Raw genomic sequence first — 264,045 nt, 5'->3', positions numbered from 1 at the left:
CTAAGTTCTTAATGGATATTTTTGGGAAACGTTCCCTGAGATGACCCTGGATTCTTTTTTGCAGGAAAGATGCTATTTGCAGCACCTGACTTGACTTTTCATCCTATATTTTCAAACCATATATTCACTTGTATAAATGATTTTTTGAAACTGTCCATTTAACAATGGACAATTGAGTCAAAATAGTCAGAACTACTGATTGTGTTTACTGTGTATACTCAGCCTACTGAAGATTGACCCAGTGGCTGTCACGCACCCATGTGTAAGAAAGAGCCACTGGGGAAGCAGGACAGAGCCAGGGCAAGCACACCTGGATAGATAAACAAGACATCCATTTATCTTTATATAAATATATTTATATGAAAATAAATATATTTAAACACTAAAATCACATTTGGCCTTGCCCTGAGCACATATAGTCAAATTCAACTAATTTTTTTTTTTACCACCTGGCCTTCCAAATTCAACTAAATTAATCAGAGTATGATGGGATTCTAATGTACTATTTAAGTGGGGAAGCTTATCATGTCTCAGTGACATCTACCATGTAAGTCCATTTTGCTGACTTTCCTAGTTTTGGCTCCATAGTCACAAAGCAGTTTTTTATATTTTTATTTATTTTTGTTTTTATTATTTTTTTTGATACAGTGTCTTACTCTGTTGCCTGGGCTACAGTGCTGTAGCATCACCCTAGCTCACTGCAACCTCAAACTCCTGGGCTCAAGCAATCCTCCTGCCTCAGCCTTCTGAGTAGCTGGAACTACAGGTGTGTGCTACCATGCCCAGCTAATTTTTCTATTTTTAGCAGAGACGGGGTCTTGCTCTTGCTCAGGCTGGTCTTGAATTCCTGAGCTCAAGTGATCCTTCCACCTTGGCCTCCCAGAGTGCAGGGATTATAGGTGTGAGCAACTGCGCCCAGCCGCAGCTTTTTATATTTTTATACAACTATAAAAAATGACATCTTTGGGGAGCAGCAGCAAAGAGCATCTGGGATTAGCATACTGTGTACGGTGAGTTATCAGCTAATATGAGTAGGGCAGGTTTGAGAGCGCTTTAGAGACTCTAGTTCCAGCTAGGGTTGTGCCTGCCTCTTCCGCTTCTGCCCGCCTCTCACCTCCCTGATCTTATGAGAATGGACATAGGGGAACGTGGAGGGAGACCATGAGAGTTGTACTCTAGCACTCCAGTTTAATGTTGCCATTAAACTGGTTGAAAAAAGTGCTTCCTGCAAAGTTGGCATCCCTGGTATATTGAATTAAACTGAGTAATGCTAAAATATGAAATATCCACAAAATCACAGTGGCTTAAAATAACAAACATTTATTTCCACTCAGTGGTCTAGTACAGGTCAGGAGGGGTTCTGTTCCTGGTGATCACACAGGGACCCGGGCTGATTTTTCATTCTGCCACCTCAGTGGATGGCCTCCGTGGCTGCTTCGGCAGGAGGAAAGAGCATGTGGAAACTTCACTATGCTTTGGCTCAGGAGTGACAGGTGTCCATTCAGTTCACAGCCTGTTGGCCAGCACTGGTCACATAGCTCCATCTAACAGCAAGGGAGCCAGGAAAGGTGGGAGAGCTCATGGATTCATCTGTGTACAGTTAACATAGCTGCTACAACGGGGGAAGGTTTGCAAGTCACTCAGATGGTTCCTCCTAGGGTGGCATTACTTGGGTAAATTTATCACAGTCCAGGCGCTTAGGGGTGCAGACTCAGATGCCTATTATGTAAATGCACCAAGAGTGAATCTATCTCTCAGGGGCAGACTTACATTAACCTAGCACATAAAGACTGATGTATAAAGCCAGAATATCGATTTGTTATTTTACAATGAGAAATGTAACCATGGAATAGATTAGATCAGAGCATTTGCTCCCCATTTGCATATCTGTCTGGGAAGCCAAATTGTGATCAGAAAGCTGCATGGTGACTACGGAACCAAATCAAGGAGAATCAGCAAAATGGACTTAAATGGCAGATGTCATCGAGACATAATAAGCTTCCCCACTTTAACAGTGCATTAAAATCCCATCATGCTGCATTTAATTTAGTTGAATTTGACTATAGGTGCTCAGGTCAGAACCAAAGGGAATTTTAGTATGTAAATATATTTATTTTTGGAACCACCATGGTCTCTAGTTCAAGCCAACAACTTCATCTAACACTCAACAAAACAGCGATGTGGGCTGGGCACGATGGCTCATACTTGTAATACTAGCACTTTGGGAGGCCGAGGTGGGAAGATCACTTGAGGTCAGGAGTTCAAGACCACCCTGAGCAAGAGTGAGACCCTGTCTCTACAAAAATAAAAATAAAAATAAAAAATAGAAAAATTAGCTGGGTGCGGTGGCACGTGCCTGTATGCCCAGCTACTCAGGAGGCTGAGGCAGGAGGACTCCTTGAGCCTAGGAGTTTGAGGTTGCAATGAGCTGTGATGATGCCACTGCACTGCAGCCTGGATGACAGAGACCCTGTTGCAAACAAACAAGACAAAACAAACAAAAAAAGCCCCACAGTGATGTGTTTCAGCACTGTAGAAAGAACTGGCAGTGCTGGGCTTATGAACTGGTGTATCTGTCTACTAGTCTTTCTAGGTTATTTATAGGATTTTCAAGGATAATTTTGGCAACGCCCAGTTTTTGCCTTATGCACTATAGTTGCTTGCCTCCAAAATGGCTCGCAACGATCCCCGTCTTCTGTTGCTCAGGCCCTTATGCAGTCTTCTCCCACATTGCCTCAGTGTTGGTCTGCAAGGCCAGTAGAATACGCAGAAGTGATGGTGTGTCACTTCTGAGATTAGGTTGTAAAAGGTTGCATTTCTGTTTTGGCCAGTTTCTCTCTGTCCCTCTTTCTTGGGTCACTTGCCTGTGGGAAGCCAGCTATCTCATCAGGAGCAGCCTCAGGAAGAGGCCCAGGTAGCAAAGAACCGAGGCCTCCTCTGACCAACAGCCGCATGCATGAGCTCGGCAGCAGATCCTCCAGCTCCAGGCAAGCCTCAGAGGACCTCGGCCCTGCTGACACCTTGACAGTAGCCTCGCGAGAGACTCTGAGCCCGAGGTGCCCAGCCAAGCTGCCCTAGATTGCTGACCCACAGAAACTGAGATGATAAATGTTTGTAGTTTTAAGTCACTTAATTGTGAGGTCATTTGTTTTGCAGCAGTAGATAACAAATATACATGCTGTCTTTGTCTTTTCATTTTTAGTTTTATTATGAAAATTTCAAACATATTAAAAATTAGAGAATAGTGTAATGAGTCTCCGAGCCTATCATCCAGGTTCAACAGTCATCCGTACTCCACCCACATCCCCGCCCACTGGATTATTTTGAAGCAAATGCCAGACAGACATCACATGCTCTCATTGGCAAATATTTCAGTATTTATCTCTCAAATGTAAGAACTCTTACCAAAAAGTAACCTCAATACCAATATCCCATCTCTGGTAGACAGACTGTTAGGTCATGCCATTGTGTAATCACCGGTCCTCAAGAGTGACTTGCTTCTAACCAATACGGTACCACAAAGATGATGGAATACATGTGACTACATACAGGTATTATAGGGTTATGTTACATAAGACTGTAGCACAGTCTTGCTCGCGTCCCTTTCGCCCTTGCTGGCTTTGAGGAAGTCAGGCACCATGTTGGGGAACCCAAAAGGAACTGAGGGTGGCCTCTAGAAGCTGAGGGCAGCCTGGAGCCAATAACCTGCAAGAAAATGAGGCTCTCAGTGCTACAAGCGTGAGGGACTGAATTCTGCAAATAACCTGCGGAAATTCTGAAGCAGATCTTTTCCCAGTTGAGCATTCTTAGGAGACAGAGACCCCAGCCCTAGCCAAGACCTTGATTGTACCCTTGCAGAGGACCCCGTTGTGCCTGGACTTCTGATCCACAGAAGCTGTGGAATAACAAATGTGTGTTGTTTTCAGCCTAAGTTTGTGGTAACACGGGTATGCAGCAATGGAAAACTAATACAGCATCCAAAAATTAGAAACAATTACTTAATATTATTGAATGTCCAGTGAATGTTCCTATTTCCCTGACTGACTTACACATTTTTTACAGCATTTTTTAAGACACGCTGACTTCAGCCTGCAACTGCGTGAGGCATGAGTCCACTGCCTGTGACTTGCCCCAGAGCGCGGCCCGGATTCTCCTTTGCCTTTCTCAGATCAGACCGGCCTCAGCCCTGCCGAAGCTTTCCCCAGCTTCCATGCTGACCAGCCATCTTTCCAGTTGTATCGGATTATAGTTAAGACCTTCTGTTCCTTTAATTCGCTGGGCATTGCCAAATGTCCCTGTGGAGGGTGGGGGGAGGGGACAAAAATCCATCACCCCCTGGGTCTGAGACCCACTGCTTTAAGTTGACCTCGCTTTTCTCTTCTTTGACTTACTCATTCATTTTGTGGTTTAACTCTCAGAGGGTAGATTGTTTTCCTCTTTCCAAGTTCTTGTCAGGATGGGAATCCACCCTGCTGTTGCTCCCTGTATCCTGCAAGTTACTACGCTGAATTCATAGCCTGTGGGTCAGACCTGGCGTTAAGCAACCTTATATGGTTGGTAAAAAGCAACGAAATGTTTGCTGTCTCTTGTTATAAGACACCTGCTAAAATCTGGCAGGGTGGAGAGCTTGGGGGTAGGCTGCAAAGGAGACTAGAGAGGGAGCTTACAGAACTCTCAAGGGACTCACTCTAACTGGGGAGACCAGGCTCATCTTTCATGAAATGATAATGAACTCTTGTGCTGGTCTGTGATTAGGGCCTACATATGGCACAGAGCCAGGTGCTATGACAGTCAGGGGAGTATTGAAGAACACAGTTTAGAAAGACAAGGGCATGAGCAAAGATTCAGAGATGAATGTACAGGGCATGTGTAAATTTAGGCTAGATTTTCTACATCTAGAAAGCAGTTGTTAGGTTCTGGAGGGCAGAGAGAGAAATAAAACAGTAATTCTTAAACTAACAATCCAGTGAATAGATAACATGTAAACACGAGGACAGATAAATAATACTGATAGTTATTTTTACTGGTGTGTCTTTTTTTAACTATTAAAATCTATAGGCCGGGGGCGGTGGCTTACGCCTATAATCCTAGCACTCTGGGAGGCTGAGGTGGGAGGATCGCTTGAGGTCAGGAGTTCAAGAACCAGCCTGAGCAATAGAGACCCGCTGTCTCTACTAAAAATAGAAAAAATTAGCCAGGCGTGGTGGCGTGCACCTGTAGTCCCAGCTACTCGGGAGGCTGAGGCAGGAGGATCGCTTGAGCCCAGGAGCTTGAAGTCACTGTGAGCTAGGCTGACGTCACAGCACTCTAGCTTGGCCAACAGAGCGAGACTCTGTCTCAAAAAAAAAATCTATAGATCTGTAGGAAGGATACTGGAAATCACAGCAATTGAGAGTCCTCCCCAGTGTATGAGAAAGGGTAGAACTGTGGTTCTCCAAGTGTGGTCCCAACCATGAGCATCGGCACCACCTGGGGCCTTGTTGGAGCTGCACATCACAGGCCCTATCCTGTTCAGCTGAATCAGAAGATCTGGGGAGGAGGCCCAGCAATCTAGGTTTTAACAAGCTTTCCTGGTGATTGTGGTGTATGCTTACATTTGAGAACCACTGGGTGTTTGGGCTTTCAAATTTAGCCACTGTTTTCTTCACGCCCAAGTGACAATTGCCTATGCAGCTCAATAATTTTTAAATGTGCATTGCCTCAAAATCTCCCTGACTACACCAATATACTTGCTGCTTCATGCACTTTTAGAGGAGCTTTTTTTTTTTTAAATTTTTTATTAGGTTCTAGTTCTGTATAGCATAGAAAAATTAGCTGTGCTCAGGTGGGAGCTGTTCAGTAATGCGTTGGTAATAAACAGATTAGTTAATCAGCCATGATTTATTAATGATGAATTAATTATACCTGATTGTGCAGTTCTGCTAGCTAAATGGAGCTTTAAAGGAGTTATTTTATTAATCATCATGATGTTAATTGCAGACACTTACAGAAGGATCACCAATTAAACATGCAACCATATGCAGAGCAAGTTGAGCTGCTGAGACCTACAAGAATAAAAAATACTCATTTTTAGGGGCACCAAAACAAATTTTATTTTATGCAATATTAGGGGAATTGACTTGGCAATGTTAATCACTGCACCGTAATATTATAATCTTTTCCATAAGGAATTGATCCGTATATCAAAACTCGTGTAGTACTCTGGTGAGATTCTATTAAAGGGGAGTCTTGGTCAATCATATTTTCTGTTTACACACATGCAAACGGCTTTATCAGAGACCATTGGTTGATGGGATGGGACTTAGAGAAGAAAGAGTTAAAAATCACACACCAGACCTTTGTACTATATAGAGAGCATTGGGTAAGTGGGAGATTGTAAACTCCTAGAGACCAAGAACACCCCTGTGTGTCGAATCACAATAAGAGGATTTTATACGGCCTTGTGCTGTTGGAGCAGAGAGAGAAATGAGACCGTCAAGTTGAAGGCGCATCAGGTAAAGTCAATGATGGCTAAATAACAGGGAACGTGTTTTCACATTTTGGCTCAAGATAGATTAAAGGCAGTTCATGATATTTTGTTGTTATGAACATTTGTCCTTTGGGGTCATTCAGCACCCAAACACCATCGTCCTGGCACCTTGAATTGGGACATTCTCATTGTGAGTAGTCTGAAGAGGTAGTGCCCAGATGCTACCTCTCCCTGAAAATCAGTGAGTGGGCATGCTACTCAGGCTCAACCAAATTAGAGATACTGTCCTGGGAATTTGGATCCTCCACAAGGGAAGCAGTACTGTGCAGGTGGCTGGAGGCCATGGTCCTGCAGTGGCAGCTCTGTGCGCTGACCCAGGATTCTGACAATTGCAGGAGCTGCTCAGAGTATTGGCTGCAGAAATAATATTTGTTTAACATTGGTCCAGTAGGTAACAGAGTCAAGTTCGTGTTGTATGAACCTATAATAAATGTGTGGATGATAATGATGATGGTGATGACAGACTTCAAGGTTGTCTTGATTTCACTGGAGTCCCCCTTCCTGCACAGTTCATTGGTTTAGGAATGAGCATGTGATACAACTCTGGCCAGTGAGACATGAGGGTAAGTTTTCAGTGCAGGGAGCAAGTGCGGAAAAAGGACCCGGGCTGGGGTGAAACAACATTTGGCATGCATAGGCTTACTTAATCCCCCGATTTTCAGGACAGCATCCCTTCCTCATCTATGCTTCATGCTGAGTCTAGAGATCTTTGGTTTTATATTCTCCAAGGGGGAAAAGAAGCCAGTTTTTCCCAGGATGGGGCAAGTAAATTGCCCAATGTGTAAAACTGGGCACATATGTATAATACTATATATATTTTAACATAAGTATACAACATGTATCAACCATCCAGATCAAGATATAAAATGTTTCGATCACTCTGGAAGGTTTCCTCATGCCCTTTCTCCATAAAACGAAACAAATCCACTCTCCATCCCTCACTCCCTAAAAGAATCACTGTTCTGAGACTTGCATCACCATAAATCATTTGCCTATTGTTGGGCTTCTATAAGTAGATTCATGAAGCATATACTGTTTGTGGTGTTTGGCTTCTTTCGTTCAACATAATGTTTTTGAGATTTGTACATGATGTTGAGTTCATTCTTTTTTGTTGCTGCATAACCTTCCACTGTGTAACTATATTACACTTTTTTTATCATTTGGGTTGTTTCCAATTTTTGGTTATAAGTAAAATTGTTATGAACATTCTTGAATGTATCTTTTCATAGTCATATATACTTATTTACTTTGGATAGCATACCTAGGAGTATAATTGGTAAGTAATACCTTTATTATATGTTTAACTTTGATACTGCCAAATGGTTTTCGAATGTAGTTGAATGCATTTACACTTTTCACCAGTAACATATGAGAGTTCTATTTGCTGTACGTTCTCACCAACACTTAATAGTGTCTGTCTTTTGAATTTTAGCCATTCTGGGATAGTGTAGTGATATTTCATTGTGGTTTTAAATTGCATATCCCAGTGAGTTCCAGTGTTGAACAACCTTGTCATAGGGTTATTGGATATTTGGAGATCTTCTTTTGTGAAAGTTCCTGTTCAAGTTTTGTCCACTTTGTAATTGAGCTGTCTTTTTTATTAATTTGTATTCATATTAATTAACATGTTTTGGATATGAGTCCTTTGTCAGATGTATGTACTGTAAATATCTTTTCCCAGATTGTGGCATGTTTTTTCATTTTCTTAACGATGTAGTTTAATGACATAAATTAATTTTAATAAAGCCTAATTTATCAATTTTATCTTTTATGGGTAGTGCTTTTTGTGTTCAGTTTAAGAAATCTTGGCCTATACCCAAAATATGAAGACTTTCCCCTATGTTTTCTTTTAGACACTTGATTATTTTACTTTTCATTTATAGATCTATGATCTACCTCAACTTAATTTTTATGTATGGTGTGATGTAGCAATCAGGGATCATTCTTTTTTTTTTTTTGAGACAGTCTCATTCTGTTGCCCAGGGCTAGAGTGCCATGGCATCAGCCTAGCTCACAGCAACCTCAAACTCTTGGGCTCAAGTGATCCTTCTGCCTCAGCCTCCCAAGTAGCTGGGACTACAGGCATGAGCCACCATGACCGGCTAATTTTTTCTATATATTTTTAGTTGTCCGGTTAATTTCTTTCTATTTTTTAGTAGAGACAGGGTCTTGCTCTTGCTCAGGCTGGTCTCAAACTCCTGACCTTGAGTGATCCTCCTGCCTCGGCCTCCCAGAGTGCTAGGATTACAGGCATGAGCCACCGCGCCAGGCCTCTCTTGTGTCTTTTGATAAACAAGGGATGTGGCTGAATTTACCACTTTTTTTCCTTTATAGTTTATGTATTATTTTGTGTCTTGTTGAAGAATTTTTTTTATACTTTTGAATTCCTGAAGATATTTTTTATCATCATTGAAAAACTTTATAGTTTTCCCTTTCACATTGAGGTCTTTACTTCATCTGCCATGTGTGTGGTGTGAAGGAGGGGCACAGCTTCATTGTTTTTCTATATGGATAACTAATTGGCTCACAGCCATTTATTGAAAAGTCCATGTTTTCTCTGATCTGTAGTGCCACCTCCTTCAGACGTCCAGTATCCAGGTGTGACTGGCTGTTTGTGAGGTCTCTATTTTGTTGAATGTACCATTTGTTTTTCCTATGGCAATACTGCACTATCTTATTTTTTCTACTAAACATTTAAATTTTTTTTTTTTTGAGATAGGGTCTTGCTCTCCTGCCCAGGCTGGAGTGCAGTGTGGTGCAATCACAGCTCATTGCAGCCTAGAAATCCTGGATTTGGGTGATCCTTCTGTCTCAGTCTCCTGAGTAGCTAGGACTATGGGTGGGCACCACCAAGCCTAGCTAATTTTTAAAAAATTTTTGTACAGACACTGTCTTGCTATGTTGCTCAGTCTGGGTATGAACTCCTGGCCTCAAGCAATCCTCCTGCCTCAGCTTCACAAAGTGCTGGGATTACAGGACTGAGCCACTGCACCTGGCCAAACATTTAAATCTTTATTAAACAAATTTTGCCATATAATTTTCCAAAATTTATTTTAATTTTATAATTGTTTCAAAATAGTTAACACAAACACTTGGTAAAAGATTCAAGTAATGCAAAAGTATATGGCGTGATAACTAAGTCTCCCTCCCACCTCTGGTCCCTAGTCTACCAGTCCCTTCCTCAGGGGGTAATTTACTGTTACAAATTTGTATTCTTCTCATTATATTTATGCATGTACAAATGTATCAATGTGGGTATGTATATGTACATATGCCTGTGTATATACATATGTCTTACACTAGGGTGGCTTACTCATCATATTGTTCTGCATGTTAATTTAAAATATTTGATGTATATTTGGGCAGTCATTATTATCCCCACTTTATAGATGAGGAAAGCAATGCTCAGAAAGAAAATCGACTTGCTTAAGGTTACTCAGCTAGGAAGGTTGTAGGTTTGGATTCAAAACCAGGCTATGTGGCAGGGTGCGATGGCTCCAGGCTGTGTGTGATCCCAGCACTTTGGGAAGCTTAGGCAGGAGGATCCCTTGAGGCCAGGAGTTTGAGACCAGCCTGGGCAACTAATGAGAGCCTGTCTCTGCAAAAAATAGAGACATTAGCCAGATGTGGTAGCATATGCCTGTAGTCCTAGCTACTTGGGAGGCTGAGGTAGGAAGATGGCTTGACCTAGGAGTTTGAGATTGCAGTGAGCCACGATGATGCCACTGCACTCTAGCCCAGGCAGCAGAGCGAGACCCTGTTTCAACAAACAAACAAACAAACAAACAAACAAGACTATGTGACTATAATTCTAATGTCCTTTTAACACTTCAAGGCTTCACTCCTAGAGAGTTATTTTGGTTACTATTCTGTGTAACAAATTACTCCCAAAATTTAGAGGCATAAAACAATCACTTATTATGCTCACAGATTCTGTGGGTCAGGAATTTGTACAGGACATAATGGTGAGGACTTGTCTCCACTCCTCTTGGTTTCAGCTAGGATGGGTCAAAGGCAGAAGTTGTGGTCATCTGAAGGCTTATTTGCACACATTTGGAGCCCATGTTGGGAACACTCAAACAGCTGGGAGCTGGAACAGCTGGAGTTCCTTGGACTCCTTTCTGTATTTCTAAATGATCTCTCCATATGATGTTTCCCTCCTGGTGGGTTTAGGATAGCTGGACATCTTCCCTGTTGGCTGGACTCCTAAGGTGGTGCGTGGAGGGAGCTCAGTGGAAGTTGTGTCACCTTTTATGACCTAGACTCACACAGTTTTGCTTCTGCTACATTCTACTGGTCAAGACATTTACAAAGTTCTGTCCAGTCGCAAGGATCAGGAAAACAAATCCCATGTCTTGATGGAGAAGTGTCAATATCACATTGTAAGAGAAGCATATAGGATGAGGTATATTCGACTGCAGTCACCTTTGGAAAATATAATTTTCCATACGAGAGTTTTGGGGAATTCTCATATTCTCGGGAAAATTGGGACATAACTAGTTAGCAGGAACAGGGAATACGTTTGTTTAAAAGAAGAAAACTTGGCGTGAATCCTGAACATTTTTTTGCGACGCAAAGACAACTCCTGTCATTGAACCATCATCACCAAACATATGGGTGTACTTACAGATCATCATCAAAGACTTTTGAAAATGTTCTTAGACCATCGAGCTGGAAGACACTTTCAAGGAACCAGAAACATTTAAGTGTCAGCTTTCAAGGACTTTGTGGGCTCTCAAGCATGCTCTGCAAATTAGACGGACCAAATTGGATCTGTTCTGCAGTCCTGCATCATTCAGAGGATGAAAATGTTCCTTGGCTTAGCCCTTTTGGGGAAGTGACTTGCAGTCACTGTTTTCTGATGCTGCCAAATACTTCTGGGGTAGGGTCAGAGTGACCACTGTCAGGGATGCGTGGTCTATGACTTTGTGTAACAGCCATTTGAGGTTATCACAATACCTTTGGGCCAGATTATTTTAAGTTACAATAGACAGTTTGTGAATTTCATCAACCAACTGGAGGCTCTCTAGCTAAAACCATGATTTCAGCATAAAAGAAAAGAAGAGGTAAGTTAAAAGTGAACACCTGTTCTTCTAAAATTGCTCTACTGCAGGTACCAGCCCTAGAGAATTGGCAGATGGTTTTGTGTTTCTAAGCCTGACCTTAGCAGCCCTTCATCAATCTTGGGCTGATTGATTCTCAGGAAAAAGGAGACTCCAGCTTCCCAGGGTACCCAAGACACCTTTGATTTAGTTACTATCTGAAGACCAATTAATTAGCCCACACTGATACTTTCAAGTTTTTCTAACAAAGCTAGGAAACCCTGGGCACAGCCTCGCTGGAACAGCTTTTTACTAGCTCATTAATTACTGTCATCCCAGACATGGATACTCCTAAAAGATAAAGGAAAAACAGCATCATTCTGCACCAGGGAAGATGGGTGATCTCTGATGCCTACAGTTATCCTGTGGTATAATTCCTGCAGCCAAAGGGCTCCCCGTATTTAAAATCTTCCACCTCCAGGACTGAAACTATCACCTGCTTCTCCCATGGCATCTTTACTCACGGCTGCAAAGGGGAGCTTGGTAATCTTGAGAGAATTTGCCCCCTTAACTATCTGGCACTTTTTATTTTTTAAATTTAGAAGTTTTACTTAAGCTATTTTTCTTTTAAAGTCAAATGGGATGTAGTGGTTTTTTAGGACAGAGAAGTAATTCACAGTCAACTCTCAATTATCCTCTGGTTGGATTATCTGGGGACCTCTCTGATTCTTCTCCCTCACGTGAGGCTTTTCTGCCTCTCATTTGGCCCCATTTCTCTCCTCGCCACTAGATCTTTGCTCTCCAGCCAGGGCTAAACTAAGAAGAGTCAGGGCTGGATCTGGGGACGTGTTGTTGATGTGATGAGAGGTGATCAAGGAGAAGTAATAGAATAGTACACACACTTTTAAAGATTAGCTTCTCTATGACTCTTCTCCATTAAAAGGATAGCCAGAAGTTGACTTTTGTTATTAAGAATTTTCTCCCCATGATAGATGCTAATTTTTGGCAGTGCATGCATTAATTTTTTTATTATGGAAAATTTCAAACCTACACAAAAGCAAAGTAAATACTATATTAGTCCCCTCTCCTCCATGTATCTGTCATGCAGTTTTTAACACTTACCAACTCACCACCTCATGACCAATTTTGTTTCACATATGCCCCAAACTCAGGCGTTCTGTGCTCCATGTTTGGGTTCACCCTGCAACCCCATTTCCTCAGCTAACATGCCCAGAAGGAGGTGACCTGGGTGTGGTGGACTCCTGCTGGCCTGTCTTCCACTCCACTCAGGAGGACCAAGGCTTGAGAACACCTCCAGTGTCACATTCTATTAAACTTGATGGGGAAACGCCAGGCGTCCTGGTGGCAGGCAGGACAAAAGGACAGCTGTGCTGGGCTGCCCACAAATTAGGGCATCTCTGGAGGCTGTTCTCCAATTCTCAATTAATTTTTAGGAGAGCTTTAATTATGCCACCAACAGTCCTCACTTGAACAATCGCAGGCTCTCGGGCTGGGGGGAAAAAATGATTGACTGGATTTGCATAACCACTTACCCTAATTAGAATGTCAAAAGTTGGTGTCGAAGAAGCCTAGTTGTGCTGTGACTTAGGATCATTTTAATTTAGTGCAATTTCCCATTATTAAACCGTCTTCCTCTTTGCACCTCCTGTCCTCTTTCCTTCTAAATGGTTGTAGAAAAACCAAAACTGAAACAATTAGTAACTTGATTGTCAGACTGAACTCCTGAAAAAGACTATGAGGTTTCTTTCCTGGCTCCGAAACGTGATTTTAGTTTCTATCTAAATTTATAATTGTGTGGATATTTAGATCTACCACTGGTAATTTAGGCAGACACTTGGCCTTGCATCTAGAAGCCTAATGTTTGTGTGTGTGTGTGCTTGTGTGTATCTAAGGGGGTAGTATCATCTTCAGGTTGTCCTATGAGAAAAAAAAGTCACTTTGGAATAGTCACTTTTATTCTAATGTTTGAACATAAGGATTAGTGTGTAATAAAAATGAATTGTAAGATATACTCATCAATAGATACTATTATTTTAAATAATTTATAAAGCTTCCATGACAAACATTTGGACTAGAAGATTTGAAAGTCCAAAGGGGTTTGAGAATAAGCAGAATTCCAGGTCTCAGGCATAGAACCCTCCTGACCCATTAGAGGCTGTTTAAGCACGCATGGTGATTTCTGGGTCCGGCTGGCAAGCTACTTGCCCAGGTCCTAGTTAAATCAGGCATCTTCTGTCACCTCCTCCCCCACCCCCCACCCTCATTCCCTTTTAGCAGCAGGAGGCCAGCTATTTAATTAGTTGGGAGTGGGAGCGTCTGTAATCTCCTGGGGGTGGCTTCAGCCCCAGGGTTGGATAAGAGGGTGAATCCAACTCCGGGGCCTGGCTGGCCTCTTTCCTGCAACATATGGGGAACCCACCACGCCTTCAGCCCAAGTTCCAGCAGCAAGCATTAGTGGAGAGGCCTTCCCTGCTGGGAACACACCCTGTAAAGCCAAGGGCAGGTGGCGTCACTACCAGAGGTCAAGGCAGTTCTTAAACCAAACAGCATCTGGCAAATTGTGCCAATTGGAAATCAATGGCCCTCCCTGGGTGGGTTTAATTTTATGGTCATTTGCACAAACTTTACAGCCCCTAATGGGCAGGGCAGAGCACAGATCATCCTCCCAGGATTGTTCCAATGGAGTCTGATGTCTTCACAGCACATCGATAAGCTGAAGAGTCTGTTTACTAGAGGCTAGTGTTGGAGCCCAGCTGTCATGCTAAGGCAGACTAATGGTGACGTTCGCCATTATTTATCCAGGGCCTGGAGTCTGACCATCAGTGCAATATGTGTAAGCCCCAAACGCCTTACCACACTGTCTGTAGCCTGAGGGAGATGTGTAGGTTCCTCTGCATGTAGCAATATCGGATCATTATGTTCAATGTGCCAACTCCATGTTAAGTAAACCAGTTTTCTTTACATGAAATTTTATATAAGATTTTATAGCAGTTGCATAAGGTTTTCTTTACATAAGACTTTATAGCAGCTAAGAGGTTGTGTCTATAGTCAGACAAATGCAGGTTCCACCACTCACCCGCTAAAGGACCTTGGGGCAAGCTTCTTAACCTCACTGGGCCTCATTTTCCTCATCTGTGAAATGGGGGTAATAATAGTACCCACCACACTGAGATGCTGAGAGAATGAAATAAGCCCTGAAAGGGCTTACTATAATACCTGATGTACTTGTGCACTTTTGGTAAATCCTGGGTGTTAAAAATGACAATAAAGATGATAATGAAAAGTCCAGTCAAATATGAGCAGAACAGGCATGTTAAAATAGGATGGAACAGTAGACTTGAATGAGTAGCGCTAGTTTTAAAATCTTAATTTTTAACATTCTTACCATTGAACTCCATAGTCTTGAAGTTGAATGGGAATTCATTAACTTGCTCATTTCACCCTTGCTCTGACTCATTAATCTTTCTTGTTTTTAGTCAAAGAGATGAGGATTCACCCTGCAATGAATGGGTTATTGCTTTGGAAGCACTTCATGCCAATCTCCCTGTCTTAGCAGAACCAGAACTCAGGAACCTGGCAGCAATCATGGCGATGGCTACTGTCATGTTTCCCAGACCATTCTCAGGAGAGAGATGGATTCCCAGGAGAGAGACGGGCAGTCAAGATCAAGTGATGAGCCATATGGGAGAAAAGCTTTTATGTAGCTGGGGATGGGGTTGCTTTCTTCAGAGCCAGACGCCGATGGAGTGTGGGCTGCCTGGCCATACATACCCCAAGCTCTCCTCTGTCCCATCTGAGGCAGTTTCATTGCGGTGGACACTGAGGGAACAGGAACAAAGAGCCCTGCCTCTGGGTGCGGCTGGGTGAGGAGGACGGGAGAGGAAGGGCCAATTCTACCAGCCTGGTAGAGAGCGGTGGCAGATGGGAGAATTGTGTTGTAAGCCAGAACCACAGCTTCTGTAAGATGCTTGATTACTTTTTTTTTCCTTAATCTACAGCTTTAGCCAGGTCCTGTCACTGGGGCAGCATGAATGGGTCCTTCTTTCTCCAGCAGACACAAACTTCAGTGCCTTCTGGCTCACAACTGGTCTCCCAGTGACCACGTTGCTTCTCCCTGTCTTGTTCCCTGGCCAAAGCTAGAGATACCTGACAAGCTGGCATATGAAATTCTCTCTCCTTGGTATTTGAAAACTTGACTGGAAAAGACAAGTGGTGTGGCGTAGAGTCATCTGTGACAGTGCTCCATGGCCAGGTACAATAGCTCTTAAGGTCCCAGGTCACCTTTATTTATATCCTGACAGAGAATTGGTTGTTTCAGCTTCATTTGATTTAGTGAGCTACTCCTAGCATCTTTCTCAAAAATCCCCTTTTTGTTTAAACTTACTAAGGGCTGGTTCTGTTTTCTTTTTTCTTGCTTGCTTCTAAAAGAAGCTTAAGTGATACTGTTTCCTACTGAAAACTTAAAGAAAAAAAGGAGTGGAGGTGAGTTTTGTACAGTAGGCTTGCCAAGTTTGCAAGTGATTTAACTCAAAACCTCTGGATTCCCCAATCTTGAGAATATCATCATAACATAAAATTTCCCCCATAAAAGGCATCTGAGCTATACTGTACAAGAGGTAGAAGGCTACATGGGGACGCACACACCAGTGGGTAGCCAGCTGGACCTGTTCCTCCGCTAAATGATTTGTGTCTACATCTGGCAACCTGAGATTCCAATTTGTGCCTATACAAAATGATCAAGTGGACTTCCTCAAGAATAGGTGTCACTGGAGTATTAATTCTTCAAATGCCAAAGGTCTCTGCATCTGAAAAAAGTCTCCAGGCTCATTTAAGCTGCACAAACTTGTACAGCTAAGGACATTTTTATCCTTCATGAACTACAATGTTACATTCAGTGATGAACTGGAATATAGTTTCAGCTACGCTAACCATACAGTGAAGCAGGCCATGGGCTTCCTACAGTTATCCCTGGAATGGCTTCTTCTGTAGTATTCATCATTCTAATTCATGCTTGCGCACTGATTCAGACTTGGAAGGCTCTGGCCTCATCTTCTCCAAAAGGCTTCCTCTGAGGATCTGAATGTGAGGTTGGGTCCATTAATCTGTGACAACTCTGAAGCTGGGCAAAATCCCTGAACAAGAGGTCAAAATCTTTCTCCCGGCTCCCTCAAACTGGGAGACTTTCCATATGACATCACCCAGGGCTGGGTAATTTTGTAGCAGAGCCAAAGACACAAGTGCTGTTAGGGCCAGTTCAGTTTCATCTCTGGCCATGGACCGGTACCTCCCCCTAGACAGCCGCCCTTGGCACAACCCATCCTCACTTCTGCAGGAGTTAGCATCAGCGGCATTGTTTTAGCTCATGATAGACATCACCCGATCCACCAAAACCTCCTCTAAGCTTCCTGGAGTTTGTATGCTTCCATGCATGGACTAGCAGTTACAGCCTTCTTGTGGGGGTCCCTCTTTGAGGACTATCACAATTTACAGTTAACTCTCCAAGTCTCCTGCCTTTTCTCCATTCCTCCCTCAGCACACATGGCAGGTAACAACTCAACTAGGATCAGGCCACGGGGCAGCAGCTGAGTGTGTCTCTAGACAGGTCTTGGGTAAAATTGGAAAAGGGTTGGGTTAATGTCTGGGACTCAGGCAGACTCTGTGAGGTTGACTGACTGTAAGCAGGTCACCTCCTTGATCCTAAGGCACTGATGGTGATCACCAGTGTCTGAAGAGGCACATTGGTCCTGTTCTGGATTCTGTCCCCATTTCTTTTCTTTTTTCTTTTTTGTTTGAGACAGAGTCTCACTCTCTTGCCTGGTCTAGAGTGCCATGGCGTCAGCCTAGCTCACAGCAACCTCAAACTCCTGGGCTCAAGGGATCCTCCTGCCTCAGCCTCCCAGGTAGCTGGGACGACAGGCACGTACCACCATACCCGGCTAATTTTTTCTATTTTTAGTTGTTTGGCTAATTTCTTTCTATTTTTAGTAGAGACAGGGTCTCACTCTTGCTCAGGCTGGTCTCAAACTCCTGAGCTCAAACGATCCACCTGCCTTGGCCTCCCAGAGTGCTAGGATTACAGGCGTGAGCCACCACGCCCGGCCTGTTTCTCTCTTTTTAGTGGGTTAACTGAACAATTAGAAGAGCAATATAGCAGAGGCAGGTTACTCACGGACAGGTCTCTACCACCAGGCGTTGGGCAATAAACCATGGGGTAGCCCAGAGTTTGAATCTGACCTCTCCACTCCTGCCCTTCTCCACATGGGTGTTTCCTTCCTTTCCTGGGCTCCTGTATATGCAGCAGGACTCTGGGCTGCCTGCTGATTGGGTTCAGGACACGCTCCCCCAGAATATTCGAGAAAACAGCAGAAGCAGGAAGATCAGTCTCACTTTTCCACTGAAACAAGTTGAAAGACCCTCACTCAAGAGATGCCCACCCTGTAATTGGGGGAAAGGAACATCCTTTTCTCTGAAGAAACAGGGAAGAACAAACAGGCCTTGCTAAGTCCTCCCTGCCCCCAGTTTCTCCCCATTAGATCATACGCACTTTGTGCAATCTCACTTCTCCACAGCTGTCCAGTTTTTCATCACACCTATCATAAAAAATACACAGGTTTACCTGTTTCTTCAAGTCTTCCTTTCCTTGTGAGGGCTCCCATGTCACATAAAACTTATATTATATGAATTTGTGTGCTTTTCTCTTGTTAATCTATCTTTTGTAATAGGGGCCTTGGCCACGAACCTAGGATGGGTGAGGAAGAAAAATCTTTCCCTCCCTTGCACTGCCAGCTGAGCTGTGGACCTCTCACTATCCTCCTTGCTGACCAGTTCTGTCCCTGAAAGTCCCCCTGGCCCTAGCATGCCTCTTGGGCACAGCCACCTCACCCTTGGCACCACCCAGAGAATTTGCATGCTCACAAATAACTTTGTAAGAGAAATCTTTAGGGCTCAAAAGAACAACTAGAATGTAGGGAAAAGGGGGTTAGTTCTTTTTTTTTTTTTTTTTTTTTAAGACAGAGTCTTGCTTTGTTGCCTGGGCTAGAGTGAGTACCGTGGCATCAGCCTAGCTCACAGCAACCTCAAACTCCTGGGCTCAAGCGATCCTACTGCCTCAGCCTCCCGAGTAGCTGGGACTACAGGCATGCGCCACCATGCCCGGCTAATTTTTTCTATATATATATTTTAGTTGGCCAGATAATTTCTATTTTTAGTAGAGACGGGGTCTCGCTCTCGCTCAGGCTGGTCTCAAACTCCTGACCTCGAGCGATCCACCCGCCTCGGCCTCCCAGAGTGCTAGGATTACAGGCGTGAGCCACCGCGCCCGGCCTGGTCAGTTCTTTAATTTCAAAGTAGCAAGTTAAAAAACTTTGAGTATAAAGATATGCAGATTTTTATTTTTAATTAACCACTAAAAATTTTCAAGACAGCTTTCTCTTTAATGTCAGGTTGTATATTCAGCTTACCTTTTTCCAAACATGTTTTCTGTGGACACTGCTCTCTGGCTGTCCTCTGAGATGAACAGATTCTATGGCCACACAAGTTTGGGACATGCTGCATGGCCTGTCCTGAGAAGGACCATGATTACAGTAAAGCCTCTAAAAAGTCCTGCAGTGAAAAACCTACACAGTCGGCCCTCCGCATCTGCGGATTTTGCATCCATGGATTCAACCAACCAAGGATCAAAAATATTTGAGAAAAAAGGGCCAGGTGTGGTGGCTCACACCTGTCATCTCAGCACTTTGGGAGGTCGAGGCGGGAGGATTGCTTGAGGCCAGGAGTTTAAGACTAGCCTGAACAATGTAGTAAGACTCTGTCTCTACAAAAAATAAGAAAAATTAGCGGGGCATGGTGGCGTGAACCTATAGTCTTAGCTATTCAGTGGCCTAGGTGGGGGAGAATTGCTTGAGCCCGGGAGTTTGAGGCTGCAGTGAGCTATGATTGTGCCCCTGCATTCTAGCCTGGGTGACAGAGACCATGTGTCTGAAAAAATAATTTTAAAAAATTTTGAGGAAAAAAAATCATATCTGTACTGAACATGCACAGACTTTTTTTTCTTGTCATTGTTCCCTGAACAATACAATATAACAATTATTTACACAGCATTGACATGGTGTTAGCTATTATAAGTAATCTAGTGATGATTTAAAAGTACATAGGAGGATGTGTATAGTTACATGCAAATACTACACTGTTTTATATCACGAACTTGAGTGTTTGTGGATTCTGATATCTTGGGAGGTGTGGAACCAATCCCCCATGGAAAGCGAGGGATGACTGTATAGCTTTGTCTAAGCCAGAATTTTCTTTTCTTTGTTAAAGGGCAATAGTTTCAGGACACACTTTGGGAAGCTCACTTCAGAGAACCAACAAGGCTGATCTGCGTAAAGTGAGGGATAAGGCGGATTAGGGTTCCAGCCAGTACTCTGGATTCCTCTGACCCACGTGAGTCTGGGGACACTTGGAGGATCTAACTGGTAAGAGGTGGGTATAATGGGCTTCTGCAGAAAACTCATGTTCCAGGGGTGTTTCTTGGCTTAAAGCAGTCAAGTATATAAGGCAACTTTGGCTTCCATCCTAGATGACTCCTGGGTTCCGCATACCACCAGTGTTACCTGGAACCCAACTCAGTGTTCATCAGTTAGTAGAAAAGCAAGCTTGCTAAGGTGAATCAAGTGACCTAGAGTGACAAATTATATGGCATCCCAATTTTGGATTCCACTTAGAGATAGCCTAGGACTCTGGCACAGACGTCTGGCGAGTGAGCTATGATATCTTTCTGTCCCCCTCACTGGAGGTCAGTAGAAGGCTGGGGCACAGCTAGAGTCAAGAACAACGGTGAGGAGGGATGGGAACATGAGCTCAGAAAAGCTCTAGTGTCTGGACATTTGGAATAACTTGTTCAGCCAAGCTGTTGAAATTGCACAAGGAAACAAAAAAAGCAAAACCAACTAAAATAAACAGAAAACCGCTTCCCCCCGGGGCAGGGAGCCGGCATCAGCGGCTGGCCTGGGCCAGTGAAGCCTCTGGGCTTTTACCCTGAGCTGACTCAGGTACTGCCTGAGACCTGGATTGTAATGAGAGCCACCCTTTGGGGAAGGAAGCCACCTGCTCTCTGCGAAACAGCGAATGCCACAATTTCAGAGCAAAAACAAAAGCAGCAGGTCTGTTGCCATTGTTTTTGGAGGACATGGTTTCCCCCAAAAGGGGCCGTTAGCAGGAGGAAAGAGAGCTGTGTTGCCAGTGGAACGGTGTCTACTCTCCCTCTGCATGTGGGTCCCTCCATCCGCCTGCTTCCCTTCCCCTGCTCCTTCCCTTCTTACTTTCAACATTATTTCCTGAGCATCTATTGTGTACTAGAGACAACTCTAGGTGCTAGAGACAATTCTAGGATCCAGCTAGGAAAAGTACAGAGGAAGCCCCTGAATTCCTGGAGTTTTCAAACAAACAACTAAGGAAATAAAACGTCAGATAGGATAGGAGCTGAATGACACACAGGAGCCAGCCAGGGAAGAACGGGGGAAACTTCATTTGGGGCTGAGGGAGCAAGCAGTGAAGAAGCCCCACACGGGAGTGAGCCTGGGCAGTGGGAAACGCGCAGCAGCCCTGTGAGGGGGCAGCAGTAAGAGGTGGTGTCAGAGAAGCGGGGCCACCAGCTGAAATCCCTCTTCCTCCAGAGCCAGTAGGACCTCGGTGCTCTGATGTCCTAAAGCTCCTAATCGAGCACTGCCTCATACCTAGGACAGCGGACCCAACTTTTCCAATCACACACATTCCTATCAGAAAAAAAAGCATCAGTATATACTCACATATAAATATATGTGTTTATATTTTGTACATTATAAAACATACCCCAAGAAAGAAATGAAAAGGATGAGGTAAAATAAATATCAGTAAAATTTCTAATCTTTTCCCATACCATAATGGATTGTCTTGTATGCCTCTTGGGGAGAAAGACCCTGGTTTACTGCTTGGGGGAGTTTTTAACGCGTGTTGGATCTCATCTGCATAATTGGATTGTGAATTCCAATAGGTGAAAGGCTGTCTTATCTCTGATGTTGCCTGGCACAGGGCTGAACAGATAGAAATAGTAATTACTATTTAATCCTGGTGGACACATAGATAACGGGGTGCTGGTGTGGAAGGTCTGCACTGGGAGGCAGGGACAGGTCCTGTGGCCTTACTGTGGCCGAGGTGAAACATTCCTTGTCTCAGTCAGGGTTCAATCAGGAAAGCAGAGCCACTATGCATATGGTGGAAGTAGGAATTTATTATAAATATGAGGCCTTATACAACTGGGGGAGGAGCTGAGGGCATAAGGTCAAAAAAGCATTGCCAAAGGGTTGGAGAATAGTCCTGAAGCAGCCCTGGCTTGGGCGAATGAGTCAGAGCTTGCAGGGGAGCCTGAAGCCAGGCATGCCCAGCTGCCGGAAGTGAGACCGGGCAGGGTGGCTGGTGTGGAAGTCGAGGTCCCTGTCGCTACCACCTCTGTGAGTTAGTATGAAGCACCTGGTAGTGGGTCTGGGGCTGCTGTTGGTCAGCAGGGCCAGCAGTCAGAATGTGCTAGACGTGGAATGAGAGAGAACAAGGACAACTGGGATCCAGTGGCACCTCTTTGTCTGACTCTCGAAGCCTCCAGCCTGCAATCGTCTTCACAGTATGATGGCTTTACTTCTGCCTCCCAAAGCTCATGCAGCTTCACTTTTGCCCAGCTCAAATCGGGGACCACAGAGGGAAGGCCATCCTGAGAACTGTAGCTTCCAGCCTAAGTTTACCACAGAACAGTCCAGCACATCCTTAAGACCGATTCCCTTTGTTCTGGGGCTATACTCACTCATGAAGCAACATCATGTTTATCGATTTTGCATCAGGAAGGAAGGGCCCCAGATGGTGGATGCAGACATTTCAATCACGGGAAAAGTAGCATCCGCTGAAAATTAGCACTTTTAAATATGTGTCTGCAACTAAAACTGAACCTCAAACTATAATGAAACCACTAAATATACTACCAGTAAAAGCTTTCCTGAGTAGACTTTTGGCTTCTATCTGTGAAATTTCAAACTCAAATTGCTCTAATATCAAAGGCAAAATAAATTCCTTTGAATTTTTTCTCCTTTCCCTGTTCCTGGTCACCCTATGGCAGTGGTCCCCAACCTTTTTGACACTAGGAACACCGGTTTCATGGAAGACAATTTTTCCATGGACATGAGGGTGGGGTAGTGGTGGGGGGATGGTTTCAGGATGATTCAGGTGCATTACATTTATTGGGCAGTCAAACTTCTCCGCTAATGATAACCTGTATTTGCAGCCACTCCCCAGAGCTAGCATCACCACCTCAGCTCCACCTCAGATCATCAGGCATTAGATTCTCATAAGGAGCGCACAACCTAAATCCCTCGCATGCGCAGTTTACAGTAGGGTTTGCTCTTCTATGAGAATCTAATTCTGCCACTGATCTGACAGGAGGGAGGTGGAGCTTATGCGGAGATGTGAGTTATGGGGAGTGGCTGTAAATACAGATGAAGCTTTGCTCGCTTGCCCGCTGCTTACCTCCTGCTATGCGGCCCAGTTCCTAACAGGCCACAGACTGGTACCAGTCCACAGCCCTGGGCTTGGGGACTGCAGCCTTATGGTACAAGCACTGAAGAACAGAAAAATGAGCAGAAGAAGGGGGTGGCTATTTTACACCTTGGATAATCACAGCAGGTCATTTTGTTTTTTTAAACCAGCACCTATCTTGCATTTAATTGTAAGCTAGGCATAGATCTAAGTGCTTTACAAAGATAAACTAATGTAATCCTATTCTATGAGATTGGTTCTACATATTACTAACCCTCTTTTACATACAAGGTAAGAGGCACAGAGAGGTTAAGCAAGGTGCCCAAGATCACACAGCTAGAATTCACATCATGACTTTAACTGTATATTTATGTGTAAAAATTTTAAAATTATTCATTACATTCTAAAACTGCAGAAACCGATGAGTTCATTTTCATTAACTTTTATAAAAACTATTCAGAATATGTTATACTAGTTCTGATTTAAAGGGTGACTTTCTTAGAGACCAGGCAGAGTCCTTTATAAGTGCAGGCTTAATGCTCACTATTGCCCTGTGAGGTAGGTGCTATGATTCCACCTTGCAGATGGAGAAACAGAAGTGATTTGTGTAAGACCACACAGTTCAGCTAGTGGATGGGAGATTCAGGATTTAAAACTGACTCCAAAGATGTTGTTTTTTTTCTAGCCCGAATGCTAACAGGACTCTAAGATCTACTAGCAAGAAAAGTAAAGGCAGAGACCAAACCACATAAGTCAGTCTAGCTCATGGTGTCTAGAAATAAAAGTACCTGCTGGAATTCTCAAGTAGTATCAAGTGACTGGGGCTTGGAGAGTCACCTGGGGCCCTTTGATGAGCCTGTACTTTCTGGTAAGTGATCACTTCTGGGGTCTGGGATAGGGCCCCTCATTGTTGTCATCTTTCTCTTGACCCCATTTTTAGTCTCTGTCCCTTCTCAGTTTCTGCCCTCGGCTAAGTTTTCTCTTTCCTGGACCTCTGAGTGGCAGGATGCAGAGGTATAAGGCTTGGCCTCTCCCTTCCTTTCTCTAAGCATATAAATCCTTTTGTGGGGTTTTTACCCCTAGTAACTACATAGCACATTATAAAGCTATAAGAACTCTTAATACCTTGCACTAGTGGTCTTTAATAAAACAAAAGTGGACTTCAAGTTCATTGTTCTTTTGTCTTTTTCTGGCTTTCCTCTTAGTCTTTCAGGATCCGCAATCCCCTAATTACCACACTCTCCATAAGGAAGCCCCAGACTTCCATTTCCATATTTTTTCTGTAGATTTCAGAATGGATATTTTTTGCTAAGTGTTTTCCTTCCTTTTAATTGTGTATTCTTTTGAGAACCTCCATTTTAAAAATTAAATACAGTTTTGGATAATAAAGTAATGTTTATCCTTGAACCTATTATACATATTTTATGCAGTAATTTCAAACCATTGATCTTTTACCTCTAAAATGATATTTCTCCTATTTTTCTATTCCTTGTACATATGTAAGCTCCTTTTCCCCAGCCCCACCCCCAACTCCCACCATCTCCATATCTCCATCTTCCAGTTTTGATTTCTGACTGACCATCAAGTATACAGTAACTGCCAATGCAACTGGTAGGATTATGCCTTCAATATAGAAACACAGTGGAAGTTGGTCTGATGTACATGTTCTTCTGGTCTAAAATTACTAGGGATTTGATTTTGAGAAGAAAGAACCCATTCTGCTTTGAAAATGTGGCAATAGCTTGTGTTCTCTACAGGTCAGGGAATGCAAATCATTCATATGAGTTACTCATTAGGAATGTGCTCATTTTGATCAGCATCTATCTACTAGTTAGCTAATTTATTGTTCCAGCCATTCATTCTGGGTTACTTATTGAGCACTTACTATTTCTAGTGTCTAGTATCCTAGACACTAGGGTTATAAAATAAATGACACTGTCCTTTATGCACAAAATTTCTAATTCTACTCCTGAAACTTTTCAGAGTCTCACTCTGTTGCTCTAGCTAGAGTGCATTGGTGTCATCATAGCTCACTGCAACTTCAAACTCCTGGGCTCAAGGGATCCTCCTGCCTCAGCCTCCCCAGTAGCTGGGACTACAGGTGCATGCCACCACACCCATCAAATTTTTTCTATTTTTTTTGTAGAGATGGGGTCTTGCTCTTCCTCAGGCTGGTCTCAAACTCTTGATCTTAAGTGATCCTCCTGCCTCGGGCTCCCAGAATGCTAGGATTACAGGCTTGAGCCACCATGCCTGGCCTCTCCTGAAACTTTTGTTAGTGACTTGTCTGACTGGGAAGTCACTGGTAGATCTCTGCTGCTCCCTTGTAAAATGAGGAGCTTGAATTAAGTGATCTCAGAATTTTAAAGCCTCTCAAATCAAAGGATGTAGGAGATTTGATTTATTGTCTTAATCCAATCATGAAATTGCTCGGTGCCTTTCAGCACAATGTACAGTCTCTGGATCTCAGTCTCCTCCTCTACAAAATAAATGGAAGGTACTAGAGCAGGTTTGAAAAAGTGTCCAAGGAAACTTTGTTAATAGATTTTGCTAGGAAAAGGAGGTTCTGTATTCAAGAAGGTCTAGAAAATGCCGGAGTCAATAGGTTTCTTTAATCCACGACTTCTCAGAAACTTTACTATGTCAATTTTGCTTCATGACTCTCCAAGTGGAAAGTAGCAGATGTTTCTCAAACTTATTTGACTATGGAAACCCTTTTCCCAGACACATCTTTGTAGACTTATAATGTCTTAATGTATGCCTTCTAAGGCCCTTTATTGGAGCAATACTATCTATTTTTTAACCAATTTCATGTCATACTTGTCCGCTAATTTAAATTCTAATATAACTGGGTTCTGTGCATAGTATTGTTTCTTTTTTCTCTTCAAGTTATGCTTTTGATGCTTTTGGTACAAGAGCTATAATCCCATCATCCTGGGTACATGGCCTGCAAAAGCCTACATCTCATTAGCACTTTGGACAATAGTGTCCAGAACAAGTGCATAGTCTGTTTTGCAGAGAAACATTCCACAGAGCAGCACCGTGGGAGCTCTTTGGAGGAAAAGGTTGAGATAAATGAACACCAAAAACAACAGCATTAATAGGGCAGATTTTCATGAAAACTCAAAAAAAATTTTGACATTTTGATGAGTAAATAACTTAGTCTTTCCTGTAACAAGACTGCTGTTCCCAACCAAGACTGTTAGGACTCAGAGAAACAGAGCTGAGTGGCTCCATGTAAAAGTCTGTGTTCAACATCTGTCATGCTGGAGATCATTAATGTTCAATTGCTTCCTATTGTCTTCATGTTATTCAACTTCATTTCATTGTCATTGCTTCAGCTGGGGATTAATCAACTATTTATGGGAAGACAGGACTTAGAGTCAGGGCACTCACAGTGTGGGTACAGTCTGAGGCAGGGGGAAGCAAGTCATGGTTAAAAGACTCCGGATTTGTGAGAGTTTGTTGATAACTTAATTAAACAAACATATTTGAGAATAATGCTGACATTATCCATATTTCAAAAGGAGAAGAAACATACTTGGTCTTCTTGAAGAATCCAGAAATGAGTCCGTACTATTTGGAGCTGGTTTCTTCCCCCCTTGATTCCTCTTAAGCGTAAGAAACAAGCAGAGATAAGAGAATGAAATTAATGATTTCTCTGTAAAAATCAGATCCTTGTTATCAATAGTGGAAATCATACTTCCTTATTGTTGCTGAAGGCAGTTGACACAACTGAAACATCCAAGTAGTATGAAACATATTCAGTTTTATGAAGTGGGCTAAAATATTCCATCAGGAATTAGTTTTAAAAACCTCACATTACTTAGATGTTTTCATTTTGCACATATATGTGCATTATGATTAGTTTTAATAGATTTAAATGTCAAATCTAAATGATTAGTTATGATCTCAGTGTATGTTCCACAAACATTTGTGAACCTGTGTCAGGAGAAATGAAGTATAAATACTCATGCAATCCAATTATATAATTAGAATAATATAACAAAGTTTTTATATGCACATTAATATATTTTGATTTCACAGAAAATAGCTAGATTATTTACAGTAAAATACCGGGTCTGCAATATTAGAACCTGCTAAGCTGTCCCCATTTACTTAATAGCTAAAATGAAAATGCCTCTATATTAGTTCAGCATTATGCAAAATTGTTACACTTCTCGACAAAGCTACATCTTTTTACACTATACTTCTGATATATCTCATAATGCCAAAACCAACATCTTCACACAAATGATTTCTCATAATTTAAAAACCTCCGTTAAGTTTTTGATACGTAAGCTGCCCGCAGATGATATGGGAAAAGATAGATCAAGCTGTCCCCCACCCCCACCTTGTTATTCTTTTAAGGACAGCCAGGCCACTCCAGATGGTGTGTTAGTTAGTGTTGGACATAGCTTTGGAGAAACTTCAACAGACTAAGGCTGTAATGTCAGGATTTTGCTGTGCGTCGCCCCCTCCCCCCGCAGTTCCCAGGGTAGGAAGGTGCTGAGATGGAAGCCGAGGGACGCCCGCCCACCTGCCACCACCTGTTCCCTCCTCAGCCCTCTGCTATAAATTCTCCTCCCTCCAAGACTCATCCCGCACTCTCCGACAGCTACCGCGCTAAAAGCGCTCCTTCCCCATCTGAGCTTCGGGAAAGATTTCATCTTCCTGAAAAGGAGTCTCGGGCTTTCCCAGAGGACCTGAAAGGCCTTCCCCGAACCAGCCCCACCAAACTCTGCTGGAAGGTTTCCTTTTCTTTTTCAACTTCACCTTGAGCAAATGACTTTCTCTTGAGCATCTCAATTTCCCCTCGCCTGGGGCAAGTGTAGAGACGTCAACCTGGTTATCCAGTAGGACAGAAGGCCGAGTCCCGCACTGGCCCCTGTGAACTGTTTGACTGCACGTGAGTTGCTCTGTTTGCGACTTACTCGCTAAGAAGAGCCACGCTGGGAAGCGGCCCGACAGACGAGCCCACGCGCGGGAGCCGAGCGGGCGGGCGAGCCGGGCGCCTCGCCGCCGCAGGCCGGGCATGAAGTCCTGCAAGCCCCGCGGCCCGCCGGCGGGAGCGCGCGCGGCGCCCCAGTGCGCGGGCGGCGGCGAGTGCGCGGGCTCGTGCGCCGGGGCCGGGCGGCCGGAGAGCGCGGCGCGCAGGCGCCTGGCGGCCAACGCGCGCGAGCGCCGCCGCATGCAGGGGCTCAACACGGCCTTCGACCGCCTGCGCAGGGTGGTGCCGCAGTGGGGCCAGGATAAAAAGCTGTCCAAGTACGAGACCCTGCAGATGGCGCTGAGCTACATCATGGCTCTGACCCGCATCCTGGCCGAGGCCGAGCGATTCGGCTCGGAGCGGGACTGGGTCGGTCTCCACTGTGAGCACTTCGGCCGCGACTACTACCTCCCGTTCGCGGGCGCGAAGCTGCCGGGCGAGAGCGAGCCCTACGGCCCCCGGCTCTTCGGCCTCCAGCCGGAGCCCTTCCAGGCGGCCACCTAGGGCGCCCGGCGAGGCGGAGCCGCCCTTGCCCACGTAGCCTGCCGTGCGAAGGATGCTTTCTTCCAATGTCATTAGTAAACTTTCAGGTTACCTATATTCGCAACATCAGACCTGTGGACACAATCATTTTATTGCCTTTCCTTTCCCCTCCTCTGTATTTTGTAGATGCCATTACTGGATCTTGTGAATGGTTTTGTTTGCTGTGAAAGTAATGTCCCCGGCCCCTTTTCTGGGCTACTTTGAGGGAAAACAGTCTTTAAAAAAAATAAGAGTAGGCTATTCTGCTGTTCCAGTCCTCAGAGAAATAATCACGTTCTTAAACTTTGTAAGTTTGTCCTGTTCCGGTGAAGTTACAGTATCCATTACTTGTGTACGCTCAAAACAGAGCTACCTTCCTGTCGTGTACGTGCATTTACTCTTAGTGCATTGTGTTGCATGCATGATGTAGAGTCAGACCCTTTCGTCGGTAGAGTACATGGGCATGAGCGCTCTGTATTTTTTTAAACTGCGTACACATTATTAAAATATAGATTTTGTAAGATATAAATAAAAACGTGGATTTGTTTTTCATGCCAAGTACGCTGCTAGTTTCCTGATGGTACTAAAGGCCTATTTGGGGGCGATGATATAAAGTGTTTCTCTGAGTAAACGTGGAATGTTTAAAACTAATTTACACCGATTGGCAAATGTACTGTTTTGTAATATTTCCTCAAAAAGCTGACGAGAGTACAGATAATTAACTTGAAAGTTTTCTGTGCCAACTTGGAAATATAGATATATTTTTGTGATTTTTAAAAAAGATTAAATTGAGATATTAATAGCTTTTAATTAAGTAGATATGCAGTTCTTCAGTATTTTATTTTCTTTATTAAGCAAATTACTCCTAATTCATTACAAGTACCCAAATATATTTATTCCTATATGTATATAGGAATTTATATATACATATATACACATACAAGAATAAATAAATATATATATTTCTAAAACTAACACAAATAAAAAATATTGCTTTTTGAATACCATCAAAGCTAATCAAAATGGGAACAAAATAATATACATGGTATTGGATTGAATTACTTTTATTAGTTTGCTTTACCATTGCATGAATAAACCAAGCTCTTAATGTAAAGAGTGACTTGGTGGTGAACAGCACTGCCTGCATTTGGGACACAGTCTTACTCATAGTTAGGAAAAGCAGGACTCTTAAGTTATCTGTGCAGTTGGAATTTGTCACAAGTCAACAACAACAACAACAATGACATTTCCCAAATCCTTTTTTTATGGATTCCAAAACCTAACCTCAGACACAGCCTCCTATTTGCAATTTATCTACAGAGTCTTCATTAAAATTTTTATTTTCTTAGTTATCTTTATCAAAATCCATTTGGTTCGTAATGAAGGAAAGTATCTCCCCCGGTCCATACATACACTTAAATTTAGAAAAATCACAAGTGTATCTCCAGAAACCCCTTTGGAAATTGAAGCTGAATTTCCTTTCTGTCTGATAGCTGTTAATAAGAAACTGAGGAGGGCTCAGGGCTTTGCTTCTTTACTGTAAATTTGATAGTAAAATGTTTAATCTCTTGACTCCACCAACTCTTAGAAGATGTTGTGTAGTCCAGCAGGCAAACAACACAATTCTGGAAGTGATGCTGCCAGAACTCTCTGGTCACACTCCAATCTGCAGTGTGCACTTAGGTCAATGGCAAGATTCAAGGCATTTGCTTTACTCACTATATGGGCGCACTAGTCTACTTACTTACACCTTCTAAAGAGCTTCGTCAATAACCTCAGTAAGTTGGTAGAGTTTGAGAATGAACAAAATCAATGCTAAAAAAATGTATTCTTCAGAGAAGTTCTCAAAAATATATTAAGATCATTAGTCATTTTTGAGATAAGGTGTCACATTCCCCTCTCTGGACTGTAAAAACCTTGTGAAAGAGAACTGTACTTTTCATTATATCTCTGTGCCTCCTAGTACAGGGCCTTGCACAGGCAGAACACTCAACAAATATTTCAATTTTGGCTATTAATTTGATAGCACTTTCTTAATGAAATCAAACAATTCAATTAAAATGATGGGATTCTAATCCCATGCCTCTTCTTCCCTAACCTCACTCCTCCAAAATAATGGGAATCAACCTGTTAAATATTATGCCTTTGGCTGGCTGCTTTTGTGTTTTGGAAATTTCTGGAAGCAACTTAGTTCTTACCAAATTCCTAAGCTTTTTACTCTACTCAATGTGCTATTTTTTCCAGAAAGACATTTGAGGGAAAAGTAAATGGGTCCCAGTGATCACATTCAATCATGGATATAACTCTTCAAACTGTATGTTGGGACATCCTTCATGGTTTATGAAATAGGAGCTTAGATAAAGCAAGTGTAAAATCTTTTTGAAGTCAAGATTCATATATCATTGTGGATAATAGAATTTAGGTTGCCAAGCATCCCAAAAGTTGCCACAGTATTTTATACTGTTCACCTTTGAAAATCCATTTTCTTTCTAGTTTGACAACAGGATATATCGAAATTCAAAAATATTCTTGTTCCTGAGTTCCCTTTTCTCAACAAATCAACACATATTATCAAGTACCTATTTATACTCAGGCTCACACAACACCATCCCTGCCCTTGGCTAGGCAGCCAAAAAGAACACACACACACACACACACACACACACACACACACACACACAGACACACTAATCAATAAGCAGTACTAAACAGAGTATAGCTGAATCTTTCAGTAGTGTAGTACCAGTGATATGTGCCACAAGAGCTCCTAAGAGGGGGTATTAAATAATAAAGGAAGACCTCCCCTCGCAGGATTTCAGTCTGACTAGCCATATGTAGGGACTCTCCCTAGGTGCAAGCTAGAGGCTGAGGTTCCAAACCCCAAGGTCAGAAGTCTTGAAGAAGCACATACAAGTGAACAGAGCTTTCAAGATGGGAAAGGCCACCTAAGCCAGTGGTTCTCAACCCTGACTACTCATTAGAATCACACCTAAGAAGTCTTTAAAAAATACCGAGCCTGGGGCCCCCACCCCAGGAACTGATTCAACTGTTCTGGGGTGGGATCTAAGCATAGATACTTTTTAAACACTCCCCAGGTGATTTTAATGGGCTTCCAAGGTTGAGAACCATTTAATTAAACAATATCTACTATGATACCATTAACCTCATTACCAAAAACTGGTTATATTGACTTCCTATTCTTTTTTTAATTTCAAAATATTAAGGAGGTACAAATATTTTTGTTACATGTATCACTTTCGTAATGCTTAAGTCATAGCTATAAATGTGCCCATCACCTGAATATTGCTCATTGTATCTGCGAGGCAGGTTTTTGTCTGTCCTCCCTCCCTTCTCTCTCTTGCTTGATATCCAGTAAGTTTTATTAATACTTCCATCTGTGCACATCCTATTCTTCCTATTTGCAGGTCTTAAGAAGGACTAGGCTATCTTTCCAAACATCCAGCATAGCCAGTTTCTTAGTTAATGAGTTGACTAATGAAGATTTAAAATTTCTGCTAGATATGGGCCAGATGGGGTTGTAGTAAATAGAGCTGCAGGATTCAACAATTAAGGCTCAATTCACTTAAATTTTGCCCTGTTACAATAAAAACAGTGCTATTTTTGGACTGAATTTGGCTAGCAGCTGCTCTCTGCCTATGTTTCACTAAAGATATCTGTTTTTGATACCTATGGGTGAAAGAAATTTCAAAGTACATATAAGATCATAAATATATGACCTGTCTTCTCACATGTATACCCATTCCCCTCTCTGATCATAAATATACTAATGGGTACAAACTTTAATGAGTATTTTATTGAATTAACATGGGACTTTTGGATTGCTGTTTCAAACTGGTAGTGTACCCCTAAAATTCCTTCGTTGCTTTTAACAATGGGGAAATGTTCCAAGAAATGAGTTTCGTTGTGTGAGCATCATGGATCGTACTTATACAAACCTAGATGGTGTAGTCTACTACACACCTAGGCTGTGTGGTGTAGCCTAATACTCCTAGGCTACAGACCTGTACAGCATGTTACCCACCGAATACTGTAGGCAATTCTAACACAATGGTAGGTATTTGTGTATCTAAACATATCTAACATAGAAAAGGTACGGTAAAAATACAGTATAAAAGATAAAAGATGGTACACCTGTATAAGGCACTTACCATGAATGGAGCTTGCAGGACTGGAAGTTACTCTGGGTGAGTCAGTGAGTGAGTGGTGAGTGAATGTGAGGCCTAGAACGTTCCTGTACACTACTGTAGACTTTATAAACACTGTACACTTAGGCAACCCTAAATTTATTAAAAAATTTTTTCTTTATTTGGTAATAAATTAACCTTACCTTACTGGTAATTTTTTTACTCTCTCAACTTTTAAGTTTTTAAAATTGTTTGACCTTTTTGAAAATCATACAGCTTAAAACAGAAACATATTGAACAACTATACAAAAATATTTTCTTTCTTTGTATCCTTATTCTAAAGCTTTTTAAAATTTTTAATTAAAAACTTTTTTGTTAATAACTAAGACATAAACACACATTAGCCTAGGCCTTCACAGGATCAGGATCATCAATACCACTCTCTTCCGCCTCCACATCCTGTCTTCTGGAAGGTCTTCAGAGGCAGTAACACACATGGAGCTGTCATCTCCTGTGACAACAGAGCCTTCTTCTAGAGCGTCTCCTGAAGGACTTGCCTGAGGCTGTTTTACAGTTAACTTTTGTTTTTATAAGGAGAAGGAGCACAGGTTAAAATAACAATAAAAAGTATAATATGGTAAATACATAAACCAGTAACACTCGTTTACTATAATTGTTATTATGTACTGTACATAATTGTATGTGCTATACTTTATACGAATGGCAGTGCAGTAGGTTTGTTTACACCAGCATCACTGCAAGCATGTGAGTGATGCGTTGCTCTATGACGTTATGTCATCTGTGAAGTCACTAGGTAATGGGAATTTGTCAGCTCCATTATAATCTTACGGAACCACTGTCCTATATAGTGGTTGACTGAAACGTTGTTATTCAGCACGTTACTATTGTGGAAAGAAAGAATTTATCCATCTCACATACTAAGTATATTGTTTATATTTTAAAATTTCTATGTATTATGATGTTTTAACATCTTAAAAATCTTTCTGGCTGGGGAGAGACTGCCCCTCCCAGGGCTAGCCAAAAAAAGCAAAGGTCGATGGAATGCTTGTCTTTGATATGCAAACTAACCAATCCAAAACCAGACTTCTGTCAGACCCATACACCCCAGGAGGCAATATTCCTCTGCCTTCATTATTCCAGGGCCAGGTACCAGCCAACTAGGGACCCCTCCTTAGAGTCTGCCAAAATTATTTACCCTTGCCAATCCTGCCCTGCCCTGCCTTTCGCACAGAAACTCCAATCAGGGCCATGGCCTAGGCTCTTTCCTAGCTCCAGCCCCTTCTGCCTCCTGACCGAAGCTGGTGCTTTCCCACGTGACCCTGCGTGGTTTGCTGTGCCTCCTGTCTCTAGAATATTGGGAGTCCAATAAACTTTATTTTCTTGAGCCTCTCCTGTGCTTCCTCTTGTGGCCACACCTGACTGACCGTCACATAACACAGACTGACCATCACAGAACACGAAATATTAAGTCTGGGACCAAAATAAACCAAAGCAAAACAAACCCAATAATTGAGAATAAATAAAATTTTATTTAATGAATAAAGAAACAGTCCATCACATCCTCTAAATTGCCTTTAAAAGCATCCAGATTAAATTAAATACTGATTATTAGTTCTTATTTTTCGTCTTCTAATTGCAAAGTTTCCAAACAAAACACAACTCGAAGAAATCTTTAAGAAAGCATGACTAGGGAACAGCAACAAGTGTCACAGAGATGACGTGGTCTACCAGAATACAGTACCATAAACTTCTGGGGAAGGACACGACTTGTGCTCACAGACATTTTGGCTTAAATGATCACTGGTTTTCAGTTCCACAAAATGCCTTAACATGCATGATGCAGAGGAACGGGAATAAAAGTCAAGATCCGTTAATTGCTTTCTAGTAACAGAGGCAAAATATACAGGTTATATAATTCACGCATTTCAAAATGGCTACAGTAATGGCTTTTGCATTAAGATTTCAATAACCAAAAACGTACTTTAGAAAATAAGTTGACTCAAGCTTCCTGAGATGGAAGCATACCGTGTTTGTGAGCCTTCTGGGGCTTGGTGTGTTTTCAAGTGGAAAGAACTCATGCAAGGAGTAAAAGGAAAAGTGTTAAGAGACATAACTTGATGCCCGTTAAATTAAGTCAGCTATGGGTGCTCTGTGACTCCTTACTTGAAGTGTGTGTGGGAGGGGTGTGGGTGTGCATGCACATGTGCATCATTTGTCAGTCATTATCTGAATCGACAGGGTTAAATTCAGGCTTGATGTAGCTGAGAATGCCAAAACAGAGACCAAAGGGTATGCTCATTTTTGAGAGTTCATGTCTACTAGCTATCCTAAAGTCGACTCATTTCAACATAAGGCCACTGATGGCTGGCATGGAACATTATTTATTAGGGTTTGGAACACTACTGTGGAGTTGTCCTTGAACTGCTTAAGCCAGAAAGGAATACAGGAAGCTCCCTTACTATTATTTCTCTGCACTGCGGAGTCATCATTTCCACTAGCTTCAATCAAAGATGCAGGAGTCAGAATTCCCCTAGGCTATTCTGCCTATCTTCCGGTAGTAAATTTCCTTGGAATCTGCCTGCAGAAAGCAGACAGGATATTTCTTGAATTCATTTGATTTTTCTCCAGATTTATCTATTTATTTTTTTACTGCGTACCATTTTGGAAGAAGGCATTCCACCTTTGTATACTTTTTCTCTTCTAAGGAAAAAACAAAGTAGTGGGACAGGAAAGAAATATGAACTTTTTAAACAAATTAACTATTTACTTTGGAGAAAAATATTTTTCACATTTTTCTTGAAATAAAAAAACTGCTACCACTTTTTTGGGGTCTCTAAAGTAAATTCTTCATAAATATTTATTTATTTATTTGTCCTAGCCTCTATCCTTGGAAAAGCTCAAGTATTTTGCCTATTTTTCAGGTAAAGAAAGAGACCCCAGAGTTATAGAAATATTAGAGAATGTATCCAAATTCATCTGAATTATTAAAATCCACCTAAGAATTCCTAGAAAGCGGGAGCTTTCCTAATGCTCTCATATATTTTATAGATTTTTATTGAGAGGGAGGTCATGAAGGGAGAAGAGTAGGTCAAGAAATTTAATGCTAAAGATTGCAAAAACTAAGTGAAAATCCTAAAAGAGGATAAAGTATTTCTGAAATCAAAATACTGAAAAAATTTACCAACATTGTGTTAAAAAAATACAGTTGCATTCAAATTTTCTTGTTTGAATTATTTTAGGATTTTTACTGTCCTTAAATTACACAGTAAAACTGTGTACACATACACATGCAGTAATCTTTTGGTAGTGACCACTATAGTCAATACTAGTATATAGTTCACTGGATACTTACAACACTAATTGTGGGGAAATTATAAGAATCTGCCTCTAGTTTGCTGATAACTCATCAAATCTGTGTAGGAACATCAGGTTTTTTGGAATACTGAGCAATTCATTTTTACCATGCCATATGAAAATAATTCATGTTTCTTGTGGGTATTTTTAAAAACACTTCTTATTGTAACAAAACTATATTCAGATCTCCATGAATTTTCAGTTGAAAATGGTCAAATTGCACCTCTCCATCTTTAGACCCCATTTTTTAATGTGTCTTTGTTTTCAGTTAAGAAGCATTTAAGAATGAAGACTAAAATCCAGTTATTTTTCTGTTGCTCTACAGATACTTTAACCAGGTTGTATATAACTCACGTAGTAATTTCCACAATTTGAAGGATAATAATTTATAAAAATTACTTTTAAGTGTCAAATATATTTGTACATGAAAAATTTGTTCATCATCAAAAAGTAATCTTTAAACCTGTAAACTAGAACTGTTTTCTGTATTTTAAGAAAAATATACATTTATTTCAGCCTTAAAATATTTATTGTCAAATAGGCCGGGCGTGGTGGCTCATGTCTGTAATCCTAGCACTTTGGAAGGCCAAGGCAGGAGAATTGCTTGAAGCTAGGAGTTCAAGACTAGCCTGAGTAACATAGTGAGAACCCATCGCTACAAAAAAAATTTTAAATAGCCAGATGTGGCGGTACATGCCAGTAGTCCCCGCTACTCAGGAGGCTGAAGTGGGAGGATTGCTTGAGCCCAGGAGTTTGAGGCTGTAGTGAGCTATAATTGCACCACTGCACTCCAGCCTGGGTGAGTGCAAGAATCTGTTTCTATGAAACAAAAAAATATTTATTGCCAAATAATGTTGAAATATTTTAATTTTATTATTAGGGAAACATTTTCTATTCAGGTATATGTTAAAATCTTCTGGCAAATTGGTGTTTATATGCCTCTACAATACAGCCATTTTCTTTATATCTACTCCCAGCATTTATGGCCCTATTCTCAGGGGACTGAAAAGTGTGCTCTTTCTCTATTTCTTGCAGTTTCAAGGCTATTGCTCTTCAGAGTTTGAAGTGGCTATTATTTACACATTAACAAAAGGCAGCTTGTTTATGGTTCTATAATACCAGGCATGCTAACTAATATAATTAGACAGAAATAAGAGGCAAACATTTTTTTAACAAATATGCAATTTTTTTTGCAGTGCACAGATTTAAAAAAACATGATATTAGCAACTTTTTTAGCATACTGATGACCGCTGCATTGTCAAAGTTTAGAAGATGCTTGGCATTCTTTAAGCGACACTTCAGCAATTAATTTTCTGAAACATTGATCCACTTAAAAAAAGAAAGGGCAATTAGTGGTGAAAAGGACTTCAACAACTCTATCAAAATCTAAGTAACTGTTCATCTTACTGGCAAAGCATATTGATTGTCACTTTAACCACTAGTGGAAATACTTTCAGTCCAGGCTACCCAAGGACCATGGAAGGGAACTTGAATAAAGGCCATCATAAGTAAATTTGCCCACATTAACGATTTCTCTGGCAGCTTTGAGTTTACAACCAACCTATCAAGAGCCCATATGCAAACAGATTCAAGATCCCAGTTTGGAAGGTACTTTGGACGAGTGTGGAGGAAAAGGAGGAAAGGAAGACGCTGTAATCAACAAGAATAATTTGGGTGTCTGACTCACTTTCCTCTATCTCTCCTCACAGTCTGATTTTTTTTTTAATACTCTGCCAGCAATTCTGACAACTTTAATAGAAGTTGATGGGAGTGAGAAAGCAATTGCTTTTAAAAATGCAGCACCTCTGTATAGTTAAAAGACTCTCAGACATTTGGAGTTTGTTCAGTTGGACAGAACACCAAGCCAGACACCAAGCCAAGATGCATGGAATTGGAGTTAGGTCATTGTGGAGCATGAAGCACCCTAGCAGGCCTTGGGGGAGGGGTGAGATGGGACGAGTTACAGAACATGGGGTACAGGGACCTGGGGAGAAACACAGAGAATGAGGGCTAGATGCAGAAAGGACCATAGACATTCTTTAGCTTTGACCACATCATAGACACAAAAAGAGCAAGATGAAGTAGTCTTTCTTCTCTTCTTCTTGGCTGCTTTGTCCGGTGCCCTGTTCTTGGGCAGAACCTAATCTAGTGTAGTAAACACAGGCATACCTCAGAGATACTGCAGGTTCGGTTCCAGACCACTGCAATAAAGTGAATACTGTAGTAAAGCAAGTCATATAAATCTTTTGGTTTCCCAGTGCTTATAAAAGTTATGTTTACACTATAGTCTATTAAGTGTGCAATAGCATTACGTCTTAAAAAAAAAACAATGTATATACCTTAATTGAAAAATACTTTATTGCTAAAAAATGCTACCAATCATCTGAGCTTTCATCAAGTCCTAATCTTTTTGCTGGGGGAGGGTCTTGCCTCCATGTCGATGGCAGCTGACTGATCAGGGTGGTGGCTGCTGAAGGCTGGGGTGGCTGTGGCAATTTCTTAAAATAAGACAACAGTGAAGTTTGCCGTATCGCTTGACTGTTGCTTTCATGACAGATTTCTCTGTAGTATGTGATGCTGTTTGATAGCATTTTATCCACAGTAGAACTTCTTTCAAAATTGGAGTCAGTCCTCTTAAACCCTGCCACTGATTTATCAACTAAGTTTAAGTAATATTCTAAATCCTTTGTTGTCATTTCAACCATGTTCACAGCATCTTCACCAGGAGTAGATTCTGTCTTAAGAAACCACTTTCTCTGATCATCTATAAGAAGCAACTCCTAGCCTGAGCAAGAGTGAGATCCGATCTCTACAAGAAGAAAAATTAGCCAGGTGTAGTGGTGTGGGCCTGTAGTTCACAGCTACTTGGGAGGCTGGAGCAGGAGGATCGCTCAAGTCCAGGAGTTTGAGGTTGCTGTGAGCTATGATGACACCACTGCACTCTAGCCTGGGTGACAGAGTGAGACCTTGTCTCAAAATAAATAAAATAAAATAAAATGAAAAATAAAATAATTTTTTAAAAAAGAGGAGCAACTCTTTATCTGTTCAAGTTTACTATGAGATTGCAGCAATTCAGTCACGTCAGGCTCCGCTTCTAATTCTAGTTCTTTTGCTGTTTCCACCACACCTGCTGTTACTTCCTCCATGGAAGTCTTCAAAGTCATCCATGAGGGCAGGAATCAATCTCTTCTAGCTTCTGTTAATGTTGATATTTTGGCCTCCTCCCATGAATCACGAATGTTCTTAATGGTGTCTAGAATAGTGAATCCTTTCCGGGAGGTTTTCAATTGACTTTTCCCAGATTCATCAGAGGAGTCACTATCCATGGCAGCTATCACCTTACAAAATGTATTTCTTAAATAATAAAACTTGAAAGTCAGAATTACTCCTTGATCCATGGGCTACAGAATGGATGTTGTATTAGTGGGCAAGAAAATGACATTAATCTCCTGTACATCTTCATCAGAGCGCTTAGGTGCCCAGGTGCCTTGTTAATGAGCAGTAATATTTTGAAAGAAATCTTTTTTTTTCTGAGTAGTAACTCTCAATAGTAGGTTTAAGTGTTCAGTAAATCATCCTGTAAACACATGTGCTGTCACAGGCTATGTTGTTCCATTTATAGAGCACAGGTAGAGTAGATAATTCAAGAGGCTTAGCTTTCAGCCTACCTCAGCTTTCAACATGCCTTCCTTACTAAGCTTAATCATTTCTAGCTTTCGATTTAAAGTGAGAGACTTGTGATTTTTCCTTTCATTTGAACACTTAGAGGCCATTGTAGGGTTATTTTATTTATTTATTTATTTTGAGACAGAGTCTCGCTCTGTTGCCCTGGCTCGAGTGCAGTAGCAGCCGCATCATAGCTCAGTGAAACCTCAAAGTCCCGAGCTCAAGTGATCCTCCTTCCTCAGCCTCCCAAGTAGCTGGTACTATAGGCATGTGCCTCCATGCCCAGCTAATTTTTTTCTATTTTTTTTTTTTTCTAGAGACGGGGTCTCACTCTTGCTCAGGCTGGTCTCAAACTGCTGACCTCAAGCAATCGTTCCACTTCAGCCTTCCAGAGTTCGAGGATTATAGGCATGAGCCACCAAGCTCTGCCTCATCGTAGGGTTGTTAATTGGCCTAATTTTAATACTGTACCTCAGGGAATAGGGAGGCCCAAGGAGAGGGAGAGAGGCAGAGGAATGGCCAGTGGTGGAGCAGTCAGAGCACACACAAGATTTATGGATTAAGTTCCCTGTCTTCTATGGGCATGGTTCATGGTGCCCCCAAACAATTGTAATAGTAACATCAAAGATCACTGATCACAGATCACCACAGATATAATGGTAATGAAAATGTTTGAAATATTGTGAGAATTACCAAAATGTGATGCAGAGACACAACATGAGGGCATATGCTATTGGCAAAATGGTGCCAATAGACTTGCTCGACACAGGGTGGCCACAAACCTTCAATTTGTAAAAATGGCAATAACTGTGACACACAGCAAAGTGAAGTGCAATAAAATGAGGAATTTTCTGTACTGTAATTCAGTCATGAATTATTTAATAAATGGGCTTTTCTGGATTCACTTGGGAATCTAGCACTAGGTAATACATGGGGATGGAAATATACTCTGAGGTTTAAGGAACCAATTTACAAATGAACATTTGGAGGGCAATCCATTTATCATTTGAGGATTATCCAAATAAACCTATCCCTACAAACATCAGCTTTTGACTCCTTTGGGAATTATTCTCCATGGCATGCGTCATTTAGAGCATTAGTTCTACCTACTGCTTGTCTCTTGACCATTTAATTTCTCAATAGATACCTACAAAAGTTAAGTGATGAATAAAAAGGAAGATGCATTTAAACCAGTTCTATTTGAAAATGCTGAGTAGGTTTAATTAGGTGAAAAGTGAGATGTCTCAAAAAGTCGGTTTGGTTTTAACGGCGCATTTCTTTCTCTATTTTCCCTCTGATCCCCAGTGCCATGACTAATCAAGTTATGAAAAGCCCTTCAGTTACTTGGAGAGAAGAGTGCTTTTGGGATCTGTATGGCTTTTTGAAATGAAGAGCCAGGTGAATTACATCAGCTTTTCTTCTTTCCCTGGTCCATTTTTGCAGGGTTTTGGTTTTCCTCTGGGTGTTCCATGAATGCTACATGTCTAACAAGTGTAGCACAAAATATAATAGTAGGGTCTAATAAGGGCGATGTCTGTGCTTATTTCTATTTTCCAGGCATGCACTGCACATGCAATCAGGGGTGAGTACTTTCTTCTTTTTTTCTTTCTTATATCATATAGTAAGATGAAAAGTACTTGCTTCATAGATGCTAACACTATAGCTTTATGCCATCTATATCTCTTCGGACCTTTCTGGGTAAGTTCTGTGATCCAATCACGGTAATGAAATGATTCTTCTCAACCTTGGCTGCTCACTGGAATCACCTGAGAAGCTCTAAAAACTAGTGATGCCTGTGTAACAATCTCAGAGCTTTTGACTTAATTGATTTGAAGTGTGGCCTGGGTGTTGGGATTTCTAAAAACCTCCCCAGGAGATTCGAAGGTGCATCCAAGGTTAGGATCACTACTTGGGCTCAATTCACTTTATATAGAAACACACTAACTTATACAGAATTTTAAATTCAATTTAGGTTGATACATATTTATTGGGCGCCCGCTCTGTATAAGGCACAAAGACAAACTCCTGACTTAGTCCATACCAACAAGTAGCTCAAACCTAGTACAGGCAAGAGTGGTTAGTGCCAGGGGAGGGAGCAGGAAGGTATACAGAGGCTGCATTTTGCGTAAAACACTATACGAAGTAAAATTCTCTTCTTCTAGACTTAAGAAATTTGGCATAAGGATTCACAGAAAGGAGAATTCTATTTGGTTGGGGTGTGGGAGATCAGAAAATATTTCACAGAGGTAATAGCATTTGAGATGGACTGCAAAGAACAGGTAAGCTCTCCATAGATGGAGACTGGGGAAAGAGCCTTCCAGGTGGAGGCAGAAGAGAGGCATGTGGCTGGGAAGCAGGGCCCTGTGTGAGGTTTGCTGCTGCACTGGGTGTGTTTTCTGAGTAGTGGATGAAAAGCTTTGGGCTTATGTTGGGGTGAGCCTGAATACCATGGGGCAGAACAGCTGGTTCCCAATTTGGTACCTGGTACTCCCAGGTAGCCACTGGGGGGTTGAAAATTTGGGAATAATGATCTGCAGCTGAGATCTGGGCTGGATCTGAGTGGGGAGAAACAGCAGAACTAGCGGTGGAAGAGGTTAGGAGTCTATTATGGTTGAAGTCAGAAGTATTGAGGAAATTAAGAAAGTAATGACAGTCTGAACTGGGGCACTGCATGGAAATGGAAAAAAGTTCCTGAATAGAAAAGGAATAATAGAGTTAGAATTAATAGAACTTATCAACTGATAGGCTAGAGGAAGCAAAAACTGACTTGGATGTTTCTTATTTGGATTATGAGGAATGTGATGGTGCCATAATAGAAATCACCCAACCAGGCTGAGGAATGGTTTATGAACGGGAGATGATGAGTCTAATTTTGGGTATGTTGAAAACAAACACATCCGGTGGAACTAAAATTTCTTATTTGACTATCCCTCATTGTAATTGAATTGTAATAGAATTCTTAAAGGAGGGCACTGATTTGTTTAACAGTGGTTCTCAACAAAGGATTTACCTCCCAGGGAACATATAGCAAAGTCTGGAGATATTTTGGGTTGCCACAATTTGGGTAGGGGTTCCTACTGGCATCTAGTGGGTAGAGGCCACGGATGCTGCTAAACATCCTACAATGCACAGGACAGTCCCCCACAACAAGGAATTATACAGTCCAAAATGTCTATAGTGTTAAGGTTGAGAAACCCTGCTTTTAACACTGATAGCTCAAATTTCAGGAATTTTTTGGTCTGTTATATTTGGGGTGAGATAGTGCCACCTAGTGGCCAAGAATAATATTTACCCTAGTTTTCTGTTGAACACTAAAAAGACAACAGATGAAAAATATTCAGAAAGCTAAGACACACAGTGATGAATGAAGAACATCCCTTCATGGGAGAACTATCTAACATTTACAGAAGTATATGTGATGGGGGGTCAGGTGTACAATCTAGAGAAGTCTTGGAGTTAAAAAGTACTCGTTGGTTGTAAGAGATATCAGAAGTCAATATGGAAACAGAACATTTTACAGGATGCATTCCATATAAAATGCATTCTATTCCATTAAAGTTACCTATATTTTACTACTGTTATGCATACATAAAAAAGAAACAAAATCTAATAATTCTGCTGAATAATTGACTCAAATTGTTATTTCTAAAGGATGTAACCTATAGCATTTTGTTTTATTAAGAAATAAAGGTTGAAATTAGATTGAAAAGATTTTAAGTTATGCAAAAATGAGAGGAAGAACACTAGAAGCTTCTGTTTGCTAAAGAGTAGATTTTTGCCTCAAGAAGCAACATTCTATATACCTTAAATATTACCTTCCTCCCAGATTGTAAGCTCCCTGAGGACAGGGACTGTGTCTTAGTCATATCTGTGTATCTGCCACAGTGTCTAGCATTGAATCTTATACAGAGTATACACACAAATGATTTTTTGAGTGAATGAATTTATTCTTATACTGGAAATCCTTGCCTTGAAGTGAAGAAAGTTTCAAGTCTTTCTAAGCAATTGCTATCTGTTCACACAGGTACGACGCTAGCTGAGGCTGCCTGGCACAGAGATTGCAGAGATTTGAGTTGATAACAGACATTTCCAATTCATTACCCTGGTAAGCCTAGAGCAAACTGTGCCATGACAACCATTCCCAGGGAAGTGTTTGGACTGGTGTGTGAACTTTAGATTCTCTAATGTAAGATTAGGTTAATATAAGACTCATTCATCCAGCAAATATTTATTGAATGTCTACTTTGTGCTAAGGTACTCTTCTAGGCAGTAGGGATACAGCAGTGAACTTAAGTCTAAGAATTCCTTGAGAGGTAAGTTTTAAATTGAAATGGTGGATTAGAATAAAGATTCATATTTCTCTTTCCCCCACTTTCCCAGTTAGCATAATGTCTTCTATGTAGAAAATGCAATTTGATCAATGATCTCAAAGCATTTTACAGCTATTAAAGGCCTCTCCTTCCACAACTGCTGCTCTGCTGGGGCAAGTGAAAAACCAAAACTCACTTATCACTTCCTTTCCTTGTTTGCATCTTTTCTTTCCACCTTGCTTCCTACACTTTCAGAGTTTTGGGGAAGGGGGAGGAGTGTGTGAGGTGGTATTTTATGGGCAAATGATGACTCTTGCACATTTTGCAAGTGGTAATTGAAGCCAGTAGTTTTTAAAGTGACCCCACAAAACAATTTCTTTCTGATTGGTTTATTAACAACCCTTTAGTTCTATAATCTATGGATATGCAAAGTCAGAAAAGAAAAACCAGTTACCTCCAAAAGAAAACGGTGCAGACAAGCTGGTGGGGCCCTGTTTTGGCCACAGAATAAGTGCACTGTGCAATATCAAGTGTTTCGGTGCTTTTTTCTTAACCTCAAGCACATTTTGGCACCTTATTATGTGGCTCCGTATACCCAGGATATGCAAATCAAAAGTGTCCACATATGTGAGTTGCATGGCATGGTCTCCTAATGCTAAGTGGAAGCTGATTTAGTGAATTCACCAAAACTATTGCTATAAATAAAATCTATGACAGGTGATGGTGACCTCCTCACCTTTTTCCTTTGCATTATTTGTTGAGTTAGTTATATCCTAAGGTCACTACTATCTAACTCTTCTCAGCCCAGGCATATGGCTCCTAATTGCTCCTAAGTGGGACCTAAATATCCCTAACACAACACGGGCAGGGGAGCATGCTAGTTTTTTCCCAAAGCAGTGGATGACAGCTGTATGACATCTTTGGTTCATCTGCGTTGTCTTCTCACATTTTTGTTGGAATCTTTAGAAGGCACAGCCTACATCTCTCCCTCAGCAGAGACTGCAAGAGTCCCCAGCCGACTTATTCAAAGCACTCCTTGCCACAGGTCCAGCAGGGTGGGAACTTACTCACATCCAGTTGCTTGGAAACCACCACGTCTGGCTTGTCCTCCTTCCCCCTCCACAGTCTGCCCTCTTACAGGGCACGCGGCCAGACATTCTTAAAGTTCGTCACTTTCCACAACACTCCGAGAAGAGCACGAATACACCATTGTGCTTTCCATGGAGGAAAAGGCAGAAAAGATGTCAAGTCCTTTACTGGTGAGAGATCCATAGCGACTGCCACTGGGCCGGATGGACATGGGCGTTGGGAGCTGCTGGTGCCACTGAGCTGGAAAAGGGACCAAATAATGTGTTATGACCAAAGGACTGCAGTCCAGCAGGTACACGGAGAGGGGCATTCTGTCCTCTCACCAACACCCACTGTGGATTCTTGGTAGAGCGTTTAAATATATCTGGGTCTGAAATGCCTCATTTGTAAAAAAAAGAGCTATAAAACCTCCCCAGCCAGGAGTAGGGAAACCTGGCTGGTGATCTCTTAAACCCCTAATTCCAAAATCTGTGATTCTAATCCAGTCAGATATTAGAATCCTATAAGAGATTAGAATTCATACACTAAGGAAGAGTGAATGACTAAGGTGATTTCTCAGAATTATCCCCTCCCACTGAGCATGGGTGTCTGCCAGGGGCAGCGCAGAGAGGATTGTAGGCTGTCACGGGAGGGTGCTTCAAAAGGTAGAGAAAACTGCAGAACTGGAAGCCAAAAGGTGGATTCAACCCTCTGAGCAATACCCACCCCACACCCTGACCACCCTAATCAGCCATTACCAACCTACACATCACCCTAATCAGGTTCTAACATGTTACAGCAAGAAGGTTGAGCAGTAATTTAGGTGCACTCAACCATGGTTCAGGGACAAAAGAGGATTTCTTAGAGTGTCCATGTTCACCAAGCACTGTCCAGAGTGGACTCTGTTTTTAGCAGACATGATCCTTAGGCTTGAACATGGCCTGAATGAAATACCCATGCACTTCATAGTCTCCGCTGTTGTCTCTGATTCAGAAATTACCAAGCAATCTTCTGCTTAGGTTTCTCAGAACCTTGATATGGAGAAGGGTGTTCACGAGGTGGGGAACACTCATGCTCTGGTTCCTAGAAAGCTCTGCCCTTATTTAGCATTCTGATTTATAAATTGGTCCTTTGTTGATTTTGTTGTCTTGATTCAGTTTTTCTGAGTCTAAATACCTCTGAGTGAATTGAAACTATAAAATTTCGTAGGACCAAACCTATAGTGATTCCACTAAAGAGCCGGCTCTCAGTAAGATGCCTCCCCTCTAACAGTCTCCCCCCCAGTCCCTCCATCTCTTAGCCTTCCCCTGCTCTCTCTGACATCTTAACCAGATCACTGTACTTCCTCGTATTAGAAGCCCTCCTTTGAAAGAGGGAGGGGAGCTACTGTCCCTGCTCCTCAGACAGGCAGAAGTGTGGTGGTGGTGGGTGGGGGCTAGGGACTTGATTCCAGCCTAAGTCCTCCCACCCCCTCTCAACCCAGGTCCCAGCTGAGGAAACCTCCTCTTGTTGGTGCTGTGGAATCAGGACAGGAATGGGGGCGAGGTGACCTCACCTGGGGACTCAGCCACTGGAGGGCAGGATTGGGATGAGTCATCAGTTCCTGGGCTTATTGGTACTGAGTTTCTCAGATGGAGACCTACTGCCTTCCGACATGGGGAAGGACTGGGAAATGCTTAAGAACTTAGCCTAGATTAAGAAACATATCACTGGCCTCTGTCTCCCCCCAACTTTCCCAGGGAAAAGTACATTAGTGTCAGCTTTCCTCACAGTTGAATTTGCTCTCAAGCCCAAGGATAAGGGAAAATAATCAGAAAGCCATATTTTTTCCTCCACAAATTAGATGTAGAGACAATGGCAGGTGAAGGCCCCTCCTGTATGGCACTAAATAAAGGGAATACCTGGTGTGCCCCTAAAAATAGCTGAGATCTTAGGTTCTAGACAAAGTTACTCTTGTTTGTTATTCTGGTTAATCATGTTAAACCAGTTATGAATATGAAATGTATTCATATTCTAACCCTGCGGTCCCCAACCCCTGGGCTGCAGCCTGGTACCAGTTCGTGGCCTGTTAGGAACCAAGCCATGCATCACTGCCTGAGCTCCGTGCAGTACCCTGCATCCCTATCAGTGGAAAAATTGTCTTCCGTGAAGCTTAGCAGGAGGTGAGTGCACGGGCAAGCAAGAGAAGCTTCATCTGTATTTACAGCTGTTCCCCATCGCTCGCATCTCCGCCTGAGCTCTGCCTACCCCCTTCCATGAAACTGGTCCCTGGTGCCAAGAAATTTGGAGACTGCTATTCTAACCAATTGTTTTTTAAAAAATGAGAAAAAAAGAGGCACTCTTTTGAGTTAAGGACTATGCTTCCAAAAATATCAGTTAATGCCAAAAAGTATAGGTGAGAGGAATAGAGTACACAAATGCATTAATAAAAACTAATCTCCTAGATCCTTTTGAAAATTGGAAACATTGCTCAAAGAAACGATACAAAGACCTAGATTTGCTTCCTAGCTGTAGTCACTAACCTCTCTGAGTCTTGGTTTCTTCAGAATTAAATGAGGGTAACAACAATTACAATAATCTCATGGGTCTGGGAGGATCCAAGGGTACCACTTTGTTCATTACAAGTTACTATACAAATGTCATTTGATATTATTATTATTAGGACAGCTCTCTATTATTAGAGAAGTCTGATCAGGGGATTGGAGCAATACGTATTTGTTGAAGGAATAAATGAATCAATGGGGCTTGGAAAATTCTGCCAGGGGATCACAGGCAGGGGGGAGTTCCAGTGGGTGGCCTGTGGCAGCAAAGAGACAGCATGAAGGTGCGAGTTGCTCAGAAGCACAAGCATGTGTAAACTCTGGACTAGCTGTAATTCCTAGTATTAGAAGCCCTTGTTTGGAAGAAGGTTAAGCTCATAGTAAAATATAAAAGTGCACAAAAGTCCTGAGATAACCAGGATGAGATGACTTTAAAAATCCATCCCTAAAGCATAAAAATATAATACAGTCTACTCAATTCACTTATTCCACCTATCCTTGAAAAAAGATTTTTAAGATGTCTATTATACATGAGGTTCAACTGAGACATTACACTTACCGTATATGTCCAACCTGGCAGTGCATGACACGATGCCGGCTTCGTTCTTGGCTGACAACGTGTACCACCCAGCGTCTGATTTCTTGGCTGGCTGAATGAGGAGGCAGACATACCCTGTTGTGTCCTGGTGCATACTGCAGAAAGGAAAGAACATACCTGTATTTTATCTAGGGGCAGAAGCATCCTTGTCAAGTTTAGGGCTCAGGGAAACTCTTAGAGCTTTTTTCCTCCCTAGAGGAAAGAGAGGGGAACTAAGCTTAAGGCAAACATGAAGACAAATTTGAAAGGGGAAAGAAGTTACAAAAGAGCAGCAATGAACCTAGTGATGCTAAGAGGAGGAGGACAGCTGGGGCTGAGATCTGCCATTGCCCTCCCACTGCTCCAAGTCCACCGAAATTATACTCCTAGCCAGCATTACCTTGACTTTTCACAACCAAAGTCCAGAAAAATCTCCTCCAAACAAAGTTGGAAATCTCAACAAGAACTTTGTTAGGAAGCTACGAGAAAGCAGACCAAAATGAGAGCCCAGGGGTGGATGGACTGACAGCACGGAGATACCATTTCCTCATGTAACCAGCAAGGCACGCGCAGCATCTAGCTTAATTTGGTTAAGGAGAAAATCAGCCTCCATTTTCCTTCTGTTTGTTCTACATCAGTAGTTCTCAGCCTTGGCTGTACATTAGAATCCCAGGCCATGCCCTAGATAATCATATCAGAATCTCAGGCTGGGACTCAAGCATTAGGACTTTTGGAAACTTCCCAGTGATTCCAATATGTAGTCAGAGATCAAAACCACAGGGATACATCTCCCCTAAACCCCTTGGTGGCCTGGCCTCCTTACCATACATTGTTCCAAGCTCCCTTCTGATGCTGCTACAGCTCATTGGCAGGGCAGAGATAAGAGGAATAGCTTCCTGAGCTCAAAGGATGAACAAGTGTTTTCTTTTTGTTGAAAGTTATTATGATATATCCAAGGATTTATAAAGTAATAAGAATAAATAAGAATAAGGTAATGAGAAGTATAACAAGAATAAAGTAATAAAATATTCATCACAATCTCACCACCCTAGCACTTTGGCAACTTTTACATTCTGTTTAATTAATTAACCCATTCATTCTTTGATATATTTCTTTAGTAAATCTTTATTGAATACTATGTTAGGCACAATGCTGGATGCCACTGTCTTGGGAGCTGAGGGTGCAAAGATATGTATGACAAAAATTTCTTATCTAGAAGAGTCCCTAGGTTTAGTGAGAAAGAAAAGATAAAAATATAGAAATAAATCACATGAAATAAATCATAGTGACATGAAAACCACGGACACTTACAACATAGTTATAATCACAGTAATACACAGACAGTTCCCAACTTAGGATGGTTTGGTTTTTCGACTTTATGATGGTGTGAAAACAATATGCATTCAGTATGCTCCTTGATTTACGATGGGCTTATGTCTGGACAAGTCCATTGTAAGTTGAAGAGCATTTGTATACATATCTATCTCTATATCACTATATCTCTATCTGTGTGTGTGTATAAGTATATATGGGGGAGGGGAGAGAGAGGAGGCTATACAGGTATTCCCAGGTGTGTGGCTTTCCAGAAACCAGTAACTATGGCTTCAAAGTATCAGAACGTTCTGTTCTTACAATAAAACAACAGGCGTGCTTGTCACCAAAGGCAGGGGGAAGATTCTGTGTGAACGGGTAGCGGTCTCTGAGTCTTAGGCCCTCCCCCTTGCAGGATGCCAGTCACCCTCCAGCCCACCCCCACCCACCTCCATCCGTACCTCCCAGGCTGTCTTCCCCGGGGAAGTGATAACTAGGCTCAGCTTGTCCCCAGAGTCCAGAGGCTGAGCAGTCACCCAGCCCCAGCAGTCAGCCTTGACTAGGAATGTGATTTCCAAACATTGACTTTTGTGTCCAATTCAACCATATTTAAAATACTAGACCCTTAGTTTAACACATTTAACTGCCATGTGAGTAGTCTTTAACTCATGCTAGTTTTGAGCCCGGGGCCTTGAGAAGCAAAACCCTGAAGTTGGTTTGTGAAAATCTTACTTGTTAATGTTCTTATTGTTTCAATTAATATTGACAATTTAATTCAAAAGATGTGGATTAAATGAATGAAAGTCAGTAAATTTTGTTTTTCTATTTATGTTTACCTTTAAATTACACTTAAGCCTGACAAATCAAGAAAAACACTTTACACTTATGAACTATTTTTCAAGTTTTCACATTACTTTTTACATTACTAATTTGCAAGTTTTTATATTACTTTTTTTAAGAAACACAGAAAATAATAAAAAAAATAGCAAATTTTTTGTTCAGTTAGAAAGGATAATTTTGTTTTTTGAAGTTTTTGTTCTATTTTCATAATAAAATACCAATGGCCCCAAGGAAAATATTTTTTTTTTGTGGCAGTCAGCGTGTTAAGGGAGACACCAGGCCAGTTTACCTAGAGTAATGCATTCAATCTGGTTTAACATGTTACATTAATTTAGATGGAAGTGTTAACTCAAGAATATTCTCTGTTCTCATTTAAGTTTTACCAGAGAAAAACCATTATATATTTGTAAAACCTAACAGCGACAATGTCCTCTGGGGCATATTCAGTTTACTGTGGAGATAGAATTCTCAGCAGAGTTTTGTCCAGAAGCCGTGATACCTTTGCTCTCTTGCCCCCTTGTGGTATAAAACCAAAATGGCAAAGAAATAAGGTTGGTTAGGAGAATGAAGTGAGGCACCCAACTTAAAAACTGGATCCTTAAGCTTACTTTAAAGACAACCATTTAGTGGTGGATATAAAAAGAGTATAACTGCCTTGACATTGTTTTGTTTTATTTTAGTTTTTTATTTTGAAGAATTTTCTGGGTCTTAATATTACTGAAGATACAAGACAAAAAATATGCAAGATCTTCATAAATTCCTTGTACATTTTTAAACTTAAAATTTAAAGTTTTAAAGCTGTGAGACATCCATACAATGGACTATCAATCAGCAACAAAAAGGAATAAGTTCTTGATACACACAATAAGGTCAAATGCAATATGCTAAGTGATAATCCTAGCACTCTGGGAGGCTGAGGCAGGAGGATCGTTTGAGCTCAGGAGTTCGAGACCAGCCTGAGCAAGAGCGAGACTCTGTCTCTACTAAAAAAAGTAGAAAGAAATTAGCTGGACAACTAAAAATACATATAAAAAAATTAGCCGGGCATGGTGGCACATGACTGTAGTCCCAGCTACTTGGGAAGCTGAGGCAGGAGGATTGCTTGAGCCCAGGAGTTTGAGGTTGCTGTGAGCTAAGCTGTTTTCACGGCACTCACTGTAGCCCGGGCAACACAGTGAGACTCTGTCTCAAAAAAAAGCCAGAGCCAAGGCTACAGAATTATCTGGGTGGCCCAACAAGCCCCCCTGACAGTGTTAGCCCTTCTGGATGTGGCGGCTGCTGTACCTGATCCTCTCTCTGGTGAAAGGGATGGTCTCGTTGTCTTTCTTCCAGTAGAACACGGGCGGGGGCATGCCTATCACGCGGCACTCCAGTCTCACCGGGTGGCCTTCGGGCACACCGCAATTCTGCAGTTTCTCCAGGATCACAGGCGCTTTCTTCACCTCTTTGGCTGAACAAGAGAAGGGTCGTTCTCATTTGAATAGTAAGTCCTTGAGGGTCGTGCCTCAAACTCACTACAGTTGTGGAATTTAGCAGAGGGCGGACACACCCGTCAGACTCTCATGCCTCAGGGTCACTACCTTGAGGAAAGCTCCACAAAGGTTAAAAAAGAAATGGGGCAACCATCTCTGCCCATCCCATGATAGATGATACTTGAGGATCTGGGTCCCACGCACAGGATGCAAATGCTAGGACTGGTCTCTTTTATTGCTTAACAGTAAATTTTCAGAAACAATATACTCTATGTACTGAAATTGATCCTTTTTTTCTATTTTGGAGGAGTTTATTTTGTAGGTGATATATTAATTTTTCCTCAACTTTTTACTTTGAAAAATCTCAGACCTACAGAATAATACTATTTAAAAAAAACAACAACAAAACGTAAGATTGTGCTTCCCAAGGAGGCTTTATTTGGCCAGAACAAATTTAAATAAAGATTCCTCACGTCTCAGGGTTTCAAAGTCACTATTTAGCAAAATAGTGGGAAAAAAGGTAAAAGCCTGAAATCAATGTATCCTTGCAGAGCTTTCCCTACTCTGTTGGGGAGAAGAAAGTAAGAGTGTGAAAAGGAAAAAGAAATACAGAGGACACAGCCACTAGCCTGGGAGAGGATTAGCATGCTGAAGCCACCCTGATTCTCTCAAAGGGCCACACAGACAGCAGGAGAAAGCCCAGCACCCGAATGTCTACATTTTGAAATTTAATTCTTGGTGGACTACTGCCCTGCAGGGTTGGCACCACCGAGGTGACGATATCTTGTCTTTGTCTATAGGCATTACAGTGTTTTGTTCACATCATCTTAGAAGGTTTTATCTGTTTAGTTATTGATTCAACATGTGTTGAGCACCTCCATGTTCCAGGCACTGGGATACACAGAAGAGATAGGCAGGCGATGGAGATATACGGAAGAACAAGCTCAGCGTCTCTTCACGGAGGCAAAGAAGTAAACTGTTACACAGAAGGCTCTAAGTACTCTGTGAGTCTCTCCTGTTCTAAGTGCCAGGGAAACACAGAGGAGGCTTTATTTGGCCAGAACAAATTTAGGAAGGAGTAGTTGTGTCCGTGGATCTGCTGTGCCTGGACAATGACATTTTGAGTCAGGCCTTAGAGAGTGAGTAGGAGGTGGCTAGGCAGAGAAGGGCATTCCAGGTAGGGGGACCACTGGTGCAAAGGCATGAAAGCTCAGAGGGAAACAAAAGAGCCTGGTATGTTCCAGGAATAATGGACTGTAGGTCACTAAATGACCAGAATTTAGTGACAGTCAATTGATTGGTTAATGAATTATTACAATGGCTCCCATTTATTGCATGTATAATATGCAAAAGGTACCACATTACATTTTTAGATTACTCACGTGTATTTGAAACCAGTGTAGGCAATGTGGCCCTTACCATAGTGAAAGGGAAACAGACTGAACTCAGTGGGGCAAAGGACTAAGGAATTCTGCCAGGAGCTCTGCATATTTGGGCAACAAGGGTGGATGGAGTTATGTTCAGGGGTTCCAGCAGCAAACCTTACCTACTACAGAAAGCTCCAGACTAAAAGAATTCTGCCCGGTTTTGTTGGTAGCAACGCACGTATAGGTCCCTGCATCGCGTTGAGTGAGCGGGTCGATGAGCAGGGAGTGGACTCCGGTTTCCCTGACCAGCATCTTGTGGGAGGCGTCTGGTAGCACAGGTTGGCCATTGAGCAGCCACGTCAGCTCAGGGGGCGGTAAGCCACTCACCTAATAAACAACAGGACAGCTGAGGCAAATGGCAGACTGATGACAGGCAGATTTATTTGGTGACTGAATTCTTCATCCTTGTTTGGCACCAAATATATAGTGAGAGAAAACACTGGGTGGTGAGAAACCTCTCCGTAGGGGCATCGGGAGAAAGAGGGGTCTGAATGAACGGTTGCATGAACTTGAACTGTGTGGTACTTTGACCCCAATTCAGGTCATGATTAACCTATTTGATTATATTCTAGATTCGAGTAAATGAGAATTAAAAAGCTAAACAGATAGTTAAAATAGGCCTTCAGTATGAACTTCAGAGAGGATATATTGCTTACATAAGCAAGAGGTGGCCAAGAGAAAGGCCAGTATTCTCAAACTTTGCTGCATATTCTAATAACGTGGGAAGTGTTTTAGGATCCTGATGCCCACCCACCTCATTAAATTAGAATCTCTGGGGCTGGGACCCAGCCATTGGAATCTTTTAGAGTTTAGGGAGGGGGAAAATAACAGTCAACCAGAATATTATTTAGGGAGCCACGGGGAGAGTCAGAACCACCTACAGAAGTGGGCTCTTTATGAAGCTTAACCTCACACCTCCACTAATTTGCATCTAAGTCTTCCATAGCATCCTATATCTTTGGGGCAGAAAGGGTGACTTAAGTTGCTCTTCATACTGAGAGATATCTACACTGTACAACTAAAGCCTACTTGAAAAATTAGAATGTAGAATAGCTAAGTGTGATGGAGGTTGATTGTTATGAGAAACTAGCTTCTGCTCTCATAAACTGCCTTGGAGGCATCTTTTCATGACTATAATTTTTTAAAAGGCTACACCTCGGCTGGGCGAGGTGGCTCATGCCTGTAATCCTAGCACTCTGGGAGGCCGGGGCAGGAGGATCCCTTGAGCTCAGAAGTTCGAGACAAGCCTGAGTAACAGCCAGACCCCATTTCTACTAAAAATAGAAAAAAATTAGCTGGGCAACTAAAAATAGAAAAAAAAATTAGCTGGGCGTGGTGGTGGGCACCTGTAATCCCAGCTACTCAGGAGGCTGAGGCAGAAGGATTGCTTGAGCCCAGGAGTTTGAGGTTGCTGTGAGCTAGGCTGATCCCACAGCACTCTAGCCCAGGGGACAGAGCAAGACCCTGTCTCAAAAAAAAAAAAAATGGCAGTTCACTTCAAGGATTCGAAAATCACACTTTTGGCTTTATATTAATAGTAATAGAGGCTTTCCAGGCACCGTATGGAAAATGTCAGAACTACAATAGTCCCCCCCTTGTCTGAGGTTTTAGTTATTTGAGGTCAACCATCATCTGAAAATATTAAATGGAAAATTCCAGAAATAAATAATTTATAAGTTTTAAATTTTGAACCATTCTGAGTAGCGTGATGAAATCTCTCACCATGCCACCACCCAGGACAGGAATCATCTATCGGTTCAGTGTATCCACGCTGTCTACGCTACCCACTAGTTGGTTACTTATTAGCCATGTTGGTTATCAAATTGAAAAAACATGCTATATACAGGTTCAGTATTACCTATTATTTCAGACTTCTACTGGGGGGCATGAAATGTATCCCCCTTGGATAAAGTGGGACTACTGTATACCACCTCTTTGGTTATCTTCTAAAAACACAGTTAACTTGATACAATACCAATGTAATTTTTATTAAGATATAAACATTTAAAAGTTTCATAAAATAATTTTGTCTGATATTAAATGCTCCAAAAGAGCCTTATGGGGAAAAAAAAGTGATCTCTGTCCTTTCCCCATCCCATCTTCCCCTGAAGAAGAAATGCTGCAAAACAAATATAAACAAAAATAAATGCAAGATATGAACAGATCTGGAGCCAAGGATGAATGCTAAAGTCTACCTTACAGTCCAGTCGACAGAGGCGCCCCTCGTGAGCTACCATATCCCCAGGAGCCTGCAGGAAATGTGGTCGGAAAAAGCGTTCCTGTAGGGGCTCTTTGTCTCTTTCTTGAACTCGGGACCTTCCCCTACAATAAGGAGCATGTTCAGGTTCAGGCATTAAACACAGAAACCAACTTACAAACTTACAACCACAGGAATTTAGGCATGGCTATGAGACCTGGAGAATGGATTTTTTTTTTTTTAAGGATTGTGGACTGTCAGCAAATAATAAATAATGGTGTGGAACTGATGTAAAACACAAAGTGGTGAGCATCTCACACACTGTAGGATTACCTCAGGAGATCTGTAATCAAATAAACAGGCTTTAGCTCCTTTCTCTCTGAAGTCATTCTGGGTTAAGTGGCTCAGCTCCCCTTGCTCTGGGTTTGACCAGTTGTTCAAAAGTCATCAAAATAAACAAATAAATCAGTGTTCAATCTGAACCTCAAATGAGAGCCAAAAGAGAAATCCTGTTTATTACCCACAGCAAGGCAGCTGCAATCCCTGTGTCTTTGAGTAATAAAATTTAACCTGGATATAAATTATGGCAGACCATTAAAGATGGCCATGAACTTAAACTGGATAAGACTGACCAACGGTAACAGCTGTTATTAAAAAAAAAAAAAAAGGAGAAGAAGAAGGTATAGTTGCAACCGTGGTGAAATACTGTATCTGAAACATGCGACACTATTTTTGTTCATTTAGTAAGTCACATTTAATTCATCTGTGTCAGCAGCTATGGAATGCTTTGCTAAGACTTTGTGGCACCATAAGATTCCAGGGGAGAGCCAGGCTCTTCTTCTTAGCGATTAGTAAAATCAGAGAGAAAGTAAAACCAGTTGTTTCATTGGAGACAACAGCAACAACAAGAATATTCCATCGATAGACACATAATCATTAAAGGTTTCTGTTTTATTAAACAAAAGATAGTAATTTAATTCAAAGGGTCTGATTTATATATTATGTGTCCAGGTGCTACTGAAGGTTACAAATCTTGAATCATTAAAAGTGGTGCTTCTTAAAGTTTAATGTGCTTGTGAACCACCTGGGGATTTTGTTAAAATGCAGATTCTGATTCAGTAGATCTAGGGTGGGGCCTGGAGGCATTTCCTACAAGCTCCCAGGTGATGCTAATGATGCAGGTGGAGGTAATGATTTGTAGATCCAATACTTTGGTGCTCATTATGGTGGGTAGGCTTAGTGCCTGGGAGGGGCCCAGAGGAGGGGGATTCGTACCGCCCTTACCTGTGAGACTGACCAGAGGGGCTTAGTCGACTGCGAATGGGCAAACTCTGTACCATCAAGTGGCCAGAACAGCTGATTCTCCCCTGAAAAACAGAAAATGAACAAGATTAAAATAAGAAGAAACCCACATTTTTAAAATGTTTGTAAATTTTTCCAGACCAGAACATTATGAAACTTTTGGCTAACTAGTATGAGTTTTTCTTCAGGGGAGAGCACTAAAAACAATATAATACGGCTTCTTTCATCACTGTTAATATTCCAGGGGGAGAGATTTTTAAGAGTATTGTAATGGCTTTCATTTTTAAGCTGAGAAATGAACAGCACAAATGTAAAAGAATTTGAATTCTTACGTACTTAACATTATTTGCAGCCACAATGCAGAGAGCATGGCCAAATATTTTTTTATACTTCCCCCAATAAAGAGTCTTCAAAACTAACATTTCAATAGGAAGCATGGATGAGAGTGGAAATTATAGTTCTGTACTTCCTATTCAAATAGTAGTTGAAGGTATTTATTCTACCATATTTTTTAGGGGAATTTTAAGACTTGGCTTCATTCAGAAAAGGAAAGTGGAAGATTATGGACTTCCAACTTTAAAAAACAAGATAATAAAAAAAAGACATTATGAATTTGAGGGACATTCACAAGGCTTTACAAAGTAATTTGCCTATTTTCTAAAGAAAAAAAGTGACAGATCACTCTTTGATAGAATGACTTATTGACTCTAAGAGAATCATGAGTTGTTAAACATAAGATACAGCCCCACAGGCCTGGGAGGTATACAGAGTGAAGAGACAGTACAAATGTCCCTTGACAAAGGCTGAAGGATTGAGTGACCCATCAGTGGCTAACTAGTCTTTTAATTGTGATGCTGTGCTCTAGTTACACACAATCACAATGCTTCTCATTCATTTTCCACAGCAATCCTTAGTAACTTGCACTTCTCAGGGTCTCATTCACAATGACATCAACCGCTCTTTCCTCAGAGTGCAGCACAGCGCAGAACCCTGCGTCTCCACCTGGGGGTTGGCTGCCATGATGGTGTAGTTGCCATCGTCATCACTGGTGGTGGATTCGATGTGCAGAGAACATGTCCCATCTCCTTCTCGCCTCATTTTGCAGTGCTCATTTCTCTTAGAAATCTGCTTTCCATCTTTGAACCAGTAAACCTGAGATGAAAGATAATCAAGGAGAATATACACTGTTGCATGTCCATTATCTTTAGAGGATAATGATCTAGGGAGTAGGGTGAGGCGAAGGCCAATTGGCATCTCTACAATAAGCGACCCATCCCTTACAAAGCACTTGGGAAAAAAGTTATAAAACATATTCAGAATGACGGTATAATATGCCCCTCCACTTGTACCTATACAGTATTTAAGCAAAAAATCCAATATAATTTAGGACGAAGGGCTTTTGACTGCTATTTGTACTTCATAATTAGTTTAAAAGACACCCTAAGGATCAGATGTGTCTTAAGAAGCAAAATCATGAAAAGTAGGAGACTAGATCTTTTCCCACTACCCTCTTTACAAGCTCAAGTCTCTTGCAGTTGCAGATCACAGCACCTAGACTAGCTCACCTTGCTTGAAAGGATAGTATGGTTTATTGTACTAAGTGGAATGAGGCTACGATTAACTTGCTAAATTTTTCATCTAGCCAAAATTTAAATATATATATATTCATGTTTAGTTTTACATGCATCAAGGAGATTTCTCAAAGAGAGAAGATAAAGTACTGGTTGCAGCTGCCGTCCTCTGCTTTTCCTGGTTACCTAACCATACATGATAACACCCTGCTAATGTTTATGCAAGTAGAGTGGAGAGCGATCCCCTGCCACAGCCTCACCAGGTGTAAATCCTTCTCTCTGCTGACTGCCAAAAAATCTGGTGACTCATAAGATTTTTCAGCAGCCAGTGATAATGATATGACATTTTTGGCATTTACCAAGCTAATAGTAATGATATAAATATAGCTCACTTTGTGCAACAACAGATACCCTGTGGATATTCAATAGATATTAAATAGAAAAGTAACAATTTGGTGAGTTTGATGGCTAAGAGAGTCAATAGCCCAAATATAAGTATCATGACTAAGAAATTTATTTTAAACTTTTATTAAAATTCTAACTTACCCATAAGTCTGATTTCTTTTTGGCCTATTTGATGATTCTATTCCTGATAGTCATTTTTTTAGTCAAATTATCTGGCCTTTGCTAATTTTCTTTTTATTATTAGTATTATTATTATTTTTTTAACAGAGACTCTTGCTCAGGCTGGTCTCGAACTCCTGAGCTCAAGCAATCCTCCCACCTTGGCCTCCCAGAATGCTAGGATTACAGGTGGGAGCCACAGGGACCCGGCAAGGCTTTGCTAATTTTCTAGTATTGGTTTTCATTCCCTCTATAGATACTTCACTAGAGTCTGATAAGACTTTCTTACTAAGAGGGAAGTGTATAGCAATGAACATCTACATAAAAAAAAAAAAAGACTCCAAATAAACAACTAATGATGCATCTCAAGGAACTAGAAAAGTAAGAACAATCCAAACCTCAAATTAGTACAAAAGAAATAATAAAGATTAGAGCAGAAATAAATGAAATTGAGACTAAAAAAATTCAAAAGATCAACAAAAAGTTGGTTTTTTGAAAGGGTAAACAAAATTGACAAACTTTTTTCTAGGCTAACTTAAAAAAAAAAGAAAGACAAGACCCAAATAAAAATCAGAGATGAAAAAGGAAACATTACAACTGACAGACACTTCAGAATATAAAGGATCATTAGAGACTATTATGAACAACTATACTCCAACAAGCTGGAAAACCTAGAAAAAAATGTATAAATTCCTGGACACATACAACCTCCCAAGATTGAACCATGAAGAAATATAAATCCTGAACAGACCAATGAGTGACAAGATTAAAGTAGTAATAAAAAGTCTCCTATCAAAGGAAAGCCTAGGACCTGATGGATTCACTGCTGAATTTTACCAAACACTTGAAAAAGAACTAATACCAATTCTACTCAAAGTATTTCAAAAAATTAAAGAGGAGGGAATACTTCCAAGCTCATTTTACAAGGCCAGGATTACCCTGATACCTAAACCAGAAAGATACAACAAAAAAAGAAAACTACAGGTCAATACCCCTGATGAACATAGGTGAAAAAATTCTCAACAAAATATTGATACTAGCAAACAGAATTCAACAACACTTAAAAAGATCATTCACTGTGATCAGGTAAGATTTGTCCCAACTATGAAAAGATGGTTCAACATATGCAAATCAATAAACATGATATATCACATCAACAGAATCAAGGACAAAAACCATGTGATCATTTTAATAAATGCTGAAAAAGCATAAAATTCAATATCCCTTCATGATAAAAACCTTCAACAAGTTGGATGTAGAAGGAACATACCTCAACACAATAAAGACCACATATGACAAACCAACAGCAAAAATCATACTGAACAGAGAAAAATTGAAAGCCTTTACACTAAGATCAAGAACAAGACAAGAATACCCACTTTCACCACTTTTATTCACTAGTACTGGAAGTCCTAGCCAGAGTAATTAGGCAAGAGAAAGAAATAAAGAGCATACAAATTGAAAGGAAGAAGTCGATTATCTTTGTTTGCAGATGACATGACCTTATATTTAAAAAACCTAAAGACTCTGTAAAAAACTCTTAGAATTGATAAATGAATTTAGTAAAGTTTCAAGATACAAAATCAACATGCAAAACTCAGTAACATTTCTATACACTAACAGCAATCAACTGAAAAAGAAATCAAGAAGGCAATCACATTTACAATAGCTACAAAAATAACAGAATACCTAGGAATAAATTTAACCAAAGATGTGAAAGATTTCTACTAGGAAAACTATAAAACACTGATGAAAGAAATAGAAGAGGACATACAAAAAAATGGAAAAATATCCCATGCTCAAGAATTCAAAGAATTAATATTGTTAAAATGCCTATACTACCAAAAGTGATCTATAAATTCAATCCAATACCTAACAAAATACCAATGACATTCTTCACAGAAATAGAGAAAACAATCCTAAAATTCATATAGAACCACAGAAGACCATGAACAGCTAAAGCAATCCTAAGCAAAAAGAACAAAGCTTGGAGGCATCACACTACCTGATTTCAGATTATACTACAAAGGTATGGTAACCAAAATAGCACGGTATTGGCATAAAAACAAACACATAGGCTAATGGAACAAAATAGAGAATCCAGAAATAAATCCATGCACTTATACCCACTCATTGTCAACAAAGTCACCAAAAACATACATTGAGGAAAGGGCAGTCTCTTTAATACATGGTGCTGGCAAAACCGGATATCCACATGCAGAAGAATGCAACTAGATACCCATCTTTCACCATATGCAAAAATCAACTCAAAATGGATTAAAGACTTAAGTGTAAGACCTGAAACTATGAGACTACTGAAAGAAAATATTGGGAAAATGCTACAGGATATTGGTCTGGAAAATTTTTTTGGTAAGAACTCAAAAGCACAGGCAGCAAAAGCAAAAATAGACAAATGGGATTACATCAAACTAAAAAAGTTTCTGCATAGCAAAGGAAACAATTAACAAAGTAAAGAGACACCTACAAAATGGGAGAAAATATTTGTAAACTATCCTTCTGACAAGGAATTAATAACCAGAAGATATAAGGAACTCAAATAACTCAATAGCTTAAAAGAAATAATCTGTTTAAAAATGAGCAAAAGACCTGAATAGACATTTCTCAAAAGAAGACATACAAATGGCCAACAGGTATATGAAAAAATGCTCAACATCACTAATCATCAGGGAAATGCAAATCAAAAACCACAATGAAATATAATCTCATTCCCGATAGAATGGCTATTATCAAAAAGACAAAAAACTAACAAATGCTGGCGAGGATGTAGAGAAAAGAGAATGCTCATACTCTGTTGGTACTCTCATGTTTATTGCAGCACTGTTCACAATAGCCAAGATATGGAATCAACCTAAGTGTCCATCAACAGATGAATGGATAAAGAAAATGTGGTACATATACAAATGGAATAGTATTCAGCCATAAAAAGAATGAAATCCTGTCATTTGCAGCAGCATGGAGGGAACTGGAGGTCATTGTGTTAAGTGAAATAAGCCCAGCACATAAAGACAAATATCACACATTTTCACTCAGATGTAGGAGCTAAAAAAACTGATCTCATGGAGGTAGTGAGTAGAATGGTGGTTACCAGAGGCTGGGAAAGGTAGGGAAGAGAAGGTGATGAAGAGATGTGGTTAATGGGTACAAACACACAGTTACATAAAAGGAATAAATTCTAGTATTTGATAGTACAATAGGGAAATTATAGTTAATAAAAATTTACTGTATATTTCAAAATAGCTAGAAGAGAAATTGTAATGTTCCCAACACAAAGAAAAGGTAAATGTTTGAGGTGATGGATATTCCAATTGCCCTATTTTAATCATCACACATTGCATACATGAATCAAAATATCACATATACCCCAGGAATATATATAATTATGATACAATCAATAAAAAATACAAAAAAAAAGGGAAGAAAAAAGTGTAAAAAAAAGCTTTCTTGAAGACATTGTCTATAGTTTCATGCTGTTGGTTGGCCAATTGGCTGGTCATCATCTCCTACCTTCGGAACAGGTATCCCAACAATTTTGCAGGTGAACGTGACTGGAGAGCCTTCTGTGACCCGGAAATGCTTGAGTCTTTTGTCAAAGATGGGAGCAATACACTTGCCCGTGGGGATCTCATCATGTTGGATTTCATCATCTGATTCATCAACAGGAGTTCGTTCCAAGCGAAACTCTATTTCATTCATCAGCCTCTGCTCAAAGCTTGAAATTTTGTACTCCTGTCAAAGTGACAAACATGCTTCAATTTCAATTTCTATATGGTGAGAAAGAACATGTCCATCAGTGTAATTGAGGATGTAACTTTTCAAGATTCAGATGTTAGATTTATACCATGAAACACCAATAAACCAGGCATGTTCTATTTCTAGTTTCTCACCATGGAGCACTAAAGGAAATTTCTTTCTACAGTGTCTCTAATACCAAATTGCGTTAGGGAATCCTGATTCCTCACCTTGAGCCTGGAGCCCCAGTAGAATACTGTAGGGAATGGAATGAAGATGACATAATTTCCATAATGACTACTGGTGTTCTTTTCAATATGTAGAACTGCCTATAGGGATCAAGATTGTTATTTTACAACAAAGTAACCATGGAACTTGATAGGAACTAAAGGTGGCCCAAAAGGTTTTAAGATTGCCTTGCATTTGACATTGCCAGGAGCGGGAGAAGAATTAGCCCCACTGGATAAATTTAAAGGGATAATGGGAGATAATGATAAATTGCTTTTTAAGAAATACTTATTTAATGTATCAGCTATGTAATATAATATATAAGTTACAGATGAGCAACAAAATAAGAATACATAGATCAAGGAGCTTTCATGAAAGATTCATTAAATATTTGGGAAGTCGAGCCACAGGAACAAGGAAACTATGCAACTGTATGTGGCCTGTTGCTAAAACACAGAATCTTTACATTTGAGATGTTAACAAAGATACACACCTTCCCCAAAGCAGGAATTGATGTTTTTTGTAGTGCTTTGCAACTAAGAGATAGTTTGTCCCCCAAATAACTATTCTTACTACACATAAATCAAAGTTGTCATTTTAAGATATGACTGACATGACTCAGATTTCATTAGGAAATTTGCAAACACAAGCAATATGTTTCAGTTAAATTTGAAGGTACTTTCTGTACTGTTTTGCACAAAGGTTTCACTACCGATCCACTACCAGTGGATGTGCATTTTAAATTTCCAATACTGAATTTATGCTGTGTTCTCCATTTTCCCTTGCCTCATCTCCTTTGTGAGTAAAAACAGGAGTTTGTGTGTCAGTGGCTCGTAGCTGACATCTGCACTCAAAGGAAAGAATTTGTTTTCTCTGTAAATTTGGCCTGTATAGTAATCAGATCAATGATAAATGACCCATCCTTTTTAGGCTCATAAATTGCATAGAATAACAGTTGCTCTGTGAAAAAAGATGAAAAGCTAAAAATATTTATTTCAGAAGAATATGCCACTTGAAAATATAACCTTTTTTTCCCTTTAAAGATAATCCTCTTAAGGCTGATAATTTGACAACTTGAAACATTTGATTTCTGGGACACATCTACAGAAAGTTTCTTTAAATTGGAAGAGTTTCTTCAAATTGGTAGAGAGCATTTTCCTTCCGTTGAGAACCACAGTGTAATGACACATCTCAATCAGAAATGGCATTGCCAAGGCATGGACCATGAACCAACACTCACTGCCTGAGTTCACCACTGGCTTCCTCTACTCTGGGTGCCAAATTTGGGCTTCAGGGGCCAATAATCAAATAGGATCAAACCAAGTAGAAAACCTGCTCAAAGTATTCCCAACCCTTTCTGGGTATGATGTGCACTAAAAGAAAGTATTGTATGTTACAGAAAGTGTTCTCCTTTTTGTTCCAGGGACTGCAAGAGTTTGGAGACAGCAGATAAAATATTCCTAGATAAATTTGAAGATTAACATACATTTTACTATTTATCTAATGATCATGCATTGCCTTCAATAGAAATAACCAGTTTTCATAGCCTACCCTTTGTCCCTGTTGCCAAATTCTTGGTAAGTACATATTATGTGCTAAATAGTATAGTATCTTATAGGCACTGAGGATGCAACATTCTTTAAAACATAGACTCTACCTTCAAGGAGGTGGCATAAAATACTTTTAATCCAAATTTTGTACTTAAGAATAAATGATTACTAAAAGATGCACAGATTTACTTTATACTTAAAAGTTCAGTTAACATTAGTTTCAGCATATTTTTAAAAGTTTTCATCTTTTTAATCAGCTGATTTAAATGAATAGATATAATACTGGGTAGTACCCACAATTAGCTCTGATCAGAATCTGTATAGTCAAGTGAGATATTTTCCATAGATATGCAACAAATCCAAACTTTTCTACTTAGTTAAAAGTTTCATTATCCTATCTGAAACTAATGTGAATGCTATAATTGTGTGTTAGTTCAGCAAATATTCACCCAGTACCTACTTTGTGCTAGTCACAACAGGGATGCAGCAGTGAACAAGACACTCCCTAATCCCAGGCCCCAGGGAGCTCATGGCTGGTGCATTCTGTGTGGGCCCATGGCAGAGGACGAAGGGACACCTCACTATCGCAGCAGTCAGGGTCCTGCAATGCTCAAGGTAGGCAACGTAAAACCAGTGGCCTTACAATCTGCAATGTAAGGCCAACGTGGAATTCTTATTATAAAAGAATGGATGGCATGACCATGTGCTCACAAAAGAGGATTGTCATAAAGAATTCATGGTAAGAGATGAAAGAGGTAAGATTTAAATAGAGGCAATGACTAAGCAGCTTAGAGAAGATTAGGTGAACAAAAGGCAGAACAAAAATTAGGTACTTATTTTTTTCCCTCTGTCATATAGGGCACTATCTGGGTACTGCAGAGAGTTTTAAAGAAGCATTAATAAAAAAGCAAGGGGGTGGGTGAACAGAATAAAGAGATGGGAAGGTTTCCAGAAAAATGAGGTCAAGGAGGAAAGTTAGAATAAGATATTAGATGGGGGGGCATGAAGATTAGAAATTAACAGTCAACATAGCAATCAACAAATATTTACTGGGTGCAGAACATCATGCTAAGTCATGTGTGAATTAAAATTATGCATCATGAAGGCTCCATTATGTTTTACAATCCTGGGTTCCTTTGACCTCTCAGATTTACCCCACTAACCTACACCATTTAGGTTTTGCTGATGTCCCATCAAGATCTACCAGTGATGAATGGCACCCTTCGAAAGAAGAAATGATGTAGCCTACAATAGAGAAATCAGGAAACCTCTCTCTTGGCTTATCGCCAACCCAAAGACACTACGTTGCCAGTTTAGAAAGCTAAAAATTTTAATAAATATGAGTGTCTGAAAGTATGACACCTTTGTATTTCACAAAGTTCTAAGAATCAACAAATGTTAATTGCTAATTAATACATAAAATGTATTAGAGGGTAAACACTGAAATATTACAACAGAGAAATACAAAGTGGTAGATATATCACAGAAAACTCATTTTCTAAAATATAATTTATAATTTTGAGTTCTAGGGAGGAAATATTTTCTTAATCAGTAGTACTAATTGTTTAAGGACTTCAGATTTATTTTCATGCTCAGCGCAATGTGGTAATTCTAGACCATACAAAGGTTCTAGGACAGTTTATTCTTCACTTGCTTGGGACTAAAACAGGGCAAGAGAATCTAGCTTTCTGGGCCTGAAAGTTTTCAAAGCAAAATAAAGCAAAAACAAATGCATATTCTTGAGAAGGAATTATTTGCTCCCTAACCCCTGACATGTGTAGGCTAATCTGGAAATGAGAAAACATTATTTGCATTCCTGTGTCTCCAGACTGCAGGTATACACAACAACCAATACACAGTGCTTCTATCTGATTGTTCTCCAGTTGTCTAGTGTTCTTACACTTTTCTGAGCTTTCTTCTTAACCTCACCAACGTGGGCCACAGTACATTTTAGACAGTACTTCATGACATTTTCACTGTCATTTCCCAAGGCAGCAACAGATAAAACAATATTGTAATATTATTTCCCAAAACTTCATCAGACTCAACACTGCCAACCAAATGCAAGCATTCCATCTCAGATAGCTCCTTAGTTTCCTGAATTTCATTATGCAGTATGGATTTTGTTATCTATGGCATAGAATGCAGTCTAAGACCAATTCTGTAATTAACAAACTGTAATGATTCTTAGAATAATAATTCTCAGAAGATTGACACGTCACAGATGTTCAGATGGAGAGGACTGAGATGCTTTTAGAGACTTTCCTTGTTCCTGCTATTAGTCCAGAAGTTAATTCACGATGGAGGTTTAAGAGACAGAGTTCTACTGGGTTTATGGCACTCAACTCAGGGAAAGTTTGTTTACCTGTACTCACATCTCAGGTAATTAAGAGAAAAACCCTTCTTTACCCTAGACTTGGGCAATAGATTAGCCTGGATCTACCTACAGAATAACTATAAAAGTAAAATCCAACAGCTCATGTGCTGAGCTGGTATTATTTTTAGAGGGTTCTAATTGCTCCCTCTCTGAGTTGTAAACGACATAGGCTGAATACAGCTCTGATTTCAATGACACTTGGAAGCATTAACAACCACAATGTGATGACAGAATTATAGGAAAACAAATCTGCATTAAACAGAGCAACATTCATGGGGCTTGAGGTTAATTGTCATAAAACAGGAAAAGGGGGCAGAGTTTCAGGGAAAATGTGAAAGTGTCCTGGAAACCACAGCTCTAATTGTAGTTCCACCACTGACTGATACTCGTGCCTCAGTTTCTCTATCTAGAAGATGGAAGAGAATAGTGGCCTTGGTATTTGCCTCCAGAAATATATGTAATTTGGTGAAATAATATATGAAAAGTATACGCCGTTATAGCAAGTTTAAATATTCTGCCTCTGTTTAATAATTTAAAATGAATTTTTAAAAGACTTTAAACAGCACATTTTCAAAAGAGCTCACTCAGTAAAAGTTGCCCAATATATAACATAATTGCAAAATATTGTATATCCATGGCTCTACTGGAAGTAAGATGTAGGAACACTAAGGAAAACAGCATACAGGCAGGGAAATCGAGAGCTTTGTTTCTAGGGGTCACTTAGGTCACAAATTCCATAATGTTTGGCATATTGTTTTGTTATATTTTAAAAAAGATTTTATCAGTTCTCATCTTGGGGAATAAACAGAGTTAGATCATTAAAATGTGAAGCTACATTAAAAATAACTATTTGATTATCAAAAACAAAAATAAGTGGTTCAAATAAGAAAATTATCTATCTTTCTTTTGTTTGAATGATGTATTCATGTGGCTTTTCTCTTTTTCTTTCAGTGTAAATACTTACTAGAAAGCAAGGAGTCATACAGGTTGAACCACAGGATGTTGCCTAATGGCTATGTCTCATGATTCAACCTAATATAAGGATTGATAGGAACTGAGATCAGACTTCCAGGCACATTAGATTGAAGGGCAGCTTAGAACCCCAGAGTTCCTTAAAGTCTAGATCATCTCAAGGCTCAGATATGGAAGTATCTCAAAGACATGATGGTGTTTGCCAAAACTTGAGCTGAGGATTGCTGGAATGGACAACAGACTATCTAATCTCTCTCCTTCTTGAATATATTCTATTCTTGGTAGACACATGTAAACAGGTAAACTGAGTTAACTGTTGGGGTGATCAGGAACCGCAGATCTACATGGATGAGTTTCCTACATGACCCTGGGGTAGTCTGTGCTCTACCATCTAAGCTGCAGCATCAACCTCATCGAGGTCAGATGACCTGGGGATCCAAGGGCTGAATTAAGCAACATCATATTCCTTGCAATAAAATTGCAATAAATCATCTGAATCCAACAATCTTACCTGCTGGTTTGATCTGACATCACTGAAATTCATTTTTTTCCCCAAGTCTAGGATCACTGCATTCTTAGTTTCACGAACGTAATCATCGTTCACTGGTTGAGGAGACTTTGTACTTTTCTTCATTAATCCCTGGGATGGCCTGTAAAATAAATTCACACCTGACACACCCATGAAAAGCACTAGCCAGTGTACAAAGGCCGAGAAATCAGAAGGATTGAAATGACAGCCCGATACCAGCTGCCATTAGACACTTATGGAGTTGAGAGCACTGTACAGAGAATCTGTGTTTCTAGAGGTCTTTTTGGTATTTTAATTATGAAAATTTATTCAAAGTAATCACATTCTTTATCCTAAGGTGGTGAATATCCATTTTGTGTCTAAGAGATAGGATTATCTAGGAATTCACTCAATGAGACTCCTGTCCCAGATCAAGCTATTCTACAAGTACATCTCCTCTTAACTGGCATCTCTCACACTGAGAAACCGCAAGGACACTTACACAGACGGCGCGCTTCTAGGCAGCCCCATGGCATTGGTGGGCGGGATGGTAGGGAGAGAAGGCAGAACGGAGCTGAGGAAAGCCACTGGGTTCTGAATCCGGCTAGTGGGAGAGACAGGAGTTGGGGACACACAGTGAGGCTGAAACTGGTTTCCGCTGGGGATGGAAAATGTGAGTGGTGGTGGCGCTGGCTCTGTTGGGCCTGGTGGGGGTGGCTCATTTTGGATGGAAACCCCTCCTGGAGATTTGGTTTTCACGGAGGGGTGAGAAACTAAGAGGCTTTCTTTGCTCACTGTCCTCTGAATGGTTTGAGGAGTGCTGCTCAAGGTGAACACCGGAGAGCTGGAAGGGGACACTGTTGCCGCCGTGGTGTTCATGGAAGGGAAGAAATGCTTCGGCCGGGCCAAGCTGAACGTCTGCGATGAAGGGGCCTTCACCTGCTTGCTGGACGTTGTCACCAGCTGGGGAGCAGTGGAGTTCAAAACACTCATGTTGAAAGGAAACTCCTTAGGCGATGAAGGAGATGGGTTTTGCAACTGCTGTTGTTCCAGGAGGACTTGCTTGTGAAGCTGTTGTAACTGAGTGGAATCGCTGCACACAAAACAAGAGCGGAGAGAGAGAAGGAATATACAGTTAACAACTTGATGCTGATTAAGAACACACAACCAGAGTGGCAAGGAATCAGCTCATCAATCACCAGTGACTTGTTTGTCCTTCCTTCTTCCCAAGGGCATCATTCACATTGCATTCTTTGTGTTGTGACCCTGAAGTTGTGCAACATAGAGTGTTTATTAATTAGAAAAAAGAGGTAGAGACAATGTTCCTCTTGCTGGCAGTGCTCAAAATTCTGATGACCAGCAGGTAGTATCCTAGCTTCAGATCTGAGCTACATGCTGATGTGAGTTACCAAAAGGGGCTGAATTCTCCAAGAGAACACGCTATATTCTTCACTCTGCCTTGCATTAGAGCAAACCTTAGCAAAGAAACTGGATGTGTCTTAGTGCTTCTTATCCTCTCCTGACAGCAAAGCTTTTTAGATAAGGTGACCACATTCATCTAGGACAGTCCTTGTTTAACCTCTTTTCCAGGCATAATTATTAATAGCACTCACTTTCACTCTCAGAAATGTCCTGATTTGAATGATAAATTATATTGTCACCATAAATAAATATTGACTCAGAATTTTCTGCTTTCTAAAAGGAGAAAGAAGATCAAACTGGGAGCAATTTCTCCATTTGTAGGAACCTGAGTCACAGAGGTACTACGTGATTTGCCTTAAGTCCCACAGTCTATTTAATTTCTCTTCACAAAACAGTTAATTATTTTTTAAGAAAGAAACTGCAACAAAATATCTTAAAATCATATATGCATAAAGTCACCAAGGATGCCAAACTTTGCTGTTTAGGAGAATCTACTGTTGAATGAGTAGCCATGGGAAGACTCACACGAGAGATTACAGTTATTCTGGGCCACTAGTTTCATGTTCTTTGGAAATATGTGTTGCTTCTGGGACACAGAGGGTGATATGCTGAACATGAGATCTACTAAAAATGAAAAGGTTCTGTGTTTTCAGTCCATCAGGAAAGTCAACACCAACAGCAACACAGCTGAACCAGAAATTCTCCAAATCTTGATTTTCCCAAGTCTTGGAGTTTAAGACCTTTCTCCTTCCCTTTGTGAACATTTCTGACATCATATGTGGAAAAAGTAATTTCACAAAATAGAGACCCACTCCCAGGTCCATTACTGCTGTCAGATCCTATATACTGTGCAATCTTTTGTTCATCCATGAAAAAACTCTTGTCTTGAGTTAAACTAAAAACTGAGAAGTATTAGCCTCTTGGCATAGTCACTTTCTTTCCCTCTTTTTTTTCAGAAATGAGTGTTTAAGCTGAGAGAATAAAGTAATGTAATTAAAATTTAATTAAACCTTCTCATTTCTTCATAGATGAAAGATTCAGTTCAGACCAAGGAAATATTAAAAGAAAAAGAAAAAAGAAAGATTCAGCAATCAAGAGAAGCAGAAATATCTTTGTTAAATTTTTCTTAGAAATATATACAATTAGCACATTTTCTGCTGGTATTGGCTTTCCTGATGATCTGAAAATACAGAACCTTTTCATTTTTAATAGATCTCATGTTCAGCGTATCACCCTCTGTGTCCCAGAAGCAACACATATTTCCAAAGAACACGAAACCAGTGACCTTTAAGCACTGCCATCTCTTATGTGGGTCTTCCATTGGTTACTCATTCAAGGGTAGATTCTCTGAACGGCAAAGATCCATTTGATGGATCTCATACTTGGCAGGTCACATTCTGTGACTGCTATAGAATAAAGAGTGCTATGTGGTTTTCAGAATGTGTTTGTAGCCTGAGTAAATTTTAATCTGATGATGTTGTAGAAATATTTTATTGTGGCTATGGAAATAGAGAAGGTAGTACATGAAAAGTATGTAATCTTAGAAAGAAAAAGATGAGCAAGAGGTGCCAGGAGGTCATTTGGTATTGAATAGTTCTTATTTTCCCTTACTTCCAATTGAATAAAAGCTAAGATCCAGTCTTCTCCTTTAAGTAAGACTTCACATGACATGTTACCTTTCCCTTACCATTCAATGCAATGTATTAGATTATAGAGGCCCACAAAACTTAAACAAAATGATATATAAGATACAGTGTCGAATTATTTTGATTGTCTAAAATTCTGGAAGAATTCATTTGAGAATAATGTCTTTTTGTTTGAACAGGTTTTTCTTTTTTCCATTAAAAAAACCTCTATCTTGTTTCAGAAGAGATTTAAAACAGCTGTTTGGATTGATTTATTCATTACATCAGGGCAAGGTGCTAATTTTATTATTCAATGAGCTTTTATTGAATCTTCTGTGGGTCTACTATGCTAGGTACTATGGGAGATACAAGTATGCCTGAGACTGTATGAGTTATTGAGGGCTGACTAATTTAGTGGGACACACATTCATATAACACAAATAACCAAATAACTTATTTACCATTTCCTAATACATGTGTACAGTGCAAGGAAAGAGTAAAACAAAGATTCATTACAAAGCATACTAGTTCTAAAATCCTGAGTAACCCCTCTAATTTAAAGTAACAGCCTGTCATAAATTGCTATAAACTCAGCTGCTCATTTCTTGTTGCTATGAGGATTTCTGAAATCAGGATTATACCCAAGCTTTCTTTCTGTAGCTTTGTCAACTCTCTCTGGTTACCTTAAAATAACTTCCCTTTTGCCACGACTTAATTTAAGCATATGGGCTCTGCGGACAGACAGACTCAGGTCCTAATCCTGGCCCTGCCACTCATTATCTGCGTGGCTTTGGGTAGGTTCTAGACTTTTCTGACCCTGATTCCTTCATGAGTAAAATAGTAATAATAATATCTCTTAATGTTGTCATGAAAATTGATAAATAAATCACCCCAAACACATAAGTGATCAATAAGTATTATATTTTTTAGTTTCTGAACTACAAAAGTTAATTTCAATATTTGTTCAGATGAATCTCAGAGTCTCAGAATTATAAGGAATACAAAATAATACGTTAGGGATTTTGAATTTTTGAGATAAAATGTCAGACAAATACAACATGACCAGTTTGGGATACTGTACTGAGTAGTTTTGAGAGCAGCTTTGGCAGTGACGATTTCGGGCAGCGTGTGCTGGAGCCAGCTCTCGCGGACCCTGAAGAACAGAGAGTGTGCATCTCCTCCTAACTACCCCTTCAACGACTTTCTCTTGGTAGCCTGAAATTCCTCATGGTGGGAGGAAACTGGCAAATGCTAAACTTCAGGCCCCTGTTGGTTGTTAAATATTTGCCAGCGCATCACGGCTTAGGATAACCAGTTCTGAGTGAATGTGCTGTGGTTTTAGCAGCGGTTGCTGTGCTGGCTGTGCACTAGAATTACCGAAGACAAACAAACCTCGCTGATTTAGGCACCACAGCCCAGAGAGTGAATTGGCCTGGGAAAGGAGCCAGGCACAGTTATTATTATCTTTTCAAATGTAGGTCAGTTGTTTACAAACTTCACTGAGCCTCGGAATCCTCTGGAAGGCTTGTTCAAACACAGATTTCTGGACCCACCCCCATACCCAGAGTTTCTGATTCAGTAGCCCTAGGGGTGGAGCCTCGATTCTTAATCTGTATTCCTGTCAAGCTCCCAGGTGATGCCAATGTTTCTGGTCGGCCTGCCACAAGGCCCCAGGTGAGTCTCACCTGCATCCAAGACTAAGAACAGCTGCTCTAAAGAAACACTTGCTCCCAGAGCACAGGCTTTCCCAGTATATTCTGATTTTTGTTTGACACTTTGTTCACTTTTAAATGTTAATTATTGTTTTTGCCTGGGTGTGGCAGTTGGCGAGTGGGAAGGGCTGCAACTCAGGTTATCGCTCTGACTCTAAACCAGTGGTTTCCAAACTGGATGCACATTAATCTGTGAAGAGATTCGGATTCAATTGAGATGGAGGACATAAATCTTTTTAAAAAGCTCTACATTGTTTTCTAGAGCATAGCCAGGATGAAGACTCACTGCTCTAGACAGCTTGATATTCAAGCTGAAAATTTCAAAGTCAGATTATCTAGGTTTTGATGTTATAATGTTCAAAAAGGACAGCTTCCTTTACTGTTGCAATTTTAAGATTTACATTATCTCTGTTTTCCATATGCATGGCAAATTGAAGGAATAAGCAGAAAATTGTATCCTCAAGAGTGAGTCAATATTTTTTAATGCAAAATCTATGAGGTTAGTATCAGTGAGGTTAAAACTAGTCAGTAAAGGTTGTAGGTATGTGGCTTCACAAAGGGGGTGTGTGGGTGTGAGAGAGAGAGGGAAAGCATACACATGTATATTCATACCTATACTATATATATAAAAACATATATACAATTAAAAGAAAACTTAAGGAAGGCAAGGAATATTAAAGAATTGTGTAGTGCTGAGGACTGGATTTTTAGAGTGTCACTACATAATCTAGCAGAAAGTATTTTTATATTAATTGGAAGTCTCATATGGTAGACACTGCTGGCTACTTAATTCTCCCTTTGTAAAAGACCCTGATTTTATTCTTGGTGGCAATATGTGCAGCTAAAGACTATATTTCCCAGCCTCTTTTGCAACTAGTATCCCATATGACTCAATTCTAGCCAAAGAGATATAAGCAAAAGATTTTGGGTGAGACCTCTAAGAAGGCTCCTTAAAAGGGATTCTGACATAAAGAGTGTGACTTCTGCCCATTTGCCCTTCCTGCTGCCTGGAATACAGATGTGATGACTAGACCACATCAGACAGCTTGGTCCATGAGGGGACCTGGAGAAGAGGCCAGTGTTTGGGATGGCAGAGCAGAGAGATACGATGGAAGGAGGTTGGGTTCTTAATGAACATGGAACCACCATAACAGTCCCAGACTCATCTACTCCCTTTATGTGAGAGAAAATGAACCCTCAAGTATTTACCCCTGTTAGTTTGGGTCTTCTGTAATATGAAGCTTGACTTAATCCTACTTGACATACCTAATCGCCCTTCAAACAGTCCATGGGTAAGAGAAAGCTCTACAAAGGAGGCAATTCCCAAGGAGGTTGTTTGGGTTTACTGTTCCCCACAACTCCCTTCTCTGAGAACTTCCCCCACCCATGGTTCCTGATTTGGTCCATGTGACTCTTCTTCCTTCTACCCATGAATCCTCTGCACAGCTGAGTATATGGGGGAGGGGGGATGGAGTGGAGGGGGTGGGGGAGGTTACCTGACCAGGCTGGACCAACTGGAATTTGGAATCCAGCTGCTGAGAACAATTTAGTCAGCAGTGGCACTTGACACTGATGATGACGCAGAATGGGGACATGGCCACTTATGAATTGATGCATCTTCAAAGACAGAAGAAGGGAGAAGATATGTAAAGAAGCAGGGAGATGCTCAGGCAGACAAAAGATAAGCTAGCCCTCTGAGCTCCAGCAGACAGGCTAGACTGGCTGTGTGATCCCTGAGAGACAGGTGAGGAGGCCCAGCTCCCAACTCTTTAGTTCTCCTGCAGGGCCTGGCTGTGCTTCGTTTCCCATTCCTGCCTATACCCCTGCAATAACCTCTTCCCCTCTCTTTACTTTAAGTGTATTCCTGTTTCCTATGACTGGCAGAACTTTGAGGGGACTGAGACATTTCTGGATGTGACATTTCTGGATGAGGCATGTTTCATAACATTGAATTTTATGTACAGAATTTTGCCTTATGTGGTGGTAAGAATATAAAACTGAGCAACATGAACTGCTTCTAGTGAACATCACATGGCCATGAGCAACACATGCTGGGAGCACTGTTGCTGTATATTTCGATGTTGATATTTAAAGGTTTATGTAATTATAAATATAATTTTTATCATTTTGTGGATGAAACAGAACACAGTAGTATCATGCTCTGTATTTGCTTTGCTATGGATGAACATTAAACGTTGCAACATGGCTCTGACAGAGGCTGTCTGCAGAGTTAGAGCGACAACTACAGCAAGCTCCTGAGTCAAGTCAGAAAATCATGATTACTTCTATCATTCTATTATATTTATATAAAACCTACTATGGTTACTACAGTGTATCCAGCAATAGCTAAGAACTATCTAGAAAATATTAAATAGCTTTTCCATAATAACTACAAAAGCTTAAGTTCAAGCAGAGATGGGAAATATAAGGGTGAAATTACAGACTATAAAGACTGTTAGACATAAGCAAGGGCTTTATAAGAAGAGCATACAAGTGCTTTACCTAGGGGCCTCGAATGTTAGACAAATGTTTCTGAATTAGTTTAGGTGCAACATTGCTTGGAGGTAGAATATTAATAAGGATGATAATCACTTACATTGATGTAAGGATCACATTTTGCAAAGCATTTAATGTTCATTTTCTCATTTGGTAATTCCCTTTTTTAGTTCCACCATTTTTAAGAAGGTGAGACTCAAGAGAATTTCACAGGTGCTCTTGGTTATCCACCTTACAATAATTTTTACTTACAGTTTGGGTTTGGCCAGAACTGGAGGGGGCTCTTTGACGGGTGAAGAAGGCTCTGAGATTTTTGCTGCCTGTCCATTGAACCTCTCCGGGAAACAGGTGGGCCTGGTCTGGTTGGCGGCTGCCACTCCACCCTCCCAGGACGCTTCGCTTCCTTTGTCATCTTCAGGCAGGTTGAAGTGCACACGAAGTCCAGCCCTGGAGCTGGACCGGGGCTCGTTGTGGTTCACCAGAACCCCCTCGAGTTTGGGTTTGGGGGGCTGTTCCACAGAAGGAGGCTCTGGGTTGGGTGGAGATGGCTGTTGCTCAATAACAGCCAGGTTGGTGGTAGAGTTGGCTGAGTGCAGAGACCCGTTACTGCTGAGGTCTTCATTTCCTGCAAGGACATGCATGGGACCTGAGCTGTTAGCCTTACCCAGCAAGACTGAGGTAGGATTGTAAACCACATTTATACAAATAGGAAAATATTCAAACCAGGTGGGTGCATGATGGGAAAATGCTTGTCAAAACCAGACTATAATCTGCGGTATTAAAGAATGGTGAGAATGCAGGAAAAAAACTAAATTAAAAATCTAAGTATTCTTTTGGAAAGAATTTTAGAAGTCTATATAAGACCGAGGAGATGTTTTCTTATGAAGTGTAATGATGACAGCAGGATAACTGAGGTAGTGGAGGTGGTGGCTCCAAGTGCAATAAGAAATTAAAAAGTGGACATAATTCAAAAATATTTTCCTCAATAATTTCAAATCTTTTTAGGAGAGCCAACTAGCTTCATATGAAAAGCAGTAAGGAAGGGTAACACAAACTGTGCATACTCACATTCAAAGTCACAGGCTAAATTGTTCTGGAATTTAGAGAGCCCTTACCTCTCACATCCAGCCGTGCGATGCTTGACACTGTGCCGTATTTGTTGCTTGCAGTACATGTGAAGCACCCAGAGTCTTCTGCAAACACCTCAGCAATGACCAAAGTGCAAATCTCCTCTGTATGCCAGTAAAACAGAATGGTTAGTGACTTAATTATGAAAATGAAATTATGAAATTTACTGATATCAGATGAGGATTCTACAAAAGTCAATAGAAGATGACTATATTAATTCTTTAAAAACAATTAGTCAAAACAATTATTTGATCAAATTGACTGATTAGCAGGCTAAATAAGTTAAGGGATATAGAACCAACAAATCCATGCAGACAGGCTAAGTACTGACAAAGGGATTTTAGAATAAGATATTACATATTATGGATTCCCCAATTATTTTCTATTTTTATGTCATCAGTCCAGATGGCAAAAATAGAACTGAGTAACGATAACTTAAAACATCACAAAAACAAATTAGGAGTCAAAGGAAAAAGAGGCTTGTGTGAAATGAAAAGACTAATAAAACATTTTCTAAACCCAGGTCTCTCACTATTTCCATGGGGAACTTTTGCAGTGAGTTATTTTCAAATAAAGGACACAATTTAAAATTGGACATTAAATAAATATTTTGCCTAAGTAGTAGTAATTAGCTGACAGAGTAACTTGAAATTCTGGGTGAAAGAACAGTGAAATGCATTCCACTTTGGCAATTCTTATGGACTACTCCAATACACAGTATGGACCCCTGTGAATAACTATAGAGATAATTCCCAGATAGAACTATATGATTACAGACAGCCTGAAATTATTAAAGCTAAATATTCCTTTACAGCTAATGAAGAGGAGGTATAAGATAATAGCATAAACCTCTAATTGTCACTCAGTAGACATGATATTAAAAACAAAATTATTAAAACATAGTTGTATTAGGAGAAACTTGGCATCTCCATGCTTCATGATAACTGAATTGAATTAACTAGATCACCTCTAGGAAAACTGGCCAGGAGGCCTTGGCAGACAGTATTGAGTACTGCTATGGTTTGAATATGTCCCCCAAAGCTCATGTGTTGGAAACAATTCCCAATGCAGCAGTGTTGGGATGTGGGGCCTAAAGGGAAATGTTTAGGTCATGAGGCCTCTGCCCTAATGAATGGATGAATGTCATTATCGTGGGAGTGGGTTTGTTATAAAAGCGAGTTTGGCCCCCTCTTGCCCTCCCCCTCTCTCTTGCGTGCACTCTCTTGCCCTTCTGCTTTCCATCATGGGATGATGCAGCATGAAGGCCCTCACCAGATGTGGGCCCCTTGATCTTGGACTTCTCAGCCTCCAGAACTGTAAGAAATAAATCTCTGTTCTTTATAAAATTACCCAGTCTCAGGTATTCTTTATAGCAGCACAAAACAAACTAAGACAAGTACCTACTCAATAACTCTTCATCCTCCTTCCTCTTTGTTGATGGGACCCTGGCTTTGTCTACCATCCTTGGAGTGGTCATATGCTTCAAAGAAAGCTGGCCCCTCTCAGCCTCAGGTGGTGAATCATAATTGGTCTAAGCCAGTCAAGCTAACTCTATTAGTGTTAAGTGGTGGCATGTGACACACAATTCTGGTCAATGTGATATTAGGGAAAATCTACAGGCGAGTTTCTGGGAAAGTTTTCCTTGTTCCTTAAAGGGACAGAAAATAGTGTTATTTTCTATTTTTGCCTCTGGATCTTGTCATCTGCATTTGATACTTGGAACTGTGGCAGCCATCATGGGTCCATGAGTACAACCGGCCTAAGATGGCAGAATGGAAAAATGGAAAAAAGGCATGGCTTCTGATGATCTCTGAGCTAGAGTAACCAATCTCAGGACTGCCATTTCTTAGGGAGACCTGTTATGTGAGAAAATACATTTTTCTTATTGCTTAAGCCACTTTTAGTTAGTTCTTCTTTACTTGCTAACCAGAGAATCCTAAATAATGTAGAGGCAAAGTTTGGTTTTGGTGCCTCTCTGACCTTTTTCTGAGCCCCTGGCCTATGTCTCCTCTCTGTTCCCCTTCCCAAACATTCATACTCTCTTGTTTCAACAACCTGCTCTCAGAAAATGATGTAATAAGTTCATTCATATACCTGCCTAAGATAAAGTATTCTGTCTCTGAAACGCATTTGCATTATACGAGCTGGAAGGAAGAACTCTCTAGCTGTGGAATGTTAGACCATGGAGCTGAGAAGGGCAGGACTTGTTTTGGGCAGAGTTCCCTTTTGGGTAACTCAGAAATTATTTTGTGTATGTGACTGTGACTCTAGTGAAAAAACATGCTTTGGATGAAAGTGGCAAAGGCCTAAAATATTTTCAAGTGGAAAAATACTACTCTACTATAAGCAATACGAGAGGAAGACCACGTCTGGTCTGTACTAGTGTAGCGCTATGCAACATGGATGTTCAATGTCTACTACTGGAATGCCTTTCCACCCAGTTGTCTGAAGAGAGAATCACAATAATGAAATTCCAAGCCATCTTTCTCATGCAGGGTTAATAATACAATCTGATTTTTCAGGATGGTCCTAGAGAGGTCATTCAGATGTTTATGCCCTGGTTTGTCAGTGACTTCTCTTTTCTAGCAGTAAGAGCTTCACCTACTGTCACTTCTATCTATCTCATCTTAGTATCCACCCAACCAAATCTAATAACATCACAAACTTTCATTGAATCTCTACATATCTCAAGATCTGATAATGCATAAGTTTTGAGACATCCAGGCTATGGAATTGGAATTGATCTAGCATCATAGAAATTGCTCTGCTCTGTTTTAAGAGGGCTTGAGTGGGAAGGAAAGGACAGAGGAAAAATATTCCTAAGAAACTCTCCTCAGTAATCAAGAACTAACTGCATTCATGGTAGGTATTAAATACATATTCCAAATTTGCACATGCTCCCCTCCTCTTCTGCTCCTACAATAATAACTAGAGTTCATCTGGATCTTTTTTTCTAAAATTTTATTGTTTACTTCTTCTTGATCTCACTGTAGTTTCAATATGCTTTCTTATACATATATATATCTCAAATCACTCATTACATACTAATAAATTAAAGATGAAATAATCTTTACCTGGCTCTGCCATGGATCGAGGTTCTAAAAGAAAAAAGAAGATTCCGAGCATTTATTTTACTGAGAGGCCACATTTTCATCAAAAGCTTCCTATAGAATTTCATGGAAGAAATTTCTTCCTATAGAATTTGCATATTCAAGAGTGATTTGATAAGGTTAATCTCGCAATGTTAAGCAAAATGACATAAGCACCAATGACCTCAACAAGGATAGGACGGCTATTACAGAAAGGCAGCAAAAGATCAACTAACTAAATGATGTTGTTGTGACACATCTGGGTTCCATGTGGGGTACATAAACCTTAGGTGGGGAAAAGTTCCTGAGTTAGCTGGGATTCAAAAATGACTTGCTTTTATTGGTGCTCATTCAGCCTTACCTGAAAAAAAAGTTTGCGAAGACCAAGAGATCATTCTTGGCATTGGGATCTCATATCCTAATAAAATGTAGAATATACTTCCTGCTCTCAGGTTTCCAAGATCAAGCTCCTCAGAATAGATAAGAATTTCCTCGAGAGCAGGTTCTTCATCTTAAAATTATTTGGCATTACTGAAAGTGCCCACTGTGGTACCGATTGTAGGTGTTCAATTAATATTTATCGAATTGCAGGCACTCAGTAAGTAGTTGTTGAACTTAGTTACAATCTTCTACACTGATAGAAGTGTTGAAGTTGTTTTTCTCTCTCAGTTTAAATGGTATTCAGAATATTGATTGTTGCTACTGCTGATAAAATCTGGCAGTAGTTCTGATTCATATATCACACTGATCAAAGTACTACTATTTTGTAATAGGCAGAAAAAATTAATGAAAAGCAAATAACTCATCACAAAAAGTGATAAGTATGTGATACAATGCATATGTTCACTAGCTCAATTTAGCCATTTCACAATGTATATGTATTTCAAAATATCATGTTATACAGGATAAATTATGAAATTTTTATTAGTCATTTAAAAATCAAAAGAAATTAACAAATAAAAGTGATACATGTTCATCATAAAAAAACTGAAAAAAAATACAAAAGTGCAAAAGGAAGTAAAAAATTGACTCTAGACTCACTGCCCAGAGACTGCTGAGATCTTAGCAAATTTTCTTTCCAAGTTATTCCATAATAGATTGTTCTACATAGTTAACAAAAGCTTATTTTAAAAAAGAAAATAAGTTGCTCTGTATTTTATGGCTGAAATGGGCCAAGGAGAAAGCACTGCATGACAAGGTGAAAATGCTGTGTGATAAGAAAAGAAGAATTAACCACTGGAATTTATAAAAAATTCTTACAATAAAAAAGAACAAAAACCCAATGTAAATTAAAGAAATACAAAGACCTAAATAAATGTGAAAAAGAAGTTCCATCCCAGATTTAATTAGTGAAGGGCAGACCAAAACAAATGTTCCCATATTTGGCCTATAAAATTAGTGAAAAATTTTAAAAAATGGTTAACCATCCATTGTTGGTGAAGCTGTGAGACAAAGGCATTCCCGTATATTGCTGGTTGTAGTAGAATATAGCTAGGGCAACATGCGTCGCAGTTCAGCTGGGACAGACCTAGTTTATGCCTGGGATCCCTGCCTAATTATTAATAGCATTCTCTTTCATTCCCTGTAAATGTCTCAGTTTGGCTGATTAACTGTGTGATCATCCTAAATTTAGCTCAACCTTTTAGGATGGCATTTTAACAATATATTTTAAAAGCCTAAAAGAATGTGAATTTACAGTAGAATCCCAGTGCTAGAAATTTATTCTAAGGCAGTAACTATAGATATTCACAAAGATTTGCTTGATCAACATGCATTGAAGCATAGTTTATAATAGCAAAAATTTGTGAACAATCTAAATGTTCAACAATAGGAGATAAATAAATATGAAATTGATATTATTGATTTATTTTTAAAAGTAAGAAAACTCTATATTTATTAACATGGAAAGATGTTCATGAATTGTTGAGTAAAAGATCAATTCACCCAAAAGAATATGATGTTTTTATTTTTAAAAAATGCATGGAAAAGTCTTGGTGAATATATGCCAAAATATTAACAGGTTTTAGTTTTGGGGAGTATGATTACAGGCGGTTTTTATTTTATTCTTTTTGATTATATTTTAATTAGTTGTTTAAAAGTTAAAAATAAAAATAAATATATACAATAAATTTATTAAAAAAATTATCAGAAAAATAATTTTAAAGTGTCAACTTACTTTTTTGTAAAATCCTAAAATCTGGAGAATCTTCTATTACAGTCCCTTCTCTATACCACTCAACTTTAGGAGATGGAGCTCCTTTTACTCTGCATTCAAAGACAACCAGCTGACCCTCAGAAGCTGACAAATTTTGTAGCATCTATAATAAGAAGAATATTGTTAGAATCAAAACGTATGCATTTTTGGAACCTGGCTCCAGCGCTGAATTTTAGAAAAAGATATCATCTCCTCCATATCTGGATTTTTCTCCAAATCTGTATCTCCAGCAGCTTCAATTCTGTGGATGTGCATTGAGTCTACTTTTGAAGAGAGAGTCATCTGGGCCAGTATAAACCTTTTCCTCACTGTCTTTTTCCTTTACCTCTCTGTTACAAGGCTAAGTAAATTGATTAAATATTAGGCAAAACCTTTTGAGTAAAGTAGTGACTTTCAGTACAGTTTAACTCTCTTCTTAAATGCCCAAATTGAATTTGGTTTCTGGAAAGAATAATAATTTAAAAATCTGCAGTATCTATGAGACATATTCAGCATGGAAGTAATGTGTCCGCAATTAACGTGGCTGTTCATGATGTGGAATAGCTCTGTGGCCCAAGTCATTGATTTTGTCTGTCTTCCTGGCTTTGCCTTGTTTACATTCTGGAGTCCTGGAATTTGATTTTTGTTTTGCTGTTTAGTTTTCCTTGTGTGGCCTTTGCAGTATAGCCTCAATGATCTGTTAAGGCACATAAACCATGGCAATATTTATAAAATCATAGTCACATGTGGAGTCTTACATCATTGTAAAATATAATTTTGTGAAAGAATCATTAAATACTTTTCTATACTTCCACAATGTAAGATTTACAAAAAACACTTTGAGTTGTAAAATATCAGTGTATACCGTACTAGACCGTACTGGAGAACGGAACAAAAGTTTTTCTTTCACAACTAGTTTCTCATTCACTGTGATTTGTGAGCTTAAAACCACACGCTCTTTTCTGTAGTTGGTATTTCATTTGATTATGAAATGTTTCTTTGGCGTGTGTACGGGCATATTTTTGTTTTTTATTTTGACCCAAAGACTGCAAAAATAGAAAGGTTATGATTAAACTTCCTCCACAAACTCATAAGTAATAAATGCTGCTAGGCCTTCTTTTATTACAATTTTGGGACCTGTATTTAGGAAATACTGGCTCTTGCTTCAGAGAAGAGGAAAGCCAGTAGTTTTTTTACCTTTGTCATTCACTCTCATAAATACTGACTGACTTTTTACAGTGCTTTTCTGAAGAAATTACAATATTTTGTGCTTGGCCCTATCATATTTATATTAATAGCATTTGTCTAAGGAATACAGCAGTGGGGATAACCACATGGCTTTGAAAGAGACTTACTTTTTACTTTAGAGGAGTGTGTACATTGATATTGTGACAGCCAGGGGGCACTGAAGTTCAATGTTAGTGTTCTGTTCTTTTTGCGTCCTCAAATTTGATTGCTGTAGTAATTCAGGATTAGATTAGCACAGAGTGGTTTCTGAATTAATAAAGAGCTATTTGATAAAAAGTCTTGTTATTCCTTGTCTATCCAAAACAACATCTACTGGTGACAAGAATGGAAAGCAGGAAGCATTGATGGGTCTTGGGTGCTCCTGGCAAACTGGCAAATATGTTCTCCACTCTGACCTCTGAGCAAATTCTGTGACTAAATGGCAGCTTTGGGGCCTGTTTAAAACTTTAATGGCAGCCAGACATTTCCCTGGAATTCATACATAATGGTGTTTTTATTCCTTCTTGAGGCAAACAAATTAGAGAACCAAACCAAAACAAACAAGTAAACAAAGGTGGAGGTGGCATAAGGGATTGAATAAATGAAATATGACACACTTATAAAATGGATATAAACAGAATGAGGTCAATCTACACACTCTGACACAGCTTGCAGTTCAGTTCAGACATATGAGCCAATTCTCAATCTGTAGAGGGTACACCAAAGCCCTGCTTGCAAAAGGACTTCCTTGAGAGAATATGTTGCTCACAATGTAGCCCAACATTAGTTGGTTGTCATAATTCATTTGATATCAAAGGCCAAGACCTGTGTTCTATCTGAGAGTCCAGCCAAGTTACCTGCGATACTACAGTGTATGGAATAGGTCTGCTCGTGTCTGTGATAGGAGATGGGAGCTCATTCCAGAGTGGCACAACATCAACACTCAGTAAAGAAGGTGCCAATGGTCATCTCATGAGCCACTTAGAAAAAATTGTTGAAAATCATAGTTATAAGGATGATGATAGCTGTTATTGCTGAAAACTGTGTTTTTCTACAAAGTTTCATGAGAAAGTCTCACATTGCTACATGTCAGGATCCAAACCAGTTACACCATTAGAACATAATGTAGACATCACAGTCATCACAGCAGTAGGTCTTAGGCTATTTGTTACCAGTGGCATGGTGTGTACAGACTTGACCACATTCATCTCGACTTCCTAAAGATGGATAAGATATATGAAACAGTCTCCAACTAGCAAAGATTAAGTTAGTCTTTACCAGGAATTATGGATCTGGACTAAAGTCACTCTAACCAAAGGTCTACAACCTTCTGAGGTACACAATACCGAAAGTGCAAATCTATCTTGTGTGTCATCACCATACTGATCATCTGGGAGGACAACACACAGACTTGAGAAGCACATCTTCCATGGCCATTGGACATTGGATTATTTTCCCCTCTATTCTTTCTAAAGACACTCTGAAGCCACAAAGTGATGCAAATAATAACTCCTTCTTAGCTGAAATGGAAATTATTTGCCACAAAATAAAGATTAATATGCACCTGCATTATGCCATGCACTGTGCTGAGTGCTATAAATGTGAGTTGAGAGGATATAGTTTCTGGTTAGCCCACAATATCATGCAGGGACATCCTTGAGAAAGAGCATCTTCATCACTGGTTAAAAGATGTCAGCTACAAGGTTCATTTTGTCATTTTATTCGTTTTTAAATCCAGTTGGTATTTTTGCACTTTGGGAGATGCTGCAAGTGAACTTGTACAGCTCTTAAGGCTGGAATTGGATCAGAGTAGTTTTTACTGATAAAGAACTGTTTGGTTAAAGGCCCTTTTGCCCCTGGATTGTCACAGGTGCCTTGTGCAATAGTTGAGTCCGAAAAGTCTCTGGAATCAAAGGGTTGGGGAGAGTTGCCCATGAACTCTTCAGAAATCTGGATCCAGCTACTGGCCCAGTTATTTCAGGGTTTCCTGCCTTTGCTGTTATATAACGAAATGCTCTTCTTCAAATTCTCACTTCCCCTGCCCCCTTGCACTCTTCAAATTACTGCTGAAGCAGCTGGAGCCAGGGCTGCTGCAGCCTTGAAAGCCCGCCAGAGCAGCTGCTGTTGGAGTGGGAGCAGTGGTAGAGTAAGATTCTAATTTGATCATTTACCTCCCTTCGCACTCGAGAAGTGAATGCTGTTTTGTCGGCATAAACAGAGTCAAAGTATTTTTAATACTGCATAGAGGATGGAGGAGAGTCTATCTCTGGTCACAGTTAAAAAGCATTTCAAAACATAGCTATCACCTATGAATAGAGCAATGAACTAATGTATGAAATCCCATAATCTTCTCTCAAACTCTACCACTGGGCAGCTCTCCTTTTCATTTTAACGTTTTTTTTTTTAAAAAAGGAAAGTACTTCCCTATCACTGAAGGAGAAAGAAGGAGTTAAGTAAAACTCTGCTCTCTAATTGTTGCTTCAAAAAAAAAAAAAAAATGGCTTCTTGCCATGATTGGCAAAGAAATGCTTTGTTGGGCAGTACAGAAAGTGAATCATAGAGGCTGGAATGCCAGAAGTCGCTAACTAAGTAAATAGAGCAGGAATAACTTGAACAAACATATGCAAATGATCCGTTACCGTAGCTCATAGCCACGTGATACCATCATTGGTGGCTCTGACTCAGAAATTTGCTAATGACACTGGCAGTGACTATGACCTCAATCCTGCCCTCACTGACGGAAACTAACGCAAGCACACCGTTGCTGATAAGTCTCTCTGGAATCTGAGCCATAGCCTATCCTCGTGCCTACATCTGAACAATCCTGATCCCATTTATGGAGGCAAAAGCACACATCCAGAGGACTGAGAAAGCCTCATCTGAGTTTGTGCAGTACCAAGGACCGTTTTCCCACCGTGGAGCCAACACTTTTTAGAGATTTTATGTAACAAACAACATATGCTAATCATTAATTCATTTTCCTATTTTTATTTATCAAAGGTATATGTATCTGCTAATCCAAGCATCTAATTAGAAGGAAGTAATCAGAGTCACCACACAAAAGCAGCTTAATCTGATACTCTAATCTGCCCCCCTGAAAATTAAAGGTAAAGAATAAATGTTAAAGTCCTATGGGACTTTTTGAAATAATAAAAATAACTTTAGACCTATTATTACCTTTATGGACTCTCATCCAGCCATTAGAGCTAGACTTCAAGGTGACTGGGAGAGACAGAAAGGAAAACAGCTTATTGTGATAAATGTACCAGAGGTGTGCTTTGGGTGATCCGGATACAGGGAAGTCAGAGCACCTAGGAATATTTGAAATTGAATGGAGATAAGGACCTCTCTGGTGTCACCTGTCTGGCTGGGCAGATAATGTTGAGAAAGGGAAGACAGGAGGAAATTTTAGTTGTGACTGGGTATAAACTATTTTGTGGTTTAGCTGCTTTTGAAGAGTCAGCCCTGTCTCTAACGTATGACAAATGAGTGTGACAAGTTAAAGCATCTGTGGTACTTAATCTCTGTTTTAAGGCTAGGTGACATACCAGTGACAATAGAGACAATAAGAAGTAGTTCTATTATCCGTGTTACACACACACACACACACACGCACACACACGCACACGCACACACACATAAAGGTCCACCTATAACTCCTCATCAAAATCTTACATCCACCAAGGTACAACATGTTGCTTTCCTACTTCAAGTCTCTGGAAATAATAGTAAAGCTAAAACCCCAAATTCAGGTCCTGAAATGAACCTGAAAAATTGAAAGCCATCTTGTTTCTCAGAAGAATGTTTGCCTAACTGATACTGATATGGATAAACATGGCTCACTCCAGAAAAAAAAAAAGAGAGAGACTCAGAATTTGATGCCACCACCACAGTTGATCCTATGGAATAGCAAAAGAAAGCTCTTTGTCCTAGAGCGAGGCTTTGTGTTAAACCTCCTAAGACTATTTAACCCAACCTCCTTGAGCACCAAAGACAGGTATCTGCAATACAATTCTTCTGAAAGTCCGGAGAAACCTTTGGAGTAATAAATGGCTAGAAACTTATCACCTTACTTTTAGGTGTGGCTCCTGTGGTTAACAGCCATAGAAAGGCCATAGACATCAGTGTGGTGAGTGAGGAAGACCCTTCTCTCATTACAAAAAATGTTATTAGAAATCTGGGGCTTGAGGTGATACTGTACCAATTATCAAAAAATCCCCAAACCTTATACTGCACTTACATGAGACCAAAATTCTGAAACAAAATCAGTAAATCCTGGATCCTATAACGTTGTTTGGGTGCTATGATGTCTTTAAAGCCATGACAGAAAGAAGTAATATTTTGATTACCTTTGTAAACACAGGAGCTGCAATGATAGGTTTTCCATCCAGTCCTTGCAAATAATTGGTAGGGCTCTGACACTGTTAGAAGGGAACCAACAATAGATTCATTGTCACTAAGATTATTAGATGCATAGAGAGATATAATAAATCTATAGATTTGATATAGGAAATTGATCCCAAACCAAAAGACGGATGATATTTTCTAAGTTTATGAATCACAGACTTCAAATTTTAGACTGAATTGATTATATTTCTTTCTAGGTCATGGTGGCTATAAAATATGTACCCCCCATCATCATCCTGCCCTTTCACATACAGATCTATGTAATTAACCCTGAACCCCTAAAGAGGTTCCGTAGAACCCATGGGGCTACACAGATCATAGTCTGAAAACCAGAGGATTAGAACTAAAACTTGGCATCTCTGTGTTACTAAATGGGTTAGATAAATTTTAAAAAGAGGCTGTAGATCAATATATTTAAATATATTTATCATCAATAAATAGATATATTGATAACACATTACAAATATATTTAGATAGTATGATTTCATATGTTTTAAAGTCTATGCATACATATATATTCTTATACATGCATAGAAAATGCCTGGAACTATCTGTTAGAAAGTGCTACGAGGCGGTACCTCTGAGGAGTGGGGCATGGAAGTAGAACTTTGGCTAAAGTTTTTACTTAATATACTTTTTGTACTTTTTGAATGTTTGTATAATAAGCATGTATTATTATTAACTTGAAGGATGAGCCCCTTTACTGTTTTCTAAAAAATAACTCCATGCTTGTTCCAACTTAGAAAGTAGAATTCTTCGCAGCTCCTTGAGGCTGAGTTTTATGATCTACAGTGTTTGTCCTGGGCCAGCCTGAGAGCTGGCAGCTCACTGCATGTGTAATCAACACTTTTTCTAAAGCTGGAGTGTCAGAGCCAATTTGTAAAGAGGATTTTTTTTTTTTCCTCAGAAATTAGCCTATAAAGCTGGAGAATATGTTTCCAAAGCAGCAGGAGCCGCTGCTCTCGTACATCAGAAGTGCAAAGTGATTGTCCTGTTGTCGGAGTTGCACCTGAGGAAAACATGACCGTGCCATGCAAGATGGTTGTGGTCACAGTGCCTGTGGTCACAGTCCATGGCACTCGCGTTTTGCTTAGATTCTTGTACCTGCTGAATGGTTGACACACGGGGCTGGGCCACCAAAGGCTGGGCTTGGGGTACAGCTGGAGGAATGGCTGCAGAGGTAGTGGGAGGAGATGACATCTCAGTTGGCTTCTGTATTCTGAGAAATTGTTAAAATACAGATTATAAAGCAGACCTATCACTTGCTTGTGAAAATTCTTTCAGCAAAACTAGTAATGTCATCACTGCTTCCAGTTGGGTGTAATAAAAATCTTGGTTTGACAATATTCCATGTTTACTGAGAGCATCTTTGCTATGCATTTTCTTAGGCAATGCAAACATGAAGATGAACAAGACACCATTCCTGTCCTTGGGTTAGTTGTTCTCAGTGTAGCCGGGAAGTCAAACATGTGACAACTCAGTGAGATCCAAGACAAGTGCTATAACAGAAGCATGTGCAGAAGATAAGTTTTTGAGATTTGTTGTGTTGTTGCCCTCTGTGTTTCCCCTCCCCCTCCCATTTCAAGTAAGAGGCCAGGCTTTGCAAATCTTTACGTCTGGGATTTTGGCATGGCTGAAAGTAGAAATAGCCTGAAGTCGACAAGCTCTTCAAGTTTACACAAATTACATTAAAGAGATTATTTGAAGGGTAAGAGAGCCAGGAAGTATTCTTGAGAAGGCTGCAAAGGGACTTTGTAAATGAGAGAGGTCTATGGATCTTGCCAAAGAACCTGACCGGAGGGAGAACCTAAGTCCAGAGGGCAAGGCAACCCTCTGCATAAAGGGCTCCCAGTTGTGCTAAAGAAACGAGTATCTAAGCATGTTAGGAAGCAGTAAACACTGGACTTGAAGGGCCCTTGAGATCTGGAACATGGGCCTCTCACCCATAACTCAGGGGGATAGATGATAGGCAGAGGGCTTCCCTTTTGTCTGCTTTTAACCTCTCTTTGTCTCAGCTTCCTCATCTCTAAAGTGGAGAAATAATAATTCTTATCTCACAGGGTTTTTGTGAGGATTAAATGGGATAATTAATGTAATATGCTTGCTCTCACCCTTCTCCCTCTCTCTCTCTCTCTCTATATATATATATATGTGTATGTATATATGTCTCCCAGGGATCTTTGCACAACTGTGGAGTAGGAAAAGGACACTCAATAATGGCAGACTGCATATTTTGCCCAGCCAGGCAGGATCCGGTCTCAGAAGCAGAATTATGTGATGATGCTATCAGTGTTTCCAGAGCATCTGTTTTCTTCTGCAATAATATTAATAGAATCCCTGATTTCTTTACATGGCTACTCCAAATAAAGACTACGTTTCCCAACTTTTATTGCAGCTAGGCGTGGCCACATGAGTCCTCTCTGGTCATGGGATATGAGGGATAGTGACATATGCACTTTTAGAGAGATGCCCTTAAAAGAGGGTTGGGACTACCTTTTATTTCTTCCTGTCTTAGATAAGATGATGAAGGCAACACCTTAGCATGAGATGAAGCAGAAAGCTGGAAGCAGACCAGAACCTAGTGGAATGTGGAGCCATTTTACCAGCCAAATCCAGATTTTTATGTAAATAAGAAATAAATATCTGTCTTATTGAAGTCACAGTTAACTTGGGTCTCTATTATACACAACTAAAGCTCAATCCTAACCACTATAGGTAGATTGAAAGCAAATAAATAAATGAGATATTTCTTGCTTATTTAAATTTGTATATCAAAATTTATACCCCTTAGGTTTATAAAACAAGTTATAGGAGCCTTGAGGAAGGAGTGATGAGTGTGCAGTAGAGGAGAAGCTTATTATAGAACTCAAAGAGGAAGAACATTTAGACCAGGTTATGTAGGATAAATAGGAGTTTGCCAGGCAGAGAAGGAGGAAGGGCAATCCTAGCGAAGTGAACAGCTTGAACAAAGGGGTGAGGAGGAGCTGTACATGGTTTGAGTGAGATGTCAGCAGTGCAGAGAGCCTGAGGTGGGAAACGGAGGAGGGGACAGGAAAGCCTGGTTGACTCTCCACTAAGTAAGGCTTCGTGTGTGTGCTGTGTTAAGATTTTCAAAAATGTTGTTTGTGTCATGTTTGATTTTTATTCCTCCACATATGATCATCTTTTCTAAGCCAGGAAAATGAGAGGAGCATAATTATGTTTTAGAGAATAACTGGTTGTAGTTTGGAGACTGTAAAAGAGAGAAACAGGCTGAAGCAGAGAGGAAGGCCCCTAAGGAGGTGGTTGGCGTAAAAGGCAGGAGAAAAGGAGTTGCTGCCCCAAGGCCATGAGGATGATAAGGAAGCGGGTAAAGGAGGAATCATTTACTCTGGTTATAAATGTTCATATCTGAAGGAGGGCTTGAAGCAAATGATCATTCCAAGGTAGGCACACACAAAGGATTTCTGCCCTTAAGGAGCTCATCCTGTAGGGGGAACAGAATATACAGACACAGGTAACAACTCTTCAACCCGTCTCCCAAATATTGCCATTTGTTTCAGGTAACCAAGGAATGGTGCTGTGTCTGTTTCTAGTTCCCATGCCTTCTGTCTACTCTCCTCTGCTGGAATACCCTTTCCTCCCTTTTTAGGGGGATGTTCACCTATTGTCCTTTTATGACTCAGCTTAGGGTCACCAACTCTGTGGAGACTTTCCTGATCTTTCTCCCCCCAACCAATAAACAATCCTTTGTGCCAAATCCTATATGCCCTGTACATGGTCATCATAGCCTGTTACACTTTATTATTATGTATAATATGTTGTCTATATGCTTGGTAAACATTTCTTGTTATGTTTGCTATATGTTTTCCTCTACTAGACTGTGAGCCTCTTGAAGGCAGAAGCATCTGATTTTTCTTAGTAGAATAGGTAATTAGTAAGTGGTTGTGAAAAATAATGAATGGATGGATGCAACTTTGTTCAGTATTCAGTACAATTGTTTAGCAAAAAGGTTATGACTTATCCAGATCATTCATTTAGATATACATATAAAATTGTTATATTAATATATTAAATAATACTGAAGTTTATATTTATATATACATATACATACACATATGGTTATAGTTCAGAGACTGTAAAAGAGAGACATGTATGTATATGTATATATATAACATTTAGTATCATAAGATTTTGTGTTTTTGTGAGCACTATTATTCAGTCAGAAAAAATAAACTTTTTGAATCACTGGGTTATTTGTTTTTTACTCTGTAGATATTAGTATTATGATATTTCATAGGTGATACTTCATTTTTCAAATATTGGGAATATGAATATTCAAATTAATCTGCTAGGTAAGACTTAAGCAAAAGAAGTAGAGTCTTCTCCAAATCCGCTCAATATACATATATATATTTTTCAGGTCATACCCTGGAGCCACCTCTTCAAGTTTCTAGTAACCAATTAATAACTTTCTTGGGATCCAAGGACGCTAAGGCTATAAAATAGAAAATTAGAATTACCGATTCATCTCTTCCTTGTGAGGGTCCCCTTCTGAGTCAGAAGAAGAAACCCCTGGAAAAATAAAAACGAGACATAAGATTTTTAAAATGACAATTTCTTAAATTGGTTCATAAACAAGATATAAGAATTTAAGATGATAATTTTTAAACTGTTTCCTAAACATTTAAAGACCTATAGAATCTTAGACCTAGAAATGAACTCAGTGATTCCTTAACACTAACATCCAATTTGCCAAATGAGGAAATAGACCCTAAGAAGTGGAGGGAATTGCTGAAGGTCACATGGCTAGTTAGTGATACTGTTCAAATTGGCCCAACTTCTAAGTGTTCTGGAATGTAAAACACTTGCTGATGCCTTTGGCCTAACAGAGCAGTCTTTGCTGATATTCTCTTGAGTTCAAAATTCTTTTGCTCTTGGCCTACACAGATTGAATAAAAGAAGGGATTACAGTGGATTCCAAACATTGTAGGTGTAGGTGGATGCTCTTCCGTCCAGTCCTTACATTAACAAGTCATACTTCATTTTGGGAGTGGGGGTGTTTGAAGTCCTGTTGCTACAAAGGAAAAAATCCAGCAATCCAATCTCAGCACTGTTAGCAGAGCTTTGATCCTGGATTTACTTCTCAAGAGAGTGAATTCCAGGAAGACATAACAGAGCTAAATCTGGAGGTGTTTATTGGACTCTGAAAATTTGAGATAAAGCACATATATACCTGCAACACATTCCTATTCATGTATCTATTTAATAAATGTTTATCAAATACTTGCTATGTACTTGGCACTATGTAAGGTATTGGAGATATAAAGAAGAATGAGACAGTCTTGCCCTTACAATCCAGTTGGTCAATAGGCATTTATACGATAACAATACAACGTGTAAGTGCTAACCCCAAGGCATGCATAAGGTATTATAGGTGAAAAAAGTGCTAAAGAATGGTCCCCAGAAAAAACTTAGAGGATGAGACAAAATAGGAACACAAACTTAGGTAAATATATAAAGAGCATAAATTTATTTCTCCTCTAAAATTAATTATGTAAGTTTGGTGCTAATGTAAATGCCTTTGCAATGCTCCCAACTGGTCTCCATGCTTCTACCCTTGACTCCCTGCACTATATTCTCAACCAGCACCCAGAGTGACTCTGTTAACAACTAAGTCAGATCATGTCATGTTTCTGTTCAGAACCCTCCAGAACTTCCCATCTCCCTCAGAGTGAAAACCAAAGACTTTGCAGTGATCTACAAGGACTTACATGATCTGCTCTCCTGCCTCACTCCAGCCCCACCATCTTGAACTTCTGACCTCACCTTCTGTTCCTTTCTTATGCTCTGCCCTGGCCATGTAGGCTCATCTCTGTACCTTAAGACAAGGACACTCCCCTCTCAGGGCCACTGCCCTTGCTGATTTTTCTGCCAAGAGTGATTTTCCCTTGAATATCCTTGTGGCTTACTCCCTCTCTGCTTCCTGGTTTTCACTCAAATGTCACTTGTAATGAGGTCTTCCCTGGCCATTCTATCTAAAGGTACAGCCAACACACATACACACACATATCCACACATGTGCACACTCATGCACACACATATACACAATTCCTACCCCTTTTTCTTGCTTTTTATTTCTTCTATAGTGCTTATATATATACCTGTTATATTATATACTCATTTACTCTCATTTATTTTCTGTCTCTCCCATTATAATGTAAACCCATCAGTACATAAGTGTAGGGATTTTTGTCTACTTGGTTCACTGCTATATCCCCATGGCCTAAAAGAGTGTGTGGTAGAATAGGCCCTCAATAAATAATTATCTATTGTAACTCTATGTCTTACTGGTGTCATGCTCCAAGAGCATTTTACTTTACCTTCTATATAAATCTCAGCAGAAGTTGAATCTGTCCCATAAATGTTAGAAGCAAAGCAGGAATAGCGTCCTGTGTCCTCTTCGAAGGCTTCGGCAATGGTCAGTGAGTGCAGATTTCCTGCCTGCACAATGTGAATGTCTGGGGAATTTTCAAGCTCCTTGCCCTCACAGTACCACCTGCAGGGAGAAAGTATGGTCATTGCACATGACTGAAATATGAGACAGTAACTTAGATGGCTCCAGATATTCTCTAACCGGGAAACTGTGAACTTAATTTAAAGTCAGAACAAAAACCAATCCATTATTATGGTAGCATTTGATTGTAACAATGAGAAGAGTTGGCAGGATTCAAATCACATTGACACCTAACTCAGGAAATTAGAAAGTGGCTCCTATTAAGAATGATACAACAGGGAGAAGATGGATGAGAAAGCAAGTACCACCAACCACCAAGAGCAGAACTTGGCTTCACCTGAAACGACTTCTAGATTTCCATAGTATGCATTAAATAACTGCGACATTACCTTATTTAGAGAAAATCTAAGAGATAATAAAGGTTTGTGAAGTTGAGTACACTCATTCCCTCCTAAGAAATTTCATCTGACATAACTAAATGAAAATTAATTTGTTCTGTTACTTGAGTCATTGGAGTAAGGAGGATGGGTCATATTCTCCCAGAAGTGGCCCAACTCTGGCAAATAACCTAAGGTAAATATGTTTCTATACGCTAAGCTAAGAAGAGGCAAGGGAGGATTCTACCCAGAGTTTTGGATGGAACATGGCCCTGGTGACACTTTGATTTCAGGCTTCTAGTCTCCAGAACTGTGAGAGAACAGATTTCTGTTGTTTGAAGCCATCCAGTTTGTAATAATTTGTTATGGAAGCCCTAGGAACCAGGTACTGTGGGCAAGAAATAAGATATGCTCATGTTATTTGCATTTGCATAAAGACAACTGGAAAGAATAAATTGCCAAATTAGCCAAAAGTGGCTACCCACTGGGGATGAAGGGAAACAAGGTGGATAAGGATAGATAGTAATAAGATGTCTCAGTGTACACTTTTATGTTTTTTCATTTTTTGAAATACTTTTTTTTTTTTAGAGATAGGGTGTCACTCTGTTGCTCAGGCTGGAGTGCAATGGCACGACCACAGCTCACGGCAGCCCTGAACTCCTGGGCTCAAGCAATCCTCTTGCCTCAGCCTCCTGAGTAGCTAGGACTATAGGCACACACCACCACGAATGGCTAACTTTTTGTTGTTGTTGTTGTTGTTGTTTTAGTGATTGGATCTCACCATATTGCCTAGGCTGGTCCCAAACTCCAGGCCTCAAATGATCCTCCTCTCGTCTCGACCTCCCAAAGTGTTGAGATTACAGGTGTTAGCCACCATGCCCAGCTACTTAATAATAATTATCAATACAATAAAAAGTAATTAAGTGGGAAGTATTACAACTATTCCATGTCAAAAATTAAATAGTCCTGGCAGTTGGTAATCTTTACTGTAATTTCAGATCTAACCACTCAGTGCTTTAATCCCTCCCTCCCACCATTATAAAGCAAGATTCTAAAGTTTAAGAAAACCCGCCTATTCAACTAATTCCCAATAGTCAAGCTATTCTGTACTGCTCCATGAATATGTTATGGTCACCCCCACATTCAAGTGTCCGCTCATGTTTTTCTTTCTATCTGAGATTCTCTTCCTCTGTCTTTCAGTGACTGCAAATATAACTCATCCATCAAAATTTGGCTCAGATATTGCCTCCTACACTAAGCTATCTTTTACCATCACTTCTCAATGATCGTTATGTTTTCTAACTTCAGTTTTTCTAAACTGGAGCTATGTCATGCAAGACTTGATTATACGCTGTCTTTTATTGTCTATTTTGAAATTTTGTCTTATCTCACCAATTTCATTAGATTGTAAATTCTTGGAAGGTAGAAACAGTGTCTCATATGCTCTTGCAGCAACCACCCTGCATAGCACAGTTTTCTCTATACTATCTCCTTTGGCCATCTTACCTCATCCTGTAGTTTCAATCATCACCTCCATTTGGGATAACATCTAAATTTGGCTTTCCCATTCTGATTTCTGGACCCATGCCCCATCACTCTTCCCTTCACTGTGTTTCAACCACATTGGTTTTCTACCTATTCTGTGAACACATAGCGATTTCCCTACCTTGGGATTTTCCCCAAAATTCTCTTTCCCCAGATACTTACAAAGATAGGTCTTTCTTATCAGTCAGCTCTCAGCTCAAAGGTCCCCTCCTCGGAGAGGCCTTCCCTGACCCTCTTCCTATATAGTCCCCTTGTCCTCAGTCACTCTCTCACATTACCCTCTTTTGTTATCTTCATAGTACATGCTACTGTCTGAAATGATCTTATATACTTGTTTACTTTGGTATCGTTTGCTCCCCTGACTAGACTGTAAAGTCCATGGCAGGACTACAATCCCAGCACCTACAGTAGTGTCCTGGCACATGGTAGGTACTCAGAAAATAAGTGTTTGATGGATTTGTTGAAAGGCTGTATGATGGAAAAAAATTAATAGTTAATATTTGGTAAGTATTTGTTATTTATTTCATCAAATTCTATCCCAGTCTTTGATTTCTGTTGTGGTAGCAGCAGTACATGCAGCTGCTGAAATGTGTCCATAAATCTCCCAAAGCATAAATCTCACTAAGACCTCAAAGAACTTGTATAAACAAACCCTCAGAGCATGTGTTGTTCTAAATCCAAATATTGGGCATCCAATTAAACATGATATATTGAGTACATGTGTTTATCTTTATTTCCCTACTGAAATGCCCCTAAAATGAGAATAAAAGAATTTTTAAAAGGTACAAAACCATGAAGGCATAGAGAGTGGGAGGGGAGACAATACCAGAACTGAGACCTTAAAAACTTTTGGAAGATAGAAAACAGATTGAGAAGCCAGGAGAGTTGAGAAATGTGAAAACCAAGTGCCTACTTGGGAATGTCAGTGAAAGAAACAGCCAATTTGTGCAGCAAAACCCCAGAAAGTTTTGGGATTTGAAGATAAGAGGTTGCTAACAATGGGAGAGGAGACAGAGCTTAAGATAGAGAAATTGGTTACAAGTTTGGAAAATGAGCTTTTAGATCTCTACACTAGGTCACCTCTCCTCTTCTGAACAGTTAGAGCATGTTCCAGGATGAAAGCTGAGTTGCGGGCTAAACCAGCAGCTGCTCCATGTTGGAGCAGGAGGAGTAAGGCCTTCCAAAGTGATTTTTCTAGGAAAAACCAAGTGGGTCTGATGGGTCACCTGAGACTTAACTGCGTAGAAGAGAATATTTAGGAGAAGTTACACAAATTTATTGGAGAATTGAGACAAATTTGTGATAGAACAACAGAACTAAGCACATCAAAACAGAAGATGGCAATCAATTTTAGATCAAAATAAAAAGTTGCACAAGCAAAGAAACATTCATTTTACCCTTCTAGGCTTGGTCATGGACAATATTTAGGTAGTAATGTGAAGGTAAATAGTAAATAATTTTTTAAACAACAGTGTGATATGATTCTATTGAGGTGATGAAGGAAAGAACAACAGCGGTGCTGGTCTAGTACAGAGGTGCTAAACTTCCATCTTACACAATAGGAAGTTGACAGAAAATAGCTAACATCAGCTTACCAAGCAATAGCAATACGAGCATCTTATAGTGGTTCTGAAAGTGTAATTCACTTTTTGTGAAGACAAAACTATTTTTCATATAATACTAAGATATTATTTGTCTTTTCACTGTGTTGACATTTACATTGATGGTGCAAAAGCCACAGTGGGTCAAACTACTGGTGCTTTAGCAACACAAATTAAAGCACCGTCACAAAACTGACGACTGGTTATTGTGTTTACCACCACATTTGCAGTAAAAAATAAATAAGTATATATATAAATATTTATATATATAAATAAAAAGAAAAAAAGAAAAATCCAGTTTCACTGAAAAATGTTCTTGATGAAGCAGTAAAAATCATTACTTTTATTAAATCTCAACCTTGAGTTCATGTGTTTTTAATACTCTGGGAGGTGAAACAGAGAATAGCATAAAGCATTTATTTCTCCTGTATATGGAAGAGCACTTGAGTGATTGTTCAAATTGAGCAACACATAAAACAATATTTTAACTTCAAAGAACAAATGTCAGACAAATTATGGTTATTCAGACTTGGGTATTCGGCAGACATTTTCTCAAAAATGAAAGCAGTAAGCCTGTCACTTTAAGTAAAAATAACTGACAGCATTTGCTGCCAATGAAAAAAATTCGAGGTTTCAAGGAAAAATTAGAATTTTGGATAACTTGTATCCCCCACAGTGAGTTTAGGGATTCCCAATACTTGAAAACTTTTTCATTAAATCAGTGATGATTTTAATAAATATGATTTTTAAATATTATACAATAAAATGTGTCACCTTTTGGAAGATCTGCATTACTATGTTCCAAATGACCAATGTGTCATGATGTTGCCCTTTACAGTTCAAGACAGACCAACGGGTTTTAGCACAGCAGAGTACCAAAGCTCATTGGGATGATTTCAGATTTCACATGGGAACTAACCTTTAAGAAACTACTGCTTGTTTTATAGTGATATAGAATTAAATAAGAATAGCCACAATTATCTGAAAAGCCTATTAAAATACTCTTCCAGTTTCTGATAACATATCTGTGTAAGGCTGGATTTTTTTCCATTTATTTCAACCCAAACAACATAGTACAACAAACTGAATACAGAAGCAAATATGAGAATCCAGCCATCATCTATTGAGCCAGATACTAAACAGCTTTGCAAAAAATGTAAAACAATGCTACTTTTCTCACTCAATGTTTTGAAAAATACAATTATTCTTCATAAGATTATTTATGTCAACATGTTTATTATTAGTTTAAAACAAATAAGTAAATATTTAAAACATTTCTCAGTTTTGATTTCTAACATGATAAATAATTATAACTCACATAAATAAGACCTCTTTTGGGCCTCAATGATTTTTAAGAACAAATGGGTCTTGAGAACAAAAAGTTTAAGAGCTACTAGCATGTTATTCAGAAAGCTAGAGGTAAATAAGCAGAAAACTGCAAAAAAGAGTTCAAAGTGGTCTGTGCTTTAATGATATTTGACTTTTTAAGCAATGTAACTATTCATTTGATAAAACAAGTATAAATAGCTATTTCAAAACAAATAAATACCTTCCTTCATACAAACATTATAGGATTATCTCAGTTCTTTACATCACATTTTTTGTCCTTATGAAAAGGAGAGTGGGGACAACCACGCGCAATTGGATAGCAAGAAGGAGGTCAGTGGAGTGATTCCAATGCCCAAACTCTCTGTCAGAAGTGTTTCTGTCCTTACTCAGATGGCCAGGACGGCTGCAGCAGGCCCAAAGAACAATCAGTAACCGTCACTCTGACATTAACAGCATGACCCACTTAGAAATAACACACAGATAAGGCTGCCTCCTGGAAAGGTGATTCAATTTACCCAGCTACTCTGAAGACTTTTGAGGGTAAAGAGGAAATCAGACTCTCCTCAAACGTCTGTCCGTGTTGGGGAATGCATTCATAGAAGTGCTCTGCCCGGCAGCGTGTTTTTAGAAAGCCAAATCCTCATGATACTTACCGAATGGCACTGGCTGCCAGCTGTGATGCATGGCTCAAAAGAAATGAGTCCATGATCTGGGGAAAATGGGGCAGGTTCACATGATAAAAAAGGACCCGCCTTTCATACCCAAGGCTAGCTCGCCTCCTGTGCTGCTAATCTGGTAGCTACCAAGACTGGGAAGGAAGAAGGAAGACACCAAGAGACACATTTTCCAGATTGAACTGGACTGTTTGGCTACATATTACCATTCTGCTGTTAGGTTACTATTTCATCTAAAATATGGCTTGGGTAAATATTATGACTCACTGTTTTAGCTCATTAACAACTTCTAACCGTAATTTGAATGTGTTATTCTGACTCACCAGTAACAACGTTCATTAAAAGAATGATTACTCAGAGTCTTTCTTTAAACATGTCCCAGTCCTTCCACAGTCCCTGGCCCACCTTCAATTATTCCCTCCCCTAATATCCTGTTCTATTTCTTCACAGGACCTATATATAATTTATAATTATATATTTATTTGTAGGTTTATTTGTTTTAATGTCTCTCTCTTACTGGACAATAAATACCACAAGGGCAGAGATTACCTCGTTTGTTTACCACTGTTTATCTGGCACCTAGCAGAGTGCATTGGTACATCATAGCTGCCCAAAAAACATTTTGGTGTATGAATGTTAAATGAATGAACCCAATTAGGATTATTATGGCCTCAAGTCTTTTTCATCTGCACTTTTTAAGAAGGCTTAGGTGCTAGAAAAGAACTTCCCTTGAATTGTTTTTAATCAGCTTCATCTAACAATGTGGGATCTCATCAGGGAAGAATGTGAGGCCTGCAACACAGCCAAAAGGTAGTTATTTGTTTACTGACATTTCCAGCTCTCTCCAAGCATCAGAGCCACTCTTCATATACAGAGTGCAGCTGGAGTATATTGGACAATAGGATAGTGGATGTTTTTAACAGGACTCAAAGTTATGCTGGATTTTGTAATATAATTTGTATGCCCTGTTTAACTGCTATTGAGTTAACAAACTTAAGTTTTCATGTCTGCTCGTGGGACGGTGGGAGTGTAAATGGGAGGATATGTCTACGCTTTCAGTTTTATTAAAATTTATTGAGTTCTTCCAGGTGGAAACTTCTTCATAACTTAAGAAAAGCATAAATAGCAATTGGCTAATGCTAAGTCTTCAGGGCCACCCCTTACCACATAGCCAATTTTAGATATAACAAAAGGGAGGATAAATAAATGTGAAGATGAAAACAGTTCCTAAAATAATTTTTAAAAAGACTAAATTACTTTGAGGAGGGATAACTAGTAATCCTTCTAGAAATTTCCCTCTAGAAATCCTTTTCCCTCTAGAAATAAGAGTACTTATTACTAAATTCCTACATAATTTACTTATTTGTTAAATCTATTGCGTGTTATCTATTCTCTTTCGTCTCATCTAGAATGTAATATGGCAGAAAACTTTGCTTTATTTACCGATGAATCCCAAGTCCTTGGACTAGTTCCTGATGCATAGTGAGTGCTGAATGGTTATTGAACGAATGAACAAGTGAACGTATTGAATTTCCTAGTTTTGTTGTTATTGTTGATTCCATGTACTTAATCTTTCCATGTTACATATTCTAAAGTTTAATTTCTTCCTTTCTTCTGTTTGCTATGTTAAATCTTTCTTTCAGAAGAAATTCTATGTGTTCAATTTAGAGCCCCTTTCATAGTATTGACTTTCCTCAGCTGTTTGAAAGCCTTGCAATTTTACGGAGGTTGGCTCTGATTACAGGAGGTGTTTCTGGTGCTTGTCAGGGAGGGGCAGGCTGTAATTTCAGGTGAGGCATGTATTGTGTTCCAGCAGCAGCTCCTCCGTCCTCCTGTTCCGGCTTGCTATCTGGGACACCGCACTGCCTCCCCGGCACGCATTTGCTGCTCTGGCTTCTGTGTCAATTGGCTGTGTTTGCTGCTCAGCCCAAGCAGGGGGAGCAGGAGGCACAGCCTACACAGCTGCTCTGAATGTAGTTTCCAGACTAATCACCCTGACTCCCCCTGCACCCTCTTGCTTATTGTGTCTTTTGCCTCTGAGCGGCAGCACCCCCAGAAGAGTTCTTAGCTCCGCAGCAGTCCTCTCTGGGATATGATTTGGGCTTTGCATTTTCTTGTCAGTCAGGTTCCATCTGCTTAGAGGCAGATTTACTAGGAAACCAATGAAGCTTCAGGTTTCCTCACCTGCGTGGGTTCCCCTCCAAGGCCCTGTACCTAAGTGTGTATTCACAATTTTGCATTATTTATCTTAAAGAGGACCTCCCAGATTGTATACACTTTAGGGCCCACAAAACCTGGATCTGTCACCTCGGCATGCTTTATACCTTTGGGGGATTTCTAAAAATTTCAGGTCTATAGATGGCATTCTATACTGTTTTCCAGTTAGGTTTTGGGGTATTGGAAGGGAAGGTAGGCCATGTGCTCAGTTTACCACTCTGATATGATCCCCTTTTCACTGTTAAATTACATCTAACCATGGTCTCCATGTTACTAAATCAAATGATACTTTTCAGTTTGCATCTTACGTGATCTCTAATTAGTATTTAGAGTGCTTGAGTACTTATTCTTTCTTGAAGCAACTCTTCTTTATGACTGCCCCTGTTTGTTTCCTACCATTTGAGATGTTCCTTCCCAGTCTCCTTTAGGGGATTTTCCTCATCTATCCAAACTTTAAATCTTGGAATTGCTTTGCAGTTTGGTCTAGACAGGAGTGATACTTAAAATAATTGACAGTTGATTCAGAATGGATGCCTCCAACCAATCAGAAAGATGCAAACCATATACTGCCTCAAGGGCTATGCCAGTTGTACTGATTAAACATCACACTTGGGGCTTGTGGCCAATTCTCTTCTGACAAAAATACGAGAAAGAAAATACAAAAACGCAAAAGTTCTAAACAAAATATTAGCAAACCAAGTCCTGAAATATATAAAAATATAATAGATTATGACCAAATTGTGTTTATCCTGAGAATTCAAAATTATAAAAAAAATCAATATTCTTTATCAGGGTAAAGGAAAAAACCTATGATAATCTCAATAAATGCAGAAAAAGTGTTTGATAAAATTCAGCATCCATTCATCATTTTTTAAAATATTAATCTTCTAGACAAAAGAACTTACAACAAAATCTTACATAATATGTTGAAAAATGGAAAACATTCCCTTCAAGATCAGAAATAAGTCTAGAGCACCCAGGATCACCACTTCTGTTCAACATTGTACTGGAAGACTTATCTATCTCAAAAAGGCAAGAAAATGAAATATAAAATAGAGGACTGGAAAGGAAGAATACTCAAAAAAAAGTCCATTGAAGGAAGATTTCATGAATTTAGTGGTTGTTGAATGAGAAAAATTCCCCTAAGGAGAATTGTTTCATAAATTTAGCAAAGGTATAGAAATCAATTGTATTTTTATATATAACAAATATAGAATATAATTTTTTTAAAGTTACTATTTATAATAGCATAAGAAGGAGGTAGCTAAGAATAAAGCCAACCAAAGATTTGTAAGACCCAGAGAAAAGTTTACAAATCTTTATTGAAATATATTAAAAAATACCTAAAAAATAGAGAAACATATCATGCTCTGGAATATGAAAGCTCAATATTTTAAAGATGCCAAATTCTCCCTAAATTGATCCACAGATTCAATGTAATCCCCCAAATCTTATTAGATCTTTTAAATTTTTTGTGGAATTTGATGATTCTAAAATTTATATTGTAGAGCAAAAGAACAAAAAGAACCAATAATCCTTTAAATGAAAAAGTTGGAAACCAAGAACTGTGAAAAATCTATGGTAATGAGATAAATAAACCACAGGAAAAGAATAGAGAGGCCAGAACTAAACCCACACATTTATGGAATTTTGATTTATGCTGTAGCTGGCACTATATATCAGCAGGGGGAAGATGTACTCTTTCATATTGTGCTGGAATAATTGGTTATCCTATCTAAAAAAAATTGAAATAGGTCCACTGCTTTACATCATACACAAAAATCAAGTTTAAGTGGATTAAAAACTTAAATGTGGAAGGTAAATATAAAACTTTTAGAAGACAAGATACAAGATTACCTTTATGACTTTGGGGTTAGGAAGAATTTCTTAAATGAGACACAAACTATAAAAACCAAAATCATAAAGGAAAAATTAATTGACACTAAAGTTAAGAATATCTAATTATCAAAAGACACCATAGAGAAAATAAAAAGACAAACCAAGAGGAGAGGCTATTTTCATAATGCATATGTCATATGACTAGTATCCAGAATATTTAAAAAGTTTTATAAATCAATAGGAAATGAACAAACAACCCAATAGAAAAATGAGTAAAAGACATAAACAGGCCCTTCATAGAAAATGAACCCTGAATGATCAATAAACAAAGAAAAAAATTTTCAACCTCATTAGTAACTACAGAAATGAAAACTAAAACCACATGAGATAACACTTCACACCCATCAGACTAGCAAAATTTAAAAAATCTGGTTAAGTTTGGGCATCACAAGTTCAAAAATATGAAATCCCAAATCCTCCAAAGTCCAAAATGCTCCCAGGAAATGCTCATTGGAGCATTTCGGATGCTGAAGTCTCAGATTTGCGATGCTCAACCAATAAGTATAATGCAAATATTCCACAATCTGAAAACATCCAAAATCTGAAACACTTCTGCTCCCACGCATTTCAGATAAAGGATGCTTAACCTGTAATATAAATATTGGCAATGATGTAGAACAATCCAAAACTCTTATACAATGTTGATGTGAATGTAAATGGAAACGATTCCTTTGGAAAACAATTTGGTATTATTATTACATAAAGTTGAAGTTATACATATTCTGCCAGCAATTCCATGCCTAAACACACTCATGCACCAAGACAAACTTGTGTACCAGGAAAGTATATTAGAGCATTTATAGTACTATGGTTCATATTAGGAAAAAAAACTGGAAACAATCCAAATATGCATCAATAATATTCTAGTGATAGTAAAATACTATATAGCAATGAAAACAAGTGAATTAAAGTGACGTGTAACATGAATATACTTTTTAGGGGAAAAATTCAAGTAGCAGAAGAAAATAGACATTATGATTCTACTTACATAAAAATTTTAAAACATGTAAAAGTTACTAATATATTTAAAAAAACTTTTCATTATGGACACATTCAAACATACACAAAGTAGAGAGACTAGTATAATGAACCTCTATGCACACATTGCTTAGCTTCAACAAATTATCAGCAAATTGTCAGTTTATTAAAGTACAGATGGCCAAGCCTCATCCTTAGAGATCCTGATTCCGTGGGTCCAAGGTGTGGCCTGTGAATTTGCCTGTCCACCAAGGTCCCAGGTGATGCTGATGTTGCTGGTCTAGGGAACCATTTTGAGTAACTTGTTCTAGGAGATTCTCAGAATCTGGCCTCTACACCCTCTCTGGACTAATTTCAAACCATTCCTCCTTATTCTTTAGATTCTGGCAACATCATTCCTCCAATTCCTTAAATTCGACAATTACCTCGCTGCCTCAAGGGCTTCAGATTTTCTGCCCTCAGCCTGCAATGCTTTTTCCCCTACCCTACTTTGCTAGGCAAACTCCTAGCCATCAACCTACTCACAAGGTCCCTTTGCTACATGCTCCCTCCTTTATAACATTTATCATAATTGTAATCACATAATCATTTGTGGAATCTTTATTTATTATCGGTGTCCCTTCTAAGCCCCATGAAGTCAGGGAATTTGTCTGTCTTGTTCACTGCTTTCACTTTAGTGCCTACAACAGTATATCACACTTAAATAGGCACTTAATATTTGCTGGATGAAAGACTAATCAAGGTTTCTAGATTTTGCTAAAAAGTAGAAAGAAAAAGACCCTAAATAATATAGTATGAAATTTCTGTTTATCATTTAAGATATCCTTTTTCTTTATAACTATTTTGTTTCCTTTTTATATTCTTGGCACAGTACTTGTAGACAAATGTCTAGAAGTAGCAATAATAAAACTTGGCCATAGTGGGCATCAACAACTATAAAAGGCAAATTTGTGCTGCCTTCAAAGGTTGTGCACAAGCAAACAGAGCGTGACCTAGCTGTACATTCCTGGGAAAAGAATTTGGAGACAGGATACACAAAAGGATCATGGCTATTTGCTGTGAAGTCCCACAGACTCTTTCATCTGTGGGAAACACATGAATGTATTCCATTTTCTAGGACAACTCCTCCAGTGAAGCTATGTCCAAGATTAATAAGCTTTCAAAAACGCTGGTTTCAGTGATATAGGATCCCTATAGGGATCCTATAGGGATATAGGATCACTTCTACTTATAAAACAATTTCTACCCAATTAACTTGGAAATCAACAACATAAACAGAAATGATTTTTCACCTTGCTAAACTAGGGTGACAAGAACATGGATAAAATACTGATTACACACAGGAGCACACAGATACAAAGTTAGGCTTCAGTTGCCCAGTATACTTACTATATTTTCTTACTAAAATAGCAAGATGATACTGTCGTTATTATATTTTTTTTTTTGGAGACAGAGTCTCGCTCTGTTGCCCGGGCTAGAGTGAGTGCCATGGCGTCAGCCTAGCTCACAGCAACCTCAAACTCCTGGGCTTAAGCGATCCTACTGCCTCAGCCTCCCGAGTAGCTGGGACTACAGGCATGCGCCACCATGCCCGGCTAATTTTTTCTATATATATTTTAGTTGGCCAGATAATTTGTTTCTATTTTTAGTAGAGACGGGGTCTTGCTCTTGCTCAGGCTGGTCTCAAACTCCTGACCTCGAGAGATCTACCCGCCTCGGCCTCCCAGAGTGCTAGGATTACAGGCGTGAGCCACCGCGCCCGACCGATACTGTCCTTATTGACTATGATGTTTCTATTTAGCAAACCAAAATGTCTCATTATTTTATTATTTTAATGCATTTTTTAAAGGGAACCTCTGGATCAAAATCTGTGCTCCTGTGTCCTGTGGCAATGCCTCAGGAGTTTCAGCGGTGAGCAAGCAGGTAGGGCTCCAGGCGCCTCCACCCCACCCCTCTGCAAACCCAATAGCACCAATTTTACCTTAAAATGAAATCTGTGTGTGTGTGTGTGTGTAACATGTATTGGGGTAAAATGTAATAAGGCTTTTTTTTTGTGGGGGGGGGGAAGGGAAGAGTTACTGCTAAAAGAAGGAAAACATTACTCCACTCTAGCCCTGGACTGAACCACCAACTAGAAATTGGTTCCAAGTGTTGCTTGTGTTTACAATCCCTTTGTAATGACAGAGATATTGTGTCAGACTTTCCCAGCGTCCGAGTTACTCCCTGGAACGTTTCTAGCTCCAATACTCTCTTGTTTGACCTTCAGTGTGGCATATCCGACTGCCTATTGGATATGGTCCCTCTCTCCCAACAGACTCAAACCCTCATCAACTTCCTCCACAAATTAGCTACTTCTTTCACTTTCTCAGTCCTTGCCAGTGACCCCATCTTTCTTTCAGGTACTCAGCTCCATAAACCTGTGGAGTAAATTTTTTTACTCATCCTTCTTGTCTAGCCAGTCACCGAGTTCAGCTTGATTTCTTTTCTTCTAAATGTCTCTCACTAACGTCTTTTCTCCTCATTGCCACTGTACCCACCCATGTCTGACTTGCCTGGAATGCCTTCCACAGCTTCCTAAGTGGCCTTGTGGCTCCATTCTTTTCCGATTTCACTCATTCTTCCAGACTAATTCTCCTTAAATGCTCCCTTTTATCTTGTTACTTCCCTATACACAACCTTAAATAGTTTACTGTTTGTGTTGACACCGAGTCTGTGTTGCTTTCAAGGTTCTTCAAAGTCATCTGGCTCTACTCTCCTTTCCGGTTAGGTCAGTCTCCTCCCTGCCATATAAAAACATTATGTAAACACGTTGAGTTGACCTGTCCTGAAACGACCCACCCCTTCTGCCTACCTCTTTGACTCATCTCTAATCTTTCCTTATCTGATACCCATGTTCTTGGCACAACCAAGTACTTGTGGTTCCCTGAAAACACTTGCCTCTGGGCCTTTGCACCTGCTTTCCCCTTCCATCCTTGTTCTCCTCCACCTCCTGTGTTCATGCTTCCTTTATCCTGCACTCTAGGCAAAGTAACTCCCATCTTCCTTTGAGCCACCATTGCAGCTTATGCATACTTTTGTTATAGCCCTTATGATGCAATATTGTTGTGTTTTGATTACATGTCTGTCTGAGCTACCCTCTCAGAATAGTTTAGACTGGGTTTCAAAACTAGGTCCCTGACCTTCAATAGCTCACAATTGTTTCGTACTAACAGTGAATCACTTTGGTAACTCAATAGGTATTTGTTGAATGAATGAATGAATAAATCTCTACCTAAATCCTTTTCACTCTTCAAATTCAACTACAATCCCCCTATAGTTCTGAAGCCTTCTTTGATTTTCTAATCCTCTCTCTCTTCTCTGAAACCTGATAGTACTTATGGTTTGTACTATAAAAATTAGGTTAATTTCTTTAATTGGATGGGAAGCTTCTTGAAAGCAGGGACACGTATATATACTGTGTCTGTCATTGCATGGATTACAGTGTTGAGCACATAGTAAAAGCTAACTAAATATTTGCTTTCTAATTAGTTATATAAATTCTATGCTTAGGAAAATAATGATAGCTAACAATCTACCTGAAAAACTCTAATTTTTTTTCTTAATATAATTGCAGCCATGAAATTAAATACTAATTCATTCTGAAAGTATTTAGTGAATATCTACAAATTTCCTGGCATTAAACCAGTGGTTGGGATATAGGCATGAACCCTATCAGTAAAGAAATTCTTCCCAGGTAAAATTAATATTGCTACATGGAAGCTATATACATTTATTTCATTTTTAAATTTGTACATTTGTCAATTTTTAGTTGGTTGATTAAGTAGTTTTTGAATTTTCATAGTTTTTTTTTGTTTTTGAGGGAATGGGTACTTTATAGTCCTTCCTAATTGATCTTTCTCGGTGGTGCACTGAATTCGTTCTTCTATCTGAGATTGTCATGGTTGAGAAATGGGAGGATGAGTACTGAATAATCTGTTCTAATTTTTGGGGGGACGAATCTATGTCTAGAAACTAGTGGTTTGGACAAGACTACTTTAAGTTGTATGTAGACCATAACATGCGTGCTCACCAGCTTTCTCAGACTGACCAGGTGCCACAGCGTGGTATCTGTCACGGTGCTATAATGACATCTCGCTAGTGTTACTGACCAGAATCCCAGAGAGTGTCATCAGGCACATTTAGAGCAGAAGGGCAGACACTGCCCTGTGTGCTTCAGTTCCAACCCTTTGTCACATCTTAGGCCAACTGTCTCAGTCCTGATTTAAATCTAAGTTGAGTTTCTTGTTCTCCTCTTTCTTTATTCATTAGTTCACTCCACATTTCTAAGTGGCTACTATGGGCCAAAAGCTATGCTTAGTGCTCAAGATACAAAGGTAAAAACAACAGAATTCCTGCCCTCCAAGGAAATCAGTTGAATAACCTGATTGTAAAATGTATATGCCACCATAGAAATAATATTTAATATTGCCTTAGAAAAGCAAAATTCAATGTATAAATATGTCTTTGGGCCAGAATCCCTTGAATTAATTTGCATATATAAACAAAATAATATGAATACTATTAATATCTTATAGTATGAATATTATGTATGAAAAAGTTGAGGCCCTGTTTACATGTAGAGAATAGACATTAAATAGTGACGAAGTCATATTCTAGTAGTAATTGGGTAGTTAGGGAGGCAAAGTAACTTATAGGACTCTAAATACTAGTAATTCTCTACAAAAGTAATACAGTTCAACCACATTATTCACATATTATTTCATTATAGTATTAGAGGTAACAATTGTTTCCCTGGGGGCTAAGGCTGGTTCCAGGTTTTATGGGAGCTGAAGCTCATAAATGTGGAGGGCACCTTAAAAAAATAAAATTAGAGCACAAAATTAGGTGTAGCCTATGCAAGCAAGGAGCCCTGAAGCTTATATTTAATTGGCCTCACAGAAAAGCTAACCATGATAGGCACATAAAAGAAGAATGTCCTCTCCATCCATCAGTCATAGTGTTCATGAAGCTGATATCAAAAGTTTTTAGAGACAGGGTCTCACTCTCTCATCCAGGCTGGAGTTCAGTGGCATCATCATAGCTCACTACAGCCTCAACTCTTGGGCTCAAGAGATCCTCCCACCTCAGCCTCCCATGTAGCTGGGACTACAGGCGCACGCCACCACGCCCTGCTAATATTTGTACTTTTTGTAAAGATGGGTCTCACTATGTTACCCAGGCTGGTCTCGAACTCCTGGCCTCAAGTGATCCTCCCACCTCAGCCTCCTAAAGTGCTGGGATTACAGGCATGAGCCAGCACACCTGGCTTTCTTTAAAATTCAAAAGATACTGCCAGTATTCATTGAGTAGAGATCTTAAATACGTTCTTTTTCTAAGTTACAGACTGTAGAACTGTACTGTTCAATACTGTAGTCAGTGGCCATTTGTAGTTATTGGGCACTTGAAATGTGGCCAGTGCAACTAAAGAACCGAATTTTAAAATTATACTTAATTTTAATTAGTTTAAATTTAAAAACTGAAACTCATCTCGGTTATTGCAAAACTTTTAAGTAAGTTTGGAACAACTTGGATATATCAATCTACTTTTTCAATAATAAATTTTATGAAACCTAAATACAGATTAGGTTTTTCCTAGGAAAATTTAGCATCCAAATTGAGATGTGCTATAGTTGTAGAATCACACTAGATTTCAAATCTCTGCTATGATGAAAAGAATGCAAACTATCTTAATAATTCTTATATTGAACACATGTTGAAATGATGATATTTGTAATATATTGGTTAAATAAAGCATATTATTAACCTTAATTTCACCTAGTTATTTTTACCCTTTTTTTTTCTTTTTACCTTTTTAAAAAATGCGGTTAGTAGAAAACTTAAAATTACCTGCATAGCTGGGATTACATTTGTATTGGACGGAGCTGCCTTAGACACTGCTTTTCTCAAAGGGAGTATATAATTTTTGAAACCACACACTTAAAAAATAATACTTAGGAGGATCGTGGTAGATGGAAAGCAATGACCAAACATTACTAATGGGACATTTTTACCTTACTTGAGGTGGTGGAATTCCTACCACTATGCAATCCAACTGTACTCGGGTTCCTTCTGGAACTTCTCTGCTCCGTAACTTTTGAGTGAACCGGGGAGGCTGCCCCAGAGGTTCTTCATAGTACAAAGATGAAGGTGAAGACCCTGGGCTGGTGTCTGCACCAGCCGCCTCACTGGCAGCCTGCTCAGCTTCACGCCTCTTGGCTTCCTGCTGTTCAAGGGCGTGATTCACTTCATTATCCCTGGTATCCGCAGGGATAGGGATGGGAACAGAAGATCTTTCTCGTCTTTCTGACAGATCTGAGAAACTGGAGCTGTTTTCCTGCACAACTTTGTTTTGAGATTCCAATTTACTCTTGTGGTTTTTGCAGGCACGAGGTCTAATCCTTTTGGAGCTATGGGCTTTGAAAAGGGAGGATAGCTCTTCAATGAAGTCGGCAGCCTTATTTAAGAATACTTTTTTGGACTGGGTTTCAGAACAATACTGTGGCCTTTTTGCCTCCTGGGGCTTTTCTTTAGAGCTGGTAGGACTTCGAGGGTCATCCTGGCAGAAGTTAGGCTCAAAACTTGATTTAGGTGAGTGTTTCACCTGATCAGAAGAAAGCCATTTTCTAGTTTGAGCTTCCTCTGTTTTCTCCAAAGGGTCGTGGTTGATAGCCAGTCTTGCCAGATTGACACTTTCATCTAATTCTTCTTGGCTCAGAAAGGCTGAAAGATCTGGAAGGTCATCTTGGCCTCCTCCTTCTTCAGCAGCCCCAGAAGGACTGCCAAAATGGAAAGGGTTGGAGGAAGGTTCTGCTCGACTCCTCTCATTGTTCCCCCGATGTCTGGTTTCAGCTAAATAGCTCTCTCTTAGAAGCTGAGATATGGAAGTAGAAGCTTCAACACTGTCGTCTTGCATGCTGTCACAAAACAACAATAATAAAAAGTTCAGATCATTTCTAGGGAATGATAAGTCTATGTCTATTACAGTATAGTGGATTCTTAAGAACTTAGAGCTCAAAATTAAAAATTGCCTAATTTTAATACTTTTACAACATTTACCTTAAAGATTTAAAGATTACTCTCCAATTATAAAATAAATAGGAATTGAATGATGTGTCCCTGAGATTGAAAATAAAAACCTGGGTAATTACCACTTTATTAAATTCTTTAAATTTAAGTTCAATTGTGAAAGCTATGACATAACTATAGTAATATTAAATACAATATCTGAGCCTGATTTTGATAATATTTGTAAAGGCTTATTAGTTACAAAGTGCTTTCATACACAGAGATTTACTCTCCACCCTTTCCTCTTTACCTTGAATGTAATAAAATTATAGAAATTATAAGATATTGACAACACAATCTCATCTAGTTACTGAAAATACAGGCTTGATCTACCTCATAGAAAATAAATAATTCTTTTGGTTTCTGATAAGCTTGTTAGAGACAAGCTGTTTATTTATTTATTTATTTTTTGAGACAGAATCTCACTCTGTTTCCCGGGCTAGAGTGCCATGGCATCAGCCTAGCTCACAGCAACCTGAAACACCTGGGCTTAAGCAATCCTTCTGCCTCAGCCTCTTGAGTAGCTGGGACTACAGGCATGTGCCACCATGCCTAGCTAATTTTTTCTATATATTTTCAGTTGTCCAGCTAATTTCTTTCTGTTTTTAGTAGAGATGGGGTCTCACTCTTGCTGAGGCTGGTCTCGAACTCAAGACCTCGAGCGATCCTCCCGCCTCAGCCTCCCAGAGTGCTAGGATTACAGGTGTGAGCCACCACACCTGGCCAGAGACAAGCTGTTTAAATTCAATGTTGTTATTAGGCTCAAACTGCTCTTGAAAACTATGATTTAGCCTCTTCACATAAGGTCACAAAGATATGAATTAGAGCCTAGATTTTAAAAAATCTCTTAAATTAACAATGGTTAAGAGATGATATGGGAGATACAGGACTGTAGTTCTTGGCAGGAGATTGTTCACTGTGTATCTTTCCTAGCTTTTGAATTTTAATAATATGAATATATTACCTGGTAGATGTATTTATTACTATTATTTTTTTTACAGACAGGGTCTCACTCTTTCACCCAGGCTGGAGTGCAGTGGCATTATCATAGTTTACTTGGGCCTTGGTCAAACTCCTGGGCTTGAATGATCCTCTCACCTCAACCTCCTGAGTAGCTAGGACTACAGACACACCAGCACACCTGACTAATTTTTTAAATTTTTTGTAGAGGTGAGGTCTCACTATGTTGGCCAGGCTGGTCTTGAACACCTGACCTCAAGCTATCCTCCTGCCTCAGCCTCCCAAATTGCTGGGATTATAGGCATGAGCCAACACTCCCGGCTATATTACCTATTCAAAAAAATAAATATTTTTAAAGTCTTAAGAGAATTGTACAATAATGCAAACCAATTTTATATTATTAATATTATATCCATTTATTCATTCAAACATTTACTAGAGGGATGGCAAACTTGTGACTCATAGGCTGTTACTCCTCTCTCTCATCCTTAAAAGATGCAGCTCACTGATTATAGCCACTCTTCCCATTGACCTTGACTTTCTTAACACTCTACTCCTTCAGCCACCATCAGTCAGTCAGAGATGGTAGTAGAGCTGAAGACTATTTGCTATTCTTGGCTACTATGTGCGGGGCCTTGTGCTGGGAAGGTGGACAAGAAAGTCATCTCCTAAATCTTTCCTGGCTTTAAGATTCTATGACAGAACTTATTTTAGTTCATTCATCTCCTTTCGCTTACACGCTAGCCTCATGATATCACATATATAAGGCTTCCTAGGAACTACCCTAGATCCCAAACTTCCAGAATGCTACCTAAAACTAACCTTTAAATTGGCAAAGTAGGTAGTCACCTAGAGAGGGAAGTTAGAGATGGCTGAAAGGATCACCTACAGTAAAATGTTTTTTCCACCTACTTGCCCCAGCTTGAGATTGTCCCTACTAAAGCCACTTATTTGGTTAAAGTCTATGTGGTGTCTTTAAAAAAGATTAATCTAAAATGCAAAGGTGTTGGATGAGGGCAAAGATTTATCTACAGAGATGTTCATCATAGTATGGATGATAATATTAAAAAATTGGCACCATGTCTAATAAGAAATTACTTAATTAAATTATGAGATACTCATTAAATAGAACTATATGGCTATTTTGAATTTCATAGAACAGTGAATAATATACAATACAGTATATAGAAATGTAATTGATACCCCAGTGGAAAGTTGTTCTCATTTCTGCATCAACCATGTGGAAGAACAGTTAATGATATATGAAATAAGGAGCAAAATGCTATTTGAAAATATAATTAATATACTAACTGAAAATCCTCATTTGTAAATCAACTATTTCTTTAGTTTACGTTTTTGTATATTTTAGATGGGAGGGGGAAAATTAAGTGCCTTATAAATCAGGATGGCCTGCTGTCATCTACTAATTGGACATTACTGCATATTGTGTTTTAATGTTACTTTGTCTTTAACTCTTTTTTTTTTTTTTTTTTTTTTTTTTTTTTTTTTTTTTTTTTTTTTGAGACAGAGTCTCACTTTGTTGCCCGGGCTAGAGTGAGTGCCGTGGCATCAGCCCAGCTCACAGCAACCTCAGACTCCTGGGCTTAAGCGATCCTACTGCCTCAGCCTCCCGAGTAGCTGGGACTACAGGCATGAGCCACCATGCCCGGCTAATTTTTTTGTATATATATTTTTAGTTGGCCAGATAATTTCTTTCTGTTTTTAGTAGAGACAGGGTCTCACTCTTGCTCAGGCTGGTCTCGAACTCCTGACCTCGAGCGATCCACCCGCCTCGGCCTCCCAGAGCTAGGATTACAGGCGTGAGCCACCGCGCCCGGCCCCTGTCTTTAACTCTTTATTTTCAGATGACTTTTATCTTGAGGCAACATGGAATGAACATTGGCCTTGGAATCAGATAGATTTGATTTCAAATTCTGGCTTCACCTCTTAGCAGTTGGGTGGCTTTGAGAAATTTACTTAAGTTCTCTGAGCTTTGATTTCTTCATTTGTAAAACATGGATAATATTTATTTCCCAGGGGAGTGAGGATTAATAACATTATAAAGGCAAAGTCCTTAAAACAGGGCCTACTACTACAATGGGTACTCAACTGATGTTAGTGAAAAACAGTACTTTGATGAAGGTGATGTTAATGTTTAAGAACTTTCAAAAAGTTTGTCTATGGTGGAAATGGAAAAGAAAATCCTCATTTAAGTAATCACTGCTCTCTGCATCTAGTTGTTTGTTTTTAAAGAAAAGAAGCCAATTGAGGTGTTAATATGTGCCTGTTCTTGTGCTTATGGTCATGAGAAATTATTAAGATAACAAAACTTTCAGGTATTTAAAATAAAAAATATTTTTAATGTTTCAATGTAGTATTTATGACCTAATCTTTGGTGTTAGAACTGGTTCAAATCCTAGTTCTGACACTTCCTAACTTCCTATTATAAACTTAAAAGTTTAACCTTGACAAGCCTCAGGTTACTCATCTGTAAGACAGGGATAATAGCAGTAGCCATCTCATAAGCTGAAGTGATGATTAAATCTGCTTAGCATTTAGTAAACATTCAACAAATGGTAGTTACTATTACAACAATAATAATTATTATTATATAACGACTACGGCCACATATCATGGTCTCTATTTTATACTGATACCTTTGGGCATATTTCTCAACTTATGTCAACTCAGCACAACTTTTCTTTAGGCTTTAAGAAGACTCTGTAGTTGGTAATATCATATGGAATAAACTCATTTTTAGTTATAATCTGAGGCATTGACTAGAGAATTGACAAAAATTTTCAAGAATTGACAAGCTAAGAAATGGAGGTAGAACTAGTGAAGCAGCTTAATCCAAGGAAAAACTTTGAAGAGAAACTGAACGCTTGATTTGTAATTAATTCAGCACATCTATATTCTACTGAAATACTCACAGTCTCATGAATGAACTGTGCTGACTTCAGATCTTTGTACATATCTCTTTGCTTGGGCTGCTCACTGTTCCCACATCTCTTCACTATCTTACCAGACCTAGTTCTACACGATCTTCAATTCCTAGTGGAGACATCACTGCTCTGGAATTTCTTCTCTTCCCTGGGTTGAGAACCTCTCCAATGTGCTCTCAAAACTCACTGTCCTTAACATAGTCCCAAACACAGCACTTATCAGAAAATATCAAATTTGTCTCTTTACTTTTCTGTCTCTTTCACTTTGTTTTGAATACCATCATCTCTGCATACATAGGACCTAGAAGGGAGTCAGTAAATATCTGTTGAATTCTTTTGTTTATTAGAATTTCCTGCTAAATATATTGTTCATCTTTTATTTTTAATTGCAGGGTAAAATAGGACAGATAAAGGAAGACAAAGAAAACTTCCAGACACACAAAATAAACATAAACTAGTAAAGGCAAGTCATAACTTTAAGGTGACTTTCAAATGAAAATTTATTTATGGTAGATAAAATGACCAAAATTATGCTTTGCTTTCATACCAAAAATTTCAAAGAGCCTCTGATTTATAATCAGAAAACCTGGTTTTGAATTCCAGCTCCAACACTAGATTACTTTGTTATTTCCACTTAATGCATCTGACTCTCAATTATCCTCATCTATCAAATAGAATAACAGTTCTATCTTTGAGAGTTCTCAGATGAAAATGCATTTATAAATTGTTAAACTGATAAATATTAGCTAAAACAGGAAATATGAAGATGTAGCATTTTCTCTTCCAAGTATTAATTTTAAAACTTTCTCCTTTAAGCATTACTTGTAAAACTACCTGTTACAAAATTTGTACTTTAAAAAAGCCAAAGTGCTATTATAGATAACCTAGGTTTCATTCATTCATCCAGTAAATATTTATTGAGCATCTGCTATGTGCCAGTCACCATTTTAGGCACTGTGGATTCAGTGGTGAGCAAAAGACAAAGTCTCTGCCTTCATAGACCTGACATTCTAGTGGGGGGAAATAGCAATGTTAAGAAGAAAAATAAACTAGGAAAAGGGAATAGAGAATAACAGGGAAAGGAGGAAGGCATGTTATTTTTGCAAGGTAAGTCAACCACATCTTCTAATGCAGTGGAGAAGTTAGCCGTGTGACCATCTAAGGGAAAGAATGTTCCTGATTGGGGAAAAAATAAGTGTCAAGGCCTGAAGAGGTGAGTGGTGTGTTGAGCCAGGAAGAGAGTGAAAAAGAAGAGTGGAAGAAAATGAGGTCAGAAAAGTACAAGATCAGATCATGTAAGCCCTTGCTGATCATGGGAAGGACTTCAAATGTTATTAAGCATGTGAATGGAAAACCATGTTGAAGTCTTAAGAAGCAGATGACATGGTTTTGAAAAAGTTCAATCATGGCTCCCCTGCAAAGAATCAAATTAAGGGGGGAGAGTTGAAAGCGAACAGATCAGTTAGGAAGCTATTGCAATATTCTATGCACAAGATGATGGTGGCTTGGATCAATGCGTGGTAGGAGGGGGAGGTGGCAAGAAATGGTCAGATTAGAGATATCCTTAAAAGTAGAGCCAATAGGATTTGCTGATGGGTTGAAAGTGGAATGTGAGAGAAAGAGCTGAGTCAAAGGTCACTCCAATATTTATGGCCTAAGCAACTGGGTGATTGGTGGAATCATTTGCCCAGATGAGGCAGGAGCAGGTTTCAGGATAGGAATATCATCAGTTCTCTTAGACATTTCAACCAGGGTGTTCAGAGTGACACTTGGCTTTGTTCCCTCTTTTCTGTTTCTTACAAAATTGAAACTTAGGTTTTACGCTACTTTCAAAATAAGAATGAGTAATTGCCCTTGAAAACAGATCATGGCATTGGTGAAAGGGTACCAGGCTGGAAATGAAACAATTAATGTCGCATGAATCATCAAGACAGACTTTAGTAAATCATGTAAACTAATTTGGTCACATAGATTATTGAACTTCCTTTACTTTACTAAATATCTCTATTTTTTTCCCTAGGATTTTTCCTGAAAACAGGATCTGTCCTAAGAACTTGTTGAAAATGTAAGTTTGGCTGATAAAAACAAATCTTGATGCTCATACCTTTGGGCATATTTCTCAACTCATGTTAGCTCAGCACTACTCTTCTTTAGGCTTTAAGAAAACCCGGTTGGTGGGAATATCATATGGAATAAACTCATTTTTTACCTATAATATGAATATGTAAACTGAGGCAATGACCAGAGAATTGGCAAAACTTGGTATTAAACAACTTGAATTCAAACATAAATACTGAAGCTGTCTGGCTGTGAAGTATCATTAGATATTTAAATGAGAAAAAAGTCTGGGAGGGAGGAATACCAAGATCTTGGTCAAAGGGAACAAAGTTTCAGTTAGGCAGGAAGAATAAGCTCAGAGATCTATTCATGCCATTTTACGGCATGGTGACCATAGTTAATAATAATGTAGTATATTTTTGAAAATGTCTAAGAGAATAGATCTTAAATGTTCTCACCAAGAAAATGATAAGTATGTGAGGTGATGGATATGTTCATTAGATTGACTTAATCATTGCGCAATGTATACATATATCAAAACATTACATCAAAACATTACATCACAACATAAATATAGGAGGCTGTCCAGGAAGTATCCAGCCATGTAATATGAAAATTACACATTAACAATGGCTGGATACTTCCTGGGCAGCCCTTGTACACAATTTTTTAAATCAATTAAACCTTAATAAAGCTGAAAAAAGAGAAACATCTTTTCTATATGTGTCTTTAAACACTGCTCTGCATTCACTATGGTGTGGAGAATACATTGTTAAAAAAAACTAAAAAACTTCCACGAAACCCAAATCTGGTTTCTGGGTCAACACAAAAATAGTCTAATAGTAAATGATTATTTGTAAAGAGACCAGAATAGGAAAAGATAAGGAATGTTTAAGGAACTCACCTAAAACCTAGGATAAGCAGAACTGCCCTGCTTACTTCACAGCTTTGTTTGTGAATGAACTTTAAAAATGTAGAGCACTGTGCAAATTTAAGATAATCCTTTTCTGTTGATGTGTAATTACTATGCTTTTTAGGGGAAGAATAATCTTTAAAAATTAGTCTTTTCTCCCTCTCTTTAATGACAATATTGACCTGTTGCTTTTGCCTTCTTACATCCTATGATATCACACAAGAGAAGTCTCTACATCCTTTCTTTTGGAGAAACCAAATCCCAGTACCTAGGGACCAGTTCTGTGTGCAGATCATGTTTTTAAATTTGGCTTCAGGTGGAATGTACTTTGTACACTGTCTGTTACAATATCAATCCTCTCACTGTTACAGTGATCATTCCCATCCTAGTTTTCTCTCTAGTCTGTTTTTAGCGTGAATGATGCTAAAAATAGTTTAATAAATTAGTATATAATGCATTACCAGAGTGAGAATTTGATGAATATGGAAATGATATGTCAATAATAATATGGAAATAATATAAGACCCATTCTCTCAAAGAGGTTTCAGTTTGATGGAGGAAAAAACAGTAGACAGAGGTAAATACAGACAAATGTATATTTTAGAAGAGAATATTGAAATGAAAAGGCAGAGTAAAGATGATGCGTAGGAGAATTAATGGAAATCTGTTTAACTAGGGATGTTCCTTCAAGGGCAGAGGGTTAAAGGAATGAAAAGATTTTTAGATAATAGGCCAAAGGTGAGTAGGCCATTCTCTTATTATTGTTTTTTTAATTATTATTTTTAAGCCATTCTGTATAGAAAAGCATTATTATTGTTTTAATAGAAGGTAGGAAAGAAAGTAAAGATTTCTTCTGAGTGGGAGAAAAAGGTATGAGCTACTATGAAACATACTATGTATGTTTTTGTATACAGAAGAGGATAAACATGTAGGGAAGCACTAGTATAAAGGATACTGATGCCAGAGCCCAAAGTTACTATTTAATCTGAAAGACAACAAAGAAATTGAGTTATTCTGCATTAACTCAATGATTTCTTATTTTTAAATAAGAAAAAAAATTAACATTTCATCCTTCTTCAGCCTCTTACTATTTGGGTTAATTTTTTTTTTTTTTTGGTGATTAAGGACTTGGAAAAAAGACACTTTCCCTAATTAAACTGATATAATATGTTTGGTAGATTGAGAGAAGAGTAGGTCCCCCAAATAGGCTTGGGATCTCAAGATCAAGTTCTAGTTCAAACGCGTGGTTGGAAGGCTCTGTTGAGCTCCTCCCTGAATGTGGAGGGCATTGTGACTCCAACAGGAAGTCCATGTACCAGGCACCCTGTACAGAGCTTGTCAAGGTGACTGGTTATACATGAGCTCTGAGAACTCTTTAGTGACTGCAAGTAAATAGTCACACCAACTTTTGTTTCCATCAAAAATATATCTACTGAAAATAAATTCTTGAATTTCTAAATAGACCATTCTGTCTGTACCTGGGTTATTCCCTTTAAGCAAATGCACAGTACTCTAGTAGTTTTAAAACCACTGGGTCAACTATGAAGCACCATAGAAATTTAAGAAAATATCTTTGTGGTGCTTGATTCTTTTTCATCCCCTGTGAGAGGGAAAAATCTGTTAAGAAAACTCTTTCAATTTTCTAACTTGTTATAGGTAGTAACACCATGAGACCAGCAATGGTTTTGTCAAATCTCAATGTGAATGAAAGAAATTAATTATTCTGGGGTTAGCTGTACCATATGTTGTATATTTTCAGGTTGGTGAGCTGAGTCCATTATTCCTATTGTGTATAGGAATTAACTGTTGAAAAATTGAGCTCTCACCTTTTCATAGACTCACATTAGTTCATTAAAGCCCTTTCAAAATGGAACCTGATTTGCCGGCTGTCTCATTTCTTCAAAAATAAATTTGCAGAAACTACTTTTGTGAATTCCAAAACCAGCTAGTATAAAAACTCTTTCAGTTTCTTGTGTCCCTGAATTGTGGCTCTGAGTGTCCCACTGAATGTGCCCTTGCAAGGACATTGTAATAGAAATATGTAACAGAATCTATATTATAAATTATCTATATATGGAAAAGTAAGTCTTCCTATATGGAAGACTGAGGTTTTAACACACTATTATGAGTTCTAATAGCATTAGCCATATGCTATAAGTGGGAATAGAGACACATTTCCAGAATTTGGATAGTGTCCAACTGTTTGTTTCATAGTCCATTACTGTAAGATTCTGTAAGGCCTATAATTTTGTCTCTTGACATCTCTGCAAGTATAGTGTCCATATATTTCAGATTTCCTGGGATGGCCTTGATTTCAAATATTTTGATTGTGGTCAAATCATATGTCAAACAGTATATCTTAATTTTTATTTTTAAATATATGTTTATTATAGTTATAAGTATAGGCATTATCAATTTCTTAGAAAAGGACTATGAGTTTTATGTGAACTTAAGAGTTATTATTAAGGAGAGACAATAAAGTTATGACAAATTTTTAATTTAGAGCTTGTAGAATTCATTTCATTATTGCTAAGGTGAAAGTAATTGAATCATAATTTTTTGAGGAAGAAACCTGGATAATTGTTTTGTTTCTTTTAAGCTGAATGATGCTAGTATCTTTCATAAGTATTTAAAGATATGTTGATAAGATAATACAATTTCTTAATGCCATTACTGTAATGTTCACTTTTGTGGACTGGAAATACAGAACAATTCATCTTATCTCTTTCTTTGCTTATACAGTTTTTAAAATATAATTCAAGATGTGCATCTAATTACTGCTAATAGTGCAATGTACCAGGCCAAACATTTGCCACTGACTGTCAAGTGTCTTTCTGATGCAGCTGAAAAGGGGGGTGGGGAGAGAGAGAGGGAGAGACAGAGAGAGAGAGAGAGAGAAAGGAGAAAGAAAGAGCAATGTCCCTTGAGCAAGACTTTCTGCAGCTGTTGTGTACATTAATCCAGGGAGCAGATCTCCCAACACTAAATATAGCAAGCATATCTTTTTACATGACAAAAAAAATTTTAAATGAAAGTCTAACTATGGAGTCATATCATTTTAGATTTGATTTCCTTTAAAAAAGGAAATAGGCATTGTACACATATTCTCTATGCAAACATTATTTTAATAAATGAATGTGTGGAAAATGCCAATGATATGAGCAACATGTCACAACTTCCCCTGTTGAGCTATTTTTCCTTGGGACTCAAATCAGTTGTGATCTCTGTGAATCTCATCAATCCCCTCCAAAATCTTTACATGTAAAACACTTTATTTTTCATTTAATTCTGTGTCCTATCATATATAATTAGAAAGTTATCCTAGGTTTCATTCTAAGCAACAGTAATTAGCTCTGAAATATCCCTTTTTCCATTGTCAGTGCCCTGTTATCAAAACACACTTGTGAACTTAAATCTGGATATTACCTTTCTTTTTTTAGTTGACCCAGATGAGGATGTCCAACCCAGGCACTCCACTGCGATGATAATTATCCAGGGAGAACTTTTAGATGAAAGCACAGGAGAAAAGGAAAATTCTTCACGCCCTTGGAAATAGAGAGTAGTCGTCCATAGAGAGTGAGGAGTTAACCTTAGTTTCAGTGAAGATGGCTGTAAGAAGCTGGACAACCTGTCACCACCGGAGCCAGAGCATTTGTCAGCTCACAGGTCCCAAGTTATTTTGAGCTGTATAAACCATGTGCCTGTGAAACATTCCACCTGATTGGACAGGAGAAAACTGAGCAAAGGGATTCCATAGCAGGACAGCACCTATGGGGGCTGGTGGTCAATTGATTGTTCTATCTATAGAATTTTACTTATACCTAGAGGCCCAAGCTGCTTATCGATTTGTTTTGAGTTAATACTAAATGCATTATACTACATTCCATCTGTCCAAAAATGACATTATTTTTAAAATGTATGAAAATTTTTAATTTTTAAGATCTTTAATTTTAATTGATGGGCAATTTACTCTCATTTAATCACTGATATATTTTAGGAAGTTTGGCTATGAAAAGCCAATACGAAACTGAGGTCTAAAAAAAGCTGAGAGCTTTTTTTGAACTGTTTGTCAAAAGGCTAAGCAAAAGCAGAGAAGATAAGTAATATTAAAATTTCCTGATTAGATATCACAGGGAAAATGGAGAGGAAAACCCTATCAGCCTGAGAATAAATCCAGGAACAAACTTTTTCAGAAAAAATAAATCACATACTATTTAAAAGTCAAAACAACTATACAATATAATACATCACAATGCCTATTCATGTGTTAGTACCTGGGGATAAATTCTTGTATATTATTTTTGGAAAAGTCAATGCCAGATGTCTTCTTTCACAAGCTTTATCAATCAGTTAGAAAAAAATCCTTAACCAGATCAACATCTGCTCAAATACTTAACTTTGTCAAAGTATAGGTTCTTTGATATTAATTTCACACATTTTCAGAATATGAATTTGGATAAAAGTTAATGTCATTGCTTAGTACAGATTAAGTGATGCTATAACATTATCAGTCTTGGTAAAAGCCTGGGTTTTGGAAATTTAGAATTAAATGCCAAGGTTTATTTTTTAAAAGGATCATTCTTAGATTCTCATAACATAAAATACATTGGTTTAAATCTAGCTTTCTTAATTAAATCACACAACTGCTTATAGGGTTTCTTCTCATTCATTCATTCATTCAACAAATATTTACTTACTGCCTACTATGTACTAGGTACTGGATATAAAGCAGTGCACAAAATACACAAAAATTCCTGACCTCATGGAATTTACTAAGAGATCTTTATCCTCTTCAGTCATCTTGAGACTATCTATAGTACATGGAATAAATATAAAATTAGTTTATTGTGATTACATCAGAGGTTAAACTGTACCTTTTGTTATGTGGTATTATGTTTACACAGGCAAAATAAAAAAGAGAATTGAGGAAAACTTTTAAATCATTCATGTCAAAAGAACTGTTACTGAGAAGGGAAAAGGTACAGGAGTAACTGAATTATCTGGATAGGTTATTCTCATTTCTGCAGTGATGCTGATCATTAGTGCACAGGTTCATTTGCTCCCTTACCTAATCCTGTGCTGATACGAACATCAAGACTACTTAATTGTGCTGTTTGTGTGCATACGCTATTTATGTGGATACTCCAACAATTTCTTTTTATTTAAAAAGAGGATCTTCCTCCATTATCCCACTCAGATCTTTTTTTTTTTTTTTTTGAGACAGTGTCTCACTCTGTCACCCAGGCTGGAATGCAGTGGCCCAATCACAGCTCACTGTAACCTCAAACTGCTGGGCTTAAGTGATCCTCCTACCCTCCTCCCTTAGCCTCCTGATGAGCTGGGACTACCGGCATGTGCCACCATGCCCAACTAATTTTTTTATTTTTTGTAGAAACAGGGTCTTGTTGTTGCCGAGGCTGATCTCAAACTCCTGGCCTCAAGTGATACTCCCACCTCGGCCTCCCAAAGTGTTGGGATTGATTACAGGCGTGAGCCACTGCACCAGGCTTCCCACTCAGATCTTAGGCCATAATCAATATAAATGCTGCTAGGTCTTGGGTGGGAGTGTGGAAAAGTGGAACATCTATTTTAGGTAGCTAATAGGTGTGCTACAAATTGATCTTCCAAAGGGAAATGCTTAGACACACTGTAAGTGAACACATTTTTACTTCCCTGCAAACTGCCATAAAAAGCCTGGTATCCTACCTTTCACCCAGGTATAGATAATACTGAGGTTGGGGGAGACCCATACTAAAGTGATTAGGCAGTGGAATTAGGAATCCATATGAAGAATTAAAATAGGTTTGAAATGCAAAAAAGAGTTACAGAAGAAAAGCTAAAGAAATTCCGAATGGCAGTAATCATTCTCTATTCATTTTTACTGTAACATGTTCAAATACAGATAGTATACAAAATTTTTGAGCTCTGGAAAAAAAGCTGAATATAAATTTTAGAAAATAATATCCAGCAATTGTGAGCACCTTGATTATAATACATCAAACTCATATTTTAGATTTTAGGTTTTTAAAATTAGTTTCTGCTTCCAGATAACCCAGATTCTACCCGCTTATCCTCACTAACTATTGTATAAACATTATACTACAAACCTACTAGTTCAGATTTTAGAAGAGTTTATTGGTACAAAAATAACCTTTAAAACTTTTTAATACACAACATAGTTAAACTTTATAAGTGACAAGCAGACACAAAGTTACACATCTTAAATCTTCCCCGTAAAGCTGAATGGCCCATTTAACACCTGTGTTTATTGTGGTTTGAACACGATCCTGTGCTTGCCTTCAGCTGTTTTCTTAATTCAGTCACTCAGCTACAGAAACAATTTACTTACATTGGGATGATCCACAGGAATGCCAAGGAATCTGGAAGATCTATGACAGAGGAAGTCTTCACTTGGAGGATAAACATGGGAGAATTTCCATGCTAGTGGATTCATGTAAAATTTTTGTATTTGGTATTTTTCTATATTGCTATAGGCTCTAATTCTCTAAAACAAATTGCTCACATATACCAAAGTTTCGGTAAGTTTTGTTTGAAGTTCATAGATTTGTGTCACGGTATCCCCCTCCAGTATCAGATGAAAAAACAAAACAAAATCTCTGTTTTATTTTTGAAGAACAAAGACATGTATGTATATTCTAATCTTTTTTAATGAGAAAAATTTTCACATCAGAGACAAGTTCTTTATCATCTGAAACAATACGTGGTTGGTAGATTATAGAGGGTCTTATACAAACTCCATGACCATAATATAATTGAAAGCACAATGAAATCCTTAAGAAATTTTTCATCATATTGGTCTTGAAAATGCTTGCCTAGGAAAACTAAAAACATTTTAAAAACTATTTAAAAGTTCAAAACCTATTTCGTTTTAAAGATGAAAAACATTTTAAAAAACTAAACAGAACACCTGTTTAAAAACATTATCTAAACAGTAAATTTGTGGTTACCTGTCTCAGGAGAAGCGCCATTCCTATATCAATCAACCCGGATCATCTCAAGTCCAAATCTCACTGCCTAACTTGTGTCAGCCACAAAAGTAGCATGAAGGAAATGTGATACTGCCCCACTAGAGTAATGAAAGGTATTTACAGGGTTCCGTTGCGGATCCAGGGACAGTCGTTTAGAACAGATTGCTCTTTCAGATCAACTTTAATAACTCAGTCTGCACAACATTCTTAGCCTGGAGGGATGGTGGGGGTGGATAATGACTAAGATGACTAAGGAAATAGTTTTTTTTTTGGTCTCTCCTTACGAGGTGAAAACGGTAATAGTGAAGAAATTCTGAAGAATAAGGCGTAAGGAATGCCCAAGATATCCATACATGGATATAACATTCTGTATACATCCATACAGGACGCATATAACGTGTGGATACCTTTATTTGGTACCAAACTGAGACTATGGTCAATACATTTATTAAGGTAAATATGAAAAAGTAATCAATTACTATAATACTTCATGTTTTCTTTCCCAATTTTAGGGTAATTAAATTAAAGCTTTCCTATGTGGTTTCCATTAAAACACAATAAAATGTCCTTTACTTGTGCTTTTGGTATGTAGTACATATCAAAGTTTACACTTTTTAAAAAGCATTATTTCCAAGAAGAAAATCTGTTCAGAACTTTTAAAAAGAGCGTCCTGTGACTACCACTAAGTTATTGAAGAAATCCAAAACAATTAGTATCATATATGTACTCCTCAAGATATGTAGTAGATTCCCACTTCTTGCCCCATTAATATAATGATTATATTAACGTGCACATAAATATATTATAATCTCAGTAGAAATAAGCTAACATTCCTTAGCTATGTGCTAGGCACTATGTTAAGTTCTTTATGTGCACTGTGCTTTATTTAACATATTCCCTCAACAACTACAAAGTGGGTACTATTATAATTCTCATTTTACAGATGAGAACCCTGGGCTTAGAAAGAGGTTAAAAACTTGTCCAAGGTCACACAGCAAGTAAGTGACTGAGCCAAAATTGAATCTAAGTCTGTGCTCATAACCATCACAAATATTTAAATTTTCATATTTTTGACATACTTGTGAAAAATTAAGGGTAAAAATGAATGTAAAATATATTCTCTCTTTTAGGAAGGATTCTAAAGGAACACTATGTAGGACTTTTATTTTTGTTTTTCAAGAGCCAGGAAAATAGATAAGGACTTTAAGTTTGTAATTTTTCTGATGGAAACCAATCCTGAAATTCTTTTGTATGACTAAGCAATAAAAAGATGAGACAGTTTAGAAAGAAAAAAGCAAATGCTTTCAAATACACTCTATCTGCAATATTTTAGCTGGGAACATGAATTGTTATGTAGACTGGAGCATTATAGGCATTAGTGCTGAAAGGTAGGGCATTGGAAACAGTGAAGTGCTTGGACAGACCTACTTTTTTGTTGTTTCTGTTTATTATAGGCATTGTGCTGAAACAGTTTAAGAGCTTTGTTCTTTTGAAATTAAATTTAGATGCTTTGGTGTTATTTCTGAGCACATCAGCATGGGTCAATAAATGTTTTGCAGGTTAGGGGTAGGAAAATAACAGTTTGAATATTCTCTTTTCATAACGTTAGCACAAAATATGTCGGTATGCCAGGCTCTGGGTGATTCCACTCAGATGCTATTTTTGGTCTGCATGGACATGTCAGGAAGCTGAAAACAAATTTCAGTGTTCTTACTCATGACCCAAGTAATCACACTAACACTAATGATATGAAGGAAAGGAAATGGGAACTAACATTGCTTGCAAGTGTACTGTAGTCTGTAGAGTAGCTTAAGTTACTCTTATTTAATTCTCACAGCAACCCTGCGAAGTATTGTTATCTGTGTGTTACTGTGAGGAAATGAAGGCTTAAAGGAGCTTAGCTTTAAGGTCCTTTAAATGGCCTATTTAAAAAAAAAACAAGTGTAGCTTTCCCAAAGTTACTGAACCACTAACCTACACAGTTGGGTATTCAAACCTAGGCCTTTTAGTTTAGATTAGAACTTACTCTCTTTTCATTAGCCCCCACTGCCTTCTCATGAAAAGTGATTATTAAGGTTAGTATAAAAATCAGAAATCACCCAAAGGAGGAAATTCATCATGATTTTCATCTATATTGATGCTCAAAGGCATTGTTAAAACAATTACTTTGGTTTTATTGACTTTTGGTGTTTATTTAACAGAAACAGGAAAAGAATAGAAAAATAACATGTGACTAAGGTCCAGGGCTGTTTTTACAAAGAAGGCTCAATAAAATTGGTTGACTGAAATAGCAACAGGTAATACACATTTCTGAGAAGTTATCATCTTATTACATATATCATGAAATTAGTAAGTGCCAAATGGGAAGAACTTGTGGCCAAGAAGGGAAGAGTACAGAGGGAGAGTTTGGAGAACATAAACCACAGAAAATTCAAAAGGGATTTGTATTTTATATCCCTAACCAAGCTCACAATTTTGTTTGCATATGGATATATCTATTTTTTGTTTTCTTGATTTAGCAAACTTCCTGTCAAATAAAGGCAGCATATCTTAATGTAGGAAGATCTGCAAAATATTTTTGTTTTGCTTTTTCATCCATTCTCCTCATCTCCAAATTGCTCTTCATTCCCAACTGAGAATGGATTAGATTAAAAAAATAGTCCAAACAAGGTCTCCTAGTTCTATGTAATCATTATGTGTGTTAATATCTTAGAGCTTCTTTCTTTTTATCTTCTAGTCTAAACAGTGAGTTTTAACTCAAAATGTAGATGATAATATCACTAAAGGGATCAGTAAGCAGACAATATTACAGGGAGTTAAACACAAAATTTTACCACATTGTAAACTGAGCTGGGGATAAATCAGTTTGTAGATAGCCCAATGGCTTGACAATATTGTGCAAATTTTAATTAAGGATAAGAAAAGCTTTGATATAATCAGAAATGTGATCATCCCTACCCTATAAAACATAAACAACCTTTCTGGTCTCACCTGCCACTCTTCTCCATATTTTTTTGTCTGCATCCAAAAAGTTCCACCAATATTTCCTTGCCTTTTCTTTCCTCCATGCCTTTGTCACTGTTTCTTCCACTTATTCTGTAATTAAATAACTACTGCTTGTAGCATTTCTTATATTGTTGAATTAAACTAATGTTTCATTTATATATTGATGCTTTCTTTACTCAACTAGATCAACTTGAGAATCTGAGCCATAAAAATATTTTTCTTTATAGTCCACACAGTGCTAATCTCAACGCATGGCACAAAGTAGGCATGTAATAAATATTTGTCTGTGGCATGCCATAAAGATGATGCGTAAATTGTTCTAAATTATTCATTCAATCAATACATATTTACTGAATACTTACTGTGTGCCAGGAAAGATCAAATGGCTTAAACTGTCAGCAACATTAACTAATTTGATTGTCACTAATGGTTATGATATTTGTTTAACACAGAAATACTATTAAGAACTAAATCCAATTAGGAAGGGAGCTAAAAATGATTGGATGCCCATTGTGCACCAGTCACAAAGTAAAGAACTATGCATGCTTTTGGCTCAATAGTTGCTTAAAATTCCTGAGATAATTGGTATGGCAGACCTTTGCTCTAGAAAAAGGCATGGTGCTCTCCACAGTGCCCACCTTGCCCAAGGGCTGGTTCTTCCACAGGTGAACCTTAAGGGGTACTTTCATACCTTTGTATCTTCCTGAACTGGCATATTGCCATTTTTTTCCTGACCACCTTTGCGCAACCTTTGTTTTATGTTAGGTCCTTGCTTTCTAGACCTAATCAAGCTCTTTCTTGCTGCTTCTCTTGAGTTTTATACTTCATAGCCTTAATTCCTATAGCTGAGGGGGAAGCTCTGTCCATTCTCATGCCCTGGTTTTTGGGATGCCAGCTCAAGCCACAGACTGAGTTTCCTATTTGTCCAGAAATAAAGAGAACACTTAAAACACACATAATATTGATCCTTTTGTAATTCATAAGCATGATGATTGGGTGTTCATGTGCATGTGTGAGACATGCTTCCCTCAACTTTGTTATGACATTGGCACATTACCATCTGGCATGAAAAAATACACACACATAATATTCTCCCATTTCAATAAAGATTTCAACTATCTGTGACTGACTCCAAATTGGATGTACTTCCTGAATGGCAGATAAGCCAGAATGCATTACTGAGCTCTTTGAGTGACCCTAGCTAACTCCAGTCCAGCGTCCACCTCAACCAAGCTTTGTTGTTCATACTTAATACATAATTTAATTTAATACAACAACCTGGAAGTATGGGTCATCATCCCATTTTATGGAGGATGAAACAGAAAAAATTATATGCTACTGTGGTTTTTGCAAATCCAAGGATCTGAAAAAATCTCAGGAAGTGCACTTTGAGAGTATCCAAGGTATACTATATCATTATCTTCTTTTTATGGAGGAAGAAACAAGGTCAGAGAAGAAATAGCACAAAGCCATTCAAAGCTGTGATTCACACCTAAGGTCTACATGACGCCAAAGCCAAAGCTCTTCTATACTACACCATGCCACTTTTCAGAGGCATCCACGCCCATTAGTAATGCACTTAGGAATCAATTTGGAAAAAACCTTGGGAGATGTAGAGTAACATGTAGGACACGTCCAGTGATATTGGGACTATGTTGATTTAGTGGCTTCCTCCAAAGTGCCTTCCAAGTCCTTGGAAATCCAGATGATTTACTATCTCTGGCTAGTCAAAGAAGCAACTTAAAGGAATTGAAGCAACAATAAATAATAAGCAATTCTCTCTGTGCATCTCTACCTGCAAATTACTAGATATAGTAAAATTAGGCATAAGAGACCATACACTTACTACATTTTAAGTAGACATCTACTTAGCATTTCATCTTTTCAAAGTTGTTTACAATCACACATTGGTTATTACATGCCAATAAAAACAACAACGATGACAAAAACAAAACAATACTACTTTCCTTGAAGTTGTTCTTTAATTTTTTTTATTCTTTTTTTTTTTTTTTATAAAAACTTTTTTTTTTTTTTAGGGCCCAGTGCCCTGGCTGGGGGCTGTCACCAGCAGCAGCAGAGCCCAGAGCCTGTTCTTTATAATAATTATTTTGTACATAGAAAAGTTAAGCACTAGAACAGCCCATGCACGTGTCAATGTAATTCAGCAGTAAAACCCAGATTTCCAAGTTGACATTATTAATTTAGTTTAATGAGAGCTATTTTGAGGAACACCCCAAACTTTATCTATTAGCAAAACTGGAGCAATACATTTGTGCCAAGAGAGACTTACAACAGCTTTGAATAACTGGGTATGGCAGGCAACTAAAAGAAACATTAAAAGGTGGTTATAGATTATTTTGTGTCTCTAGGCAATAATCACTGCAAATATTATTTTACTAAGTCTTAAGCAAACTGTGAGAACCAGATTAATTTATTTTATTCATTGAAACAGATCTAATTGCTGCATAAACTTTATTTTAAAGGTCATTTTTTGTATTAAAAACTTTTTCCTTAGCTACTATGAGAAATATCATAGAGACTCAGATTTTCAAAAACTTTCTTATCTGCTTTCTAATTTTGCATGAATAGTAAGTGGAAATAATCCAATTACTATGTTATTAATAACAAAAAGAAGTAGCTGGACTGCCTATTTGGTGATCATTCATTGTGTTTGTGTTGGGAATGAAGTAGTTGATAGAGTTTTATTTTATTTAATCTTCTAAAATTAATTTAGATTCTAAACCTATTAATTTAGAAAGCAAAGGGCAGAGAATGCTTACAATCTTAGGTAATGTTTAGCTCAAATGATAAAAAAAAAGATGAGCATAAAACCCATCTTAAAATAAAATCGAGATCTATTTAAGGACCTTAAACTCAGAATAATGATACACATGAATCAAATTTTAAGAAAGATACATCACCTCTTTTGGAAACAAATAATAATAAAAACTAGTATGGGGAGATGAATGATTTTAAAGTTGGGACATTTATATATGCCCTGTTTGGTTCTGACATATAATTAAAAAAATACATATCACCTATATAATAAGATGATAAAAGAAAAAGTCAAATACATGCTATAATTAGGTAAAGAGTAATTGTATTTACAGCTGGATTCCAACTCCATCACTTATTATCTGAGAAACCTTAGGCAAGCAATTTAATCTCTTTGTGCCTCAGTTTTCTCATCTCTATAAAAAGGGAAAATACTAATATTTTATCTGTTTCCTCATCTCTAAAAAAAGGGACAATACCTACCTTGAAGGAATGCTGTGAGAATCAAGTGACTTAGTACTCTTAAAACAGTGCCTAGTTCCTAGCAGGTGGTCAATAAGTGTTAACCACCATTATTACCATTATTATTAAAAATATATTTTAAATAAACTTCTTTTACTCTGCTTTGTGAAGTCACAAAGAGTGAAGTATACACAGTTAGTTGCGCTGAGCTGTAAACTCTAAGGAAAGGCCAAAGGCTGAATGGGCCATTTAGACTGATGACTCAGACACAGTAGTTCAGGTTTCCAGTCTGAATCAGTCCTTGGCTTCTATCCCAAGGCTGACGAGAATGCTAATTAGTGTCAAGAGTGATGAGTTTTTGTCACACGGGGTGCTGTCCATTAGAGATGCAAATCAGATCACTTACATGTTGTATAGAGCACCAATAGTGATCAAGTTCAGATTCAAACGAATGACAAAGTAAAATGCTTCATATCTAGTTACCATGCTCCTGAACCATCTGTTTCTGAATTCTAAATTCTCATCTTACCCATTGCCAAGGGGCTAAACATAGCTCAAGAATTTAAATCATAATTTGAGCTGACAACCCAGGTATCAAACAACATTTCTTTAGCCAGATAAGTAGAGTGGTGACAAATATCAGAGCAGTATATCCATTCTATGGTTGGTGCTTTGTGACAAGAAAATAATAATTGAGGGTATTGGTAAATATCTTATTTCTCATCTGATCTAAAAAAGGATGTCAACATAAGCTTGGTATTGAACATAGGCTAACAAAACTATTGTTAAGTGATTTAGAGGAGAGAAATCTAGGAAAGTGAGGGATATCCTAATCTTTCCATGACCCTGAGTTGTCGAATTGACTAATGTTGAATGCATGTAAACATTCCCATGTAGAATAAGACAAAGCAGATTTAGTTCTTCTAAATAAATGCTCTTAATGATGATGATAAACTGGGGCAGACATCAAATAAAAAGAGCAGTGATGTTTTAAATCCTGTTACATTTAAATACCCCAAAATTAATACTGTATTTAAAAAAATGTTTTAGTGTTTCTTTTTGTTTATGAGCTATTTCTCATCAGAGTCCTATCAGTAGATCTGCTTTAATACACCATGATTTACATATGAGGAAACTGACATACAGAAAGAACAAGTAACTTAGAGTTACGTGGCAACTCAATACTAGAAAAAAACCCTGAGTATTAAGAGTTATTATTTGCACAGACCCCTTATCTTCAAGTTCTGATGAATTGTGTCCACATACATAGGATGATATGAATTAGGAATTATTAGAAGTATCAGTTGATTTGTATATATTATCTTTTACCCATCTCTGAATCAAGTTCATAACAAAATATGAACTGCCTTAGCATAATTCTGTTGTATTTCAATTTTGTGAGTAAAGAGCCTAATCAAAAACCTATTTTGAAATCTGATCTCCAGGTAATCTACTCTTTTTTTTCATTTTGAATTGTGGTAAAATATATATAACATAAAACTTACCATTTTAACAATTTTTAAGTGTACAGTTCTATGGCACCAAGTACACTCATGCTGTTGTGCAGCTGTCACCACTATCCATGTCCAGAACTCTTCTCATTGTACAAAACTGAAACTCTGTACCCATTAAGCAATAACTCCCCAGTCCCTTCTTCCCATAGCCTCTGGCAACAACCATTCTACTTTCTGTCTCTACGAATTTGATTACTCTTAGTCCTACGTAACTTATTTTTATGAACATTAAAAAATGTTTTCTTTTTAAAAAAATATTAAAGGAAAATTCTTTAAATTATTCATTTCCAATCAGTCTCTGAAGTAAGAGTCTGTAAGGGTTCTACCTTGAGGATCCACATTAGGCTGGTCCTAGATAACTGAATTTGTCGAGTTATGGCATGACTTGTATTCAGATGTGAGGCAGGGGGACTGTGGTCTGTAACGTGATTTGTCATTGGCTCTCCTTGCTACAGTGCCCAGGGTACTTCTGCAAACTATGGCAAGAAAGAATTGTTCACATGAACCACCTTTCATGCTTTATGCCTTTACACAGTTGCAACCACTCATTTTTTGTTTTCTCTGTAAATTCTGAAGTATAAGACCTGGTAAGATTATTTCAGAGAAGCATAATTTATACATGACGAGAGAAATTTAATTTGTGATAAAATACTACTAGCTACATTTTTAAAGCATGGTTTTGTTATGAATTCTAAGCCATTTTATAATACTTGAGAGCAAATGTAATGAACCTCAGGAAGGTTGAAACCACTGGTTCCTAACTTTTTCAAGGTTAGGATGGGGTCTTCTTTTTCCAACATTTAAATCTTAGCACTCTGAGAGGCGGAAGAGGGAGGATTGCTTTGAGCTCAGGAATTCCAGACCAGCCTGTGCAAGAGCAAGACCCCATCTCTAGTAAAAACAGAAAAAATTAACAGTGCATGGTGGCACGCACCTGTAGTCCCAGCTGGGGACTTGGGAGCTGAAGCAGGAGGATGACTTGAGGCAGGAGTTTGAGGTTGCAGTGAGCTATGATGATGCCACTGCACTCTAGCCAGGGCAACAGAGCAAGACTCTGTCTCTCACACACACACACAAAAAAGATGTGGATCTCCCAAGTGATGATAATTAAACATTTTTTACCCATTGATTTTAGAAAATATGTAACAACAAAAAGAAATCATTAATCTAATGGTTATTTCTAACAAATGTTTCATTAATTATAACACTAACAATATATTGTTTATTCTGTTTTCAGATAATCCTTGAAGTACACATGGATTTGTGTACATTGCAATGATTTCATGGCTCTCTAGAGGTCTTGCTGATCTAAGAAAAAAAGCAGGTTCTAGCTCTATCTGTATCTCTTGTTAGCTATACAACCTTGGGTAAATCATTCTATAAGCTTTAGTTACCTCTATTCAGTTACTAAAAAGTGAAGGAACTCTTTGTTTTGCTTACTACAGGAAATTATTAATACAAAGACTATAAAAATAAGATAATATATAAGGCATTTAAAATTTAAATGTGACATAGAAAATAAAAAGTGATATCCACTTATGACATAATTTGATTATTATAGAAAAACCCATGGAAGCATCATAGGGCACTCCCACACTCTGAAAATTAAACTAGAAAATCAACATATCATGGATAATGTATGTAAATTTAGACTCCTTAAGAAAAGAACTAGCATTCCAATGTATTTATAAGGATGTTCATAAAAAACTGTTTGTAATAGCAAAAAAATGGAAACAACATACATTTCTTAACACAGAAAGATAATTATTGTAAGGCTGGTGGCAGGTACCCCTCCCTTCCCTAATGGAAAAAGAAGAAGCCCACGAGACCTGCCAAGGACAATGCCTGTAAGGCCCAGCTAAGTTAAAGGACAACCACACCTAGATGGTTACCCTGATAAGAGTCTTGGTTCCTAGAGTCCACACATACCACCAGCCCCTCCTATTTCTCAATACCCGCCCTAAAACTGCAAGGACTATTCTGTGCTCTCCCCACCATAAATATTCCTGCCAAAGAAACCCCGACCCCCAGCCCTAAAAACATATATAAACCCACTCAGACTTCTGGGCGAGGTGACTTCTCGGGTCTCTCTCTCTCTCTTCCGAGACCTGAGAATCTTGCCCAGGCCCCCCTCTCTTGGGACCGACCCATTACCCTCACCCAGGAGCGCCCCAGTGAAGCCTCGTTGCTTACCCCTTTCAACTCTGCTCCTCTTTCTCTGGCGCAGGCCAATCCAAAAAAACCTTACATTTGGTGCCGAAACCCGGGAAGGTACTTTGACTTTCAGCTGCACTGCCCCTCCCATGGACTCCGGTCTTAAAAACCTTACAATTAAGATATATAAAATTTTAAAAAGTTTCAAAGCAGTATTTATGACTCCATTTTATGTTTTAAGATTCTGGAATATAATATTCTAAAATGTTAGTTTTATCTAGGGAGTATAATTATAGGAGATTTTTCTCTCTTATTTTTTCTTAGCTATACTTTTAAAAAACTTCTAATAAGGGTGTATTGTTTTTATAAAGTGAAAAAAAACAGTAAAAGTCTTCCCCCACACCAAAAAAAGAGAATTGCCTCAAGGACATCAAAAGAAGGAGGAAAAAAGAGCAAAATTTTGCTACAGTCTAATTGATGGTTTGGATGGTATGTATGGTATGATGGTATGTGCACATCTCCCTAATATATGTATTTGCATATAAATATAAATATGTATATATTTATATCTCTATACCTTAGGAGGTAATAAGAATGATAGGTAGGAAAGAGAAATCAGAGAAGAAAGAATCAAATCAGCGCTGTCTACCTAAGAGGGCCCAATCTGCTCCTGATGGTGGAGCTGGGATCCCCAGGCCCACACTGCCAGATGCCATAATCAATTTCTCCAGTAGCATCCTGATTTCAATTTAGTTCTTTAAAAAACAAATTTCCTTATAAAGAAAAAAAAAGTTGATTTTTAACATAATGACTAGCAAATGATATTTGGTTTGCTTTAAAACCATCTTACTCATTGTAAATTAACAAATTGGAATTCATGCTGATGTAGTAATCTCTTGGGAATTTGGTTAATGTGAGTACTTTGCTAAAGGACTGGTTTCCTCTAAGAATTTGTGAAAAAGAAAATTAAATTTCTGAGCTTGAAACACTGAAGACCAGATGATGGAACCTGGTAATTTCATCTAATCCAGCTAATTACAAGATGCAAGTTCTCATGACAGTCAACCAGCTGGACTTCCCTAAGAAGAAATCCTATAATTCAATGTGTCACCTTTAGCATAAAATAAACACAAGGCAGGTATGTTTTGGAGACTTTGCCATAAGAAACTTCCACAGTATGAACAATAGGTATGGCATTTTAGCTATAATGCAGTGTTATCGTTCCTAGTCTTGAGATGTAGATAAATTGAAGGCCAAAGGAAGTAAATCAGTTATCCAAGATTGTAGTTGATATCAGTTCAAACTTCACATTATAATTGGTGCCTCCTAGATCAGCATATGAAACTGTTTTTCAGAGCCTTTATGAAATAATGTCACAGTTATATAATGCTTATATCCATGACCGTATGTATCTATCTTCCCTGTTTCATTCTGCTAGGTTAAGATTTTTTTCAAATCTGCTCTGTAGGTTTTATCACATGGGCAAATGCCTAACTTTGAAAGTAGGATGGAGGAAATTTACTAAGAATCTAATACCTGCCAGGCACTGTGCTAGGCACACTACATCTTACTTCATTATTTACTAAAAACTTAGGATGTGTCCCATATATATTCTCTAACGATATCCTTAATTCCATCAGGTCATAGCCAAGATTATCATTAAATAAAAATCATCAGTACTGTAAAGCATTTCTTCATCATTTCATTATATATATAACATTGCCGTACCACTGTCACTGAATAATCTCATAGTAATGGATTATAGATGTTCACTGAAAACAAGACTGGAGGTAATGACAATTCTGCTTTAGGATAAATCAACAGTTGATTCTTCCACAGCAGAAGTTTCTCTTCTCTCTTGCTACACATTTAAAAAAAAAAAAACCTCACAAAAGACCACATATTGTATGATTCCATTGATACAAAATGTCTAGAATAGGCAAATCTATAGAAACAGAAAGTAGACTAGTGGCTGCCTGGCTGGGGCTGTGTGTGGGAGGGTGTTGGAGGAAAAGAGGAGTGACTGCTATTGGATATGGGTTTTTTGGGGAAAGGGTGTGATTGAAATGTTCTAAAATTGAATGTGGCAATGATTGCACAGCTCTGTAAATATTTCAAAATCCATGAATTGTACACTTTAAATAGGTGAATTGTACTGTATGAAAGTGATATCTCAATAAACCTGTTACTTTTAAAAGTTCTGAATTTCTACCATCCAATTGTATAATCTCTTCAGATTAACCCTGTGAGAAACTCTGAATAGCACTGGAGGGTTTTACCATTAATGAAGAGTTATAACTTTAAAAAGTAATTGATAATATAAAAATGAATTCTGGTACAGGAGACAGGAACTTACGGAAACAATGGAGAGTGACAGACCAACATCCTGACTGGGAATTACTCATGAGCAACGTAAAATCATTCACTGATCTAGTTCTTTATGAAACAATAACACAGAAAATTCTGGTCCCCTCCAGGATTCTGTTGTCTGTCCTCAATCGGCTCAGCTGCCCTGTGCTTCATTCATGAAAAAAGCAAACTGTTGCCCATAGAGTTCTATTTGTATTATCTCTAATCTTTCCTTTCTGGCTCTGCAGTATCCCATCCCTTTCTTTACATCACTCCACAATGCCCTTTCATCATTTCTCTTCCCACATGCTTTTACAGATTTTCTAGGACACCCTCCCCTCATTAACACTTGAAAAAAGTAGCACCCAGGGAGCCCCAATTCAATAAAGTGAGAATGAATGGTTCAGATAAATACCTTGGGTAAGGATGGATATAAGCATACTTTTATTGCTCTTTTAATCATTAGATTCCTGGAGGCACCTCTTTACTGGGCAACATTAAATATTTAAATTATCTGGATATCCCCTTAAATCTCTTGCTTCACCTCCCAAGATGAGTTTTGAGGGAAGGTCTTACCTGGCACAAACAGCAGTGCTGCTCCAAAGGGTAAGGAGTGTTCCGGCTGGGACTCCTGGCCCCTCACCTCACTTGCTGAAGGCAGGGAAGGCTGCCATGGCTTTCCCTTCCTGGGCTTGCCCATCCTGCTAATTTTAGGCTGCTTCCTCAGGCGGCTGCCATGGGTATCAGAGCATGTGGTTCCCCTCTGCAGCGGAGCTATTTTCTCCTGAGAGCCTCACTTGTTTGTTTTCAACTTCTCTCCCTTCTCTTCCCCGTACCCACCTCTGAAAAAATTAAACATTTTTCAGAATTATGCCTACTCTGACCTGCATTTATTCCTAAACCCAAGAGACCAAGGAAAACTTTTCACATTAGATTTTAGTTATATCTGTCTGTAGCAAGATTTCCAAAATCATGTTTACCTAACAAATATTTACTAGGCTCCTACAGTGGACAGATGTTGTTCTAAGTCACTGGGATACAATCATGACCAAAGGAAACATGTATTTCACTGATAAAATCTTAACAACAGATTTATTAAACTTCCACTATCTTCTGTGAAGACCTTGGAATATAAAAATTGGCAAGTAGGGCCCCATTTCTTCAAAGTGATCACAGATATTTCAATATACAGAGAGAGATTCAAAGACATAGATCTTATAAATTCCTGTTGAAATTGAGTTTTAAGAATAATGAATAGATTCACTCATTCAGTTAATCAGTAAAAGTGGATTTAAGAGGATTCTATGAATCTAGAACTCTGCTAGGCACTGGAGGGAATAAATACATGTATACTACAAGTCTCATTGCTCACTTGACAAATATTTAGTGGATGTTTACTATGTACATGTTTGCAGTTTTCTCCACTGAGGACTTCTTAATTATCTTTTTCCCTAGAGACATTGTTCTGAAAGTTCTCATATGCTAAATCAAATTTTCCAGCAATTTATTTCTTATATCTTATTAATCAAAGATAATAATTTTGCCAACTAGATTTTTTTTTTTTTGTAGCTCACCGCAACATGAAACTCCTTGGCTCAAGTGATCCTCCTGTCTCAGCCTCCCCAGTAGCTGGAACTACAGGCATTAGCCATGACGCCCAGCTAATTTTTCTACTTTTAGTAGGGACACAGTCTCATTCTTGCTCTGGCTGGTCTTGAACTTTTGAGCTTAAGTGATCCTCCTGCCTTGGCCTCCCAGAGTGTTAGGATTACAGGCATGAGCCACTGCACCCTGCCCTAACTAGAGCTTTTAACTAACATGAAACAATTTGTATTTATTCATTCTTGTAGATGTAAGGGTGGAAAGATCCAAGTTCCAGACCTTGAGTTAGTAGTTTAGTGAGAGAGAAGACAGGCAATTGATTATGTTGTAATGTGGCACCAGAGAGGAGGGTGCTAATTGTCACAGACAGGGTGAGTCTTCATAAAGAAAGTACTGCCCAAGATGAGTAGTGAAAAATGAGAAACTAAGTAGGTTAGGAGCAACATGAAAATGTAGGGAGATGTGAGAAAGCATATTTTATAGTGCATAAAACAAAGATAAGGTGTGATTTGAGAAATGGGGAGCTGGGATGAGGTTGCAGAGGAGGAGAAAGCCTTGATTATGAAGAACTTTGAATGCCTAGGTGATAAAGATTTTGAGGAGATGTGATCAAGTCTGCATCTGAGAAAGATTACTCCAGTGGCTGTGTGGAGGCAATACTATAGTAGTCCACAGGCCAGGGCAGAGATTCAGGCTGAAACTGATGATAGTGGTGGTGTGTGCCTATAGTCCTAGCTACTTGGGAGGCTGAGGTAGGAAGATGGCTTGAGCCCAGGAATTTGAGGCTGCAGTGAGCTATGATTGTGCCACTGCACTCCTGCCTGGGCAACAGAGTAAGACCCTGTCTTTAAAAATAAAAATAATAATAATAAAATTGCTGATAGCCTGAACTGAGGCCACGGAGGAGGAATGAAGTTTGAAATAGTTACAGCCCCAAAGCAAAGATATTATGTTTTTATGTGTTATTGGAATAAGCAAACAAACTGCTTATTAACTTAAAGGATATAAGTATGCAAGTGAAACAGACAATATGGAAACTCTATGCAGCATCTCAAGATTCTCTTTTATATCTCCCTGACCAGTTTGCTATTTCATGGAGCCAAAGGAGTTGAAGAACCTGGAGAAGCCATTCCAGGTGTTCAAAGCACAAGTGATGACTATCAACAAAATAAGGCACATCTGAACACATTCAACTTAGGATTTTTATTCAACTTGAATAAGACTGAACATGTCCATTATTTCTTTATATCTGTGGATAACTGCCCCTGTAAGTTCATGATCTGGACACGTCTTCCATATGAATATAACTAAGCTTCCTAATACTTGGAAAGAGGTCCTTAGCACCTTATTGAGTAAAAATAGGTTATAAAACTCCACGATCCATTGGATAAAATTATATTGACCTTTATATGTGCACAATATACTTTGGAGTATGGAAAAATATTGGAATATTGTTTAATATAATGTTAGTATGTATCTCTTGGGGTAGTATTTCTTATAGTTATTTTCTTCTTTACTGAATTGTTTAACAATAAGCATTAATATTTCAAATAAAAGTTATTTTAATTTTTTAAAATGGGAGCTCCCTACACTAAGCAAATTTAAATTTAAAACAGAAGAGTTTTACACTGAATACTTTTATCCAGTCTCTCTATTTGTAACTGAATTAGAGAAGGATGATGTTTCACCCTTATCATAGATTAATTAGAATATAATTATATTCTCTGATTAGGCAATCTTTCAACACTAAGAACAATTCTACAGAGCTTGGGAATGGAAGCAGTTTGAAAGCTGCTCTTTGAAAGTTAGCTTGCTGGGTAATGCTTCCTTTTCTTTATTTATTTCTTTATTTGAGACAGAGTCTCACTCTGTTGCCCTGGCTAGAGTGCCATGGTGTCAGCCTAGCTCACAGCAACGTCAAACTCCTGGGCTCAAGCAATCCTTCTGCCTCAGCCTCCCATGTAGCTGGGACTACAGGCATGCGCCACCATGCCCAGCTAATTTTTTCTATATATTTTTAGTTGTCCAGCTAATTTCTTTCTATTTTTAGTAGAGACGGGGTTTTGCTCTTTCTTAGGCTGGTCTCGAACTCCTGAGTTCAAACAATCCACCTGCCTTGGCCTCCCAGAGTGCTAGGATTACAGGCGTGAGCCACTGCGCCCAGCCAATGCTTCCTTTTAAAGACTGAACAGATGAAGTTGTTGTTTGTGGTAAGTGAACAGCACACACTTCAATTCACTTCTTAAGATCCCATGTTTACAAAGAGTAATTTTTCTTGTTTGGCTTTTTTTTTTAAATAGGTAAAACAGCATCTTGAGCTGCATGATATTTTTCTTAGACAAACATTTCTGTCATTTTAATATGGTTAAACTGTATTTAGGCAATGTGGAGGCGGCAGCTATAATTTGTCTTCTAGGAACACTCTGTCCTTCCTAGTCACCACTGCTCAACTGTTCTTTTAGGCTATCGGATCTTACATTGAGATTATAAGAACACATTTTTCAAACTCTAATGAAAATGTGCCCATAAAAATGTCAGTGTTTTGTATTTATTTCTGGATACCAACTATTAGGACAATCTTTTTCATTTTTCCAAAAGAAGCATGAGTAGCGGTAGACACTTTTTAAAAATTTGCAATCCATGTGCATAAAAGTTATCTGTATGCTAAAGGCGACCAACAATTAGTTCTATAAACATAAGGAATTTGGGGGAAGAGGGTAAAAAGCTTTTCTGTCTCCTTACTTTTGTGATGCTCTGTGTTGCTTTCATAAAAATTTTAATGCCTCATTAAGAATCTGAAATGTGTTTGTCAGTTCCCATTATAAAAAGTGATACTAAAATAAGATGTTTAGCAAGGCTGTCTCCTTTACAACATTACTTTCAAAGTAATGTTACTCAACAGATGAAGATATTCATGCTCTGGCTAATCACTATTCAAAGAAGCAGTACTGTTAATTTGACAAAGATCTACAGTAACAATTAATGTTAGTCCTATTTGAGGGCAGTGAGGCATACAATTTAAAAATAAATATAAATATTCTTCCCAGATTTCATATTTCTGACAGCTAAATTAGAACTTTCCAACCTCGAATATCTTTACAAGACCCTTTAAAATCAGTAGCAACAAAATAGTTCAATTTGCTACCTAAAACTATGACTGATAAGCTCTAGTAGTTGATATTACTTCTCCTCATTGCTATTTTAACTCTGTTTAAAAGAAAAAAACATAGATTTAAAAGCTTCATGTAGGTATGGATATCACATTTCATACTGTATTATCATACTTTGGTGATTCTCATTATTAATTAGCAGTCACAGAATATTCACCTTATGATTGCTGTGGTTTAAAGTTAATTTTAAAGCATAGTTTATCATGCAGTTATGTCTTTGTTTCCAAACACAATTTTTTTCCTCACTGCCACAAACAGCAGGGCAGTTTAAAAAGTTTATCTGTCAAGAAAGAGTAGTAACTGAAGTTAACGCACTAGAATTTCAAATGCATGAACACATCCCCACATACTGGTCAAGGGCCACATTACATGTGATTTTTCAAGTTTATGCCTGTTTGCATGTTGTTGGAATTCTTGTCATTAGAAGATGGAAAACAAACACAAACAAATCACATAGTTATAAAAACAGAGCATTTAAAAATGTTTCTGGCATTGATGATACAAACATACTGAGAAGGAAACAAGCCAGAATGTAAATTTGGAGTTGGAAAGGAGGTTGGGATAACTGTGAGGGTGAAAGTTGAGAAGGATTCCTATAATAAATACCTAGAATTATTATTCTTTATGTGTACATTACATGGCATATTCTATAACATACAATATTGTCAGTAAAATTGTTTCATTTGCATCTATTAGAAAGAAGGGCCACATTTTCCTCTCTGCTGTTTCATTTATGTAGCAGTAGAGTTATTTCTTCCACCTCAGTCGTTTCCAGGACAGGTCCATACCCACTTAGGACAACAGAAAAAGGACTTTCTTTGCTTTCTTTTTTCTTTCCCCTCCCTCCCTCCCTCTCTCCCTCCCTCCCTTCCTTCCTTCCTTCCTCCCTCCCTCCCTCCCTCCTTTTCTTTTTCTTTTTCTTTCTCCCTCTCTCTCTCTCTCTCTCTCTTTTCTTTTCTTTCCTTTCCTTTCCTTCCTTTCTTTCTCTCTCTCTTTCCCTCTCTCTGTCTCTCCCTCCCTTCTTCTCTTCCTTTCTTTTATGACAGGGTCTTGCTCAGTCACCCAGCCTCAAACTTCTGGGCTCAAGCCAACCTCCTGCCTCAGCCTCCCAAAGTGCTGGGACTACAGGTGTGCACCACCGCACCTAGCTTTGAAAAAGGACTTTCTATAATGCAACTCAGAATAAAGAAAGAAACTTCTGTGGGATGAATTTTGTCCTCCACTACCCTTGGGATTCATATGCTGAACTTCTAACCCCCCGTACCTCAGAACGTGACTGTATTTGGAGATAGGTCCTTTAAAGAAGTAAAGTAAAATGTCATATGGTGAGCACTAGTCCAACACAACTTTATAGGAAGAGGAGTGTAGGACACAGAGAACACACAGACCAAGGGAAGACCATGAGAACACACAGTAAGGAGGTGGCCATCTACAAGTCAAGGAGAGGGGTCTCAGAAGAAACCAAATCCACTGGCACCTTGATGTTAGACCTGTGGCCTCCAGAACTATAAGAAAGTAAGTTTCTGTTATTCAAGCCACCAGTTTGTGGTATTTTGTTATAGCAGCCCTAGCAGACTAATACAGAAACACACTCTCAATTTTTCAAATTTAAGGTCAAAACAGAACATTTGATTTTTCCTAGTGAAAACCTGTCCTCTTTCCACTTCCCTCAACAGCCATTCTCATTTTTGTAAATGTCATGACTATTTACCCAGTTGCTCAAGTCAGAAAACTACCAGTGACTCAGCATTCCTCATGTTTTCTAATGCCCTACAAACCACCTATCACAATCCTGTTAATCCTATTCCCAAAGTATGTTTTAAATCTACCACTTCACTTCATCTCTACCACCACTACCTTAGTCCCCACTGTTATCATCTTTCATTTGGACCATTGCAAAAGCTTCCTAAGTAATCTATTTTCCTCCATTTTCTCTCCTAACCCAGCAATCCTGTCCAGTTCAGTAGCAAAAGTAGTCTTTTTCTTAGCACATATGATCCCTACCCCTCTCTCCTGGCTTAAAAGTCTTGAGTAGTAAGTGCTTGGAATAAAACTAAACTCCTTAATGTCTTCTATTTGATCTAGCCTCTGCCTGTCTCTAAATATATCTGGTATCCCTGTGCTTCATCTATACTAATTTTCCTTCAGTTCCTGGAAAATGTCAAATTCTTTCCTGCTTCAAGGGCTTTACTTTGCTCCCTCCACCTAGAATGTTTCAGGGCTTGATCCTTCTCCTCCTTTGTTTTCAGTTTTAATTGCAGCTCTTCCGTCAAGGCCTTCACTAACCATCCTATTTCAAGGATTCACTCTTCTCCATCTCTACCCCTTGTTTGTATTTATTACAACTTGAAATACTTTATTATGCCTCCCTACTTGTTTTTGTCTATCTCTCTACTAGAATTGGGTGGGCAGCACAGAGTAGGTGCTCAGTAAAGACTTGTTGAATAAATCTGGTAAAAGATTTGACTGCCTGGTGCATGTTTCAGGCTGAAGCCATAATGCTAGGCCAACGACCAAGGAGAAGAGATGAAGCCTTTTAAGACAGAGGATAAAAAGAGGGGATCTCTCCAGATGGAGGGACTCACTGAGGAACCAAACAAGGCATGGCCATACAACTGCTTGATTGAAAGGCCCTAACTTGGAAAGCAGTTGCCCACTCAAAGTAGAATCTATTATTTGGTTACAACTGGTGACAAATTCTTTTAGACAGTAACATTCTGTCCTTTCAAAACTTACCAAAAATGATTACATTTGCCATACATCCTTATTATTATATTAATAGAACTTTCTTCACTATACTGTAATTGTTGGTTTTTGTGTCTCATTGATTAGAGTTCCTTGAAGTCAAGAACCTTTTTATTGCCCAGAACCTAACAGAGTTCCTGGTCCCACGTAAGTGCTCCACAAATACTTGCTGATTCATGTGGTCTTGCTTAATATCCTTGAAGCCAGAGGTTTATTTGGACTATGTCCACAGTCTCTAATATTCAATTAGAAGAAAGCAAGAAAGAAGTGTAAAATGTGAAAGGATAGTGAAAAGGTGAATGGGAAAACAGACTTTATGGTAGGAAGAACTGTGATGTCAATGAGAGGAAAATGAACATGGTAGAACAACATGTACTTAACAAATGTCCAGAATTCCAGGCTAATAGGATTATCCACAGGCAGCCGGTAGATAGATAATGTTGGTTTTTTGCTCCTCTGAAAAAGTTTTAAAATACATGTTATCCCATAGGTTACCAGGAGTAATCCATAAAGTAGTTGCAAGTCACATGAAGGTTACAGAAAATTAGGATAAAGGAAGAACAGTTACGACTTCTTGATAAAGGATTGCAGTGGATTGAACAGTGTCTCCCAAAAATTCATGTCTATCTGGAACTTCAGTATCTGACCTTATTTCTAAATACAGTCATAAGCCAAATACAGTCATTCCATTCAAGAATGGACTGTATGTTTGTTGGTGGTCCCATAAGATAATACAGTATTTTTACTGTACCTTTTCTATGTTTAGATATGTTTAGATACACAAATATTTACCACTGTGTTACAACTGCCTACAGTAGTCAGTACAGTAACACACTGCACAGGTTTGTAGCCTAGAAGGAATAGGTTACGCCACATAGCCTAGGTTTGTAATGGGCTATATCGTCCAGGTTTGCATAAGTACACTCCACGGTGTTTGCACAATGACGAAATCACCTAACAATGCATTTCTTGGTATGTATTCCCAATTGTTAAGCAATTCCTGACTGTAATGTCTTTGCAAATGTAATCAAATTATGGCTCTAGAGATGTAATTATGTGTGGATATAGATTAGATGGGCTGGATATAGATCCAATGGCTGGTGTTTTCATAAAAGAAAGGAGAGGGAGATCACATAAACAAAGAGAAGGAGGCCACTCGAAGACAGCGGTTCAGGCTGGAGTTATGCTGCCTCAAGCCAAAGAACACCAGGAGCCACCAAAAGCTAGAAGCAAGAAAGAATTCTTCCTAAAATCTTTGGAGAAAGTGTGATACTACTGACACCTTAATTTTGAACTTCTGGCCTCCAGAACTGTGAGAAAATAAATTTCCATTGTTTTAAGCCACCTAATTTGTGGTAATTTATTACAACAGCCCCGGAAAATTAAATACAAACATCAGAAGAAAATTGAGAGATAATCCTTTCAGTGACACAGATGAACTCAAATTGGCATTCCAAGACACATTGCCCTAAAATGTTTGCCATCTCCAAAAGCAATGTTTACCAAAATAGAAACTTCTAATTCACTTAAAAGAGCCAAATAATTCAGTATATAACTCATAAAATGAGATCCTCCTGGCACTCAATATTTTAAAAATTTCATAGAAGAATTACTATCTTGACTTAATATATAAACATACATAGTTTGCAAAAAAGGAAGACTTGATTAGAGTTGTGTATTTAGTTTTAGATTATATGAATAATTGTAATTACGCATCTCTATACTTTCAAGGTTTTCTATTTTGGAAGCAAGTAAGATTTTTCTTATCTGCAACTTTGAAAACCATAAGATTAATACTATTTATAGAAATTTGGAAAATAGAGAAGAGAAAAAAATTGCTCCAAATTCTAACACTCTCACATAACAATTTCTAGTATTTTGTTACATTTCTTTTCCATCCTTTTTAAACATGGCTACAAGTAGGACACATACAATTTTGTATCCTGCTTTAAAAAAAAAAAACTTTACTATTGTGTCATGGACATTTTACAGTCTTCCAAGTCATAATTTTACCAGCCACATATCAATACCCATTTCCTCATTGTTAGAACTTAGGTTGCTTTGGAAATAACACTACAATAAAAATCTTGTTCATACTTTTATTTGCCTGCCTTCTTGTTTTTATCTATCCTAGAATTGGGAGGGTGTCACATAGTAGGTGTCCAATAAAGATTTGTTGAATGTATCTTGTATTTCTTTAGGACAGAATCCAGAAGTAATATAATACAGATAAATAGTTTAGTGTAATGTCTCACAATAAATATTGCTATTATTATTAACTATTATTAAGTAAAATTTACTGGCTCAAAATATATCACCAAATTTATCAAAAGATCATGATAGGCTGGGCGCAGCGGCTTACACCTCTAATCCTGGTACTTTGGGAGGCTGAAGTAGGAGGATTGCTTGAGGTCAGTTGTTTGAGACCAGCCTGAGCAAGAGCAAGACCTCGTCTCTACAAAAAATAGACAAATTAGCCAGACATGGTGGCACACACCTGTAGCCCCAGCAATTCAGGAGGCTGAAGCAGGAGGATTGCTTAGGTCCAACAGTTTGAGGCTGCAGTGAGCTATGATCATGCCATAGCACTCTAGTCCAGGAGACAGAGTGGAAAAAAAAGAAGTTAAGATAATTTATAATGCTGTCAGCACCATTAATTAATTAATTCAATAAATATGTTCTGAGCACAAGCTATGGGTCGGGAACTGTTGAAGATACTGTGGGAGAGAACATGGAACAAAAAAGGCAAAATTCCTGCCTTTATGGGATTTTCATTCTAATGGAGGAGACAAAGTTATATATCTATTTATGTAATATATAAATAGATTGTATACAATTGCATATCTATTTTCTTATTTTTATATATTATATAATAAACATTATATGTTTATATATAATAAAATGTCAGGTTGTGATAATGGATATGAAGAAAAATAAAGCAGGATAAGATGATAGGGAATGAGGGGCTGGGTTTTTGGATAGGGTGGTTAGGGAAGACTGGAGAGGTGACATAAGTAGAGACCCGAATGGCAGAAATGAGGTGAGATCCAGCAGGAGCAGTATAGCTGGATGGAAGGGAGCAAGGAGAAGAGTGGGACAAGAATGAATACTTCTTTTAGCGGTCTCTCGACAGTCTGAGCATTATTTTCTTGAATAAAAACAGGTAAAAAATACTTTACTTTTGTTCTAAACTAAAACTATTTTATTTCTGGTGATAAGGACTGCTTTCCCAAATGTTCTCTTACTAGTAGTCCAGGAGAAATTATACTAGTAATAGTAAAAGTTAACACTTAAGAAACTCTTGCCATGAACAAGGTCCTGCATATATATTTTTTTTACTTTACTAAGTCCTTGCAACAACCCAGTGATATATAGATTATTAGCATAATTATAAAAATTATGGCTGAGATGTAATATTCTACAAAACAGACCATTAGTAAATGTCTGTGTGTTCTGGTGGATAGAAGGACAGAGGTCTGAGGTGAGCTGTAGGCTTAGGCTCTGAACCCAGATAAACCAGCACCAGAGGCCATACTCACCAATCTCATGCTGCTTTTATACAGCACATTTACATTATGCTAACAATCTTGTGATCCTATACTTGTTTCACCTAAAAGATAACCACAGCCTATTTTATAAGATCTTACACAACAGTTTCACAGACTTAGGAGGTTAAAAGGAACATCCAGAAATGTCCATTCCACTTTCTGTAAGCAAGAGCTATCTTTAAAAATATTCCAGACAGACATGCATACATGCGGCAGAGACGGCTGTCCACCAATTCATGCTCTCCCTTCCATAGTAGAAAGTATTAATAGTACTTGGGAACTCAGAGACTATGTTTCCAGCACCCTTGTTTCTAGGTGTGTGGTTCTTGCTAATGTTATCTTGTAAATGCAGTGACAAATGGTATTTCACAGACAAGGGTTTTAAGAAACTCCCCTTGCCTCCATCTCCCCAAGGCCCTGGAACTCAGTTTCTACTCATTAGGAATAATCGCTTGGTCTGTTAGAAAGGTAAAAAATACACTTTTATTATGTTAAGCCACTCAAATTTTAATGTTTACTTGTTGTAGCAGCATGTGCATATCTTAAAGATCCTGAATTTCATAACTTTCCTTTTAATGATACATTCTGAGGCAACAAGTCCTTAAGGTTAAAAGACAAGCAAAAGCCCTACAAGAGCAATGAAGCTGTCAAAATAAGAATAAAGTATGTTTGTAGGCATTCCTACCATTTATAATGTTGAAATTATGCTTTCTTTGCTTAAACATCTTGTCATTTTTACACTTATTTCTTTTTACACTTATAACATACTATTGCAGGTTGAATTTGGTCTCCCAAAAAGGTATGTTAAAGTCCTAACCCCCAGTACTGTGACTGTGACCTTATGTGGAAATAAATTCTTTGCAGATGTAATCATGTTAAGATACGGTCATAATGGATGAGGGTGGGTCTTAATCCAATGAGTGGTGTCCTTATAACAGGAACATTTAGAGACAGCCACACAGGGAAAACACCAGGTGAAGGTGATGGCAAAAATTAGAGTGATGCTACTATAAGGAGTGCCGGCAACCTCCAGAACCTAGGAGAGGCTTGGAAAAGATTCTCTCTCTGAGACCCCCAAGAGGGAATTGACCCTGCTGCGTCCTCAGTTTCGGACTTTTGGCCTTCAGAACTGTGAGACAATAAATTTCTTTTGTTTTAAGCCACCCAATTTGTGGTAATTTGTTACAACTCTAATACACACACTTAAACATATTCTAGCACAAGTACTTCTTAATCTGAAATATATTTTTCAGTTGGAGACAAAGAAACGTGGCCTATTGTGAAATTCCTTCTAGGTTCTCAACATTCACTCCAAAGTCACAGGTTCTACCAACGTCTAAAATTTCAAAAATGCGTTATTCCACGTTCTCCTGCATATTTAGAGATCATGTTAACACTGGCCTAGGAAACAGACTTTGTTTTTACGAAGCAGAGACTGCAGCCATATGCATTACTTAATTGTCTCTGATGGAACGAGGTGCTGCAATTTAAGCTTATCTTCCAGGGGAGTGCAGAAAGTGAAGGGAGCCAATACTTCATCAGGAATCTAAACTGGGGTTGACATTTACCGCAAGTAGCTTCAGCCATTGCTATTAATATAGCTCACATCCTCAGATTAGCTTCAGTTGAAGCTAAAGGATAAAAGTATTCACCTGTCTTTATATCCATATTTGTGAATTTCACCTGCTACTTCAAAATCTCCTTAGGAGAAGGGAGAGTAAAATATTAAAAAAGCTAAAACCCATGAACAGAAATACAACCAATAAAAAGTTTTTTTCTTCATTAAAAGGCCCTGGGCACGCCAAGGCGTTGTTAAAAACACGTTAACACTTTCTTCGCTTGTCTTCGCAAACTCCAACTTCTGTAGTTGGCGTTTCCCTCTTAAAGCAACGCAAAGCAGCACACTGCGCAAGCGCTGGGGGTCGATGTGCCCTGGGAGGATTCTGGCGCAGGCGCGCGGGCCGGGAAGTGGGCGGGCTCCCGCGCGTGCTCCGCGGTTCACTTCCGGCTACCCCCTCCCCCCTCCCTCACGTAGCCACCTCCCTCTCTCCCTTCTCCTCCCCAGTCTCTTCCCCAACTCTCCCCACCCCTCGCGCTCTCCGCCCCGCTCGCCTCCCGTGCTTATCCTCCCGCTTCATCCGGGTCGCTGACGGCTGTCTCTGCACTGGACAGCGGTGGCGGCTGCTTTCCTCTGAGGAACCCGGTAAAGTTTCACAGGGGCCGGGAGGGGAGCAGCGGAGCAGCGGCACAGACGCCGGAGAAGCCCTGGAGATCGCCGCCACTAGCTGAAGGAGGAGGGTCCCAGGAGTTGAAGACCCGTTTCAGCAGCCGTGCTGCCTCACTCTCTGGGGAGGGGCCGCCCCCTGTCGCCTTGGGCTTCCCCTGCCCTGAGAGGCCGGGTGAGTCGTTGCCCCCGGAGGCTTCGGGGGCGTGCGATGGCGTTAGGGAAGGGGGCAGGCTTGGTTGGGCGGATACAGGCCAGCCTGGCGCAGGGCGCTTTCTCAGCGTTTCCTGGGGGTGAGGGGCGGGGGGCGAGGCTAGGGTCCTCTCTGGTCCGGGAGCTGGAATGTCGCACCTCCCTGGGGAAGAGCCTCCCTCCGGTTGAGGCCGTGGGGTGCCAAGCCTGGTCTGCCGGCCTCTGCGGCTGCTGCCAGCGGGCGGCTGCCGTAGTTGTCTGCTTGGCCGCGAGGTTGGGTGTGTGCAGATGGTTTCTCTTCCCCGGTCCCACTGAGCTGATCTGGGTGCATGTTCAGGGAAAGACGGGACTAAGCTGCTTCTCATCCCCTACCTGTTGCTGGCGAGAGGACGCTTTCTGACTTTTTTAAAGAAAAGAATGGTTAAACCTCGAGCGTGGAAATACTGGGTGTTTTCCTGTCCTCTTCTAATTAAAGAAAAAAAAATGTATATATGGGAGACAATGCAGAACTCTCGGGAACTATCGAGTTCTGATGCCCCAAAAGAATGAAATCAAACCTGTTAATGGATGGGTTGTGGAATGGGTTTGGGCACTTACTGGCCTAAACATAGGAAAATTCGGTTTTGAAACTTCGCAGGTTCTATGTAAGGAGTGTGAGTGACTACTACAAGAATAAGGCTGACTCCCTGTAATAGTTATTTGGTAACGCGATGTGTTAAAAAATCTATGTAGGTTTAGAAGAGGTGGACTCTGATTGTTATTTTTGTCTTTTTTAACAAGCGAAGAAATAGTGTACTGGAAAGTTCTACAGATTTCGCCATCAAACTACTGGTGTCCCAGCCCCCATTCCTATTCTTGAAAAATCAGCAGTGCTGGGATTATTTGCAAATTTTTTTTTCATCTTCAAATAATTGCCTCAGAGGTATATAGATTGCCCAGGAGAGATGTTTTTAGTCACAGTTACCACTTGTAATAGAAAATGTTGAATTTTGGGGAGAGTCTTACTATTTAAACTGCACATTTTTTCTGTATTATAATTACACACATTGATTTAATTAGTAGTGAGGTTGTAATATTAATGTTTTGATTTGTAAAATAGGATCTATGGAGGTGATTGTTTTTCTGTTTTTTTTAATGTTTACTGGTTTATTATAATAGAAAGGATATTACAAAGGCTATAGTGGAGGTGATGTTTTAAGATTATGGCTGGATAAGAGAATCCTAATTTTCTCTTTGGCCTATTAGTATGAATAATTGGAAGAGTAATTTAAATTCTAGGATATTTTTAAAAATTTCCATTATTGGTTTTATTTCTGTTACAGATAAGAACTTCAATTTTCTGTTGATGTGGAGGTAGGTATTAGAAGGTTTAATTATATTAGGATTTGAGGGAGATTGCAAGGTTATATTTCTGCAGTTAGCTATATTTTTCACTGTGTATACTTGATTTTTTGGGCGATAGAAAGGTGTCTTGTTTCTTATTCCCGTAAAAAGTTTTTCCCGCAAAAAGTAAAAAAAATCTGATTAATTTCATCAAGATACTTATTATTTCCATTAGTTCAGTTTGCCACAAGATAGCAAAAAGTCAAAGATGATTAATGTTTTAAATTTTGCAGAGCATCACAGTGATGTTTTTCCAAACATTTCTGTATGATGAATTAAAAAAATACAACTGATTCGTTTTTGAAACAGAATGATATGTAGCATGTTATAAAATACATTTAATGTTTACTATGTAGCAGTTATTGTAGCCTAGCACTTGGAAGAGTAATTATACATCCTTTTTCCTTTGAAGTCATATTAACTTTTTTCTGTTTCCTCAGACATAGGGTACCTCCAACTTTCCAGTGTTTCAGAAGATTTTTTATTGAAACTGGAAGACCAAAATAATAAGCATGTTGTGCTGGGGAAATGCATCCTTTGGACAGCTAGGTTTGGGTGGAATTGATGAAGAAATTGTACTAGAGCCCAGAAAAAGTGACTTTTTTATACATAAAAAGGTCCGAGATGTAGGATGTGGACTCAGACATACTGTATTTGTTTTGGATGACGGAACAGTGTACACATGTGGATGTAATGATCTAGGACAGCTAGGTCATGAAAAATCCAGAAAGAAACCGGGTAAGTCGAAAATGTTTTTATTTGTTATTTCTAATAATTATATCATTTTCAGTTTGAAGTATCATATAATTTCTCTAGTCCTAAGTGTATATTCTTTATCAAAGTTTAAAAGCAAAGTAGGTGTTAAATATATCCTTTACATTTGCATGTTTCTAAGAACTTTATTTTGTGTGTTTTTTTGTTTGTTTGTTCTGCTATTATAAACCCTTATTTTGTGGCTATGTAAAACAATAGGAAAAAACAGCCTGCAGTGTATAGACCTTCTTTGGTGGACAGTATAAAGGTATAGAGTATATTGTTTGTAGGTTCTCTTTAATAAATTCTGTTCAGCCATCTTGAACAGATTTTAAATGCATGATTTACTCGGTGTTTTCCATATGTCTTTTTACTTTGACTTACTTGCCTAAACTATATCTTAATTCTTTTATTTATCCCTCTATCATAGTATTTTAAATATATAATTTTATTTGGTTTAGTTAGAAATATGTTTTATTCCCCTAATCTCCTACTTTCTACTAGTAGCACTAGCAATTAAATTCAGATTTTGTGAGTATGAGGTATTCTGATTTTGCGGTAGCCATACAAGCAAAATTTAAAATAATCTGTAGGGTAATGAGAATTTTGAGGAATTTGATCACATTTCATGTTCTGTTTTCCTGGTATTTTAAAATCAGACATTACCACATTTAGGAATGTCATTGTTATGTGAGTTTTGTTTTCAATTGTGGTAACTCAAAGTTAATAATTTAAGATGGCAAATTCAGGTGAGACTGCACCTATACTGACTTACGGTTTGTTTCAATTTTAACAATAATGGCACTTAAATATTTTCTGTGGCAGTTATTTTTCTTTATCAGTTCATTTAAGTGGTTTCTATTGTTAGTCTACTTTTGAGAGATTAATGTAGATATAAAATATTCAGGCATTAAATTAAGACATGTTTCATCTTTCATACCATTTCACTGCCATGCCAAACCTCACTTTTGTAACTTGCAAATGCTGTATAGTTTTCATTCTTTCTTTGTGGTTAGGGTCTTAATCTCCTTTCTTTTACCTTAATTGACAGGTTTAATTACTGCAGAACTCAAGGTAAATGGCAGCTTTCTTGTACTCTACCTCACTGAAAATATTTTATAGATTCTTACCAGATTTTCATAATCTCAGGTGTTGAGGTGGTCATATTGGTAGAAATGAATGGTAATTTACTGATAAGCATTTAATTGTTATCTCTGCTTTAGAGGCAGATGGACCCTTTGATATGTTTGCTTAGCTTAGAGTACTGCATCAGGTTGAGATTTTCATGGTTTTGGGGCCGCTGCTAATTGTTGTACTTAACATGCCCCATAGAAATAACTGAGCATCTCTATTGCTTTAGTAATTTTTGAAAGACTGTGGGACAAGTAGAGAGTAAAAAGCCAGCACATAGGAATTATCAATATAGTTGCTGAAGTTTACTAAGGTTTAAAATTTTTAAATGTTATTAAATACCTGTTCAGTGTCCAGGACAAAAGTAGACACTGTGTAATAGTGTAATGATTATAGTGCCTGGAACAGCTTCTAATTCTATAGGTGAGAGTCTAAGAAACCTAGCTAGACAGGATAGGTTTCTTCGTGGTCATGTTGACATTGTGATGATTGCATTGTGACATCTGTATCACCCTATTGATTCATCCTGGAAGCATTATTTGGTAATATAAAGTTGAGAGGGTGGATTTCCCTAACTTATGATACCTCTTTAGGATTGCCACAGTGTTGTCCAGGATACACCACAGTCTGTGGAAGAGAAAAATGACAGGCATGAATGTTGTCTTTGACAAATTTAGAGCCTGGGTTGGGAGTTAAGATGTACATAAGTGAAACAACTGCAGAGAATTGAAATTTGACATGATGTGCCTTTGAGCCTAGGGAATTGAAATGATGGGAAATGTCATTTCGGGATAGAATTAAAATAAGATTTCTGGGAGAAAAATGAAGGCTTAAGTTTAATTCTATTGGTTATCTCACAAACAGCCAGAAAATAAGTTTGGTGCTAGAATTGCTTAGTTTTATAGAAGGGAGGGTCCTGATACTGAGAAAAGCTTTTTATTATCAGAAGTACTGGTTTGATGCCATATTGACGTGACCCTAGGTTTCAGAGGTAGGAGAAAGCAGAAGTTTAAAGAGAGATAGTTGCTCAGATAGGGACTTCATCTTTTAACCTCAGTCTTAAGATGCTTGAGTGGTAAATTTTAATCATATTTTTAACTAAAATTATTTCTATTTGGAATAATTTCTTAATGATTTAAATGTGCCCCTTCCCTAACCCTTTTTTAAATTTGTGAGTTCGAGGATTGGATTAGAAGGCAAGGAGTTGCTGAATCTTATTTAATTGGTTTTAAAGTCTTCTGGTAATTGAGTGAGTTGGTTGTATTTCTAGGATGGTGTAATAAACATAGTTTATTTCATCAGAGCTTTAAAGATGTGTCAGAAAGAAAACAGGCAGAAAGGAGGGAACTAAGAATTGTTTCTTTATATACATTGGCTTTATAAACATAATAAATATTCTATAACTAATAAGGAATGAAAGAGAAAGAGGTGGTCTTATTAGGGATAAGTTACTCTTGAGAGTCATGATAACCTACTGGAGGACTTGGCCTTAAGGTGTAGCAAATAGATTTAAACCTGTGGCCTATTCGAAGAGGATTTCTGTTCTGGACATTTTAGAAACCACAATGGTTTAACTGATTTCGTTTATTATATTAATACCAAGAGTGCAGATTATGTTCATGTTTATCTCTGTTTTCTTGTATATGTATGCTCTTTGCTGTCATTACTAGCTCTTTCTGAATTATTTCCAGAAGTGGAGACATGAATGCCTAATTTCACTTTCATGTATTTTTTCTTCCTAAGAACTTTCTATATACATTTTTAAACTAGTGTCTCAATTTGTTAATTCATATCTAACAAGTAAATATATTTAATCTTCAGCATACTAGACCAGTCCATTTAAATCAATTGTTAGTTTTATTTTTATATTTTCTAATTCACTTCTAAAGATTTTAAGATAGCCTATAGGAAGTGTACTTTTCTTAAAAAGATCCTTTACTCACTGTATATGTAATCATAGGTATAATTTGATGACCATGGTCCTAAATATATGTTTCCACATCTGTTTCCATTTGTTTCATGTTAGAAACAGCACTAAACAGTTTTATGACCATAATTTGTAAATAATGTGGAGTTCTGTTAAAAAGAACTGTTAAGTAGCTTTTTGTGGTTTACAAAATTCTTTCAAATGCAGTATCTCATTTAATCCTCATAACAATTTTGTGTGGTAGCTAGATCAGGTGTTACTATCCCTATTTTACACATGAAGAAACTGAAGTTAAAAGAGATTTAAGAGACTAACAGGGTCACTAGGTTAGCAAATGTTAAGAGACCACTCTAAATCCTGTGGTTTTTATCTTTATCCCACAAAGCTTTTCCCTTGCCATATTTAGAAGGTAGAGGAATATTTGTTCACCTAGGAGGAAACTAGTTTCTATCAGTATTTTATTATAATGTAATTCTAAGAATTAAAAAAATCTTTAAAAATTATTATTTTATAACTAAGATTATACAATGAAGACACCATGTTTTAGTATCCTTCTCCTTTGTGCATCAACTCAAAGAAATCATTTTAAGAACTGTATAAGAAGATCGAGAGTTCTGTTTTCAAGACATAATATCATGCCAAACTAACTAAAAAATTCAAATATGTATAGTGTATTCTTGAATGGAAGACTGACTTGATTAGCAAAGCCAGTAACAGGGTAAAAATTTTAATAGTATGATTAAATTTATTGTAGTTTATGTTCAGCTGTTTTACAGAAAATATAAAGATGATGAGCATTGGTTCTCCGTTTCTCATATCCCAAAATAGTAATTTCTACTGTTGGGTCATTCCAGTAAAAACTTTTTGGTCACATAACAATAATTACTTGCTTGCCTTTCTTGCTGCTTCATTTTCTGACCTGTTTTCTCTGCTTATAAAACATAAATCTATAAAAGTACTGCTCCGTAAAATATAGTGGAAATTTAAAAAGTAATAAAGGAAAATAAATATATAACTATTGGAAATAAAGTTATTCACTTAAGAGTGGATTAAAAATACCCAGTTGTCCCACATATTTCTTACTGAACCAAACAAAGCATATAAAACCAAAGCAGCTCATTATGTTTTATAATTTCTAATTTTCATGATACCTCTAAGGAAGAGAAAGATATGGATGATATGAAGATTTGAAAAAAATAATTACTTGGGTCAGGAGTGGAGGCTTGCTTTGGACACTTTACTTTGAGAAAGGTTAGTGCCCAAGAATCACAGTGTCAAGGGTAGGGAAGAAAAATCATAATGAAAACAGATGACTACTGTTAGAGAAATGTATAATAATACTTTACTTTGTGTAGGACCCTACATCTGAGGAATTTCAAGAGCATTACACAATAACTCATGGTTCCTTTCAAAATCCTTGTGACACAATTTGCAAGAATTATCCTCATCTTAGGGGATAAATTTTCGGAGAAATGGCAGCACAAGTTGGTAAGTAACTTGTCAAAATAGCAGGTGACTGGTGAACAGCTAAAAATTGAATCTGAAAGTATAAGTCTACCAGTCTCCTACCTTATTTGCTAAATTGTGCTTATGTTTAGAATTATTTACAGTGATATCTTCTGTTTGAGGCAGATCAAATGCTAATGCACGGATTATTTCCTTGCCATTCTATTGGATGGCCTATTGAAATCATTATTTTACCAAGATGCTTGCATTGTGATACCACTTTGGTACTTCATTGTAACCCTGTGTGGTATGAAGAATATTTAGACAAACAAAAAAACTTACTATGGTCACCCAGTCTTTTATCTTTTCTCTGTTAAATATCATCTATATCCCTTTTTTGTCTAATTGCTATGCTGCACTAGAATCCAAGGTCCATTATAACTGCCATACAGGATCGATTTGGTGGCTAACCTTGGAACTTGGATTAATTATAATGGTTATGTTGTATCAAGTCTGCCATGTAGATACATGCATCTCTCTCTAGGATGCATTGGTTTGGTGAGTGCTTTATAAAACTCTTAACCCACACAGAAGACAATGATAGTAGTGGATGCCTAATCTGAATAGTTTAACAAATGGAGGCTTCTTTAAAGGATTTGGAACCAGTTATTTTCTCATTGGTATATTAGTGTTTTTACATGATTGGAAGTGAGCCACATACTTTCCTTAAAAGATCAGGAATATGGTACATTTCAGTTTCACAGTTTGGGCAGTTACCAAGGATTCCTGTTGGAGATGGCAGTCTAAGTGGTATAGTTTTCATCATCTCCTTAGTAAGGATTCTTAGGGTTCCGTGTCCCAAATATGTCACATAAATGTAGCACTGTTAAAGCTTGTTTCTAAGAAACCTCATGCATTTTTTAAATACAAGAGAAACAAATCAAAGTCACTGCTGTTTTCCTTAGGCTGTAAAATATATAAGGTACTTGGGGTACATATTAAAGACAGCCAAAAAGAGGAGATATACTCAAATGTTGTTACAAGGGTTTATTTGGGCTAGGATTGTGTTAGTGAGTAGAAAAAGGGGTAGCATTAATAAAGAAACCATGTTAATGAACCCATGGTTTATCTGCTTCCTTGCATTTTTTTTTTGTGCTGATAGAATTAAAAAGGCAATAATTGCTGGACATGGTGGCATATGTTTGTAGTCCCAGCTCCTCAGGAGGTTGAGGTGGAATGATCACTTAAGGCCAGAAGTTCGAGGCTGTAGTATGCACTGATTGTGCCTGTAGATAGCCACTGCACTCCTGCCTGGGCAATGTAGCAAGACCCTCTCTTTCAAAAAAAGGCAATAATTATTTTTACATCTTAATGAATTGTGATCGTTACCTTATATGTAAGAAAAACCTGTGCTGTGTGTAATTATACAAAAACTTTTTGAAGTTATTTTTTTAAAAGGGAAATTTCTTGAATTTGGGTGGCATATTGTTTAAACCATAATATTTTATTTATCTAGACTTATTCTTGCCTTCATTTCTAGCATGGCAAAATTTTAGTTTAGCCTTTCTTGGCCATGAAAAACATTCTGGAATCCTTTAGTAATTGGTTTTTCACAAATTATTTGAAAATATCTTAATTACTTTTTTGTTAGTATCTAAATTTAGCCTCATTTTATTCTTTTGCTAGGTGTCATCTTATTCTGAAATAATACATTTTTAGTTTTTCATAATTTTTGTAATTTTAAAAATATTACATGTTCTTGGTAGAGAACTTGGAAAATATAGGAAAGTAAAAATCAACTATAATGCTGTCATTCATAGAAAAATAGTGTTGTTATTTGGGACCTTTTCTATACTCATATATGTTTCTGATTACAAACTGGGAATATGTTCTCATATCTCAACTTTTTTTCAGTAGTTGAATAATAATTTAGTAAGTATTTTCCCATGTTTTAAAATATTGTTTAGGGATATTGTTAATGATAATTTAACATTTCATCATTTAGATCTCCTGAAATTTATTTGTATTCTATTTTTTGGAATTTATTTCCAGATTTTTATTACAAGTAATACTGCCATGAATATATGTATCAACTTAGTCTATTTGCATCTCTGTTTATTTCTTTAGGAAAAAGGAACATCTTTACTTTTAGCAAATCTAGAAAATATAACTGAATTTACTTTAAAAATTTAAGCACAGTTGTGTCTCATTTTACAAAGTTTGATATAAGAAGATATTTGTAAATGAAAGTTTTAAAAATGTATTCCTTTTAAGTATAATGTAAGGAATATCATTTAAAGATCTAGTAGGGAAGTGAAAACACAAAAATAATAGAAATGCACATCAAATGTGGTAACTGTTATAGGATGCATAAACAAGAGTGCTGTGTAGAGATGGTATAGCCATTTAGGATGAAGTGAATTGTAGGTGAATTTCTGTAGGAGAGACAGCACATGAACTAGAAGGAAATATGGTGTTTTAAAGAAGAAGGAATGAAGAGTGCTTTATAGTTAAAGCAGCTCAAATGGCAATAGGCAAGTTTGAGGCCTAATAAGGGAATAATAACCTGTTGAACTGAAATGTCTGAGAATAGTGAGCAGGAAGGTTAGAAAGGTAAAATTGAGGTCAGATTATATAATTAATCAAATTAAGCGGCTTGAATTTAATTTGGTGAATATCCATTGATAGTTTGTAATGGGAATTATCGTGGGTTTATAAAGGGAAGATTGGAGGGGAGCGGATTTGGAAGTAAAGAAACTAGTTAGATTGTGATGGTAGTCCTTTAAAACAAGAAAGGAGCAGGTAGATTAAGGAGAGATTTAGGAAGACAGAAAGAATGGACAGGCTTTGGTAACCAGATGGAAATAAATCATAAGTGTAAAGGGAAGAGCCAGGTATGATCCTAGGTGGGTCATTAACTAATAGAAATAGGGAATTCAGGAAGAGGAGGTATGTTAACTATTTTGTTTAAGGAGGAAAGATAAAAGATTCTGGTGAAGTGAATTTTGTTGTGAACTTGATAGCAATATTCAGTGAGCAGTAAGAAATTTAGTGCTTTAAGTAGAGAGAATGATCAGGGCTAAAGGCATGATATGTTTTATTTCCGATTTTGTTTTATCTTCATAATAGGAACTAACATTCCAACTGTAAATTTCTCCCTTGTTCCATCCTATCAAATAATTAAAAATGCATTAACAATACTCAATTTTGTGCTTTTGGGAGACTGTTTGAAATACCCGGTGATATAATACCTTTGTAAATTTAAGGTAACCTAAATGGTTTCCTATTCTACTTCATATTTTATAAACTTGAACTTTTATATGCAAATAAAACAAAAATGTCTATTTTTCTGTGCATTTGAATTTTATTAATAGGTTCATTTGCTTTTTCTTTTTTAGCTGACACAAACCTATTAGTTAATTACTATGTTTGACTTCGTGACTTTCTTCCAGCTCTTGGTGGAAACAAAGTTTTTGAAGTTATAAGATGCAGTGACATAGATGCAAGTTGGTTTTGGTTCCACTAGTACCTGAAGTGTAATAATTTTAAATGTAAATTGGATATATGTATTGGCAGTCAGTGTAGGCAAGAGCTCCTGGGAAATACGCCCTCTGAGATAATACTCTTGCTTCTGTGAAAGGGACATGGGAATTGGGAAGGCACAGGTTATGGCTAAAAGGGGTCCTAAGGAGCAGAAGTAGGAGCCTCTGAAAACAATTGAAGGAAAGTTTAGCTACTTTATAAGTTGTTAGAAAAAGTGTGTGATTTTTTTTTTTTTTTTTTTAGGATGACATGACACGAGTAAAGGAGAGCTTAGATTGTTTCTCACAGTTGATGCCAAGAACTTAATCAGTCAGCACATAAATAATTTCTGATCCAGGTATCACTCAGCTATAGATTTCATAACTAGGATCTCTAATAGAAATGAACACCATGAACCTACCTTTATCCTCTGAAGAGTAACTAGGTAAAAGCCTGACTGGTGTAAAAGCTCTGCCTGAACATAGGTCTATTTATATACTCAGTTGGGGAGTTGAGGAAGCCTCTGCAACTGGGAATAGGGGAGAAGGGAACATGTAGTGTTGATATGGCAGTGCATGGGGAGAAGAAATATGCAAACCATATAATTGGAGAAAATTTTATTTATTTTTTTAAAATGCCCTTCTAAACAGAGGGAAATTGAATAATGAAATATTTAGAATATATTATTCGTATACCACAATGTTGATATTCAAAAATAGTAGCAGTGAACCTTCATTATGTGCCAGGCGTTATTCAAAAGTCTTACAGCCACCCCCAAAAGTATATGTTTTGGTGAGGAAAATAAGACTTCAAGAGGTTAAGTGACTCTCCCAAAGTCACAATTAAAACTTAGTGGAAAGAAGAGCCAATTAGAAGAAAAATGGAAGAAAAGACATCATTTATCATAGTAAGAAAAAGATAAAATAACCCAGGAATAAACTAGGGAGAAATGTGCAAGACTTAGATGAAGAAGACTTGAAAGCACTACTGAGGGACCCAAAAAACTTGAACAAATGAAAGCCACATTTGTGGATAGGGATACTCAACTACATCAACCTGCCAGTTTTTTCTAAATGAATTTGTAAATTTAATGTGATTCTAATAAAAACACCAAATGGTTTTTTGGGTTTCAAGACAAATGGAAAACTGTAAAATGTAAGAACAGTAATATATTAAATAGTAATATATTTTAATTTTGAAGTTTTTTTTTTTTTTTTGAAATGGAGTCTTGCCCTGTCACCCTGGATAGAGTGCACTGGTGTCATTGTAGCTCACTGCAACCTCAAACGCCTGGGCCCAAGCTCTTGCTTCAGCCTCCTGAGTAGATGGGACTATAGGTGTGTGCCTAATTTTTCTATTCTTAGTAGAGACAAGGTCTCGCTCTTGCGCAGGCTGGTCTTGGACTCCTGACCTCAAGTAATCTTCCTGCCTCGGCCTCCCAGAGTGCCAGGATTACCAGCGTCAGTCACCATGCCTGGCCTTAAAGTCTTAGCAGTTAAAACTGCCTCACAAATAGACATTAAAGCAATAAAACAGAATATTAAGCAAAGACATAGACCCAAATAATCGTAAATCAGTGGGGGAAAAGATTCAAGTGAGGACTGCTTAATAAATGGTCTTGGAATAAGTAGGAACATCATCTATGTTCTAGAGAATAAAAATGTTGGGTTCATACCTTACTCTATGTAGGGTACATTCCAAATGAATTAAATATTTAAATGTTAAAGACTAATGATAAAAGTATTTGAAGAAAACACATACAAATTTGTTTATTTTGGAGTCAGAAAGTCCTTTTAAAAATATTTTAAATATTATTTTCAAGTACAGTATATGACTTTCAAAGGAAAGCCTTTTTTACTAAAACACGAACAGGTGTAGAAGGAAAGAAAATAAACTACATAAAAGTAAAAATAATTTTGCTAGGCAGAGATCACTGTAAACAGTTAAAAAGACAAGGAAAAGTATTTATGACTCATATTACAATCAAAGCACTAATGTCCCAGATATAAAGCACTCCCACAAATTGATAAGATAAACTACCAAAGGATATGAAACAGGCAGTTGACAGCAAAGGAAATACAAGTGGTGTTTAAACAGATGAATACTGACTGTTTAACCTCATTCATATTAAGTAAGAGAAATGAAAAACAGTACACTGAGGTGTAATTTTTCACATAGCAGGCTAACAGAAATGCTTAAGTTTCATAAAACACTGTATGATGAAGTCAGTAAAAATGTATTCATTCATATGTTTGTGTTAGTGTTAATTGAAAAACTCGTATAGAGTGATTGTAATTCTGACATATGCTGGACATTATTCTTTAAGAAGTCCTATTTTCAGAAAATAGCCATTTGTACATGTACAAAATGACATGTACTGCAACATTGCTTATAAGGCAAAATATTAGAAACAATCTTAATGTCTGTCTTTCGGGAGCTGTTAAAATAAATTATGGTCCATTCAATCAGTGTAATGTAATACTATGTAATTGTGAAAAGAATGAAGCAGCTCTTTGTATCCTGACAGGAAAGATCTTTAGTATACATTAAGTAAAAAGAGCAAAGTGTAGAACATTGGGCAGAGCAATATTTTGGTTAAAAAAAAGGAAAAATATACACTTGCATTTGCTTATAGATATATAACAGCAGCCCCCAACCTTTTTGGCACCAAGGACCGATTTTATGGAAGACAATTTTTGGATGGGGATTGGGGGCGGGCAGAGCTCTGTGGCCAGTTGGTCCCTAACAGGCCATGGATTGGTACCGGTCTGCGGACTCGGAGTTGAAGACCACAGCATTAAAAAACACTGGAAGGATACATATAACTAATACAGTTCGTTACTCTTGGTACAGAGATGGAACAGAAATAGTGATAATTAGGTTGATGGAGGACATGAATGGGAGACTTTTCACTGTGTATCTTTTTTTAAACAATGTAAATATGTTACCTATTCAAAAAATTTTTTAAAGGATAGGCTTTGGAATTAAGAGTGCTTAGATATAAATCCTTGCTCTGTTGCTTCTTAGGTGTGTTATCTTGGTCACATTGCTTAGCCTCTTTGTGCCTAAGTCTTGTCTTCTATAAAATTAGGATAATCATGCCAAACTCCTAGGATGATTGTAAGGATTAAGTGAGATAACACGCGTAGTACAAAGAACAATGCCTGGCATGTGTTAAGTGTTCAATAAATGTTTGCTTAAAAGAAAAAAAAATATTAGAGTGGGAATTTAAATTTAGGTCTGCCTTACAGTAGTGTGGATATTAGGCTATTTTCATATTTGCCTAATGCCTGTTATGTTGTCCTACATGGAAACTATGCTGTTTCCATATTTGCCTCCAGAAAGACAATACGGATCTTTTTTCATGTACAGCTGAAATTAAGGCATTTATTCAACAAACAACTGTCTTCATACTATATCCCTGACATTGTGCTACACATGAAAGTACTTCTTTGCTTTTAGTCTTCAGTTACCTTATGGGAGCTCTTTCAAAGACTATGCCAACATTTCAAAAAGTATTTGTGGTGCTTCAAGGTAATGCTGTATTGGAGCAAGATATAAAATGGATTGGGTTCTTTTTACCTTCAGACTTTAAAGATATAATGAATACCAAAAGAGAAAAGAGTTAAAGATGTCTTTTTTCTTGTGAGAAGCACATTAATGATGGATGTTATATTGGTCATTGATTTCAAAAAGTTTATTTAGTGATTAATAATTATAAATTACAGGTTGTGTACTGATATTTTGACAGACATGGACATTTGAATAAATACTACTTAGTCACACTTTAAACACATTAACACATTGACTGCCACATTAGGAAAAAAATTTTTTTCCCTTGGGGACATGGTGTTTTATTATGGAAATAGAATAAAAACTTCAAAAACAAAAGGATCCTTTCTAATTTAATGAAAAATTTGTTATTTTTTATTGTTTTCTGCACGTGAGTTGTATACAACTTGAAAAATAAAGTGGCTCCCAAGGTGAAGAGACGTGTGAGTTACATATGCTAGCTAGTTTTGAGCCCGGGGCCTCATGAATCATATAACTGTTTTTCAAGTTTTATAATAAAATACTGTGGCCCCAAGGGAAAAAATTTTTTTTCTAGTGTGTTAGTCAATGTGTTAAACTCTGCCCTGCCCCTCCTAAAATGATGAGCTGACCTTAAAATTTAAAATAAAACGTGTCAGATTATACCTTTCTACTCTTATTTTATGTTTACAGTTATTTTCACACCAATCTGAGTAAATTTTTGGCTTAGTGTATAAATACACAATATGTATTGCATCTACTGTTAATATGATACTTAACTAGGGTAGAAAGTTATACTTCAAGAAAATCAAGAAGGACAAATATATATATGTCTGAAATTGTAAAACTGATAAATTGTAGAGAACAAAAGGGAACATTTAAAATGGAAACCTTTGTAGTGTAGGTTAGCTATCTATCTCCATCTCTCTGAAAACAAAGTGCAAAAACAACTCCTCTTCTTTGTTAATATTTGTTGAACTCACCTAGGATCAAACCTTAGATTGACTTTAGGATCTTCTTTCTTGCCAGTAGTAGTACCAACATTGACTCAGTTGCCAAATTTTACTGATTGTTTTCTCAGTAACTCTTCTGTCTTTTCACTTCCTTTGTAAATAGCTGTGTGACCTTGAGCTAGTTACTTTAAACTTTTGGGCCCTTAGTTTCCTCCTATTTCTATCTAAAATTCTTTGTTTTCATTGCTGTTAGAACATTACTGGCCTATGTGAGAACTGTGACAATAGCTTTCTAACTGATCTTCCTGCTCCATCCAGTTCATCCTTAATTCAAAGTTAATCTTTCTGAGATATATTTCTATTTCTGTTTCTTGAAGTTTGCCAAGTTAAAGTACCATCTCCTTCATTACTCCGTGGTCACTCTTGTTAAGAACTCAAGTCATACATTTTGTGTACTACCAAGCACAGTCCATGACATTCAGTAAATGAATTGCATTGCTGGTCTTCCTGTTATAATTATCTTCCCTACGATGTCAGCTCCTGGGAGCTGAAAACCTTGTCTTACACATCTTTTTTAAAGCTGTAGTGAAACACTATGGTGCACTTAGAAGGAACCTGGGGTGGGGTTGGGGTTGTTGAATGAGCACATGATCAATGTATTGTATTGGTTATGCCTTAGGAAGGGAAGAAGGTAATAGACTTTTGTTTTAATGAGCTTGATGGCTATCAGCTATATTATAACCAAAATTTAAAAATTTAAGATGCTACTGATATATTCTGAGGGTTCATTCTTGTCTTAAAAAGAAATTGAACTAAAGCAACTGTATGACTAATAGTTGTATTATGTTGGATTCTGTGTTTCAACTTCTCTTTTCCTCTTCAAAGCAATTATTTTCAGCAGTTCCTAGACATCCAGAAAGTACTTTTTAAAAAGAAAGCATATTATAATGCCTTAAGTATTTATAAAATTATAAGGACATTTATTTATTTGTTTGTTTGTTTGTTTATTTGTTTATTTATTTATTTATTTATTTTTGAGACAGGGTCTCGCTTTGTTGCCCAGGCTAGAGTGAGTGCCGTGGCGTCAGCCTAGCTCATAGCAACCTCAAACTCCTGGGCTTAAGCGATCCTACTGCCTCAGCCTCCCGAGTAGCTGGGACTACAGGCATGTGCCACCATGCCCGGCTAATTTTTTCTATATGTATATTTTAGTTGGCCAGATAATCTCTTTCTATTTTTAGTAGAGACGGGGTCTCGCTTTTGCTCAGGCTGGTCTCAAACTCCTGAGCTCAAGCGATCCACCTGCCTCGGCCTCCCAGAGGGCTAGGATTACAGGCGTGAGCCACCGCACCCGGCCAGGATATTTTGAAAGTAAATCAAATTATTAAAACATAACCATGTTATATTTGAATATTAACAAAAAGACAGCAGTTCAATAAATGGGGAAATGTTTATAACTTAGTGTCTTTATCTGTGAAGTAGGGATGATGGTACACCTGCTTCATGGTGTTATGAGGATTAAATGAGGTTAAAGTGCTTAGCACAGTGCCAGGCACATAATAAGCGCTGTGTATATGTTAACTATGTGCCTCTATATAAATAGAATACATAAAAGGGATATGAACTTGTAAACATAGCCATTATAAAGAATTTCTTAATCTAGTTAGTTGATCTCCATGTAAACATTATTTTGTTAGCTATCAACTAAAACAAGTAACTTTACGTTAACTTTAGATTTTATCAGAGAACCCATTAAAATACTTTTTTGGATGTGTGTTGTACCATTCCAAGTTCCTGTTGAAATTATTGGTGATAATTTTAGAGAACAAATATTTTCATTTAATTTTTTGATGTTTTAGTATTTAATTCTGAGTTTTATAGTTTATGGTGATTATTATATGCATGATATTAGAGATTCTTTTAAAAGTGCCAATAAATAATAATTTTACTTTGCTTTATCTAAATAATAACTTCAATATTATTTTTCAGTAATAGGGAAGTTTGTGCCTCAAGTAAAGTAGCCTTTGGTTATTTGTTTTCTCTGTAACAAAATTAGCAATATGATTATTTAAAGTATAAAAAATCTGAATTATTCATTGGTGTTATTCACTGATCCCAAGTGATTAATGTCCTCATCTTTAAAAAGTCAGAATCATAAAATGTTTCATCTACACAGTAAGTTGTTTAATTAAATAATTAAAGAACAAGAAAAGAAGAAAAAAAAACACTTTTAGATAACCAGTGTTGAAAATGTACTATTTATTTTTCCAGTCTTTTCTCTGCATATATGTTGGGGCTGTCTGTGACATATTTTTTAATAAGAATGGAGCTCTATAGTAACTTTTTTATTTCATAGTATGGTATCTTGTGAACTTTAAAGTTAAATTTTTAGATGAGGATTTTAAGTGTACTTTGCATTGCTCTAATTGGAGTTTTGAGTTGTTAAAAGAAAAGGAAAGAGGATATCTATATTTTTAGCAACTAGTGAGGTGTGGAAGGACAGGATTTTGAAACTTAAGATCTGGCAGTATTAAACATATACTAATGCATTGAAATGATGCCTCTTTAAAATAGGTGTTTAACAAATATATTCCTTCTGACCTCAGCATTACAGTTGTTTTCAGTATGATTGTGCTTGTTGCTATTCATAGCAGTATTGTTTTCTAGATTCTGATAGCATAAAACATCAACACAAATTTTTTTCTCTCTATGAAACTGTTAGTGTTTTATATGAAACTAACAATGTTTTATTTTGTGGTCATTCCTGGCTGGACCTGTGCATGTGCAGAGCTACAAAATATTTGAGTCAGCCAATGTGCACATAACCAGCTGAGGTTCAACAAGGCAATGCTCTGCCTTCTTGCTTTAGTTATCATTATAAAAAATGTCCTTTTTGTGGTATATTCAGTGCTACATTTTTTCCACTTTTGTACTTTTTGTTGGTGATTTTGCTGTTTAGTATTGCCCCTAAACACAGTGCTGAAGTACTGTTGTGCTGTCTGTTGTTCCTAAGTGCAAGAAGGCTGTGATGTGCCTTACAGAGAAGAAATGTGTTAGGTAAGCTTTGCCTATGTGTGAGTTACAGTGCTATTGGCCATAAATTTAATGTTAATAAATCAACAATAGATATTAAATAAGGTGTTTTTAAACAGAAACATATATAAAACAAGATTTTGTATTGATCAGTTGGCAAAGATGTCGTCAGCAGAGGCTTGTAGGAACCTAACCTTGTATTTTCCCTAGGGGCAGTGATTCAGTATTTGCTAAATCAGTGTTCATGGTGACTTTATAGAGCATAATTACCACAGATTACTATAATTACCACTATTGAGTCTTTCCAACTAGACTAAAATAAAAAGACTAAAATAATAGGTGGAAGAATGATGGAGAGTATCCTAGAAGGACGATGCAGTAGTGAAATAAACCATCATTATTTGGCATCATTTTTTTTTGCATTGTGCAGAGTATTGTATCATCTTTCAAGAAGGTATAAAAGAAGTTTGAAGTTACCATCTTTGTAGCTTTTACTTTTTTCTTTATGTAGCTTTCGTTGACCACAATCGAGAATGCAGAATTTTTCATTTTCTGCCCATAATGACCAAGAGAAGCAAATTGACAGAAGACATTTCACAGTTATTAGACAAATCAGAAGACAAATGCAGAGAGAGCACCACTTTAGTGCTGGTGGTGGTGAAATTGATCATATAATGAACTCTTACACAGTGAATCTGGAGATGGCATTCTATATGAAATGAATTTTCACAAACACAAGAATGGATGAGTGAAACCATATTTCTAAGGTCCCACAGGAAATTGGAAATATTTAACAGGAGGTTGAAATAGTCATTCTACAGGAGGGACTTTACTAGGTAGTGTTTTGCAACAAGAACCTGGTCCTTTTCTGTATGTGTGACAGTATTCTTTCTTCTTTCATGATGTTTGTGCAGCAAAATTTACTTGATGTGGTTTATAAGTGAAAAAAAACACTAAAGTCAGATGTGCATACAAAGGTGATTGGAAGGAAGTAGAAGATGTAGGTATGAAAATTTTCATTAGGTTGATCATTTTTTTTATAAATCTAAAAATGAAAGTTTTGCATTTATGAAGCAAAGAAGATGGCCTTTTTCTCCCCAGAAAGATGATGTACCATTAGATTCCTCAAAAGTGTGCATTGTAATCATACAAGTGTAGGAAGAACCAGAAGTAATGATGAACAAGGACCTATTAGAGATGTATTTGAAATACATATAGAATCATTATTTACAAGGTGGACATGTTTCATCTGTCTAGTGCTTCGTTTTTTCTGTTTTTACTTACATCTCTGAAAATTGTATTTTTTCTGTCCTAGGACAGTCTTCTCCACTTATTTTTTCTTTGTCTTTTTGTGACTCCCTAACTTAAATGTCCCTTTTTTACTTGAGAAATATTTTGAACCATAAATACTGATAAGAACACAGTGATAATTTTTTCACACTTTTATATGAACATTAAGCATTAAAAAAGTTGAAAGAATAGCGTTAACATTTTGCCATATAGTTTTATGTGTATATTTGTATTTTTTTTAGAACAGATACCTTTTTATTTGTGAATTAAAATTGACTGTAATGATCATGTACTGTTACTTAACCTTTCCAACAAGTTTAGCATCATACATTCATAATTTCAACATGTAGCCTTTATTTCTCAAGAGAATCAATAGTTTTTAAATAGACTTCCTTGGCAAGTTTTTCCTTTGTTTTTGGTCCTCTTTCTTGTGTCTCCATACCCATCCTATGTTGACGTGAATTTAATCTCCCCCTTATCCTTCCCTTTCTTAACTGTTACTGGCCTTGGAAGATAAATGTAGCTTGGTAATTAAAAGTTAATAGAGTTAGTACAGTACCTTGTACATAGTAAACAGGAAATGTTGGTGTCAGATTGGGCATGAATTCTGTTTGCTTCTCTGTCCCACACAAGGCATTACTGGGCCAGGCTTTGTAAGTGAATTTTTTTGTTTGTTTTGCTGGGTTCATTTATTCATCCCTCATTCTTGTCATTGACTTCCTTTTTGGACCATGAATTTGACCTGGATGTAAAATTTTTCAATAAACCTTTGATCTGACTTTCTAGCATACTGGGGAAAAATGGTTGAGGCTGTTCATTTTGAGGAGCCATTTGGAAAAAATAAGTAATTAAAAAAAAAGTGTATAGAGACATTATCAGTTTTGTGTATTTGTTGCCTGAAAATTTAGCTATTAAATACTATTCTCAAGTCATATAACAGTGTTATGTTTCTTTAATGATGTACTTCTGAAGTAATCCATTCAAAAAATGGATATCTCAATAATTTGATAGGGCTAAATTCTGAAAGAACTAAAATTACTTATCTTGAGTTTTTAGTATGTAGAAAAAGATTAAGGTGCTCTTTTGAAGTGGTTTTGATACATTGCTTTCATTACTTTAAGGCTTTATTTCTTTTTTTTTTTAATTAAATTTCTTTTTGTTTTGAACAGGAAATATATTCACGATTCAAAAATCAAAGCAATATAAATATACATTGATAAATTTTGGTCTTATATTTGACCACCCTGTTTTCCCCTGTACCCATATCCGCTATATGTAACTGTATTTGTTAGTTTTTTATGTATTTTTCCAATTTTTTTTGTGTAGATACAATATAAGCAAATATGAATATATATTCTTATTCCTCCTTTTCAGAAAAAAATAGCAAATCATGTACACTATCCCACATCTTGATTTTTTTTCCCCTCCCCATATAATATACTCTGGAGATTTTTCCATATCAATATATTGAGTTTCCTCTTTTTTTTTTTATTGCAAAGCATTCCAATTTGTAGGTGGAATCCTTTATTGAATACGGGAGAATTTCCAGTCTTTTGTTGTTATATATAGTGCTGCAAATGCATACACACGGTTGCACACATACATTCTTAGGTGTATCTGTAGAATAAATTCCTGGAAGTGATATTGCTAGGTCTAAAGGGTAAATGCATATATATTTTGTTAGATAATGTCACATTTCTCTTCATAGAGGTTGTTCCATTTTGTATTTCGACTAACAATGTACAAGAGTGCTTTTCCCCCACGGCCTCACCAACTGATTGTTAATTAAACTTTTGGATTTTTATCAGGTGAAAAATGGTATTTTGGTGTGTGCTGTATTTTTAAATAAACTTTATTTTTAGAACAGTTTCAGATTCATAGCAAAATTTAGCAGGAAGTACAAAGTTCCCTTATACCTCCTGTCCCCACACATGCACACTCTCCCCGACTTGAAATCCTACACCACAGTGGTATCTTGGTATAGTCAGTGAACCTACATTGACATCATTATCAGCCAAATCCCATAGTTTATATTAGGATTCACTCTTATTGTTACATATTCCATGGGTTTTAACAGACGTATAATGACATATACCCACCATTGTAGTGTCAAGCAAAATAGTTTTACTGCCCTAAAAGTCCTTTGTGCTCTGCCTGTTTATCCCTTCTTCCCCCCAGCCTGGCAACCACTGATCATTTTACTGTCTCAATAGTTTTACCTTTCCCAGAATGTCATGTAGTTGGAATCCTATAATATGTAGCCTTTTCAGATTGGCTTTTTTCACTTTGTAATATGTATTTAAGTTTCTTACATGTGTTTTCATGGCTTAATAGCTGATTACTTTTTAATGCTGAATAATATTCCATTGTCTAGATGTACCACATTTTGTTTATTCATTCAGCTATTGAAGGACATCTTGGATGCTTCCAAGTTTTGGCAATTATGAGTAAAGCTGCTATAAACATCTGTATGTGGGTTTTTGTGTGGAGATATGTTTTCAGTTCATGGGTAAATATCAAGGGGTATGATTGTTGGATTATATGGTAAAAATATGTTTAATTTTATAAGAAACCACCAAACTGTCTTCCAAAGTGGCTATAGCATTTTGCATTTCCACCAGCAATGCATGAGAGTTCTGTTGCTTCACATCCTTGTCAGCACTTGGTGTTGTCAGTGTTTTAAATTGTGGCCATTCTAGTAGTTGTGTAGTGGTATCTTGTTTTAATTTGAAATTCCCAGATGCCATATGATGTTGAACATCTGTTTGTTTGCATACTTGCCTGACATTCCTTGGTGAGGGGTCTGCTTTGATCTTTGGCCTGCTTTTTAATTGGGTTGTTTGCTTTCTTATTGTTGAGTTTTAAATGTTCTTTGTATATTTTGAATAGTGGTCCTTAGCTGTATGTTTTGCAAATATTTTCTCCCAGTCTGTGGCTTTTCTTCTCATTCTCTTGATAAACATAAACTTTTTATTGAAAGTTAACCCATATAGAAAAGTGCAAAATTGAAAGTGTATAGTTTGATGAATTTTCTAAGTGAACATATTACTGGCTTCTCCATGTAGTTTGAATTTGCTTTTCTCTCATCAGTAACGTTGAGCATCTTTTCCTATGATTAAAGGGCTGTTTCTGTTTATTTTTCTGTAAACTGTTAGCTCACATCTTTTACCCATTTTTCATGTGAATTACTGTTCAGTTTTTTTTTACCCCCAAGCAAGGCTTTGAAAATTAGGGAGGTTAGTCCTTTGTCTGAGATATGAATAATATTTTTTCCTTCATTTTTCTTATCAGTCTTTTGACTTTGATTTTAATTATTAATTAGTTTGTTTTGCTATGCAAGTAATTTGAATTTCCTCAAATAGCTGCGATCCCCAAGCCCCTCAAATTGTCGTGGCCTGTTAGGAAACGGGCTGTGCGTCACTGCCTGAGCTCCACATCACCAACCCCCCCTGCCACAACACCCTTCCCACCCCGGGTCCGTGGAAAAATTGTCTTCCATGAAACCTGTCCCTGGTGCCAAAAAGGTTGCGGACTGCAGCATGGATACATGGAATCTCTTCCTCTTTCCTCAGTTTAGAACTTAGCTAAAGTGTTACTGTTTTCCAAAATTCCTCCTAATACCTTTCAAGGCTTAAATAAGTATCTCATGTTCCCTTAGTGTCTTTTGTGTATCCTTATCTTAGCATTTAACCACAATCCTTATCTCCTTATTTTTCCATAGACTGTAAATTCCTTGAGGGCTAGAACTCTGTTTTATTGATCTCTGTGTCTCAAGTGCTTACCTCACAGTGTAAAGTATACAGTAATATTAGTGTTTTATATAAATGATTGCTTCTTTGTTTCTTGGATTGTGCTGCTTTTGCCTTTACAGTCATTGCTATCTGATTTAATTATTCTTAATTTGTTATTGGTGAACCAACTAGTCTTATTCACCCCTCTTGTCATCCTGTCATTTTCTACTGTTTCCTTTGAGGGTTGTTTTGGAGAGACATTGACTTATTTCTGGAGCCTCTGTGAGAGATAACATCTTGTGAACATTTTACTTCTTAATAATTATGAATTATGGGAATGTTTTGATGTAAGCAAATGATGTTTTACTTCTAAGTCTTTTTTCTTGATTTTTTTGGGGGGAGACAGTGTGTCATATCTCTTTTTTTGGTATGTTTCCACAATATAATTTTGTAAAAACATACATAAAAAGTGAGGGATTAGTATAATGAACTTCCCTGTTCTGGAAACTTCAACAGTTAATCAAGTCATAGTACTTTAAGGTAAGTCCATCATTAGAGTTGTATAGTTTCCTAGAGGCTATCTAGAGCTAACCTCCTACTCCAAAATGCAAAATAGTGATCCAGATACAATTTGAATTTCTCTGTTTATAGGAGCTTCAACCTCCTTGATGCAGTCTGTTTTATTATTGAATAGCCACATTTGTGAATTGAGCCAAAATGTGCCCGTGAAGAAACTGGACTGATCCAATTTTAACCACTTTCAACATAAGACTTTTAGTTTATTGAAGATAGTATTATAACTTTCTTATTAAGCTTAAAAATGTTAATTTTAAATGGCATCTTAAAAAAGAAACTTGAGTGATACTAGTAAAAAACTGACAAACATGTTAAGGACTAGGGAAACAGTTTCACTGTCCTTATTGATTTGTCAGTTGCTAGCTACTGACAGTCTTTCGAAGGGCCAATATTTTAAGTTAATTTCTGGCTTAAAACTTGAACACATTTTACTCACATAGGGAGTTTTCATATCTTTTAATGTTAAAATGGCAATCTATAACTGGAACCTGTCAGTTATGGTCATATTGCCTTTCAGTTCTCTGCTTCACACGTTCAATAGATACTTTATGAGATCTGTAAAGAATTTGTTTTCCATTTAGAAATTGCCAATTCAGATTATTGCATTAATTTCAGAATCACTCCATGGTAGTATCAGTAGTATAATATATGTGTCAATTATGATTTTATTGTTAAAAATCAAATAGCCCAGGTTATTTAAGTGATTCCTTTTTTACTTGTATTTTTTTATTAGTAATGGTTTTGAATGGAGAGTACATTCTAAGAGAATCTTTATGAACCCTTAACTTTTTCCCCCACATGTTCAGGTCACTTAATATTCTTAGTTGATTATGCCCTATAATGTAGTTAGCTGTACTTTACCACAATGAGAATTGTGTATGGGGCATATTTGTTAGATTTTTCAAAATAACTGGTTACATTTAGTGTGTTTAAGTATTTCCTTAACTGTTTTGTGTAAAATGAGGATTGAATGTATTTTATTCTCATTGGAAGTTCAAAACTAGAATGTAACATCTCTCTTCTTGATTTCTGTAGAGCAGGTTGTTGCTCTGGATGCCCAAAATATCGTAGCTGTTTCATGTGGAGAAGCTCATACATTAGCACTAAATGACAAGGGCCAGGTGTATGCTTGGGGTCTTGATTCTGATGGACAACTTGGCCTGCTAGGATCAGAGGAATGTATCAGAGTACCCAGGTAACAAAGGTGACCATAAAGAGGTCCTTAATAATCTTTTATAATAAATTTGTTAATCTAAATCATTCTGCTTACTGTGGGCATGTATGAGTTGATACCTAATTATTTCTCCCCTTTGAGTCCTTTAAGAGTTTGGTTCTTGCTTTTGATTTTGATTAAACTATTGATTGGCCATTTTTTATGTACTCTATGTTTTCTCCATCATCAATAGAAATTGCATTTATGTTTGTAAAGAAAAGGGATGGGAAATACCTTCTTTTCTCTTAGCGGGTTAAGCTAATTTAAGCAACAAATTCTACTATCTTGAATACCCCAGCTCTTGTAATATTTATTAAATATTGGTTGGTTACATGTTTTTCTCTAACTTCTTTTTTTAGTCTTTATTGTTTTTACTGAATATAGAACTCCAACATGCTTAGGGTAAAAAGAATTCAGTTACTTTCCACTTTTTACATAGCAGTGACCACAATTTATGTTAACCATTAATTCATTATAAAATTATTTCAAAAGTAAAAAAATAAACAATGCCTCATCAATGTTGTAGTCATACAGATTTGCATAGGGCATAATCATTGTTTTAATATTAAAAACTGTAAGAGCATGAATTATCAGGTAAAAATACAAAGATTTAAAGAAAAGTATTCAATTTCTTTTAGATACATAATATATTAACTTGTACTGATTTTTTAAAATTATACATATTCTGATCTCTTTAAAATCTTCTGTTTTTTCTTCCTAGTAATAATCATAGGGATAAAAGAAACTTCAGGGAACCAAGGTATTCTTAAACTAATTTTAGATTTTTTCCAGGTAGCATTTTTCTACAAATTTATGTGCTTTGTTTTTAACGTTTTGGTTTGAAAATTGATATGTAACTACTAGGATAAGAAAATGGAGCACAGGAACTCTTAATTTGACATTTTGTATTTGCTCTATTAATGAATAATCTGTTGAGACTTTTGGATACGTCATATTCACATGTTTTCTTTATTGAGCTTACAACCAAATTCCACAAAACTCCCCAAACAAATTTTACCTTATGTTTCTATTGCACTAGCAATTAAATAACAAATACAATTCCTATTACGCTTTTGATATCTCTTGGTGGTGCTTTTGGGAGAAAAAATTTCTTTCTTAAGCTAAGTAAGTTGAATTTTTTTTAGTCATTCCAATTTTTATTTCTTTCAGAAAGTGGTAATTTGTAACCAGATGGTTATTGGCTAGATAATATAAAGCATTCATAGAAACATTGACCTTACATTTGACCTACCCTCTATTGCTTTTATTTTGTCTCACAAGTAAACTATGATTCATAGCAAAGCTTTCTTATTTACCTTATTTTTACTCTACTCGTCTCTTAATTCTCATACTTAACATTTCTATTGCTGTTCAATTCCAGTATAAGGGATTTTAGTCAGTAATACAGTGGTGAATAATAAATGGAAAGGTAATTATTTTATTATATGAATAACTTTTTGAAGGTTACCAAATAATATATTATCTATTTTTGACTTTACTGTTTTATGAACCTGGATGGGAACCTAAAAGAAAATTTACTTGAGTACTTTGGTTTAAACGTCTGTGTGTGTGTGCGCGCGCGCTAAACATCTATGTTGACTTTAAGCTGTGTGTTAAGGTTCTACTGTGCAACCTTTCGGTTTTCAGAACATTATGTATTGATCTGGTTTGTTGTAGTGTATACCTAGTTTTTACTGGTCATATCGGGTTTTAAGAGGCAATTTAGTATTTCAGTAGAAATACATTTTTATAAAAGACTGCCAGTAATTATTGTTTTTAATTTCAGCACCAAATCATTTTTTAGATGGAAAACTTTTTCTTGGTAGCTCAGAGATATCAGAAATGTTTGTAAATTTTACATACATTATCAGTAAAGATTTCTAAAAATTAGTGTTTATAGATTTTTATAAGCGTAACCAGAAAAGTGAAGATTCACATTGGCCGTACTTTTTTAACAATGAAATCCATTTTTATACCAATCAATAGATGAGTATGTAAATTAAGCAACACTTTAAACTTAAGAATGTGTAATTAATAATGCAGTAGGTTTATATTTGAAACAAAGTTTGATAATTAATTTTTTCCTTCTAATTTTATTTGGTTTTGAAGTCACTTCTTCTTGGAAAAAGACTGAATAATTTGAATAGCTTTGGTGACTGTAGACCTGTATTTCTGGCTAGATATTTTTTTAATGTAGAATATATATTATACTTTTATATTAAAAAAGTTAAGCCTAATTTTACTATCTTAGTTTAATCTTAGTGGAAATACATAATTTTCCACACAAACCTTCGAAAAACAATTGTTGGCAATAAAGTTATAGTTTATTCTTTAAAGTTCTGCTTCTTGGACATATGCATTAAAAATTATGGCAGGATAGAATAAGATGATTCTTATGAGTACAGCAATTTCTGAACTATATAGACTAATTAAAGGTTTTGAATTGTGAGCTTGGTCAAAAATAAAATTTATTTTCTTAATACTTTTAAACATTACAGTTTCTGTGTAATTTTAGCATCTGAAAATTAAGAACATTTTATATTAAAAAGAAAGAATATTTCTTAATGGTGGAGACTAAAGTTTTCAAAATTGAAAAAAAGTTGATGTAAAGATTTTTCATAAATGACTAGGATAACTAGGAAATAGAAAATTGTTAATAGTTATATTTTAGTGGGAAAATATTTAATGGTTTAGTTCCACAAATTTTTAATTATATAAACTTTTCACTAGTTAACATTATTTGTTGGACTTTGGCTTCAGAAACACAACTAGCAATGTCTGGTTTCCGCCTATATCACCACATTAAGTTGGCAAAATAGAAGAATACAAGAATATACATATTGAACAATTAATACGCTTTGGCAGAGTCCCAAGGGAAGAGTGTATAAATTTTATTTCCAAGTGTGTTAACTGTTTTCTTACAAATTTCAGACTGCTTTCAAGATTCATTCAAGAAATGATTCAGTTATTTATAGTGGATCATTTTAGTAATAGCATAGTCATTTAAAATGTCTGGCATACTCTAAACTTTAGAGAGTTATTTTAAATTTTTAAATTTAGAGGGTTTGCTCTAGATGTCTGAATTTTGATTTTTTTTATAGATATGATTAATTAGGAATCTTCATGTTTTGCATGTGTGTGTATATTATATATTTTAATTTACAAATTGTTCTGGCTTATTTTTACTTTTCTGTTATGTCCATTTGAATCCTTCTAAAAATTAAAAACTATTAAACATTTACATTATCTTTTTCCCTTGACAAAGGGATTACTTTTGATGAATTCTACAAAATTCTATTTAATTATTTTAATTGTTATCTTTTTAGGAAAAATGAAACATGGGAAACCAATTTGGTAAATTAAGTTTTACCATTCATACTAACTTTCTCCTTTTTTTGTTTCTGAAAGCTTAAAGAAAAAACAAAGTCCAAACACCCTTCCTCTCCCATCTTCAGGGTATAAATAAATCTATATGAAGATGAAAAGTGATAATTTTTTCTTTAACACAGTAATGCCACAGAAGAATATAGTTTCTCTGTAGTAGATATGGCTAATGAAATTAGCATTTATGTTGTATTGTAAGCCTTAGGATAGTATTTTGGAAAAGAGAATCACTGAGCACAAATTTCTACACAGATTTAGAAGTTTTTTGGCAAATTTTATGACTAACTTAATACTAAAATCTCCAACACTTTACAAATTCATTTATTCTTTAACAGTGTATTCATTACATACTATTTGCCAGGCACTGTGGTGGGTGCTAAGGATTCTTGTGGATGTAAGACACATAGTCTGCCTTCCCAGAGCTTATTGTCTAGCAAAGGAGACAAACATTAAATGAATAGGTACACTCATAATTAATAGCGATAAATGCTGTGAAGGAAAAAACATAGGATGCCATGAGAATATAGTATTTTGAAATGTTTTATTTGTAAAATTGTACTTGACACATGGGATAGTTGTTTTTTTCTTCCAAAATACTTAATATAGTGAACAGACCAATATATGGTGTGCCTAGTATGCATAAGCAGTAACAGTAAATGTTTAGTAACTTCAGCACAGTTGTACATGTCCATGTATTTAAAAAATTTTTTTTTTTTATTTAAAAATTTTTTTTATCTTTTATTTTTTTAGAGACAGGGTCTTGCTATGTTGCCCAGGCTGGTCTTGAACTCCTGGCCTCAAGAGATCCTCCTGCCTCAGCCTCCTGAGTAGCTGCCATGTATTTTTTATTCCTTACTCTTTTTGTATTGCTGGTGTTTGATTTTACTATTGCAGAAAAATGGCATTTTGTAACATTTGAAAATTTAAAGGTGCATTGGATCCTCCTAATTTATTGGATTCTGCTAAATTGTAGCAGTACAACTCTCAGGTTTTGTAGTTAAGAATATAAATCCACTAAATAAAAATATTTTTAATACAACAGTATGGAATTAGAGTAACTCTCCTTTTTCCTACTCAAAATTTGATTTGCTGAAGCTGCTTCCCGAAAATCAGGGGTTTCGACACTCTGCTCAGAACTTGTTCCGGACCCTCATATGGCAGAATCAGGTCAGGTGGCAGTATCAGGTAAAGGGAAATAAAAAACATAGTATATTTCCTCCCCCCCCCTTTTTTTTTTCTTGAAACCATTCATTCAGGACCAAGGATAGCATGACTAGGTAAAGGGGAGGTACATGAGATTTTGGGGGTGGTTGATGCACAAAGTCAATTGATTTTTGTAATGTTTCAAAAATTAGCCTTTAGAATTGCATTGCAGTTAAACTAAAATCAGAAAAGGAGGGAAAAGGAATTACAAAGTATAAGGACAAAACACAAAATGGCAGAAAATAAGCCTTACCACCTTAGTGATCATTATAAATGTGACTTGATTAAATTTCCCTAGTAAAAAAATTGAATGTCACCAATTTAGATGTAAAGCAAAAGGACAGCCTAAAAGTAATAATGTTTCATAATTTGTGAATTGGTAAAACAACATGATAGGAATCCCTATTGGTTCTTAAGGAACCTAATAAAGGGGAACATACATTAAACTAGGCAAAATAACAGTTTTAGACAAAATTAGATGACATACATTTGCTTTATAAATGTATTGCCAAGTTTTATACTCTAAGCTAAAGATTTTTAAAAAAGATTTTAATAATAAAACATGTGAATGATAAGAGTACTCTGAGGAGTACTTAAGGTGTGAGCATAGTTCATTTTGTTTAAATATTGTCTTTCCAACGTGTTTTCTCATCACACCTTTTACTTTTTCTCATATATATATGTCTTATTTACTGATTTTAGCATAAACTTTTGGTAAATTTGGCTTGTATGAAAAAAATAGTATGACCTGCTAGATCAATTAAAAAAAACCTACTTACACATGTTAAGTAGTCAATAAATAGCATTCAGGATCCATTTGTTAAATGGAATTAACAGATCATCCTTATCTCTTCTTGTTTTCTAGAAATATTAAAAGTTTGTCAGATATCCACATAGTACAGGTTGCTTGTGGTTATTATCATTCACTTGCACTTTCTAAAGGTAAGCGTTGTTTTTATTTTTCTTTCCCCTTTTGAGTTTTATTACTTGGAATTTCTTTAAATGAACAGAAAGTTCTCCAATTTTGTTCTTATGTTTCCAAGATTGTCCAGGTTCTTCTTGATTCTTTTCCATATAAATATTAGAATTAGCTTTTCAGTTCTCTCTCTCTCTCTCTCTCTCTCTTTCTCTCTTTCTTTCTCACTTTTACACACACACACACACAGAAACTGCTGGTTTTTTTTTTTTTTTTTTTTTGATTTTTAAATTAAAAAGATGTTTTTAAAAGTAGAGATGGGGTCTCACTATGTTGCCCAGGCTGGTTTTGAACTTGCGGACTCAAGCAATCCTCCTGCCTCGACCTCCCAAAGAGCTGGGATTACCATGCTGGGATAGGGATTGTGATTGGAATTTCATTGTCTCTGTAAATCAATTTGAGGAAGACATTTACAATATTGAGTCTTTCAATTCTTAAACATGGCACATCTCTCCATTTACTTTGTCTCTTTTTAATTTTTCTCAGTATTTTGTTTTATATGGATAGGTCTTATACATCTTTTATTAGACTTTTCCTTAGGTATTTGATTTTTTTGTTGTGAATGGTGTTATTTTTAATTATTTATTATGTAGATATGAAATTGATTTTTGTGTGTAATTGTTCATTAAACTGTGAAAAGGTGTTCCTTCATACCTGGGGAAGATTGTATCCCCAATCTCAGTTTATCTCACAGATAAACTTTTTATCAATAAAAATAGAAAAGGCTAAACATCAGCTTTGTTTGCATTCCTCTCTTACTGCTTTAACTTAGTCATATGCCAGCTAAGGATTGGAACATGGATTAGTAAAAAACCTGCCATATGTTCATTTTTTCCCATTAAAAAAAAAATTCCAGTGGCTCCATTATTATTATTATTTATTTTAATTCAGTAAGTATCTGGTGAGCCTACTATGAATAAAACACTAGGCTAGAACTGTAGGGAAATACAGATAAAGTAAGAAAGAGACAGTTTTAGGGACCATACAGTCCAGGGGAAAAGGCAGATATCCAAACAAAACTGTAGTTTGAGGCAGAAAAAAATACATACTGTTTTGGACAAGGTAAAAGTAAAATGCTTTGAGAATGAAGTAAAAGATGTAATTAGTTCTAATTGATAGAACCAGTAACAATAAGGAGGGGATTGGTATTTGGTGCAAGTCTCAAAAGATAAGTAGAATTTATTAAGAATTGGAGAAATGTTGGGAAGCAGCTAAAGGCATAGATTTAAGAAAGTGGTGTGTGTGAGTATTGACATGTAGTTTTACGTGGATGTTGTGAGGACATGGGAGATATACTTTAGTTGAGGCTGAGGTAAAAATAGAAATCTGTTATAAAAGGTCTTAATGTCATATTAAGGAATTTGGATTTCGGCAGGTGGTGAGGAACATGGCATCTCTATGTATTCTTTGTTGTTGCTTTGTCAACTCCTCTTTTGATATTTTGGTGTGTAGATCTAACATAAATTTAAATCTAAAGATTTTACTGAGGGGTTTTCCATCTTGACCTGTTTTTTTTTTTTTTCTTTGTTCAGCTTTGTGCTTTAGGCAATATCTTATTCATTTAACATACATTTTTTTGAGTACTTAGTAGGAACTAGGCACACTATAGTATACAGTGGTGTATACTTACTATTGTACTTACTAGCCCTCATGATACAGTCACACAGATAATGATATAATTATATACTGCGACAATGATTGTAAAGAAAAAGTTTAGGGTATTTAGAACATATATCAGGGGGACTAGACTTAATCTGAGAGATCAGGGAAGGAAGGCTCCTGCTGGGATAGTAGAAGGAACTGGACAAAGATAAGGAGAAGGTATAGGCTGAGGGAACAGGAAGTGTGTGTGAAGTGGCCTTTGGAGAATGTAAAGGAAGACAAGTATGGTGAGTGAGGGAAGAGGCTGGTATGAAAAGAAACTGGAAACATAATAGGTCACACAGAGCCTTACAGGCCTTGTTAAAAGTGTTTATCCCAAGAGCAAATGAGAATTTTTTTTTCAGATAAGCAACATTATCAAATAGGCATTTTTATAATATATCTATGCATATATACAAATATCTGCTTATATGTGCATAGAACATTTCTGGAAGGACTTATTAGTAGTTGGTAAGACTGGTTGGTTGTCTCTTGGAAGAGGAACCAGGGATCTAATTTTTTTGGAGGAAAACTTTTAAGTATGTACTATTTTGTAGTATGAATTTTCAAAAATCAGTTATTAGTGTGTGTCAGTTATTTAGTGTCACTTGTTGGTTTAATGAAAAGATGTCTAAAGTTGCAAAGTAGGATGGCAGTGGCGGAGCACAAGTGACAGGCAGGGAGCATGATTATGGGAACCAAGTAAAGATAACTTGTGAGGAATGGACCTATCTGCCATATTTTTCTTCAGAAAGAAAACTATATATAACTCAACGGTAGATGATGGATTGGATGTGTATGAGGTAAAAGAGGAGAGGGGTATTAAGGAAGACTTCCTAGGTTTATAACTTGTGCTTCTGAATCAGTTATGATGTCATTTACCAAAATGGGGAACGATGGAAAGAGGTCAAGGTATGCGAATTAGGGTGAGGTCATGAATTCAGCTTTGGGCATGCCTTTGAAATATTCCAAGTGTTGATGTCAGGTAAACAATGGGTTACATGGGTTTATTGCTCAGGAGAGGTCTGGGCTAGTGATAAAATTTTGAATGTGATCAGCATATAGTTGCTAACTGAAGCCCTGAGCTTGGATGAGTGCTTCTTGGGAGAAAGTATAGAATAAAAGTGAGACTTCAGGAATATTAGAAAGAGGCAGTCTTTTGTTGAAGAGCATAAAGAAATGAGATTGCTCCTAGTTATGTGACTCACATATTCATTAGTGTAGTCAGTCAAACTTAAAGTGTACTAATACAGAATATTCTTCTAGGTAGTATTATATTTTCATACAGAAATAATTGCTAAAAAGAGAAATGTGTATTTTCATCTGATGAGAGGAAGAATGTCCCAAATTAATAGATGATTTCCAAGTGAAATTTTTTGCATGTGAGAAAAGTAGTTAATTTTTTTATTTTTGTTTTACAGCAAGTGAAGTCTTCTGTTGGGGACAGAATAAATATGGCCAATTGGGTTTAGGCATTGACTGTAAAAAGCAGACTTCGCCACAGCTGATTAAGTCTTTGCTTGGAATCCCTTTCATGCAAGTTGCAGCTGGAGGAGCCCATAGTTTTGTCCTCACCCTTTCTGGAGCTATCTTTGGATGGGGACGCAACAAATTTGGTCAGCTAGGTCTCAATGATGAAAATGGTAGGTTCTCATTATTTGTAGTTTAAATGTACTTTTTAAAAAGAGGTGGTCTTTTGAGATGGATCAGTGATTCTTAGTGTCAGAGAGAAATGTATCCAAATCTTCCCTGGTGTAGAGGTGAGGGTAAGATGTTAATTTAAAAATTCCATTTGATAATCATTTTTTTGGAGTAGTGGAAGGCTAAAAAATATCCTATCATTGGCCAGGCATGGTGGCTCACACCTGTAATCCTAGCACTTTGGGAGGCCGAGGCAGGAGGATGGCTTGAGGTCAGGAGTTCGAGACCAGCCTGAGCAAGAGCGAGACCCCGTCTCTACTGAAAAATAGAAAGAAAGTAATCGGACAACTAAAAATACATAGAAAAAGTTAGCCGGGCATGGTGGCGCATGCTTGTCGTCCCAGCTACTAGGGAGGCTGAGGCAGGAGGATCACTTGAGCCCAGGAGTTTGAGGTTGCTGTGAGCTAGGCTGACACCATGGCACTCTAGCCCTGGGCAACAGAGTGAAACTCTGTCTCAAAAAAAAAAAAAAAAAAATCTTATAAAATAGACTATAAAAAGTTCATCTGGACAAAATGTTGGTGGATGTTTGTTAAAAGATAATTGAAAAACATTTCTTAAAATTGGTGATAAAAGTTTTTCCGTTACTGGCCACCATCAGTGGATAGAAGCTATAAAATTATGCTGGGGAAGTAACACGAACCGTTAATCTATTTGAGTTTTTCAAGAAAACATTTAAATGATTTGGGTTGTTAAATTAATCTTTGGGCTTCACTGTTAACACTGATGCTAGTTAATATCTTGGAAATACACATTTTGACTTTGAAAAAATTATAACTACTTGAAATAAGTTGGGATCTTAAAACTGGTTTTTCATAACTACATTAGGTTGAATGCCAATACTTGACCTACAAAAACTAATTTCATAAAGTTCGGCATAATTGTAATGACTGAAATGGACAAAAGTGAGTTGCTGATCTAGTAACAACTGGTAATAATCAACAGATATTACTCTCAGAAAGAATTAAAGAATACTTTGTTCTGCATAAGAAAAATATGTCAGATTAGGACATTATATATCTTTTCTGGTACAAAATAGAAAGTATAATTTTCAGGCTTTTATTAGGATCCTGTGAGCATAATTATCATGAGGCAAATATAAAGAATAATGTGTATATATGGAAAATTAGAAGCAGTTGAATAGTTTTGCAATACCTTGATTGCTGAGTCCTGTATAGATTGGCATATTGGCTGTTTAACACTTAACTCTATCTTTAAATCCCTCAGTATCACAGTAGCATGGATAGATAGACCTGGGAACTCAATTAAGTAGGCTTGTACTGCAAAATCATTGATCATAGTTACAATTATTTAGTCATCACTGTCTACTGAGCTTTGGAAGCTATAGAGAAAACCCATTTTATAAGAGTTTTTATTATGAAAATACTGTTAACATCTCTTGTTGGAATTTTCAGATAGGTATGTTCCTAATTTACTGAAGTCACTAAGATCTCAGAAAATAGTTTATATTTGTTGTGGAGAAGATCATACTGCTGCACTAACCAAGGTATTGTACTTCTAAAACTTCTTTATTATTACTCATAATCTTTTGTAATGAGTGTTTTCATGGTATTTACATTAAAATGTATTATTAGTGTTTCAAAAACAATTTATCTTGAAAAAAAGACCTAGATTATTATTCATTCTTAAAAATAATTAACCCTAATTTTCAACTTTGCTTTCTGTTATAAAATGTGAATCGTGATATGGTATTACATGTGATGATAATATTGTTTAGTTTCTCAGCTTCATACAAAATACTGGTTAAATAATATTTTGAATAAACTGATTCCATTTTAGTTCATCAGGCTTGCCATGCTGTATCAAACCCATTTATATTATATAGCTCTGCCTAATTTGAATTTAGCTTCCATTTGGCTTATAAATATTTCATAACAAGTATTAGAGGAGATTGAATCTGTTATTCATAGGCCAGGTATTGTGCAAGGAATTATAGTAAGCTTTCATCACAGTCTTGTCAATGGCTTTAACTCTGACCTCTCCTTTTCTTGAGTAATTGCCAATTCAGTATCAGTATTGCTTAGTCACTAGGGACTGTAAGTTAAATGAAAATGAAAGCATTCAACTAACCTCTACTGGATAATTATTTATTGTAGTCATTTTAATATAAAGAAATTGGCAGGTTTTTCATTGGCCAAATTAGAAATTAATGTTTTTATTTCTATGTTTCTCTTTGTTCTATGTAGGAGATAAAATTGGTAAAAAGAAATGAACTTCTAAGCAGACTTAAAAGTTCTGCATTCTTCTCCCATGCTGGGAATTTTAGCATGACAAGAATTATTTAATAGTCACTGTTAGATATAGTGAACTCAAAGCACTTTAAAAAATATAATGACCAATTATAAAAGTTAATATTAAAATATCTTATATTGTCTTTTAGTAAAGAAGTTTGGCTTATATGTGCCAATCTTAAATTATTATACCATATTTTGTTGAAATTAGCATTAACATTACAGATGTAATCACTGAAGTCTTATTTGGCACGTTTTAAATTTTAGTCATTCTTGTCTGTCATTGGTATTTGGAAGAAATAAGGCTATGTAGAAATAATAGTAAAAATATTTTATATCAAAATATAAAAGATATTTTGTGTGGTATCATTCCAGAAACTAATTTTGAGGTAGAAAGATTCCCAGTGTTAATGCTTTCCAAATTCAGCCTTTCAAATAACTACTCATTTTAATGTCCCAGGATACGTAATTATTTGTATCTATTGAGTTTTTAAAAGTGCTAATTCTGCTAATTTTCTTTATTCCCCTCTCAGAAGATAGTAGCTGACAATATTTTTTTCCACTGGAATTTTTGATGTACGTTATTTTTAACCAAATCAGATAGTTTTAAATATCCCTGAAGTAAAATATCCTGATTTAAGTCAAAATATATATTCCATATCCATATATTTTTTGCTTTTCTGGAAGGATTTCTTGTAAATAGATTAAGATTGCTTTATGAAGCAGTTTTCTTGTGCAAAACCTACGTTAGGAAAACTCATTAAGGAAACTATATTAGGGAAGATTTAAAAACTGACTTTTAAAAACAGAATAAATGGAAAAACATGCCACATTAATGGATATGAGGATACTTTCATAAAGATGTCACACTTTTTCAAGTTATTTATAAATTTATTATGTGAATCGCATTTAGAGATAACTTTTGACTTAGCAATCCCACTTTTAAGAATCTACACCCAAAATACAAAACTAAGTGTGCACAATTTATTGTGGCGTTATTTTAATAGTGATGAAATCCAAATGTCTATTGAGTATGAGCTTAGTTGAATAAATTGTGGTACATCCATGCAATGGAGTATAGTGAACTATAAAACAGAATGAGGGAGATCTCTATTTTATGCTGTAGAATGATCTCCAGGATATATTGCTAAGTAAAGAAAGCAAGGTGTAGAATAGCTGGCTTGTGTGTGTGTAAGAAAGGGAGTAAAATATAAACATATTGCATGCTGTTTATATTTTTTAAAATAGAAGAATAAATTTAAAATTAATAGCTAAAACAAATGTACCTTGCCTTACAGTTTTGATTTTGGAATCCAGAAATGGTTATGTATAATTAAATTTTATATATAGTGTATAAATTGTACATAAAAGTTATATATATTAATCCTTAAAAATTGAAAACAAACAAGTTAGTGGCACAACTACACAAACAAGAATTATTTTAGGTGATTTTAAAATATAGTATTTCTCTGTACATCATCACTAAGGGGAAATACGCTAAAGATAAACCGAATCCACAAAGAAGTCTTAAACTGCATTCTGTGGTAGTATTGTTACTGTCTTTTCCCATGTTACATCTGTAGGATAAAGCAAATAAATATTATTTTACTGTCATTAGAAATAGGGTAGGATAAAAAAAAATATATACATATCCCCCATATATAAGATATAGCAAGTAAGTTGTCATTTTACTGTCATTAGAAACTATGATTTTCAACTTTAAAAGAGATAGGTATAAAATTATAGGAGTTAAGTTAAAAATTCTGTGATCTTTAATTTGAATCACAAGTATTAGTATGAATTCTTGATTTATTTTTCTCCTTCTAAAAATATGTTGTTTTTGTTTTGTCTTTGACATTGTCATTGAATGGGTCCCAGAAGTAATGAATCATGTGCAATCTAGATTCAGTGAGCATCCCTTGATTGTTGTAGATTCTCCATTTAAAGGAACCAGGGCTGCTTGCAGAAGAATCTTGATTCCATGTCTGGGGCAAAAAAAAAATGTATTAAGAATACCTTTGGGCATTTTGTGGAACAGAAAAGCAAAGATTACTAGGGTCCTGTCAGAAGGACAATTTGAAGGAACTTTCACTGGGTATCAAAAAGAAATAATGACTGCGAGAAATGGAAATACATCAAATGTATAAAAATCCATGAGTTTGTATTGATCTTCCTCTCCCCCTAGATCAATACAAACAATTTATTGCTTACTTTTGGAAGTTGTTAGGACAGCTCATTTTTAAAAATTCTTAAATAATGAGAATAATAAAAAATTCTTAAATAATAAGAATAATAATTATTCTTAAATAATTCTTAAATAATAATTTATCCTGCCTTTCATTTGCAAATTATATTTCAGGATAATTTAATAGTTGGTGAGTTAAGTTCTTTTTTTTTTTTTTTTTGAGACAGAGTCTCGCTCTGTTTCCTGGGCTAGAGTGAGTGCCATGGCGTCAGCCTAGCTCACAGCAACCTCAAACTCCTGGGCTTAAGCGATCCTACTGCCTCAGCCTCCTGAGTAGCTGGGACTACAGGCATGCGCCACCATGCCCGGCTAATTTTTTCTATATATATTTTTAGTTGGCCAGATAATTTCTTTCTATTTTTAGTAGAGATGGGGTCTCGGTCTTGCTCAGGCTGGTCTCGAACTCCTGAGCTCAAGCGATCCGCCTGCCTCGGCCTCCCAGAGTGCTAGGATTACAGGCGTGAGCCACCGTGCCCGCCCGAGTTAAGTTCTTTATAGAAGATTTTCAGCTCATAAATCTAGAAGAAATAATAAAATTAGAAAATCACAATTTTATGCTCCCTGATGAAATAATGGATCTAGGCAAAAAACATTAAGCTTAATGGGGATATGATGATTTACTACCATTTTATCTTTACTTTTGTGTATTTGTTTGAAATTTTCTGTAAGTTTTGAAAAGAAAAATCAGTTTTCTTATACAGCAATATATATAAGAACTTAGTGTTATTAAATAATGAAAACAGGATACACAATTGCATATGTAGCTATAACTATGACGAAAAGCAGTTGAGCTGAAAAATACTAATTGTGGTTGTGTTAAGTTGTCATCATGGATTTTTAAAAAGATATGTAACCTCTAATTCAGTTATGTGTTTATAAAACAAATTAAATTTTTTGCTATGTTACAGCAGTTATATGCTAAAAATTGCTATATTTGTACACTTGGCTTACATGTACTCTTTGTAGAGCATTTATGTTCCAAGCATAGCTAGCTTGAAAACTGAAGACAATACCATTTTCAGGTTTTGTGAGATTTTATAAATGTGTACTTCGAATTCAACAGGAGAGTATAATGATAATGAAAGGCAATGAAAATAAATGATTAGTAGTATATCTTTAATGATGATTTCAACTAAATATTTTATAATGGTTAAAACATCATTAAATACTTTAAAAATATATGAAAATACTTAGTGTTTAACCTGGAATTCTTAGTTTTAAGGTATTTTACCTTGAAAGAGTCACCTATCATCTGTTGAGTTGTGAAGACAATAGAAGAGAAAAAATTGAGTCCATATTAAAGATTTATTTTACTGGAGATCAGTTGTTTTCTTTTATCAGTCCTTCTAATGTTAAGGGGTTTTGTCTTTTTTTAGGAAGGTGGAGTGTTTACTTTTGGAGCTGGAGGGTATGGTCAGCTGGGTCACAACTCTACCAGTCATGAAATAAACCCAAGGAAAGTTTTTGAACTCATGGGAAGCATTGTTACTCAGATTGCTTGTGGAAGGTAAGCTGTTATATAAAAGAGCATTTTGGTCTTTATACTATAATCGATTAGGGATTGTTTAATGAGTAGTTTTAGGGATCTCATAATCTTAGGTGAAATATTCTTCCCAGATTGTCTGATTTGCTTTTGAGGAGTCATCGTGGCAGGGGTAACATCTTTTATACTGATTATTTTACCTATCTCTACTTGAAACATTTAGCTGAGGCAGGATGTTAATAATGTAATACTGTATTTGTTGTATTTGGCATCACATTTGAAAGGGAAACTATAGATCCTCTTTTTTTCTACCTTTTTTCCTTAAGAGATGAGGAAATTGACCAGTTATTAAGACAAAATTAGTTAGTGGTAAAAGTTTAATTGGTATACTGATCTCCTGAGTCTCAGTTCATGGGAGTAAATAGCAGAATCTTTGAAACTGAGCTTCATCTTTGGGGATATTACATTGAGGAGACTCCTAAGTAGCAAAGTGTACCTTTCTCGACCACTTAACTTAATTTTGACCACCTAGCTTAATGTTTTCCCACGTTGTATGTATCCCTATATGATCTAGTTTAGTTTTGGCAACTATTAGTTTCAAACATATAAAATCACACTGTAGGTATTCTTTGGTGACTCATTTTTCCCCTCTTAACATGCTTGTATGATTTTTGTGTAGTTAGGGTTCTCAATCATTAAGTCTCATTATTGTGTTTTATTCAATTGTATGCATAGATGATTTATTCATTCTGTTGCTGATGGACACTTGGGTGTTTCTGGTTTTTGGCTGTTACAAATAATGTTGCTTTGTAAAACATGAACCCTTGGAAAAAAAGAAAAAGAAACAAAAACAAGTAATGTTGCTTTGAACATTTATTATATGGTATACATAAACCTTCATATACATCTAGAATTGAATTGCTAGGTTACTTAATTTGAATTTGTATGTTAAGCTGTATTTTCCAGGTTGGTTTTATGAGTTTACATTCCCGTTAGGAGTGCATGAGAATTCTCAATGCTCCATGTCCTTGTCACCATTTGGTATTGTCAGACTTCTAAATTTTTGCTCATCTCTTGGATATTTATTGTTACTTCATCATAATTATAATCTGCATCTCTATGATTCACTTGAGTACCTTTTCATATGTTTATTGGCCATTTACATTTCCCTGGGATATAAAAAATTGATTAATAGTAGTTTTTAATGTCCTGTGGTTACAAGTTCATAATGTATTTTTTCCCAATAAAGGGGTAAAAGTTTTTTATTGGGAATATGTCTTGCAGATGTCTTCTCATTCTTTGTCTTGTCATTTTCATTGTTGTCTTCTGATGAACAAAAGTTTTAAGTTTTAATGCAGTTGAATTTATCAATCTTTTACTTATGGTTAGTGCCATTTATTTCTTAAGAAATCTTTTCCTACCTGAAAACTTAAAGGTAATTCATCTCCTTTCTCTTGAGAAACTCATAGTTTTGCTTTTTACATGAAGATCTATAAGCTGTCTAAAGTTGATTTTTTTGGGGGGAGGAGGTGTAATCTTAAGAAATCAAACTTTTTTATATGAAATATGAATAGTCAACTACCCTAGCACTATTTAAAAAAAATTTTTTTGTGGTAAAATATATACAAGTTTACCATCTTAACTATTTTTAAGGGTACAGTCAGTAGTATTAAGTACATTCATATTGTTGTCAAATTGTCACCACTCTCCAGCTCTGCAACTGCTTTTTTTCATCTTGCAAAATTGAAACTCTGTACCCATTAAACAGTAACTCCTCATTCTCCCTCACTCCCTCACTCCTGGCAACCACAATTCTACTTTCTGTCTATGTGAATTTGACTACTCTAGATACTTCATATAAGTGGAATCTTAGAGCATTTGTCTTTTTGTGACTGGCTTATTTCACTCTGGATAGTGTCCTCAAGGTTCATCCATATTATATCATATGTTAGAATTTCCTTCCTTTTTAAGGCTGAATAGTATTCCATTGTTTGTATATACTACATTTTGCTTATCCGTTCATCTGTCAACGGATACTTAGGTTGCGTCTATGTTTTAGCTGTTGTGAACATTGCTGCTATGAACATGGGTTACAAATGCTTTCAGTTCTTTTGAGTGTATACCCAGAAGTGGAATTAGTGGATCATATGGTAATTCTATTTTTAATTTTCTTAAGAACTGCCATACTGTTTTCCATAGTGGCCACACTTTTTTTCCATAGCACTGCGGAAGGGTTTCAATTTCCCTACATCCTTGTCAACACTTGTTACTTTCTGGTTTTTTTACTGTTTGTTTTGAAAATATCCATTCTAATAGGTATAAGGTGGTACCCTATTGTGGTTTTCATTTGCATTTCCTAATGATTAGTGCTGTTGAGCATTTTTCACGTTTATTGACCATTTGTACATCTTTGGGGAAATATCTATGTAAGTCCTTTGCCCATCCTAGAATCTGATTGTTGTTGCTTTCTAGGAATTCTCAATATATTCTAGATATCAATCCCTTATCAGATGATATATGATTTGCAAATATTGTCTTCCATTCTGTGGGTTGCCTTTGTATTCTGTTGTTAGTGTCTTTTGGTGCACAAAAGTTTTTAATTTTCATTAAGTCTAATTTGTCTATTTTTTTCTTTTTTTGGCTGTGCCTTTGGTGTCATATCCAAGAAATTGCCAAATCCAATGTCAGGAAGCTTTCCCCTGTTTTCTTCTGTGAGTTTTATAGTTTTAGCTTTTACATGTAGATCTTTGATCTATTTTGAGTTAATTTTTATATATGATGTAAGAGTCTAGCTCTGTTCTTTTGCATTTGGCTCTCCAGTTTTCTCAGCACTATTGGTTGAAAAGACTCTTCCCCGCATTGAATCGTCTAAACACAATTGTCAAAAATCATATGCAGCGTTCTTTTATAGAACTGGGACAAGACAAGGATGCTCACTATCACCACTTCTATTCAACATAATACTGGAAGTCCTAACCAGAGCAATCGGACAAGAGAAGGAAATCAAGAGTATCGAAATGGGGAAAGAAGAGGTCAAACTATTGCTCTTTGCTGACAATATGATTTTATATCTAGAAAATCCAAAAGACTCAACAAAGAGACTCCTGGAATTAATAAATTCAGCAAAGTCTCAGGCTACAAAATCAATGTACACAAATCAGTAGCTTTCATGTATGCCGATAACAGTAAAGCTGAGAATCAAATCAAAGATGCAATACCTTTCATGATAGCAACAAAGAAAATAAAATACCTAGGAAAATATTTAACTAAGGTGGTGAAAGACCTCTATAGGGAGAACTGCAAAACTCTGAGGAAAGAAATTGCAGAGGATGTAAACAGATGGAAAAACATATCATGCTCATGGATCCACAGAATCAACATTGGTAAAATGTCTTCAGTACCCAAAGTGATTTGCAGATTCAATGCAATCCCCATTAAAATACCAACATTATTTTTCGCAGACCTAGAAAAAATATTTCCACGCCTCATATGGAACCAGAAAAGACCCTGAATAGCTAATTCATCCTTATGTAATAAGAACAAATCAGGAAGCATCATTTTACTAGACTTCAAGCTATACTACAAGGCTATAATAACCAAAACAGCTTGGTACTGGCACAAAAAACAGAGACATATATCTATGGATCAGAACAGAGTACTCACATATGAATCCATCCTCATATTGCCCTTTGATCTTTGGCAAAGCAGACAAAAACATACACTGGGGTAAAGAATCAATATATGGTGCTGGGAAAATTGGGTGACCACATACAGAAGGCTGAAACAAGCACCTACACCTCTCGCCACTCATAAAAATTAATTCACGATGCATAACAGACTTAGACCTAAGGCACAAAAACATAACAGCTTGAGATGTTGGTAGAACTTGTCATTTAAGCCATCTTGGCCTGGCTTTTTTTTTTTTAAGAATTTTTAACACATCATTTAGTTTCTTTAATGGCTGTAAGGTAGCTTTTATTTTCTTGAGTCAATTATGTAGAAATTAAATTTTTCATGGTTTTTTCATTTTGCCCAATTTTAAACTTATTGACATAAAATTTACAATGTCTGTATCAGTCTCTTGTGCACACGTCAGTGACATGTAATAGTAAATATTTATTTCTTACTCTGTAGTTCAGTTAAAGTGGTTCTTCCTCAGGCCTTAGGTTAGCTGGAGTGGCTCTTATTTGGGCTACAAGTTAATACTGGGGCAGTTCTGTTTCAAGCTGCCTGTTCACTGAGGTGGCTTTGCCCGGGCTATGTTTCAGATGGGTTGACTTTGTTACATGTTTCATTCTTGGGCCCATTCCAGAGAAGCAGTGGGCTGCCTCTGGGTATTTTATTCTCTTGATGATGGCAAATGCACAAGAAGTCAAACTCAACTGCACAGTACATCTCAAGCTTCTACTTGCATCACATGCACTGAAATCTTATATACCAAAAGCAACTTAGATGGCCAAAGTTAAGGTATAGGGAATATATTCTGTTTAACCACCATCAGGCAACGATAGGAATGTGCATGCTTAGTACTACAAGGTAGTAAATTTAGATCATTTTTTAGGTGAAATATTTTATTAGTCTCTTGTGAAATATCATAAATTATTTACTGTTGGCCAATTTTGTAATTCTTAACAGTTAAAATGTGCATGATTTGAATAGTCATTCTTAGCTTTGTAAACCCAGTTCTTTTCAGCAATTTTATTCATGTAACTGTTGGATCAAGGGTGAATTTTCAGTTGCATATTGAGATATAAGAATATCCTACAGAAGGAATTTAGGTAGGTATCTGGTATTTTGACCAATTTGACTTTCAAGTGGTCAGTACTATACAAAATATGTATTATTTCCTTATTGAATAATTGTCAGACACCTCCTGAAGGAAGCAGTCAAGGAGTACTAGAGATGTGAATCCATCAGGAGATGCTCCAAAAGGAAAAAGTTCATATTCTAGTAGTATAATGTAATGCTTTTTGAGCTATTATGTCAAATTTAGGGCTTAAGATAGTTATGTTCATTCAGTGGCTCTGAACCCTAACTTCCCACTCTGATCACTTGGAGAGTTTTAAAACAATACATGCCATTGCCCAGATTTGCTCCCAGATGATTCCCATTTTAAGCCAGGGTTAAGGCCACTGGTCTACTGCTTTAGTAGACCAGTTTTAAGAGGAGTTTTAATAAACTAGTATTACAGTAATTTTTAAACTATTGATGTGTTCCTTTGAGATGTCACAGTGGCTGCTGCTTAGGGGAGGCAGAATGGACAATGTTAACCATATGGGCAGTCGTTCAACCATAGTAATTTGTCTATTTTAAATGCAATGATTCCATTTAACATTTGCTTTGTTAAAAAGGTAGCCTTGCTTTAAAAACTTTTGATTGACATTGACTCATCTGGCTCTGAGAGAAGATGGTTAGATTCTACTTAGTTTTCTAGTAATCTAGCAATCTAGTAATCTGAAAACTCTTTTGAATCAAAATACCTTTTAAATAGCACAGGTGAGTTTGCCGGGCAGTAAAGGAAATTCCCCATGGCAAAAACAAATTTGAAAACCAAAGCTGTTAGTTTAAATTGACTCTGGAACTACTCTGAAAGAATTTGCCAGTCTAGGTAATGTATTAATTAGCTTATAGTGCTAAACAAATCACCCTAAAACTTAGTGGCTTAAAAAGTTATTTATTTATCTAATAATTCCGTGTTACAGTAATTTTGTCTGGATTTAGCTGGGCTCGGATGATCAGCTGATGATCTGGCTAGGGATTGGAAATCTAGGATGAGACTGCTTGTCTCTGTTCTGCATTGTATCTCATCCTTCATCTGCTAACCTTGAATAATTCTTACAGTGGTAGAGCAGGATTCCTAGGAGTGTAAAGCCACTTGTGAGGCATAGACTCAGAACTGAGGCACTGTTGCTTCTGTTGCATTTTGTTGGCCAAAGCAAGCTGTAGATTAGGACCCAGATTTAGGACATGGAGATCCCCACCTTTGTGGGAACAGCTGCAAAAGTCGTATTGTATAGAATATGGGTATAGGGAGAAGAATAAACAATATACTACAGATGGCAAAGAAGTTTGGGGCAGGAGATGAAATCTAAGACCTGACAGAAGCAAAAGTGAGATCTGAGATGCCATGTCTTCCCAATAAAACCATCTCATGGGAAGGGTACACAATGAAATATTTCCCTGCTGACGTAAGGAGCGTTTCTGTCCTTGGCCTGGTTCTTGATATGGAACTCCCCTGAGAATTTGTAACTACAGGGCTGTCCTAAAGTGGGTTTGGAGCTTGAGTGTATACTTGAAAACCTCATAATCCAAGAAATTAATACAAAGTAGTTCAGGTTGGTGCATGTATTTATTATAATTTACAATATATAAATTAATGGGGAAAAAATCCTTCTAGAGTTTTTCTAGGGATTGGGAAAAAAACCTTCTAGAAATGAGTTAAAGCATCATCATTGAAATTTAAAATTCAATGGATAAGTAAAACAGCAGGTTGGACATACTGCTAAACAGAAAAGTAGTGATTTGATATATTCAGAGAAATTACTCATAAGAGCATGCAGATAAAAGAGAGATTAAGAGACTGGTAGCATATATTGGAAAGGTCCAACATTTGTCTAATTCTATTCTAGAACAAGAGAGGAATGAATGGGAGAGAGATTATTTATTAAAATAATGCTTGAGAATTTTCCAGACTTGATTGAAGACATAAAACCTTATACTGAGGAATACAAAACCTAAACCTGGATGATCACATTTAATCCATTCCTAAACATAGTGAAACATCAGAGGGAGTTGGATGAGTTTACTCAGTAGATTGGTGGGTCATCTTCAGCTATGATTCTGTGGTTTCGTAGGTTTACCTTTACTATAGTACCTCCAGAGGAGTCTGGGTACGTACCTGTAAGGATCAGTTTCCCCAGGAGAAAGGAAACATTGTTTCTGTTGTGCATTGGTATATATACCAATCTTCTGATTGGTACTAGATTACATGGTTCTTACCCTAAAACTTTTGGGTGGTGCCCAAATGGTGGGCTTTCAAGACTATAGCTCTTGGCTAGAAGGGGAGCAGGGCTTCCTGGGACAATATAGACGCTACTGTGGTGCTGAATCATCTATTATTGTAAGGGATTTCAGTATAGATCTGGGTCTTTTTAAATGTGGACATTTGTGGATATTTTCTGGACTATGCTTATGCAGACTACCTGTGTGATATAGAATTCATTTAGTATAGATTAAGACTGTATTTGCTATGCTTTTCTCAATGTAAATTGTTTGGAAGGTAACATTAAGTCTGAGGTTTTCTATCATTTTACTCTAGGCAGCACACTTCTGCTTTTGTTCCTTCATCAGGACGAATTTACTCTTTTGGGCTTGGTGGTAATGGACAGCTAGGAACTGGTTCAACAAGCAACAGGAAAAGTCCCTTCACTGTAAAAGGAAATTGGTTCCCTTATAATGGACAATGTCTGCCAGATATTGGTAAGTTCTATTATATCAAAGCTTTGCTGTACATATTAACCTTCTTGTTAAAAATGTTTGTCTTAAATGATGAACTTTCTGTATTTGAAAGAATTCTAAAATACACTGTTAACAATGTATATGGTTGCTTAGTTTGCTTATATTTACTTATATGTGCATAAGGAAATTCTGGGTAAATAAAGTAATAAAAGTAATTCCAGCGAATGGATCATATGGGAACTAGGTGATGGCTAGATACCAGTGGGAGGGAGTTTTTTTTTTTTAATTGTGAAATATATATAACATACAATTTGCAAATGCAATCATTTTTAAGTGGGAGGGAGTTTTTTAAAATTGTGGTAAAATATACGTAACAAAATTTGCAAATGTAATCATTTTAAGTGTACAATTCAGTGTTCTTTTGTATATTCACATTGTTATGTAACCAATCTCTAGAATTCTTCATTTTGCAAAACTAAAAGTCTATCCCCATTAAACAACTCTCTATTCCTTCCTCCTCCTGGCCTGGCCTTTGGCAAGCACCATTCTATTGTTTCTGTGACTCAAAAAAGAAAAATTGGTGCAGCCACTACCCTGATCAGTAGCCATCAACATTGAGGCAAGACCCTCCACTGGCAAAAAGATTAGTACTTGATGAAGGTTCAGATGATTGTTAGCATTTTTTAACAAATAAAGTATTTTTAAATTAAGGTATATAGACTTTTCTTTTAGATATAATGCTTTTGCACACTTAATAAACTACAGTATAGTGTAACTTTTTATGAACAGAGAAACCAAAAATTCATGTGACTTGCTTTATTGGCGTATTCACTTTATTGTAGTCGTCTGTAACCAAACCCAAAATATTTACAAGGTATGCCTGTACCACATTTTGTTTATTCATTTGTTAGCAGACAATTGGATTGCATCACCTTTTGGCAATTGTGAATAATGCTGCTGTGAACATGGGTGTACAAGTATCTCTGAGATACTGTTTTTAGTTCTTTTGGGTATATATAAGAGTTTTAAATTGTATATTATTTTCTGTTTTTAAAAATTTGAACTATATAAATCAATTACTTATTCAAAATATTAAAATTTTTAAGTTTGCTTTTTATATCCTTGCTACTTTAACCAAACCTGTATTCCTTTCCTTTTCCTTTTCCTTTTCCTTTTCGTTTTCCTTTCTTTTATTTTTAAAATTCTTTTGGAGGCAGGGTGTTGCTCTGCTGCCCAGGCTGGAAGTGTAGTAGTATGACGACAATTCACTTTAACCTCGAACTCCTGGGCTCAAATGATCCTCCTGTCTTAGCCTCCCAAGTTAGCTGGGACTACAGGCAGGTGCCACCACACCGGACTAATTTTTCTTCTTTTTTTTTTTTTTTTTGATAGAGAGTAGGGTTTCACTGTGTTGCTCAGGCTGGTCTTGAACTCCTGGGTTTAAGAGATCTTCCACCTCGGCCTCCCAGAGTGCTGGGATTATGATTGTGAGCCACCATGTCTGGCCTTTATTTATTTTTATGTTCTATTATTTTATTTTTTTCATTGACATTAATTTACTAAAGAGTTTGAAATATTTGAATGCTATTTTCTAATTCATTTTGTTGACATGCTGAAACCAAGATGTGCTTTCTCTTTTTATATTTTACCATCCCTAAGTATTCCTCAGAATTGTTTTCTCATTTATTGTATCTATTGGTAGAAACCAGAATCCTGGGTTTTCTGTAAAGTTATGTGAAACTTGAGTCACGTGTGTGTGCACGTGTGTGTGTTGTAGATTTTACCCATTCACAATGATGAGCTTGAGCATACTATAAAAGATGACATGTGCAAAGGTCCGTAACTTTTTACTGTGAATAACCTTGAGTAATTTTTTTTATATTAAAAGACTTTCAGTTGTGCTCCTTTTTAGCAAAGGTCAGCATATGATATTATCATTTTTCTTGTTTTGTTTTTGTGATTTTGTTTTTAAACTATGGCTTAATTTTCTTTCAGTTACTCTTAGGTTTAGAGCATGCATTTTTTTAGCAGTATTATTTTTCTTGTGTCCTTAGCGACATGTTGGTGTTTCATCTTATTATTTTTTTCCACAGAAGGCATTGTTAATAATGTAGCAAAGAGATTTTGTAATTTTAAGTGGTATGGCTACTGTAAGGAATAATGTATTTGTATTTATAAAGTTGTCACTTAAGGATGCATTTTTTTTTAACCTCCAAAAGCACAGACCTTGAGATTATGTGCATTAAAATGGGAAAGAAATTGGAATATTAAAATTGGTTGTTTTGGCTCCAATTTAGGTTCATCAGAAAATTGTTGATACATAGTAGCCAAAATGTGGAAACAACCCAAGTGTCCATCAGCAGGTGAATAGCTGAAAAAATATGGTATACACATATAGTGGAATATTGTTTAACCATAAAAAGGAATGAAATTTTTGTACATGCTATAGTATGAGTGAACTTTAGAACATGCTGAGTGAAAGAAGACAGACACAGAAGGACAAATATTGTATGATTTCACTTATATGAGCTATCTAGAAGTCAGATTCATAGAGATAGAAAGTAAAATGGTGGTTACCAGTGGCTAGGGGTGAGGAGGGAATGGAAAATTATTATTTAATGAGTTTCCGTTTTGGAGGATAAAATAGTTCCAGAAATGGTTAGTGATTATGGTTGCAAACCATGATATACTTGATGACACTGAATTGTACACATAAAATAGTTAAAATGGTAAGTTTTATGTAATATATATTTTACCACAGTAAAAAAGTATAAAAATTGTTAATAATCACTTTGTACTGTACTAGAGCTGTATAGAATAAAAACTAGTTAAATGTGAATTTAATTTACTGTTTTCAGCTCCTCCAGAGGTCAAACCCATGGCCCTCACCATAAATCCCATTGTTGTCATAAACTGGTGTGTCCAAGGCCATGAGTAAACAAAGACTTTCTTAACAGGAGGGATATTCCAGTGGTTTAGAGAGTATCTCCCTGGAGCCAAGCAAGGGGGGCGGGGGCGGTTTTAGAATGTGTGAAATTTAAACAACTGTATTAGTTTGCTAGGGCTGCTGTAACAAACTACTACAAATTGGGTGGCTTGAACAACACACATTTATTGGCTCACAGTTTTGCAGGCTAGAAGTCCTAAATTAGAGTTGGTTCCTTCTGAAGGCTATGAGGGAGAAGATGTTACATGTTTCCTAGCTTCTGGTGGTTTATTGTCAATCTTTGCATTCCTTAGCTTGTAGATTTCTGCCTTCATCGTCACATAGCATTCTCTGTGTGTGCGTGTCTTTATCCAAATTTCCTCCTTTTATAAGGACATAAGGACACCAGTCATATTGGGTTAGGGGCTCACCCTACTCTATTATGACCTCAGGTTAGCTAATTACATCTGCAGTGACCTTATTTCCAAATAAGGACACACTCTGAGTTAATGGGGATTAGAATTTCAACATATAAATTTTGGGGAGACTCAATTCAATCCATAACAACATCTCAGACCTGCTGAGCTAATCCTTTGCTGCACAGAGGGTGTTGTAGGCATCACTTCCATAAATATAGGTAAACTTCATTCCTTAAAATGACCTGTCATATCTAATTGAATAGACCATCATTCTCAAATATGATGCTAAAGATAAGTCTTTGGTTGTATAATTGATTTGTTCAATTATATTCTAGTAAGCAAGGGAACAGATTCTTATTGAACCTATGCAAATAACTATATTACTAATAAAAAAAGGGAGACTTAGTAAGAGTTTGAATTCTCATTGAATTCTGGGCATCACTGAGAATCAGATACCATTTTTAAATTTTTCTTTTAGTTTACCAAAGCAGAGTTTGTAAAATCGTTTTGATAATTTTAGATGTCTAGATAACTTTAGAAGGGAGAAATGACCCCCTTAAATATCCAGAAAACAGAACATATTAAAGCAGAACTAAACATTATTCCAGACAGATAACCACAATAAATTTTTCTTCATTAATTTATTCATTCTTATGTAGTAAATTTTTATTCTACTGGATCTTGGGTTAGCAGTTTTATGAAACTGTGTCTTAACTAACAAGAAAGAGTATAAGAAATCCTAGTGTAGCTCACTGTTATGTTTTGACAATTATTTAAGAGGTATCTCTTCAGAAGCCTGTACCCAAGTGTCTATCTTTGATATATAAATTGTTTCAAGTACCATCTGCAATCCTTTTCACAGGGCTCTGAGACTTTCCTTCTTTGTTGAAAACACAAACTCTGGCCTGTAGCTTATAGGAGAGTCTTTAGGAAAGCATCAGAGTAAACAGAAACTAATAGATAACAGAGGCTTAAAATGACTATGGCTAACATTACTGATAATTATTAAGTGGTATGATCTAATGAAGGTTCATATTAAGAATAATACTACTGACAGGGAAATTTGGTTGTTTCTGTGGTGTACAAAACAGATTATTCCAAAAATTAAATAAAATGTTTCTAAAGATAATTAAACCTATTTTCAAAGAACTCGGTAACTCTTAAATCTGATATATAAATATAGATGAGCATAACCTTTTATAGCCCAAAAAATCTTGAGATAAATAACATAATAATCCTCAGACCCAACATACCAGGAATACACTAAGAATATCAAGAGATTTGGTAAGTCTAGGATTGAGTCTAGACATATACATTTTTATAAAACTCCATGTGTAACTCTGAAGTACAGCCCCCTTTGAGAACCACTGGCATAGAATATGTGAATTAGAGCAGTAAGATTGTGCCAGAAAACATTTTAAATAATAACTGAAATTAGGATTGATCATACTATACTGTTAGTGTCTAATATCAGTCAAAGTACCACCATAACTTAGATAAATATAGGAAAATTCGACAGAACTATTTCATGAGAGTTGAATAGTATTTCCCTTAATGTGTAAACCTATTATGGAAAGCAAGGACATTGATGTATCTCCAGGGACTTCTCCTAAAGGGAACAATTTTTGAATATTTATATTAATTACATTATCTCATATAAATTGAACCTAGGGGAAGGCTAAGCATCTTTTCTGATTTGACGACTCTTCCCTTGCAACCCTTATAACAGTAAAACATCAAACAAGCATAATTATTTCTGGCTTTTTTCTTTTTTTATATGTTAAAAGAACAAATCTTTGTGATTTTCTAAGGCTTCTCTGAGAAATCTCAAATATATTGTTAGGTGTAAAAGATATCTTGGGAGTTTTATTTTTTCCTATATTTAAGATGTAATTTTAGGAAGTATATTAGTTTGATAGGCCAAAATAACCATAGACTGAGTGGTGTAACCACAGAAATTTGTTTTCTCACAGTTCTGGAGGGTTGAAGTCCATGATCAAAGAGTTTGTATGTAGGTCTGGTTTCTTCTGAGGCCTCTCTCCTTGGCTTCCAGATGGTCACTTTTTTACTCTCATGGCCTGTGTGTGTGTGTGCGCATCCTTGGTACAGTTGTCCTTTGGTATCCGTGAGAGAATTGGTTCTGGGACCCCCTGTGGACAGCAAAATCCATGATGCTCAAGTCCCTTCTATAAAATGGCATAGTATTTGTATTTAACCAATGCATATCCTCCCATATGCCTTAAATCTTCTCAGGATTACTTAACCTAATGCAGTGTAAATGCTATGTAAATGGTCGTTATGCTATATTGGTTTTTTATATATATTTTTTGTTGAATTTTTTAAAAAATATTTTCCATCCATCGTTGGTTGAATCTGCAGATGTAGAACCCTTGAATACAGAGGGCTAACTATTTTTTCCTCCTTTTATAAGTGTCATATTGGATTAAGGGTCCCACCTTAATGGTCTCATATTAATAATCACCTCTTTAAAGACCTTGTCTCCAAATACAATCACATTTCTGAAGTGTACTGGGAGTTAGAGCTTCAGACATGAATTTTGTGGGGTACACAATTCAGCGCTTCATAGGAAGGCAAAAATAAGTATGAGAGGGAATTTGGATACATCATTAAGATATGATCATGGTGCTTGAGAAATAATATTTTACTAAAATGACAAAATATTTAAATATAGATGATAATATGATTGAATAGAACTTTAGCTCTTTCATAAGTGAAGAAACTGTTCTTTTTATCTTCTTAAATAGTGAAAGGTAATAAAGTCAACATAAAGCATAAAAGATTATTCTAGTAAGAGAATATTTGCTATCTAGCTGATTACACAAAAAGTAAAGAACATTTTATATTGTAGGCATTTATCAGTAAACTATCAGGGAGCAGGTCCTTCAAAATTGAGTGAACTTTGCTAAGATTTTTAACACATTTTATAATTTCATTCAGAGTCAGGTATAAACTGAAGCAAATAAAATTAATTTACCAAGTTGAGTCTGTAGTTCTTTTGTATTTTGGAACAAACTGACACTTTCCTCAGAGTATTTATAAGGTGAAAATGATGTTCATATTAATATTAAGATGTTTTCTATATTAACATGTAGTGGATTCATTATTGCTCATCAAATCAGTATTTTTTAAAATTTCTTAATTGTAAGTTCTAGTACATTAAGTATTAATGATTTTAACCCACATAAACAGAAGCCCTTTGGGGTCCTGAATAAATCTTAAGAGTGGGAAGGAGTTCAGAGACCATCCAAACTACTCTTTTTCCTTGTAAAAACAAAAGCACATACACAGTTGTATCTCTGTCACTATACTGTTCCTAAGTAGAAGTACAATTTACAGAATTGTAAATAGCTGAAAGACAGTGAAAGGTGGAAATAATTCTAAACAGTGCCCCAATCAAGACTCTATTTTTTTTTTTTTTGGTTTATTTCAAGGTCTTCACAATTTTCCTTGACAATGTATTTTGTAAAGAATAAGAAAGTGAATCAGCACTCCTAGATGTGACATCACTAGCTATAAAACTGTATATACATAGACATTCAGATCATTATAATTTAATGGAAAGTTCAGGGGAAAAAATCCTTGTATAGGTATTATATGTAGGTTTTGTTTCAAGTTCAAACTTCAGTTGCTTGGTAATGGCTGCTGCAAGTGTTGAGAGGGATTTTTAGGACACTTTGGGATAGAGAAAGAGTGCCAAAATTGTTTAGAGTGTGTGGTATATGTGAAAGAGGTAGTGCCTTTTCATAAATATTAAAACAAGGCATGGCTAATCTGTAGAGAAGGGGGAAGAATTACTTAGCATACAAAATTGGAGACAGAAAGGTCAGTTTAGATCCTAACCTCACAATGTGCTAAAATAAATTATAGATGGATTAAAGAGTAAAAAGTTAAGAAAGTAATTCTGTGATTTGAAGTTAGGAAAAGCCTTTCTCAGCATAAATACAATGAAAATTGTCATAAAGAATTAGATAAATATATTTGACTAAATGGAATAGTAAATGTTCTGTGAGTCAAAATTAAGCAAACAATTATTTGGAAAAATATTTGTAGCAATTACAACCTAAAGTTAGTATCCTGAATATCCAGAGTGCTCATACATATTGTTGAGAAAAACGGTAAGATACCTAACAGATAAATAAGACAAATATAAAGGTATCTGATAGAATAGATAACGAAATTATTAGAAATTTCCCAAAGAAGAAATTGATGTTTCTAAGGAACATGCAAAAATTATTACCCTCTTTCATATAAAGGAAATGCAAATTTAAAAAGCTGCAATACAGTAAATAAATGCAAAAGATCAAGCATTAGTCCTCCCTTTTTTGTATAGGATAACTGTGTAATAGATAGGAGGAAGCTAATGGTCCAGCTGTAAGATGAAGAAGTAATACTAGCATGTCACCATTTTCAACCCACTGTGAATGAATTGTCTAAGCTTGAACATCAGTGCTTCCTAGTGTCATAAAAAGGAACTCAACCAAAATTCTTCTGAAAGGAATTATGCTTCTTGATGGAAGAACAGCCCCCTCCCCATGTGTAGTAGTTTTACTGAAAGAAATCAAACCATGATTGAAGCCTCTCTAGAGTCAACTACCAATTTATAGAACATATAGAGGACAAAGTAGATGTTCGGAGAAACCTAAACAGGAAACAGGAAGCTGTATAGGACAAGTGACTAGGTTTCTCAAACTTTTTGGACTAGTAATTAAAAGGAAATGAAGGAGACTTAACTTTTGGTACCTAACTCATAGCCTCCAGAAACCCATTTGTGTACTGTAGATTAGTCATCGATCTTCTGGGGCATTATTTATGTAGGGCAAAATCATATTTTAGAAATAAATGAATAACATCTTGCTAAGTCTTTTGAGGAAATGAAGTTCATGTAGAATTGTGATAATGATGTAGAAAAAAGATTTTAAGTTGAGCGATCACCTTATTTAATACTGATTTACCCTTTTAATGTGTTCTTAAAGGTTGTTTTTGGCCTTAGCATTCTTGTGACTTGGGGAAATTTTACCATATTAATGTTCTGAAGTCTGAAGCTCTTATTATTGGTATGTTCTAAGCTAGATTATTTTTATTTATATTGTGTATTCATATTGACAAATATTTACTGAGTTTTTTTTACAAATAAAACATTGTGCTTGGTAGTAGGGAATATTCAAGGGAATTGAGATGTGATCTTTTCCTTGAAAAGAATTTATAATTCTGTAGCAGCCATGGTCACAAATAATATAAGGTGAAGAATTAGTCCATCAAGGGGAAGGGGTCGAGAGTAGGATAACAGATATGATATAAATCTTGTATTTTAATGTTTTACATTTTATTTTTATTACAGATTCTGAAGAATATTTCTGTGTAAAAAGAATTTTCTCAGGGGGAGATCAAAGCTTTTCACATTACTCTAGTCCCCAGGTAATGATATAGTCATATAAATAAGTACTTAGCTCCAATAATTTTGAGGAATTTTTATTTTTATTTATTTTATTTTATTTTTTCTTAGAGATGGGGTCTTGCTTTATTACCAAGGCTAGAGTGCAGTGATGAGATCATAGCTCACCACAGCCTCAAACTGCTGGGCTCAAGCAATCCTCCTTTCTCAGCCTCCTGAGTAGCTAGGACTATAGGCATGTATCACCATACCTGGCTAATTTGGGGTCTTGCTGTGTTGCCCAGGCTGTTCTTGAACTCCTGGCCTCAAGTGATCCTCCCACCTCAGCTTCCCAGAGTGCTGGGATTACAGGGCTGAGCCACCACGCCTGGCTTTGAGGAATATTTAAAACCCATATTAATGTTCTTTATATGTTATAGAGTAATTGCCTCAAATTTTTTCCCCTCAAGTCTATAGATTTTTTCTGACTGATTTGTTAAGTTTTTGTTTCAGGTGTTTAATATAGAGATTTACTTCTATTTAAAAAAACGAGTACATAGTGGGGGGTTCTTGGTTTTGAGTTACATACTGTATCTCTCCCCTCTGACTATCTCCTTACTTTAATTTAGAACTGTGGACCACCAGATGATTTTCGATATCCTGATCCTTCAAAGCAGATCTGGACAGTGAATGAAGCTCTAATTCAAAAATGGCTGAGCTACCCTTCTGGAAGGTTTCCTGTGGAGATAGCCAAGTAAGAGAAACATTTTACCAACACAAAGACAAATACAACTGTCAACCTTATGGTAGAGCAATCTTTACTTGGGAGTTTTCATTTAAATATATATTTCATTGAATATCACTCACTGAATATATAAAATATTTAAATGTCTAGAATTTCCAGAATATTTTAAAAGATCTTATTTAAATTTGTGTAAGTCTTTTCATATAATAAGGTATGTTAAATGATAACAATATTAAATGTAGCATTTTAGTATTGGGTTTGAAAAGTGTTTGTTTTGGGCTTCATTAATGGTTACTATCTTAACTTTTATGCTCCATAGAAGACTTGAGTATTACTTTTTCTTAAATATTTTGTTAATAGACTAACTTGTCCAGTACTTAGGATTTTTTTTGTTGGTTTTTTGTTGGTGTTGGTATTTAGGGTGAGGGGTTGTATTTGATAAGCAGTTTTGTTATTCTAGATTGTTTTCCCAAATTAAAATTTTTCGGAAAATCCCATGTGGAATTTAAAAAGTTAAACATGCAGGCTTATGTTAAAAATGTGTTTTAATAAATCAGAGGATGAAAGTAATATTTGAGAAATACTACTTTCTTAGTAATACCTTCATCAAGTATTATTTAATCAGTCTTTAATAATTTAAATAATTCTAATGTATTCTAACTGTGTGTTGGTTAGAGGAGTGCTCTAGCATTAAATATTAGATTAAATATTCATTTTAATTTTTATTAAAAAAAGAAAGGTGAACAGTTAAATTTCTCATTTTGTGATTTAAAAAAATTTTTTTTTAATTTCTTTTTAGTGAGATAGATGGAACATTTTCTTCCTCTGGTTGCCTAAATGGAAGTTTTCTAGCTGTTAGGTAAGTGTCAATTCCTTGATATGCTGAAATTTTCAAATTTATTATATTAAATAATATATGAAATAGGAAATGAAATAATTTTAACATTTTCTATTTCTCTTTAATTTTTTTAAAGCAATGATGATCACTATAGAACAGGCACCAAGTTTTCAGGGGTTGATATGAATACTGCTAGGCTTTTATTCCACAAACTTATACAACCTGATCATCCACAGATATCTCAGCAGGTTTGTTTTTAAAGTATTTTATATTTACATTATTATCTGTTGAGTTTTTTGTTAAATGTTTTATAAGTTTATGGCTTAATCAACTTTGCAGTTTCACAGACTCTTCATTATGATGTAATTTGGGTAGTTGTATTAAATACACTAATAAAGCATTAAAATAAGGTTTTTTTTTTTTAAAGCATTTGTAATTTAGCTTTCAAATGTCCATAAATCTTTTCAGATGTTTGTAGCAGACTCTGAATTACTTAACGTTACCATGTTGGGTAAATCTGCATATATAGGTAGAGAGTTTAAATTGAGACTTGCACACAAGATTTTTTGAATTCTCTTAGCAATGCTTAGGCATTAATTTTTATTGTGCTCCAGAATACATTCATTGTAAGAGATTGTCTTTTTTTTCCTTCACCATTTCATGTTTGCTGTAGTACAAGAGTTTTTCTTTCTTTTCTTCCTTTCTTTCTTTCTTTTTTTTTTTTTTCTGAAAGTGCATTCATTTTAAATGAAGTAGGTTTTACTTTTTGTCAAAATATAGGTGGCAGCTAGTTTGGAAAAGAATCTTATTCCTAAACTGACTAGCTCCTTACCTGATGTTGAAGCATTGAGGTTTTATCTTACTCTACCAGAATGTCCCCTGATGAGTGATTCCAACAATTTCACAACAATAGCAATTCCCTTTGGTACAGCTCTTGTGAACCTAGAAAAGGCACCACTGAAAGTACTTGGTAAGAATTTTAATATTTTCTTTCAAAACTTTTTAAATGAAAATGCTTATAAGTTCTTATTTTTTTGCTGTTTGAAATTTTGCTGCCCTGCTTATTTGACATTGTCTTAGGGAAAGATAAATTTGTTTTTCTTTTTGTTGCCTTCAAGTCTAGTCATTTGATTCTAGTTGGTGGAGTTGTTGAAGGCAAAGCATGTTAGATATAGAAGTTTAATCAAACATAACAGTAGAGACAATATTAGGAAAGATAAAAGCCGTTGGTCCATATTCTTGTCCCTCATCGCCTTCAGAGTAATCTTGCTATTAAAGGAGGAGGAGCAATTAAAACTGAACAAACATGGGTTTTAAATCTTTCTTTAACCCTGATGTCAACCTTTTGCCTTGTTTCCTTTACTTGCTGATTTTCTGATGTTTGGTTTTATTTCTCTGCCTATAGACAAGATTTTACTGCTCATCTGATCTTGTAGTTCTGTCTCTATTGCTCTGGTTTTTTGGCCTAAACTTTTCTCACCTAAATTTTTCTAATTGTATGGATTTCATCTCTGTAGTTTGCTTGCTACATTTAATCCAGTGCTTTCCTTTATAAAAGTATTTATTGGATATGTGGAGCTAAGATACATAGAAGTAATAAAATCAGTACAAGAACTGTAAGGCTGAGGGGTGAGTAGAGGAAGCAACAGCAGGGGGTAGAATGCTGGAATCTGAGGGAAATGGAAGAGTGAAGCGGGGACTTAACAAGAGTATTGCTTCCTTCTTGTCCGAGGCTTTTGTAGTCTTTCTACCTGCTTCACAGGATTATAGTGTTCATAGTAACAAATAGTGAATGTGGGGAAGGACAGATATGTTACACTTTATTGTTCAGCTTCTGTGTTTGAAGCTTGCATTTTAAAGGTGGTTCACAGTATTTCAACCATATATTAAATTGAAAGATACGACTTGGAAAAATCCTTAAATATTAGAGCATTATAGTTTTAAAATGTGATTTGTTTGAAAATTATAAATTCTAACTTCTAAAACATTTTTAACTAGTTTCAATATTAGGTATAATGGTGAATTTTTAATATAATTTAGGAAACCAAGAATATAAATTCAATAGGCCTTTCATACTTTATTTTTGCTTTTGAGAGCTTTTAGGACAGTATTCTTTAGCTTGGTCTGGTGGTTGGTGGGGTCTATAAACCTTAGGAATGTTACATAAAATATTAATGTGCATCTTTCTGGGATTTTTCAAAAGGTTAAGAACCAGTGCTTTAGGAAAAAAGTCAGTATGATTTTGAAAATTGTGATTTTTTAAAAAAAATTTATTTTATTTGCATGTTCACCCTTTAATAACAGAAAACTGGTGGTCAGTACTTGAACCTCCACTGTTCCTCAAGATAGTAGAACTTTTTAAGGAAGTTGTGGTACATCTTTTGAAACTCTACAAGATCGGCATTCCCCCTTCTGAAAGAAGAATTTTCAACAATTTTCTTCATACTGCATTAAAGGTTTTAGAAATATTACATAGGGTATGTCTAATAGTTTATTTTCCTCTTTCTGCATTCCTATTAACAGATTGATAATGTTCATTTTAACATTAATGTATTACAGATTGAGGTTGGCATAAGATATATATTGTAGAAATTTGGAAAAGTTATCTATACTTTCCTTTAAAGAAGTAATATACCTATACTTTGGAGGTTTGGTCTTACTTTTCTAGGCATTTATAGATAACTTGTCTGTAGTTGGGAAGAACAATAGCATACTAATGAATTCGAATTATCCTTATGTTTTCTTGTGAAGAATATAATTTGTTAGTTTAAATAATACTTTTTTTTGTTAGTTTATAGATGGTTACGATATGAAAGAGACTGTGTCCTAGTTGTAATTATGAACATTTAAACTCATGTTCTTTTGCTGATGGGGACTAGTGGCCTCAATCAAAGTAGATTGTTTAATTTGAAACAAATGACTACTTTGAAATTGGAACCATATGTAATTCATTAATTTGCCTATTGTCCTTTCCTGTCCTTCCCAGTGTAAGAAATAGTACCCTTTACACTGGTAGCAGTTCAAAGTTATATGAAGAAGTAGAGTCTCAGCTGTTTCAATAAAGATGGATTTGAGTCATCCCTGAGAGTTGGTAGGTATATCTCTTATTATGCCATTTGGTATTCTTGAGTTGCTATTTAGATAAGACATGACCTAAGGGAGAAGCATGTGTTTCTAGCCTATAGAGAGAATGAAAAACCCACATGAACCTTTAATCTTTAGTTTCTTATCCTTAACAGCTTCTTTGTATTTTCAGGCCCTCTTGCCTAAGGTAAATAAAAAAGGGATAAAGGAGATAGCCCATCTATTCTTTCTTTAAGAAAGAACCCTCATGGATCATTTATATATTTTTTTTAAGTGAATGTCCTGGGTGTTTTTCTCAACTACTTAACTTCATGAACTTTTTTCTTTTGTATTTAGTATGTCCAAGATTCCTAGAAAAATAACTCATTTCTCTTCTCATCATTATAATTGAAAATGATAGTCATTTCTTTCCTAGGGAAACAAGTCATTCTTATGTTTGTCTTTACCCAGGACAAGGCTTTCTTTTAGCATATCAACATCTGGGTCTGCAGTAAACTGCTATTAAGAAAATCTTGTAACTTATGGGCTGGGTCTCACCTTTCTGTATACCTTTTGCCTAGGATTCGAGAGATGAATTAGATTTTTTTTATTACCTCTGGACTTCTTCCTACTACTTTGGTGGGCCGTCTCTTTTCGGCTGGACTCTATTCCCAAGTAATTATTCACTCTCTCTGCCTTTATTGTCTACTTATCTTTATTTTCCCTTTAAAAAATACCTTTTTTCCTTAGCTGTGTCTTTAAGAAAAAGGAGGGGAAGGCGAGGGTAGGGAATTGAATATTTTGTCTTTCATAACTATAGGTAGGACTTGAGGAAATAATTTAAATTAGTAGAGCTTGAGGTTTCTGCCTAACTCAGAGATCTCAACCTCTACTGAGGAACTTTATAGAGTTTCAAGTCCAAAGACTTTTTTGATGGAGTCATTCTAGATACTAGGATCCTAACTTCTTGTTAGTTGAGGAAGGAAAATCATCTAACATTTATTGCTTGGTAACAATGGCTAAGATTAGAGCCTCCTTTGTACATAATTCATGTGAATTACCCATTTAACTTTTTAAAACCCTGTTGTGTAGTTCATATTTTGCTGCTTTTTATAGACTGGAAAAATGGATCTCAGTGTCAAAGGCCAAAAACCAATAAGTAGTAGAGTTGAAATACAAATACAAACCTACTTGCAAAGTCTCTGCTTTTTCTAATGCTCTTCTATATTAGCAGATTTAGTAACATAATATATTTAAAAGGGGGTTTTGTTTAATTTATTCCCCTAGATCTAGAAGTTTATACTTTAGATCACAAATAATATTATGTTATGGGCCCTGGGCTAGGAAGCAAAAGAGCGTATTTCTAACCCCATCTGTGCTGCTTCCTACCAGTGTGATTTTGAACAAGTCTTTCTCTATATCCTATGTGTTAATATAGAATTATCTATAAGGATTCAAATACTAGCCCTGATAGTTGTCCAGGATTGATGTATTATTTAAATTATACAACATATACTATTTAGTTATTATATGTAAGTTATTATACATTTGTAAGACAGTGATTTTGTTTTTACTACCACCACCCTTTGGATGGAAAACCACTATTTTTGACTTGATTTATTGGATTAAGAGGAAAGTGGGTTCTTGTTTGAAGTTGCTGTACAGTCAAAAGCAGGGTGATACTGGTATGAATTTCTTAAGCATCTTTTTCTGGGAGTCTTTAAGGGCAGTCAGTTGTCTTTGTTCTGCCCCTTACTTTGGAGAAAACTTTACTTCATCCTACTCTGCCATAAATAGATAAATATGGCTATATTAACTGTGAAGGATGATTTTTTTTCATCTTAAGAGAAACCTAAGTTATTTACCAAAACTTGTTTTTTCAAAGGCACCTTGTGTCTGACAACTGTCTATATTTCTTTTCTCTGCAGCATGGTTGAGAATTAGGGGAAGTTTCCTCAGATAGTTTCCTTCTTGACCTAACCCCGGGTTAGGAACTAGAGAACTGGACTTTATGTTTCCTATTTATTTCAGGATGTGTGGATGCATTTGTTCCTCCCATATGTCATGTCCTTTGGAAAGTTTTCGAATTAAAAATTATTTCTAGTACTCCAAATGGTATCATAAGAAAAATATCTTGGTACCTGCTGTCAGGAATGGATTATCAGATAAATGAGGTTACTGGCAAGTAATTGGGTTATTTAGTAGTTTTCTGAGTTTTTACACAGTACATTGTAGAGGTATTTGTATCCCAAAAGAAGAAAATTCTAGCCTAACTGCTACATAATGTGTTGATCTTCTAAATCAGTGATTTTCAAACCTTTTTTTTTGCAAGGAACCCTTAAATAAACCAGTGGATTAGACATACATATGTATACCATAACCACCCCAAACCAAGGTTTATAAACCAGAATACTAAACTGTAATTAAAATGTGAAATAAAAAGTGTTATGATAAAACTTATATAGATTTTATTTTGTACATTTTAGGCAATAATACTGAATGTATAGGTTGTTTTTGAACTTCTACCATGTGATTTCTTCTTTTTTAATTCTTTTTGTAAATATTTATTGAGTGCCTACTATATACTTATCATTATATTAGGTATTAGGGATGCAGTGATAAGGAAAAGATGTGATTTCTGCCCTTGTTAATCTTGTAATGTAGAGGGGTTGTATACATACAAGTAAGTAAACATTTATAGTATAGCATGGGAAGTATCATATTAGGGAACATGTAGGGTGCTGTGGGAACACATGGGAGGGCACAAAAGTAAAGAATTAAGGAAAGGCTTCCTGGAGAAAATAATGACTTGTTGAATCTTATCTACCATGCAAATATATCATTATATATTTTTTAAGCCACTCTTGATTTTATATGCAGGTCTTTTGGATCTGTTTTCTGTTCAGTGTTTAATTTCTCTATTTTAAAACCAGTGTTAACTGATTTTAGTTATCAGATCATTGTGGCCAAACTGAGTATCAGCCATAATTTCCCCGCAAGTTTAACTTTGACTGAAATTTGTCTGTTCCTGAAGCAAACCTGGTTTCTGAATTGTTCATTTTTATTCAAACATATTAACATTTCTTTTCAGAAACTTTGTATGTATCTGAAGATATATAAACTGCAAACACTGGTTGCTTTTAGGGAAGGAAACTACTTCTCTAAGTGAAGAAAGGGTCTTACTCCATTGCCCAGGCTGGAGTGCAGTGGTGCGATTATAGCTCACTGCAACCTAGAACTCCTGGGGTTAAGGGATCCTCCCACTCTGCAGCCCACAAGTTACAGTTTGCTGACCCCTTGCTCTTGGATGAAGATTTTGCATTCTGTGTATAAACTAGGTGTCTTTGTATTGTATGAAAGCCAGTAATAGCAGTTTCACTTTGGTCAGCTTTGTCCAAATAAGTATCTGGGTCACAGATATAAATTAATCAGAACAGTGAAAAAACAGAGCTCAAAGTGCTTTTGTCAATAATTAGAGGGATTAAAAGTGTTGACTGAAAATAAAAACAGTATTACTAAATGTGTGCTTCTTAAACTGAATTATTTCTGCCCTTAAGAATAAGCTGCAGGATTAAGCATTTCAAACATATTAATAAAAAGAAAAAAATACTTATATACTTTAAGTATTCAAAATATATATTTAAAATATATATTTCGTGTATTTATATATACAAGTATACATATATGTAGACATATTTTAAGGAGCAAATTAGAGAGTCATATGGTAAGTTAAAAGTGTATTAGAGAGGCCTGTGTTAGATTTCTGGCTCTCTTACCTGTGTGACCTTGGTTAACTTTTTAAAATTCTAAGCCTTAGTATACTCATCTGTATGATCATAATAATAGTATATATTTCAAAGGGTTGTTTAAATGAAATAATGTACTTGAAGTCTACATAGTGTTCCATAATAATAGCTATTATTATTTTATTATTGGAACATAAAATTTGAGTGAATTTTAAGTAAAGTCTGCATTTCAGTAAAAATTTTAGCTTCTTATCTTGATACGTATAGCAAAACCTGACACTCTCTACCCGCCCCCATTTCCTGAGGAAGGAGGTAAGTAATGATGTGTTAAGTATGTGTGTGTTCTCTTTTTCCATTAGGTATACTTGAGAGCAAAAGTTTGAAAAACATGGAAATTATATAAACCATTCTTTTTACTAAAAATTAATAATAACTATACACTATAATACATTTTTAATACATTCATCTGAAAATATAACAGATACATACCAGTCTTTTTTTTTTTTTTTTTTTTTTTTTAGAGACAGGGTCTTGCTTCCTGAGCTCAAGAGATCTTCCTCAGCCTCCTAAGTAGCCAGGACTACAGGTGGTGCCACCACACCTGGCTAACTTTTTTTATTTATTGTGCAGAGATGGAGTCTCGGTGTGTTGCCCAGACTGGTCTCGAACTCCTGGCCTCAAGCGATCCTCCCACCTCAGCCTCCCAAAGTGCTGGGATTACAGGTGTGAGACACTGCGCCCAGCCTAGACCAGTCATTTTAAAGTGCCATTAGAAGCATGAACTATATATGTGTCTTTTAAAAGTTTTATTTGTCTATCCATTCATTTCTTACTTGTTGAGCACCTGTTTATTTTTTATTGTTACTATTTTTTTTTACATAGATCTCACCAAGTCAGAAGAATGAGCACCTGTTTAGACACCAGTGTTGTCCAGTTAGATTTATACCTCTACTGGATAATTTCTTTTGTTTCCTTTCAGACATTGCTTAGTTGGTTTAGTGTGTATGTGATTTTTCAAAAACTGCAAAGTTACTCTTGTTATTCTTTATAGAAAAGTTAGCTGGATTTGTTTAGTTGGTGTGTTAGATCAGGTTTGTTTCTTTTGATGGTTTATTTTCTTCTCCTAAATGTAATATCTCTCTACTGTCCTCATTAAAAAGTTAGCCAGACTCTTTGTTTTACTCTTATCTTTCCCTTACCTACTCCCACAGTTTTAGTTGTCTCTTTAAGGAAAATAATTCTCAGTTATGTCTTTGAGGCAAACCTTTCTCTTGAGCTACTTGACAGTCTGGCCAGCACTTCAAACTAAAAAAGGTTTAATCCCAAATTTCTCATCTTTCCCAGCTCCCACTCCTGCCCCATCAAGATTGTCTTTTGTTCCTATTGTGTGTGTGTGTGTGTGTGTGTGTGTGTGTGTGTGTGTGTGTGTGTGTGTGTGTGTGTGCGTGCACGTTAACAGCAATTTTTTTGTTGCTGTTACTCAGGCTTGAAATATTGAAATTGTCTTTGACTCTCGTTTTCTGTATCTATTTAGCTGCCATGACCTCTGCATTCTTTCTTATTATCTAGAAACCTTAAATCTTTTAGTAATACCCTGATTCATTTTCCTACCACTAATGTCTTTACTTATTCTTAACTATGCCTCATTCCGCCAAGAGAATAATTTTCATAAAATATCACTGATTCTATCACTTTTCAACTCTAAAACCTTATTTCCCCGTGTGTCAGCTCTTGCTACAGTAATGTTCTAAAAAAACCACATCAGAACTTATTGGCATACAGTAATAAGCACTTATTGCATTCCTGCTGGAGTGGTGCTGTTATATTTTAGCCTGAGACCTTGCTGAGGTTAGCAGACCTGGACAAGGTTTAGCTCAGCTATTTCCAAGCTTCATGTTGAATCCAGTTTTGTTCCATGTGCCTCTCATTTTCTTTGGACCAGCAGTTTAGCTCGGGCAGGTATATATAAATTTTGTCTCCTTTAGCTCATGCTGTTCTGTAAGGTTCTCCCTTAAACCCTTTTTGTTTTTTTGAAATCTTTTCCATTTACTTTACTCTTTAATTTTTATTTTAAAGAATATCTTCAAACAGACTAAAACACTATAAGACATATAATGAATACGTATATGCCTTCCATTCTAGATTCAGCAATTGTTAATGTACTGTCAACATTTGCTTTATATGTATGTGTATGTATACTTTTTTCATGAATCATTTGAAAATAAAACGCAGGTTTCACCCTTTAATACTTCAGCATTCATCTCCTAAGAATATAAGTATTTTTCTGTGTAACATCAATACCATTATTTTTCTTAAGGATATTAACTATAATTCTACAATATTATCTATCAATGCAGGAATATTCAAATTTCCTCAGTTAATAGCAAACATTATTTATATCACTGCTTTTTAAAAAACTAGAGTCCAGTCAAATTTTGTTTTTTACAATTGTTTTTGAGTCTTGTTATTCTCTTTTACAATCTGTGAACATAGTATATCTCTTTATTTATTTAGGTCTCTTTGTTTTCTCTCAGCAGTGCTTTCTAGTTTTCAGAGGTCTTGTACATCATTTTAAAAATTTATTCCCAAATGTTTCTATATTTTTACTTTCTAATTATTTTTACTATATACTATAGAGAAATTCAACTGAGTTTTGAATATTGACCTGTTACCCTGTGGCCTTGATGAATTGTTAGCTAAAAATTCCAGTACCATGTTGAATATAAATGGTTACAGTGGTCTTCGTTGCCTAGTTCCTAATCTTAGAAAAGAAACATTCAATATTTTACCAGTAAGTATGATGTTAACTGGGGGGGGGAGGTTGTAGGTGGGTTTTATCTACCTATAAAAAAAAGTTTGAAGAAGTTCCCTTTTATTCCTGGTTTGCTGAGAGTTTTTTTTATGAATGGATGTTGAATTTTGTCAGGTGCTATTTCTGCATCTGTTGAAATGAACAAGTGATTTTTCTTCCTGATCTTTTCAGCAATATTGTGAAATTTGTTGATATTTGAATGTTAAACCAACCTTACATTCTTGGGATCAACTTTACTTGGGCTTTATATTATACTTTATAAATATGGATTTAATTCGCTAATATTTTATTGAGGGTTTTATATCTTGTGTTTGTGAGAGATATTGATCTGTAATTTATGTTTCTCATATTGGCATCAGCCTTTGGTATCAAGGTTATTCTGAGTTCATAAAGTGAATTAAGAAATGATGACTTTCTTTATTTTCTGAGTTGAAGATTGGTATTATTTCTTCCTTAAATGTTTGATAGAATTCACCAGTGAAACCATTTTGGTCTTGGTGTTTTGGGAAAATTTTAAATTTCTTATTAAAGTTTTTAAACAAATTTGGGATATTTCAGGTTTTTCTGTTTCTTTTTGAATCAGTTTTAGTAAGATACCTATGTGATGTCTCTTCATTCCTGATAGTAGTAATTTGTGTCTTCTCTCTTTCTTTATCAGTCTGGCCTAGAGTCTTATCAATCTTATTGACATTTTCAGAAAATCAATTTACTTTCTTTTCCTTTAGTATTTTTCTGTTTTCTCTTGCATCGATTTCTGTTCTTATCTTTATTTCCTTCCTTCTGCTTGATTTGTCCTCAATTTGATCTTCTTCTCCTACATTTTTAAAGCAGAGGCTTGGGTGATTGGTTTTAGACCCTTTATTCCTAATATAATCATTTAATGCTATAGATTTTCTTCTATGCCCTGCTTTACTAGCAAGCCACAAATTTTGATGTATTTTTACTTTAAGCTTAAAATATTTTCCTAAAGCCCCTGTTTTCTAGGTCTAACATCTGGGTTGTCTCTGAATCTAGCTGTTAATTGCTTTGTCTCTGGACACCTTTGTTTTATTTTGTTCATTTGATTTTTGTTATGTCTCATAATTTTTTAGCTAACTGTAAAATAGTAGAAACTGAAGTAGGTTTAAAGGCTATAAATAGGTATACCCTCTTTCGTCTGACTGTTAGTGTGGGAAATTAAATCTGTCTAGTCAGAAGTTATCCTGGGATTGAATTTTAATTTCTCTAACCATTGCACCACAGGCTTCAAATTCCTCTAATGTTGTCTTGTGTTCAGGGCAGAAGTGAGTGTCAAAGTGTTTTTCTCAATGTTGGTGCCCCTCTCTGCATTGCCTCTCTTCACTCTTGCCCATTGTCAGTGGTAGACTGGTGTTGTGGGTTACTCAGTGCTTTCAAGATTGGTAGAGGGGAGAGAACAGAAAAAGTTCTTTGTTGTGGTATAGGCTTGGTCTTAGGTAGATTATGTGTGCCTGGACCTCAGGATGGGACTTAACAGAGTCCCTACCTCTTATCTCTATGGCAGCCAAACTCTACTTTGGCTCTTTTGTGTGTCTTGTGTGGAAATGACTGCTCCCTCCCCTAGCACTGGGGGACCTCTAATCCTATTGGTAGAAAATCCTGGGCCCAGAACTGTTCTTGCCTCCCTTCTTCCCAGGGGTTGAAGGTTTTCTTCTCCCCCAGCAATAAGGCATGAGTTTGCTTCCCCTTCCTCAGTGACTTAAGGCCCTTGCTCTGTGTGAGGAAACGATCTGGGTAGGGTGGTGGGCTTTTGTTCCTTTCTCACAGTGGCTTGCACAACTGAGAGGGGCTCTTGACCATCTGCCCCGTAACCAGCGAAGGTCTATGGAAGAGTTGGTGAGTGAGTAACTGTTGGGGCTTCCAGGGGTTCTATACTGTCAAGCTACCCTACACTCAGCTTGAAGTAATTTCTTAAAATTTTAGCTGATTACTACTTGTATGACAGTGGTACCTTGCTTGGACACAGATGAGTAATTTCTGGCATCCTGTTTCATTTTGGAAGTATCTGTTCATCCTTGGAATTCAAGCTACTTGGTTATCTTGTACTTTAGTCCTCTCATTGGTTCCAGAAAAGTTTTGGGTAATTTAGAGGTGTTTTATTTAATTGCCAATATTCTGGGATTTTCCAAATATCTTTCTGTTACAGACTTTTTAATTCCATTGTGAGCAGATATATTTTGTATATTTCAGATTCCTTTAAATTTTTTTTATTACATTAAGACTTGTATGGTCCAGGATATGGTCTACCTTAGTGGATGTTTTATGTAAAATTATTGTGTGAATTGTTCCGTAACAGTGAGTTCAAGTTGGTTGAAATTGTACATATCATCTATGCTTGCTGATTTTGTCTTTGTGTGTGTGTTAACAAGAGGAGGGTGTTAAAGTCTGCAACTATGATGGTAGTTATGTCATTTTCTCCTTCTATGTATTTTGAAGCTCTGGCATTTGGGATTGTTGTGACTTCTTGGTGAATTAATAATTTTATCAGTATGAAATGTGCCTTTTTTCCTTTGGAAATGCTTATTTATAACTTTTACTTTTAGAGTAGCTTCCGAGCTGCTGTTTTCTGTTGCTTTGTTAGTTTTTCCCCCCTTCCAAGTATCATCTTGTGCACTCATGATTTGAGTTAGCCAAAGATGTAAGGAGAATTTGCGCACAGATTTGGGGGCATTACCCCCTGGATTCCTTTCTGTGATTTTTGTTCTCACTGTCTGGCAGCCACAGTCTCTAACCTCTGGCTCCTTTGTGTCTGGTAAGACTACTGCTTTCTGCTTTGAGCTCTGTCCCCATACCTCATGTTGGTTTGGGGAAAAAATGTGGATCTCACATGGTTTTTTTTTTTTTTTTTTTTTTTTGAGACAGAGTCTCACTCTGTTGCCCGGGCTAGAGTGCCGTGGCATCAGCCTAGCTCACAGCAACCTCAAACTCCTGGGCTTAAGCAATCCTACTGCCTCAGCCTCCCGAGTAGCTGGGACTACAACAGGCATGTGCCAACATGTCCGGCTAATTTTTCTATATATATTTTTAGCTGTCCATATAATTTCTTTCTATTTTTAGTAGAGACGAGGTCTCACTCTTGCTCAGGCTGGTCTCGAACTCCTGACCTTGAGCCATCCTCCCGCCTCGGCCTCCCAGAGTGCTAGGATTACAAGCGTGAGCCACCGCGCCCGGCCTCACATTGTTTTTCCATCTTAAAAAACTATGTCCATTTCTGTTTCTGCCTACTTTTGATTGATCTCCAGTGTTTTTAAGTATAGTAGCTGCTTTTTTATATTTTATCTAGAGTTTATAATTGTTATTGTCAGGAGGATTAGTCTGATACAAAGTATTTTGCCATATCCAGCACCAGAATTCTAGTCTCTTTTAATTTAGAACATCTCCACCCTTTTTATTCCCATCACCTTGACATTTTGAAGAATCCTGGCCAGTCTTATAAAAGTCCCACAATCATGATCTGTCGGATCATTTCCTCGTGGTCATGTTTAACTTTTCCTCTATCCCTTATATTTCCTGCAGACTAAAATTTAGATCAAGGGACTTGATTAGATTCGGGTTAAACCTTTTATGTTTCATAGATGGTATGTATATTTTACCAGGAACATAATAACTCATTGTTCTGATATTGGTAATGATTAACTGTAAAAGTATGTTTTTCCCTTTGTAATTAGTAAGTAATCTCTGGGATGGTAATTTGTACCCTCTTCATTTTTCACAGGATACCCAGATGTCAACTCTTTTTAAAGTTTATTCTAGTGAGATCCCAGCACAGATCCCACACTTAACAAGCATTAGCTATTATTACTGTTATTTAGGACCCATTCCCCAACCATAAGTCCTTATAGTTTCTAATTATATATACACTTTGATGGTACATATCTCATACTGTGTTGTGATTATGAAGACATTTATGTCTTTTTCTTCTAGATTTTGGGGTACTGAATGCAGATCTCACAACTTACAAATCTTTGTGTCTCTCATAGCATTTAAGTAGCATTTGATATATAGTAGGCACTCAGTAATTATTTTTTATGGGAAGAAAAAAGTTAAGTCTCCAAAGCCTTTTGCTATTAAAACATTTTTTAATCACTGTCTTAGTTACTGGTTACATTTAATGTTAATTACATTTTTTTATAGGTAAATGAGAAAACGGGACAGATTATACAGTATGATAAATTTTATATACACGAAGTACAAGAATTGATAGACATAAGGAATGATTATATCAACTGGGTCCAACAGCAAGCCTATGGAATGGTATGTTTTCTGTGCATTTTATGATTTCATTTCTATATTATCATTTGTTCTAATACAAAAGAAACAATTACTTGTTTCTGAAATACCTCAAAGTTTTTTCAGAGCTTTTATTCAAAGCTTTTCTTAAAAATAAAAGCACATTGCAAAGGAGTAGCTATATATCATATAGTATTTATAAGCAAACATTCCACTGTTTTACCAAATCTAAACTGAAGAGCTATATTACACTTTTGTAAAGAAAAATACAAATGTGATATGGATTTTTAACTTTCACTTATTTTCCATGAGATTGCCTCTTATTTCTCTGATGTTTAGAATACTAGAATCCCTGATATTAGAACTCTTACAAATGTTTTGTTCTTGTGAGATTAGTGCTTTGAAACTACCAGAAGAGAACCTTAGAATCATTGATTCTATTTTTGAATTTTCCCTGTTATGTGTTTGATTTTATTTCAAATTTTTGATATACATCAAGATGTATACTAAGTCTTTAATAATTAGGCACTTAATGTCCCATTAAAATAGTAGGATAGTATTACTAAATTTGAATTAGGCACCTAAAGTTTTAATGTAGGAATGGGTAAGCAGTTAGATATAAAATAGTCAGGTTTAATACTGTTTTTTACTAGCCATTTTAGTATACTTGAGACCAATTTTTCTGTCCCCAAAGCAGGTAATTTATTTTGTGTGCAGTAGTTGTAGAAGGGTGATTAATCTTTCATTGCTTACTAGGCTTCTTGTGGATAGGCAGTTAACTAGCACCTCTGATAGTATCTGGAATATGTTTAGTACAGTAGTTTTTGAATGGCAGCCTGGTTAGTTCATGCTATTTTGAGGATACTTTTACTTCTAGAAATCAGCTTACTTCTAGATGTCTTTCCCTTCCATGGGTACTTAGGTCAGGACTTGGAGAGACTCATTGACTTTTCTCCAGAACTACTGGAAGGCTGGATCAAGTTTATAGCCATTCTGTAGGTTTAGGTCTACTTGTTTGCTCATTCAACAAATATTTAGTGAGAATCTCCTATGTAGCAGGTGCTGATTTAGGTATTGAAAATACAGTGATGAATTAGACAGATTTGGGCCCTGTGTCTCATGAAATTTATAATCTAGTAACAAAATTGATGATAAACAAAGCAAAAAATAACCAGCTAATAATATGCACTATATAGAGAATTAAAATGAGAGGATATAGTAAAGACTGCTTTCTTAGGATTGAATAATCTGAAAAGACTTGTCTGATCAGAACTGAGCGGTAATCTGAATGACAAGGGGCAACACTGTAAAATCAGGACAGAGAGAATTTAAAGAAAAATGAACATTTGGTAAAAGACCTTAGGTGAGAACAAGCTTGATATGTTTGAAGGATAGAAAGCTAAAATATGGGAGTGGGGAAAGATCAGAGAAATGGGCAAGGAACAGATCATGGAGAGTTTAGTAAATTAGCATTAGGAATGATTTAATCTGAAGTGTTATGGTAAGCCATTAGGAAATGGTAAGCAGGGAGGAACTTAGTCTGATTTGTATTTTGAATAATTGCTTTTGTTAGCTGGGTAGGGAATGGGAAAAAATGAAAGAGGGAGACCAGTGAGACTGTTATTTTAGTAGATTAGGGAAGAGAAAATGATGGGTTTGACTAGAATAGTAGTTGTGTAGATGAAAGAAGGAAATGGACTTGGAATGCCTCTTGGAGATAAAAGAGACAAGAATCACCAATGGATTGGATGGGAGGAAATGAGGAAAGGGGAGAAATCCACAAAGAAGATTAAGAAAGAAAGGCAGGAAAGAGGAAAGGCAGTAAGAGGAAAAGCAGGAAAATGTCATGGAAACCAAAATTTAAAAGTGAAAAAACTGTGTTGAATGCTGCTGAGGAGGATAAAACCATAGAGTTGATGGTAAATTTAGTTACATGAAGATCAGTTGGTTACCTTGATAATGCCATTCTAGAGTTGGAGGTATTGCTAAAGAGAAGTTTGGAGGTGAGGAAGCAAGAACATTAACCACAGGCAATACTTTCAAGAAGTTCTGCATTAAAAAGGAGCAGAAAAATGGAGTGATACCTGGAATCAAGGGATAGGTTTTTAGGAAAGAAAATAATTGACCTCAGGAGAGTTTTGAATATTTCCTTTTTCCTTCCCTGTTTGAACTAAATCTCTGACCTAAGTGAAGCTTTTCAAACTCTTCTTCCAGAGCACCTGCAAAGGCAGGAGAAATAACCCATTTCTTGAGGTTTTTAATCTTCCCTTGGCAAGACTTGTTTTGGAGCCTCATTTTCTGTCTTTGAACATATGTACATTTTATATTCTGGACATAATAGATACTGCAATGTAAAAGGTATTAATTTATTTGACATTGAGGAAAATTGATGCTTCAGGAAATGAACCTTGTTTATCCCAAGACTGCATATGAACCCCCTGACATGCCACCTAGGGTACCCTGGGTCTATGAGCCATGTTTTTGAAACAGGAATGATATTTGGACTCCTTTTAAAGAAAAACAATTTCTTACAAAGCCCAGTGTTCACTTACATGTTGTTATAGTTATCTTATATAAATATATATACCCATTAAACTAGTTCTAAACTTCTGATGCTTAGCTCTTAAAAGATCTTTAAAACCTTAACAAATTTATAATTATAAATAAAAATATAAATTTAAAAATCAAGTTAATGTTAATTTAGTATGGAGGATGATTATGTTCTGATGATTAGGAATCCTGGCTCACACCATAAATATGGTAAGGAAGCAGAGTAACATAAGAGTTCCTGGCCACAAAACAAGTCTCAGCAAATGCAGAAAAATCAAAATCATACCATGTATCTTCTCAGACCACAGTGGAACAAAACTAGAAATTAGTTCCAAGAGAAACTCAAAACTACACAAATGTATAGAAACTAAACAACCTGTTGCTGAACAATCGTTAGGTGAATGACAAAATCAAGATGGCAATAAAAATATTTTTTTGAATTGCATGACAAAGACGACACAAGCTTCTAAAATCTCTGGGATACAACAAAAGTAGTTCTAGGAGGGAACATTATAGCCTTAAGTGCCTATATCAGAAAGACAGATCACAAGTTAACAATCTAATGTCACACCTGAAGGAACTAATAAAAGGAACAAACCAAACCTTAAGCTAGCAAAAGAAAAGAAATAACAGAGATCAAAGTAGAAATAAACAAAATGGAAATGAAAAACATAATATGAAGGATCAACAAAACAAAAAGTTGGTTCTTCGAAAAGATAAACAAAGTCAATAGGCCACTAGGTAGATTAACTAGAAAGAGAACAGAAAGGACTATAATAAGCTCAATCAGAAATGAAAGAGGAGATATTACAACTGATACCACAGAAATACAAAATATTTGTCCATGACTACTATAAAAGTCTTTATGCACACAAACTAGAAAATTTAGAGGAAATGGACAAATTTTTGGAAACACCCAACCTCCCAAGCTTGAATCAGAAAGAAATAGAAATCCTGAACAGACCAATAACAAGTAGCAAGATTGAAACAGCATTTAAAAATCTCTCAAAGAAAAAAAGTCTCGGTCTGGTTGGATTCAGTCAAGTTCTGCCAGACCTACAAAGAAAAATGACACCTAGCCTACTGAAACTGTTCCACAAAGTCAAGAAGTGGGGAATCCTCCCTAAATTATTCTATGAAGCCAATATCACCCTTATACCAAAGCCAGGAAAGTACATAACAACAATAACAAAAAACTGCAGACCAATATCCCTCATCACCTTAGGTGCAAAAATCCTCAACAAAATACTACCGAACTGAATCAAACAGCACATGAAAAAGATAATTCACCATGACTGAGTGGTTTTCATCCTAGGGCATGCAAGGATGGTTCAATATATGCAAATCAATAAATGTGACTCACCACATAAACAGAATTAAAAATAAAAATCATATGATCATTTCAGTAGATGCAAGAAAAGCATTTGATAAAAGCCAGCACTCCTTCATGATAAAAACTCTCAACAAACTAGTTGGAAGTAGAAGGAACATACCTCAAAATAATAAAAGCCATATATGACAAACCCACGGCCAGTGTCATACTGAATGGGGAAAAGTTGAAAGCATTTGCCCTGAGGAACCAGAACAAAACAAGCATGCACACTGTCACTACTTCTATTCAACGTAGTACTGAAAGTTCTAGTCAGAGCGGTCAGGCAAGAGAAGGAAGTAAAAGGCATCTAAATCAAGAAAAAGGAGAGGAAACTATCCCTTTTGCTGAAGCTCTTATGTCTAGAAACCCTAAGGACTCCACCAAAAGACTCCTAGAATTGATCAATAAGTTTAGTAAAGTCTCAGGTTATAAAATTAATGTACACAAATTAGTAGCATTTCCGTATACCTATAACAGGCAAGCTGAGAGTCAAATCAAGAACTTAGTGCCATTTAGAATAGCTGCAAAAAAAAAAAAAAAACAACCTAGGAATATACTTAGATAAGGAAGGGAAAGATCTCTACAAGGGGAACTACGAAACACTGATAAAAGAAATAATAGATGACACAAACAAAAGGGAAAACATCCTGTGCTCATGGATTGGGAGAATTGACGTTAAAGTGTCCATACTGTCCCAAGTGATTTACAGGTTCAACACAATTCCTATCAAAATATCAATGTCATTTTTCACAGATCTAGAAAAAATAATCCTAAACTTCATATGAAAACAAAAAAAGATCCCAAATTGCCAAAGCAATCTTAAGCAAAAGGAAAGAATCTGTAGGCATTACATTATCTGACTTCAAATTATACTACAAGGTCATAGTAATCGAAACAGCATGGTGCTGGTATAAAGGTAGACACATCAATGGAACAGAATAGAGAACCCAGAAATAAAGCCATTTAGCTACAACCAACTGATTTTCAGCAAAGCAGACAGAAACATACACTAGGGAAAATACACACTATTCAATAAATGGTGCTAGGAAAACTGGATACCCACATGCAGAAGAATGAAACTGGGTCCCTGTCTCTCACCTTATACAAAAATTAACTCAAGGCTGGGCGTGGTGGCTCATGCCTGTAATCCTAGCAGTCTGGGAGGCTGAGGCAGGAGGATCGCTCGAGGTCAGGAGTTCGAGACCAGCCTGAGCAAGAGCGAGACCCCATCTCTACTAAAAAAATAGAAAGAAATGATCTGGACAGCTAAAAATATATATGGAAAAAAATTCGCCAGGCATGGTGGTACATGCCTGTAGTCCCAGCTACTTGGGAGGCTGAGGCAGAAGGATTGCTTGAACCCAGGAGTTTGAGGTTGCTGTGAGCTAGGCTGATGCCACGGCACTCAAAAAAATTAGCTCAAAATGGATTAACGACTTAAACGTAAGACCAGAAACCATTCTAGAAGAAAACATAGAAAAGCTCTTTTGAACACTGGCCTAAGCAAAGTATTTATGACTAAGACCCCAGAAAGCAAATACAGTAACAACAAGAATAAACAAATAGGACTTAATTAAACTAAAAAGTTTCTGCACAGCAAAGGACATAATCAACAGAGTAAATAATCAACCTACAGAATGGGGGAAAATATTTGCAAACTATGCATCTGACAAAGGGCTAATACCCAGAATCTACAAAGAATTCAAAAAAATCAGCAGGAGCAAAACAACCCCATCAATAAGTGGACAAAAGACATGAACAGATTTTTTTCAAAAGATAGACAAATGGCCAAGAAACATATGAAGAAATTCTCAACATCACTATTCGTCAGGGAAATGCAAATTAAAACTACAATGAAATTCTACCATACCCCTGTCAGAATGGCGATTACTAAAAAGTAAAAATCAATAGATATTGGTGCAGATGCAATAAAAAGGGAACACTTACACAGTGTTGATGGGAATGTAAATTAGTACAACCTCTATGGAAAACAGAATGGAGATTCTTCAGAGAACTGAAAGTAGCCCTACCATTTGATCCAACAATCCCACTACTGGGTATCTACCCAAAGGAAAAGAAGTCATAATATCAAAAAGACACCTGCACCCAAATATTTATCACAGCACAGTTAACAATTGCAAAGATACAGATTCTACCCAAGTGCCCATCAACTGATGAGTGGACAAAGAAAATGTGGGGGTTGTGTGTATGTGTATATCATGGAGTACTTCTCAGCCATAAAAAGAAATGAAATAATGTCTTTTACAGCAACTTGGATGGAACTAGAGACCATTATTTTAAATAAAGTATCTCAGGAATGGAACGGCAAATACCACATATTCTCACTTAAAAGTGGGAGCTATCCAAGGGGTATCTGTGGTCATAAAGTGGTAGAGTGGACTTTAAAAAAGCAAGAAGGGAGGAGGGTGGAAGAAGGGTGAGGGGTAAATATCTACTTATCAGGTACAGTGTACACTATTCTGGTGATGGGTACACTGAAAGCCCTAAACTTCAGCATTATACAGTTCATCCATGTGACAAAAAACACTTGTGCCTCCCTAAATCTTTTGGGGGGAGGGAGGTGCCAGGGTTCAACTCCCACCTCAGCATTTATTCAACTCTGTGTCCTTAGGAAAATTACTTAATTTCTCTGAGATCTCATTTTCTTTTCTGTAACTTAGGATGATAATACCTATCTTAAACAGTTATTGAGAAGATTAATTGACATGATCCATAAGAAGTACTTAGGGTAGTTACTGACACATTGTTAAGTCTTGGTAAAATGATGATTATTGTTAACTGGCTTCCTTGAAACATGCTGCAAGTTTGGCAGTAGCTTCTACTTTGTGGTGTCTGATAAGTCTGTTCCCTTGCTGCCTTTTTCTGTGTACTAAAATGAAATGTTAGCTTTTAGAATGAGATGTGATACTCATTTGGCCATCACTCATCAAAAATACTGTTTAAGTATGAAGTCTCAGACAATTACAGAGATCCTGTCTGGTAACAGTTTGGTTATAATCAGAACCGTTGCAGGCCTTGGAGTTTCATGGCAATACAGGGATTATAAATGGATTTTCCTAATTTTAGCTTTTTTAAATCAAGTTTTAAAAGTATTGATATTAAACACTATATTTAAAATTCTCCCAGAGCACTCATAGACCCCCTACGAATATATCCCCTGGGAATCTCCTAGCCCAGTTTGAGAAACGTTGTCCTACAGAGTAATATCTGACTGTATCACTGAGAACTCTGTCAGATGTGCTTTGACTTAGAATTTATATCTAACAACTTTACCTTGTTCTAAACACTGCAAGAAAATTATTTTGTCTTCATGCCGTAGTCTGTTGGTTTTTTTTTTCTCTATTACCTTTCTTTCCCAGTCAAGGATTTTAAGAATCCATGAGGTATACACTACTCTGATCCCTAAACTTTAATAACTAATTCTGTGAAATTATTGGCTTTCTTTGTAATATCCTGTTTTTCCTTTTTTTTTTAATTGCAAAATATTAAGGGGGTACAAGTGTTTTTGTTACATGGATACCATTTATAATGCTTAAGTCAGGGATTTTAGCATGCCCATCACCTGAATAATGTTCATTGTGCCCATTAGTTGAGTTTTTACCCCTCACCTCCTCAAACCCTCCCTGTAATCTTTTGTACTGCTGAGATGCCTAACTTTTCAGCTCATTCCCTCATCCTTCTTTTCACCTCTTTCCTCTTACATGTTTTTGTGAAGTCTTTCCTTGATTTTCTTACTCCTGCTAATTACTATATAATCTGTGTTTTTTCCCCAAGACTCTGATCTTGATGTGTAAAACTATTGTTTCTTTTGGATTCCTTTGCTTTTTATCTCTTTCTCCCTCTACTGTGATTTCTTGGCAAAATAAAAAAGCATGTGCATTTTCTCTCTCTCTTTCTCTATCTTCTGCTATTTAATGATTTTTCTCCACTTTCTAGGTATTGTTCTCAGTTGTACATTTCCTTACCCTCCTTTAACTTTTCTCTGAAGTTGCTTATTAAAATACCTTTGTGGTTACTACCAAACTCTTTCCTCTTTTTTCTTCCCTTTCTTAATTATTATACATGTATATTATCAATGTATATCTGATAAAAATTGACTAATTCAGAATAAAGTATAAAAAGGCCTATCCTGTTTCAATTACAATGAGATTCAAGTTAAGTGTTTTTTAAATATGCATATGCTATTTTTTCCAAAAACTGAATGTACCCTTATGTGAACCATGTCAGATATAAGTAAGTACTAATAAATACACTGTGGTAAATTGGTGAAAATTTTATACTCTTTGATATTATATATTTATGTCATAAATCTTATTTAATATTGTGCTGCATGTATAAATCATCACTGTATTTGTTCTGTGGCATTAAGTTGTACATTATCTGTGGGCAGGTGCTGAGCTAGCAACATTGCATGTTCACCAGCAAAATAGGAAGATAAACTGGTATAACAGCTGGGTGAACCAGCTTTGGAAAGATATATCAGTATTTAGCTTCCCTAGATTGGATTTCTTTCTCACTTAATAAAATAAAGAAGTTGACTGAAAGTCCATTTATGCTCCCTTGCACCTCTAATATTTCCCAGAAAAGTTCGTCCTTGCTTTTTAAAGCTGCCTTGTCATCTTTAATGGCATTAATATTTTACAGGGATCCAGTCTTCAGATTCTTAGACTGATCATATTGTCATTTTCTTTCCTCATGCCTTGAATTACCAAATTATGTTTGTGTATTTTCATTTCCTTCATTTTAGAATTATCTTTTTATTTCTGTCTTAGCTAAGACCCTTCCTATTTATTTGAATTACTTCAATAACTTCAGTGTCTTTTCTTTATATCATCTCAGAATAAATCTATGTTATGCCCTTAAATCAGGATAACACCAGCAGTGGTTTAGTGTTTTGCTCATGAGTAATCAGTTGAAACTAAAAGGTGCCAAGGTGCTGCCTCCTTTTTGTCTTTAAAAACTGGAACTCTCATTAATCATTGGTGTTAAAAGCCTTAGTGAAGTCTGATTTAGACCTTGAAACTCTGACTTTTGACATTCATTTAGATCTTTGTCACTCTAGCTTCTTAGGACCTTGAGTAACTATGACATTGACTAAGTTAGGTATACCTTAACCCAATTTCAGGCTCCCCCCTATCCCTCTTATAAACAGCCGGTAGTTAGTGCTTGACAGTATGGATTTGGAGCCAATAGTAGCTCACTTACACACATTGAGTGGTGTGTTGAATTTTTAGCAACAGACCTTCCATTGATCTCACATGATTTTGTTATGTTGTCCCCACCCCCCACACCTCTTTGTTTTCCTTTTGAATTTCCGTTGAAACTACTACTTTGAGTAATTTAATTTGAGCTACCTTGCAGCTCTTAATATTTCCTAGAAGAATTTATTCTTGCTTTTTAAAGCATTTACTTTTTTAAATGTTTGACTTTGTCTACAAACTGTAGTCCTTAAACTGAAATTTCTAATAATGAACTTAATCTGGTTTTCCTTTTGATGCCTGTCTCCTAGATAAACCATTTTACCTAACGTCTAATAGTCTCTTCTTTTCTCAAGTTTTTCATGACCTCTTATTTTCATGTTCCTGACAGTTCACATCTCTCCAGTCAAATTTTTGGTATAACCAAATCATATTTCTGCTTTAGTATGGCTTCGTTGTACTGTAAATTTTAACATTGTCTTATTGACCTCCTCAATGGATAATCAGATGCATAGCACCTATATTTAATTACATGTAGTAATAAAAATGATAGTGCATATATATTAATGTTCCACTGTTTACCCAGGGATAACATCTATCTCCTATAATATTAACTCCCATGGTATCTAGTGTAGTTATCACTCAGGCCATAGGTGAATTTTGATAGATGTTTCTTTGCTTATTTAAACTTTCTTAGTGTAGTAATAACACTTTTTTTTTTTTTTTTTTTTGAGACAGAGTCTCGCTTTGTTGCCCGGGCTAGAGTGAGTGCCATGGTGTCAGCCTAGCTCACAGCAACCTCAAACTCCTGGGCTTAAGCGATCCTACTGCCTCAGCCTCCCGAGTAGCTGGGACTACAGGCATCCGCCACCATGCCCAGCTAATTTTTTCTATATGTATTTTTAGTTGGCCAGATAATTTCTTTCTATTTTTGGTAGAGACGGGGTCTCGCTCTTGCTCAGGCTGGTCTCGAACTCCTGACCTCAAGTGATCCACCCACCTCGGCCTCCCAGAGTGCTAGGATTACAGGCGTGAGCCACCGCGCCCGGCCAGTAATAACACTTTTTAAGTGTCTTACAAGAGGGGTGTTGATAATGCAGGAGGCTATGCACATATATGTATATATTTGTGTTATATGGGAAATTTGTACCTTCCTTCCAATTTTGAACCTAAAAGTGCTCCAAAATAATAAAGTTCTTTTTTTTTATAAAAAATCCCACAAGATATACTGTAAAAGGATTTCAGATGGTCCTTTTAAATTGCCTTCCATTTAAACTGAGTATAATTTAAAAGGTCTTTTTTGCAGAAAAGCCTCTAAAGACCTTCTTGTTAACACTGCCAATAGCAACATGTACATAGTAATAACTTGGTACTCTGAATTTGTTGAAAGAAACTATTATCCATAATTTTCTTTCTCAGAATAGGATTTGCATAGAGTCCTGTTTTGCTTATGCTTACACTGCTTTGGCTTTATTTAACACAGGATAGTGAGAGAACCCTAAATCTTTGTTCATGTCTTAAAGCCTCCAGTAATCACCCTCATGGCATGTGAGAACTTAGTCAACTACAAAATTAGACAGAATAGTCAACATAAGACTGCCCTCACTTTTAATACCAATTGCAAGTTTGAGGGGTTCCCCAAACTACTCTCAGGGTTGATGATTTGCTACAAGGCCTCCCAGAACTCACTGAAAACTACTACACTGATGATTACAGGTTATTATAGGAGAAGGATACAGGGTAAAATCAGCCAAGGGAAGAAGTACACAGGGCAGAGTCTAGTAAAACTACCAAAGGCAGAGCTTCTGTTGTCCTTTCCCCATGGAGTCATGGATGAGTTACTTTCTCAGCATCAATGAGTGACCTCAATCACAGGGTTTTGCTAGCCAAGGAAGCTTACCTGAACCCTGGTGCCCAGAGTTTTTATTGGGGTGCAGACACATCCTGCTCATGTGGCTGACCTTTTCTAGTCCCCAGCTCTTCCGGAGGCAGAACTGATACCACATGGCCCAAGCCCCCGTCATAAATCACATTGTTAGATTGTCCAGTGACTAAAGTCCCCAGGCAAACAAAGACACTCTGTCTGTCAGGCACAGTTCACCTCCCAGTAGCCAATGGCAGTGCCCTCTCTTTGGATAAGATTCGTTCCTCGCTACACAAGGCACCATCCACAAATTTATAATAGTAACGTATTTCTAGTACCTTACGTAAGTCTGTACTCTGAGCATTTGTGGAAGCTTTCCACAAGAAATTGCACATTTCTGTTCAATAAAGTGATAAACTTACATTATAATTTCCACTGTTATTTCCTTCATAAGTACATCTTTCTCTCTTCATTTCTTCTTTATACTTACTAACCCCTATGTCCTGTCCTATACTTTCTATTTTATGTTAATTCAGTTTTAAAGAATGCTTAATATAAGATACCTTATATTTTACTGGTTTTTTTCTGTCGAATAAAAACAATTTATGGCTTACTTTTTCTCACTTTGTTTCCATATAGCGATTTAATCTACTAAACACTTTCAAATATTTTGTCAAGATTAACCAAGTCTTCTGAGGAATGTTTTCTCCATTTTCCAGGTAGAGAAACTGAGCCATAAAATTACTTCTTCAAGACCAAGTCAGGTTTAGAATTAGTTTCCCTATTCTACCTAAATTCTACAAATTGGGGGTGCTTAGTTGTTGAAACCAAATTTCATTATGTTCAAGCCTCAATAATTTTATGATCACAGGGTACTGAAACAAAGATGTAGATATAGATATATAAGTTGCATGCGGAAAGGGTAAGTTTTATTGTAGATGTATTTTCTACCTCATTAATTTAATATTCTGCTGTAGCAACATATATGAAATGCTACTTTGAATAGAAATAGTTAAATTTGGACACTAACATTGCTCTTTCCTCATTATTGTTATATTCTACACTGCTGTCTTAGGATGTCAACCATGGATTAACTGAGGTAAGTTTGGTGTAATAAAGTCTCATGTTCAGAATAAGATATACTGTGTTTTGTCCTAAGTGATAGGAAAGCCAAAGGTTCTTTTTTTTGTATGATTTATATACAAATATATATCATTCTTAAAATTGAGTCTATAGAAATTATCCTGTTTTAACATTTCAGAAGAATTTTCTGAAGAAAAGTAAAGTCTGTTTTAGTTAACATTACACCTATGATGCCTTTCAACAATATTTGCTTTAGAATAGTTCCTGTCCTCCTCAAATCTTCCAGTATAAAATGTAGTGTATCCTTAGAATATAAAAAAACCAAACCTTTACTTTAAAATTTGATAAATGCCTACCTAATAAGGCAGAAAACATCATATATTAGAGAAGTAAAGTGAGCTTTATTTTTTAAACTAATAATTGATAATCAGAATGGTCACAAAATTAAGCTCTTCATTATAATCATCTTTCTCACTTTGTCTCACATGCCGTCCTAATATATAAAGTTCTAGTACTTTGGCTTATGTAGTAAACAACCTTAAACTGCCTTTTTAACACTTGGGAACATTATAATACTTCTTTTATCTGTTAGAGATGTCCGGTTTTGCTTTGCTTTGCTTTGTTTGTTTTTTGGTATGCTTTTCCCAGCTCCTGAACCAATAAGGCATTTTGAGTTAGCTTTAAATTGTAGGTCTAATATTGTTTGCTTCCTCATTCTCAGATAGAAGTAAAATTGTGAAAACATGGTGTTTTGGAGCCAAAGAAGCACTTTAGGAATACCTAAATTTTTTTTTTGAGTTTCAGAGAAGTAAAATGACTTTCTATGATCAATAGCTAGGTTTTGTCACTATATAGGATGAAGGTGCAAACTTGTCACATGGGAAATTTTGAAGTGATAATTTAGTATAAGGTGCATATAACTTGAATATTGTATGATATGTTGAGAACAAAGAATTGATAGTGATTGGGCAATATTAGATTAATTTGTTTTGGTGGCTATAGATAAGAGAGACTTAGATAATTTGAAATATATTCAAGAGAAGGCAGGATGGAAGAAAGCTAGAAACCATATTATTTTCAGAATGGCTAGAAGAAACACTGGGAATGTTTAGCATGGAAAAAAGACAATTTAGGGAGACAATGATCAGAACTTAAAATATTTCAGTCACATATACTTCCCTGCAGGACCAAAACAGACTAAATGATGCGTAGTGATATATAGAAATGCAGATTTGGACTTAATATAAAGAACTTTTTGATTACTTAATAAGAAGTGGATTGTTTATGGTGTATTACTGCTTCATTGGAAGCCTTATAGCAGCAGCTCTGTGTCAGGACAGGCACAAAAGTATTACTTTGTTGTTTAGATGATAGGAGTAGATCTTCCTCCAACTGCAAGAATGTATGACTGACAACTGATAACTCTTTGTATGTTACTGTACTGTTAAAATAATTAGCAATCAATCACTGCATTACCTGCTAGGATAAATAATTGTTTCTGATAATGGTAATAATAGATTAGTTCTCTTGGCTAACAGAATAATAATACTAATACTGCTTTTTTTCTATGTTAAGTGAATGAACAGATTGTTGGACTCATAATTTTGGCGCCCTAATGACATGACATTCAGTAAATATTTGTTAGCTGAAGCAATAGGCAGATTACTTATCACTGCCCTCAGCTGCTAGAGTAGCCCTAACATGTGGGAAGTAAGTGGATACGGTATTTAACATAGAAGCCCCTAATTTTAGAATAAATTTGCAACCTCATTTGCTGAAACTTGGAGTTAATGTGTGCTAAGCAAAAGATACTTGTAATTTATCATTTTATGGACTCTCAAGTATATACAGTTCCCTCCTAAAATTGGGAATTGGCTTTATTCCAAAGTCTCAACTAGTTACTAATAAAAAATCTATATTCAGAAATAAGCAACCTGTTTTATTTATAATTCCTTAACCACCGATGAGTGAGTAAACTAAGAATGTGATCAACTTTACAAGAAATGACAGCACCCACAATAAGTTTATCACAAATTAATTTGTACTAATAAGTTGATTTTTTATTTCCAGTTGGCAGATATCCCTGTAACAATCTGCACGTATCCATTTGTATTTGATGCCCAAGCAAAAACTACTCTGTTACAAACAGATGCAGTCTTACAGATGCAGGTAAAATATTATGTAATACTACTCTGATTTGAGAGGGTTTTTAAAATTATTTCTGTGATGTTTTTAGAAAGTAAATATTTGAAATTTGCCTATAATCATTAATCAAGGTACTCAAAGGACCTTGGGTAGCTATAAAGAAGACTGCTGCATGTGCCATGTGTATTCTTAGGAGGGCTGCTTATAAAAAAGGGCTGCAATGAAAATAGAATAATTTAGACCTTAATCATTTTGTATCTTAAAAAATGGTATAATCCTTTCATTACAGAAATATGTAATCTTTATAAGCAGTTTTACTAGTATGCTTGATAAAATATTGGTTTGTTTCAAAATCTTGCTTCATTATGTATTTATATACTTGATCAAAGATGGAAGTTAGAGAGATGATGTTAAAGTAGGAAGCATTTGATCACTTGTTAGGAGGATGTAAAATTTCCTTGAAGAAAGTTTTAGTAGTGTAAGCTATTTTCCTGAGGTTGCGCATCATTATCTCCTACTCCTCTTTCTTCTCCCCTTCCTATCTCCCTGCCCCCCTTCCATTTTATGTTGAGCATGCTTTCATTTTTTAAAAATTAGTTCATATTATGACTTTGAAGAGTTACAGTAAGTTTGCTTTATCATTTAAACCTGTAAATAAAAAAGATTTTGAGCGTCCTCCTCTGGTATAGAATATCTCACCATACAGGATAAGGACTAAGGAAAGGATGAAAAGAGACTTTGAATGTTTAGTATTCTAAAAATACTTTTTAAAATTTAAAAACCCTAAATCTTAATAATCATCTTCATTCTGTTCAAGTAAATGCATGTGATATTCTAAATCCCTCCACATATTTTAATAAATACAAGGAGGAGTTTTAGAGATGATCTTATTTCCATTTTCATCAACAGAAGAAACAAATATTTTTGTAGGTTTCTATGCTAACAACTAGTAAACCAGTTTTTTGGAGGTCTGTGTTAAAATGGTAAGTTAATAACTTGGGGCTTTTAATATGGGATATTCCATTTTAAAACAAGAACCCAGGGAAAACCATAGGAAAAGAACAAATGTTTTAAATGATAAAAGCCAAATGCTTGGTTTGTGAACACATGCAGTGATTACCCTACTAGGTGGATTTCTGTAGTACTTCCTTAGGTTGTACTAATTCTCTTTAAAGGTTTGTTTTATGCTGTTTTTTTGTCTCCTCACTCTCTGTCCCTACTCTCTAGTTACTGTTTTTTAGAAAAAACAGTGCTCAGATTTACCATTATTATTATAGTTCTGTGCTGACTTAATGGTGTTATGAGTTATACATTAATATAAAAAATTTAAAAAGATACTCTTTATGTTCAGTTTAATTTTTATGCTGTACTAGATACTCTGTTGGGTTTTGTATGAATTCAGTAGCATAGGAATTATTATAGGAATTATTGCATACCTATAAATAATAGGTAGAGGTTAGCTTATCCAGTCACAGTAGCTTCTTTGTAGCATTGCTATTAAAATTTTAATCTTTTGTTTTCTAGATGGCCATTGACCAGGCCCACAGACAGAACGTCTCCTCTCTTTTTCTCCCAGTGATTGAATCTGTGAATCCCTGCTTAATTCTGGTGGTGCGTAGAGAAAATATTGTAGGAGATGCGATGGAAGTCCTTAGGAAAACAAAGAACATAGATTACAAAAAGCCACTCAAGGTAATTTGACATTTCCTTTTTTATAATTGAGGCTTTTATTCAGAAGCTGTGTTTCAAGTTTTCCTATTTGTTTTTAGTGAGTGAATCTTTGAAATTTAATAAATACAATTATGCATTTTTTTAAATGATTGTTGAGCATTTATATGTAATAAATAACATGCTGTAGGGTCTCCAGAATGTACTTTGATTTCTTTCCAGTCTACTCAGTGTTTGCATTATGCTATTCTAGGTTATATTTGTTGGAGAAGATGCTGTTGATGCAGGAGGGGTACGCAAAGAATTTTTCTTGCTCATAATGAGGGAATTATTGGATCCTAAATATGGCATGTTTAGGTATTATGAAGATTCCAGGCTCATTTGGTTTTCTGATAAGGTAAATGTCCAACCGTCTAAATTACTTTTGTGTATATTCCTATGTATGTATACATATATGTGCCAAGTTAACTCAGTAAATAAGAGTTATTACTGGATTCCTAACATATTTTGTTCAGAGATCTGCTTTATTACAATTTTAAAAATGACAAATTTTTGGACTTGAAGTCCAAAACACATTAATGCTTACCACACATTTCAAATTAACAATGTTGATTATTCCTTCTGCTGATTTCAATTTGGGGATTGAATAATGATCGCCAGATTAACTTTCCTTCTGGGGAAAATTCACTTATCATTAGGGATCATTGATCTCTCTACCTTATCATTTAGGGCAGGGCTTAGTAAACTTTAGTCCATTAGCCAAATTCTTCCCACCACATGTTTTTGTAGATAAAGTCATGCCCACTGATTTACCTATTGTCTATGGTGGCTTTCGAGCTATAACAGTAGAGGCAGAATTGAGTAGTTACAACAGAGACCTCCTGGCCAATAAAGCCTAAAATGTTTGCAGTTTGGCCCTTTGCAGAAAAAGTTTCTCGACCCCTGATTCAGAGACTATAAGTGAAATGAATGGTTCCATTTGTAGAGCTCCATTTGAATAGAATATCTATCTATTGGTTATAAAAACCTTGATGTACTGTTTAATCCTTCTGTCAGGCTGGTGGTCTTATGTGATGTTAGCTACTGTTGATGCTCAGTGCCTAGAGCCATTAATTCATTAGGGGTTGCAAAATGGTGCCACTCTAATTCTAATATTTCTTTTTCATTTATTAGCTTGGATACTTCCAAATAGAGAAATTTTCCCGCACTGTTTGATTCCTTAGTGGTACAGTTCATGTAGGAAAGGATTTTTTCTATTTACTAATTTTTCAAAAGAATAAATCAGTTCATTATCATCTTCCAGTGGTAACAATGCAGTTTTTGGTTTTGTTTTCAAGTATCATTACGTATTCATGGATTTAAACATGCCTGATGTTTTTCAGTCCATTGCCGTTATTATCTTTATAGATGCTTATTTTGTCCCATCTTTGTCCAGGGAGAATTCTTCAAGTTGACACCTGAGTCCTTTTGAAACAACCTTAGTACTCTTTGGTGGCTTCCTTGCTACCTAGTGTACTTGGTATGACAAAATATTCCAGACTTATCTTAAACATTTACTGCCTAACAATACCAACATTACCACCAATATTATGATTACCGAACATATTTTTTAAATTGTTTTGCAATTCTTTTTGACTTTAGGACATACCCTAATAGACAACCAAATAATGTGTTTTCATATTACTTGAAATTGTCATATTCTGTATAATTATACCACCAAATGGTTACACATTTAAGTTGTTTGTTATGATGTACTATTTAATCCCTCTGTCAGGCTGGTGGTCTTCTGTGATGTTAGCCACTGTTTATCTGTTTAAATTTAATTTTATAATACAAAATATTTACATAGTTCCAAAGTCAAATCTATAAAATAAGATATATTAAAAGAACTCTACCTTATTTTCTCCCTCCTCCTATGGATGATCTTTTTAAAATAGGGTAATATTTTTAAAATTTTGTGGGTTATCCTTTTTTTAAAAAATAAATATAAGTAGATAGCAGTATATTACATACCTAAATCAGTTTCCTGGTTTTGACCATGGTTATGTAAGCTGTTATTGGAGAAAACTGAGTAAAAGGTACATAGGAATTCTTTATACTACTTATACAATTTGTGAGTCTTAAAGTGTTTAAAAGAAGATGTATTTTTTAAAAGCAATGGTATGCATATTTTTTTCTTCATCAAGACAGAGTATTTTATTATAGGTGGGAAATTGGAGCATGTTTGCATGTTGTGATTAATTACTCAAAAAGTGAAAAATGAGTGATGAAGGAGGGGATATCAATTGGAGGAGCAGAGTCCTTAAGTTGTGAAAAAAGAATGGGATTTAGTGCACTAATGGAGGATTGACTGTAGTTAGACACATAGGTCCATAATATCAGGAGGGAAAGCCACATATATATGCAAATACAAATCACTTGATAGATTTGATGGTAGGACATTGTGAAAGTTTTCTTGAAATTGTTTCTGTTTTATAGTGAAATAAGATACAAGGTTATTAGAGGATTAAAATGGGGGAAGGTTGTGGGAGTTGTGAGGAGAGAGGAGAAAGGAGAAGTTGTGAAATTATCACTTTGGGGAATGGGAAAATAAATTGACCATGTAAATAAATATAAGACTAGACTGGTAGCATTGAAGGCCCACTTGAGACTTATGTTCATGAGTTTAAAATGAGAGCAGTTGGCTTGGTTGATATTTTGTGTTTTTGTTTTTTTTTTTCCTTTTCTCTTTAGTCACATTTAGCTGCTTGGGTAGAACTAAGGAAAAGGCCAACAGCTGATTTTAACCAGGTTGTGGTTTTAACAGATGAACATAGCACAGAAGGGAGTAAAGCAAGAGAGTGACTTATGTTGATGGACCATACAGTTTCAGTTTTGTGAGGACTTGGTTTGGAGATGATAATGATTATTAATAATAAATAAACAAATGGTGGAGTCAATAGATTGTACTTTATGGTGGAAGTGAATTGTAGTGTGGGTCAGGATTAGGGAGACTGAGATGAAATTGGAGAGGATGAAGCACAATAGGGAGTGCTTTAGGGAGTTGAGATTTGGAGAGTTGCAGTTGAATGTAAGATATAACCATGGGAATAGGTATTTGAGGTATGGAGGAGGACAAGATTGTTGGAAGTAAACAGGTCCAGAAATTGAGAGGCTAGAGTATTGGATGCATTTTTTGCCTGGATATTGAAATCATCAAAAACAATGGCAGAAATAGTAGTAGAGAAAAAAAGCATAAAATGGTGCCAAAATCGGTGAATGAGGGATTATGGAAGGTCTTTAGACAGCTGTACAAAGATTAGTAGTAGGAGGTATAGTCAGTTGATAGGTGTTTTAGAGAAGTTGGGGGTTTTAGGAAGGCAAGTAGAAGGATATATAGCAGCACTGAAGAGCAAGGAGACCTACCTTGCCTCTAAGCCCAATCATATGAAGGGTTGGAAGAGAGAAAAGACAGCATTTATGATCACTGCAGGAGAAATGGTGTCCTCTGGAGAGACAGTCTTGTTCACTTAGAACAAAAAGGGAAAAGAAAATTTGGAGAAGTTCAGAATACAGGCAGTTTTCAAATGATAGATTGTGAATTCCAGAGCAAATAGTGAAAGGGGCTTGGTAGAGCAAGGACAGTCATGAAATTGTTACATTTTAGGGCATATGCAGTGCCATGTGGATGTGGGATTAAGGATAACTTGTGAGTTTTGAGGCTTTGTATGTTGGTAGGAAAACAGGCATGGGAGATATGATGGAATAGTCCTAGTGGCTTGAGGTGGGTGGACAATGTGTTGAGATGGGTACCTGCCTTCCTGGCACTTGCCTCCTAGAGCAGTTTGTAGTGGTATAACAAGTAACTTGAGAGGGCATATGGGATGAGGACCTGTCCTTGTAGGAACACAAAGAATTCTGCAAATAGGTAATGTTTTGAGAACAGGTGAGAGATACTTGTAACAAGTTTTATGATGGATCTCTGTGGGACCTTTTCAGTTATATCTCAGTTTAGCCAATGAGAGCCCGTTAGAGCTGGCTCACCTTTTGCGTACTTTTGACATATCCCCATTATTCTTTAGGCATTTCCTTACATTTGGTACAATAAATGTTCCAGGCTTATCTTGTATTTTCTCTGCCCCAGCCCTGGCATTAACCATATTTCATAAGAGCCCTCTTGTGTTTAAGAGGAAAATGGTATTTAGAAATCAAGTTCTGGATGCCAAGTATACTTGTTACTGCCAGGGAGTCATTGCTTCATGTTTTTCTCAGCAGAGAAGTAGGAACTATGTGTATGTATACACACATGCACATACAGATCTATCTATATTTATGGCTGTATGTATGTTGAAGACCATGAAATCAGACTGATACCTCTAATTCTACCCAAATACCAGAGTTTACTCTAGACTTCTCCCTTTCCACATTATGTATATAACTTTCATCACCAATGAGAAACCTGCTGTCATCTTCAGGGTATTTACTCAGTTTCCCTGTATGTAACCAGTCTTTGTGGGGCACTGGTCTAAAGCTCAGCCTCAGATATACTAGACTACCCTCTACATTCACTTTGTCATGTTAAGAAATTCCCTTCTGTCCCTTGTTTGTTAGGTGTTTTTATCATGAAAGAGTATTGGAAATACTCTTTTGTCTAGTGCTTTCCCTACATCACTTGAGATGATCATGTGGTTTTCTTTTTTCATTTTGTTTATATGGTGAACCATTCTTGCATTTCTGGGGTAAACCCCATGTGGTCATGGTGTATAATCCTTTTAATATGCTGCTTGATTCAGGTTGCTTTTTTTTGTTTGTTTTTTTGAGGCAGAGTCTCACTGTTGTCTGGGCTAGAGTGCAGTGGAGTCATCACAGCTCACTACACTACAACCTCAAACTCTTGGGCTCACACGACTCTCCTACTTCAGCCTTCGAAGTAGCTAGGACTATAAGTACACACCATCATGTCTGGCTAATTTTTCTTTCTTTTTTTTTTTTTAATGGGGTATTGCTCTTGCTTAGTCTGGTCTTGAACTTCTGGTCTCAAGCAATCCTCCTGCCTCTGCCTCCCAGAGTGCTAGGATTACAGGAATGAGCTACTGCACCCGCCAAGCCAAGTTTGCTATTATTTTGTTGATGATTTTCTCTTCTGTATTTTTAAGGAATGTTGGTCTGTAGGATTGGGTTTTTTGTTTGCGTCTTTATTTTTGTTTTGTTTTGTTTTTTCAGGGTTTTGGGTTTTTGTTTTTTGTTTTGTTTTTTTTGTTGTTTTGTTTTTGGTGAGGTCTTTGTCTGGCTTTGGTATCTTGGTAGTGCTGACCTCATAGAATAATTTAGAAAATGTTACCTCCACTTCAGTTTTTTAGAAGAGTTTGAGAAGGCTTGGTGTTAATGCTCCTTTAAATATTTGGTACAGTCTGGTCCTTGGCTATTCTTTGTTGGAAGGTTTTTGATTGCTATTTCAAACTCTTTAATTATTATGGGTTTATTCACGTTTTCTAGTTCATATAGTATCTACAGAGTACCGTTGGCCCTTTGTATCCAGTGGTTCTGTGTCCATGGATTCCACCAACTACAGATCAAAAATATTCTGGAAAAAATATAGTCTGTATACATTTGTACTTGAATGTATACAGACTTTATTCTCATAGTTCCCTAAACAACACAGTATAACAACTATATAGTGTTTACATTGTATTAGGTATTATAAATAATTTAGAGATGACTTAAAGTATACAGGAGGATGTGTGTAAGTTATACACAAATACTGCACCATTTTATATCAGGGACTTGAGCATCCTTGGATTTGGGTATCCACAGGAGGTCCCAGAACCAATCCCCAATAGATACTGAGGGCCAGCTGTAGTTTGTGGGTTTGTAGGAGTTTGTCCATTTCATCTAGGCTGTCTATTTTGTTGGTGTACAGTTGTTCATACTATTTTTATAACCTTTTTTATTTCTATAAGTTTAGTAGTAATGGCCCCACTTTGATTCCTGATTTGGTAATTTGACTCTTCTCTTTTTTTCTTGGTCAGTCTAGCTAAAGGTTTGTCACTTTTGTTGCTCTTTTAAAAGAATCAACTTTTGGCTTTGTTGCTTCTATTTTTTCCCTATTCTTTATTTCATTCATCTCTGCTTTACTCTTTATTTTCCTCCTTCTGCCAGCTTTGGACATAGTTAGCTCTTCTTAGTTCCTTAGGATAGAAAGTCAGGCTATTGATTTGAGGTCTTTATTCCTTTTAAATTTAGGTGTTTACAACTTTTAATCTCCCTCTAAACACTGCTATTCTTGCATCTCATAAGTTTTGATATGCTGTGTTTTCATTTTCATTAATCTGTAAGTAATTACTTATTTCCCTTGTGATTTCTTCTTTGACCCATTATTTATTGAAGAGTACAATGTTTAATTACTATGTTTGTGAATTTTCCAGATTTCTTTTTGTTATTTCTAGTTTCGTCCCATTGTGGTCTGAGGAGATTTTTTTAATGATTTTAGTCTTATTAAATTTATTGAAATTAATTTTGTGAGCTAACATATGGTCTTTCCTAGAAAATGTTCCATGTGCACTTAAGAAGAATGTATATTCTGCTGTTATTGGGTAGAGTGTCCTATATATGTCTGATAGGTCTCATTGGTTTATATTATTGTTCAAGTTCTCTATTTCCTTATTGGTCTTCTATCTGATTCTATACCTCATTGAAAGTGGGGTATTAGAGCCACCAACTATTATTTCAGAACTGTCTTTTTCTCCCTTCACTTCTTTCAATTGTTGCTTTATATATTTTGGAGCTGTGTTGTTAAGTACATGCATATTTGTAATTGTATATTCTTGATGAATTGACCCTATTATCAGTATATGTCTTTGTCTCTTTTAGAAATTTTATATTATGTCTGTTTGGTCTATTATTAGTATAGTCACTCCAGCTCTGTTTTGTTACTTTTTACGTGAAATTACTTTTTTCTAAACTTTCCCTTTCAACCTATTTGTGTCTTTGGATCTAAAGCAAGACTTAATAGTTGGATTATATTTGTTTGTTTAATCCATTCTGCCAGTCTTTTCTTTTTAATCACAGAGTTTAATCTATTTACATTTAATTTCTAATAACAAAGCACTTCTGTATTTTCCTGTGTGATTTTTATGTCTTGTGTCTTTTTTGTTCCTTGATTCCCCCATCACTGTCCTTTTTTGTGTTTGATTGTTTTCCTAGTGTACTGTTTTCCCTTTTTATCTCCTTTTCTGTATGTATTTTAGTTATTTTCTTAGTGGTTGCCCTGGGGTTGGCAACTAACATCTTAAATTTATAGCAATCTAGTTTGAATTAGTACCAACTCAACTTGCAGTAGTGTATAGAAACTGTGCTCTTAGATAGTTTTGTCTCTTCCTCTTTATTTTGTTACTGTTGCAACTTACGTCTTTATACATTGTGTGCCCATTAACATAGATTTATTGTGTTTTATGCATTTGTCTTTTAACTGTATAGGAAAAAAAGAGGAGTTACAAATAAAAAATATAATTTTACTACAATTTTTATTTCTTTGTATAGTTTTGTATTACTCTGTAGTATTCTTTCATCAGCCTGAAGAACTTTAGTGTTTCTTATAAGGAAGTTCTGGTAGTGGCAACCAATTCCCTTAATTGTTTATCTGAGAATGGCTTACTTTCTCCCTTATTTTTGAAGGACAGTTTTCCTATATGTAGAATTCTTGCTTGACAGTGTTTTTTTTTTTCTTTCTTTTTTTTTTTTTTTTTTTTGCAGATCTTTAAATATTTCATCTCACTATCTTCTGGCATTCATGGTTTTTGATGAGAAATCAGCTGTTAATCTCATTGAGGAGCATACTGGTGTTCCTCAATGAGCAATGACAAGGTGTTTTTCTCTTCATAATTGGCTTTCACACTTTGATTATAATGTGTGTCAGTGTTGATCTCCTTGAGTTCATCCTGCTTGGAGTTTGTTGCACTTTTTTGGATATTTAGATTTATGACTTTTATCAAATTTGGGAGTTTTTGACCATTTGTTAAAATTCTCTTTCTGCCTCTCTCTTTCCTCCTTTTGGGACTCCCACTGTGTGTTTGATGGCATACTTGATGGTGTCCCACGGATCTCTTAAGCTATGTTCATTTTCCTCTTTTTCTTGCTTTTGTTCCTCAGACTGAATAACTTCAATTGACCTATTTTCTTTTTCTTTCTTTCTTTTTTTTTTTTTTTTTTTTTTTGAGACAGAGTCTCACTCTGTTGCCCAGGCTAGAGCGCCATGGCGTCAGCCTAGCTCACAGCAACCTCAAACTCCTGGGCTCAAGCAATCCTACTGCCTCAGCCTTCCAATCCTACTGCCTCAGCTGGGACTACAGGCATGCGCCACCATGCCCGGCTAATTTTCATATATATATATATATATATATATATATTTTTTTTTTTTTTTTTCTTTCAGTTGTCCAGCTAATTTCTTTCTATTTTTTTAGTAGAGATGGGGTCTCGCTCTTGCTCAGGCTGATCTTGAACTCCTGAGCTCAGACAATCCACCCACCTCGGCCTCCCAGAGAGCTAGGATTACAGGCGTGAGCCACCATGCCCGGCCATCAATTGACCTATTTTCATGTTTGCAGATTCTTCCTTTTGCCTATTAAAATCTCCTGTTGTACCCCTCTAGTGAACTTTTTATTTTAATTATTGTACTTTTCAGCTGCAGAATTTTTATTTAATTCCTTTCCATAATCTCTCATTATTGACATTCCCTATTTGGTGAGACATTAATATCCTGGTTTTGTTTAGTTCTTTTTTTTTTTTTTTTTTTTTGAGACAGAGTCTCGCTTTGTTGCCCGGGCTAGAGTGAGTGCCATGGCATCAGCCTAGCTCACAGCAACCTCAGACTCCTGGGCTTAAGCGATCCTACTGCCTCAGCCTCCCGAGTAGCTGGGACTACAGGCATCTGCCACCATGCCCGGCTAAATTTTTTGTATATATATTTTTAGTTGGCCAGATAATTTCTTTCTATTTTTAGTAGAGACGGGGTCTCACTCTTGCTCAGGCTGGTCTCGAACTCCTGACCTCGAGCAATCCACCCGCCTCGGCCTCCCAGAGCTAGGATTACAGGCGTGAGCCACCGCGCCCGGCCTTGTTTAGTTCTTAGTCCATGATTTCCTTTGGCTCATTGACTATATTTAAGGCAGTTGATTTAAAAATCTTTGTCTAGTAAATCCAATGTCTGGGCTTTCTCAGGGATATTTTATATTAATTTCTTTTTTGTGTGAATGAGCCATTATCGTCTTCTTTCTTTTCATGCCTCATAAATTTTGTTGAATACTGAACACTGAATATTATAATGTGGCTGCTGTGGAGATTCTCCTCTCTCCCCATGGTTGTTGCTGCTTGTTGTGGGTTCTTGTTGTTTGTTTAGTGGCTTTTCTAAACCATCTTTGTAAAAGTCTGTATTCTTTATGTGTGGCTACTAAAGTATGTTCTGTTAGCTTAGTGGTTACCTTAAACACTGTGAACCAAAAAGAAAAAAACGGAAGAAAAACATACTCTCCTAGGTTTTTCAGACTGGCTCTGTCTTGGCTACTCCTTCAGACCCTAGCTGTATACATACATGTCTGACTTAGCCTCCATTTCTTGCTTCTGCAGAAATGTCTAAAGATCAGCCAAAGGTGAGAGCTTAGGGTTTTCTCTGGTCTTGTCTGAGCATGCGTCCAGCTCTGGGTGCACACCTGATCTGCTAGATTCCCTGCTATATACAAGAGCTTTTCAAAGCCATTATTCCACCAAGTATCTCCTTCCCCAGCCTCTTCCTTCCTAGGTATTCAGTCTGTCTGTTGCTTGCCCCAACTAGTGGTCATGGCTAATATTAGGACTTTAAATATGAAGTGTCTGATTTCAAATCAAAAGTGTAGTTTATTATATCTCAAATAGGAAGCAGTACAATTAATCAAAGTATGCATCTAAACTGTGGACACAGTTTTACCATCTTAATGGTAGCTTGTTTATGCCCGCAGTGAGGAAGCCTGGAGAACAGGTGGCAATGAAATCATGAAAGGTGTTTTCCACAGCTTGTTGAGAATTGAATATTTTCCCTTGCAAGAAGTGGTCCAAAGCCTGGAAGAAGTAGTAGTCAGTTGGTGAAAGGTCTGATGAATACGGTGGATGACAGAGTTTCCAAGTACAGCTTCTGCAGTTTGAGCAGCATTGTTTATGCAGTATGTGGTCGAACATTATCTTGCAAGAGAAATGGCCTGTCTCTGTTGACAAATCTTGGCTGCTTAATCGCAAGCATCCTCATCATTTCATCCGTTTGGTTGCAGTGCACATCCACTGTAATCGATTGACCAGGTTTCATGAAGCTGTAGTGGATAATATCAGCACTGGACCACCAAACAGACATCATTAGCTTTTTTGGATGAATATTTGGTTTTAGACTGTGTTTTGGCACTTCATCGTTGTCCAGCCATTGTGCTGAATGCTTGCAATTGTCAAAAATCCATTTTCATCACATGTAACAATACAGTGTAGAACTGGTTCACATTTATGTCATGACAGCAAAGAAAGGCAAGCTTCCAGATGATTTCTCTTCTGATGCTTGTTTAATTCATGCGGAACCCATCTATCCAGCTTTTTTATCTTGCCCATTTGTTTCCAGTGGTCCAATATTGTTGGAATAGTAATGTCAAACTTTGCTGCTAATTCACACTTAGGTTGAGATGGATTCACTTCCACAGCAGCTTTCAGCGCATCATTATCCACCGTGGTCTCAGGTCACCCACATGGCTTATTTTCAAGATTAAAATCATCAGAACAGAACTCTCAAACCATTGATGTACTGTGCGTTCATTAGCCACATCTTTCCTAAATGCTTCATTGATATTTGGAGCTATCTGTGCAGCATTAGTTCCATGACGGAACTCACATTTGAAAGTAACACGAATTTTTGACTTATCCATGGTTTCACAAAAATTGCTCTAAAAAAATTTGAAAGATAATCACGAGTCAAAATGTACATTTGAAAGACTGAGGATGTACCTTCACAATAAAAATAAAATGAGAAGTGTCAAAGTGAAATGTCAGAGATGTCAACTGTCAAACTTAGCACTTAAGGAAATTGGATACTTCATACTTAATAACCTAATATATTCGCTTTTAAATACTTCTCACAAGTGTTACTCACCTAGGAAATTGTTTAAGGCCTGGGGGAACTCAACCAGGCAAAACAAAGGAAAGTCCTTGAGCTGATCTCAGGGAGCTACCTACCAGACAGATCAAAAGACATAACCACCATCCTTTGAGAATAAGGTTCATATTGCTCCCCCTGTTGCCAGAAACTTGCACCAGAAATGCAGATTTGGGGAGTGGGGCATGGTAAGTGGGTAAGTTAAAATACCACAGTGCTCTTTTATTAAAATCCAGCAGCTTCTTCATTAAGTATTCCCCTAGTTGTTGTAAGTTTTTGATTAGTTTTTAGAGTTACAGAAGAGTTCTTTCTGACAGTTTTTGCTATCTAATTGTTTTGTGGAGGGGATTTCATTTTGGAGTTCCCTATTTGCCATTTTCAGTGACATCACCTTTGTATTTTGGGGAGAAAGTGATTATTGTTCTTCCCCCTTACTTTAAAAATTTGTTTATATGTTTCCCAAAGTACCTCTTACTTCTTGGTTTCTTTTTTGTTTGTGTTGTCTTTTTCTTACGCTCATTGGCTGTTTATTCACATTGTAAGAGCGTGGCACTGAAAAGCTACCTAGATACTTTATGTGCGTAGGTGTGTGCATTAATTGATTTACAGGCCCCATTCATAGGTGGGGACCTTTCAAGGCAGAATCTTCAAATGCCAGCATATATTGCTTTTCCTTTGGGTTTTCAAGAAAGGTTGTAACTCTGGCTGTCTGTGTTTTGGTAGTATTCTGAACTACAGAAAGAGAAGCTAGGATTCTCATGGTTCATTGTACAGACCTTCATTTGATCTCTTTGTTTTCAGTGCAGCAGCCTTACCAACTGCTATCTCAGGTCCCAGAGCCTCTTTGGTTCCCGCTCTCTAGAAATGCATAGGACTTGGCTGGACATGGTGGCTCATGCCTGTGACCCAGCAATTTGGGAGGCTAAAGCAGGAGTATTGCTTGAGCTCAGGAGTTTGATGTTACAGTGAACTGTGATTTCCACTGCACTCCAGCCTGGGTAAACACAGCAAGACCCTGTCTCTTAAAAAAAAAAGAAAAGAAATGCCAATGACTTTCCATCAAGCATCCTATTTGCAACCCCACTCTAATACCTCTGAGTTTCAAAGTCTTTATGTTTATCAGCTAAGCTAATTCTGACTTTACAGGTATTGGTAGTTCCAGTTCCTGGGCCTAAAGCACAAATTAGCTATAAATTCCTGTTTCATTTTTTTCTGCTTTACCAAATCAGTTACCAGCCATCCACCTACTTTTCAGATTTTGAAATGTTAACATCTCTTTAGTGCTGTTAACACTCTCTTATACCACTTTTATCCTTTATTCTCATTTAGAAGATTTTAGAAAGGAGAAAGCTCAACACATCATTCATTCTCCCCTATATAAGAAGGACTTTCTAAACTTAAACACAATGTAGAGCATAACAACAGAGAAAGATTAATTTGACCACTGAAAACTGTGAAATTTATACATAGCAGAAAACAGAAAATTAAAAAACGTATAGCAGACTGGGATATATGTAACAAATATGACACAGGTTAATGCCCTTTATAAATCTGAATACAAATACATAAGAAAAGCATTATCCCCCAAAAGATAAAGTGGGCCAAACACATGAAGGGATATTTTCATAAGCATACACAAATCTCTGATTTTCAGTATTATTAATAGTAAAAAATGTATACTAAAGGAAACTGTCATTTTTAAACTCAAGACAAAAATGTGTGTTTATGTGTGTATAGTGTGTACACAGATGAAAATAGGGAGAGAGGGGCATTTTCCTATTGTGCAAATGGCAGTTTAAACTGTAACTGGTGTAGAGGAAAACAAGTCAGCAGTATGTTTAACTATCTTTTGACTTAGGAATTCTTTCTTAGAAAGCAGAATTTCTCCTAAGGAAATAATTCAAACTATGGCCCAAATATGCAAAAAAGATGCCCATCTTATTTTGAATGTTGCTGGCTAGTTAGAATAACTGACATTTATTGAGCCTTTACTGTGTGCTTCAGGAACTATGCTAAAAGCATTTTACATACGTTATCCCATGTAATCCTCACAACAACAATATGAGATAAATACTATGTTTATCTTCTTTGAAAACACTGAGGCTAGATAGTGACTGCTAAACCAGGTCTGGAGCCCAGGTCTAATAAAAAATTATTCACTTAATCATCATGCTCACCAAATTTTCTGTGAATGTATGTTACTTCTCTAAAGATGGGAAAAGAAATAAATATTGTGTTCAGTGTTTAAATAATCTAAATATCCAGCTACAGTTAAGTAGGTAATGTAGTAGATCATCATACTTTTATGTGATGTACAGCCATTAAAAATCATGTTCTAGAAACATTTAATGACATAAGAAAATTAGACAAATGAAATAAAACCTTAAATAATAGTATTTTTAAAATTATTTTTCTAAACTTACAGTAGATGGAAATACACAAAAATATTTTTAAATCATTAATTCTGAGTGATTGGTTTATAGTTGTTTATTCACTTTGTTTTTCATGTTTTTTCATTTTCCAAATTTTAAATGTATATTACTTTTTAAATCAGAAAAGTTATAGTAATCAGTTCACCTATAAATTTAATGAATGACATGGTTATGCTTATATTTCTGGAAAAAACTAGTTGTAAAATCATTTGTATAGTATGATGTCAGCTAGGTTCTAATTTTTTTTAAGTCTTAGAAAATACATTAGATGGAAATGTGCAAAAATACTAACAGTGATATAATCCCAGGGAGATTGTAATGAACATGAATTTTTTTCTTGTTATTCATTACTTTTTTCTCTATCTACAAAATTTTATCCTGTGAGCATGTTTTGTAATCTGAAAAAAATTAATGTTTTTACTTGGAGGACATGTCTTTACTTTTTCTTTTGTATTTTTAGACATTTGAAGACAGTGATTTATTCCATTTGATTGGTGTTATTTGTGGATTAGCAATTTATAATTTTACTATTGTGGACCTCCATTTTCCTTTGGCTTTATATAAGAAACTGCTGAAAAAGAAGCCATCCTTGGATGATTTGAAAGAACTAATGCCTGATGTTGGGAGGTTAGTTGTAAAAAGTATCAAGGTTAGGGTTTGGAAGATAAGAAATGAAGAACGTACAGAAAGCTTTCCTTCTAGGAATAATTACATTTTATTGTTCCTATTAAATTTCTGAAATAGGCCTACAGTCCCAGCCACTCCAGAGGCTGAGGCAGGAGGATTGCCTGAGTGCAGGAGTTCAAGTCCAGCCTGAGTTCTTAAAATTTTTTAATTTAAAAATTAAAAAAAAATTCTGAAATAAACAAATGCGCTTCTAATAAAGGAAAATCCATTATATTACTCAGACCAAAATTTTCTACTAAAAGACTACATTTTTAGTCTTCAAACCTAGATTTGTGGTATTTTTAACAGTACTTTGCAAATATCAGATAAATTTAGGAAGGTCATGTTTCCTGAGAGTGGTTAAGTGATTTATTTGGACTTTTACTTCTGATCACTTTTATTCCTAATTTGAATATGTAAAGTTTCTTTTTATTTATTACATAAAATGGAATAAAAATTACATATAAATAAGGACAAATGTTGACAATAGGAGGATACATGGCCTTTGTATTCAGAGAAAGAGATAAAAACCTTAGACTGATTTTTTTCTTCTTCAGTGTTTGTAAGTTTGGCATTGTACATCCACTATTTTGAAACAAATATAAAAGTACAAATTAGTGCAAGACTTTTATCAAGAGGGAATAAGAAGTATATGCTTATTCATAAGCAAAATAGTCAAAATACCCAATAATGTTTTACCTCAAAGAAAAATATATATTGTTTTGCAGAAGCATGCAACAATTACTGGATTATCCAGAAGATGATATAGAAGAAACATTTTGTCTTAATTTTACGGTAAGATGAAAACACATAGGTTAGCCTAATTATTCATCATCCCTTTTATTTAACAGCTATGATTATGGTTTTTCTCTGTTTTATGGATGAAATTCTTAGAGAACCCTTTAGCTAACATTTATTGAGCATTTACTATGTGGTAGCTAGTCACAGTACATGCATTATTTCATTTAATCCTCAACAATCCTATGAGGTTAGTATCATCCTTATTTTACAGATGAAGAAAACTAAAAACAATCATTATCTTCAGAATCAGTATTCATATCCAGCTCTGTGACTTCAAATGTGCTTTATCATTATGCTAAAGATATTTATGAATACAAGAGGTCCTCTTTAAGGGTTTTTAATCTGCAATTACAAGAAAATTCTTAATGAAGCAAAAGGTTATAACATTTTACTACTAATATCACTACTGAACTTACCACTGGAAAGATTAATTCCCACTCACATACATCCCTTCCTGCTTCATACTAACATTCATCCTTGCCTAACTTGTCTTCCTCACTGTTGGATGACATAATACAAATACTATTTTGAAAATGAAATTGCACATCTTGTAAAAGATGCACAATTTTGTTAAATCAGTGGAAGGGATGTTAAATAAGTGATCTAGTCACATACAAAGCCATTGACAAATGAGGATCTGACAGAAATAGACTAGTTGACAGTTAAAAAAGAAAAAATCAGCAATGATTATGATGTGGCACTTCAGAAGGGAACAATCTGAATGTTGGGAAAATTGTAAAACCTTCAGTTTTCTTTTTCTTCTTAAAATTTTTTATTTGTATATTTCTGTGTTCACCCCCCCAGTATAGTCCTCTTTATGGTTTTGTTGTCAATGCTGATAAAAGATAGCATATTCTGCTGCCACACAGTTTGCCTCACTTCTTAAGAGATTTTCAGTGGCTCTTTATTGTTTGTAGAGTAATAGCTTTAGAATGGGCATCAAAGACATTTATAATCTGGCTTTCTTTCTAACTTCCATTGTATCCATTGAAACCAAATTTTGTTGTATCACACAGTAGTTTTTCATATATCTTATCTTCCTCTTTTTTAGAGCTACTTGCCATACATTTTCAGAACTTAATATTTACTCTCATATCTATCCTTTTGTTCAACTGATGTGCTAAGTTTGAAATCACTTCAGACCTCTCCCAGTCTTTCAGAATCGTACCCATTCTGCTACGTGCTGTTCAAATGGCATTTCTTCTTCCTCAAGGTCTTTCATACCTCTTCTAGTTAGAATTAAGTTTTCTTTCCTCTATAGTCTGATAACATTTATTTTTATTATAATGGGTTGTTTATATAACTACATTTCTCCTCATTTACTAAATAGTAAACTTCAGAGCAGGGATGTATTCTTCTCTTATCCCACTCCTATTATAGTGTTTTATAGATATCAGATTTTAATGAAAGAGGATAATATTGCAAAAAGAAGGCATGAGAAAAGATGCAGAGATGGGAATGGTAATATTTGTAGAAAAATTGCCAGACCAGTAAGAGAAATAAAATATTTCAAAATAACTCTTCATAAACCAAATTAATGCATAATTGGAAAAACGGCCTATGATCAAGCATACAAGGCAGGTAGAGGAATACAGGAGTGACAGTTGTCATGTGGGAAAAATGCATAGTTGTTCTAAGCTGAGTTTGCATTCTGATCCTTAGATTCTATTACTTATCTAAGGAAAACATCCTTTCTAATATTTTACTCATACAGTAATCATTCTAAAGTTTTATGTGCAATAAATACTCAGTTTCCTGTTCTTAATTAATCAAACACTTGGCAATTTATAATTAGTTAGTCATGGTAGGATTTCACACTACTAGAGAGGTTAAAAATTCCTAGTTGTGGCCTTAAGCAGAATTCACAAATAAGCTTATGATAGCAGAATTTTATCTCAGATTTATTAGTTGTAATATTAAATGAGATAAAAGGTAAAATATAATAGATTATTAAAATACTCTAATAAGTTTTGAGTCTGACATTGACTTTTTTTAAAAATTTAAATTAATAGATCACAGTTGAAAACTTTGGTGCAACAGAAGTGAAAGAGCTGGTTCTAAATGGTGCAGACACAGCTGTTAACAAACAAAATCGGTAAGTGAATTATAGCAGCATCAGTGGAGTAATAAAAAATCAATAGGCATTTTCTTCTGTATTTAAAAAACCTGTTACAACCCTAAGTTTTCACTCATATAAACTTAAATTTTGAATCATTAGTGAGGAAGTAATCTGCCTTTTGTTCCTGAAATCCCTTTAAGACATTAAACAAAAGAACAAGGAGAAGGGAGAGGAGACAACAGCAAAGATAATTTTTGGAAGCCAAAAAACAGTGGTAACTAACTTTAGCAAACTAGAGAAAGCTGCAATATCAGATGGGCTGGAGGAGCCAAGAAGCCAGCCAGTTCATACTGCAGAACAAAAGCTCAGGTGCTGAGTATAGACTATACCTTTAAAAAGTGCATGGGGTTTGGGGAAATGCTGGGAACAGAAAGGTTGACTCCAGCCATGGCAAGGAACTGAACTGGAAATAGGGAGATTACGTGATGAAAGTCTACAGCTCCCTCCCCCTTGATATTACACATTGGAGGATCCTTTTCTGGGGAAACTGTCTAACTTTTAAATGTGAATGGTTAGCCAAAGGACAATAGACATTTAAAGAAAGACCAGAATAGTCAAAAAGAATGGCAAGGAAATAGGAATCATGCAGGATGAAGGACAAAACTTCAAAAGAAACTGAAATCAGTGTCCTCAAAATGATGAGTGACATCCAGATGGATAATATTAGCCATTTTTAAAAATTTATTGAAAGAAATGAGATGAATGAAATTTGTCAAAGAAAATGGTACAAAAAAACTCGGCACTGAATGACATCCTTTCAGGACTAAAAACATAGGAAGTGGAAAAAAACACATATACTAAGACAAACCAAGACAAACATACATGAAATTGCAAAATCTTGACTCTAAAGCCATCCGGGAAAAAAAGCAGACCATTTACAAAGAATAACATCAGACTTGCAAAGAACAACACTGGATTGCTCCTTGGCCCTTTGGCTAAGATCAAGGAAGTGAAGAACAACAGAAGGTAGAACATCAAAATTCTGGGAGAAACTTAGAATTTCATATCCAAACTATTAACATCAAGTATGTGGGTGTATAAAAACATTTATTGTTTTTAATATGTATTAAAAACATACATGCACAATCTCAGAAGCTTCAGGAGGATGTATTCTGTCTACCAAAACAAAGAATCAAAAAAACAAAAACATTTCCAATATAGGATAGAGGCAAAGAGGATTCTTTCTGAAGGAATAATAACTGTGTAGAAGATTTAGAAAGCTAACAATCTAGGAATCTAGGTTAGATCAAGAGGTTGGAGGGCTCCAGGAAAAAAATGCAGCTGATGCTACTTAATATATTTGAATGAATCTAGAGGAAATTGATATTTTTTAGAGAAGTTGGGGATGATGTTGAAGTAACAAGCTAAGGAAAACGTTCTTTTTAAGAAAAGAAAGGTAACCATAGAATACAGCTTAACTGTGAGTAATATTTATATGTATGGAAATGTTAATGAATATTAAACTAGAAATTGTTGTCTCAATATAATGGGAGGAGAGCATGTGAAGGACAATTAAATAAAAGATAAATCCTCACCTTTCATAATAGGTATTCAGTGCATTAGATAATATTTAAAATTGAAAATCAAGGAATAACAATAGAACTATATAGAGGCTTAAAGGTAAATATCAGAAGGAATAGCAAAAAGAGTTAACAAATAGTTTCCTTTGAATAGCAGGAATTTCTGGTGGAGAAGTGCAGGACAGAGAGCTGCTTTGTTCTCTTCTATTTTATTTTAGTCCTTTAAACAAAGTTAGCTTAGTGGATATTGCTGAGGACTTTCTCCAAATGATTGTAATCCAGTTCTGCTACTTAGAAGCTGTGTAACTTTAGGTAAATTAGTTGATGTCTCCATACCTCAGCCTCCTTTTCTGTAAAGTGGAACAATAAGTTGTACTTACTTCATGGAGTCATTGTGAGGATTAGGTGAGGCAAAAATTTTAGGATACTTAGAATAGGACCTAGCACATGTACGTGCTCAGTAAATGTTGGCTATTAGGATTATTACTATTTGATGTTTTAAACTGTGCGTATGTCTTACTTTGATAAAAATAAAGCTGTTCTTAAAATTATGTGAAACAATTTTAGGTCCTTCTAGCTGTCCTTTTTTTTTAAAAAAAAAAAAGCTTGGTTTTGAAATACTTTGATTATGATTTAGATTTTTTTCTGCTGAGAAATAAAGAATTTTGACAAAAAATATGTTGGCACATAAAATGATCTAGCGTTTTGTGTTTAAAGGACTTAACTAGTATAGATGAATGTAACTTTCTAATTGCATGAATTATAAAATTATGCATTACAAAATTGTTCTTTTTCTCATCAGAACTCAATAGCATATGCTGTCAGTTTTTCCTTAGGCCCACCAACTTTATATTTTACAATGGCCTCCTTTAACCCTTTTTCCTCCTTGTAAATTCAGTTTGGAATACCATTCCCATTTGCAGCAGCATCCTTTATTATTTGGTAGACAAAGATATAAAATATTGAAATCCTCTAGTACTTATTCTCATTATTTGTTTGACCAGATAACATCATAAAAATGTTTGTGGCTAGCAAAACAAAACAAATTGAATGAAATTGTGGTTCTAATTACTGTATTAAAGGGGTTTTCCTTTTTTTCTTTACCATTTCCTTTTGTATCATAAGAGGCAGAAGAGAGTCAGAAGGGTTTGTGTGTGTATACACACACACATTTGAAAAGCAACTCCACTTGTAATCTGTAATGATTATGCTAAAAGAATGCAGATAAAACCCCCTCTTAAGTATTTATTTTTATAAAATAAATTTTGTTTAGATTCCTTAGAATGAAAGGGAAAAAAAGACTGGAGTGTATCAAATAGTCTGAATCCCAAAGCTCTCATTTTTTATCACCTAATATTTGTAACAGATCATTCTTTTTAGTGGTGCATGTGCGGTGATGTATGTAAATTCTCAATAATTTTCAAATATTTAAAATTATTTTGACAGTCATTTGTATCATTCTTCCCATTAGGAAATGACATTTTTTCTATTAGCAATAGCCTAAGAATAACTGAATGCCTCACGGATGTATACCTGATTTTTATATAGAAAGAATAATAGGCTTTTCCATGACTGCTCTCTTTGAACCCTACTCATGCTTTCTCAGTTTTGTAGAAAAGTAGCCAAAAGTACAGGAACACTGAAAGTTGTAATAACACTATATTATGTATTCTCTGTAAATGATTTTTATAACATGTGCATGTGTGCTTTTCATTTCTAGGCAGGAGTTTGTTGATGCTTATGTGGATTATATATTCAATAAATCAGTGGCTTCCTTATTTGATGCTTTTCACGCGGGCTTTCATAAGGTCTGTGGAGGAAAAGTCCTTCTGCTCTTCCAGCCTAATGAACTACAAGCGATGGTTATTGGAAATACAAATTATGATTGGAAGGAACTGGAAAAGGTAGGGAAAAACAATCTTATGGCATTGTTTAAATGGAAAGGCAACAGAACATGGCCTGCTGGTGGAAATCTTGCCCTTTTATGTATCATTTTTCATTTTATACAATTTATTGCTGTCATTTTGTAGGAAAACATTCAGCCTTTCTTATTCCACAATGAATAGATTTGAACTGTGTATGACGGAGACTATACAAGGGCGTTGAGTATCAGGAGACAGATCTGAAGGCCATCTTGGAAACTGACTACCACAAGTTTCAACCCTGGGTGGGGAACCTGCAGGCAGCCTTGGGGCCACATGTGGCCTTTTGGATCCTTGAGTGTGGCCTTTTGACTAAATCCAAATTTTATAAAACAAATCCTTTTAATAAAGGAATTTGTTTTGTGAAGTTTGGATTAGGTCGAAAGGCTGCACTTGGGAATCTGGAGGGCCACATGTGACCTTGAGGCCGCAGTTCCCCAGCCTTGCGTGGGGCTTGGACCATGTTAACATTATGTGTCAATTGCCAGATTCAAGATTCAAAACAAAACTAATATCCCTTAATATTAATAAAAGTTTGTGTTGTTTTTAGAATACAGAATACAAAGGGGAATATTGGGCAGAACACCCTACGATAAAAATTTTTTGGGAAGTATTTCACGAATTACCATTGGAAAAGAAAAAACAATTTTTGTGTAAGTATTTTTACTGGTTCTATATTTTATGAGACTGGAATCTAATTCTAGTATTATTCCAAGGTCCTTTTTTTAATGTTTAAGTAGGGTAATTTAGGGGGAAAAAAAGAGCTAATCTGCATTCTTAATGACATGTGTTTTCTTAATTCGAAGGCTACATTCAGCTTGCCTCCATTATAGCATTAGTTCTTAGAGATAAAAGCAGACTATTAAAATATGTTATAGTTAAAATAAGCTATGGTTACAATGAACTAGGGTTGTAGAATTCCTTCTAGATTTCTAAAAAGATCTCTGGAATACAGTTATCCCTCAATATCTATCCATGAGGGATTGGTTCCAGGACCCCCAAGGATACCAAAATCCACAGATGTTCAAGTCCCTTTTATAAAATAGTGTAATATTTTCATACAACCTATGTAATCTTTAGATTACTGTCACATGCCACATAACGTTTCAAAAAGAGACCACATATGATGGTGGTCTCATAAGATTATAACAGATTTTCACTGTACCTTTTCTATGTTTAGATACACAATACTTACCATTGTGTTACAATTGCTTACAGTATTCAGTACAGTAACATACTGTACAGGTTTGTAGCCTAGGAGCAAGTAGTCTATACCATACAGCCTAGGTGTAGGCTATACCATCTAGGTTTATTCAAGTACACTCTATGATGTTCACACAACCACAAAATTGCCTAATGATGCATTACTTAGAATGCATCCCCATCTGTTATGCAGTGAATGACTGTGCCTAATACAATGTAAATGCCGCGTAAAGAGTTGTATATTTGGATTGTTTAGGGGATAATAAGGAGAAAAAAGTCTATACAGTACAAACTATTCTCTTTTTTTTTAATATTTTCAATTTGTAGTTGGTTGAATCCATGGGTGCAGAACCTTTGGATATGGAGGGCCAACTGTGTAGCTCTTTTCTGTGTTGTCTTCATTTTCTTTTCCTCTTTGCCTTAGCACCAAAATTTTCGGAATTGCTGTAGAAAATAGAACTTTGCCAGACCTTAGTTCCCTCATTTATAACACACATATGTCTGTGTGTCTTTTATCTGTTAAAATGTGTATTCTAATAGAAATTTGACCTTTTAAAGTTGTCAGAATTTATGTATATAAATATTAGTGACATTTCCTTTGATACTTTAGCTATTGCGCAGAATATTTTGGCAGTCTTTTTTGAGAATCTTAGTTAAATTCTTTTCTATATCATCAGGATAACAAATTATTACTCTCTGAGAGTGATTTGAATTTTGGCTGCCCATTATAAATTTTTTATCAAAAATTACAGAAACAAAACAAATAGGAAAAGGAATCATAATCAAAACTCATTTTGTATTCAGTTTATTAACTAGTTCTAAATGGCTTTTCCCAAAGGGGTCTCAAAATGTTTTTGGCAATGGCAATAGCCATTCATTCATCAAACATTTATTAAGTACTTTCTTTGTGCCAATATTAAGGTTATACTTTTAAAGAAAAAATGTGTATGGATAATCAGTATGTGTCTCAAAAATCTTGTCTTTCACAAATTCTGGAAGTAGGCTTCCATCTCAGAGCAAATGTTAACGTAAAGCTCTGCTATAGTGACTGTACTACATACTGCTTGCTACTTTGTTGTTTGGCTGAATGATATTTTTCTTGGTAGTGTTTTTGACAGGTAGTGATCGAATTCCTATTCTTGGTATGAAGAGTCTGAAACTAGTTATCCAGTCAACAGGAGGTGGTGAGGAGTATCTCCCAGTTTCCCATACCTGTTTTAATCTTCTGGATCTTCCAAAATATACAGAAAAAGAAACACTACGCACTAAACTGATCCAAGCCATTGATCACAATGAAGGCTTCAGCTTAATATAACTTTGGAGTTATTCTAACTATTCAGTTTAGTGCAAAAGCATTAAACTATTGTGTTTCTCTTGTGGTGATGAATTCAGCAAGGTAACAGAGATACTATTATAATTCTTACTTGCAAAATGTTTGATGGTATGAGTGTTCATGAAAGCCAAAAAATATTAAAGGAAAATGAACAAACTGTTAATATTAAACTTGTATAGCACCATGGATTTTTTTTGCCATCTTCTAATAAACATCACAAGTATTGTGAATACATTAAAGTTTTACTAACATGAATTTTAAAGAGTTTGCATATTTCAGTAATGATCTGGTGTGTGAGTGCATGGAAATGTTGCTTAACTTTTCTTCAATCACTGGGTGAAAACCTTTAACTTTGGCCTGCAATAGTCATTTGATTATTTTTTCATTTTGTAAATAATGTTAAGTTTTGTAATAAAATAGTTATGTTCTGATACCAGTACAGTTTCTATGGTTGTAATTGATCTGACTTTTAAAGGTTAAAAATTATGATTCAAATCTTACTCTGAGAATCTATAAAAAGCAAAAAAAAAAAAAAAAGGCATGGTGGAAAGTCTTTGCTTTTTTGCTAGAATAAATATCTTTGTGCAGACCTAAATTACAGATAGGAATTATACCAAATAACTTTTAAGTTCTTTCCTCTTTTGTGAATCCTGAGATGCTGATAGATGGGGCAGTTGTTTATCAGAAAGCTAATTAATATTTAGTAATGGAAGAACTTTGTGTCTACAGTTGCCAGTAATAGAAATATTGGCTACTATGAGAACCAATCACTGGGTTATAGCTTTCAAAACTATTGATGCTGCAGGTTAGCAGTCAGAATTTTCAGTGCATAGAACTATTTCTTTGAATTTTAAGAAACAAATCTTAACAGTTTTATGGTGCTGATGCTTACTTATCTCGTGTCATTAAACTGTAAAAGTGAGTTGATGCAATACATGTGACTTTCTGCTTTAATGCAAATATTTATTTTTAAAATTTATTAAAAAATGCCGTGAAAACTGTTTAAATAATAAAGATTGGTTTACTATTTAAACTTTCAGTGGTTCTCATATAAGATTCGAAATTTTTCAAGAAGGGGCATGTCTTAGGGAAGATCTCTTAAATTTTGGATTGCTTGTTCCCATATAAATTTATAGAGGTCCACAATCTCTCAACATACAATTCCAAAATACAAAAAAAAAAACCTCTAAAAAAAAAAAAATCTCACCTCATTTTGCAGCAAAACCTGATCTGAATTGTTGAGGTTATTTATGGTATTCACTAAATAGAACTGTGACCCTTATTGGGTGCACTACATAATATGCTTTAATTCTAAAATGCAAATAAGCTCTAGGATTTGGATAAGGGATTGTGGACCTGTACTTCTCAGTAGTTTAACTTAAGAAAAACTGGTGAGCCATCAGTCTGTTTCATAGACAGAAGCTCTAGAACAATATTCTCACCTAAGGTAATTTTCCTCAAAGTAGCAATGAGAATTCTGCCACGTACCTGATACTGTACCATTTCTCTGTGCATCCATTCCTTGAGGGCAGTAGTTATTCAAATCAAAAGCTTGTGTCACATGCTTTTTTTCATTAGTAACCTTGTATGCTGTGAAGCTGACTGTGAAATAGCAGGCACTTTGGATTAGTACAGTGTTCAGCAAACATATTTTAACAAGGGCATACCATCTCATCGGGGAACACACGTACAAGGCTTAATTTGGGTAACTGATACTCTTTTCCTCCCATATTCTATAGAATATGGAGAGGTCCATATTCTATTAGTAGCCTAGCTTGGGCTGAAGGCTTAGCAATGGTTTATTTAGATCTTTGTTCATTTCTAGTGTGGAGGGGTTTTGGTGTACACACACTCCCCTTCTAGGTATAGGAGCTGAGACTTCTTTCAAATAAGACATAATGTGAAACACCATTGACTGAAGGTGATCCATCATTTTATGTATCACAAAGGAAAAAAATCATGTGCTATTACAATCTGTGAAATACAGTGTGTGCTGCACTAACCAAAGGGGTTTAGGGATAGTATTGAGTACAATACTTTAATTAAGTCTTGCCAAGTACACAGTTTCACCACTTAAATGAACATACCTCCTTTTAGAGTATGAAGTACCCGACTTCCTTTCTCCAATTTGTGCACATAGAGAATGATGTCAGTGTTCCTTCATTTTATAACTTCTAAGGATGGAATTTTACAGGTAATTTCTCTAGTGTATTCACAGAATATACCAGAGCAAGAATTTTTTTTAAGTAAATCCACCTAGAAAGTTGCTGGGAAGACAGAACTAGGAACAGGAAACCACCAGCTGCGGCTGTATTCATTACATACACATCGTAAGGGGCACAATGCTGACCTCTTCAATAGTACTTTAATCTCTCAAAAATTTTAATGGCCTAAGTAGGTTCTCAGAAAGTTGATACCAAATGTGGTCTGCAGTCTCAGGACTTATAAGACTTAGG

General features: G+C 36.7%; 3 protein-coding genes, 1 long non-coding RNA gene and 1 other non-coding gene across 12 annotated transcripts; 4 read left to right on the top strand and 1 right to left on the bottom strand.

The window, feature by feature from the left end:
* The first annotated feature begins 27,779 nt into the window (after positions 1-27,779).
* ATOH7 (atonal bHLH transcription factor 7) lies at positions 27,780-29,186 on the top strand. Its single transcript, XM_045568222.1, has one exon. The coding sequence runs from the start codon at positions 28,181-28,183 to the stop codon at positions 28,637-28,639; it is 459 nt and encodes a 152-aa protein (XP_045424178.1). The 5' UTR covers positions 27,780-28,180; the 3' UTR covers positions 28,640-29,186.
* A 14,867-nt stretch (positions 29,187-44,053) lies between these two features.
* MYPN (myopalladin) lies at positions 44,054-138,683 on the bottom strand. 3 transcript variants are annotated; one of them, XM_045567991.1, is made up of 21 exons: positions 138,630-138,683; positions 135,744-135,874; positions 110,875-111,777; positions 94,071-94,246; positions 92,211-92,262; positions 88,813-88,927; positions 87,651-87,722; positions 82,057-82,198; positions 79,866-79,889; positions 76,779-76,895; positions 75,916-76,288; positions 68,911-69,501; positions 68,412-68,550; positions 62,549-62,770; positions 57,891-58,040; positions 56,871-56,953; positions 55,585-55,711; positions 53,509-53,716; positions 51,775-51,940; positions 48,322-48,455; positions 44,054-45,483 (listed from the first exon to the last, which is right to left on the bottom strand). In XM_045567991.1, exons 3-21 carry the CDS (start codon positions 111,774-111,776, stop codon positions 45,314-45,316), a joined length of 3,963 nt encoding a protein of 1,320 aa, XP_045423947.1. In that variant the 5' UTR covers position 111,777; positions 135,744-135,874; positions 138,630-138,683; the 3' UTR covers positions 44,054-45,313. The 3 variants fall into 3 exon arrangements, with proteins under 3 accessions (XP_045423947.1, XP_045423946.1, XP_045423948.1); XM_045567990.1 differs by lacking the exons at positions 135,744-135,874; positions 138,630-138,683 and adding an exon at positions 122,231-122,715; XM_045567992.1 differs by lacking the exons at positions 135,744-135,874; positions 138,630-138,683 and having other exon boundaries at positions 110,875-111,782.
* Positions 106,709-135,019, top strand: LOC123649805. Its single transcript, XR_006739147.1, has 3 exons — positions 106,709-106,747; positions 117,854-117,898; positions 134,788-135,019. It is a non-coding gene; the product is annotated as an uncharacterized LOC123649805 (long non-coding RNA).
* LOC123650516 lies at positions 129,764-129,865 on the top strand. The gene has a single exon (XR_006739383.1). It is a non-coding gene; the product is annotated as a small nucleolar RNA U13 (small nucleolar RNA).
* A 12,478-nt stretch (positions 138,684-151,161) lies between the features above and the next one.
* Positions 151,162-262,025, top strand: HERC4 (HECT and RLD domain containing E3 ubiquitin protein ligase 4). 6 transcript variants are annotated; one of them, XM_045569245.1, is made up of 26 exons: positions 151,162-151,517; positions 152,857-152,887; positions 153,358-153,655; positions 175,846-176,005; positions 181,476-181,552; positions 184,649-184,870; positions 186,344-186,435; positions 190,802-190,932; positions 198,227-198,387; positions 207,071-207,147; positions 207,733-207,857; positions 208,648-208,707; positions 208,823-208,934; positions 209,467-209,656; positions 210,991-211,163; positions 222,460-222,579; positions 234,636-234,659; positions 236,714-236,812; positions 238,313-238,480; positions 238,710-238,853; positions 252,486-252,652; positions 253,420-253,486; positions 255,505-255,587; positions 258,852-259,035; positions 259,604-259,706; positions 261,363-262,025. In XM_045569245.1, exons 3-26 carry the CDS (start codon positions 153,430-153,432, stop codon positions 261,569-261,571), a joined length of 3,174 nt encoding a protein of 1,057 aa, XP_045425201.1. In that variant the 5' UTR covers positions 151,162-151,517; positions 152,857-152,887; positions 153,358-153,429; the 3' UTR covers positions 261,572-262,025. The 6 variants fall into 6 exon arrangements, with proteins under 6 accessions (XP_045425201.1, XP_045425202.1, XP_045425204.1 ...); XM_045569248.1 differs by having other exon boundaries at positions 151,163-151,517; positions 175,851-176,005; XM_045569246.1 differs by lacking the exon at positions 152,857-152,887.
* Positions 262,026-264,045: the final 2,020 nt, after the last annotated feature.

The sequence above is a fragment of the Lemur catta genome, chromosome 14 (assembly GCF_020740605.2).
Source record: "Lemur catta isolate mLemCat1 chromosome 14, mLemCat1.pri, whole genome shotgun sequence".
NCBI lineage: Eukaryota > Metazoa > Chordata > Mammalia > Primates > Lemuridae > Lemur > Lemur catta.
Note: the sequence above shows the minus strand (reverse complement) of the source record. Positions and strands in the feature narration are given on the sequence as shown.

Bases quoted from the DNA above. Each gene is read 5' to 3' on its own strand.
- HERC4 (XM_045569246.1), top strand. From the start codon at position 153,430: ATGTTGTGCTGGGGAAATGCATCCTTTGGACAGCTAGGTTTGGGTGGA. The intron at 253,487-255,504 runs GTAAGATGAAAA...TTAAATTAATAG, and splicing joins CATTTTGTCTTAATTTTACG to ATCACAGTTGAAAACTTTGG. The intron at 259,707-261,362 runs GTAAGTATTTTT...TTTTCTTGGTAG, and splicing joins AAAGAAAAAACAATTTTTGT to TGTTTTTGACAGGTAGTGAT.
- ATOH7 (XM_045568222.1), top strand. From the start codon at position 28,181: ATGAAGTCCTGCAAGCCCCGCGGCCCGCCGGCGGGAGCGCGCGCGGCG.
- MYPN (XM_045567991.1), bottom strand. From the start codon at position 111,776: ATGCAAGACGACAGTGTTGAAGCTTCTACTTCCATATCTCAGCTTCTA. The intron at 76,896-79,865 runs GTAAAGATTATT...ACTGGCATACAG, and splicing joins TCGATCCATGGCAGAGCCAG to AGGAGATTTGCACTTTGGTC. The intron at 56,954-57,890 runs GTGGAGACGCAG...TCTGTTTTTCAG, and splicing joins TCATGGCAGCCAACCCCCAG to GGGAGAATCAGCTGTTCTGG.